General features: G+C 48.4%; 6 protein-coding genes across 11 annotated transcripts; 3 read left to right on the top strand and 3 right to left on the bottom strand.

The window, feature by feature from the left end:
* Positions 1-20424: 20424 nt before the first annotated feature.
* Positions 20425-147765, bottom strand: Oseg2 (intraflagellar transport protein Oseg2). The gene is made up of 42 exons (XM_077678143.1): positions 147493-147765; positions 144881-145024; positions 143862-143974; positions 142714-142819; positions 135847-135926; positions 132188-132275; positions 127055-127272; positions 122466-122589; positions 120324-120419; positions 119881-120042; positions 119746-119799; positions 119315-119504; positions 114866-114978; positions 102786-102851; positions 101136-101237; positions 92625-92761; positions 91479-91671; positions 91323-91415; positions 90825-90902; positions 90656-90736; positions 88298-88544; positions 85716-85836; positions 82416-82563; positions 79735-79824; positions 78953-79050; positions 60629-60764; positions 59444-59560; positions 56845-56987; positions 51366-51524; positions 51105-51285; positions 48628-48737; positions 47462-47597; positions 47201-47299; positions 47000-47109; positions 45654-45813; positions 33273-33491; positions 29006-29212; positions 28131-28190; positions 26665-26763; positions 25797-25950; positions 22987-23078; positions 20425-20517 (listed from the first exon to the last, which is right to left on the bottom strand). The coding sequence occupies exons 1-42, from the start codon at positions 147529-147531 to the stop codon at positions 20428-20430; spliced, it is 5253 nt and encodes a 1750-aa protein (XP_077534269.1). The 5' UTR covers positions 147532-147765; the 3' UTR covers positions 20425-20427.
* Positions 147766-147824: 59 nt separating this feature from the next.
* Positions 147825-190010, top strand: LOC144146129 (FIGNL1-interacting regulator of recombination and mitosis-like). Of its 6 annotated transcripts, XM_077678093.1 has the most exons (24): positions 147842-147933; positions 153148-153249; positions 154473-154532; positions 154989-155028; positions 155159-155238; positions 155323-155418; positions 160855-160992; positions 162871-162954; positions 165250-165413; positions 171698-171818; positions 174579-174712; positions 175289-175431; positions 179617-179691; positions 179796-179861; positions 181831-181894; positions 181986-182067; positions 182215-182297; positions 182396-182540; positions 183789-183941; positions 184066-184254; positions 186512-186622; positions 187049-187237; positions 188838-188993; positions 189817-190010. In XM_077678093.1, exons 3-24 carry the CDS (start codon positions 154482-154484, stop codon positions 189955-189957), a joined length of 2505 nt encoding a protein of 834 aa, XP_077534219.1. In that variant the 5' UTR covers positions 147842-147933; positions 153148-153249; positions 154473-154481; the 3' UTR covers positions 189958-190010. The 6 variants fall into 6 exon arrangements, with proteins under 6 accessions (XP_077534214.1, XP_077534225.1, XP_077534219.1 ...); XM_077678117.1 differs by lacking the exons at positions 154473-154532; positions 154989-155028 and having other exon boundaries at positions 147843-147933; positions 155159-155243; XM_077678110.1 differs by lacking the exons at positions 154473-154532; positions 154989-155028 and having other exon boundaries at positions 147844-147933.
* A 7201-nt stretch (positions 190011-197211) lies between these two features.
* Positions 197212-202932, bottom strand: Peng (Pumilio and CPL domain-containing protein penguin). Its single transcript, XM_077678133.1, has 2 exons — positions 201199-202932; positions 197212-197758 (listed from the first exon to the last, which is right to left on the bottom strand). Exons 1-2 carry the CDS (start codon positions 202810-202812, stop codon positions 197237-197239), a joined length of 2136 nt encoding a protein of 711 aa, XP_077534259.1. The 5' UTR covers positions 202813-202932; the 3' UTR covers positions 197212-197236.
* A 193-nt stretch (positions 202933-203125) lies between these two features.
* LOC144146181 (torsin-1A-interacting protein 2-like) lies at positions 203126-216620 on the top strand. Its single transcript, XM_077678153.1, has 3 exons — positions 203126-203263; positions 204592-204770; positions 212802-216620. Exons 1-3 carry the CDS (start codon positions 203257-203259, stop codon positions 213696-213698), a joined length of 1083 nt encoding a protein of 360 aa, XP_077534279.1. The 5' UTR covers positions 203126-203256; the 3' UTR covers positions 213699-216620.
* Positions 216621-249246: 32626 nt separating this feature from the next.
* Positions 249247-250195, top strand: LOC144169686 (uncharacterized). Its single transcript, XM_077698978.1, has 2 exons — positions 249247-249362; positions 249425-250195. Exons 1-2 carry the CDS (start codon positions 249263-249265, stop codon positions 250192-250194), a joined length of 870 nt encoding a protein of 289 aa, XP_077555104.1. The 5' UTR covers positions 249247-249262; the 3' UTR covers position 250195.
* Positions 250196-258039: 7844 nt separating this feature from the next.
* On the bottom strand, positions 258040-267474 carry LOC144146193 (uncharacterized). The gene is made up of 3 exons (XM_077678161.1): positions 267094-267474; positions 263057-263371; positions 258040-260547 (listed from the first exon to the last, which is right to left on the bottom strand). The coding sequence occupies exons 2-3, from the start codon at positions 263345-263347 to the stop codon at positions 260233-260235; spliced, it is 606 nt and encodes a 201-aa protein (XP_077534287.1). The 5' UTR covers positions 263348-263371; positions 267094-267474; the 3' UTR covers positions 258040-260232.
* Between the last annotated feature and the right edge of the window lie 20884 nt (positions 267475-288358).

Genomic DNA, 288358 nt, shown 5'->3' on the forward strand with positions numbered 1-288358 from the left:
TTGTCACATCATTGGCTCGAGGTGAAGCTTGGCGAGGTGTATGGACGCAAGGAAGAAATTAGACTGCGCAAGGAAATCCGGGCATTTCTCGTTAACAACTGGCCACAAAAAGGACACTTACAGAAAAGTACATTGTTTTTTTATATCGTTCACTTGCCTTCCCTATAATTTAAGGAAGAAGGTTGCACTAGATGGTTATTACTTGAATACCTTTCACTAGCGAAAAAAAAAAAAAACGGGGGCGAAGAAAGAAGCACACAGTGCGTGTAGCGAGCGTCCCGAGTGTTTCTTTGTTCGTCCTCGTCTTTTTTTTTTTCGCTAGTAAAATGTATTAAACTTTCCTATAAGTCTTGCCAGATTGCAGGCTCTGCACCTCGCTGCATAAAGTGGCACTAATCAAGGTTTTCAACACCACATAGTCACCAACGCTTTTTCGCGATTTAATATGGGACATTCCGGGAACAACAGGTTTGATGAGGTGCATGAAGGCAGTCCCAGTTTCGAATACGACGCTCTCAGCGCTGATTGAGCCTGCGAATGTTGTGGACACTCGCACAGTGCATGCGCGATTGTCTCTATTGCAGGACAGTGTGGGCAGGCGGGTGAACTAGCGATGCCAAACCTGTGACTTCTTTCCGCGCAGCGGTGACAGCCGATTCGAAGACGAAGAAGGAGAACACGGTCAGCTTGGGTCAGTCCCCTCGAAGGAAGTGCGTGCGGTAGCTTGCCGGATGCAACTCGGGAGTCAGGGTGCATGGCTTGGAGGTCCCTTCGTATAAGGTACCGCGCGACGTCCAGGGACCTTATTGCGTCTCTCATCGAAGTGGATAGCTCGGCGCTGTATGGGTGTTCTTTCAAGCGCTTGCTGCAAGAGTGGCCACGAGCGCACTGATACTGATGATGATGCGCTCTACATGTTACGGTGTCTATTGAATAGTCATTTTCGCATCCCTTAATTAATAAAAGAGATCGTACGCCTTAGCAACTAAACTGAAACAGTAAGTTCATTCTGACGCAAAAATAGAAAGTGCCAATCATTCGTGGTGCAAATATTTACGCGCGATAGGAAGACGAAGAAGAACCACGGTGATCTTGGTGAGCGGTTTTTTCCTGGCCAATCCCCCTGACGGGCTACGGGTCATTTTTCTGGGGCCACTGCCCCCTAATAGGGTTCTCGCGTCAAAGATTTTATGATCGGGTTATTTCCAGCAAAAGTAGTACCATCAGCTCCCTAACATTAAGACCGATGTACCGGTACTGCACAAGCCAGCTTCGTTAGCGATACCCCGCCAGCAGTAATCACCGGCAATCACCGCCTGAACCGTGGCGGTGATTGCCAGCTGCCGCGTAACAAGTATGAATAGGCAATGAAGTGGAATATGGGCACTCGGAACCCCAACCGGCTTTATAATAGCGACATGCCCATGCCCGGCGATTCCGCGTGCCGACTTTGTTTTTGCTAGTTTGGCTTTTGACAGCTGTAAAATGGTAGATTCATGACATACAAACGCTGTACTAGCAAAACATCGAAAGGAGAAGACTTAATGCTTTCGCATTAAAAGCACGAAATGGCACAAAAGCGAACGTCGAAAGGCGTGTCCACGCGGCCTATAGTGACGGTTAAGTCAATTGCATGTGACTGCAGGACTCTATATTCGATTTACACTCCTAACAAGGCTCATTTCTTTAGTTGCAGGCACGCAGATTTAGGGGCCATCCACTGCTCACAACGGCGTAAATTTCACTCCATGAGGCGCGTAATGCTACCGCAACGATAAATTAAAATGGTAACTTGTAAGCAGGAGTTCAGTGCATGTAACTGTGAGTGAGCGGTCGAGAAAACGCGTAGCAGCGTAATTGCATCGATGTGCTTCTACCGGCTGAATATGCAAGGAACGTTTTCAGCAGTATTGCGAGCAGGAAGATGTTTAGTGAGGTACTTTACGTGCACTGTGGGTGTTGTATCAAACAAAATTCGGTTTATTAGCATAAAAATGCGAGGCAAAAAATGATTTCACAGACTGGATGTGGTATCGGGACATCACACAGATCCACGGCAGTACTAGTACATGCATCGCTGCAGCAACTTCGGCAGAGGCCGCTATATCACTCCCTTAAGCATGACTCATTGCCTGGGTAGCGCGGCATGGAGGGTGAGCATGGAAATGTGCTGCAAGCTTCCTTTTAACCAAAGTAGCGTATCTTACAAGGAAGCGGGCGCGAAGGCTTTGGAAAAAACGTAGCTGGCATCATGTAACTCCCCGTCGTGGCAAGGCATCAAGTGTGCAGCCAGCTGGTGGAAGCACACAACGTTGGCAGAAATTCCGCTGCTCCCGGAACTTCAGGTGGCACCAGTAGGAGCCAGTAGATGGCTGTCAATTTTATAGACCCTCAGCAGCGGGTGCACGTGGTGCGGCTCTTCGCAGCGGCACGCATCTCCCCGTCTCTCCAAGGTCCCGTAACGCGGCAGTGTACTCAGCGTATGCGAGTTCATGTGCAGCTTTCCCGCTCATGGCAGTCCTTTCAACAGTGATTACTCTGCAATTTTTTTAGCGAAATGAAAAATTATTTTGCACAGCTAATATTTGGGGTGAATACTTGCTTCATGCACAGTTTCAAGTCGCGCACGTTGCGCGACTGGGTTCTGAGCCATGGGAACAATCCCATAGAAATGCATGGGGAGTTAGATTTGACAGCGAATTACACAAAGAAATATACGGAAACCTGAAATGTTCGTTTGGCGTTTTAATCTTCACGTTGACATCTAGCTTTATGCCAAATATCATTTTCCTAAAGTGGTTTTTCTAGGTTCCCGAGAGGTTGTAATTTTGAGCGAGAAAGCTGGGTATGCTGAAGTAGATGGCAGCGTACAGTGGACGCATGAAGCAGCTACATAAGCCCAGGTGGACGCAGGGTCACTCCGCCGCGTTGCCCATATTGCGGTAGAAGCACGGAGTACTTGCAGTAGTGGCGCGGAACAGTAGCGCTTCGAAAGGGGACGTGGACGAGGGGTTGCAGGTATTTGGCGGCACGAGAGGCTTGCAGAGCACGTCGTTAGTGACGTCATCGCCTTTGGACGTGATCATGCACAGCTTTCTCACGCAAGCGGCGCAAGACAGAATCAGGTCGTGACAGCCTTGCATGCTGTGTTTTCCACCTGGATGTTTCTGGTTCAGGTCAGGTAGGCCGTTGGGGCCGTCGTGAGGCGTCGAGGCAGCATATCAGCCATCGGGTTCTGGTAGAGCGAGAGGAAAGCCTTCAGATTTTTCTGGCAAGCGTGGCCCCTGAAGATAGTGCAGGCCGTTGGGGCCGTCGTGAGGCGTCGAGGCAGCATATCAGCCATCGGGTTCTGGTAGAGCGAGAGGAAAGCCTTCAGATTTTTCTGGCAAGCGTGGCCCCTGAAGATAGTGCAGGCCGTTGGGGCCGTCGTGAGGCGTCGAGGCAGCATATCAGCCATCGGGTTCTGGTAGAGCGAGAGGAAAGCCTTCAGATTTTTCTGGCAAGCGTGGCCCCTGAAGATAGTGCAGGCCGTTGGGGCCGTCGTGAGGCGTCGAGGCAGCATGTCAGCCATCGGGTTCTGGTAGAGCGAGAGGAACGCCTTCAGATTTTCCTGGCAAGCGTGGCCCCTTCGGATAGGGCAGGCCGTTGGGGCCGTCGTGAGGCGTCGAGGCAGCATGTCAGCCATCGGGTTCTGGTAGAGCGAGAGGAACGCCTTCAGATTTTTCTGGCAAGCGTGGCCCCTTCGGATAGGGCAGGCCGTTGGGGCCGTCGTGAGGCGTCGAGGCAGCATGTCAGCCATCGGGTTCTGGTAGAGCGAGAGGAACGCCTTCAGATTTTTCTGGCAAGCGTGGCCCCTGAAGATAGTGCAGGCCGTTGGGGCCGTCGTGAGGCGTCGAGGCAGCATGTCAGCCATCGGGTTCTGGTAGAGCGAGAGGAACGCCTTCAGATTTTTCTGGCAAGCGTGGCCCCTGAACATAGTGCAGGCCGTTGGGGCCGTCGTGAGGCGTCGAGGCAGCATGTCAGCCATCGGGTTCTGGTAGAGCGAGAGGGCAGCCTTCAGATTTTTCTGGCAAGCGTGGCCCCTGAAGATAGTGCAGGCCGTTGGGGCCGTCGTGAGGCGTCGAGGCAGCATGTCAGCCATCGGGTTCTGGTAGAGCGAGAGGAACGCCTTCAGATTTTCCTGGCAAGCGTGGCCCCTTCGGATAGGGCAGGCCGTTGGGGCCGTCGTGAGGCGTCGAGGCAGCATGTCAGCCATCGGGTTCTGGTAGAGCGAGAGGAACGCCTTCAGATTTTTCTGGCAAGCGTGGCCCCTTCGGATAGGGCAGGCCGTTGGGGCCGTCGTGAGGCGTCGAGGCAGCATGTCAGCCATCGGGTTCTGGTAGAGCGAGAGGAACGCCTTCAGATTTTTCTGGCAAGCGTGGCACCTGAACATAGTGCAGGCCGTTGGGGCCGTCGTGAGGCGTTGAGGCAGCATGTCAGCCATCGGGTTCTGGTAGAGCGAGAGGGCAGCCTTCAGATTTTTCTGGCAAGCGTGGCCCCTGAAGATAGTGCAGGCCGTTGGGGCCGTCGTGAGGCGTCGAGGCAGCATGTCAGCCATCGGGTTCTGGTAGAGCGAGAGGAACGCCTTCAGATTTTTCTGGCAAGCGTGGCCCCTGAACATAGTGCAGGCCGTTGGGGCCGTCGTGAGGCGTCGAGGCAGCATGTCAGCCATCGGGTTCTGGTAGAGCGAGAGGGCAGCCTTCAGATTTTTCTGGCAAGCGTGGCCCCTGAAGATAGTGCAGGCCGTTGGGGCCGTCGTGAGGCGTCGAGGCAGCATGTCAGCCATCGGGTTCTGGTAGAGCGAGAGGAACGCCTTCAGATTTTCCTGGCAAGCGTGGCCCCTTCGGATAGGGCAGGCCGTTGGGGCCGTCGTGAGGCGTCGAGGCAGCATGTCAGCCATCGGGTTCTGGTAGAGCGAGAGGAACGCCTTCAGATTTTCCTGGCAAGCGTGGCCCCTTCGGATAGGGCAGGCCGTTGGGGCCGTCGTGAGGCGTCGAGGCAGCATGTCAGCCATCGGGTTCTGGTAGAGCGAGAGGAACGCCTTCAGATTTTCCTGGCAAGCGTGGCCCCTGAAGATAGTGCAGGCCGTTGGGGCCGTCGTGAGGCGTCGAGGCAGCATGTCAGCCATCGGGTTCTGGTAGAGCGAGAGGAACGCCTTCAGATTTTCCTGGCAAGCGTGGCCCCTTCGGATAGGGCAGGCCGTTGGGGCCGTCGTGAGGCGTCGAGGCAGCATGTCAGCCATCGGGTTCTGGTAGAGCGAGAGGAACGCCTTCAGATTTTCCTGGCAAGCGTGGCCCCTTCGGATAGGGCAGGCCGTTGGGGCCGTCGTGAGGCGTCGAGGCAGCATGTCAGCCATCGGGTTCTGGTAGAGCGAGAGGGCAGCCTTCAGATTTTTCTGGCAAGCGTGGCCCCTGAAGATAGTGCAGGCCGTTGGGGCCGTCGTGAGGCGTCGAGGCAGCATGTCAGCCATCGGGTTCTGGTAGAGCGAGAGGAACGCCTTCAGATTTTCCTGGCAAGCGTGGCCCCTTCGGATAGGGCAGGCCGTTGGGGCCGTCGTGAGGCGTCGAGGCAGCATGTCAGCCATCGGGTTCTGGTAGAGCGAGAGGAACGCCTTCAGATTTTTCTGGCAAGCGTGGCCCCTTCGGATAGGGCAGGCCGTTGGGGCCGTCGTGAGGCGTCGAGGCAGCATGTCAGCCATCGGGTTCTGGTAGAGCGAGAGGAACGCCTTCAGATTTTTCTGGCAAGCGTGGCACCTGAACATAGTGCAGGCCGTTGGGGCCGTCGTGAGGCGTTGAGGCAGCATGTCAGCCATCGGGTTCTGGTAGAGCGAGAGGGCAGCCTTCAGATTTTTCTGGCAAGCGTGGCCCCTGAAGATAGTGCAGGCCGTTGGGGCCGTCGTGAGGCGTCGAGGCAGCATGTCAGCCATCGGGTTCTGGTAGAGCGAGAGGAACGCCTTCAGATTTTTCTGGCAAGCGTGGCCCCTGAACATAGTGCAGGCCGTTGGGGCCGTCGTGAGGCGTCGAGGCAGCATGTCAGCCATCGGGTTCTGGTAGAGCGAGAGGGCAGCCTTCAGATTTTTCTGGCAAGCGTGGCCCCTGAAGATAGTGCAGGCCGTTGGGGCCGTCGTGAGGCGTCGAGGCAGCATGTCAGCCATCGGGTTCTGGTAGAGCGAGAGGAACGCCTTCAGATTTTCCTGGCAAGCGTGGCCCCTTCGGATAGGGCAGGCCGTTGGGGCCGTCGTGAGGCGTCGAGGCAGCATGTCAGCCATCGGGTTCTGGTAGAGCGAGAGGAACGCCTTCAGATTTTCCTGGCAAGCGTGGCCCCTTCGGATAGGGCAGGCCGTTGGGGCCGTCGTGAGGCGTCGAGGCAGCATGTCAGCCATCGGGTTCTGGTAGAGCGAGAGGAACGCCTTCAGATTTTCCTGGCAAGCGTGGCCCCTGAAGATAGTGCAGGCCGTTGGGGCCGTCGTGAGGCGTCGAGGCAGCATGTCAGCCATCGGGTTCTGGTAGAGCGAGAGGAACGCCTTCAGATTTTCCTGGCAAGCGTGGCCCCTTCGGATAGGGCAGGCCGTTGGGGCCGTCGTGAGGCGTCGAGGCAGCATGTCAGCCATCGGGTTCTGGTAGAGCGAGAGGAACGCCTTCAGATTTTCCTGGCAAGCGTGGCCCCTTCGGATAGGGCAGGCCGTTGGGGCCGTCGTGAGGCGTCGAGGCAGCATGTCAGCCATCGGGTTCTGGTAGAGCGAGAGGAACGCCTTCAGATTTTTCTGGCAAGCGTGGCCCCTTCGGATAGGGCAGGCCGTTGGGGCCGTCGTGAGGCGTCGAGGCAGCATGTCAGCCATCGGGTTCTGGTAGAGCGAGAGGAACGCCTTCAGATTTTTCTGGCAAGCGTGGCCCCTGAAGATAGTGCAGGCCGTTGGGGCCGTCGTGAGGCGTCGAGGCAGCATGTCAGCCATCGGGTTCTGGTAGAGCGAGAGGAACGCCTTCAGATTTTTCTGGCAAGCGTGGCCCCTGCACATAGTGCAGGCCGTTGGGGCCGTCGTGAGGCGTCGAGGCAGCATGTCAGCCATCGGGTTCTGGTAGAGCGAGAGGAACGCCTTCAGATTTTCCTGGCAAGCGTGGCCCCTTCGGATAGGGCAGGCCGTTGGGGCCGTCGTGAGGCGTCGAGGCAGCATGTCAGCCATCGGGTTCTGGTAGAGCGAGAGGAACGCCTTCAGATTTTTCTGGCAAGCGTGGCCCCTTCGGATAGGGCAGGCCGTTGGGGCCGTCGTGAGGCGTCGAGGCAGCATGTCAGCCATCGGGTTCTGGTAGAGCGAGAGGAACGCCTTCAGATTTTTCTGGCAAGCGTGGCCCCTGAAGATAGTGCAGGCCGTTGGGGCCGTCGTGAGGCGTCGAGGCAGCATGTCAGCCATCGGGTTCTGGTAGAGCGAGAGGAACGCCTTCAGATTTTTCTGGCAAGCGTGGCCCCTGAACATAGTGCAGGCCGTTGGGGCCGTCGTGAGGCGTCGAGGCAGCATGTCAGCCATCGGGTTCTGGTAGAGCGAGAGGGCAGCCTTCAGATTTTTCTGGCAAGCGTGGCCCCTGAAGATAGTGCAGGCCGTTGGGGCCGTCGTGAGGCGTCGAGGCAGCATGTCAGCCATCGGGTTCTGGTAGAGCGAGAGGAACGCCTTCAGATTTTTCTGGCAAGCGTGGCCCCTGAAGATAGTGCAGGCCGTTGGGGCCGTCGTGAGGCGTCGAGGCAGCATGTCAGCCATCGGGTTCTGGTAGAGCGAGAGGAACGCCTTCAGATTTTCCTGGCAAGCGTGGCCCCTTCGGATAGGGCAGGCCGTTGGGGCCGTCGTGAGGCGTCGAGGCAGCATGTCAGCCATCGGGTTCTGGTAGAGCGAGAGGAACGCCTTCAGATTTTTCTGGCAAGCGTGGCCCCTTCAGATAGGGCAGGCCGTTGGGGCCGTCGTGAGGCGTCGAGGCAGCATGTCAGCCATCGGGTTCTGGTAGAGCGAGAGGAACGCCTTCAGATTTTTCTGGCAAGCGTGGCCCCTTCGGATAGGGCAGGCCGTTGGGGCCGTCGTGAGGCGTCGAGGCAGCATGTCAGCCATCGGGTTCTGGTAGAGCGAGAGGAACGCCTTCAGATTTTTCTGGCAAGCGTGGCCCCTGAAGATAGTGCAGGCCGTTGGGGCCGTCGTGAGGCGTCGAGGCAGCATGTCAGCCATCGGGTTCTGGTAGAGCGAGAGGAACGCCTTCAGATTTTCCTGGCAAGCGTGGCCCCTTCGGATAGGGCAGGCCGTTGGGGCCGTCGTGAGGCGTCGAGGCAGCATGTCAGCCATCGGGTTCTGGTAGAGCGAGAGGAACGCCTTCAGATTTTTCTGGCAAGCGTGGCCCCTTCGGATAGGGCAGGCCGTTGGGGCCGTCGTGAGGCGTCGAGGCAGCATGTCAGCCATCGGGTTCTGGTAGAGCGAGAGGAACGCCTTCAGATTTTTCTGGCAAGCGTGGCCCCTGAAGATAGTGCAGGCCGTTGGGGCCGTCGTGAGGCGTCGAGGCAGCATGTCAGCCATCGGGTTCTGGTAGAGCGAGAGGAACGCCTTCAGATTTTTCTGGCAAGCGTGGCACCTGAACATAGTGCAGGCCGTTGGGGCCGTCGTGAGGCGTTGAGGCAGCATGTCAGCCATCGGGTTCTGGTAGAGCGAGAGGAACGCCTTCAGATTTTTCTGGCAAGCGTGGCCCCTGAAGATAGTGCAGGCCGTTGGGGCCGTCGTGAGGCGTCGAGGCAGCATGTCAGCCATCGGGTTCTGGTAGAGCGAGAGGAACGCCTTCAGATTTTTCTGGCAAGCGTGGCCCCTGAACATAGTGCAGGCCGTTGGGGCCGTCGTGAGGCGTCGAGGCAGCATGTCAGCCATCGGGTTCTGGTAGAGCGAGAGGAACGCCTTCAGATTTTTCTGGCAAGCGTGGCCCCTGAAGATAGTGCAGGCCGTTGGGGCCGTCGTGAGGCGTCGAGGCAGCATGTCAGCCATCGGGTTCTGGTAGAGCGAGAGGAACGCCTTCAGATTTTCCTGGCAAGCGTGGCCCCTTCGGATAGGGCAGGCCGTTGGGGCCGTCGTGAGGCGTCGAGGCAGCATGTCAGCCATCGGGTTCTGGTAGAGCGAGAGGAACGCCTTCAGATTTTTCTGGCAAGCGTGGCCCCTTCGGATAGGGCAGGCCGTTGGGGCCGTCGTGAGGCGTCGAGGCAGCATGTCAGCCATCGGGTTCTGGTAGAGCGAGAGGAACGCCTTCAGATTTTTCTGGCAAGCGTGGCCCCTTCGGATAGGGCAGGCCGTTGGGGCCGTCGTGAGGCGTCGAGGCAGCATGTCAGCCATCGGGTTCTGGTAGAGCGAGAGGAACGCCTTCAGATTTTCCTGGCAAGCGTGGCCCCTTCGGATAGGGCAGGCCGTTGGGGCCGTCGTGAGGCGTCGAGGCAGCATGTCAGCCATCGGGTTCTGGTAGAGCGAGAGGAACGCCTTCAGATTTTCCTGGCAAGCGTGGCCCCTTCGGATAGGGCAGGCCGTTGGGGCCGTCGTGAGGCGTCGAGGCAGCATGTCAGCCATCGGGTTCTGGTAGAGCGAGAGGAACGCCTTCAGATTTTCCTGGCAAGCGTGGCCCCTTCGGATAGGGCAGGCCGTTGGGGCCGTCGTGAGGCGTCGAGGCAGCATGTCAGCCATCGGGTTCTGGTAGAGCGAGAGGAACGCCTTCAGATTTTTCTGGCAAGCGTGGCCCCTTCGGATAGGGCAGGCCGTTGGGGCCGTCGTGAGGCGTCGAGGCAGCATGTCAGCCATCGGGTTCTGGTAGAGCGAGAGGAACGCCTTCAGATTTTTCTGGCAAGCGTGGCCCCTTCGGATAGGGCAGGCCGTTGGGGCCGTCGTGAGGCGTCGAGGCAGCATGTCAGCCATCGGGTTCTGGTAGAGCGAGAGGAACGCCTTCAGATTTTTCTGGCAAGCGTGGCCCCTTCGGATAGGGCAGGCCGTTGGGGCCGTCGTGAGGCGTCGAGGCAGCATGTCAGCCATCGGGTTCTGGTAGAGCGAGAGGAACGCCTTCAGATTTTCCTGGCAAGCGTGGCCCCTTCGGATAGGGCAGGCCGTTGGGGCCGTCGTGAGGCGTCGAGGCAGCATGTCAGCCATCGGGTTCTGGTAGAGCGAGAGGAACGCCTTCAGATTTTTCTGGCAAGCGTGGCCCCTGAACATAGTGCAGGCCGTTGGGGCCGTCGTGAGGCGTCGAGGCAGCATGTCAGCCATCGGGTTCTGGTAGAGCGAGAGGGCAGCCTTCAGATTTTTCTGGCAAGCGTGGCCCCTGAAGATAGTGCAGGCCGTTGGGGCCGTCGTGAGGCGTCGAGGCAGCATGTCAGCCATCGGGTTCTGGTAGAGCGAGAGGAACGCCTTCAGATTTTCCTGGCAAGCGTGGCCCCTTCGGATAGGGCAGGCCGTTGGGGCCGTCGTGAGGCGTCGAAGCAGCATGTCAGCCATCGGGTTCTGGTAGAGCGAGAGGAACGCCTTCAGATTTTTCTGGCAAGCGTGGCCCCTTCGGATAGGGCAGGCCGTTGGGGCCGTCGTGAGGCGTCGAGGCAGCATGTCAGCCATCGGGTTCTGGTAGAGCGAGAGGAACGCCTTCAGATTTTTCTGGCAAGCGTGGCCCCTGAACATAGTGCAGGCCGTTGGGGCCGTCGTGAGGCGTCGAGGCAGCATGTCAGCCATCGGGCTCTGGTAGAGCGAGAGGGCAGCCTTCAGATTTTTCTGGCAAGCGTGGCCCCTGAAGATAGTGCAGGCCGTTGGGGCCGTCGTGAGGCGTCGAGGCAGCATGTCAGCCATCGGGTTCTGGTAGAGCGAGAGGGAAGCCTTCAGATTTTTCTGGCAAGCGTGGCCCCTGAAGATAGTGCAGGCCGTTGGGGCCGTCGTGAGGCGTCGAGGCAGTATGTCAGCCATCGGGTTCTGGTAGAGCGAGAGGGAAGCCTTCAGATTTTTCTGGCAAGCGTGGCCCCTGAAGATAGTGCAGGCCGTTGGGGCCGTCGTGAGGCGTCGAGACAGCATATCAGCCATCGGGTTCTGGTAGAGCGAGAGGAAGGCCTTCAGATTTTCCTGGCAAACGTGGCCCCTTCGGATAGTGCAGGCCGTTGGGGTCGTCGTGAGGCGTCGAGACAGCATATCAGCCATCGGGTTCTGGTAGAGCGAGAGGAAAGCCTTCAGATTTTCCTGGCAAACGTGGCCCCTTCGGATAGTGCAGGCCGTTGGGGCCGTCGTGAGGCGTCGAGGCAGCATATCAGCCATCGGGTTCTGGTAGAGCGAGAGGAAGGCCTTCAGATTTTCCTGGCAAGCGTGGCCCCTTCGGATAGTGCAGGCCGTTGGGGTCGTCGTGAGGCGTCGAGACAGCATATCAGCCATCGGGTTCTGGTAGAGCGAGAGGAAGGCCTTCAGATTTTCCTGGCAAACGTGGCCCCTTCGGATAGTGCAGGCCGTTGGGGTCGTCGTGAGGCGTCGAGACAGCATATCAGCCATCGGGTTCTGGTAGAGCGAGAGGAACGCCTTCAGATTTTCCTGGCAAACGTGGCCCCTTCGGATAGTGCAGGCCGTTGGGGTCGTCGTGAGGCGTCGAGACAGCATATCAGCCATCGGGTTCTGGTAGAGCGAGAGGAAAGCCTTCAGATTTTCCTGGCAAACGTGGCCCCTTCGGATAGTGCAGGCCGTTGGGGTCGTCGTGAGGCGTCGAGACAGCATATCAGCCATCGGGTTCTGGTAGAGCGAGAGGAAGGCCTTCAGATTTTCCTGGCAAGCGTGGCCCCTTCGGATAGTGCAGGCCGTTGGGGTCGTCGTGAGGCGTCGAGACAGCATATCAGCCATCGGGTTCTGGTAGAGCGAGAGGAAGGCCTTCAGATTTTCCTGGCAAGCGTGGCCCCTTCGGATAGTGCAGGCCGTTGGGGTCGTCGTGAGGCGTCGAGACAGCATATCAGCCATCGGGTTCTGGTAGAGCGAGAGGAAGGCCTTCAGATTTTCCTGGCAAGCGTGGCCCCTTCGGATAGTGCAGGCCGTTGGGGCCGTCGTGAGGCGTCGAGGCAGCATATCAGCCATCGGGTTCTGGTAGAGCGAGAGGAAGGCCTTCAGATTTTCCTGGCAAGCGTGGCCCCTTCGGATAGTGCAGGCCGTTGGGGTCGTCGTGAGGCGTCGAGACAGCATATCAGCCATCGGGTTCTGGTAGAGCGAGAGGAAGGCCTTCAGATTTTCCTGGCAAACGTGGCTCCTGAAGATGGTGCAGGTAGGGTTCTCGCGCAGCCGGAGGGGTTGCGAAAAGGGCGGCCAGTCTCTCTCAGATGACCCTGCAGCCGAAGTGACGCCCATCTGGTTTGTCAGGGCGGCTGGTCCAAGCATTCTGTTCTTGGTGCCACCCGAAAGAAACTCGGTGAATTCTCCTTCGCCGTCGGGTGGCATTTGCGCAGAGGGGGATGCACTGCGGATACCAGGGCGGGCGATAGTCGAGCTCTTCAGGGATGCAACTAGGGGCGAAGCCTCTGACGTGACTGGAAAGCTCGGTGCTGTGTACGTGTTCTGTCCGCGCTGGCTGCAGGAGTTACCACGAGCGCACCGATGCTGATGATGATGCTTTTGACGTGTTACGGTGTCTATGGGATCGTTGTTTTCGCATTCCGACAATTAACAAATAAAATCATACGTACCAGCGTTAAGTTACTAAACTTGGGTTTAGGAACTAAACTGAGACTCTAAGTTCATTCGGGAGAAATAATACAAACTACTAATCAGTAGTGGTGCAGGTATTTCCACGCGATGGGAAGACGACGAAGATGAACCACGGTGATCTTCGTGAGCTGGTTTTTGTGGCGAATCCCCCAGCGCTTGAGTAATTTTTTTGGACCCCTACCCCGTATAAGGCTCTCGCCTCAAAGCTTTCTGACCGTGTTATTGCCAGTAGAGTACCATCACCCCCATAACATTAAGACCGATCCACTGGTACTACACAAGCCAGCTTCGTTGGCAGCAGCACGCCAACAGCAGGATCTACGCAGTACCGCAGCTGCCGCAGCGGAGCCCCGGCGTCGCAGTGCGCTTGCCAGCTGTCGCGAACCAAGCATGTGCAAACAATTCAAGGAACATGACGCACTCGGAACCCGTAATGTACAACAGCCCGGCCTTTGGAAGCAGGTGTTACACTTAGGGAACAACACCAAGAGGCAAACATTCATGACACCTTCGCTTGCACTATGGAGGCAAACATTCACGACACCTTCGCTTGCACAATAAGGCTCCTATGGAGCCATGCCTACGCCCAGAGCTACAGAAACCGACTATGGTGTGGTATATCCTCCAAGAAGTGAACTTCGCGCGGCTCCAATCAGCAACCGACTAATTTCCCCAACTAGGCAACGAGCCATTCAAATAACCGATCGAGCGTCCCATATGTACGTGGTGATTCAAGCCTTTCAAAATCTGATCATCCCGAGCATTTCCATGAAAACTGGGAAGCACCCGTCCAAACTCGAAAGCAGCTCTCTCCCCGCGGTCTCTTTACTCGGTCATTCTGTGCGCTTCTGTAGTTTGCTGTGTAGTTCGGTCTTCGCCTCGAGGCGGAGCGGACGTGTTTATTCGCGCTCCTCCGTTTAGGGACGACTTGGGATCGCTGCCCGTTGTCTAAGCGGGCCGCCGCATTGGATTTGGATATGCTCCGCCTTTTGCTATGCTGGTGTGGGCTGTCGAGTGCAAGCTCCTGCTCCCCAGTACCCGCCTATCGGCAACAGTCCAGTCCAGCGAACTCCGAAGTGGTTGGGACCACTGCAGACTGCACTCCTCGTCACGGCCAGCTCGCCTCTACGCTTCACAGTTCCTCTAGAGGCTTCTCGTCTGTCGGACTCAGCATGACGCCAGCCAGATGCGTTTGAGGTTTTTTGCATGCGACGGCCGGGATCGACCACAGTGGAACTAATCTCTTCTACTCTTTCCCCATCTTTTTAATCTTCACTTTTCTCTGCGCTATCCTATTCTCCATCTATACAGTCAAACCTGATTATAACGAACCCGGATAGAGTGAATTATGCGATATTTCGAACAAAAACAAATCAGTTATGAAAATACATGAAAAACATATTCCTTGTAGCGAAGTTCACATCGGATATATCGAACTCGGTGAACCTAGAATTGCCGCCGAAATGCATGGTATGAGGTAATTGAGGTAATTGAGACATTGAGCCTCATATTGAACGACGTGACGCCCGACACTTTTCGTAACTGAAGCAGAGTGGAAAGCCGAGCTAGTTGAAAATGGTTCGCGACTGCAACCGCGCACAACAAAACGGGACCATAGAATTCCTTCGGGGACATCCTGACTGTCGTCGACGACCAGGTTGCCGTCACTGTGAGACGCTCTGATGCAGACACCGTCGTCGATGTCATGGCAGCTGGTACTGTTAAAAGTACCAAACAGGCAGAGGATGTCGCGACTGAAAGCCGTCCATTGCTTAATGAAGCGCTTTCGGCGGTTGATATGCTCAAGCATTATTGCTTCGATATTGAAGGACACGGACTCGAATGCTGTGCTAGTTGACGCCTCCAAAATGATAGTGTAGCCTTATTGCTTGCAATAAATGGATTGTTTTGTGTATGGTAACGATATACTTCATATTGTGTTGGTTTCCGCATGCGGGGATGGGGGGAGCTATGAAAAGGGTTCCTAGCCATGAAAAGGGTTCCAGGGAAGCTACAGAAACTACGTTGCAACCAATCTACAATAAGAGTTTTGTAGTCCATAGACTAAAGTAGTCAAACCCGGCAGGCGTTTTCCTATCTGTTTTCGAAGCGCCACAATTTTGTGTTAACCAGAGCGGTACAACCTGAAATCCAGCCTGTTCTTATAGGCAGCAGCAGAAAAAGTTTAGTCGCCCTGGAAAGCTCGTACGTTAGTCGTACAAGCTTAAAATTTTGCCAAAGCGTGCCACTGGAGTCGTGCTACAGATACTCCGGAGTCGTTTGTTCTAGCTGTCTCCGTTATGAAATGGCAGCCAATTTGTTTTCTGCGCCATTCAATTACGCCCCGGACGAGCGAAGGCCCGAGAGAGGGCGCAATCGGGCTTCGGCGGAGCGTGTCCCGCAATCCTGGGGGTGTTTAGCTGTAATTATTATACTGGTCGTCCACAGCCTGCATTTGTCTACGGTTGTGATCCCGCTTCAGGCGTTTCCCGATATGATCGGCCGCCGCGCGATATCCGCGGGGTGGTCAGACGCCACTTTCCGACGACGGCTCAATGCCGCCAGCTCCTGCGCAACACTCAGAAAAGACGGCCCGGCCTTGCTCTCATTATGCTCTCATTCATGACCAAGCTCACACGCACACGGCAAGTCACGTGATCAGGCGCGAACCAGCCGCGAAGAGCGCATGCGACAAGCCGGCAGCGGTGGCAGCAGTGGCGATCGCGGCCCCCGGCGGAGCTCGGCCGATGCGTTGTCAATGATACAGGGTAGCTACGGTCAAATCAAGGTCAAATTTACCGCGGCAGCGAAACCGATCAACGATATTAGTAAAGTTTAACTTTAAAAGTAAAGCTTTACGGCTTTACTTACGACTTTACTGGTTGCTTATAATGCGGTAGTAGCGACTGTTAGGAAACTACTCCTGCCTGTAAAGCGTGCATCTTAGCACTGTGGCTTATGATGCGGGAGAAGCGACTGTTAGAAAACGACTCCTGCCTGTAAAGCGTGCATCTTAGCACTGTGGCTTATGATGCGGGAGAAGCGACTGTTAGGAAATGACTCCTGCCTGTGAAGCGCACTGTGACTTATTATGCGGGAGAAGCGACTGTTAGAAAACGACTCTGGCCTGTAAAGCGTGCATCTCCGCACTGTTCCATGATGCGGGAGAAGCGACCGTTAGGAAACCACTCCGGCCTGTAAAGCGTGGATATCCGCACTGCGGCTTATGATGCGAGAAAAGCGAATGTTAAGAAATGACTCCGGCCTGTAAAGCGTGCACCTCCGCACTCTGCTTACGTTGCGGGAGAAGCGACTGTTAGAACACGCTAACGACTTAGGGCTGTAAAGCGTGCATCGACTTATGATGCGCGAGAAGCGACTCCCAGAACACCGCTGATGATAGCTGAGACGTCGACACCTGCTGAGAGTCGAATGGTGATGAGGCCCCGCTAGCTCCTATAAACACAGATTCGTAACGGGACGGTCGCAATCAAACCCTCTGCCAGTCTTTTTACTGCTAAGTAGTATATAACCCCCCCCCCTCCCCCACCCCCCCTTGGTTTCATTCCGGTGAATCAGATTTACTCGGCGCCGCTTCTATGCTCCTCCTCAACCCCGCCAACCCCTTTTCACAACTGTTATACCGCTCGCCACCACCGATACCTCTTCTTGCATAAGTTGAGCCAACGCCGCCTGTAAAAACATTGCCTAACGGGTCGCGCGCTTTTTAATAGGAAGGGCAGGGACGCTTAGTTCAGGAACTCATCCGCTATGTGGCACGCGCCGGCGGACATCTCGCCTTACGTCATTGCTCGCGAGTCGCGAAAGCTGCACCCTCTTCTACGACGTGTGTCTGTCAGCTTGCCTCTTGGGTTTTAAGAGCCGTTTCGCTCACATCTTAGGCGCGACGGGGAGATAGTTCTGGGGCGCACCGGAGGCCTTGTTCAACGTGTCGCTCGCTTCATACGTGTCGCTTGCTCAAGATAAATGACGGAGCCGAAACTGAAATAGTGTAGCAACATTAATTGCCGTGTAGACAAATACGAACAGAAAAACGATATTTTCGGATCGTGCAGCCATTATTTTACTGATGTTTTCATCTCTGGACGATTTAGGGAAGAAAAAATTGCGCGCACATTTTTTGTTCAGGCGCTCACTTCTATACCATTACTTTCCAAATATATCACGTGCTTGTAAATTTCAGAAGGTTATAGAAAACAAAAGGATAAACAGCTGAGGTTCCCGCCACGCAGTCCGGGCGCTTCTACAGTATAGTTCTCAATTTTAAAAGTGCGTACCGATGCGGAGTGCGAACAGCGCGGACAAAAAAAGACCGAAATGCGAAGGGAACAGAGGGGGGATGCCACACCCAGAAAATTTCGCGGTACCGTGATCCAAGTAGAAAAGCGCGGAAAGCCGGCATTAGCCTGCGGCAGCACAAATGATTTTGCTCCGAGGCAAAAGCGGTTTTATCAGCGACAGACCAAGACAGACGGGCATGGTGAAAAAGAAGAAGGCGTAGGAGCGCCGCCTGAGTAACGCTAAACAAACTTTCAACTATTTTACATAGTTTCTGAGAAGCGGCGCTGGCCGGCGGACATGAAAGCACGCAGGTAGGCTACGGAACGGGGAAGGGTAGGAGAGAGCAACAGGAGAGTGGCTGTTTGGCCATTTTTCGCTCACGCATTAGGCAAGGATTATACAGGCGGCGTTGGTTGAGCATACGGCTGATAGCGGCGGTAGCGTGTTACAAGATGATTGCAGATAGTCAACAGTAGTGCGAATGAGCGTCAAAATGACGTAGCCGCTGCCACCGAACGTTTATCCGCCACCGTTGCTGTGAGAAATCCCACCTCGTGTAGCAGTTGCGAATTCCGCCTGGATGCAGGGCAACTTGCCTGCATGGAACGCCAGAGTGAGCCCATAATTGTTCTTTAGATTGAAAGGCTTTCCGAAATACCTTTTCGCCGGTGTGTTTCGCGCCTAAGCACACACTGATCACGGGTTGCCGGTTTATGCGCGCACGGTTTGGGGTTGGAAGAAGGGGGAGTGAAACACGCAGCTAGGCTCCATGCCCGTACCGACGACACGCCCTTCGTGCTGGCGGGAGATTTAAACGTGGAACTCTCACAGCTCAATGCGACCTGTCGGCTGCCCTCCATGGTCGAGCGTTTTGGTTTTGTGTCGGTGTGTCACAGGGTCAGTAAGATGCCTGTGACGCTACTGCAGGGAACAAACATGTTTGACTGATAGAATGAAGCTCGAGTCGTTCCAGGTTTTAACTCGTTATGGGACGGAACCGTGTCATTTGCTCGGAGGAAGAAGAGCGGGAATTGAGGGGTCCTCGGACCACACAGAAGCGCGAATGGCCGCGACAAAAACAAAAAGCCGCTGCCGCCGCTGTTGCCGCCGCATGTTCCAGCTCGCCGAGTAGCTGAAAATTCCTCCAGGATGAACAGAAACTTCCTCGCTTGTATCGCCGACGTGAACCAATATTTCTTGTTTAGCTTGAATTGCTTTCAGAGCAACACTTTCACAGTGAGTTTCACTATAGACATTCGCAAATCACCGGTTGCCGGTTGATGCGTGCACGGGTGGGGAGTGAAAATGGGGTGGGCGTGCACGCTCCGCTATGGGGGTTAGGTCTTTACTGATGACGTGACCTTTGTGCTAGCGGAAGGTTTAAACTTTGACGTCTAAAGGCCCATCTGGCGTCCTTCTTGGTCGAGCGCAGAGGTTTGGTGTGTTACACAGACAGTGAGATGGCTACGACGCAGGATGGAAACAGGCAGCCGTATGTTTGCGCGCTACAGAAAAAAGGGCCCATCTCCCCGCGTGGGGGACTCGAGTAAATGCGTCGCATAGGGGGTGGGTGTATTGCGTTAACGTTTAGCGTTTGGGGAGTTGGTGGTAGTGAATGCGTTGTATCAGCAGCTTCTTGACGTAGTTTGAATGAGTCAAAGATATAAGGCGCGTTCGTAGCCTTCCATTCTGTGTCGGCTTTGTGGCGCAGTGAGTAGAGCACCATGTACCTTGCGTTCCGCCCGCAGGGTCGTGGGATCGAAACCAGGCGCCGGTAAGTGTTATTTTTTTATATAGTGTAGGGGGAGGGGTGCGGACCTGTTGTTGAGAGCGAGGAGGGTAGCGTGATGCGGGAGAGGACGAGTGGGGGAGAGGGCGCACCTGGAACGGCTGTTGCGGACGCCGAGGCACGCCGACAACGCCGGGTGACATCGTGAGTTAAAGAAATGCTCTGCATTTAAAACTCGAGTCATTCCAAGTTTCATTCAGCTAATTTGATCGGAAGTATGCTCAATCACAAATCACAAAGAAACATGTTTTGTTTCCTGCACTCCGATGGCCTGAATCCAGCTTCGCAGGTCTTCCTTCTTCACAGAGTGGAAGGGCACTAATTTTGTTTGTTTTTCAGCCTCGCTCTGAATAGGCGTGCCGCCGTGTGGCCTACTTGGCATATGCACCCGCTTACCACGCGTGACGCCATGCTTTGTTCGGTTCAAACCAGCACCGGTTTTAAACGCAGAGCATTTCTTTAACTCACGATGTCACCCGGCGTTGTCGGCGTTGGCGTGCCTCGGCGTCCGCAACAGCCGTTCCAGGTGCGCCCTCTCCCCCACTCGTCCTCTCCCGCATCACGCTACCCTCCTCGCTCTCAACAACAGGTCCGCACCCCTCCCCCTACACTATATAAAAGAATAATACTTATCGGCGCCTGGTTTCGATCCCACGACCCTGCGGGCGGAACGCAAGGTACATGATGCTCTACCCACTGCGCCACAAAGCCGACACAGAATGGAAGGCTACGAACGCGCCTTATATCCTTGACTCATTCAAACTACGTCAAGAAGCTGCTGATACAACGCATTCACTATCACCAACTCCCCAAACACTAAACGTTAACGCAATACACCCACCCCCTATGCGACGCATTTACTCGAGTCCCCCTCGCGGGCAGATGGGCCCTTTTTATTTCTTTCCCTGATCGAGAGCGTGTCCAAGATTAAACGTGATGCATCTTCCATGTATCGTGGCATGTTTCCTATCGCCGCGCAACAAACTCTAGGGCGTTGATCTGGTGTCGTTCCGCACCTGATGAGGTGTAGAAACGCTCGAACATCTTTCGCCATCTTGGCCATTGTTCTAGGGATCTAACGGGAAACTCATCTGAAGACCCAAGCGATGTCGCGCTTGAAGTGTTGGAGAAGGTCAAGGCGTTTCTGTAGCTTTGCGTCACTCCATCGCCACCGGCCGTGCCCGTGCAATCATTGTCCGTCGTTCTGAGCGTTAGGTCGAACCAGTTTGATCTGCTTGCATTTCTTCTCATCCGTGCCTGCTGTTGTGCTGTCTTGGCGACCAACGTGCTTGTTGGCTGCGCTGATTGCGGTCATTTGCTAATTTTAGATCGTGAGAACATGGATGCTACATAGGGCACTGTTTTAGAGCAATGGTCGGTGTTGGGCTCATGCATGAAAAGACTACCAAGAAGCCGAGTAAAAAGCGTTTTTATACTACGATGTCACCAGACGTTTATTAGCAAGATGTTGACAGGCATTTCTTACTCAGCAGGACCCAGTTGACAATCCCGCATTGGGCGGTGCACTGCCTAAGCCCCGGTGCTTATCGACCAGGGGATGCTATGCCGATTATCGGGCGTATAATCCAAGCTATTGAAAAGAATAACTGAGGTTTGGTGCACCGCCGGCCCATTCCGTGAGGAACTTCAGAACGTCTTGACACTCCGCGCTTCGAGACAGCTGCGAGAAAGAAAGAGACATGCGGTCAGGAAAGAAGGCTGCATTTCTTTAAAAAGTTGCGCAAAATGATAAAGATTGTGCAGTAAAAACTAAGTTTGTTTTACTGGCACGAGAAGTTTTCTACAGCGGGCATATTTTTACTTTTCAAAAATATAAGGCAACGTGTTACGCGTAAGTATACTGCCTAGAAACTGGCTATTCGGCTTGATAAATTTAATCAATAACTAAAGTTAAAGAGTCGCTAAAATTGTTTTGAATGGTATGTAGTAAACTTTCACCTATAGCAAATTAGCAATGCCTCTTTGACGAACGGATTGAATAAATGAACCGTATTGAAATTACGGCTAAACACCTTTCAAACCAGAGGCAATGATCCTAAGTTGAACAAATTTCACGTACTCCAGTTCAGCGAACATTACCTGCTCCAGAGCCGGGTCATGTGGCAGATTACGATCAGAGATGCCAATCCGACCTTTGCTTTTACACTTGCTGTACTTCTAGAACTGCATCGGTTATTTTTATAGTTTCGAACGATGACTTGATGTTCTTATACCTAATGTTCGATATGACATCGTGAGATGCATTCAGGGTACTAAACCCCACAAATACATTTCTGCAGAATGTGAGCGGGGAATATGAAAAGCGATGCGACGTATGCACAACATATTGTTGCGTACAGCAACTACGCGTTCTGGGAAGCGTTGGGCTTTAATGAGGGTTCGAAAAACAGAGAGCAGCGGGGAACAGGGTCAAGCTCAAAAACCGCTCGAGCTGCAAGTTCTAGCCGCCAGCGCGCAACTAATGACAAGGTTTGCTTCGCAACAAGCGCTCTCCTTCATCGCCGACTTCGCTCTTAAGCTTCAGCAGAAGCGCGCCCTCATTTACAAAGCACGTGACAACATTATTCATCTTTTTATCTTGATAAAAAAGTGCATTAGCCTGCTTCCTCAATTGGCTCATTGCAAACTTTTATGTGGACGCTATGTTTGTGATGCATATATTTAAAAAAAAAATCACGAGTACTGTAATGTCTGCTAAAGAAGTCCTTTAGCAGTCAAAATTCAACTTGGGCAATGCGTGCAGAACATCTCATAGTCGTAGCACTCCATCCCCATATCCCTGCCTCTCCCTGTATATTTGTGTAGCTAACAGAAACCCGAAAATTGACCAGTGATTCTAGTGGGTCATTAATTCACTGGACCCGCCGCGGTGGCTCAGTGGCTAAGGCGTTGCGCTGCTGAGCACGAGGTCGCGGGTTAGATTCCCGGCCGCGGCGGCCGCTTTTCTGATGGAGGCGAAAAGCAAAAACGCCCGTCTGTACGAGATGATCCCCACGTGGTCGAAATTAATCCGGAGCCCTCCACTACGGCGCGCCTCATCGCCTGCGTTGCGTCGGCGCGTTAAAACCCTACAATCATTCAATCAATCATTAATTCACTGGCAATGGGTGGCCCAGTGATTGTTCTTTCCTGGTGACAAATCAGCGATCATGGGTCATCCGGTTTCATGGGTCGTCCGGGGGAATGGGGACGGGAAGGGGGGGAGGGCAAGGTGGAGGTGAGGAGGAGGGGTAGTGAACGAAGGCGCTACCAGGCGTGGCTTGCAGGATCGTTATCGTCTTTTAAGGTCATTTGCAGTGAAGAAAGCATTCGGGAATGATTTTTTGTCAGAAAAATTATCACAGTTTCGGCCTTTTCAGTTTCCAAGGGAAACATTAACTGTGAAATGATTACCCTTTAATGAAAGGAAGCCACATCGGACCGATGCATTCAAGCGGGTGTTTTACGCCGTAGTTTTTGCCTTTGCGAGATATCGTGATGGTGATCTCCCTCCTTGGGGCGGGACCCGGTGTTGTTTTCCTTGAGCTTAATTTCTCAAGGTCAAATCAAGACGGTTGCGTGCTTTTCGGAAAGATTTCGAGGAGATGTTTCTTTGGACATTTAATAGCCTCAGAAGGTTAAATTTACAAATGGACTATTTAAAAGCTTCCAAAACAGGAAAAGAAAAGGAGTTGCTTGATAGCAATAAGACAACGATATTCAAATATAGTGCTGAAGCGCCCCAAGAGCTGTCACAAACTGAGAGGAAAAGGGCGTTGTAGTGAACAATGTTCTGCCGCAGTGAAAGAGAAAGGTTTTTTGCGCATGCCGGCCGACTGTGCAGCAGCTCGCTGGGTGAAGATTTTAGGTGAGTTTTTTTTCGCCCCTGCGGCAGACGCGTATATGAATGGTGAGCCAGCCTACGTTGGGGTCTCCCACCGTTTGAACTGCCCGGACATACTGGACAACAGCATGAACAAAACTGACGCACACATCTTCATGGCGGCACCAGAATAAAGTAGCAGTTTCTCAAAACGAGCACGGATATTTCGACTCTGCGGGCTCACATTGCCTTCACACGGTATGATTGTTGTCTTCAATTTTTAGCGGCTACCGAAAAGTGCGCTGTTTACACCAGCACTTCAATCACCTTTGTGGCGAGGAGAAATTTGTTCCAGTCATCCTTGTTGCAGACTGCCCCCTGCTTTTGAAACTTGAGCTTGTTCTGCAGCACCGGATAGCCTGAAATGTGAATAGGGCACAAGATGTGAACGAATCGCACGGGACGGTATGTCACACTTATGGGTGCACTACATATACAGTCAAACCCGATTATAACGAACCCGGATAGAGAGAATTATGCTATATATCGAACAAAGAAAGATCAGTTATGAAAATACAAGCGAAACATATTTCTTATAACGAAGTTCACATCTGATATATCGAACTCGGCGCGCCTAGAATTGCCGTCAAAATGCATAATCTCGGAGCGGCGATCGAAATGTTGATTGTCTGCGATGGAAATGTTGAGCCTTCCATGGAGCGACGTGACTCACGGCACTTTCCGTAACTGTTTCCGACGCGGCTGACTCACGATTAAACCCTCCCAGTCAGCGAGTCCGGACCGAGATGGAAGCATCGGCGAACTGTGGGAAGAGCTCTCCAATGTTCCCGATGTTGTGCTGAAAGGAGTGCCCTTCGAGGATTGCCTGAGTTTCGACGACGACGTTGCCATCACTGTGAGCCCCTCAGACACCGACACTGTCGCCGATGTCATGGCTTCTGGCGCTGCTGGAAGCACCGAAGAGATGGGGATGTCGCGAGCGGAAGCCGTCCGATGCTTAATGAAATGCTTTCGGCAGTCAATGTGCTCCACCAATATTGCTTCGATGTTGAAGGACACGGACTGCAACTAATGCAAATGATGTCTCATGTAGAGAATGCTGTGCTAGTTGTCGCCGCCAAAACGAAAGTGAAAACAAGAATAACCGCTTTTTGGGAAAGTAGGTAGTTACAGCGGAAAGTAGCTTTATTGCTTGCAATAAAGATAGTTTTCTGTGTGGTAATGGCATACTTTATTATGTTCGTTTCTGCATGCGGGGATGGCAGGAGGAGGGGGTGGGGGTGGGGGGTCCCGCGTACTGCGAACTTGTCACAAAAAACTTGTTATGGGCGGGTTCGGCTATTTCGAACTATTGGATATATCGAACTAATCGTGGCGCATATTGCAGTTCGCTATAACCGGGTTTGACTGTATACTGTCAACACCCCCATTTCCATATTTCAGTGTGGTTTTTCAAGTTGTGCTTTGAAAATAATTAGCTCCTTTTCTCAGTATTATATCGAGAATAAAAGACCTTTTTTTATAAACAGTTCTTCAGTGCAGTTTCTTGGTGTTATATGCATACAAGAACTCAACCGAAGGACAAGGGCACTTTCCGTTTTCTTGGTAGGGGTTGACAGCGCGGTAGTTTAAATAAATAAATAAATAAATAAATAAATAAATAAATAAATAAATAAATAAATAAATAAATAAATAAATAAATAAATAAATAAATAAATAAATGCTCTGGCACGTAAGTCTGCTGACGTGTTTTTAATGGGTAAACATTATAGTTTTCCCTGACTATACTTATCAAAGACTTCTTTAGTGCTGCATCGCGTGTGTCGTGCTGGCTCTATGCAGCTCCTCATAATACAGGTTCTTAGTTTCTCTGTATAGTGCTCGGCGTGGTCCGCGGTCTGGTAAACAATGAAGACGAAGCAAGAAAAGCGAAGAAAGAGACGAAAACTCGACGTAGCAGTTGTTTGAAGCACACTCCATGGAGCCACGAGGGGCGCGCACTCATGTTTTGTTCCTTCCACGTTTTTTTTTTTTTTTTTTGCCTCATGAGCAAAAAATCCGGTGGCGTCATTGTCGAATGGCACCAAAACTGACCGACGGCGCTAAAATTAAAAGAGCAAAAACATGTTAAAAAGCTCGGGTTGGCGTCCAGCTTGCAGTAACGACTTGGAAATGGAAGTTTGGTACTTTTCGGCCTGGATGGGTATCAAACTCGACCACTCCGGGGTGCGGGAAAAATACGCTACCGCGACACCACGGATTCTTTTGTTGTTGTTGTTCATTGCCTCGCTTAGCATAACAAGCACAAATTCACCCTTGGAGGTTCATATTAAAAGCAATACTGTACTTTTAGTAGGTAGTTAATATTTTGAGGACTTGGATAACACTTAATACCCTCATTAGTGTCAAAACATTGTTACCAGAACCTTGTTTGGCACACGCTTATTTTGCAAATAATTTCTTTTTTCAAAGTAAGGTACCATTGGTGTAGCATGCACACGAGTATTTGTAACAGAGAATCTGCGTCGCTATACAGCATGGAGACGAGAAGAAAAATAAGGGATAAAATCTGGCGAAAAAAAAAAACGTAGGCCTTTGGTGTCAGGGGGAGGTGCTCTTATTATGTTTAGCTGGAGGACGTCCCTCCCTCCCCCAATAAAAAAAAACGCATCCCAGCGATCGACCAAAACATTCGCTACATTTCCTGGCGTTTTACACAGCGTTCAATCCTTTCCCCATACATCACGGATTCCCCATGGTTCTGGCTGACTAAAAGCACGCCTAGTGCGTACGTCATGGGGCACATGGAGCTGAAGCCGATAGGGAGGAAGTGCGTGCGACGTCGCGTGGCGAGCACAGGTGCACCCAAGCCGAAGAAAACAATTGTTTCTGGAGAAGTAGTGACGTGAAGTGTCCACAGTCAGTCTCGTACGTGCCGTGTCTCGTGATGGAAGGTCTTCTCCGTCGGATGTGCCCACAGTTTCTGTACCGGCTAAGCGCTGTCGACCACGAAAATACGTTAATAAGGCCGAAGCACAGGAGCCGGGCAATGCATTCGGGAGAGCCAAGGCTGCGTAGGAAAGCGAATAAAGAGATGCATTGACCACCGGACTTACCGGTGATGAGGCAGGGCTCGGCGCGCATGGTTCCCTTGGGTCCCTCCAGGGAGGCCTCGTAGAAGCCCTGCTCGTCCGTGGGCAGCGCTTGCTCCACGCCCTGGTTCATGCTTACCGCGAGCACCCACTCCTTGACCTCCTCGTGCTGCGCCTCCTGGAGACAAGGTATCGCGCCCGAGTACGTCTCGATCTTTGTTTTGCCCTGTTCCATATGCTACGCTGCTCGCCAGTGTGGACACAGATTCGTGCTTTATTCTTTCATTGCGTATATGCGGTCGGCTGACTGGCTGTTACGGGGCGGGATTTTTGTTTTTTCCCGGAACCCGTGGCAGCACACACAACGGCCGTTATTTTAGGACTGTGGCTCGTTTATCACGTCCGCCGTAGACATTCAGCCTCGGCCGAGTCTCGAGGCAAGGTGAACTCTTGGGTACCAACTGTGTCAAGTCGCTCGGTGACGCGGCTGTAGATGACAGCCGGAGAAGCACCGCGGTTGCAAAGCATCACGGCGGGGGGAGGGTTACGTCCTCGCACGGCCTGAAGACTTGCTTCTCGTAATATAAGCACTACCTCACTTTAATATAAGCACTACCTCAAAGAAACTAAAATAAGCAGGTCAGTCTAATTAGATGTTTATTCGACACTGCGCTGAACAATACATTTCCGCAAAATACTAAACGCGATAACATGAAAAACAAAGTTGTGAGAGGGGACCGACACTCAACGCACATTTTCATCCGACCCAAAGTTGACCATAAGCGCAAATGTCAGGAAAGGTGCGTACTTTCTCGAGAAACCCGTGGAGCACGGACGATAACGCGGTAAGTATAAGCACGACTTCAGTTTCTGCGAAAAGCGGACCACTTACATCGAGAAACATCTTTTCCGGAAGTGGAATCTCGAACGGGATGTCGGTGTCCTGGAAGTCTGAATGGTCCAGCGTGTCCAGCGACCCTTCCTCAATGGCCTGTGATGGCAACCAAAAGGCCGCAACCGTCACCAGCTTCCCATGTCCACACATCACATATGTATATACGTCCACCCCGGCCTTGTTTAAAATTCGAAGCCGTTTACTTTGGTTGGGTCCCAACGTACAGCGCTAGCATGTGCACCAACGACAATGGCCTGAACCCGTTTTTAAGCTCTACAACTGTTTTTTTTAAATATGATCGGAAAGGGGTCGAAGGCAATAATAATTCAGAAGCAAAATGCAGTGAAAATGCAAGAGGGAATAGTTGACGAACTTCTACTGACATGCCACGCGCCACTGTGCTCGGCTTTACAACTGCCAATTTTCTTTTTCGACAAACACCAAATCCTTCACAATAATTTTTTGCCTAACAAAGAACGCCAATACAGGAGTACGCTTAGTATTTTAACCATGCGTGTTCGTCGAATTATCGACCACAGTTGCGAATTGTAATCAGTATTGTTTACTGGCATCAATTATTTGGAAGCAGTAGTCATTTAATGGGTCAAATGTCATCTAGGGAACTGCGACAAATCAGAGAAGCAGGTCTGAGACTTTTTCGATGTTATCGCGCAGTGACAAAATATGAAAGGAATATTTTGCCACCTAACAAAGTCCTTGACACATTTTGTTCACCTTATGGATGTTCCCAAAATGTTCCCATTGTAAATGTAATAAAAAGAAACGGTACAAAAATAAATAATTTTTTTGGTAACAAGACGGAACCACGCGCAAAACGATTGAGGCCCTTCGAAGTTACGGAGGTAGGCCCTCCAAAACGTTCCACAGTTTACTATTATTCCGTGTGCACTCACAATTTTTGACTCCTTCACTACAACCCGGCTTTCGTTCGCTTACGTCCTTAGTCGCCGTTGTATTCTAGATGTCATGAAGTCCTAAAAGGATTTATTCGGATGCGCTATGTCCGCAGTACTAAAACATACTTCGAAGTATACCTCCCCATTTCACGAAAATCAATGCAATTTAATCTTCATTTTGCGAAGGGTCTACTATTGGTTGGTTACCAGTTAGCTAAAACCACAGCTTCACTGCGTGTGCAGGTAATCTTTTGGAAGTTTACGAGCGAAATCATGGGTTGTTTAACACAGTGGGTTGTAACAAAGTGACTAGGGCTGGAAATACATTTCTAAACTAGTGCTGCGCTGTAAAATTTGACGCCTAAAAACTCCCCATTGTGTCAACGAAAGAAGGTGCATACGTACGCGTAAATATGCTAAAGTACCTACAGGTGCGCCTGTATAAATTAGGCAATTCCTGGCGCCCGTATACTGCTCGTCCGTAACGACGTTTTTGCAAGTTTGTCTACATCAGCGGCATGTCTGGTTCATATTTAAAATACGTACCTCGCATATGTCCAAGTAATGGTTCCAAAAGACGAAGGCCATTCCCTCCCGATTCATAGTCTGAAAAAGAATGCACAGTTTCACAGTTATTTTCCCCCAACACGCTCCATTGTTCAGTGCGCGCATTACGCGTTAAGGGAAAGTCAGATGTGTGAGCTAGGCTACAGCAGCCTGGACAGCACATGGGCTCCTGGACTGAAGAAGCACTCTCCCATTATTGGATAATAAAGGTTTCTCTCTCTCCCTCTCCCATTTCGCAAATCTCTACCTTTCACCTTTGCTTATGGTTGGTGGTGCCGCTACTTACTGTGCCCTGTCTCACTTACGTAAATACTGTCGCAGAGGTCCTTTGAGTGGATCAATTTTTAATAACACGTAAAGGATTAATTAAAAGCAAGCCTATTGAAAGTTTTATTTCTTCTGTTCCTTAATTCCATTCCAATATTTGTTCCTTTCCACACACTGAAGCGATGTCCGCGACCATAAAGGTAGTGCCAGTGCGACAAAATTTTGACGAGCGCTGCATTACGTATGCTATTGCAACGTTTACACAATGTTCTCTTGCTTGACGATGTTCTCTCACTCGACTAGTTCGATAGTGGATCTGGGATACTGGATGGCTGCATATACCATGGTGGCACCAAGCTAGCTTCTGTCAGAGCCCTTCTCTTTTTACTAGCGCCGATGCATGTTTGGCAACAAGGATCGGAGCAAACACTAATGTAGGTAGTCATTGCCTCTTCTGCAAGTACGATTTTACTTCGGCGTGTATCGTGCTCTGAACAGAAGAATGAAATTTCGTCATCTTAGTGTGCAATTTTCTCGTCCGTACAGGCGCCCCCGGGCAGTGTGCATGCGCGTAGTGGACAGCTTGCCTTGCAGGCGAGTCCCGCCTCGTAGAAGGCCTTGTCTGCCGGGATGTGCTCCGTGTAGCGCAGCAGCGACACGGATATCTTGGTGGCGTGCTCGGCGAGCGTATCCTGGCCCTGGCAGGCCGACCTGGTGGCGTAGTAGTTGCTCACCAGCAGCAGCCTCGAGAAGTCGGCCGCGTCGTGCATGTGGCTCGTTTCGAGGTTCTTCACCTGCACGCCGCGCCAACCTCCTTTCAAATCCGCTCAAGAATGTGGGTTTGTTTTTGTGAGAGTAAACTCGAATGAGGGATCCAGCTGATATTTCGAGGTTCCCCTTCGCTTACGTTGTCTGCCGAAGCGCAATGGTAAAAATGTCACTTCAAATGCCACTCCTGCGGACATCCAGGGTGTTGCGACGATAATTGGAACACTTTTTTTTTCCCTGAGTGAACCACTGGTCGGTTCGTGCTCAAACTTCACATGAAGGTCGCATTTTGTGATCTATTTTGTTTCACACGGGGAACAACGACGGTACTTACCTGTTCATTCTGAAAATAAATGAATAATATTTTCACCTATGGGAAAATGGCGGCCGATTTGGACGTGCGAGCGAGTGCAAACTGATCTTGGAACGACGGCTCCACCTGGGGTATGCATGGCGAAACGGACGATGGGGATTCACGCTCTTTCCACGGCAGGAAGGAGCCAAATGGGGTAGTAGGCGATCAGAAAATGTGAAAGCAGCTTTTCTGGTCGTCTGCTACCTCATTTGATTCCTTCCACGGTAGGAAGAAGCCAAATGAGGTAGCAGAAGATCAAAAAATGTGAAAGTAGGTAAGCAAACAAATACAACGTTTCTTGGCAACGACGAACCGTGGGGATATTTTATTATGGTTGGTATCAGCAATTATGCAAGTATTTGTGATCATCGTAAACTAGGGACGAAACAGATTTTCTGATCGTCTGCTACCTCATTTGGCTCCTTCCTACCGTGAATCCTCATCATCCTTTTTACTTGGGTACCCCAGGTGGCGCCGTTGTTCCAAGGTCAGCTTGCACTGTCTCGCACGTCCAAATCGGTCGTCATTTTCCCATAGGCGACAATCGTTTTTATTTATTTTCAGAATAAACAGGTAAGTACCGTCGTTGTTCCCCGTGTCAAACAAAATAGACTACAAAATTAATTCGACCTCCGTGTGAAGTTTGAGCGCGAAACGAGCAGCGGTTCGCTCACAAAAAAAAAAATTGAAGTGTTCCAATAATCGTCGTAACACCCTGTACATGGCCTAGACTACCGGTTTAGGAGAAGCCCTCAACGTTGAATAGGTTTTTTTGATGGAAAAATTTGACATCCATCTAAAACAGCCGAAGAAAAATTATTTGTGGAGCAGCATCCAAACCCAGGACCATCAGCTATCTAGCGTAGTCAGCAGCTCTACCAACTGAGCTAACCAGGAGGCTACATATATTTTTTTTTGTAACGCTAACTTTAGTTACACATGAATATACAACGTACGTAGGAGGTTACGCAGTAATCAGTAGTAGAACATCAAACGTGGTCGGTTACAACTTTCTAATAAGGTGACAATGAACATACACCTATGAAAGAGAACATAATTCAAGGAAGCGTTACATTGTTCTCGGGTATCCAAGGTGACTCGAATGGGCATTTAAAAAACACGAGACTAAAAAAAAAGGGGGGGGGAAGGGGAGATAACTATGACAACAAGAGCAAATGATATATGAGAGAGAGAGAGAGAGAACAATCTTTAATGAGTCTGGCGATGTCAGCCGAGCTAAACCGCCTGGCTTGCTACGCCAGATGAATGCTGTGACAATGATGATTATAATGATGAAGAGGAACACATGATTTGAACAATTAACAAAGTCTGATCAAGGCTTGTGGCTTTTAGATAGGCCAGTAAAGCTTTTGTGGCACGAAAGGCACGTTTGGAAGAATTCCAGGGACCTAATACGTCTCTCAGTTCTAGCCCTACGGAGAGCGGCCGGCCCAGAGACACTGAAAGGCACACTCTTTGCGTACTAAATCGCGCACAGTCACAAATGAGGTGTTGCAGATCTTCACGGACACCACACTGTGGGCACAGAGGCGAGGTGGACTGATTGATTTTGTAGCAGTAGTATCGCGTGTAGGCGACGTTCAACCGCATGCGGTGGAGTACTGCTTCATCATGCTTCGATATTCCAGGTGGCATGCTCAAGTTAGAGTGCGGGTCGATAGAGAGGAGGGGCGCGTAATGATGGGATGCGTCTGTCCAAATCGAACGCTGCATGCTCCATGCCACACTGGATGCAAGTGCTGAAGCATCTTTCCGAGAAAATGGTACCGGTACTTGTGGTCCACGTTTGTTATGCGCTATGAATGCAGCAGCGTCCGCCTTCACATTTCCAGTTATTCCGCAATGGGCAGGAACCCACTGGAGTGTTATTTGATGACGCGCCTGCAGAGATTGAAGATGCAAAGCATGTACATCAAGCACAAGCTGATCTTTGGGGAAAGACGCCAAACATTGCAGTGCAGCCCGAGAGTCCGTGAAGATGGCCCACACGCGTGCAGGCTGCTCGATGATATAAGCCAAGGCCAGCCGCAGAGCTGCGAGTTCGGTAGCCGTAGATGAGGTTTTGTGGCTTAGAATGGCACTGAGGGTGGTGCGAGATGAAGGTATCCACACCGCGACAGTGGATGATGTGGATGACACCGATCCATCAGTGTACTCCGTATGTGTAGTGGATATATTCAAGGGCAAAAAACCGCAGACCGGCAGGCGGAATATGCTCCTTGCTTGAAATTCCGGGCACTGTGGTCACTATTTTTATCGTTGGGAACATCCAGGGCGGATGCAGCGGGAGAGCTGGCGGCTGGTAATGATGAGGCAGCAAGTCACGCACTTCAGGGACCGAACTTGGCGCTAAAGGGTGATCACATTGCCTTGCCACAATCCGCAGTCGCACGCGAAGAAGCTCCTGCGCGCCGAGAGCCAAGGGTGACAGGCGTCGGCACTCCGTCAGTGTTCCCACAGTCGACGTAGTTCTCGGGACACCAATGCAGGTCCTCAATATCTGTGCTTGCATGGATTCTAGAGCCTTAATCGTTCCTTTAGAGAGGGGGGCCAATACAGGGATGCTGTAACGTATCACATTACAAAAGAAAATCTACGGGCCTATAAGCCGGCGCCAATCTCGCATATAAGATAAGTGGGAATGGTCAAACAAAACAGGCATGCGTTGACCCGTTAAGCTCTCGCCATTTTGTATGGGCCATAGAGGTGTACATTTTTGTGCCTCTCCTGCGAGCACTCGGAGCTTCCGTCCATCCATAACGAGACCTTCGCTTTTGTTGGAAGCGGCCCCCTTGCGGCACAGTGGCTCCAGATAAAGGGCGAAAGGCAGGGGAGCCATGGGACAGCCTTGGCGAACCAAACTAGTCATGATGTGGGTTCCTACTTACCCATTCAAGATTATGCTCGTCGTTATTTGACTGTAGTATTTATATCCTGGTGTCTCCTACGCCGCAGTGCATTAGAAGTGTAAACAGAAACGAGCGTTGTACCCTGTCGAATGCCTTCCTAAGGTCGAGCTGAGTCACAGCCAGCGGAGCTAACCCTAGCTTTCCCGCCTCACAAGTGGTCCTCACCCAAGTGAAGTTGGAGTTTATTGTTCGGCCTTTAAAACCGCAAGTCTCGTGTGGGCCTACTACCACACTAAGGGCTGGTACGAGTCCTTGAGCCAGTATCCGCGCCAGGATTTTGTAGTCCGACGACAGAAGGGAAATTGGGCGGAAATCGGATGTGCTCGGGGTTGAACCAGATTGTGGTGTTTTAGGCCGTAGGACCAGATGGAAATTTCGCATTTAGCGCTAGCCGTTTCTAGCGCTAGAGGGAACTAATCGGCTCGAAGTGAGGACAAGAGTCGTTTCTGAAAGAGCCGTTTAGTTTTCCTTTGTAGTCGTACGGCTTCATTTCAAGTCGATGCAATTTTTTTTCTTTGCATAGACATTTCCACTCTAATGCATATGCTTCATCTATTAAATCCGCCAGTAGAGAAATTCAAATGAACATTGAGCCGCGGCACGAGAAATGCTGCGGTTATTGTTCTGTTCAAACGAAGAAGTATAAGCGCGATCGTCGACTCTATATTTCATACTGTCTCTCAAAACTAGAGTAGGTTCACGCGTTGGCAGGCACATTAATGGGTCTGCAACTCTGCATGCAGAACTCCGTTAAACAGCGCAGTGCCATAAACTGGTTGCACGAGGGCCGGGCGTGCTTACGAGGTCGTGCAAGACGTCCCTCAGCTCCGACCAAGGCCGGTATGCCTGCACTCCGTACAGGCCCGGCAGCGCGAACACGCTGGCCACGATGTGGCGGTATATGTTGAAGTTCTGGGTCAGCGCCGGCGCTCCGTAGTCGGCGTAGAGGCGCAGGGCATCCAGCGGCGACCCCTCCCGGATTTTCTCGCTGGCACACAGCGCCACGTACTTGTGCAGCACCTGCAAGCCCGCTTATGACCTAAGCGCCATGGCGAGCGCAGCACAAATAATGTCGCGCCGAACTTCAGCATTTTTTCGGCGTAACGTGAAATAAAAATTGCGAATATCCAATGACAGCGCGAACGGGAAACCTTCGACTGCAGCGAATTCGTCTCGGGTGTTGATGCTCCGCCCTTGTGTTAAGTACAGAACTGTTGCGTCCCCGGCCATCTCGCTGCAGCCCTGGACAAAGGGCACTCTGACTTGCTCCAACTGGTTCACTTTTCTCGCTTATATTTGGAGGACGGCACAACTATTCCTGGAAACAAAAGTTAACGACGTATGGGAGCGAGATAGTTGGCACCCCATTTAGAACACCGTTAAGCACAGCAAAGGTGATAAAGGACGTAGAAGACAAGGACCGCCGCTACTTACAGCTGAATATTAAAATTGACAAAGGGACATATAAATAAAAAAAAGAACAACACGCTCACATTACCACAGAAGTTCATCGCGCCACTGCGCAGCCTCCCACACACCCCGTCATACACGCATGCAGAGGTCGGCGAACTCACTCATGAGTCCACTCACTCAGACTCATTTGGACTCAAACTCACGCGTGAGTTTGAGTTTGAGTGAGCGCGAGGCTAGTGTGGCATGGTGAGTTTGGGCTTGAGTGAGTTTGAGCCGAGTGATCCCGACTGAGTTTGAGTCCGATTGAGTTTGAGTACGCCTGAGACCTAGTGAATTCTGAGTCCATTTTGAGTTCTGAGCACATTTTGAGTTTGAGTCCATTTTGAGTTCTGAGTACATTTTGAGTTTGAGTCCATTTTGAGTTCTGAGTACATTTTGAGTTTGAGTCCATTTTGAGTTCTGAGTGCATTTGAGTTTGAATCCATTTTGAGTTCTGAGTACACTTTGAGTTTGAGTCCATTTTGAGTTCTGAGTACATTTTGAGTTTGAGTCCATTTTGAGTTCTGAGTACATTTGAGTTTGAGTCCATTTTGAGTTTGAGTTCATTTTGAGTTCTGAGTACATTTTGAGTTTGAGTCCATTTTGAGTTCTGAGTAGATTTTGAGTTTGAGTACATTTTGAGTTTGATTTCATATTGAGTTTTGAGTACATTTTGAGTTCTGAGTACATAGGAGTTTTGAGTCCATTTTGAGTTTGAGTACATATGAGTAGCCTAGCAGGCAGCTATGGTTGGCTGTTAAGTTTCATGCGTCACTGTGGGCTCGGAATTCAGGTTACCTGCGGGTACGGCACCAATCGCGATCTGCATGATCGGTTGGGAGGGAGGGGGTGGCTGATTTTTTAAATGCAGAGCATTTCTTTAACTCAGGATGTCACCCGGCGTTGGCGTGCCTCGGCGTCCGCAACAGCCGTTCCAGGTGCGCCCTCTCCCCCACTCCTCCTCGCCTGCTCTCCGCTGCTCCTCGCGTGTTCTCTGCGTGCTCGGATCGCGTTCAGCAACAGGTGGGGCGCGCATGCGTCGTAGTTTGGCGCGGGAGCAACAACAGTTGTGGCGTGATCGTGACGTAGTCGTGACGTGGTCGTGGCGCGGTCGTGCCGTGATGGGGCGGTTCTCGGCGTTCGCTCTCGCTGTCAATTTCTTTCGAACCAGATAAAATCGGGTATGTGCGCCCCCCGAAAATGCTCTGCATTTGACCGTGCCCCTCTGGAGGGGGATGTTTTTAGTTCTCATCTTGTGTAATAGATGGACCCGCCAGGCTTACACCATGAAGCTATAGATGTTTCTTTTTTAGTTTCTTGTTGAATTTTCATGGCCATAAGCACTTCCTGTATTCCTAATTTTTGCGGCTGAGCGCGTGAGTGATAATTGACTGGTGAGGTCATAAAAAAGGGTTGTCTTAACTTTTCCTCCTGATGGATCCACTAAGAGGGTGGGAAAGGGTGGTGGGAAAGCACACGGCGGCGCTGGAGTGCTGGTTGTTCGCCTGCTACTGTTAACGGCTTGATATACTAGGGGTCACAAAGGAAGAGGTGAGAGCCGGGGGGAAATGGGGGCGGGGGCTGTCCTTTCTGCTGTTTCAAATAAATTAGCTGAATTGACTGGGCAGCGCCCCTTAAGACAGAATAATGACCACATTAGATTGGGTGAAAAGTGAAACCGATGAGGCCAAGGCGTGTAAGGTATCAAATGAAAGGTCCGAATTAACGGAATCAAGCGGAGTAAATAAAAAAATGCTTCCTGATTGTAGTCATCAGGCAGTCATAAATAGTCATAGATTGGGTTAAAATTTAAAATGACGCTGCGAGGGCACGTGGGGAATCAAATTCAAGGTCTCGATGTGGGGAATCATTCGGGACGAAAATGAGTTATGGATATATCATGACGTAGTCATGGTAAATCAAAGATTCAGTTAAAATTCAGGTTCATGACGCTAGGGCGTATCAAATTAAAGGTCTCGATGAGGGTAATTACGTGCTTCCTGATTATTATCATGACAGTCAAAATGGGTCATAAATTAGGTTACAATTCACAATGATGCCACTGGGTGTCCGGGGTATCAAATTGAAGGTCCCGATAAGGAAAATCACGTGGGACAAAAATGTGGTAGGGCTATATCATGAGATAGTCATGGTTAGTCATTGATTGGTTTAATTTCAAATTGATTCTGCTAGGATGTGATGGGTATCAAATTAACGGTCTTGATGAGCGGAATCACGTGGGAGAAATACAAAAATGCTTCCTGGTTATAACCATTAGATTGTCATGGCGAGTAATATTGGGGTAAAATTCGAAGTGACCCCGCTACGGCGTGTAGGGTATCAAATTTACGGTCTTGACGAGGGGAGTCACGTGGTACAGATAAAAAAGGCTTCGTAGTTCGAATCATGAGATAGTCATTATGAGTCATAGATTGGGTTAAATTCAAGGTGAGGCCGCTGAAGCATGTGGGGCGTCAAATTGAAGGTTCCAGTTAGGGGAATCACGTCGGACACCTAAATAATGCGTCCTGGTTACAGTCATGAGAGTCATGGTTATTTTGACTGGTATGAATTCCATATTACCCTGCTAGGGTGTGTGGGGTATCAAATTAAAGGTCTCGTCGAGGGGGATCACGTGGGACAAATATAAAAATGCTTTCTGGTTATAATTATGATTATATAGCAAAAGGTATATAGCAAAAGGTACACACTCACACTCACACGCTCACTCACTCACACTCACCCTCACTCACACTCACTCACTCACACTCACCCACACTCACTCACTCATACTCTCACTCACACTCACACTCTCACTCCCACTCCCATTCTCACGCTCACTCTCACTCACACTCTCACTCTTACTCACACTCACTCTCACTCACCCTCACACTCTCACTCTCACTCTCACTCTCACTCCCACTCACACTCACACTCTCACTCACTCTCACTCTCACTTACACTCTCACTCTCAATCACACTCTCACTCTCACTCACACTCTCACTCACACTCTCACTCACACTCACACTCTCACTCTCACTTACACTCTCATTTACACTTACACCTACACTTACACTCACACTCACACTCTCACTCACACTCTCACTAACACTCACACTCACACTCACACTCTCACTCATACTCACACTCATACTCATACTCATACTCTCACTCTCACACTCTCACACACTCACACTCTCACACTCTTACTCACACTCACACTCTCACTCCACTCACACTCACACTCACACTCTCACTCACACTCACACTTTCACTCTCACTCACACTCTCACTCGCACTCTCACTCATACTAACACTCACACTATGGGAACAGGTTAAGCGCCAGGCACAACTGGAGGAAGTAAAACAGACAGGAAAGGGGCGCACTAACAACTGAGCTTTATTCGTTCCGAAAGCGATTATAAAGGCACGAAAAACACCATGTGACACTAGTTGCAACACGTGTGGAAACGATTACAGCTGCCGGACTCGCCTAACTAATCATCCAGATAATCCACCTCACTCGAAAGAAGGTCAACTGAAGGTTTGCTGACACATCGGTCCCCCATCTTTTTTATGACGTAGACCTCGAACTCTTCCCGTTCTTCTTTTTTGCGATATGAATGCAGCACTCGGGTCCTCTCAAACGCTGGTTCGCAGCCCTTTGGCTTGCTGTCAGTTTTACAGTGAAGAGCCAGATTGCTTCCTGTTTCCCGTCTTCAGCGTCGCCGCATGTTCACGCAACTGGTCGTTGAGGCAGCGCCCCGTCTGTCCTACGTCTACACGGCCACACTTCAAGGGGATCTGATACACTACGTTTTTTGAACACTTCACAAACGCAGTGGCATGCTTCTTGCTGCAGACAGGAGGCCTTGGTCCGCATCGGTTAACTATGCGGCACATAGTTCCGAGTTTTTTGGTAGCGCTGAAGACCACGCGCACACCGGCACGCTCGGCATTTTTCTTGAAGGACCACGTTTGCTGGGTGTACTCCCCCCGCTCCAAAAAAGCCTTGCTTCCGTTCACCTCTGGTCACTCCAAGTTGGTCAAGCGGGGCATAGCGGTCGCTGCCTTGAGGAACGCCCTTGTAAGGTCCTGCCAGCACCAGATACAGGAGAGTTTTGTCTCGCAGGTCGGGAGACTGTTCCAGGCGGGCTTCCCTGCATCGATGCTTTGCGGCTTGGCGGGTAAGCTTTTAAATGAGCAGCACGAAGGAGCCAGCCAGTCGAACATCGGACAGAAGGAAAGGCAGAAGATTGCCGTCATCCCATACATACATGGGATATCGTATCGCGTAAAGAAAAATGCGGAGCGTGCCGGTGTGCGCGTGGTCTTCAGCCCTCCAAACAAACTCGGAACTATGTGCCGCATAGTTAACCGATGCGGACCCAGGCCTCCTGTCTGCAGCAAGAAGCATGCCACTGCGTTTGTGAAGTGTTCAAAAAACGTAGTGTATCAGATCCCCTTGAAGTGTGGCCGTGTATACGTAGGACAGACGGGGCGCTGCCTCAACGACCGGTTGCGTGAACATGCGGCGACGCTGAAGACGGGAAACAGGAAGCAATCTGGCTCTTCACTGTAAGACTGACTGCAAGCCAAAGGGCTGCGAACCAGCGTTTGAGAGGACCCGAGTGCTTCATTCATATCGCAAAAAAGAAGAACGGGAAGTGTTTGAGGCCTACGTCATAAAAAAGATGGGGGACCGATGTGTCAGCAAACCTTCAGTTGACCTTCTTTCGAGTGAGGTGGATTATCTGGATGATTAGTAAGGCGAGTGCGGCAGCTGTAATCGTTTCCACACGTGGTGCAACTAGTGTCACATGGTGTTCTTCGTGCCTTTATAATCGCTTTCAGAACGAATAAAGCTCAGTTGTTAGTGCGCCCCTTTCCTGTCTGTTTTACTTCCTCCAGTTGTGCTTGCGCTTAACCTTTTCCCATGATGAAGTACCAACTTGCTCGCATCGACACATTAATTCAGCTCACTCACACTCTCACTCTCACTCTCACTCACACTCTCACTCTCACTCACACTCTCACTCTTACTCTCACTCTCAGTCACATTCACACTCTCACTCTCACGCTCACTCTCACTCTCACTCACACTCTCACTCACGCTCTCACTCTCACTCTCACTCTCACACTCACACTCACACTCTTACTCTTACTATTACTCTTACTTACTCTCACTCCCACTCACACTCTCACTCTCACTCTCACTCACAGGCACACTCATGGTCTCACTCTCACTCTCACTCACACTCACACTCTCACTCACACTCTCACTCTCACTCTCACTCACACTCACACTCAACTCACACTCTCACTCACACTCTCACTCTTACTCACACTCACACTCTCACTCACTCTCACTCACACTTTCACTTTCACTCACACACTCACTCTCACTTTCACACTCACACTCACACTCTCACACTCACTCTCACTCTCACATCCACTCTCACACTCTCACTCTCTCCCTGTCTCAATCTCTGTGAGGCCATTTGAGTTCTGAATTCATTGTGAGTTCTCTGCCGATTTTGAGTTCTGAGTTCATTTTGAGTTTTGAGTACATTTTGAGTTTTGAGTCCATTTTGAGTTTGAGTACATTTTGAGTTTTGAGTACATTTTGAGTTTTGAGTACATTTTGAGTTTGAGTACATTTTGAGTTTTGAGTACATTTTGAGTTTTGAGTTCACTTTGAGTTTCAGTACATTTTGAGTTTTGAGTCCATTTTGAGTTTTGAGTCCATTTTGAGTTTGAGTACATTTTGAGTTGTGAGTCCATTTTGAGTTTGAGTACACTTTGAGTTTGAGTACATTTTGAGTTTTGAGTACATTTTGAGTTTTGAGCCCATATTGAGTTTGAGTACATTTTGAGTTCGAGTACATTTTGAGTTTTGATTACATTTTGAGTTTGAGTACATTTTGAGTTCTGAGTACATTTTGAGTTTTGAGTCCGAGTGAGTTCTGAGTTTTGCGCTCAATGTGAGTTTGAGTTTGAGTGAGCGCAGATGTGCTGCTCAGCATTGAGTCTGAGTTTGAGTGAGTGGTGATTCGAAAAAAAAAATTGTGAGTGAGTTTCAGTGAGCCACGCCAACTTTGCCGAGGTATGCACGCATGTGTCAAGAACGTCCATCCAAGGATGCCAGCTCGTTCGAGATCAAAGATAAGGATGTTGTTCTTGCGCAGTCACTAACCCGCTGCATTTCCGCGGCTTCAACAATCTCTGGCGTGCGCTGATCAGCGTCTAGAAATATCACTGTACAAGCACCGTACAGAGGCTCGCAGTCGTCGCACTCTTGGCAATGGTTAGCCGAATTACCATCTTTGCCTTTCTGTACTTTGTTAAATGCTCCCGTAAGCGATTGTTGAGGCACCGGCCCATCTGGCCAGCGTATGCTCTTTTACAAGAGAGGGGTTACTTGTATACGACCCCTTTCGCGCAACTCACGTACTGCGCCCGGTTATTAACAAGGTATTTCATCTTTCCTTTTCTCACGGAGCAAGTTTTTCTGCAAAGACTAGATAGTTTACCAGCAGCCGACATGACAACTTTCACGCCGGCCCTTCCACCAATCCTTTTAAGGTTGTGCGATATGCGATGCATATACGGGACTTCTATGGTCATGTGAGCGTGTTCTTCTTTTTCTATTAAAATGTCTCCTTGTCATTAAAATTCAATAGTAACTTGTAAGTAGCGCCGGTCCTTGTATTCTACGTCCTTAGTCTCCTTTGCTGCGCTTAATGCTGTTTTACGAAAAATGCTATGGCCCGGTGTTCGGAACCGCTATTTTTAAAATGGAACCGCTGGAGGGACAGTAAAACCACCGTACGTCTCATCCATTTTTTATATACTGTAGCAAGACTCATGAGCAGCTCCCATAGCGCCACATAGCGACATAGCTCCCATTAGGGTATGCGCCGCATCATGGAAGAGTGTACGCGATCATGTCCAATGTATACACAAGGGTACGCGCACACTCTGGTAGCAGCGGAAAAAGAAGTACGGCAGTAGGCGCTCGGTGCATGAGATCGGCCATCGTCTGAACGCTTGGACCTACGCTCGCCTTTCTTCTGCAGTCACGCTAGCAGTCACGCAGTCACGCTAGCCATGCGATAAACTCTTCAGTGTTTAGCCCTGTTTGGCGCAAGATACCTGATTGTCCATACATAATGTAAGAGCTTTAGCTTACGTGACCTACGGCACCTTCTGCATGCATGGAATGAGATTCCTATAAAAAACTAGTCAGCCGCTACAGTTGTAATGTTATTCTAACAAATACCTACTTTATCTTAGGCACATTATGGCTCGGCATCTATGAAAAATGTGACCATATAAATCCAGAGGATTTAATCGTTTAATTGAACAATTAATGTTATTTTGAAAATTTGTCATTCCAAGATTGATGTCTGTTTCCACTAGATTCTCGTCATCAACATCGTAAAGCCAGAATCATTTGACGCATTCTTAAGAAATAAGCGGCGTTTCTGAGGCTAGTTCATTCATATTTTCTGGCAGCAGCACGTTTCTGGGCCTGTTCACTGTCATTCGAGGCGCGCTAAGCAGAGCACCGCGTGTCACTGAGGCCACCATGGAATTTATCGCCGGTTTCCTAATAGGCAGTATTTCCATTCCGAAATTCCAGACACCAGCGAAGAAAGAAAACGCTTCGTCCTCTCAAGTAAAACAGAAGAGAGTTTCCATTGCCACATTCAGAACTCAGTCGCAGACAAGCCGCCACAATTAGCCAAACGCAAACACACACCCTTCACACACCTTCCCCACTTTATACCCTAACGTGCTTATGCAAAAAAAGCCACGTTATCGTCCTTTTTACTAAATCTGTGCGCTGCCGGTTTTCATCAATATATAATGTCTGAGCGTGCTGTTATCATTTCTTCTCTGCGATGTAAGGTGGGTTACTCGAACGAGGGAATAATACCTGACAAGCTCACGCAAACTTTTAGGGAACCACAGCTCGTTCACCTGGCTAATGCGAGTAATTGACCGATTTAAGGGTTAAAAAATGTGCGCAGTTATGAAAGCGTGAATATCTTATTTTAAAGTTTTAATCTATCGATCCCCCTGGCCTATTATAGATATTTTGAAAACTTTCTGCACAATTTCTGTTGTGAATTTTGTTAAACATTAGCTATATTACAGATAATGTCAATAGTTTTTAAAATATATTGCATGACATTATCCAAAACAAAAAGAAAGCGAGAGACTGTAACGTCGGCTATCCACCAGCAAACGCACGAGGTTGCCGCAAGCTTACGTCTCGCATAACGAACTTGGAAGGCTCTATCGGTGTGACTCAGCGCCACCAAAGGCCAATGGCTCGTGTTGGAATGTAATTTTGTGAATCGATGTATACATGCGTGCACGCAAACGCGCACGGAAGTACGGAAGTATACCGCCCGCTAAGGTTGCGACAAAAGCGGAACCTAAGCTTGAGGTGACGACGCTGTCACGCTAGTCTGCAACCATAATCCCTGAACGTGGAACACCTCAGGGTACTCGCACGACTTGCAACGCGTCTGAAAATCATATTCCACTACCTCACTCCCGTTTGAGCAACACTCTTCTATTCACAAAACTCCATTAAAAAGGACGTTACTTGGCCCCCCATGACTTTGCAGCAACAAAAACTGCTGCCCCATTTATTGCCACCACGGGATATCTTTCCGCCACACCTGAAAAAGTCTGGCACTGGAGCGCAGTTTTGTTAAAACACTTAAACGAAAGAAGCTCGGAAGCAAAACGTAAAATCACTTATTCTTTGAGTTTAATGTATTGCAGGCACATCAATTACTTGAATACAAATTTCAAATCAACTCTGAGAAGGTGCCATCGTCAAAAAAAGCTTCTGTTGATTTCTTGTTTATCGCGTATTTTACTTGTGATTTGTTCGAGGCATGAACAATATTTTAAAGCGAAAGTTTTCTTAATGAGACCGATGGTGTGCTTTCAAAAAACTTACGCATTTCCCCATTGGCCAGTTGGTCGAGCGAAATGTTACGATAAGATCTCTGGACATACGGCGCGTGCGTGAAACCGGCCTTCCATCGCGTCCAACCGGTTACTTGAAAATATCGAGGAAGGAACGGTCCTAGATAAGGCAACGCAGGCATCGATCATGAAGAAGGTGTACAATAGTACACATATATCTGATTGATTGATTGTAGGGTTTAACGCGCCGACGCAACGCAGGCGATGAGGCGCGCCGTAGTGGAGGGCTCCGGATTAATTTTGACCACCTGGGGATCTTTATCGTGCGCCGAAATCTCGTACACACGGGCGTTTTTGCTTTTCGCCTCCATCAGAAAAGCGGCCGCCGCGGCCGGGAATCGAACCCGCGACCTCGTGCTCAGCAGCGCAACGCCTTAGCCACTGAGCCACCGCGGCGGGTCAGTACACATATATCTCACAAACCACGTCTCCGTATACATTTAGATTGTTCGTAGATGCGTTTACTTAGTGCCAGAAAAATCGTCGCATGGAATAGTTCTTCGTTTGCGATTTGGGTCTTTGGAGGTTTGATGATCGATTGGACGCACCTTCCGCGACGGTTGGACGTACTTTAACTTTCCTGCTTCTCTCTACTTTTTTAGGTAGGGGGGGGGTAAATTTTTTTCATAGCGATTAATCTGACTTTAAATCGTTATTTCACATTTTACACCCCAGGCGTCCCCTTTAACATAGCCGCTTCCCTTCGCTATTCCCGCAATTTCGGCGATTCCCGGTCAGTTCTCAGAGAGAAGGCCGTACAAACAACGGTACCACAAGGACAAGCAATAGCAGAATTAGGCTCATCAATGTTGTGTGCTCTAGTTGTGATCACGACCGCAATGGCGAACGAGTTTTTAACTCGACTTCTGCCCTCTTTTGTTCATGTCCTCATGCCGTACGTCGTGTTGATCAAGTTAGTCATGTCGAACCAACCGGTTCTAAAAGTTAGGGGCTAATTTACCAGTTACCTATACGCCATTACAGAGCGAATTCTTCCATTTTAGGCAGCCTGATACGTCAATAAACGATTATGACGACCACCCAGATCGCTAACAAAACAGACGATCCCGCTTGTCAAGCTCGTGAGATTGGTCGGTGAAACAATACAAACAAATGTGTTGCCGCATGGCTTTAGTTTTACATAAAGAATATCAGCTTTTATTACCTACTTGCCTGTAAAGAGTGCACCGCAGCAAAACGGGTGTTATGGCGGTGAAGCAAACCGAGACATGATAGCGTCGAGTCTGTTGTGAGTAGAGTTTTGGCCGCTCCCCAAGTACGTCAGTTAGCTCTAGTGTTTAACTACGAAAAAAAAAAAAAGACGGGAAATCTTAAATCTACACCTTTAAGCAGTTAGTCGACAGGGAATTCGGCAACGTTGTACGTCGAACACAGGTGTAGGGAAGTGTGAGCTGCGAAATATTTTGTACAAAGCTAAGTTTTACGTTGTTTTCATGATACTTTAAGCAATGTAAGACGAGAACTGCAACAAGATCGACAGGTCTTGTGCAAACTTTCAATGCAACAACATGGGTTAGGAGGAGCCGGTGTTTATTTCGCAGGTAAATTCCCGCTTTGGTCGGTTGAAACCGGAATATTGTAGATGTAGGGAACCGAACCTTAAACTGCGAGCGAAAATGGTGGGGTAGCAAAATAGCATTCGAAAATGGAAAAAACAAGGATACTGTATTATTAAAAAGCTACATGTTTTTGGTTTTCCAAAGCAATAGGAACTAGTCTCCGCATTGATTTGGAACATGCGGCAACGATTTTTCACAAACTAGATTGTAATTAAGGGGGAAGATGATGGCGGCAGCGCACGTGCCCTAATTTTTCCCAACAGGCGATGTGTGTTTAGGCAACTCATATGTTCCACTTCTAGATCTTGTGGCGACTGTTTGAGCCCTAACTCGGGCAGGCTGCCAATCGACTCTGGCACTTGTAAAACCACAACCTCTGTACGCCCGTGGCTTTAAAAAGGAATCAGAGAGCCACTTACGCTTGCTTGCATGGGGGAATGCGAAAGCATTTCGCTGGAGCCCCTGAATTAGGTGCCTTAGGATTCATTAAACGTACGTATTTGTGTGCAATGGACCCTTGAGCTATAATAATAAAACTTCATTATCTGTGTAATGGATCATGTAGCCACGCTATAATAACACGTCATGATCTCTACGCACCAGTCGTCTCTGTCCATAGTCTGTGGCGTGGAGGTCGGGCCAAATCTTCAAATAGCGTTCGGAAGCGGCGACTTTTCATGCGTCAGCGGCGTACGACGGAAGCCAAGTCGCCAACAGGCGCATCGTCTGCTAGGCTGTTCTTTCTGAGAGCGTCATAAGACTGAAAAATTGCCGCTCGCGCACGCTAGTTAAAGATTTGGCCGACTGTACTTAAAATTTAACATAGCAAGTCCTCAATATCGCTAAACCCGGCAAAGCAAATCCCATCAGAGTGCCAGCCTCGCTGACAGGGTCGAAGGGCTCTCATATTTATATTATTTGATTTATTTTTATTAAAATTTATTCCCATTCGCATTTTGGCACATGTTCTGACATCTTTTTTTTTTTCTTTTTACAATTTACAGATGCAGGTATTTCGCACGAAGCGGAACTTGAAGCTTTCGCGTTTAAAATCCCTGCGCCGTAACGCGGTGCTCCAATCAGGAGTTTTAGGGTCTCTGATCATAGGGCGTGCATGGCAACGGCAGCCGTGTTCACCTGCGGGCCCTGCTGCTCGGCGGTTTCCAGGCATTTCTTCCACTGCTGCTTTTCGGCGTACAAGTCGAGGGCCGCGATGATGTCCACGTTGGCCAGCTGGTCTGTCTGGCCACGGCTGCGGAGGAAGCTCTTGTACTCCTTGTCCACCTGCTCCTCCAGTCTGGGGGGCGAGAAGAGCGGAAGACGCACAAGTCAGAGAGGAGAGCGCCCAGTAACCAACGCACGCCGAATTCTTGCTTAGGTGCTAAAGAAAATAAACTATATCCGGCTTGAAGCTCTCCCTCTCGAATTTTTTTGTGCAAGAGAAAAGTGGAGAGAGAGAGAGAGAGAAAAGTGGAGAGAGAGAAAAGCAGAGAGAGAGAGAGAGAGAGAGAGAGAGAGAGAGAGAGAGAGAGAGAGAGAGAGAGAGAGAGAGAGAGAGAGAGAGAGAGAGAGAGAGAGAGAGAGAGAGAGAGAGAGAGAGAGAGAGAGAGAGAACTTTTTAATGTTGAGTGGAGACGTCGCGAATGACGAAAGCCTGCTTGGGCGTCCGCATCACAGTGCTCTAGAACTACCAAATGAAGTGGCCTAGTATGCAAATAATGACGTGGCCAAGCATTTAATATGAGTGAGAAAGGGCACCTGCGCGGGGACATTGCGCAACGCAAAACGCCGTTCGCGCCTTGCGTGTTGTCTCCGCGCGCGTGCACTTTTTTAAGTGGAATAATATGTTGGGCATGGTCATTCGCTGAATTTGCATAGTTGATCACTTCAGTTGATCCTTCTGGAGCGCTGAGGTGAAGACGACCTATGGGAGCTTGTTAGAGTGTGCGTGACAAGGCAATCACGTGTCTCTTTCTACGTTTCTTCCCCCCCCCCCCCCCCCCATAATGCCCCCTTACACGTAGTTCCCTGCTTAGTTTCAAGATTTGAAAAAAAAAACAGGGGAAAGAAGTGGATATGTGTATAATCTTAAGGCTATGATAAACACTAAAGCAGGACTCTATACACGCCGTATGCTCAAGCAATATGTGGTACAGAGAAATGTGCATAAAACTCGTAACAACATACCAAATGCATAACACATCACAAAAGAGCCCAGCAACATATAAAATCGATATGAAAATACCGGGCACGTTAGCGACCACCGGGTGGCGTTAATTTATCCGTACCCATTGACTACGGTGCACCTCGTAGCTTAGGCGCAGCTCTGCGGGAGACCCCCAATTTATGAAAAGACTGTAATGCTACTTTCAAGCAGCATAGCAAAATATTTTGAGTTCCGGGTGCACACATTTTTTCGCACACACGCTACTCGCGGGAGAGATGCTCTAAGACATTTCCTCAAAGAACTGACGAAAACTTACCTAGTGTCAAACTCCTGGGCCACCTTCTTTGCTTTGGTCCACTCCCCGCCCGCAATCAGGGCTTCCACGGCTTCCTTGACCATGTCCATGCTGAGGAACAACTGTGCTGCCTGTTTTGCAACGACCGCAAAATAATGCGTGGTCAACACTGAACCAGGAAACCGTTGTTTAAACCTTCTATACGCTAGAACAACGTCCTACCGAACTATGCTTCTGTATGTCCAACAGCATTCTTGCGGCGTTCTTGAGCACCCTGTCGGCTTTCTGCTCACCCAAGAACTTCAATGCCAGGTCGGCTGCCTGCAGATAGTAAGAAACGAGCGTTAGACGCGCCTTCGATTCACATGATGCATGACGATTTTTGTTGGCGCGAGTGATTAACGGCAAAAATGTGCATGTTCGCTGAATGCTATTTTTGAAATGAGGGCTCGAAATGGGGATAAAAAGGAAAGGATTGCTCACCTTCACCCAGCACTTCTCAAGAACATCGACGTTTGTCACGCTTTCCGGAGTCATGCGCATGTAGCACTCGACCGCCCGCTCGTATTCGCTGTTTCGTTCCCACTCCTGGGCCTGCTCGAGCAAGGCGTCGGCGTCTCTGCGGAAGTGATCGGTGCAGAAGACGTTTACGCGTACGTTGGTTACTCCGCGACGCTATACGGACCTATAAAGTTAGTACCACCCGATTTCTTCTTTTGTTTCTCATTTTCCTCGGTGGCTACCAGACTTGTAAGTAGTGTGTCACTTACTTTAGCGGCTATTATTGGTAACGAAGAAACGCCTCACTTACTTTCTGTGTAAAAGAACGGGTGACAAATTTTCGCTAGTTTTTAGGCCGAGTAACGAGTAACAGGATATCGTTACTTTTATGCAGGGACGTGTACGACACAAACAACACAGCCCCTTTTTGACCGATGCTCGCACCTGTGACTGTCTACATTCCAAAGTCGTTCCCGCAGCCAAGCGATGTTTTAACCAAGGAAATACGGGTCATAGGAACAAAACTGTTTACCGTTTCAGGTTTAGAACATGCAGTTATCTCGAACTAGGTAGCTCCCAATTTTATCTCAATTGTGTCCTGCCCGATACTTCTTGGCAATGGACAAAACTCTGACCGCACCCTCCACCCTTGCAAGGTAAGGGCGAAGTAATTCATTACTTTCGAGCTATAGCGGCGCGTTCCTTTTAGGCAACAATAGCGGGTAACGCACTCAGTTACTTTTTGAACAACTAACGAGCAACGCTACTTATTTACTTTCGTTATTAACGTGTACATGTCTAGCAGTTACACGGAAGCGTGGAAATGGGCTCAAGACACCGTTAAATCGGTGTAACCATCGCCACATGTCAAGGGTTAGGGCATTTACATAGCTTGCGCTTATCGTACTGATAAATCTGATGCGCGTCGAGCTAAGTTGTGAGTTTTACTGAGATTAGCATGTGAATGGAAAATTCCGTTATGATGAGCCTGTCTCTAAAAGACAATTCGTTCTACACGGATGGGAGCAGCTACGTACGCGGCTGTTTCGACACGGCCTTTCAGTTCAGCATGGACAAGACTGCGGGCCATGCGGGCGCACCGTGGGACATGCGGGCGCACCGATCTAAGCATACCGGCAGCTTCTCACCCAGTTCCTTTCGTGTCCATGTGAGCGTCGTACTCCTCTTGCAACTCAATCAGCTTCGAAGGCGTGTACTCTCGGCAGATGCGCAGCGCATCGTTCCACATGCCCGCATCCTGCGCACAAAGTTCGCAAGTTGGAAGTTTATCAAAACTATACGCTCAATTCGTCTACGACGTGGTCCGCCTTGTGCAGGCCTTCGTCGTATCCAGAATCGTTTACGTGGCTCCTTATGCTGTTTTGGGGCATCGGAGCGCGAAAAGCTAGACGTCCTTCTTAGAAAGGCATACAAACAAGCCCTGGCACTTCCTGCGAGCACCTCTACGGTACGGCTCACAGCTTTGGGTCTGCACAACACCATCGAAGAGCTCATAGAGGCCCACCTAACGGCGCAGAAAGTACGACTCGGAGCAAGCCCAACGGGTAAGGAAACGCTAGCTACGCTTGGTTACACGGTGCCGCACATCAAGGAAAACGCAGTGGACATCCCGCCTGAACTAACGACCGGAATTCTTGTCCGTCCAATACCCCAGAACGTGTCCCCTCAACATTATGAGGGAAGACGCAATGAAAGAGCTACTGCGCTAGAAAAACAGTACGAAGGACAAGACCACGTCGTCTATACATACGCGGCGGAATACGCGAGGTACGGGGTAAGATCGGCGGCCGTTATCTCCACAACCGACATCCTTTCCAGTCTGACACTTCGGTCGTCTAACACCCAGCAGGCTGAAGAGACGGCTATTGCCCTTGCCCTCTCCCAGACAATGGCCAAAGTAATTATTACGGACAGCCAAGACGCCTGCCGAGCATACCAAGCAGGTAGGGTTTCAAGACAAGCGCTTCGGGTTCTCCTTCAACGACCACCACAGAAGCAGGTCACAATCATTAGGACCCCGGCCCACTCTGCTCTTCGCGGCAACCAGACGGCACACGTCCTGGCCCGAGAACTCGGCCAACGGGCACCGCAAGAAGAGTCGGAGCGAACCTGGCAACCACTCCTCACATACGCCGACATCACCCAACATTACCGACTAGCGAGACAACTCTATCAACCAGTCACCGATCAGGCCACGAAAGAATGGGAAGTCGTCCTGAGACAACTACAAACTAATACGTACCCACACCCAACAAGACTATACGCCATCCATCCTACTCTCTATGGTTCTCTATGTACTTATTGCCAAGCCCCAGGCACACACTACCATATTGTCTGAGAATGCCAACTAAACCCAGGTCTTCCCCTATCCCCAACCCCTCACGCGAGCAGTGGGAGAGTACGCTGGCCGGCTCCTGCCCTGAAACGCAGCTTTTGATAGTGGAAAGGGCGAAGACAGCCGGCTGAACCAACGGAGTCTTAGATTGAAGACCCCAACCATGAATATGCTCACTTCAACTGTGATTAAAAGTCTCTCTCTCCCCCTCTCTCTCTCTCTCTCTCTCTCTCTCTCTCTCTCTCTCTCTGTGTGCTGGGACAACTGCGCAAGACGTGCATGTTGCATGTGCGCTGTTTCGCAGCGCAGATTCCCTTTTTTTTTTTTTAATCTAGTCGCATTGTTGGCTTCATCATTCCTAAAATCGCACTTTTGGTATCGCTGATTGGTCGTTTTGGGGCGTTGTGGGGAAGCCCACCAGTGGCCACTGGAGATTTCGTAGATTGTAGAACAGCGAAATAAATGATCTTGAACACAACTTTCACGATTCAGGAACGCTAACATTTTAAAAACCACGTGCTATGCTATCACATAAAGCCCTGAAATGTTGTTATTGCGCTAATGTTATTGATATATGAATGACAGAAAATAATGTCAAACTTTACTGGGCTTCACTCGTACAGTACTTCGTGCTTGTATAACACCAACATTCCTGTGCCTAACTCCTCAAGGTTTGCTGATACTGCAGCCGTTACAGTATTTAAACTAGATATCATCTACAATTGCGCTGTCTTACCTGGTTCGACTTGTACCGAAAAGCACTTCGTGGACCAGTTTTCGGTCGACAAATGCGCTTTGGGTGAGTGGGTCCATGCATAAGAGTATTCTGTGCAATAAGTACTTTGTCAATAAGAGGGTCCTGCCCCAATGAGGCAGACATCATGCTGACTGTTAGACATTTAAGCCAAGCAAGGAGAGGTCAGTAGTACTTGTGTTTAACGCAGTACGTGCCGACGGGGCTATATTAAGTTGCAAATGGACCGGAAACGCTCCTCAGAAATATTTGCGTTGTTCTGCCTCGTAGTGAGGGAAAGGGGCGCGGATATTTTAAGACATCCCCGTGTTTATTATTGCTTCCGAGCGATAGCGTCATGCCATTTGTTTTCTGCCCTTTAACGGGTGCCCTTGGGCTTCATCTAAAAGTCTGAGGGTACATTACTGTTGACCAAATCCTGTACGTACAAGGTAACGGGGAGATTTCTTCGAAGAAGACCGAAGACGGGGCTATTTTCCCCTGCCCAAATGGCAAGCGAATAAGCCCACGGGTACCTTGTAGAGCTTGATGACGAGGTCCGGCCTCTCAGCCCGAAGTGCCAGCGATTCGGCCTGCTGGAAGTGGCCAGCCTGGAAGGCCACCCTGGCTTGGCCGATGGAGACGTCAGCGACCGACTCCTGGTCGTGAGCCTCGGCCACACGCCTGGCGCTGTCCCAGTCCTGGTTGTGGACGTACCTTTTGGCAGAAGAGAGAGCTGGACTGTCCTCTGCTGCGCGCAACCGCGAAATATAAACGCTGGCGATGATGTGGCTTACATGAGCACTGCTTCTTTAGGCTTGTTGGCCTTGATAAACTCTAGCTCCGCTTCGTGGAATTTTCCTTCGTCCTCGAGGAATATGGCGTACTTGAGGTGAATGTCGGGCAATTTGTGCTTGGCCGCAGCTTGGGCCAGCTCGAAGGCGAAGTCGAAGGCACTGAAACGAAACGAAAGAGCGGAGAAACATGTAGTTATGTCCCTTCCCATGGGGGGCAAAGTTCGCCGAGTACCGTTTTTGTCGAAATTGCTCACTTGTGGCGTAGATTAGTGTTTGAAGAACAGAAATTAAATCACGCACCTGAGTCGCGTAGCAAGTCACCGGTGGCGTGCATACGGTGACCAAACTACAGCGTTGAAGCACGCTCAACTTGGTACATGGTATTTTGCTATGCTCTCTACACAGTTTCGGCAGTGCACAACCAAACACGGATATGTATATAAATCTTAAATAAAGAGGTTCAGTACGCACGAAGTCGCGGGTTCAACTACTGGTAGCGGTGTCTCTCTGATAACGCCGTGAAACAAAACTTAAGGGGTTGCTCATAAAATTTTTGAGTAACGTGAAGGCGAAAGCATGGTTGGACTTTCTGTGGACATGCTGGCTGTTGGACTTTCTGTTCAACTTTGCGGCTGCGGCCGTCACCCCTTGACTAGCGCCTCCCGAACAGCCCCTCGAAGCTCGTTCCGCTCCCTCATCACCATCAGGAGCCTCCTGTTAGCACTATTGGTAGCTTTACTTCTCAAGGCGGCTCGCATTTCTTGTGCGGCAACGGCATATACGCTCCTCTGGCACTTTCCATACCCCGGCGCGCGTGGCGTAGTCATTTCTCAAAACAATCCTCCGACCATCGCCCCGCACCGCTCTTTCCTTTTCTCGGTACGCGCTCGCTCCGAGCACAACTTCAACTTGTTTTGGAAAACCAGGCAAAGTCAGACTGTAGGTTAGATGCCATCAAAGAGGAAATTTCGGGCCTGAGCAGTAAAACGGACCGACTAAGTGATATTCTTGAAGTATTCCAGGAAATAAAAGCGAAAATTTATTTTCTTGAAACGGCTGTACAAGACCAGGCTCACCGATTAACGGAGTTGGAAAATAGAGGCAGGCGGAACAACCTTCTAGTTTTTGGCGTTGAGGAGCAGGCCAAAGAATCGGACGCTGATTTGAAGAAAGCTGTTGTGGATGACATATTTGAGAAGCAGTTGGGCGTTGAAGTGAAGTCGATAGAAAGAGTTCACCGCATTGGTAAAAAACACCCAGCAAAATGCCCACCCGTAATAACGAAATTCTATGATTGCAGGGAAAAGGATAGCGTGCTTCAGAACTGCAAAAAGCTGAACGGGAGTACTGTTAGCATCAGCAACGACTATGAGAAGGAAACGGTAGCCGTTCGCAAAAAGTTGTGGGAAAGTGCTGCTGTAGACAGGGTGAACGGCAAAAAGGTAACGCTTCTCGGTGACAAGATTAAAGTAGACGAGGAAATATACTCGTGGGACACCACATGGAATGAGCGATGTCCTTATCAGAATCGCCGAGATAAAGCCCATCAGGGAAGACGGTTTGAAGCGCGCATCCTTCGCATAACAAAACGCCTTGCGCATAACTACGCTTGATTCTCCTAAATGCCGTAGTATTGCTAATAAAATTACTGACCTGGAATATGTGATACTACAAGCGAGCCCTCACGTAGTGTTAATAATCGGAACTTGGTTCAACACCTGCATTTCAAACGATTGTATTGCACCACCAGGATGTACCATGTTTAGATGGGACAGAGATTCACGAGGTGGGGGCGTGGCCATTATTGATAAAAATTGTTTCCGGGCCATAATGGTTGAAAGCAATATGGCTGAATCGGTATAGTGCAGATTAACTTTTGCAAATATTGTGTATCTTATTGGTGTAGCTTATAGGCCACCTGCTACGCCACCTCAATTCTTAAACAACATTAACGAATTTCTGTGCACTCACGTAAACGGTAATACCCGACTAGTACTGGCCGGCAACTTTAATTTAGGGCACATTTGGCTCTATAATGTAACCACACTGAGACGGCAAGTGCAAATAAATTGCTGGAAATCGCTTTTTATCATGAATTGAGACAGATTGTTAAAGAGTACACGAGGGTAACGCCCGAATCCCGATCAATATTGGATTTGGTGTTATTGCCCGCTAAAGTAAAAAATTACAGTAATTCAAGATGGTATATCTGACCACAAAATGGTTTCAGTGAACATACTGCCCTCGTGGGGCCAACATGCTACCAACTCGGGAAGTAACAAACAAGCGTCGGTCAAAGATTACGAAAGAGCGGATGATACTTCTGTTATGGACTACCTAGAGCTATCATTCAACGAATTTGAAATATCTTCGTGGTCCGAGTCCGTCGAGGAACTGTGGCAGAGATTTAAATGCATTATTGCAACTTGTATTACTAGATTTGATCCAACTCATTATAAAAAAAGAAAGCAGCGAAATCCATTGATAACTCGAGAGATTATCCATATGAAACAAAAATAAAACGCCTGCACAAACAGCCAAAGAAGCTAAATGAACTCTCACAGGTACGTAGGAGCTTAAAAATGGCATTATCGGAATCAAAAAAGAAAGTTTTTCGATGAAACGCTCGGCAACTTCATTAGAGGATGGAGGCGAAAAGCAAAAACGCCCGTGTGTACGAGATTTCGGCGCACGATAAAGATCCTCAGGTGGTCAAAATTAATCCGGAGCCCTCCACTACGGCGCGCCTCATCTCCTGCGTTGCGTCGGCGCGTTAAACCCTACAATCAATCAATCAACTTCATTAGAGCCTTGCCACAAAAATTTTGGCGTTTTTTTGGGAGCACAGAAAGTAAAAATAGAGCATATAACAAAAGCAGGCAACCTTGTGAAAGGGGTGCGAAGGATAGCAGTTGGTTTCAATGAGTTTTTCCCCTCAGTGTTTACCCGAAGCACGCACCATGACGTTGCCGATGTGGCAAGCCATTCCTGCGCATGTCCCATGGAGCCTCTTTCGATTAGCCAGGAAGGTGTGTTTCAGCAGCTGCTGAACTTTGAGTTTCAAAGAAGGCCAGTGGGCCTGACGAGATACCAACGGCATTTCTAAAACGATACGCGGAGTGGATGTCGTTTTATCTAGTAATTATATCTGAAAAATACTTGCCAACTCATTCCCTTCCGAAAGATTGGCTTTGCGCTGCAGTTACTCCCGTGTTCAAAAGCGGAAATCGCTTGCTTCCGACCAACTATCGACCTGTTTCCTTGACATCTGTCTGCTGCAAGCTTATGGAACATGTAATCGCAAAACATATTATGCACTTTCTGGAAACAAATAAGTTACTTTATGCAAACCAACATGGGTTTAGGCGGGGCCTCTCAACGGTTACGCAACTAGTGGAGATGGTCCGCGACTTTTCGGTGACCTTAGACGAGCAACGGCAGATAGATGTATAATGTGCATTGATTTTAGGAAAGCATTTGATAAGGTGCCTTATAGCAAACTGCTTCATAAACTTCGTCAAGTTGGTATTGCAAATGATGTTTTAGAATGGATACAAGCATATTTAACAGATCGGAAGCAGCTTGTACGTGTTAGTAATTTAGTATTGAGTTCGATGGATGTATTTTCTGGGGTACCACAGGGGTCAGTACTGGGCCCGTTATTGTTTTTGCTTTATATTAATCATGTCGCTACAGTTGTTCAGCCGCCAGTGGTGCAGATTTTGCAGATGACTGTTTGCAGATGACTGTTTACTTTATTCCCCAGTTACCAGTGAAGATGACCAAATCAAAATTAACCAGTGTCTCGAGGGTTTTTTATGCTTGGTGTCAAAAATGGGACATGGAAATGAATTATGCCAAAACCATATTTGCGCACATTACCCGACGGAAAAGTGTTTTTTCCTTCCACTATCACATCGGAAATGTTTTGAAAAAAGTGACTACATTCAGATATCTCGGTGTAGTGATGGCTGATGACCTCAACTGGCGCAGCCACATTGAAAATGTGTGCTCGGTAGCGTACAAAAAACTGTGTTTCCTTCGGGTGAAACTACGAAACGCCACAAAAGACGTCGAGCTAACGGCACACAAAACATTTATTCGCCCTGTACTAGAATACGCCGGCGTAGTTTGGAGTCCCCATCAGGAAGGTCTAAAAGCTGAAATTGAAAGAATTCAAAGACTGGCCGCCAGATTCACATGTTCAAAATACAAAAAAAAAACTGACTCGGTTACCGACATGCTCAATTCATGCAATCTGGAATTATTAGCAACTAGGAGGCAAAGTAACTGGATAAAATTATTATTTCAGGTTCTGCAAAGCCATATAAACATTGATAAAAACGTGTACATACGAGAACCTGGTAGACATAAATTTAACCTGGTAGGTTAAATCATAATGCAGCAATTCGACCTTATGCAGCCCGCACGAACGTCTTTCGTTATTCTTTATTTCCCGATGCCATAGAAAACTGGAATAGCCTGCCTGCACAAATTGCTGAATGTACCGAGGTCAAAGCGCTCGAAACTTTTCTTGACACTTATGTTCCTTGAAGTCACGCCCCTTGAAACTCATTCGATGTTCTAGGTTCCTTTCGAGCTATTGCATGCTCTTCCTATTTGATAATATCGATAGCATCCGATGATTTTTGTGTGCTTTTGATTTTGTTTTCTTTCGTTAGTTGAAAGCGAATTGATGTAAGTTTTATGCCTGATGTATGCCCTCCCTGTAATGACCCTCAAATGAGGGTTGACAGTATGTTTAAAAAAATAAATAAATAAACATCCAACTTTCTGTACCTCACAGCGCGCGTACTTGAAGCACGGATGTCTAAGGCTTTATCCCTAAAAACACTGGTGTGTCCAGATTTCGGCTGTTGCGACTGGGTCCTGCTTTGATGATCTGCGGTGTGGTAGCGTGAGAGGGGACTCTGCTTGGACGATGAGAAGCAAGAGTTAAGATAAACGCTGTTGAATCCGTGACAACGTGAAGAGACTACGTGGTTTCAGCAAGCAGGGTGCAAGTAAGATTCAACATGAGTACTCACTCTATCTACTCAGCACCCTGTCACTGCAATGCAGTCTGTTTCGAATTCGTTAGAACTTGGGCGCTTTCTTGGACCATAGTGTCATTCTGTCTCAGTGATAGGAAAAAAGCTCTTCTGAGTTTTCTAACTGTTTTAGAATTAGACGAAATCGTCTAATTTTCTACTGCTGTCGCTGTAATTTTCATTTTTTGTCCGTGCCGCGCTTTTTTTATGATTCCAACATTTTACTTTTTTTAGTCCTTTCCGTCATTTTCTTTTCTTTCCTCGCTATGTCCAACTCCATCCGAAGTAGCAAGGCCTGGGTTAAGTGGGGCCAATCTCTTCGGTGTTTATTAACGTATTTCAAGAACAAGCGTGTCCAGCAAGAGCGGCTCGAAATCATGACATCAAGTACGTGGAAGCGTTTCCATTATACCAGCCTACATGCTAACCAGTTCTCGGCAGCGTAGTCGACGGTGCTGTCCAGCAGGCCGAACTTGGTGAGCAGCCGCACGGCGGAGTCTCCGCCGAGGCTCTTGGCCCAGAGGTAGGCCACCTGCTTGCAGGCCACGGGGCCGCCATGTTTCTTCGCCACCTGCACCGGAAGCAGAATGTACGAGCGTACCAGGCCAACATCGTAGCATCTACACAAACGAAGTAGAAGCCTACGTCAAGCGGTCGAAGCCTACATCACCCAAAGGGGACCTTGCTGCTCTCCGCAAATATCTCAACTGTTACTGTACCGCCCCACAGCATGATAAAGTTAGAACAGCTGGACCAGTCTTCACATTTAGCTGTACAGAAACGGTAAACTCATCCCGAAAGTACAAAGCATCCGTGTCCATAACGGATACAGTACAGACACAGTAAGCACACTGGAGGACAGCGTGGACAAACGACATGCCTCATCTCAAGATTTGCGAACAAACAGTATGGCATGTCGGAGGCAAACCTTCGTCGACTCATTAAGGTTTTTTCCATCAGCGGTACTATACGTTGCGCCTTTCCTAGCTCTTGAAATGGACGAAAGACAAAAGATCAATAACTTATCAAAAGAGCTCATAAACAAGGCCGAGTCCTACCCATCACGGATGCGAACTATAAATTCAAAGCCATAGGCATGCACAACAGGCTAGGGGCACTCGTAGAGGCGCAAGTGGCCGCACAACTCTACTGATCAGCTATAGAAAATCACTACAGGCGGATACACCCTAAAGGAGTTAGGCATCACCTACGAAGCAGAATGAGGACAAAATCTGACATCTCCCCCGAACAAAGAGACAGCCTGCACATTCCTCCGCTGCCAAAGCAACATACAACCCGTCCGCAGTTACAGGACCGACGCACCGAGGGAGCGGGGCTTCACGTAGACGTTTTGGGCGCTCAGATGATGTGGTGTACATGGACGCGACAAAGACCGTGACAAGGATGCTATGGCCATGGCGGTAGTTAGTAGCCAGGGCCACTCCTGAAAGGCTTAACCTTCGGCACAGCCCACACGGACACTTCCGGAGGTAGGGAAGGAGGCGGCCGTACTGCTGGCCCTTACCTGATCTCCCGTGAAAATGAGACAGAGATTCCAAATCTGCTATTACAACCTTCACGAGAGGCCTGATGACACGCGATGCTCAACACATATATACACGTTTTACAGGAACAAAATTAAGATGGGTACAAAGTGTACGGGCGCCGGCGCACTCTGCACTCGGGGAACGACAACGCTCACGAGGCGGCTGCGGGGCTTTGCTAGTACCGAGGCTGACCGGAAACATCTGAGCTGTCGCTCCGCCTGGGAGGCTGAGACCGCACGATAACGTACAGGGAGTGATCACCTAGCTATAACCGTTTGAGCAGAATAAGATACCGAGCGCCACACTGCACCCTAGCAGATGTGAATCGGTCACGTGACGCCTGCTTCAATCAAATGCCTTCTCGAGCCCGCTGGCGTACAGTTATTGCTATCCCGCGCTATGCGACAATACTTGCAAGCTATGCCTAGAAAAGGCCGACCTCACGCACATTTTGTGGGCTTTTATCTGAAAAATATGAGTAAATTCACAGCACTACTCACCACTACGACAGAGCAGTGTGACACCGTACTACCCAGTTCTGACAAGGACGTTTGCTCCGGGCCGTCCAGATGGCAGAAGACGCCACCAGAGCCCCAATGACTCCTGGCCACCGACTGACCGGGGAGGGCTGAAGAGGACTTCCCGCTTTCCACGCACCCTCACCTCAATCTTGGGCCAAATAAAGTTACCCATTCATTAACCCCGTGGAGTCGCCGATGGTCACACAAAGTGGAGTGAGGGCAAGTCTCATTGTGAAATCTCGGTGGCCGGATTACACTTAAGAATAAACAAAATTTGTTTACGCCACGACCACATCATCTTTGCTTCAAAGGAGAGACCGTCAAGTTACTATCAGGCCATTCACGTTCTCTCACGATCACCTTGGACCACGCTCCGAATATCGCTTCGCGAAGCAGATTCCGTGGAGCCGCGCTTTCTAGTACCGAGGCTTTGCACATCTGCATCCGAAAGTACAGTCTTAAAGCAATGCGATGGGCACCAACCTTGGACGAAGGTGTTCGGCCGAAAAAGCTGAAAAGGCGCGACCCTCGGTGACACTGCTGTGATCACCAAACATGTCCGTTGGAAGGTCCGCTTGCACGCACTTGTTCAGAGCTGCCAGGGCGACCGTATCTGGGGTCTTACCAACAACCCACGCAAGAGATATTCCAGGGTGGCTGTATGCTTACGTTTCGTGTAGTGCATACCAGTGGTCCTCAATTTACCTTGCATAAAGACAGCAGAGTACTGGTACCGGTACACACAGACTACAGGCACACCACTATCGGCCATCCGCGATGCTTTCGACAAACGTGTGGACGAGGGTACATTCATTTCTTTCTAACCTACTGTGGGAAAAATCCAATTATTACTGAAAATGATATTAGAAAAAAGCTCGGCAGGTATGTGCGTGGCCAATGCGCGCGTCAGTCGCAGAACACACGCAATGAAGGAAAATATCGCATGATTCGGCACTCACAGCGTACGCTTCTTCCCACATGTCGTTGGCACGATACATGTTGACAGCAGCCTTCCAGTCGCTAGCCGCCAGGAAGTGTGCTTCGGCTTGCACGTAGTTGCCTTCGCTCTCAAGTTCCTGCATTGGGCGTGGGCAGACAGGCGTCGGGAACACTTACCACAAGGACGTGCGAACTCCATGGCCCCCCTTCTATGGAAAATGCATGACTGATTTCGAACCATGCGACATAAGTGGATCATGTGCGAGATTCTGCCTCGGGAATAATGAGATAATTCCACGTTCACCCCAACTAACACGAAGGCTAGTTCTCCCACGTTCGCTGTAGGCTAGAAGTATACTGTTTGTCACTGTCGTTCCTTCGCGGGCCTTAGGCGACTCCGGTAAGCATAGCGGAAGTGTAAACCGTAGCCTATTTTTGCTGGGCTGTAATCAGCTCTATTGCTGGCAGTACATGTTGACGAAAATAACAACATGTCGAAGAAAAATTAGAAATACAGTGAAGAAACTTAAGATTACCGGCCATATTCTCAACTTTGTGAATTCCCCGCGAATTCGCCGCCTTGACAGGAAGAGTTTTCTGATATGCACTGACTTGTGTCACCTACTTTCACGTGAAAAAATGGCTCTGTGTATAATGACAGTTTCGATGTTTCATGACGTTTAACGGCACCATTTTTAAGGTGGACCTGTTGTATTGTATCATATCCACGGCTAGCGTTGAAAAATTAGGTGAAAGTTATCCGAAACGATCATGTACTTCTCCTGCCCTTCCACAAACATACCACGCGTGTAACGCCTAAAGCCCACGCTCTTTGCGGTCGGCTGCAATGTCGGGACATATTTTAAACCTTTGGCGGGGAAGATTGCGTCATACGTTAACAACTTTTGTTTGCGCATAGGTCCCGTGGGAGGAAGCCATTTTTGGTCGTCATTGCCAAAAACATGCGGAAAAATCTCACGACCCCCCGGCGCCATATATAGGTCGTGAATTCACAGCAGCGGCTGTTTCCAACAAGCTGTCGTTACAAACTATGTACTTTGTAGACAAGAGAATAATAATTGTTTTGTGTTTTGTTTTTACTAGCAGAAGCAACATCGCGATGGTGGCCATGCCCCTTGCGATGCCACTGAATAGGGGGATTGCGACCACAACGACTTGACCGAGAAAAGGGCAAGGCGGCTTACCTTTGCGAGGTGCATGTGTGTGTCAGAAAGAAGGTCAGGATGGAACTCTTTGACGACACGCATCATGTTGTCGTACTGACGCCATTTTTTATACATCGCAATTGCCAGGTCAGGCTCCTCGATGAACAAGTACAACCTGCGCAAGAAATGGAAGCAGAGGAACGACACTGACGGCCCACTTTCATACAAAGCCCAGGGTATCGCTGCCACCTAGTGGCAGATAATGAGTTAACCGGCTAGCGTAGCACTCCAGCTAGCGCGCGTGGCACACCACAGGTAGGGAGGCTGACAGACAGACATCTACCCGATGCTGGTTTTATCTCGATGCGGTAAATTAAAGCGCCACAGCCTTTTCAATCATTCGGATAAGAGGCCACCATTGCTTCTGAACTTAAGGCTCGTTTTTAAGGCAGTAATAAAACCCGTAAAATGTACCCGCGACGAAGCTGGTCAAAAATATGCGCATGCTTTCAGAAAGTTTTGGAAACGTTTCATGGTCTTTTAACAACATTACCACCCCATGTGGCCCCTTAGCAAAGTATGTCGTGCTTCTTCAGGCATATGTATTCGGAGATACGTAGGCCTTTTGTAGCATCAATTATTTCAGTACAAATGTTGAGCATACTTTTCACTTACCGATATGCCGTTCAATGTTACAGAGAGTGCAGACCTCCAAACTTAACACCAAGACGCCAGCGCGAGCGCGCAAGAGCGCCTCAATAACATAAGTCACGACTACAGCACACAAAAAACCGACACGACACCGAGAAACCGGTCATACTCAACGCTGAGCGCGAACTAGACGTTTGTTATCACGTTTGTTACCCTTATATACATAAAACACTGCAAAGAAAACTGCAAATAAGCTGAATTGCATACTTGAGAGAAGCCCGTGTGGGCGCACAACGGCAGCGCCACACGGATAATGCTTAGAGCGTCTAATGTTTTTTTCCCATCTTTTTGCTCTTTTTGGGTGTTTTCCCCGTTTTTGCAGATTTGTTTGCAATGTGTTTATGTTTATAGGGGTTTCCGTGATAGTAAACGTTCAGCGGGATATCAGCGCTGCGTGTGTCCTCTTTCTTAGACTTGTGTACGTTTCTTCAAAGTGGAGACTCGGGATAGATATTGCACGGCCGAGTTGAACTCGTGACGCTCGTGCTGGCGGCTGCTGCGGCGTGGTTCATTGTTCACGTTCACCGTAGCAGGAATATATCTATCCCGACAGAGTGTTTTCTTTAGCGAAGGATGAATTTCAAGCAGTCTCTCGAACTACTTTGCATTGGCTGTGCAGCCATCTGGCTCCCGACCCCCTTTGCGACGACTTTGTGGTGGCTTTCCCTCCATGACTGCCGAAGAGCAAGTGTTGTGTGCGCTGCAGTTTTACTCGACGGACACCTTCCACGGAACCATTGGTAGCGACCGCACCAGCAACCGCCCCCAGTCGTCAGCCGGTGTGCGCGCAATAGGATAACTGCAGACATGTTTTTCAATTTTTTCTTTAGGTGGTTCACCGGACATGGCCTCAGCAGGTTCTACCATGCGTTTATCCGTCTGCAGCCGGAGCGTACGCTTCAGTCGCTACCGCTCGATAGAAAGGAGGTTTCCATCGAGTGGCCGTGCTTCAGTTATCGCCTGCTAGCAAAACTTTCCAATGTGGCGTTGCATGACCCTGCGCTTCATTTATCGTCAGTGCAGCAGACGGTTTCTCTTGAGGCATTGCGTGTCACAACATCCTTGCGAGAACTTTACTCGCAGGATAGTATGTAATCAACGGCGTCTATTGTGGCTATTACCGGAGGCGGTCTTTACGCATTTCAACGGGTTTTGTCCAGCGTCTTTGTCGTCTGGCAGGAAGCGGAACATGCAGAGCTTGTGAAGGGACGAGTTGAGACCACGGGTTGAGACCTAAAGAAGCAGCGTGACACCAGAAGGAGGTTGAAGGTATAGAGTCCGTAAAAAAAAACGACGACTGTAGAGAGCTTTGTCGAACAAGAGCTGCAAAGAGCAAAGTGAAATAAAGGAAACAAATGAAAAAAGCTGTGGTTGTTGCTATTCCTTTCTTCGTAGCGAATGCCCAATTGGGTGACTTGCCCGCAATTGGGAGTTTGATGAGCGAATGGGCTCGGTTTTGAGAATTTACAAAACTGTGAGTTGGAAAAGTAAAAGTTGTAGAATAATACGTGCCGCGTGACGCGTGAACGTGATGGCACCTGAGGAGGACAGGTGCACAACAGCCGCGCAGAACCCCGATTATAGGGAGGCTGTGGTGTGTGCCAGTCTTCTTGCTGACGTATTTCACTACGAAATGAAAGAGCAGAAACTGACGCAAACACGGCATAGCAGAAAAGAAGTAATGCCAAAATCCATGTGGAAAGACAAAGAAATAAAAGCGATGAAAGATACGCAAGCGCAATATATCAGTCAAGAATTATCGCAAGTACAATGATCAGTGGTTAAAACGTATCGCAAGTACAATGTATCAGTTGTTATTAAGTATCACCAAGCTTTGGCCTTCAAATCACGCAAGCAGACTTAAATGCCCCTGGGAAATTTCGTATCTGAAAGCGGACGGAGGGTTTCGATAACACCGAGCAGAAATTACTCTCAATGTGGCGCGTTTCCACTACCCGCTTTGTTTTTTTTACCAGTAGGGCTTAGTCACGTGATTGCATTGCCTGCCACCGACGGCAGAAATGGGCGGAAACTGCTTCTTATGATGGCAAATTTCAAACAAAAAGCTCATAAGAACGCCTAAAATAAAAAAAATGAATGAACTTTGTAGTGAAACACAGATTAATAAAATAAAAGTGCGATAAAGTAGTGCAGTTAGATTTGCTTGGTCCCAGATGCCACCAGTGTAGCAGTGGAGCGAGCGAAAGCAGTGAAAAATTACGCCCACCTCCCCTCGCGGGAACCCTGGTGTGATGCGACGCTGAGGGGGGTTCAAGCGCAAGCAGAGAGCAACCGTCGACCGAAAGGCCGCCGGAGAGCGGCACACCAGTTATATGCGCAGCGTGCCCGAAGGAGAGGAGACCGCGGAGAGAGAGAGTACTGCACATGCGCAGCACCGCGCGCAGCGCCGCCCACCGGCGGAGTGAGAGCGCGCTGGGCCGCACACGCTCTCACCTGGGCACGCGCCGGCGCCAGTGCGTCTGCCGCGGCTATGACGCAACACAATCCAACACAATCCACTTTAATCCAATCCAATCCAAGCCAATCCAATCCAATCCAATCCAATCGAATCCAATCCCATGCCCCTCGCGAGAGAGTGTTCGCTATCGGAGAGGAGAGCGGGAGAGTGGCTGGGGATAACAACGGACGCACGCGGACAACAACGGACGCACGCAGGAAGGACAGGGCCGCCGACAAGAGATGCTCTGAGCGTCGCATCTAAAATGCGTCACGCCCTAGTCGCCCTCCTTGGAACGCGCTGCCCTGGACCGGTTACGCCACCGAAATAATCAGTAAATAGCATGAATTGCATTTTTAAATGCAGAGCATTTATTTAACTCGCACTGTCACCCGTCGTCCCTCGGCGTTGTCCGCAGCCAGCCGGCGAGGCGCAGGTCCGCACCCCTCCCCCTACAATATAAAAAAAAATAATAGTTATCGGCGCCTGGCTTCGATCCCACGACCCTGCGGGCGGAACGCAAGGTACACGGTGCTCTTCCCACTGCGCCACAAAGCCGACACAGAATCAAAGGCTACGAACGCGCCTTATATCCTTGACTCATTCAAACTACGTCAAGAAGCTGCTGATACAACGCATTCACTACCTGTGGGCGGAACGCGAGGTACATGGTGCTCTTCCCACTGCGCCACAAAACCGACACACAATGAAAGGCTACGAACGCGCCTTATATCCTTGACTCATTCAAACTACGTCAAGAAGCTGCTGATACAACGCATTCACTACCACCAACGCCCCAAACACTAAACGTTAACGCAATACACCCACCCCCTATGCGACGCATTTACTCACTCGTGTCCCCCTCGCGGGGAGATGGGCCCAATTTTTTTAAAGCGCTTGAACTCCGCCTCGAAATATTATCATTACGTTACGTGGGCGTCGCTAGAGCTCGTGTTTCCCGTGTTCCGCTCAATCTTGGTCCTTCTGGAATAGCACCCCAGGGAGAACGGTGAGCGAGCGGTCGAGCAAACGCGTAGCAGCGTAACCGCTTCGAGGTGTTCTGCCGGCTGAATATCGCGAGTAATGTTTTCAGCAGTGATGCGAACTTTAAAATATTTAGTGAAGTATCGTACGTGCACAATGGGTGGTGTATCAAGCCAAATTCGGTTTATTAGCATAACAATGCAAGGCAAAAGACGATTTCACACACTGGCTGCGGTATCGGGACATCACACAGATCCAGGGCAGTACTGGTACATGGATCGCTGCAGCAGCTTCGGTAGATGCAGTTGTTTCACTTCCTTTGGTGTGGCTCATTGCCTGGGCATCGCGGCACGGAGGGTGAGGTGAGCCTGTAAAGGAGCTGCAAGCTTCCTTTTTCCCGCAATAGCGTATTGTATACTGGAAAGCGGGTGCGAAGGCCTTGGCAAAATCATAGCTGGTAACATGTAACTCCGTGTCCTGGCAGGGCATCCCGAGTGCAAGCAGCCGGTGAAAGCGCACAACGTTCGTAGTAATGCCGCTGCTCCCGAAACTTTCGGTGGCACCAGTAGGGGCCGGTAAATGCCTGCCAACGTTTTATGGACCCTCAGCAGCGGGTGCATGCGGCGCGGCTCTTCGCAGCGGCACGCATCTCCGCGTCTCGCCTCACACCGGTAGCGCAGCAGGGTACTCAGCATCTGAGAGTTGCTGAAGTAGATGGCAGCGTACAGTGGGCGCATGAGGCAGCGAGCCGGGCCCAGGTGGATGCAGGGCCACTTAGCCGGGTTGCCCATATTACGGTAGAAGCGCGGAGTACTTGCCGTAGTGGCGAGGAACAGTACCGCTTCTAAAGGGGACGTGAACGAGGGGTTGCAGGTATTTGGCGGCACGAGAGGATTGCAGAGCACGTCCTTAGTGACGTCATCGCCCTTGGCCGCGGTGATCCTGCACAGCTTGCTCACGCAAGCGGCGCAAGACAGAACCAGGTCGAGGCGGCGTTGCAGGCTGATGTTCCCCACCTGCATGTTTACGGTGCACGTCAGATAAGGCCGTCGGGGCCTTCGTGAGGCGTCGAGGCAGCTTGTCTGCCGTCGGCTTCTGGTAGAGCGAGAGGAATGTCCTCAGATGTTCCTGGCAAACATGGCCCCTGAATATGGTGCCGGTGGGGCACTTGCGGAACCGGTGGGGTTGCGAAAAGGGCGGCCAGTCTCTCTCAGATGACCCTGCAGCCGAAGTGACGCCCATCTAGTTTCTCAGGGCGACCAGCGTGGTCATTCTGTTCTGCCTGCCGCCCGAAGGAAACTCGGCGAAATCACCTTCGTTCGCGGATGACATGGTCGCTGTGTCGGATGCACTGCTGAGACCAGGGTGCGGAGAGCCGACGTCGTCAGATATGCAACTTGCGGCGAAACCTTTGACGTGGCTGGAAAGCTCGGCGCTGCATACGTGTTCTCTCCGCGCTTGCTGCTGGGGTGGCCACGAGCGCATTGATGCTGATGGTGATGCGCTCGACGTGTTACAGTGTCTACTGGATCGTCGATTTCGCATCCAATAATTAATAAAAGATGATCCTACGCCCCAGCGTTGAGTTACTAAACTTGTGTTTAGCAACTGAACTGAGACCCTAAGTCCATTGTGGCGGGAAAATACTAAATACTAATCAGTATACGGATGCAAATATTTCCGCGTGAAAGGAAGACGACGAAGACGAACCACGATGATCTTCGTAGGCGGGTTTTTCCTGGCCAATCTCCGTAAGCGGCTATGAGTCATGTTTCTAGGAACACTACTCCCATATGGGACTAGTACGCCAATATAGTATCTGCGCTGTTGTCACAGAACAGATATAGTTTGCTCTAATCACATCGTGGACCTCGTCATTCGCCAAATTTGATATTTTATCAGGGTGATTTGCTCTTCTAGAGGGTTGTGGTGAAGCCCACAAGCGGCGATTTTTAGGAGCGCAACATTTTAACGGCGAAGCTGTTTGGGCAATCGTAATTTTTCCTGTCCGCAGTTAAAAATACCAAGAAAATGCCGAGCGCGTCCACTTGAGCGCGTGCCTCGTGGCGACCGCTCCGCAGTTTAAAAAAAAACAAGAAAATGCATAACACTCGTGTGTGCGAGCCTCGCAGTGACCGCTTAGCGTCCCCGGCCCACGTTTGTCAAGCCAAGCATACCCACTTAGGGCAACTGTCCAATATTGGCCAAAAAAATCTCCAGTGTTCGCCGTAATCGCGGCAGTACTTCCTCGGAATGAGAGACACGTCATAGCGTACGCCCCTAAGCGTACGCTATGCGTACGCTTAGCGTACAGTGATTATCCCTTCAAAAAAAAAAAATGAAGGAAGCTCACACTTATAGCAACAATGACAGAGTAAAGGTCGTTGCAACAGGGAAGAAGAAGCAAATCGGCTGCAATCGTGGATTTAAACCGTCATGATGTTCGTGAAGGTTGCATACAGCTTCGCTACCTTAAACTCTTATGCGTTAGTGTGAGCTTATTTCTCTTTTGCAGGTATCCATTCTCTCCACGGGCTAGTAACACGCTGTCAGTAACACTCGTAGGGTATAGCGGGCTGTATATCTACTACACGATTACGAGCTATTTGGTTTGGCGAGTGTTACAAATTTCCGGCACAGATTAGTTCAACATCGTCTTTAACACAACCCGCTTGTTTTTAGCAAACAGTGCAAAAGGCCGTTGTCACACCGCCAATGTCCGGACGGTTTTCAAACAGGTGCGTGCGTGCGAGCGTGCGTGCGTGCGAGCGAGCGGGCGTGCGTGCGAGCGTGCGTGCGTGTGTGTGTGTTTGGGGGGGTGGGGGTGGAGGCGGGGCGTTGTAGGAACACATAAGAGCGAGTATCCATCTTCTGAGTGTGCACCGGTGTCACTGGGAGGAGGGAAACGGTAGCTCACAAAAGAAGAGTTAAAACTTTAGAGGGGAGATAAGTTAGTAAAAAGTAAAATAAACCCAATGTATATTTCAGAATCTAAGCAAAGTAAACTAATCATTTGACCAGACGCAGCGACAGTCGCCACCGCAATCCTCACGCCCTGCTACACAAAAAGTTTGGAAAGGAGCGCCGCCCCTCTCCCACCGTTCTACGAACCATATGTACGCTTTCTTAGACGCTGATATGTGCCATGCTTCGAAATAAGTGGCCGCTTATACAGACATAAATAACAAAGACATTCCTATGAGCACCCGCTTTAAAATTACAGATATAGAAGTAAACAGACACATGGGTCAAGATAAATCTACTCTAAATCAGGCGCATCCCCTTCGAGACTGCGGGTGCCGCGATCGCCACTATAAATTTAACTGCAATTTCCAGTTGCACTGATCTGCGGGTATTTATTAGCAGCGGTATTTACTTGTCTGTCATCACTACCGACAATGAAGTGCTATACGTGTGCCAGTGAAGTGACTCCTAACGTGCATTACCTCGTTTGTAAGGGCGATAATCTTAAGCCGATCCACAAAGACCATCGGCTCCGGTGTTGTTGGAGTCCTATAGGAAGATTGCATATAGGGCAGGGAACCGCCGCCAAAAAAGACCGTTAGCTCGCTATGGAGTTCTGCCTGCGAGGCTTCCATTGTGAGCCACACTTATCCCCTCAATAACTTACCTTTCCTATCTAGGATCCCAGTTAATATATTACCATTAAGCTACTACTAGTGAGTAAGTGAGTGTGAGAGGGAAAGAGGTTCCCAGCCTGCTCCACATATGTACCGCAGGGAGTTACTACTAGTAATCGCTCTTTCATTACAAGGGGAGGGAGTTTAATAAAGTGTTTCACTCACTCATATGACTTCTCCCTATGCCTTGACGCCTCTTCACTGCTTTCAGTCTGCCTCGATCCATTCCTTACAGCATGCTCAATCCTCTCCATATTATACTTCCGTATATCAGCTGTCTTACGCTTATCAACTTCGAAAGCTCCGCTAGTTCTATTCTGTCAGCTGTGGTGGAGACCGTCATGCTTTGCGTGTCCTAATTAATTTTTTTCGTCTCCTGGCCATTCGAGCTGGCAGCTGCAGCTAGACATGGCATCCCGGAGTAGAGACGCCACCCACCATGGATGACCGACAACCATCCAGCGCTCTGTTCTTTCTATTCAATGGGAGCAATAAACGTTTTCCTCCTCCTCCTGGGAAAGTTTACAAGTATCCTGTCTAGCGATCTTACCTCCTACTTCTATTGCACACTCCGTGATAATGCGTGGAAGATTGTCGCTCGCTTCCTGTGTCGTAAACTCTGCTTTTTCGGTTAGAGCTGAATATCGGTTCTGCAGCGCGATCCTGAATTTTTCAACTTTCCGTCTTACTTTTAGCTAATTGATCGCCTTCGTTCGTAGTAGCTTGTTACGGTTCCTCCTCCAATCTAGCCTATTTCGAAACCTTACCATCATGTGGTCACTACATCTCACCCTTCCGAGCACTTCCACATCCTGCATGACGCCAGGGTCATCGTAAATTATGAATTATATTTCATTTTTAAGCCCCATTCTGGCTCCCCTACGTCCACTTCCGGCGCTCCCGTTTACGGGAGAAGGTATTCATTATGCGCAGATTATTCCGTTCTGCGAACTCTACTAATAAGTCCCCTCTGTTATTCCTACAACCCAGACCATAGTTCCCAACAGCCTTGTCTCAAGCCTCCTTCTTCCCTACTTTAGCATTTAAGTCTCCCATAACTACGCTGTACTGTGTCTTTCCTTTAGCCGTTGCCGATTCCACATCTTCATAGAAGCGTTCAACTAGCTGGTCATCATGGCTGGATTGTAGGCGCGTAACCCTGTACCACCTTGAATTTGTATCTCTTAATAAGCCTAATTACAAGACCGGATACCCTTTAGTTAAGCCTATAGTATTCGTCTATGTTGCCAGCTAATCTTTTATTGACTAGAAATTCCACTCCCAGTTCTCTTCGGTCGACTAGACAACGGCAATATAGGACGTGTCCGTTTTTCAGCACTGCAAAGGCTTCACCTGTCCTTCTAATCTCACTCAGCCATATTACAGGGTGAAGCCGTGGCGTAGAGGTAGAGCATCCGCCTCGCGTGCAGGAAGACCTTGGTTTGATTCCCGGTGCCGTGCAATTCCCACCGAAAAAAAAAACAACAAAAAAGTTCGGGTATTGATTGCAGGAGGAGGCATGGGGTGCGGCCTGATCCCGTCGGCCATTGCCGGTAACGCGCTCCCTCACCAGAGCAGGGTTGGCCTCCCTGGTGTAGTAATGGCCACACCCTCCTATGACTGCGCCAATTATACATAAAATATGCGTCACCAAAATTTCGGGAGCTGAAAAAATTTGCTGGTCCTTTCCCTTACAAGAGTAAAATGGCTCATGATTTTTTAAGTTGTCGGCACACAGATATAAGGGGCCAGCCACTGCTCACAACGGCGTATTTTCACTTAATCATTTGCGTAATGCTAGCGCAACGATAAATTAAAACGTATACGTGTAAGCAAGCGCCCAGTGCGTGGAAAAATTGGTGAGCGGTCAAGAAAACGGGGCAGTGTAACCGCTTTGAGGCGCTTCTGCGGGCTGAACATCGCGGGGAATGTTTTCGGCTGTGGTACGAACAGTAAGATGTCTGGTGAGATATCGTACGTGCAGAATGCGTGGTGTATCAAACGAACACTTTATTAGCATGAAAAGATAAAAAAGCATACCCCACAGTTGCTGCGGTGTGGGGTCCTCACACACATCCAGGACCGTACTGGTACAAAATGTATCGCTGCAGCAGCTTCGGCAGAGGCAGCTGTTCTACTTCCATTGGCATGGCACGGCGCCTGGCCAGTGCAGCACGGATGTTGAGCCTGCAAAGGTGCTGCAAGCTCCCTTTCTCGCGCAGCAGCATCTCGTACTCGTAAGGCGGTGACAAGGCCTTGACGAAAGCGCAGCAGGTATCCAGCAGCTCCGCGTGATGGCAAGGCATCACGAGGGCGGCCAGCTGGTGGCAGCGCACAACGTAAGGGGCTCTGCTCCCGGAACTGCAGGAGGCACCGGCAGGTGTCCCGTAGATGGCTGACAATATATTATAGACCCTCAGCAGAGGGTGCATGTGGTGGGGCTCTACGCAGCAACAGGTGTCTCCGGGTCTCACCTCGGCCCCGTAGTGCAGCAGGGTACTCAGCATCTGCCCGTTGTTGAAGTAGATGGCGGCGTACAGTGGGCGCATGACACAGCGACACAGGCCCAGCCGGACGCAGGGCCACTCTGCCGGGTTTCCCATATCGTGGCAGAAGCCAGGAAGACTTGCCGTAGTTGCGCGGAACAGCACCAGTTCGAAAGGGGACCTGAAGGCAACGTTGCCCATATCTGGCGGCAACTTGCAGAGCGCGTCCTGAATGAGAACATCGGTTTTGGCCGCGGTGATCATGAACATTTTGCTCATGCAGGCGGCGCAAGAGAGAATCAGGTCGAGGCTTCGCTCTATGATGATGTCGTTACCGTCCTGGATGTTTCTGGCGCAGGTCATGAAGACCGTCAGCGCCGTTGTGAGGCGTAGACGCAGCCTCTTCGCCATGGGGTTCGGTTTGAGCGAGAGGAAAGATCTCAGGTCTTCCTGGCAGACATGGGTGCTCAAGATGGTGTGGGTAGGGTTCGTACGAAGCCGGCGTGGTCGGGTAGAGGGCGGGGAATCTCTCTCAGGTGATCCTGCAGACGAACTCGAGCCCGCCTCGTTTGGCAGAGCGACCGGCAAAAGCATCCCGTTCTGGCTGCCACCCAAAGAAAACTCGGCGACGTCATCTTCGCTGTCGGATGACATAGTCGGTGTGAGAGCTACACAGGGGAGTCTAGGAAGGCCGAGAGTCGAAGTCGTCAGAGCTATGCAACTTGCGACGAAGCCTCTGACGTGACTGGAAAGCTGAACGCTACGAGTTCTGCCCGCGCTTGCTGCAGGGGTTGGCACGAGCACACTGATGTTGACGATGATGCCCTCGGTGTGTTACGATGTCAATAGCTTCGTCGGTTTCGCTTCCTACAATTAATAAAAAATGATCGTGCGCTATAGCGTTGTTACTAAACTCTACAAACGCCTACTTACATTAATTCATACTCTCGTTTATGTTTCCAGAAAAATATAGTGCCGACTGCAATGCCACTAGAAGGTCGATTTATTCCAGACAGTTTAGGATTTCCCAATTACTTGGAACCAAGAAAGCTACAACACCTCATTAGAGTCCGGGAGAAAGCCCTGTCCAGCTCGGACCCTGTACAGCAGTAGCGTTACTTAGTATGGCCAAGCCTGGCCTAATAACTTATGGGGTCCTGGAATTTGGATCCCACCCTTGATCTATCCCTCTTTCCTCTCCCCCATTTATGAAATAAAGCTTACTACTACTACTATTACTACTAGTAGTACTGCTACTACTACTACTACTACTGCTACTACTATCAATCAAAATCATCTGCGTAAATAAAAATACAAAATACTAAACCGTAATGGCGCAAACGCTCGATAGTAAAACAAAGACGAACCACGGTGATCTTGGAGAGCGCCTTTTTCCTGGCCATTTCCCCTAGGTGGCTATAAATCATTTTTCTGGCACCATCACCCTGTATTAGGCTTTCGCCTCGAAGACTGTAGGGTGCTTTCTGAAGTAGTGTGCTTTCTAGTGTGGCCTTTAAAAGCCGTACGATCAGCTCCATAACATCAAGACCGATTTGCTGTTACTACACCAGCCGGCTTTATACTGACTAAAACTCGCCTTCTGAAGGCAGGACAACACCAGGAGCAGGATTTATGCAGAACCGCAGCTGCCGCGCCGGGGTGCCAGGCGCAGAAACGAGAGCCGGCAATCACGAAGCAAATATTCACAGACGTTGCAATGGAATTTGACGCGCTCAGCGGCTGAACTCTATCAAAGTTCTATGGAACCGTGCCAGAGCCCAGGATTTCAGAAAACGCAAAAAAAAAGTACATCGTTCACGAGCTGGACTTCGCTATGGGGTCATCCACAGACGGTCAACCTGCCGCAAGTAGCCACCAAGACTGTCAAATCCCGAGTTCGCCATCCACATGATATTGGTGATCCAAGCTCTTCGAAACGCGATCATCGCAACCACTCCCCATAAGCACTGCGAAGCGTTCAGCCAAACTCGGAGCCTACACGCGCTCTCTCCACTCGCTCATTCTCTGCTTTTCCAACGCGTGCTCTGCTGATAGATAGACGCGGCTCTCCGGAGTGATGCCAAAAATTTTGCAACCTGACCCAGGTATTTCTCACGCAATAATAGAGTTGAAACTCGGTGAAGTAACGTAGGAGCTGCACCATACACCGAGACATTGCCCGTAACCGTTGAAATACATGGGTTCAATCCACTACAGGACAACTGCCTCACGTTGTCGCTTTTGCAGGACCCATACATGATGCCTACATTTGGCATGCTCGAAAGCTCCCCCTCTGCGCTCATGCACGGAGTTTCCTCTTACATTGGCACATTCTACCTATGTACTCGTTGCAACCATGCATATATTGACCCTCCACACAATGCTGCTCGCTTTGCGGCGACCAGAGACACAGACGGGACAACTGTTTTAACCCAGATGCGACCATGTGTAGGCAATGTCATGAACTAGACCACGCATTTACCCCCAAGTGCGACCTGTGCATGCAGGTTAGGCCTCCTTACGCGAAGAAAACAAACTTAGCAACAAGCTTTGCTCTCCACTGCCGTCATTGCACCTTCCGTCTGCGACTATCCAGGACGCCACAAAACCACCAGGTCCAGCCTCAGCCGCAAGTTCGCACCTCTCGCGCCACATTAGGAATGCCAGAGGGCCTGTTATAGCTCCCGCGAGGAGCTTTCTGTGAGAGCTATATACAGGAACTGCATGAATGCCTGGAGGTCCTGCATAAGCATCCCCACAGTTGTGCATCTGCATTCCACGAGCCGCCACGTCGCCAATTCCACCGTGACAGGAAAGCCCGCTTTCAGTGCTGCGCAGTGCATACCGAACTCTTTTTCCAGTTGTGCGCAGGTCACCGGCTGCGCTATCCCACGCAGCGGCCGGCGCAGCGGGAAGCACACTCACGGGCCGGCTTCGCCCGCTGCTGCAACCGGCGCGGCTCCGACATGCGTATCAGAAGGCTTTCCCGCATGACTCTGGAACTCAATTGTGGCGGGTGGACGCGCAACTCCGCTCCCTTAGGGGAGCTATATACAGGAAAATTAAAGCGGAGAGCTGGGGGAGTTGGTTAATGGCCAATGCACTGATACTTCTAGCGAACTTTAACACTGGACGAGGAAGGAAAGAAAAGACGAAACACACGCTAGACTTCTACTTCGTTTATGCCAAAAGTGTCAAGAAAACGCCCATATATGTACACGAATCGAGAACAGATAAAAAAAAACACATTAGTCCATGAAAATGAAGCGCTGCAGTGTTAGCACTCGCTCTTATGACTATTTACACTGAAGCACAAACAATACCTGACCCCATTACAAGACATGCTTTGTACCGACACGTGTGCACACCAGTCACCGATTACGTATAGTCATGAGATACCCCTTCTCTCTCCAAAAAGTTTATTTCTTTGGCTGAAGCTGAAAGGGCCAAAAATGGTGCACTGACGCAGTTCTCGCCCTCCTTGTTTATCACAAAAGCCTCGAAGACTTCCCTATCACTTTGAGAACAACGTCTAAACAAGATGCTCGTGTGCATGAATTTCGGCGTGCACCCGTACGTATACGGCAATGGTCAGTAAGGTGGCCAGCGAACATTTTCGCACTCAGAGCTTCGCGGTGGTCTCTGAACCTATCATTGAGGCACCTGTCGGTTTGAACGATGTAGCACCATTTGCACGCACGAAGGATTCGGTAAACCCCACCAGTCGCGCACTCCACAAACATTTTTGCTTGTTTTGCGACACAGCGTGGATCATTGCGTGGTTCATTGACCTTCCGCACCATCTTCGAAGCTTCTCAGGAGCCGAGAATACAACCTACACGCCACACGTAACCACCGACCTTCTTCAGGCGATGGAACACTGGTGCACGGATATGGCACAACCACCACAGGGATTTTCTCCCTCTGGGCATCCAAACCTGGCGCTTTGGCGCTCTTCACTTCCACCAAAAGGCTCTCCGCCACAGAAGCCACCATTTCTGGTGGATAGCTTACCGTTTACAATCTTTCAGGTTGCTGCGGCAAGCTTGCCTGCATTTTGTGCGGGCAGAACCTAGTGAGCGCTGCCCTCATAGCACTCTTCGCTACGCCCCGCTTCACGAGCTTCCAATGGGCCGACTGGTAAGGAAGATGCCCTTTTGGATACGAGGAGCATACTGCCAACATGGCTGACGATCACGAAGGAGCAGGCGCACGTCCAAAAACTGCAGAACACCCGATTCCGGCATCACGCGTGTGAACTTAAGACCCTCTGCCCACTCAGCGAAAATGAGGAGCCCATCCGCAACAATCTTTCCCGGTCATCGGGCCGAACGTGCTCCATGACAACAAGGAAATTTTCCACATAGGAGAGCTGAACAACCGAATTGTCTTTGAGGCGACAAGATATCTGTCGGTCGCATTTTGCCAGGGCAGGGGCAATGCATGCGCCGATGCATACGTGATAACAGCGAGTGCAGAGATTGCGGCGTTTCATTTTCACTGACTGATGTGTTTTTTTTTTGTTTATCTGTTCTCGATTTATGTACATATATGCGTGTTTTCTTGTTCCCTTTTGGCATAAACCAAGTTGAAGTCTAGCGTGTGTTTCGTCTTTTATTTTCTTCTTCGTCCAGGGTTAAAGTAAGCTAGCTGTGTTAGTTCAGTAATTATATATAGGGACTCTAGGAATGCCCGCGAGTTACTGCCATCTGGGAGCTGGAGTTTAAAATACACGCGCAGTTGATCAAAAATGTTGACGGCGGCCGCCTCGTTTCAAGTCATTGCGCTAATAATATCAGCTTTCCCCACTGGATTTACAACACATACGCACTAGCAGTAATTTGGCAGGGTCGGCTATCGCGTTCCCCCGCATCAATAGATCTTTTGACTGCGCTTGTATGCAAGCATACCCAGATTTCTCGCTCAAAATTCCGACCTCTCAGGAACCTAGCAAAACCACTTCACGAAAGTGATATCTGGCATAAAGCAAGGCGTCAACGTGAACATCAAAATACTAAAAGAAGATTCCAGGATTCTGAATCTTTTGTGTGTAATTCTATGTCAAATCTTACTCCCCATGCATTTCTATGGGACAGTTTACATGGCTCAGTAACCTAGTCGCGCAATGTGCGAGACTTGAAACTGCGCACAAAGTAAGTTCTCTCCCCCAATGTTAGCTGCGCAAAATAACTTTACATTTCGATGAAGAACTACGGAGTAGTCGCTGTTGAAAGGACTGCCATGAGCGGGAAAGCTGCACATGGCCTAACATTTCAACAAGATCCAAATTGAAACAAAATCTATCACATGGACAAAGTCATCGCATGTTATAGCGCTTGCTAGCTGAGGTTTCTGTGTTTTGAAAAGCGCAGGCATGACCAGCAAAGTTCACGTATACTTTTTGTTTAATTTGCACGTCCCTGTCTCCGTGTTTGTTTTAGAAAAGCGCTCAGGCAAGCGTCCCCAACCTCCATTCGTCATGCATTCACGATTCGTGGTCACAAATCGTATACTGCGAGGAAGAGTATGCGCGCCGATACGTGTTTTCAGGCTCTTGGCATTTTCTCCGTTGATAACCTGCTGCTGCGGCTGCTGCGAGTGGTACAGTAAAAGCTCGTTAATTCTAACTGGAAGGGGCCGCCAGCTCAGTTCGAAATAATGGAAGTTCAAACTAACGAAAGCGAAGCACAAAAGCCGCACATTGCGATTGTTTAGCAGTAAAGCGTGTCAGCAATTGAATGCTTGAAGAAGTTCGCGAGTGAAGCCTGCCTTTTATGCGCGAATTCGACAGCTGGCACTTTTTTCTCTATCGAGTGAATGTAGCAGGAGGACTTCCCTTCGCTTTCTTTAAACTTGAAGAAGAGACGGATGGCATTCCATCCTGTCGCTGCTTCCGAGCGATGGCCGCACTGGTGCTTCTTCCGCCACCTTCTTGTGGTCACTGGGAGCGACAGGTGCTAGTCTTCTGACCTCAGAAATTGTGCCACCTGTCAGCACGCCCAACACACTGAACTCGCGTCCACATCTACGTAAACTTCGTAAAAACTACGTAAACGTAAACATAAACTTCCGCTATGGTGGCTTTAGATTGCATTTACGCGATTTAGCTTCTCTCGCTGTTTCTCTATTCTTTCCGGAGGCGACGCAGCCTCGTGTGTAGGCAGCGGGGCCGTCTGTGTGGCCGTGCGCCAGGCTCCAAGCTGCCGGCGCGGTAGCGCGTACTTCGAATTATGCGTGGCGGAGGCCACTCGGGTTCGGATTAACGGGCTTTTCAATACATATGCTTCTGGAGACATGGCCGGACCAAATCGTACAGTTCCAATAATTTTTTAATTCGAATTATTGAAGTTTGAATTGACAAGCTCGTTAATTCGAACCGCAACAGGAAGCCGTCTCACTTCGAAATAATTAAAGTTCGAACTAATGAAAGTGAGGACTAACAACACTACACTGCGATTGGGAAGCAGTAGGGCACGTCAATACTTGGATGCTTGAATACGTACGTAGTTGCAGACTGTAACTTTTACCCTTGAAGGAGAGAGCCAGTACTTTTTGCTCTACCCAAGGAATGTTGCTGAAGCCTTCTCTTCGCCCTCTCCAAGACTGAAGTACAGATGGTCAGCAGCTAACCTGGCGATGGCTTCCGGGAGGACGGCCACAACGGTGCTTCGTTGTCCTTATCGTCGTCACTGGCAGCGACAGGTGCAACGCTTTCGACCTAACAAATGGTGTCCTCACCTGTCATCGCACTACACACCACTGCACTTGCGTACACGTCAAGGCGCTCTGCAAAGGAGACGTCTTCCAAAACCTCACTGCATGGCTGTTTTACCCAGTTTTACCATCTCTCTCCGTTTGTCCGTACGCGTTCTGTGGTCGATTTAGCCTCGTGCGTAGGGAGCGGGCGCGTTTCTTGTGCGTGTACCAGGCGCCAAGGCGCTGGATCGGAGGCGCGCAGTTCGCACTATCCATGGCGGAGACTACTCGCGTTCGAATTAATCGGCTTGTTCATACATAGGCTCACGTGGAGCTTTGACGGATCAAATAGTACCGGTCCAATTATCCATAAATAGACAGCAGATCAACAGAATGTCGTCCAACTAGGCTGATCACCTTCACCTTCTTAGCATCCCCCGTAATTTTCGAAACATTTTCGGGGTTAGTTCTTTTAATGTCCTGTCACAAGCTTCCCGTGTAGTAACACGGATCGCGAGTAACTGAGACGAAAGATGGACAGCCTTCGCCCTCATCTCATCAGGAGTTGTGCAGGCGGTGGGGAGACGGCATCCGGTTACGACAGACGCCACCGCAACCCCGATATTCACGGCAGAAAGACTACCTCGTTCAGCCAGGCACAGCGGTTTTGCTGTTTCACTTGCCTACCGATATACCGCCGTTAGCAAACCACGTTGGTAAACGAACATCCTGAATTTTCAATGGATACCCGACAAAAGCATGCTCTTGCGCGCTGATTTTATGTTCCCAATGTGGTAACATTTCTCATCAGAATATGGCTGGCTTAATTTACCCGAAAACACATTTTAAAATGATAACAAAAACCAAGAAAAATGTCGTAAGGCTTTCTCAAGTAGCTGATATTATTTGTAAATAGTGATCGTGGTGGAGGATAAAAATCCAGTTATTCAGGCAGGACGCGAACAATCATAAGAAATAGGAGTTAAATTATATTAAACGCGTATTAAGGACTCGTACACCATCAATGGCGGAATGAAAAGAAAATTAAGTAGCGAATGCAATTCAACGTGATTTGCCAAAATTTGCTCATTAAAATTTTTATTGCGCCTTTCAGAATTAAACTAGAATTCCAAAATTGAAGCTAGTCAACATTTATGACTTCAACAGTTCTATGGTATATGCATGTTATTTAAGACACACTATTACCTATATTCACGCAAAATAGATTGAATTACAGCATATATCTCGCGCATCAACCAAATTCGATTAATTGGTGCTGATGTTTAGATGCTACATACGCTTTTAATAAGCCCTATTACATAAGAACATGCTGTCGAAATTTGAAACGAGTTTCTTCTAGAGTAATTCACAACTTAAATCCACTCACTTTTCCGCATCCTTGAGCTTCCCTTGCTTTTCTAGCTCTGAAGCTTGTTCAGTGTACATGCTTGTCACATCATCTGGCTGGAGGTGAAGCTTGGCGAGCTGCATGAACGAGAAGAAGAAATTAGACTGCTCAAAGCAAATCCATGCCCTTCCCGTTAAGAACTGCCAGAAAGAGGAAACTTACACCCCAGTACATCGCTTTTGATATCGCTCACCTGCCTTTGAAGGCAGAAAGCGGCAGAAATGAAGGCCGAAAGTGGCGCTAGGTAGTTATTAGTACTTGAATACATTTTACTTGCGAAAAAATACAAGGGCAAAAAAGAAGCACACAGGACGTCGCTAGACGAGTGTCCTGTGTGCATATTTCTTCATCCTCCTCTTTTTTTCGCTAGTGAAGTGAATTCAACTTCCATAAGCCTTGCCAGATTGAAGGCTTTGCACCTCGCTGCCCAAAATGACACTACAATCAATTTTTTCTGCATATGCTCTGCTTGTCGATCGGTGCGTTCTCCGCCATAGATCACGAGAACGGCATCCGCCGCAGTTTACGATCATCCATTTTTGCTGCGTGTCGGTGAGACGGACAAGTGCGAACAAATTACGAGGAGTCTGTCTCATAAAATTACGTTGAATGGGTGGTAAGGGGACGAAAAGGCCATCGGGGTGAGCATTTCGGAACGGTAACATGAGTAAGAATTAATCCAAAATGGACTAGGTCGTCCTCAAAGTATAATTTCATAAACCTGCAGTCGCGGACAAGGGCCTCCACAACCCCAAGCCCACCTTGAGTGCCTTCTCCCATTTGCCGGCCGTGTTGTACATTTCTATGGCATCCTTTATTTTGCCAGCCTCCACGTAGAAATGCTCGGCCATCTGAAAAAAAGAACGGTCGAATTTTAAGGCAGCCAACAGACGCCCCGATAGTCAAGAGATAGCGAGAAATCTAAGACTCCCATTGGACAGCGCAATAGCGCAGATAGTGCTGGAACGAACTAGCCACAAAACCAACAAACTTGGATAAGGCAGGGCTGCCCCTTGTCGCCTCTGCTCTTTGTCATTTGTCTCGGCCCGCTGCTCCGCCGTATTGATGCAAACACCGCCGTCCGCGGCTTCCCGTTGTCAGGCATAGGCAAAGTCAAAGCGGGTTTCGTAGACTGTGTGATGGTTGTTCAAGTACTTGGTGTGGTTTTCCATTCCTCGGGTTAAGTGGCGCGTAGTACGTGGAAGCGCCTCCTCGAAACAGCGGAGCAGTAACTCCGCAGTTGCTGCAAAGTTCAGGATTTCTCTCGCAGAGCGAACCTATATAATTAGGCATTACATCTTGGCGGCGCTTTTTTATGTAGCACGCGTAGCAAAGCCGCCGCGCCATTTCACACGCTAACTCGTCACGAAGTTTGGGGATTTCTTTTGGGCGGGCAAGACGGTGTCGCGTGCGCTGTTGAGACTGCCCAAGTCAATGGGTGGTTTCAGTCGCCTTGCTTGCAAACCATGTGTAGCGGGCTGGCCATTCGACCTTGTGTTCAACCTTGACGCACAGTGTTCGACCTTGTAGACTCAATGAAGTACCCAGGGAGTGCGCTGTTTCAGTGCTTTCTGGGAACTTCCCGCTCAATGTTTTATGACGAACGCATTGCCGGTCCGTCTGCCGAGCAGTCGCCGTCATTTTATGCATACGTTGTGAAAACACTGAGAAACGTCCAGTCTACCTTGCCAAGCCTAAGTTTTAGAGAAAGTAGGACAAGCCAATTGTGCGAAAAATTAGCAATAAACCAGTTAGACAACCAACAGATAGCAAGATCACGCGGCATCCGTTGGCATCAGCTGACTTCGGTAGCACTTCCGGCTGATGTTCGGGATTTCGGATGGTTACGTGGCTGGGAAGTTATCCCGACGTGATTCGGCGTTGTGAGTTCCTCATGGTGCCTGCATGCACTGTGGTCACACTAAAACATCAGAACATGCCTTGTTTCAGTGTCATGTAGAGGCAACATTTTGGACTGTGTTAAGCAGGTTGTTTGGTCTCGCACTTCGAATGAGTACACGTTCAAATATCGTGTTGGGGAACTTCCTGATGTGGGCTGGTACTTTTGTATTGTGGCTAAATCGTGGTGAAGCGTGTCTTCGCGCCCGACCTCAACCGGCGATGTTCCCACTGCTGTGGCGTGTAGGTCGACCCTTATACGTCCCGTAGGGTACGAGTTGGCAGCTCTAGGCGAAGACGCCTTAATGTTGCAATGATACACGCGGTTTATAGTGGTCAGGAACAATATCGTGAGCATATATGCCGCATTGAGTTTCAGCAAATTTTTGAACTCTTTCTTTGAACACCTGTGAAATTTATGCGGATTGATTTTTCAGCAGCTTGCTTCCCCACCTCAGAGATTTGTTGTGTGTGTGTTGAATGCCCGAACTATTCGGAAACTCGTTATTTTTTGTTTTTTGTTTTAGGGCAGCGCTCTCACCAATAGTCGTTGCGCCCTGATATGTGGTTTGTAATAAATTCTCTTTTCCTGCACTCTTGCTCAATATACTCCAGAGCTGGAGGCCTTTTTTCGTTAGCAGTGCTTATGAAGAAAAAAGGTTCCTTGGGGTGCTTGGTGTTCACGGAGCGCTTCAACGGCAGTAGAAGAAAACGAACCACGCCTCCGAGAAATCCTCACTATCAAAGTAAAGTTCTGGACTCAGTCGTGCATCGGTGAGGAACAAGAGGCACGTGATCGTCGAAGTAAGACGCACTGAACACGGTGGAGCCGCAGAAGGAATGCACAAGGAGCCACATGTCTGCTATAAGGAATGTGCAGTTTGTTGGGACAGATATCTCGCTACTACAAAAACAGAAGTTGACTTTTAAGGGATAAGGCGGTCGAGTGCATAAAATTAAAAAATGCACCACCTGACCGAAAAAGTGGTAAAGCAGGTAAAGCAGCAAGCATGAAATTAGCAAGCTGTGCGGAGTCGTATTTATTCCTGGCCAATGTTGCGAGTATCGGCATGCCATGAGCTGGTGCCGAGAAGTTTCCTTCTTACACACCAGATGACACCCTCAATATGTCTGGCAACTGACCGACCTTTACAAACTTTCTTCCCTCGTCTCCCACATACGTATGTGCCTTAAGGGGGCACGGGACATCGGAAGCTGTTAGGTGGTGCACTGGACATGATGGTGACGGCAAGCACATTTTTTTCCTTTCCAAACAGAACTACTCGGTGCTAAATTTATGCGGCAACTCTAGTTTCAGCATTCGTTCACGCAACTGCGCCAATAGGTAGGGCGTCATCGCAGCATCCATTTTTCTTACCTTTTCCTGACCGCGCCTTGCCCACTTCGCATACCGTGAAGACGACGTTTGACGTGCAACATCGTGCAGTTATGGCGCAAGGTATTCGTACTGGGAACTCTTACGTGCAAAGTCGGTCGCAAAGCGGGTCGCCGCCCCCATTGTGGCTCCGCGCGGCCATCTCACCTCGAGCTCCCCGGCTGAGTGGAAGTGCTGGGCGAGCTTGGCCTGGTACGGACTCAGCTCTGGCGTGTCGTCGATCACCTCGATGATCTGAACCGCTTTCTTCCACTGCCGAGCGTTGATCGCCGCTTCCAGCGCCTTCAACGTCTTACTGCGTGGTCGCGTTGATTAGAGCGCCTCAGGCACTATTTCGGCATGGCGCAGCCAGTGGGCATAGAGTGGCCCCATGCTCCCCAGCTTCGCGCTAGCGGCGCCAGTGTAAACTTGAGCATCTTATGGCACGTTGTTACAAACACGACCGCATAATAATTTAAGCACCGAACTGAAAATGATGTTAAAGGCCGCTGCTGGGCGCGATTATCGACTCGTCAACTTTACTCAGATTGCTTTTACAGCACAGCTGTATAGGCTGTGGTTCCATGCATTTTACTCGTCCGTCGACAGAAACGCACTCGCTCTCTGCTTGAGGAAGAAGGCACCGTGAGACAGCCCTGGCTCCCTCGATTCTTCCTGACCGTAGACCTTCACGGGTCCGCATCATGTTTCAAACGGCCTATGATTTCGATGGTGACCGGGCAGTTATACCAGACACGGGGTGTTCGTTTTGCTCGCGTAAGAAGCTCAGTACTTGGACTGGGGTGCGGTACACGCCGCACCCCAATTCAAAGAAATGCTTCCTAGAAATTGATTGATTGATTGATTGATTGATTGATTGATTGATTGATTGATTGATTGATTGATTGATTGATTGATTGATTGATTGATTGATTGATTGATTGATTGATTGATTGATTGATTGATTGATTATAGGGTGTAACGCGCTGACGCAACGCAGGCGATGAGGCGTGCCGTAGTGGAGGGCTCCGGATTAATTTCGACCACTTGGGGATCTTTAACGTGCGCCGAAATCTTGTACACACGGTCGTTTTTGCTTTTCGCCTCCATCAGAAAAGCGGCCGCCGCGGCCGGGAATCGAACCCGCGTCCTCGTGCTCAGCAGCACAACGCCTTAGCCACTGAGCCACCGCGGCGGGTTGCTTCCTAGAAAGCATTTCCTCCATTTCTGCTAATCAACTAACATGATGCAGTGGTTGGAGTTCGGACAGACATAGGGTAGGGTTCTGTGCATTTTTGTTCCGCTTGAGAAAAAACTCCTCGTTGCACAGCCAGTTTTTTTCGCGAATGCTTAGCAGGAAAGAGACGTAGCTCTTGTTTGTCAAAGCTTTTCCAAAAGCCGTTATATCACGTTTGGCTGCTAAGGCGACTGCATGACTACGGTGCATTTCGTTTACTTTTCATATTTAGGTACTTCACAGTGAAGTTGAAAATATTTAGGGATTTACCGTCTGCTCTCAATACATGGGCTTCTACGGGAGGTAAGCGGTCAGCCTCATTTTTATCTGCCAGAATAAAACCCTAATGCTTCCAAGTTTCATTGAGTAATCACAAAGCCATAATCACTACCATTATCAAATGGTGAGAAAAATAAATACACGTCAATTGTCTAACCATGTGTGGAAGGTGAATTTATACAGCTTCGCTAGTCATCCACCTTCCCAGAGTGAAATGACTGAGTCCTTTTTTTTTTAATTTGGTTCGTCTCTGTCTTTTGTGCTTTGCATGTCTTACGTGATTAAACAACATAATCTGACGCAAAAAAAAAAACGTGGTGCGAAAAAATAAATATAAGAAGCTGGCATTCTATTTCTGGCATTTGGCCCCCTGCATTGTGGGCACCGCTACGACACACAATGTACACGGTTCAGCCTTTTAGAGGGGGCAGATATTTCCGTCTGTGCCCGATTTGCGCACAAAAATGGGAAATAATATTTAGACATCGACACTTCCATTTAGGTGTGCTTGTAGTCATTGCATAAGCATCCTGAAACCTACAGGTGGCAAAGCCGTTTCCACACTAACGAGTTTTGTTTAACTAGTAAGTGCTTCCTAGAAAATCGCGCGGAATGTTGTCTAGCTAGGTTGTACAAGTTGTTTAATCTAATAGCATTTTTTTCTTTCGAAATTCAAGGGGGGGGGGGGTAAACTAGCACAAACGAACTCATACAAAACAATGATTGATGAAGGAGGGTACAACAGCCATAGAGACACGGGAATTTCAGATCCTCTTACCGTCCCCAGTTCAAGATCAGACTGCGGTTTACAGTACGAGAGTAAAGTTCTTTTGCCAGAAAGACAATGGCCCTGTCATCTAGCCATATTTTCTGCCAGTCATACATTGAAAACAAAACTGTTTCTCTCAGTTGAACCTTTTCTGTAACTGGCATAAAGAAAGCCGTAGAAGGCTATGCTCCGCGTTGCAAACATAATCTAGGGGGAAAAGGTTTATTGAAAGGAGAAGAGGTTGGCCTGTAACACGAATACTAAGCCGGCTGGGCAAGGGTTTCGGTTCAAACTCCACTTCAGACGGGACAGGAAAGGCCGGATATTATATTTAATTCGAACCCGCCAATATTTCTGCGCACGAGAAATGCGAGAAATCTATAACGATGATTTGAACCAATGAGCGGTAAATCAAAAACTTGCTGAGGCTATGCGAGATTTTCGCCCTGTGTTCTATACGTAGGATAAGAAAAAACAATCAGGGAAAATCGCACAGGTGACTGCTCTCTTCGGTTCAGTAACAAATTACATATCCATTGTCAAGGAAGACTTTGTTAGAATCTTGATGAGGTATAGTTGGCGACTTATTTCTTACAAAGATTTGGTGCAAAATAACTAGGATTCAATTAAACCACGTATAAACAGATCAAAACTACTTCTACCCAACCGTTGTAATGAATGCTTTATTGCCATACCGCACTGGCTCATTAAACTGGACGCCGTCATTTTAAGAGCGGTAGAGGCCGCTCTGAGCTAGTTTTCAACAAGTTCAGTAGAGCGCCTCACCGTAAATTTAGAACAAGCTCCTGCGCGTTCATTAAGCGAGATTGATTAGTCGTGCAAAAAAAAAGACTGTAAAGAAAATTTTAGAGTTTCTCTTAGCAACCAGGAAATCAGCCGGTGTCTATTTTATTTGCCTTCGTGGTATAAAGGGTTTTTTTTTTTTTTTCGAGAAGAGGGCCGAAGATGTGGACCTTTTTTACTTAATTAGCAAACGACCAGTTCGAAGCGGCACTTCGTACGGCTGTGCATGTTTACTTTGCTTTCTTCGCGTTTTCGTCCGCTTTTATACAACCTGGAAGGTCATGCCCGGTTCTTTTGAACCTTATTTGTGAGCCGTTAGTGTACGCAGTCACAACGCCACTCGTTTACAAGGCGGTCCACACGCTTCAGTACAACCCACCCTGCTTCGATGAAGTGGTTGATAGCCGCGTCCAGCTGCCGCTGTCCAACCAGGTAGTCGCCCCATTCTTCCTCCAACGCGACCACGTCCCCGGGGTTCTGCTGCCGGGACAGTTCCACGGCTGCAAGAGAACGGCCGCTTGCTCGCTTTCAAAGGCTGCTCGCTGCGCCCTTTTTTTTTTTTTTTTTCGCATCCCCTGCTGTGGCTTTCCGGCGAGAAGCTCACAGGACGCGACATTAGCACGCACGAGGAAAAAAGTGACGCCCGCACAGCCACGTGCCGCGCTGCCTGCACATAACGGCTGAGCGGAACCTTCTGGCCCCTCATTTATTTTGTTTTTTATAACACGCCATTGAGATAAAACGCCAAGCAACAGGTTTTGCCAAACAACAGAGAAATGTTGTAAATCCAGAAGACGCGACAGGTGCATGCTCAGGAAGAGCCTTACAAGTGAGCAGGCACTTTGAGCAACGCACTTGGCCAGCCATGCAACGCTGAATGAACATGGGGTCAGATGTGGAGCGGACGCCCGACAGTTTGCGTGCTTACCAGCAGCTCACAATAAAAAATTAAGCAATGCCATGTAATGGGCTGTACATCCTTGTCGGTTCAGCTTCAAGCGATGTAAAAAAAAAGCGGTAGCATGCGCGCAACGTCCTCTACTATATTGTACCGCCCGACTATTCCGATCCATCGCTAAGCGTTGTCTCGCAGCTTCACAGGCAGACTATTAGCGGAGCATTACAAATATAGAGCACCGAATTATACTCCTACATTACATATATGCGCGTAGACCCAGGAAATATTTATGCGACGTAGAAAATTCTTAACGGGTAATTCTTAATAATGAAGCTCAAATGTTCCTGTGCGGAAAGGGGGTAGAATTTTTAAACATCTCGTGAGTACATGTCCAGATAAACCACTTTAAAAAGAACTATAGACAGTTGCACGCAAAACTATGAATTTCTCTGCGGTAATCATATAGGAGCTAGGAGGACGAATCCACAAAACTCTGTGATTTTTTTATAAATTCCTTTTGAACTGTATGGTGAAATCACACGTGTGTGCTGTTAACACGTTTATGTCAGGTGACACCCCGATCTTCCATGCCCTTCAGGAGAAGGAGATAAGACCGCGCATTCACAAATTGACGGCAATCAAAGCACGCCATACGAAGCGCAGGAACGCTTGGTATGGTTGACGACGTTTATCCGGAGGGCCCCTGTGATAAAGCCATCAGGTGAGGGTCTATGGCAGAAGAGAAGGTGGAAAGCTGTCCCTGGTATTTGGCTTTATGGTACCGCCTCCCAGTGTGGTTGCAATGATCGAGGTATATTTTGTAATCCCCCTTAGAATAGTGCACTTCTGGACAGTGTGGCTGGCTTCGGGGTGGGGGAGAACGCTTTCTTTCAAGCGGGTCAGCTACCATGTCGTCTTTGATACGAAATGAACGGTATGGACTCGATACTTCCCGTCGGAAGGCGAGGAGCGTGAGCGTTGCGTGAGCCTAGACGAACGCAGTATTTTTTTTTCATCTATTTATGCGACCAAACGGCGTGGTTCTTGCCTTACCGCGTAGAGCAAACCACCCCGAGAGCAACGCCTTTATCGCTTACGTGCAGGCGTGCGCGCGCGTGCGTGCATGTGTGCGTGTGTGCGTGCATGTGTGCGTGCATGTGTGCGTGCATGTGTGCGTGTGTGTGTGCGTGTGTGTGTGTGTGTGTGTGTGTGTGTGTGTGTGTGTGTGTGTGTGTGTGTGTGTGTGTGTGTGTGTGTGTGCGCGTGTGTGTGTGCGTGCGTGCGTCCGCGCTACTCAGCAGGCGGGAACTCCATCCTTTTCATCCAGCTATATCGCGAGAGCAGGCCGTACTGCTCTATTTAGCAGAGACCGACACACTTCTGATGCCAGCGCGCGGACACATCTGCTCAAATGCATCTCATCCCCCTTCCGTTTCTCTACACTGCGTCGTGTACCCCAATGGACAGCATGTGCTATGAAAATGTCCAGCCATACGTCTTCGCCTCCTCCCCGCCCTCCAAACTAATCTGCAAGCCCCCCTTGGGCTGGCATGAAAGGCTCGAGCTGCTCGCCGTGGGAAACAGCTAATACCAGTGGCTCACATCCAGCGTGCTCTAGAAATTAGTGATCACGTTAAGGAGAGACCCTAGACTGAGGGATCAAGGAGGGTTTTTTTTTTCTGAAATAAAAATACCCCTCACTCACTTAAATTTGACGCTTGTACATGTTTGTTATGTTTAATTATCCCGCATTTCCCCCCTCAAACACCAGGAATCGTTACACGACGACACGCTGCTTCTCCCAAAAGTAATGTATTCTTGCTGTTAGCGTTTAGAAGCGCAGCAAGAAAACTCTGACTAAAGTTTTTTTGCAAATCACAACAGCCCAGTCAAAAGCAGCGTAGTACTTTACTGCTTCTACGTCGGTGTGGGACTCATGCGCAGAACCATAATAAACTTTGCTCTCGACGCCTAAGCGTAACTTTCATGCAGCCCTACGCGTTATGTACACACTGTATCCTACGTAAACCGGCGGGGTTTCGATGCTGGTCGGTGCAGTTTACCTTTGGCGTAGTGATGGCCAGTTCTGTAACACTGCAATGCCCTTGCGTGCTCGCCGAGCTGTTCGTGCAGGCTTCCTGCGTGCTCGTACAGCTCGGACTGGGTCAGTGCCGCGATCACTCGGTCGGCCAGGTGTCGCTGCTGCGCCAGGCCCGGCACCGAGCGCAGCACCAGGGCAGCCTTGGCTGGTAGGCCGGACTTCAGGTACAGGGACACTGCCTCAGCCATTTCACCTTCTCTCTCCTTCAGCTGCGGGTCGAGCCACACAAAAAACGCCGTTACGTTACCTCTTTCACCTGTGAGCCACGGGTTTCATGTGCAAAGAAGAAAGAAGATCCGAGAACACCTATGCACATTATATGGGTTGTGAATGCGAAAGCAGGAATGTCAGGTTGATCGCCTGACACGCCTTGCCCCCGCCTTGCGTTGTCAAAGAGGTTTGTAATCTTGTCCCTGCAGGCACTTTGCTCTGCGATCCGCGTAAACGCTTTCTAATGGCTGCGATCTTCATCCTATGTGTTGCACCGCTGCTCGTTCCTGCCGCCAGGTAATAGGAGAGTTGACGACGATAACAAATTTGTCTTCTTGCTCTACTGCTCCCTTCATCTGCGTGCACTGGCACGAAATACCACCTCTCACTACTTAAGCTCGGGCTGTGGAACGTCTTCAAAGGAAGTAGGTTTTTATTACGGATGCCGGCCTTTGCGCTGATTGGACCATTTATGGGCTGTTTGATGGGCGGTTAACAGTTCCGCCTGCATTGGCCCCTTTCTTAACGAGCATATAACTCCCTAAATCATTCATTAGGCTTCAACAGGACAAAATAGTGTATGGCCTCTCGAGAGATATGAAAGCGAGACGTGTCGTTATATGCTGTTCGAGTGACCCTACGGGAATATCTTGAATAATCTGCATTTGCTTTCCTCTTTTTTAGATGCGACGCTGAGAGGAGCATCTCTTGCCGGCGGCCCTGTCCTGCGTCCGTCGTCGTCGTCCGCGTCCGCACAGCTGCGTCTCTCCTCCGCTCACCCCCTCTCCTCTCCCCGATAGCGAACACTCTTGCCCAACATCTGCGGGCGCGTGGAGCAGCGCACTCTGTGCCGTACTCTCTCTCTCCACGGTCTCCTCTCCTTCGGGTGCGCTGCGCATATAAGCGGAGTGCCGCGCTCCGGCCGGTCTCTCAGTCGACGGTCGCCCGCGCTTGCGCTTGCGCTTGCTCTCTCGCAGTACCGACGATTGCTTGATGCGACGGTTCCTTGAGTGAGTGCATTGCCGCGACCCAATACCCGTGCTACGCGAACCTCTGACGGTGCATTTCACGGACCATAAAGCTATCGTTCTTGTGTGTAATAAAGCCTCCGTCTAAACGACAACAACAACGTCTCTCATTATGCTCAAAATTACGCCCGCATTCCCTCGCGTGGAACCCAACGATGTGATTGAAACGCAATTCACGTTCACTATGCGTTTCACGCAATTCGACTAATCAACCCAACGGAAACACCCAACGGAACCCCCTTCAGCATCGCATCACACCAGGGTTCCCGCGAGGGGAGGCGGGCGTAATTTTTTGTTTGCCGCGCTTAGTAGCCATATGGAGGCCTTCGTGGCACCCGACGGAGACTGATTATATTTATTTTAGGTGAGCTCCAAGTGAAGACAAGGCGCGTTTGCGGATCCATGCACCAATTTGCTAAAAAAGCAGTGTAGATGACCGTGTGTTTGACAACATTGACAGTCTCAACTGTTTCAATAATAAACCACGCTCCGACGAGACTTCCCTTTCGGCTATCGGCGGACGAGATTTTTTTTTTTTTTCGTTTTTGCCTTTCCATCTTTCCTCGACAAGAATATTGGGTTTGTGCAGCGATAAAAGTGTCTTTTTACTTTAGGTCTCTCGTCTTCGGCCAATTGGTTTTTTGCCGAACGCTTAGTCGCAGGAACGGTGCCCGCGTGAGCCTGGCAGGGCCCCGGGAAGCGTTGCTAGTTCCGTGGCGGGCGGCTGCTAGTTTTTTCATCCAGTTGTCTGTAAGTACTTGCTGTAAATGAGGTGGGCATAGATTTTGTTCCATTCCTCACTCGTCTCTCACGGCGACACGAGACAGGTTGAGCATCCTAAGGGAAGTGAAGGACCTAAAACTTTACTGATGCATAAAACTGATATTAACATTATCTGTTTCTAGCCTTAATTTTCCGCATGCAAAGTTTGCAGTGGTTTGAAAAGGCAGATGTATGTTTACGGCATAAAAATCAGTAATAATAAATTGAAACTCTCATACACACTCACAACAGTTGAGGTCAGGCAAGGCAAAAACTTTGCTATCAAAAGTTGCGCAAGAAGAAAACAAAAGCGTGCTTACCTCCGCTGCTTTTCCTTCCATGCCGTTGTTTAGAAGCCAGTCGAAGTAGTCCGCTCGCAGCTTGTCAACGTCGTGGTAATTCTGGTTTAGGAAGAAATGCAGGAAGTACAGCCTCTGCAGGTAAATTCAGACCAAGGCACAGGCTTCCAAAAAATAGAAAGTGCCTTACTCTCGACTCGGCCAGTTGGATCATTTCGTCCCATTTGTGCATACTTTTGTACATCTCCATCGCTTCTTCGACCTTGTTCTGTGCGAAAAATGACCAGAATATCACTTGGCTCGTAGAAGGTTACTTGACTGACTTTGATGTCACCCACGGCCATCTGTGTTACAAGTGCAGTGTCGTATGTTTTAATCCTCCATAGCTTTATTGGGCTACCAAGGAAAAGAACTCCTGAGACCCCTACCCACACATGATGATCACTCGCACCAACATTCGATTTGCTCAAGTGGCAGAACTGCGGGCAGAATGCTTCACCCTGCCGACGGAATTCATCAGGCAGCGGTTTGTTTAAGCACATAAACAACCTAGCCCTACTCGGAAGCTTAGAAGCAAGTTGTATGCGAGAAAATTGTGCCTGGAACATACTGTCGCGGTGGCTCCAATGCAGCACACCGCCCGAATGACTAGTTCCTCGACACCTATTGAAGACTGAAAGGAGCATACCTGCTCGAGGTAGATGTTCTCGGCAACTTTGAACTGCTTGTCAAGCATGGCCATCCGCGCCCTGACCTCGTAGTGGTAGTGCCCGTCTTCCCCCTGAAGGGCCAACAATGGCCGGTAAATGTCAGTGAGCAGTAAAGCTTGTAACAGCGCACGTACCGTGGCCCTGGCGGCGTCCTCCTGGAGGCTCATCACTTGCGCAAGGAAGCGCGCTCTGGCAAGGTCCCCGAGCGCCGCAAATGAGCGTTCGGCAACGGCCACCAGACGTTCCTCCAGTGCCATCTGGCCTAGGGTGCGCCACATCGTCTCCGTCTCTTCGGTCAGCTCGAGGCTCTCCAGGTACGCTACCGCACTGCGAACACCACGTACAAATGTCTCAACCGTTTGCACGCACCGGCCACTAACGTCGAGACCACGGGAAGCTTCGTCCTAACCATTACCGAGATACAGTTTGGCCTGAAACGCACGCCCGCACACCTGCCTGCCTGCCTGCCTGCGCGCCTACTCCCCGCTTGCCCGCCCGCCTTCCCCTCGCTTCCCCCCACGCACGCCCGCCTGCCTGCTCGCTTGCCTTCCCGCCCCCCGCACGTTCACCCGTCCGCCCGCCTGTCTGCTTGTATAGCCAAAAAAATAACTGGTGGGCCACTAACGCGTTTGCACGCTGGTGGATCACTACTCAATGGCGATTGCACGGCCATTGGTTACCCACTATTGACCCACCCGTCGATCACTCATCCCTGCCGAGTCACCAGTGATGACCCAGCTGTGAGACACAGCTGACTCACGGGTGGATTAGGCAATAGTACCCTGTGAACCACAAATTACTTGTGAACCAGGAATTACTTGTGAACCACAGGTGACACTAGTGAATCCCCCCTGATTCACCGGTGAGTCACGTGAACCACGCTCGGGTCACCCGCCAGTTACCCCTGATCCGCAAATTACCAGCGACCCACACGTGGGTCAGCCGTGGGTAGCCCACGAGTAACCTGTGACCCCGAAATTACCGGTGACCGACTAGTGACTCACTCGTGGGTCACCGGTAGGTCCCCGGTGCGCGACCGCCTGGTCACTCGTGACCCGAGAAATACTAGTGACTATCAGTCATCCACCATAGTGACGTACCCAAGGTCACTGGTGGGTTAACACTGGAAGGTAACCAATTGGTGACTCATCCGTGGGTCATCACTTTGTGGTCAGCAGGGATTATGTGGCTTTCGTTTAATGTTTTAGGGGGTTTACAAGGAGTTCTCCCAGTGCAAGATGGTGATGAATTTTTTGCGCTCCTTTTGAGCGAGCTCTTACCGTCCAAAGTCGCCATCCGTGATAGCTGTGCCAAACTCGATGAGGCCTTCCTTGAGCGGATAGCCAACTGTTGTCAGTCCCTCATTGACGATGACTTCGGTCTTTCCCTCTTCGCGTTCTATGTCCACAACTTCACCCTAAAAAAAGAAAAGGGGCGGTCAATTACACGAAGGATGTATCATGCGTCACTTTGTTTCCATTCTTACTTTATACGGGCTGCGTCTTCTTTGCCCAACCGTTTGCAACCAAACGGTCTACGTGATTTATTTTTGACGTTAAAAAATAGGGGGTGCAATAGACTGGATGCATTAGCGCACAGCTGATTGCCCAGCAGCAGTGCCGGATTAGGAAACTTTGGGGCCCGGGGCTACTGCGTCCTTGGGGCCCTAACGATGATGATGACGATGATGATAATGATTTCGATTCATTACGTTTAAATTTTCGGAGCCTATGTTATGCTCTCTGATCTGCGATAAATTATACATAATTTGACAGTTTCCGGAAACTAATTTCTTGGCTTGATGTCTAGTATTATATAACGGATCTTATCAGGCGTAAAAGTTAGTATCGTTTGATCGCCGGTCCATCAAAAATTCACAATTAATCGAAGTTCTTTGTTGGCCTGCACACGCTATAGAACCGAATAGTATTCTCTTACAAGAAGCACATTTTATTAAGGCTTTAAGGTTCTAGTTTTATACGCATAAAAATCAACAGAACAAATGTATTGTCGCAAGTCGTAATGAGTAAAGTTTTTTCCCGGAATTGCGGCGTCAATCAGACACTCAATCACCCGGCTCGGGCTGATTTGGCAGGGGGCTCAGCATGGAGATGGTGTTGAAATTTTCGGAGATTGTGGCCGAAGTGACTAAATAGAGATGGGGTTGATCTGATGAAGGGAAGTAAAGAATTTTTATACAACTATGTATGTAAACAAAGCTGAGTACATGAGTTATAAAAGAAAAAAACTTCAAAACTGCAGTTAGTCAACCAGCGGGGGTTCCTCCCTTCCTGCCGCCGTGCCCAAGCGGGACCTGCGGGCCGCCCCTTGTTCCGCGCCCTCCGCCGGTTCATTCCAATGCAGAAAGCGCCCACGGGGTCAAACAGCCTGCCGTCCCCGAGTCGTAGCGGAGGTTCATTTCCAAGCTGGCATCGAAGGGGACGCAAGCAGGATGCGTTTTTAAATGGACACAGCTTTCGTCGTCCCGAAAGGAAACAGGCGTTGTTCTTGCTTCGTCTAATGTCCACGCCTGAACTCTTCACAACGCCTAGGCCTGCGGATTTCCCAGCTCGAAGGGAGCCGCTAGGGACGGACTGGCCCCGCAGCCTTTGCGTCTACACCGAGTGGGGCCTCGACTAGATTACGCTACGAATGGAGTTGCGCAAACGCGTAGCTTCCACAACGCTTGTTGCTCAGACAACCTGTAGAGGATACTCCACAAAGGCGCGGGTTGAAGCCGAACGACCTCAAAAGTGGTCTACATAACCTTTGCACATTTACATAACCGTGCACTTACCATTGCCGCAGGTGCAAGTGCGCTCCAGCATACAAAAATACACAGGTACTGTGTAGATCAAGCAGCGAACGCCAACGAGAAATCTTCGAGGCGTTTCATTTTCTTCATTTTTTTTTTAAATTTCAGTTTCATTTTCAAGAAGGCAATGGCTGTATCAGCACCCCTTCCGTAGCATTGTCCAAAAGAGAAGTATGGTTGCTGAATCGCAGATAAACGCGCACACGTGTAAAATGAATGAGGCTTCTCCTTTTCTCTCTTATGTTTCCAGTTTTTTTTTTCTCCTTCTGTGGGAGCCCGCGCTGACGTGGTAACGCATGTGTCTAGTGAACTTCCGCAATGAAGCTAATTGTCATGCGCTATACACTGAAATTTCTGGGAGAAACTGTGTACGCAGATAGCTGAGCCCAAAGGGCAGTGCTTAAGTTGTCAACAATTACATTTAACTTCCCTCGGGTTAAAACAGTCTACAATGTTCCTCAGAAATTATTTCATTATTCGTATACCTGACCCTTGCTTCTTCCGAAACGTGCGTGAGCCAAAGCGTTCGCGTACTTAGCGGTCCGGGTACCGTAAAGACTAGCGAAACGACCTGTGCCGAAAAAGACCGAAGCCGAGCTCGGGGCCTTTTTTATGTGGCTTCCTAGGCCCCATCAAGCTGTGTACCCGCGACTTTTGGTCCAAGACGTCTTTTCAGAAACCTCGGCAAAACAAGGAGGAGGAGGAATAACTAAACTGAATTGAAATGGACTCGAAGATTGCCAACAATAACGTGTGGGGCCCCCGCTCCACCCCACCTGTCACGAGTTAGCTTCGTTTTGATGGCGAAGTTGAAGCTCCTACCTTCAACTTTCGATGCGGGCAGCAAGCACACCCAAGAAAGTTCTTTTATATGGTCGAGTGGGGCCCCTGACAGCTGGGGGCCCGGGGCTGCAGCCCCCGTAGCCCCCACCTTAATACGGCCCTGCCCAGCAGCATTGTTCGCTTTTGGCAGTCTCTTCCAAAGAAAATGACGAGCACGCAAATAAAGAAATAATGTTGTGGTTGGTTAAAAAATGTGCTTCCCAACCGCGTACGATACTGAAAAAGAGCGTTTAGGAATATTATGTCGAGAGAAAAAAAATGGACGGGAGAGGAGCGTACGTCTGTAGCACTGAAAACCAAAAAAAAAATGCAAAATAATACGCAAAAAACTTGAAAAATTGCGCACAACAAAGAAGGCTGGGACAGGTGGCGCAACGTATGCAGCCTTGGTAGACATGGCTTTCCCCGGCCGCTCGAGCCAACGTTCGGATAGAGATGGGGACGAGTGCGTACCTATGTGAGCTAAGCAAAGATCTTGTTTTTTTCTGTCTCGCTGTCGCTTCTGACCACGGAGCCGCATGGCAGTCTAATTTTATTTAAAATAAAACCAGAGTCAATGCTTTTCTGGTCATGAAACGCCCGCTCAAGTTTCGTTTGGGGACCGCCAGGGGTGCCGGCGCCGATCGGAGGACATCCGGCAGCCACGGCATCCCCCGTGTGTGGGGCCGCCTTGCGAATGCAGAACGTGCACCCACTTTTGACGGCACTTTTTCTACAGAACACAATAGTTATTCCCTCAAGGATGCTACAAAACGAGACCGGGAGGAAGCTCTTATAACTGCAGCCGTGCGGGGAATCCGTATAAGGCGGAACGCCCGCTCAAAACAATCAGCGGATGTCCGGATTTTGTTATAAGGAATTCCTCAGCAGTGGGCATGCATAGGAGATTTATAGTTTATAGGAGATTTATAGTTCCGTGATAGTTTACGTTCTTCCGCGACCCTTGGCCGCTGTGCTTCTCTTAGCCTTGCACAGCAATAGCTCGGACTTTGAGAATTGATTTAACAGTACGACCAGACCACGGATAGGGAAGCTTTGGAAATGACGCTGTTCGGTCCTAATGAAAATTCCCGCACGCGAAGGCCTAGGTGGCACGGTCAACGTGTTCCGTGCTGGTATTCATAAGAGCTGAGGTTCCAAACATTTTTTTTTCACTTGGCGTGAGGTTAATTCCGAGTGCGACATGCGGAATTACTTCCGCCCGCTCGTTGGGACTGAGCCCCGTGCGAAAATCAGAGGAGGAGACATTTCGACGGTGCGAAATATTTCTTTGCGGCTCCCTCGGACTCAGCTTCTGAATGCTTTCCTTCGTCGCGAACAAGAGGTGCGGTGAGTTGTCAGTGCGTGTGGTTTTTAAAGGCGCGGTGAACTTTTGAAATTATTGAATACCGTAAAACGAAGATCACTCTCGTTAGTGCCAGTAGTGTTGATGCCGTCAGAAACAAGGTGGGTGTGTAAAATTCAATGTATATAAGGGAACGGCCTCTTAAATATTTTTATTGCTTCTCGTATCTAACTTACAGACACTGGGCCGCTGATTGGCCACATCAACAACTAACGGTTTGCGCACAAACAATCACGTAATCCGCACTCTCACCCTCACTTAAAGTCTACAAGGTATTTATCGAAACACAAGCACACCACTGATAAAAAGCAACCAGCTAAAAGCAAGTCTGGGCGCTGTCCATCGACCCTCAGGAGGCCTCTCTAAAGTATTGTCAGAGTCCTTCAATGGTATTGTCCATACGACGCGCGCATAAATTATGCCCGACGTCAACGAAATGCCTGTCTTTTTCAAAAGGAGCTGTCACTCCCTCGTCTCATATCTCCGCCATCATGGCGGCACTCTAGACCCATAACGAATTTAAACTTCTCTGCGTAACTTCGACTGTACAAATTCCTCAGACGCGTAAGCCCAACCAGCCGTGGTAACTCACGTGCAGCGATACGATGTATCCCATCACGACGCACTCGTCAAGTTGAAGGACGTCCGAAGTGTCCAAATGTTTTTCCCGCACACGAGCGTGCGGCGAGTTAAAACTAAATCCGCACACTTCTTCCGGGGGAATAGCACGCTTACATCTTGGGCGCAGCTGGTCGTCAGAAGGAAAGCGAAATAACGATGCTATCTCTCGCTTTCTCCCAGAATTGTCGCCAGGAACGCAGCAAGCTAACGGCATGACCGTTCACAGAACACTTTTCAGCACTCATAAAAGAATCGGTACATTTCAGCGGTACACGACAGATAAAGCGAGCGAGCCCTGCTAGTACCGCAGGGGGCGTGTTATGACTAACTGGCGCCATGTTTGCGCGGGTCAGTCACCCGCCGGTCGACCTCCCCACCGCTTGTCGACGGAAACGAAAGGAAGCCGACAACGCGGCGGCGGCCACTGATTGACAGCGGCTTTTGAGCGGTGTTGAGTGTTGTTGCCCCAAAGGGATTAAGGAGCCGCCGCTCTTCCCCCGGCCTAAGCAACTGAACGCGTGTGCGCGTGAAAGCCCAGACGGCGACGACCGGGAAATGGGACCCAGTGGCGGCGGCAGCACAGCGAAGAAGGCAGTGGCAATGGTCAAGCCATTAACCCTTCCCGGAGTGATTCCACGAACCTTGTTAATCTGTGCTGTTAGGCTCCCTGGGAACGCAGCGCGCGGCGGACACCAAAAGGATACGCGGCGCCCGCGTGTCTTCCGTTCTTCCCCTCTACTACAGGCTCCTGACGAGTGGCAAGGGTGTGTGTGTGTGTGTGCCGTGCATCTGCCGACATACCTGAAAGGTGTGTCCCTACCCGAGGGCGGTGCTTCACAGCGAGGAACTTACACATCACCATTGGTCCGCATTGTTTCGTATGGGGATCCCCAACCTAGGGAACTAGGGATCGGGGGTCAACAAAAAGGGCGTGCTGCGGCCCGCCAAGATCTGTCATCTGTCTTCATCTCGACAACTCACTGTAAAAAATTCTCCGCATTTCCCCGAGGGGAAGAATGTGAAAGTGCGAATGCACGAGTTGAATTTGCGCGGTTCGGTAATGTTTGCGAAAGAGAAATCACACACACACACACACAACTACAAAGAAAGAAAGATGCATTTATTCACAGACACCTATTTGTGTTGTCGTTGTACTTGATTGCTAGAGCGGATCTCAGCTTTGAAATTTCGTGTCAGTACTCCTTTAAGCGGGTGAATTAGCCCTTCTCACGCCCGATTCCTGGCCAATCCCCCACGTGGGTATGTGCCATGTCAGCGGCCAGGCAGCGCGCGCCCATCTCCCCCCGTTGCCAAGGAAGACGAGGAGATTCCTGGCCAATCCCCCACGTGGGTATGCTATGCGGACATCGCCGGTGGACGCAGGTTCAGGGTCGCTTAAGAAGTGCATCGCACTTAAAATGTAAATAAACCCGTTGAGTTTGCTCTAAGCTCTCCCCTAGTCCTGGCTCGACGGAGCGACGGCGACCGGCCCCGCTACCAGCAGACTGCGGTCGCTACAACTAGCCACCACCCGCTACAGGCGTCTGCTCGGCGCCACACTCCCTCCCGGCTGCCCTAGGATCAACGCCAGCGCCGTGGCGCGGCCTCCTTGGGCAGCGCACGAAGCTGTCCCATAGCGTGGCGGCGAAGCTTCATGACCAGAAAACCATAGAAGGACTCTGGTAAAACGTTTTCAAAAGAACTTATCTCAGAGTTTTACGTGTGTACCCCCTAATTATAGCAGTGAAGCTAAAAAATACTTTTCAGCATTAGGATTCTAAACCACGCCACATTGATCGCGAAATGAAAATAAAACCGCGGCACCGCGAGTGCGTGTGTCATTGGAGAATAGACTAAGCCGACTTTGTCGGCTCCAAATTTCAAGTTGCTAGGGTGTAAGGCAGTGCACATGATAAACATAAAGCGCGAAACCTTTTGGAGGGTTCGCCGTGCCGAAAAGACCCTTGGTTATAAAGCGGGTCAAAGGTGGAACGCATTATTAAGTTTGGAGCGTCATAATTTACCCCAAAAATTGTGTCTTTATTTAAATAAACTGTGAGTCACGCCAGAAACTTCGCATCTTGTAATTCAAAATGTGCTACTGACGACGGCTTGATTAAAAAAGTATTCCTTGGCTTAGGTTATGGCGATTTAGAAAAGAAATATATCATCCTTCAACCTTTTCACTTCTCACTAACCTGTATTACTAATCCCAATCAGAAGCCTACCGCAGTGCACTCTTCCTAATTTTACGCAGCGGTAGCACCAAGTGAGGATTTTTTTATGAATTGTCCAACATAAAAAGAGCCGTTAGAAAACTGCCCGGAATTTTTTTTTTATGAGATGCAGGTTTGGTATTGTGTGAGTGTGGAAAAGTACGGTGTCGTATAGTGACGCAATAACCTCCCTTCCTTTGCCGCCGAAGTTGTAACAGGAATGATAAAATCTCCGGATGATGGTTATATGACTGTTAGTCGTCGTATTTCATGAACGCAAAAAGAATGTCGCACAGAGGCAGTTTAAGTTGAATTTCGGGGTATTTTTTCCGAGCCCTCTAAACCCTAGCCTCACCTCACCCACTTTGTGCTGTGATGCACCTGTAAAGGGTGCACCACAGCACAAAGCGTATTATGGCGGTGAAGCAAACTTCAGCATTCAAGGAACACTGAAGACGTTGGTCTAAATAGATAGATTCGCGTTTCCAGTACACGAATATATCAGTCTCTTGACCAGTACCTTTAAAATAATCTCGTAAATTATAAAAAAATTAAGCTATCAGTCGCTTCGCGCAGGTGACGTAAACGGCGATTGAGGGGATGTACCAACGTTCACATGACGAACAACAGAACGAGAAACGCGCACACAAGCTCTCGAAGAAACACGCAAAATCTTTCTTTGCGCGTTAAATTTCAAAGGTAGATATACAATTATAAATGTAGAGGTATAATTCAAGCCGTGCCGACACTCGCAAGCTGCCAAGCCGCGGCGCTGCTGACGGTTGCGATGGTCATTGCAGGTTCGGCGGAGTCACATGCCTGTTACCTCCAACTCTACTCTGCGCTAGGCAAGCCCATCAGCCGAGCCGCAAATTTAAACGTCTATTTTGAGTTTTCGGGTGAAAATGCACACGTACGCCTGCATAAAAGCACACAAATGCACGCTTACTGCCATTCAGGGGCTCGTACCCCGGAGTACCTAGGCGCCGTTTGTACACTAAGCATTGGGCGCTGTTACAAGTGGAATTAACAGATGGCGCTGCGTTGTCAAGCCGAGTGCATAGACAAGATTGCCGCTGACATCGTCCTCGCTGTGGTTGCGCTATCCGCTAGATGTTTGTAGGTAAAGTAAAAGCCCGCGCGGCAGATTCACATTGTTCAACTACCCTCGCACGTTCCGTGCAAACCAAGATTGCCGCACACAGAGCGGCAGCTACGGACGTGCAGGCTGGGCGAGTTGTTTATCGTATGCGCCGAGCGCGTGACCAGTGGCTCCTGCGGCCGCGATAGTTCTCTTGGTAGGTTTTCGTTTTCCTGCTAGATCACACCGTTGCCTCACTCGCTCCCGGTCGCCGTTTGCGTCACGCGAAACGTCATGAAATGGCCAGGAGGAAGAAACGCTTTTTTCAATCGGTAATTTCTCGGCAATTAAAGCTCTTTCGCCGCCGAGTAAACGCTAAGAGGGCTACAGGGCAGTTGAACCATTGTCTGAGCCCAATTTCCTCGTTGCCTTCAGTGTCCCTTTAACGCGATGCATACCACCATGAATCGCACAACAATGTTTCTTTCCTGTAAGAATCTTCTGTAGATGCACGTGATGAAACAGCGAGTAATTCTACGAAGCCAAAGAATGGTTCGCATTTAACGGCAATCATCGAAGATGAATTCTGCCTCCAACCCTTCTCATCTGTGGGTATGTCTTATGGTTTCCATATACAGTGTTGGTCTCTGCTGAATCATTGCCGCAAGTGACGAGAGCAGCGTTCTTTCTCGTCGTTTGTGCCTTGCCTGTTTTGTATTTCAGGATGCAAGCACAAAGCTTAGTTGAGTTGGAATCAACCGTGGAAGTACCGCGTCACGCGCCAGAGCAATGGAGCAGGGTCGGAGGGAGTTCGCAAACAGCGGCGAGAGGCAGCTGGCAAAAACGGTGCTGTGCGTGCACCGCGCGTACCTTGATGGGGATGTTGGTGGTTCTTTCGGGGGCATCCACGTTGTACCAGACGTAGAGCACGCTGCGCCCCTGCGCCACCACCACGTCGCTGTCGGGCACCCACTGCGGGTCCACAAAGTACTTGGCGCGTGCACACGATGCATCGCACACGCATGACTTCCCAAATGAAGCGTTAACAAGAAAACGCAAGCACACAACTTCTAGGCACTACGTTGCAACTTGTGAGATTATGCCGCGGGTCAGGTTTTCTTTTTTTAGATGAGGTTATTGTATGCCGCAAGCTAAATCTAACGTCGCACTAACTGTGTAAAACTGGCTGCTGGGCGAGTTCGTTCACGATGCAAAAAAAAAAAAAAAGAGCGCAAAATAGATACTTGACAGATGAAGAACAGACTGGACGAGCACTCGCCCTGTCTGTTCGATGTCTAGCATCTTTTTGCGCTCTTTTTTAAATATAGCCTTAATTTTACCTTCATTTTTTTTTTTAATTTTGTATTCCTGTTCAAACATTTTCGTTTCACATTTAGTTTGAACCCAACAGTAGATCATTTGGTACATTTAAGCTAATTGCTAATAGTCAAGGGTGATAAAATTGCGACAAAGTAGTAGTGAACGACTCAAAGTCTTTAAGGTACACTGTGCACTGCCAGGGATAAATGTATTGACGAAAAACGCGTTCCACGTTATTCTTTATGTGAAGCCTCCACCGCTTCTGCCCTATAACCCACGTGCGAATATTTTCGGCTTTCCACTCAACCTTAGTTCAAAGGGCAAAGTGTCCGGCAGTTGGAGGTGACGTAGTACAAGTTATTTTTTACTTGAACAAATCGATCAGTACCGCATAAACGCTCATTTATACACTATATAAAAAACTGTGCAAATGCAGCAAATTCACCACTTTGAGTGCCGCATATTCGAAACACGGCGAAATTTTTTTTTTCAACGATTGCTTTCCGTGTCGGCGTTGTACACGCCGTAAACACGTACAAGATACTTCACTGCAAGAGCTTTCTTAGTGAATAGAAGCCAACTTCACAAAAGAGGACATAGTGGAACTTGATGTAAACATGGACCTATAACAACAGAGAAACACAAAAGATCGTAGGTGCTGTTTTTCGTTTATAGTGACTCATCGATGACCCATACCCTCCGAGACGATTGGCTGACAAGATAGGTATAAACCAAGATCGTGTTCTATAAGAGAATCAAGCCCAAAAACTTGTCGTTGTTGTTAGTTGTGAAAATTACACTTCAGTGTCGCCTGCAGAGTATTGGCCAGTAATTTAGGAATAAGCCGAAAGCAATAAGTTCTGTATTAAGAGCATTCCCCCATAAAAAACGTTTTTCAATGTATAGCAAAACAGACACTGAGACGTCTTTCCTGTGGCCGTACACTAGGATGCCGCGGACGTGGACTCAAGTGAGAGTAAAACCTAAAACGAAAACGAAAATAAAACCCCGCTTTCCGAAACGATCAATTACGCCCTTGTCAAGCCCGACAAAATCTCCGCATTGCGAGGCGGTGCGCGAAAGCCGTCCGTATGCACAAAGTACGGTCGACCATCAGTAGCTTTCAGTGATAATCACATTGCATACAACGCAGCGACGGCTCTGGAATTATTATTTGTAATCGTTTTTTGCGGAACTGACCTGTACGAAAGTGCAGTTGCTGAGTAGCGTCACTTTGTCTTGAGATGCGATGTCGAACAAGCTGAGCTGGGATAAAAAGAGGAACAAGCGTCACATGAGACAGCGTTAGGCTGCGCAGGAGGTACTATGTGTAAGGAGTGCAGTATCCGCTAGCATGTCGTACTCATCACATGCTGCTACTGCTAAAATTCTGGCTTGCTAAAATATAGGCTTCACAGTGAGGGCAAAATTGATTGCAACATTTGATAAATCGGCACTTGCTGGTTAGGCTGTCGGGCTTCGAAAGGGTTAGTAGAGCATGCCGAGGAACGGAAGACCACTGACTACCTCAACCCGAGTACTCTAACTCCTTCATAAGCTGTCGATATCTAGTGTCTCACTATGATATGTTTCACAGTCAAAACAGTTTGGGAACTATACTCTCAAGAAGTGCGTTAGCCGCGAGCGTGTCGTTATTGTTACCTGTTGCTATACTCCTCGATTACTGGCTTGCTGAAATATTTGCGTCGCAGTGAGGGCAAAAGTGAGGCAACATCTGATGAATCGGTACTCGCTGGTTAGGCTTTCGGGCTTCGAAGGGGTTAGTGGGACTGTTCCTCAGTTCGATACTCCTCCTCATTGTGTAATCATCATCAGCGCCCCAGATCTCGATGTTCATCGGATCTCGATTTTTGGCCTTGCCGTCGTATCTTGCGTCCATTGCTCCTGGAACTACCAATATCATCCTTGAGACAGTGCTCGGCTTAGAGCCGGTCAATTCAGGATCGTTGGTTCCGTTCCTAACACGATAATATGGCGTCATCAAGCCGTAGCTGTACAAAACTCCCACGAAAAGTGCCCCTAATCATGCAATGCAACTGTGCTTGTATAGCATATGTCGTCTTGCTGATTAGCGTATTTGTTAAGGGCACCCCGATTCCTATCCTGGCATTTTCGTAAGCTGGATTACCGGATAGATCAACATCTGGCTATGGGGCTCACTAAAATCCGAGTCTCCAAACATTTCCGCATGGCAGTGCCACACTGTACACTGCTCTTAACACTCTAAGAATTTTTGTGCCATCAGTGGCCGGGGAAAATTCAGACCTCAATGCTGCCATGGTCTTATGAGAGCCTCGCGAATACATGTTCCTCACACGAGAGTCAAGAGAACCACGCCAGTGGAAGCAGCCAGATTTTTGGTGCTTGAACACCTGGAGAACTATTACCTGACCCACCTTCAAATTCTTGCGGATGCCTCAATCAATCCGCGCAGAGGGCCTAGTGCAGCGGCGCATGTTATTCCTGGTGCGCAGGTTCCCTGGGTTGCCCGACTCGCATGTGGTGTCCTCCACCTAATCCGAGTGCGTTGCCATCCCGACTGCTTTGAGGGAACTTAAGTCATACAAGCCGCAGGAAGTTGTAATTCTGACTGATTCTAAAGCAGCACTACAAGTTTTGCAGCGTCGGATCCCCACGAAAAGGGTCTGTCAGCGTTCCTTGCTGCTTGTGCAAGAACTCAGCAGAAAGGGTTTCCCCCGCACGGGGCACCTTGAGTAATCTTGGTGACGGTGAGTGGCGACACCGCGTACCCCGAGCCCCCCATACTTAAGCTGTCACCGACCGTGGCTAGAAGTTGAAAGGTAAGGGGTAAAAGCCGTGAACGGTGGCCGTCGGAGCCTTGGTCAAGCTCCGGCCGATGGGCTCCCTGCCTGTCTACCAGGCAGGGAGCTCCGGGACCTCTTTGACTACCAGGGTAAGGTCAAAGGAGAAAGTACCCCCGTCTCCCTGCTTTTATACTATGCTTTATGGTATTGTCTAAACCCCCCCCCCCCCCCCTCAACCGTGATCGGCCCCCTAAAAGGGGCCGCACCGAAGTATCGTTTCCCCCATTGCCATCTTTAACATTTCCTGAACCAGATCATTACTCTCGATTTCTTGTCATGGAGTCCCTCAATCCAACCCACCCTCTTGCATCTCAGTCAGTCTTCTTGATCGCCAAGTATCTTGAAGCCATAATAGGAAAATCGTATAATTGCAAAAAACAAAGGTCTGGTGAACTCCTAATCGAAATAAATGACAAGCAGCAGTCTGCAAAGCTTCTAGCTCAGACTAGACTGGCTGATCTCGACATCAGGGTCACACCCCATCGGAGCCTCAACAGCTCGCAGGGTGTGATATCCGAGACAGATCTCTTGAACGAAACGGATGCGGATCTCCTTGCCGGCTTGAAGTATCAGGGCGTCACTGCCGTGAGACGCATCACTATCCGCAGAGACGACAAGGAGATTCCCACTAAGCACATTATCTTGACTTTTGACCGCGCAGTACTTCCACAACACATACATGCAGGTTTTATCCGTTGCTCCATCCGTCCGTACATTCCGAACCCGCGGCGCTGTTTTAAGTGCCAGCGGTTCGGGCATGGTACAAACTCTTGCCGTGGCCGAACGACGTGTGCGAAATGCCCGGCGCATGATCATCCAACCGACAATTGTCCATCCGATACCCTGTCTTGTGTGAACTGCGGCGGGCCGCATGCAGCGTACTCCCGCAAGTGTGAAAAGTTCCAACTCAAAAAAAAAAAAAAAGATAATCAACATCAAGGTAACTGAGAACATCACCTTCCCAGAGGCGCGGAAGAGGTTCGCCTCTTTCCCCCTGGCGAGGTACGCCGACGCAGCTCGCCGGGGGGCGGAGCGGCGTCTCGTTTCCACAGGGACCCAGTTCAGCGAGTCTGACCTGGTCCCTGCCTCCCCCCCCCCTGGGTTGCCTCTGGCAGCCCAACCCGCCATCACGCCGCTTGCGGTTGTGGTGGCAACCTCTTCCGTCGGGACCGGTGCCGCTCCCGCCTCTGTCTCCCCGTCCTCCAGTGCGTTGGAGGGTACCGAGGTGATGGACACCACGGGCCCCGCACCGGTTCCCACCGCCACCGCACCGCCCGTGCCACCTCTGGCGCCCCGGACGCCCCCGGCGGTGGCGGCTCAAACGAAGGGCTCCCGAGGGGGGGCCAAGTCCGGGGGGCCCGGTCCGTCGGGCACCCCTCGGACATCCGACGACGAGATGGATGTCGGGCCGTTCCTGCCTGCAACGCACCGCAAGGAACGCGTCCCGACGCCAAAGCCTCCCGACAAGCCAAAAAAAAGGCGAGAGTCACAGCCCCGAAAGACGACACATAAACAAACACACACACTCCAGTAGCTCTCACACTAAATAATGGGAAGAGAAAACATAATTCAATGGAACTGTAGAGGCCTTCTTAAAAATCTTGACGATGTATACGAAATACTGCATGCTAATCAGCCAAGTGTAATGTGTGTTCAGGAAACACATTTGAATTCCAAGCACACAAATTTCTTGAATAGTTACATGGTCTTCAGAAAGGACAGGGATGGCTGCACACACTCTTCTGGCGGTGTGGCCATAATTGCCCGGAAATCCTTAGCTTGCCACCCTGTCACTCTGAACACTGTTGTTGAGGGTGTAGCAATTCGAACAATATTATTTAATAGGTTGATAACGGTATGCTCAATATATATTCCTCCTGAAAATGCACTTTCGAGCTCTGATTTCGAGGCGCTGGTCGACCAGCTGCCCGAACCATACATACTAACAGGCGACCTTAATGCGCACAACTCTCTTTGGGGCTCCTCCAGAACGGATGCCCGAGGTCGCCTGATAGAGAAGTTTATTACATCCTCCGGAGCATGCCTCTTCAAGAAAAAACAGCCTACATACCATAACTTAGGACACAATACATACTCTCATCTTGACTTGGCGATTGGTTCCGCAGTTCTCTTTCCATGTCTTGAGTGGGGTGTGGGCACAGACCCATATGGTAGTGACCATTTCCCCACTTCATTAACGTATATAGGTATAGGCCCGAGCAGTCCATCTTCCCATAACAGGTTTAATAAATCAAAAGCAAACTGGAGTACATTCACAGAAAAATCTAAACTACACCACACAACCATAAAACACCTACACGTGGAGGAAGCAGCCCAACTCGTCGCGGCACACATACTCGACGCCGCCGAAAAGTCCATGCCCCAGGCCTCCAGTGCGTCCCGCACCCCAAGGAGGCCCTGGTGGAACGAGGACTGTAGGCGGGCGCGGGAGGCCCAGAACAAGGCGTGGGGTGTCCTTCACCGGTACCCACGCCAGATAATCTCATTTCCTTTAAACGGGCAAAGGCTCTTGGGAAGCGTGTGCGTCGTGAGGCGAAAAGGGAGAGTTGGCGCGCCTTCCTCACTTCCATCAACTCATACACCGACACTCACAAAGTCTGGACACGAATACGCAAGCTAAAAGGACAACAGACACACAGCCTGCCCCTGGTTAGCACAACAGGGGACACACTCGAAGACCAGGCCAACACGCTTGCACAACACTTCGAACACGTGTCCAGCTCAGCACATTACACCAACACTTTAATTAAACACAAAGCATCGTGTGAGAAGAAGTCCTTGCGAGACACTAATAAGTCGAACTCATCCTATAACACCCCCTTTTCACTTCATGAGCTGAAGGTCGCACTTGGTACTTGTAAACCTTCAGCTCCAGGTGCAGACAGGATTTCATACACAATGATACAACACTTACATGCAGACACGCTTGAAACACTTCTTCACCTCTACAATAAAATATTTCTTTCGGGGCACTTCCCACGCTCTTGGAGGGAGGCCATAGTAGTGGCTTTCCTAAAGGAAGGGAAGGACCCTTCCTCTCCCGCCAGTTATCGCCCCATTGCCCTGACAAGCTGCCTGTGTAAGCTCTTCGAGAAGATGGTAAACAGGAGACTCGTGTACTTCTTAGAGTACAACGGTCTTCTCGAGAGCTGCCAGGCGGGCTTTAGGGCGGGGCGATCTACGAACGATCAACTCGTTGCCTTAGAGTCATATATTAAAGATGCTTTCATCCATAAGCAGTACTGTATGACAGTATTCTTTGATCTTGAAAAGGCGTACGACACTGCTTGGCGGTACGGCATCCTCCGCGATTTGAAGTCCTTTGGTATGTCGGGTAACATGTGGAACACGCTTGCCAGTTACCTCTCTGAAAGAACGTTTCGCGTGCGTGTTGGAACTGCACTCTCTAGAGTTCATGTGCAGGAAAACGGTGTTCCGCAAGGTGGAGTTTTGAGTTGCACTTTGTTTATTGTAAAAATGAACTATCTTCGGAAGGCTCTGCCACCAACCATTTCCTGCTCAATCTATGTAGACGACGTGCAATTATCCTTTACGTCTTGTAACCTGTCTATCTGCGAGCGCCAAGTCCAGCTTGGTGTTAACAAGCTAGCTGGCTGGGCAGATAGCAACGGTTTTCAATTTAATCCAGTGAAGTGTACTTGTGTTTTGTTTTCGAAAAGGCGTGGCATTCGGCCGGATCCAGACATCAAACTCAATGGTGTCTCAATTCCAGTCAGAAATGAACACAAGTTTTTAGGTGTAGTCCTTGACGAAAAGCTCTCGTTCATTCCACATATAAAACAACTTAAACATAAATGCTTAAAGGCCATGAATATACTCAAGGTTCTCTCCCACTCTTCATATGGTGCTGACAAACAACTCCTTTTACGTGTTTTTACTAGCCTGATAGGTTCACGATTAGACTATGGAAGTGTTGTTTATGGGTCAGCAAGTAAGACATACCTGAAAATGTTGGACCCAGTGCTTCATTTGGGGCTCCGGTTGGCATGTCGCGCTTTCCGGACTAGCCCGGTCGAAGGCCTCTATGTGGAGTGTAATAAGTGGAACCTACAACGTCAGCGAGCATACACAGATCTCCTTTTTGCTTTTAAAATTTCATCTATGCCACACCATCCTTTTAAATCAGCTTTTTATGATACGTCTATGACTGCACTACTCCTAAACCAACGCCGCCTGTATAAACATTGCCTAACGCGTGAGCGAAAAATGGCCAAACAGCCACTCTCCTGTTGCTCTCTCCTACCCTTCCCCGCTCCGTAGCCTTTCAGCGTGCTTTCGTGTCCGCCAGCCAGCGCCGCTTCTCGGAAACTATGCAAAATAGTGGGAAGTTTGTTTAGCGTTCCCGAGGCGGCGCTCCTACGCCTTCTTGTTTTTCACCATGCCTGTCTGTCTTGGTCTGTCACTGATAAAACTTCGTTTTTCACGAAGCAAAATCCCTTGCGCTGCCGCAGGCTGATGCCGGCTTTGCGCGCTTATCTACTCGGATCACAGGCCCTGAAATGTTCTGAGTGGGGCATCCCACCTCTATCCCCTCCGCATTTAGGTATTGTTTTGACCCCGCTGTTCGCACTCCGCATCGGTACGCACTTCTAAAATTAAGGACTGTACTGTAGAAGCGCCCGGACAGCGTGGCGGGATCCCAGCTGCTTATCCTTTTGTTTCCTATAATTTTCTGAAGTTTACAAGCACGTGATATTATTGGAAAGTAATCGTAGAAGTGAGCGCCTGAACAAAAAACGTGCACGCAATTTTTTCTTCTCTAAATACTCCAGAGAGAAAAATATCAGTAAAATAATGGGTGCCCCATCCGAAAATATCGTTTTTCTGTTAGCTATATGTCTACCCGACAATCAGTATGTTCTTACACTATTTCAGTCCGCCTCCGTCTTTATCTTTGGAAAAATGCAGCAAGTATGAAGCGAGCGACACGTTGAACGAGATCCCCAGTGCGCCACAGAACTAGCGCCCCGTCGCAGCTAAGATGTAAGCGAAACGGCCCTTGAAGCCCAACAGGCAAGCTGACAGACACACGTCGTAGAAGTGGGTGCAGCGTTCGCGACTCGCGAGCAGTGACGTAAGGCGAGATGTCCGCCGGCACGCGCCACATAGCGGATCAGTGCCTGAACTAAGCGTCCCTACCCTTCCCATTGAAAAGCGCGCGACGCGTCAGGCACAGTTAATACAGGCGGCGTTGCCTAAACCGACCATCGTTCTCTGCGCCCTTCTCTTACAGAGTTAGAGCTTTCTGTCTCCTTTGTAGACACCATACAAAGTTCTCAAACAGATTTTATAGCACCATGGCATCTCCGCCCTGTCTTATGCGACACATCTTTCACACATGTAGATAAAAACCGAGCTCCCACATGTGCAATTCTGCAGCACTTCTTGTATTTGCAGCAGAAGTATCAATTTTCTTAATTTTATACGGACGCCTCTAAAACTGCCACCTCTGTGTCCTGCGCGGCGCATGTGCCCGGCCTTAATGTCACTAGAACTCTTAATAGTAATACCAGTATCTTTACAGCAGAGGCTTATGGTGTACTTCTTGTCGTTAATCATATCCTTCAAAGTCACATCCCACAATCCATTATATATACAGACTCCCTCAGTGTCGTGCGGGCTTTGTCGTCAACAAAGTCTTCAAAAAATCACGTTGTAAATCTAATAGTCAAGGGTATTATGTCTGTGTATGTCCACAAAATTGAACTAGTCCTTTGCTGGGTCCCTGGCCACTGTGGTATAGCCGGGAACGAAGCAGCGGATCGAATGGCTGCTGCTGCTACACTCTTGAATACAGTAGACATAACCACATTACCCTACACCGACGTGAAACCGCACATCAGACAACAACTTCGCAAAACATGGCAAACACACTGGAGCGAACAAACAGACAACAAGTTACACGTAATAAAACCACACTTGGGACCATACACCACCGACACACGCAATAGATACACTGAAGTCGCCTTGGCTAGATTACGGATAGGGCACACTCATGCAACACACTCGCACCTTCTCACTGGATCTCCAAGACCTCTGTGCAGCAGGTGCGGAGAGGCCCTATCCGTGATGCACGTCCTCATACAATGTAAGGCACTCGACACTACACGACGCAAACACTTCCCTCAACTACACACACGACATATTCCACCACACCCATCATACTTGTTAGGAGATGATGCCATGTTTTCTGTTAAGCGCACCTTTAGGTTCCTATCAGAAGTTCACTTTTTACAACTCATCTCATACCACCCATAGCTTTACCCCTGGTCCTATACCCCAGCCACCTTATTTATCTTTTAACAACTCTTGTTCTTCACCCTGGCCCTTTACACCAGCCGTGCTCATAGTTTTTAACTGATTTTATTTAGTGTTCTCTCCTCATCAAATCACTTCGTGTTTGGCGCTCTTTGCCCATGTCGGCCTTGCGCCAATAAAATGAAACCATCATCATCATCAGAAAGGGTTTCAATGTGCGGTTTCAATGGATTCCATCCCATGTTGGCGTCAAGGGCAATGAGGCCGCTGACCAGATGGAACGGAATGCGCTATCATTTGCACCGACTGTTAAACTTCTCGCCAACCACTGGAACGACTTCAGGCGAGTAGTAGTCGAAAATTCCAAGTCCTTGGGAGATCCCTATCACCAGCCTTGCGTCACAAATGGACTTACGTGATCAGGGGCAACTTTGCTGTACCACATCCGAACTGGCTCAGCAAAGACCACAGCATGACGTTCAAGGTTGGCCTCGTGCGATCGCCTCTGTGGTCGTCATGTACAGCGAGAGGGTATGTGCACCACTACGTAATCTGTTGCCCAGAGCATGCTTTAGAACGGACCGCAATGCTCTCGGCGCTTCGAAAGTTGGTAGCCCCGCACAACACTCTGGACCCCATCGTCTTCCCGCGGGGACATTGGATGCTGCGCAGAGAGGTGTCGCGCCTCCTTCTAAGCTTCCTTCAGGAGACGGAACTGGCAAACCCCTGGTGAAAGGACCCTAATATTGACTAATTAGGATGAGCTCGGGTGGAGCAATTGCCGGCATCTTCAGCCAGGCTAACACCGCCTGATCCCATACAACAACCGCCACCACCGCCACAATTTAGGCTGCGCACATAACCAGCATGCCAGGCATGACTTACGCCGGTTAGCGACTCAACTTCTGCCAGGTGGTGTGTACAAAGATTAAACGGCAACCTAACAACGGCAATCACAGAAAGAGCAGCTGAAGTGGGAGGGTGCTACATTGAAACACACGTGCTAGACTATCAGTGCCGAATCAGGATGGTTAGCTGGGCAAGATGGTTAAAGTGAGTTTCTTTGAAGCAACGCGTCACTAGACGGGGGACAAGAGCCTGCCCTGTGTGCCTTCTTGTCGTCCCCCGTCAAGTAAGGCGCTGTTCCAACCAAACGAACATCAGTGTGGCACCGAACTGCCTCAGCTTAGTGTACGATGACCTTTCACGATGATGTGTGCGAAGCAGATGTCAGGTCGTCACCATGTCGTTACCCGCTACGCGCTTGTGGTCATTCGGTGTACACTGTTCAACAGTACTCTGCGCCGTCGCCAAAAACCGAAGCATATATATTTCAAATCTTGTTGGTGCTTCTGTGACGCTACGAATGAAATGTGAGTGCTACTAGTTATGGCGGCAGCTCTAAGTGTATATAGTCAGGAAAGATTTGCTGACGTTTGAAGTAGCACATGAAAACGCTCGCCACCCTCGCCATCAGGCGTTCGTTCTTGCTATACCAGGAAGAACCGCGTGGGATAGTTTTCATGATGGCGGTTGTAGTACGCGTGTTTATTTACGGAAGGGTGTACAAAGAGGCCACATTACGCTTTGGCAAGGTTTGATGCTTGAGGGAAGGAAAAGGTTACATAAACTTGGAGAAAAGCCACAGTGGGGTAGGGGAGTAGGGGAGGGTGTGCCACTCTAGAAACTCGAAATGACAGCATTGTGCGGCGAGTCCACTGATAAATGACTGTGCGTACCTTTTCCTTGCGTGTTTCAGGCGCATGGTGGCCAGTTCGCCATGCTAATCGTACGCAATTAACCGGCCTGAATGCCAAATCACGGAAATGAAAGGGGCGAAGTAGGCGAATGGCGAGGTACAGAACATGATTTGCGAATGAAGTCGAGGGTTTGACGGAAACCCGTCTGGTCGGGAAACATGTTGGAGTAAAAACGGAGACACCGACCAAAAGAAACTTAAAAACTTTAAAACAACAACAAGACGTTTCGGCTTCGTTACTGAAGCCTTGTTCACAATGAGGCGAATAAAAGTTCATGCACGCTTATGTTCTCTTGAGCACGTGACGTAGGCAGCGCGTGTACGACGGGGGGAGGGTTCCTTCATTTCGATTAAGTGTATGACGTGTCGTCTGTATTTCCAGAGACTCGAGATAGAGCCGCGATCTCAAGTTTGATCGCGGCTCTATCTCGAGTCTCTGGAAATACAGACGACACGTCATACACTTAATCGAAATGAAGGAACCCTCCCCCCGTCGTACACGCGCTGCCTACGTCACGTGCTCAAGAGAACATAAGCGTGCATGAACTTTTATTCGCCTCATTGTGAACAAGGCTTCAGTAACGAAGCCGAAACGTCTTGTTGTTGTTTTAAAGTTTTTAAGTTTCTTTTGGTCGGTGTCTCCGTCTCCATGATTTGCGAATGCATACGAATAATTATGAGCGCTTCCACAGTGATACAATCTCTAAAGGCATAGCCGCAGCAATCCCATTTTAGATGCGAAGCATCTCATGCTCGGGGCTGTGTCTCTCCCTGCATCGTCGTCGTTGTCCGCCGTCCGCACTCTACTGCGCATGCGCGTCTCTTCAGCCCCGTCAGCGTTTGGGCTGACATCAGCGCAGTCCACTATAACAAGAAATAGTTAGACGGCGCCCGGTTTCGATCCCACGACTCGTACGTGGCGCTCTTCCACCTGCGCTACAAACCGAGACGGGAGCATGTGCTACAAACTCACCTTATGTCCTTCACTCATTCAAACTACGTCAAGAAGCTACTGATACAACGAAGGCACGCGAAGCTGAACGTCAACGGAAACGACGAACAGAAAACTAATGGGAACTTCAGGCGACCGCATGGCTGCTTCGCATACTACTCAGGGGTCCCCTACGGGAAGATGGTGTAATTATTTTTGCAGGCACGATTCAAAATGAACTTCCTCAGTACTACATAACCATGTTACTCAAGCGTTTTAAAAGAAACCTCAGAAAAAAATTAGGGTATTCTGGAACGAACTTTACGACGAGACAAAAACGATCGCGAAATAATCGCCATTTTGAGCACTTGAAAATACCACAGATTTACATCAATTACGGCGCACAGTTGAAATCTTCTTCCGTTTTGTTTAAAAAGGCGTAACGCATCGTATATTTTAAGTTGTATATGCTTGGTGGGCTTCCTTCCTTGATAGCGACAGCGATTTATTATCGCTCACTAGTTGTGTATTGTATCACTGACTCTTGAGAGTGTGGTGTTAGCCTGTACCTGCTTAATTCTATTTTTGTAGAAGTTCGGAGTTTTTTATTGCTGCGCCCCCACCCCCTTATGCTCTTGGTACCCAACTTTTCTTTTCTTAATTTCTTGGAGGTAGCTTTTTCACACATGTATTAATTCATTTTTATTTTCCATAGATGTAGTGTTTCCGTTTTTTTTTAATCCCACGCATAGTAGCGGCTGCAGCTTCCTTTGTACGTGGTGCTGTAGAGCCCGCCAAGCCCGCCTGGTGGACTTTTGTCCATGGTCATCAACACTTAAGGTATTGCAATAAATAAATTTCAGTTTCAATTTATTTGACCCGACAATCTCCATTGTGATATTACGCACCTGAAGAAGGATGTTTGACAGTGCGTTATATTCCAGAACATATCCAAAATTAGTTCAAACCGTTTGGTAGGGCCCTCAATATTAGCCTGATTAGTGGTCCAGGAGCACTGTGGTGAAGCAGATTCGGGGAACTTTTTAGGCGGTGCTGCGAAATGGCGGCCCATGTCGTTTTTCGAAGCCTGGCGCTGATCTTAGGTGTCATATATATATACGGCGCGTACGTTCAATTCACGAAAGCCTTCGTAAAACAAGGCATTCCAATACTGCTCCCGACTTGGGCCGTCCTGACCTTGCAGGCACATTTGCACGCTTTCTCTCTCAATTAGCAAATCTCCCGACCCTCTCTGCCAAATAATGGCCGTGGGTACTGCCAGTTATTCCTTCCGTCTCGTTCGCTAATGCTTTGTGGGTAGCTTATGCCCTCAAAATTTCAACGTGGCATTCACAGGAATATGGGGCTCATGGCAGAAGATGTGCCTGGCGGTTGCATGCATGCCTCAGCTATAACGATGGGTAGGAAACGAGGGAAAACCTACCCTCTGGCGCCTGTCTCGGAAGAGCAACTTGTGGCCGGTCTCGTTCAGCTCCAGCCAGTCGATCTTGGAGTCGTGTGGCACCTGGGCCAGCGTCATGCCCGTCACCAGGTCCACTGTGTGCATTGACGTCAGTACGTGTCAGTTCACTAGAAGACCGACAGAAAACTTCAGTGCCATATTACTTTGGGAAGCGGGATGACCAGCGGAGCTCGGCGCAGTCCAGGAAGTGCACGAACCAAACACGTTGTTCGTAAATCAGGATTGAACATGGTACTTCCTAGTTAATTAGGTGAATGAACCTTGGATGGAGTAAAGTTTTATTCGAGCGGCCGAATATGCGGCTGTCCTATTCCCTCCCGTAAAAGCCCGTGTATTGACAGCAGACATGAATTCCACAATATTTACAGCTTCACTGTGAACTACTTAGATATAAAAAGCTAGCGAAAGTCGGCGTAGTGTCAAATGCAATGTTTCGGGGTAGTTTCGATAAAACAAGAGTTCCAGCCGTTTTCTGTAACCATGCTCCCTCCACCGTAAGGTCATGTATTGACAGCAGCCGGGAAATTTGTAACGCTTACAACTTTACTGTAAACTAACTAATCAATACTTTTTTTAAATAAAAAAAAAGGTTAAAAAAAAACCTAAGGTGAAACTCGGCGTAAAATGATAAAGTCTTGCTAGAGGGCAATTTCAGCGCGATTTTTTCAAGATACCGACATTATTTTGAGAGCAACAGAGCATTCACCGCAACGACGGCTTTGGCACAAGACTCAATTTTGTCGACGCGACTTTTTTGTACATATCTTGTCGACGCACGGAGTTTTGGTCAGAACCCCTTACAGCTCTGCTGTAACTCATATCTCACGAAGTTGCCAGCATTTTCAGGAAGCGTGCTCATATCCCGTCCCGATCTTTCTCTAAACGGGAAATGGCTAGTTTAAATCGGCAGCCTTTGAGGTCGCACTTCTTGGATTTTGCCTTTTTACTGTGCCTGCCGCCAGGTGCTCTCGCAACCAGACGCCTGACCGCCCGGCGTCGTCGTCGCCATGAAGTTTTTGAAAGGCAACATTAGGGGTTCTCGGCCATAGTCAATGTATGGCCATAACCGTGCATTTTAAAGAATAATGGCACAGGTCCATCTGAGTAAGAGTAAATGTGTGGAGAAGGCTCGGCGTCCCTCCTGCATATTATTGTGAGCACGGGGGGCACCCACCGGTCTCTCTGTGTGCGCGCCTATGCTCTCGAGGTATTCTTTGCAGCTAAGGTAAAAGCTTTGCAGGAACGTGAGCTGAACCTTCTCCGACGCATCCGACTGGTCGCATTCCGTGCATGCAGGTTTGTTTGTCTGTTTATCTATTTAACCCGCCCCTACACGGCAGACGCTCCTCTCTCTGTGGGAATTCGCGTGCTCCTCAGGCGTCGCCCGCCGAATGTAACCTTTAAACTCATCCCCCCCCCTTCCTTTATTCCTCATGCCGACCGACGTGTCCACTTTCTACGGTATAGTTTGTTTATTTATTTATTTATTTATTTATTTATTTATTTATTTATTTATTTATTTATTTATTTATTTATTTATTTATTTATTTATTTATTTATTTATTTATTTAAAGTACCCCCAATCGCTCAAGCATTGAAGGCGGGAGTGGGTTTTTGGAGAGTAAAAAATACAAGTAACAAGTAGCAACCCTGCAGAAAAGTAACATAGACTACCTGTGCTGGTAGTACGGACACAAAGGTACATAATAAAATGCGCTAGTGGTTGTTCAGGACAGACCTGTAGAAATATTCGCGCTGTAAACAACACGCAGAATGCATTTGCCGGGTACAAAGCAAACTGCACAAAGTTTACACAATACTACACAAGAAATGCGCAAAACATGCGCTCAACAGCAGTTATTCAAGGGAAATGAAAATAAACAACACCAACAGAAAGATGTCGACATAGAATCACTACACTCAGAAAAGGCGAAAAATGATCGGCGACAAAGATTTGAATCGGCTATTGATGCCAAATTTCCGGGAAAGCGGGAAAGTTGAGATGAAACAAAAAAAAACCGTTGGATCCCAGAAAGCTGAAAAGTTGGGTGTACAATACGTGCTCTATTAGTTTACAAAATACGCTTTTTCAATGAAATGGGAAACTGGACTGGACTGGAAAGGACTTTATTGAAGCAAACCCTGCAGTAGGCAGGAACCGGGTTACGGCTCCGCCTCGACGTGGCCTGGCGTCGCGCCTTCTTCTGCGACCCTACTCGTCACAAGCCCGTTTTACGGAGCCCGTGCCTTTCGAGCGCGGCGAAGACCTGCTGGATGGCCCATGACTGGTCGGTCTTGCTTGTAGATTCGATGGCTCTCTGGAGTTCCTCCGTATACTCTTCGAAGTGCGCGCCGTCTGGGTCGGCGGCACAGTCCCACATGATGTGCCACCGGTTGGCCGGTCCTTTCTTACACACACTGCACTGGTCACTCGGGTACTCGTCCGGGTACATTTGGTGTAAGGAGGCCGGCGACGTTGTCGACGCTGTTTGGAGTCTTCTTAGATGTATCGCCTCCTCGCGGCCCAGTTCCCGGTGGGGCGGCGGGTACGCTCGTCTGGCCAGACGTGGGGTTTTCAGTGTTTCGCCGTAGCCCCTGGCTCTGTCTTTGGTTTCCGTCCACCACTCCCACTCGGGACGAGTGCCCACGTTGGGAGCGCGGTGAGTGATAGCGCGCGCTTCCCTGTGGGCCGTCTCGTTGTGGTTCGGCGCGAACGGTGAGCAGTTTCCTGCGTGCGCAGGGATCCATCTGACCTCCACTCGTCTTCCGTCTCGAACTCCCGATCTTTCTATAATTCTAGCCGCCTTGCCGCTCACTCGACCTCTTTCCAGGTTGCGGACGGCCTCTTGCGAGTCGCTCAGGATTGTGTCGCAACCTCCCTCAGACATCGCCAGGGCTATGGCGATCTCCTCGGCCTCGGTAGCGTTCTCGCACTTCGCGCTCGCCGATTTGGAAACCGTCCTGTGCGTGCATTCACAGTCACCAACGCGTATCTTCCTTGCCCGTACTCCGCCGCGTCAACGTACCTAGTCCGCGTGTCCCCGCAGTACTGTTCGACGAGAAACTTTGCTCTCGCCCGTCTTCTCTCTTGGTTGTGCTCCGGGTGCACGTTCCTCGGGATGGGGCTCACCCGCACGTTCTCGCGCACCTTCTCATCGAGTTCCTGGAGGTGTCTTCCTGTGACCCGGTAGCCGTAGCCCAGGGTCTCGAGGATGCTTCTGCCCGTCTTAGTCTCCGCCAGCCGCTCTCGCTGCGCTTCCAGTTGCGCCTCGATGATCTCGTCCACCGTGTTGTGGACGCCCAACTGCAACAGTCTCTCGGTGTTCGTAGACTCGCGCAGTCCGAGTGCCCTCTTGTACAATCTACGGATCATGGCGTCGATCTTATTCTTGTCGGTCTGCGTCCACGTGTGGTACGCCGCCGTGTACGCCACGTGGCTGATCGTGAAGGACTGGACCAACCTTGTGAGCCCTTCTTCACGCATGCCCGCCTTCTTGGTTGACACTCGCTGGATCAGACGCAGGGTACTCGCCGTCTTGGTTGCCAGCTTCTTCAGAAGGTTGTCTTTGCTGCCGTTGCTGCTGATCAGCATGCCCAGCACTCTGATCTCCGAAACCTCGGGAATTCTCTGGCCCATCTTCGTGATCAGCTCCATGCGATCACACTCCCTCGGGGGCGGCGGCTGCCACCCCGCCTTTCGAGGCGAGTATACCAAGAGCTCGGACTTGGACGGCGAACACTGCAGACCCGTTCCGTCTAGTCGTTCTTCGATGGCCGAGATCGCCTTCTGCAACCTCATCTCTATACCAGCATCCGTGCCGCCGGTCGTCCACAGGGTAAGGTCGTCTGCGTAGATCGTGTATCTCACGCCCTTGACGCTCGACACCGCTTCGGCTACCTGTATCATCACGATGTTGAACAGAAGCGGTGAGATCACAGAGCCTTGAGGCGTGCCCACGCTGCCGACGCGTCGCTCCGGTAACTTGATCTCCCTGTCCGGCCACTGCTGACCGGCGGTGGCCCTGGTTGAAGGATCCAGGCCTGCGGTTTCGCCCGCGAATCTGCGAATCTCCCCTAGTTTTTCTGAGCAGCGACTCTCCGTCGCGTCGCGGAGTGTGAGCTCGAAGAACAGCCCCGTGGATGAAAGCCTTGCATTAGAGGAAAGCCTTGCCTGGAGGGAAATGGGCCACCAAGGGAAAGTAGGTACGGTTACCGTACAGGACTCCAGGGGTTCTAGACAAAATCCTAGGAAGGTTTCCGGCGCAGGTGGTTGCCTTAGTCGCCGTGCATGACACCGTGCCAAAATTTCGGGAAAGTGCAAGGACTGACGCCCCATGCGCCCCCCGCCTCCCCTTCGTTGTCGTCGCCCATTGGCTTTTGCTGATCAGCGCCCGCAGATAGAATACTCACCCACGAAGATCGTCTTCAAGTCGATTAAATACGCCAGCTTCTTGTTGTCTGGCGCGCCTGTACGCTTGCGCTCGTTGAGGCGCACGCTCAGCAGGTGCGGATTTGTGAACTCCGTGCGCACCGAACCGAGGATCTCGTTCTGGCCGTACTCCACGAGCGAGAGCTCGCCAGCGTTGAAGATCATGCACACCTGGAGAGAAACGAAAGGCTGCGTCACGCATTCACCGCGGCAGCTGTGCAGTCCCGACATGTTTGCTCAAGTAACGTGGTCTGTGAATACAGCTTTATAAGTTCGTGTTTCGAGCCAAAGAAACAGGCGAAATCTCATATAAATATCCTGAGAATATCATACAGCGCCTTCCCAGATTTAACAAGCGCAGAAGTCTCACACGGTGCATACGTATAGGCTGAACAATACAAACGTTACGCACGCTTTCGGTCTCGACGTAGAACTTCTCGTTTCTTGACGTCCCTTCCCAGGAGACCTGCGATGGGGGGCGTGAATGAGAGTAGAGAAGGTGTACGTATAGCAGGGGGCACATAGCGCTCGCAGCGGGACTGCATACCTCAGAAAACTTGTCGTTCACCAAGTCCCCCAGGAGTAGCGTGGCGGCCGTGTATGCCACCAGGTAGCGGTCCCTGCCCAGGATCTTGATGTCCTGGATCTCGTGGCCGTACTGGGACTTGAGAACGCTTTTAGTTTTCGTGGCAAGGTTCACGATCAGGGCCTGCGCATGACGTCCAGTAGCTGACCGCACATGCACGCCTCACCCAATCACTGCATAGGGTGCACAGTTCCCCGCAATTAAGTGCATTCCGCAGTGTTCCTGCAGTGCGGGTTAAAATCGTCTTACTTTAAATCGTCGAGGCTCATATCTCCTTTGGTACGCATTTTTCCTACTATTGCTACCGAAAGCAGCAGATGGAAGCTACTGCACATATTGAAGTTGTCTACTAAAAACTGGCACTCTGAACAGGTTGTAGGCAACGTGCATTCAAAATCACTGACCTGACTCGGGCCCACAAACGTGATCTCGAATTTGTTGTTGTACAATGTCCGGCGGAGGCTGCAGTCATAGCTGAGAATGGCCCCACACAAGGTTCCCTTAGAGAAAACAGATGAACGGTCGGCGTCATCAGAAATGTCCAAGGCAATAAAGCTTGAACCGTTTATTCTGCCTGCCAACATGAAAAACGAATCTTTCCGGAAGTAGTACATGCAGTCAAGATCAAGGAGAAAACAAGTCCACCGAGAACGGGGGAACGACAAAAATCAAAATGTAATTACCAAGTCGGGTAATTTTTCAGTGAAAATCATTTCTCGAAATAACTAAAGGGAGATACGTCGGTCCACAAGTCAAACGTGGCACGCTAATCTGGCCTTGCCTTTTCTGTTTATTTTCTTTGTAGCGCATTTTAGATGCGACGCTGAGAGGAGCATCTCTTGCCGGCGGCCCTGTCCTGCGTGCGTCCGTCGTCCGCGTCCGCACAGCTGCGTCTCTCCTCCGCTCACCTCCTCTCCTCTCTCCGATAGCGAACGCTCTCTCCCAACATCTACGGTCGCGCTGCGCGCGGCGCTGCGCGCGGCTGCGCACTGTGCGCATGTGCAGTACTCTCTCTCTCTCCGCGGTCTCCTCTCCTTCGGGCGCGCTGCGCATAGGGCGGAGTGCCGCGCTCCGGCCGGTCTCCCAGTCGACGGTCGTCCGCGCTTGCTCTCTTGCCGTACCCGACGATTGCTTGACTCGACGCCAATGGAACCCCCTTCAGCGTCGCATCACACCAGGGTTCCCGCGAGGGGAGGTGGGCGTAATTTTTTTTCTGCTGCCAAGTTTTATTTGACGGCCACTGTTTAGTTTGGCGAGACGTATGACAGGAGCTCAGTGAGCAGTGTGCGAGGAGTTAGACAAGAGGTATGAACGGAGTAGCTTGATAAGGAGTTCAAGGATCAGTGTGGACGAGGAGTTTGACTGGTAGTATGAAGAGATGCGTGACAGACGAATTTGACGAGAAGTGTAGCTGAGAAAGATCCGCGGACAGACCAAACCCAATTCAGTGGCCAAGCCTGGGTACAGCAAAAAGCTCACAACTCTTTTTTTTTTTTTTGGGGGGGGGGGGGATGCGCAGAATGCGTTGCGTATGCCGTCTTCCACTACTTTGCTGAAAAATACCCATTAAACAGACGAGACGGTGCTCAAAATGGCCGGTCCAGGAGCGTAGCAACGATGTAAAGAAAGAATAAAGCTGATGGCTGGCGAAGCACAGAAAGGCGTGTTGCTGCGCTCTTCCCTGGGATAAATGCCCAATTGTTACAAAATTCAAATACCAACACACACGAGAGATAATTAGGATCAAAATTATTGTGAATACGGAGGACCAGTGCTTCACTAGCACCGTCAAGAAAGGATCTTAGAGTTCTTGTGCCGGGAGCACGCATGCGTGAAAACGTAAAGTGGGGAAGCTTTTCAGAATAAAGTTAAAGGTGCAGCTCCGTAAGCATCATACTCGCTTCGCCCTCGTCAGTCTTAGCGCTAATGTTTCGCTACAGCACTACGCAGCCTACAAAGCGCGCAATCCACCCACCCTCCTGGTCACGCTCTGAGGTATTCGTGCGCGCCATGCCATCCGTGCCTATAGCTCCGTCACTGGCTAGAATGATACATGGACTATGAAGCGCACGGTAGCAGTATAGGACAACGGTTTACAATTTATACTGCGTGAGGCCTCGTTGGCACCTCTTCTGCATATTCTTCCGCAGTCCGGAATCACAGCCGTCTCCTGACGCTTCAACGCCCTTCGAACCCTTGCGCACAATGACGTCCTCAATAGACCGTAACCCCAAGTAACCGGGGCGGGACAGAGCTGTCGTGGAGTCATTTCGTAACGCACTTTATGCCTGTGCTCACACACATTTGCTCCAGTCAGACATATCTGCGATAGCATAGGGAAGACACCGAAACAAAGACACACTCGGTAATGTTCAAATATAGTTCTGGCATCAAATCAACCACTGCTTCTTTGACAAATATGTGAAAAAAACTTATCCACCCTCGTCCACCAGTTTTCTTTTTTTTCTTTTCACGTGACTGTGTTAGCTTGCACTCTTGTTTATTTCCATTTTAAGTGAGGGCCGGAGGCAGGGGAAGTCACTGACCACAGCGAGGCGGGAGCCGTCTCTCTTCCACGCGAGACTCGATATGGTGTAGGCATTCTGCAGCTCTTTGGGCTTGGCTTCGTCCCACGCCCTCTTGCTGCTGCTCCACGTGAACACGCGGACCCTGCGTTGGCGGACGATACCCGATGCGGTACCGCACACACGCGTATTGACGTGGTCTAAAATGAAATGAAAATGAAATGAAAATGAAATGAAAATGAAATACGCTTTCTCGCAAGCGGATGCATAACGCAGGCTCGGTGCCGGCGTGTATCGCACACTTCGAAGACATCACTGCCCCGCTGCCCCTGATGGACTAGTCAATGCGTCCAATAAACAAATCTGATGAATAACGGGGCCCGACGTACACCATCTGAACTTGCAAAGTGCGGTATGATGCAAGGAATAACACTGTCACAGCGCATACCCCCCTCTTTTTATTTTAGTCAAATCATATGGTGGGACTTATGATTGGCCTGTTGTGCTTCTATGATTGCAAGGAATGGTCAATATTGTGCATTGTGGTTAGGTGGAACCACGGGTGTCATTTTGATAAGCGGGTCTGATCATCATCATCATCATCATCATGGCGATGAGACCCACAGGTGTCATTTTTTTAAGTGAAGGCTACACTTTGCAGCTAGAAAAAGGAAAGGACGAAGTCAGAACGAGTTTTTTAAAAGCATGCATCTGGCTAAAAAATGTGCGAACATTAAAAATATGATAGCTAGCACGATTATTGTTAGCGTTTCTCTAACATTGACCCCATGCCTGTGAAAGAAACGAATATTTTTTGCAGTTTGTATCAGTTGGGACTGAAAATAAGTTACTTTTTTTAGCAACTAAACATCGTATCTGATGTGCCTTTCTCCGATCGTGTGTGTGTGTGTGTGTGTGTGTGTGTGTGTGTGTGTGTGTGTGTGTGTGTGTGTGTGTGTGTGTGTGTGTGTGTGTGTGTGTGTGTGTGTGTGTGTGTGTGTGTGTGTGTGTGTGTGTGTGTGTGTGTGTGTGTGTGTGTGTGTGTGTGTGTGTGTGTGTGTGTGTGTGTGTGTGTGTGTGTGTGTGTGTGTGTGTGTGTGTGTGTGTGTGTGTGTGTGTGTGTGTGTGTGTGTGTGTGTGTGTGTGTGTGTGTGTGTGTGTGTGTGTGTGTGTGTGTGTGTGTGTGTGTGTGTGTGTGTGTGTGTGTGTGTGTGTGTGTGTGTGTGTGTGTGTGTGTGTGTGTGTGTGTGTGTGTGTGTGTGTGTGTGTGTGTGTGTGTGTGTGTGTGTGTGTGTGTGTGTGTGTGTGTGTGTGTGTGTGTGTGTGTGTGTGTGTGTGTGTGTGTGTGTGTGTGTGTGTGTGTGTGTGTGTGTGTGTGTGTGTGTGTGTGTGTGTGTGTGTGTGTGTGTGTGTGTGTGTGTGTGTGTGTGTGTGTGTGTGTGTGTGTGTGTGTGTGTGTGTGTGTGTGTGTGTGTGTGTGTGTGTGTGTGTGTGTGTGTGTGTGTGTGTGTGTGTGTGTGTGTGTGTGTGTGTGTGTGTGTGTGTGTGTGTGTGTGTGTGTGTGTGTGTGTGTGTGTGTGTGTGTGTGTGTGTGTGTGTGTGTGTGTGTGTGTGTGTGTGTGTGTGTGTGTGTGTGTGTGTGTGTGTGTGTGTGTGTGTGTGTGTGTGTGTGTGTGTGTGTGTGTGTGTGTGTGTGTGTGTGTGTGTGTGTGTGTGTGTGTGTGTGTGTGTGTGTGTGTGTGTGTGTGTGTGTGTGTGTGTGTGTGTGTGTGTGTGTGTGTGTGTGTGTGTGTGTGTGTGTGTGTGTGTGTGTGTGTGTGTGTGTGTGTGTGTGTGTGTGTGTGTGTGTGTGTGTGTGTGTGTGTGTGTGTGTGTGTGTGTGTGTGTGTGTGTGTGTGTGTGTGTGTGTGTGTGTGTGTGTGTGTGTGTGTGTGTGTGTGTGTGTGTGTGTGTGTGTGTGTGTGTGTGTGTGTGTGTGTGTGTGTGTGTGTGTGTGTGTGTGTGTGTGTGTGTGTGTGTGTGTGTGTGTGTGTGTGTGTGTGTGTGTGTGTGTGTGTGTGTGTGTGTGTGTGTGTGTGTGTGTGTGTGTGTGTGTGTGTGTGTGTGTGTGTGTGTGTGTGTGTGTGTGTGTGTGTGTGTGTGTGTGTGTGTGTGTGTGTGTGTGTGTGTGTGTGTGTGTGTGTGTGTGTGTGTGTGTGTGTGTGTGTGTGTGTGTGTGTGTGTGTGTGTGTGTGTGTGTGTGTGTGTGTGTGTGTGTGTGTGTGTGTGTGTGTGTGTGTGTGTGTGTGTGTGTGTGTGTGTGTGTGTGTGTGTGTGTGTGTGTGTGTGTGTGTGTGTGTGTGTGTGTGTGTGTGTGTGTGTGTGTGTGTGTGTGTGTGTGTGTGTGTGTGTGTGTGTGTGTGTGTGTGTGTGTGTGTGTGTGTGTGTGTGTGTGTGTGTGTGTGTGTGTGTGTGTGTGTGTGTGTGTGTGTGTGTGTGTGTGTGTGTGTGTGTGTGTGTGTGTGTGTGTGTGTGTGTGTGTGTGTGTGTGTGTGTGTGTGTGTGTGTGTGTGTGTGTGTGTGTGTGTGTGTGTGTGTGTGTGTGTGTGTGTGTGTGTGTGTGTGTGTGTGTGTGTGTGTGTGTGTGGTGTGTGTGTGTGTGTGTGTGTGTGTGTGTGTGTGTGTGTGTGTGTGTGTGTGTGTGTGTGTGTGTGTGTGTGTGTGTGTGGTGTGTGTGTGTGTGTGTGTGTGTGTGTGTGTGTGTGTGTGTGTGTGTGTGTGTGTGTGTGTGTGTGTGTGTGGTGTGTGTGTGTGTGTGTGTGTGTGTGTGTGTGTGTGTGTGTGTGTGTGTGTGTGTGTGTGTGTGTGTGTGTGTGTGTGTGTGTGTGTGTGTGTGTGTGTGTGTGTGTGTGTGTGTGTGTGTGTGTGTGTGTGTGTGTGTGTGTGTGTGTGTGTGTGTGTGTGTGTGTGTGTGTGTGTGTGTGTGTGTGTGTGTGTGTGTGTGTGTGTGTGTGTGTGTGTGTGTGTGTGTGTGTGTGTGTGTGTGTGTGTGTGTGTGTGTGTGTGTGTGTGTGTGTGTGTGTGTGTGTGTGTGTGTGTGTGTGTGTGTGTGTGTGTGTGTGTGTGTGTGTGTGTGGTGTGTGTGTGTGTGTGTGTGTGTGTGTGTGTGTGTGTGTGTGTGTGTGTGTGTGTGTGTGTGTGTGTGTGTGTGTGTGTGTGTGTGTGTGTGTGTGTGTGTGTGTGTGGTGTGTGTGTGTGTGTGTGTGTGTGTGTGTGTGTGTGTGTGTGTGTGTGTGTGTGTGTGTGTGGTGTGTGTGTGTGTGTGTGTGGTGTGTGTGTGTGTGTGTGTGTGTGTGTGTGTGTGTGTGTGTGTGTGTGTGTGTGTGTGTGTGTGTGTGTGGGTGTGTGTGTGTGTGTGTGTGTGTGTGGTGTGTGTGTGTGTGTGTGTGTGTGTGTGTGTGTGTGTGTGTGTGTGTGTGTGTGTGTGTGTGTGTGTGTGTGTGTGTGTGTGTGTGTGTGTGTGTGGTGTGTGTGTGTGTGTGTGTGTGTGTGTGTGTGTGTGTGTGTGTGTGTGTGTGTGTGTGTGTGTGTGTGTGTGTGTGTGTGTGTGTGTGTGTGTGTGTGTGTGTGTGTGTGTGTGTGTGTGTGTGTTTCTGTAGTGAATTAATAACATTTTTTCTCATTTTAAATTTTTATATTCCTACTCATTCCTTTTTCCGGTTGCATTTGCATCATGCTAGTATTGTAAGACCTTGTACTCGCCTTCAGTCCTTCCCGCACTTTATACGGTGTTGTCCAACGGGGCTTTGGGTGAGTAGCTCAGTGAAGTTACACTCTGTGCATAGGTGGTTAATAAATAGGTATTTGGATATGATAAGGTAGGCTTCGGTCGCAGGCGTAAAAAAAAAGCTGCAAGATATTTGCATTCGACCAAGATTTATCTCTTGTATCTCTGCGTACATCAGCGCCAATTTATCGTTACATGCAGACTCTAATGCAAGAGCTGTTTGATGTGCCATTTGACAATTCCCGACACACTTACATCGTTTTAAACCCTTCCATCTTTTTGTCGCCTGGATTTTAAAAACTTAACAAATAACTCGAGGATATTCGGATACGCTTATTGTGGTATCCCATGCCTTCTCTAACAGTGGCTCAAAGACAAATATTCGTTTCGTCGGCAGTTTTTTTCAGCGCAGATAAAGGAGTGAATTTCCTGTGCACATTAGAGGGGCCCTGAAGTGGTCAAATATATAATCCCCAAACTCTAAAATGTGCCTAATTGGGTTTTTTGCTTTGTATACTTAGACGAAAAATTGCGTTTGAGTTCTGTTAAGAGCGATTTCACAGTATTAGTGTATGTACAAATCCCCCAAAGAAAACTTGCCTACCAGCCATCAGTGATATGTCAAATCGTCTCCGACGTTTCCTGCGGCTAGAGAACTTACGACGTGCCACAACACGAAAACTTCTCACGGCAGCTCGACGTTTCGGAAGCATTCGCGTTCACGGTCTGCACATACCCAGTTATTCTACTTAGTAGCATCCTGTAATGACGAGTCTCAGCTAAGAGGTTCTAGAAAGTGGAACGCGTCGTTTGGGCGGCGCTGAGCCGCGAATAGCACCGGCACCTGTCGTAGCTGCCGACGGCGATGGCGTGCCCGCCCGGGCTGCAGGCTGCCGCGGCGAACTCGCGCTCGCCGGGCTGGCGGCTGAAGTCGAACTGCTGCTGTACGCGACCGTCCCTGGGCGCGTAGAACACGACGCGTTTGTCACAGCCGGCCGCCACGATCGACTGCTCCGTCCAGCAGAGCGCGTACGGAGGGCACGGATGCGTCAGCACCTTGCCCTGCGACACCAGTGGGCCTCGGTCATCCTGATTCACACCACAATATGTAAGAGCGCGTAGCTTGAACAATGGAGAATGCATTGTGAGAGGGCGATGCAAGAAAACTAATGTGCGTGATGCGGGCGAAACGCATTCACGGCAAGAAAAGAAAGCCTTCTGTGCACCAAGGAGGCTTGTCGAATCTCGTGCAGAAGTAATGGCATTTCAAGCCCGACACTCGACCACATGAGAAGTGCTTGCTAAGCTTTTGTGAAATTCTGCAATCTCTTGAAAAATTTTGTTAAACGTCCCCCTGTCGCACAACAGGTAAATAAAATCCGCGCGGGGCACAGTATCGACGAGCTATGGCTCTTGCTAGGCTTCTTCCAGGCACCGCTTTAAGCACGCAAGGTTATTGCGGCGAGGCGCGACTGGTAATAACAGTTTTTTTAGGCTAGATTAAATTCCTGAGATTCAGGTACCTAGACGTAGTGAAGGGCTCCCTGAAGCAGCTGTTGAGGAAAAGGCGAAAACAACGAGCTTAGAAGGCGAATAATCACTATTAATAATATTTAGAGGAAGAAGAGGTCGAATATAGACGCGTAGAATGAGAGCCGTGGAGTCGGGTCCTGTTTCCCAACAGAGGCTTCTTGTCTCCCCCATCCCCCCAGCACGAAGAAAACAAGGTTGTTGACTAGGTCAAAAGTAAACACTACGATGTTTCGGGAGCCCCACGACTCCCATGATTGTACTGGAGCCGCAGGAGCGGCACCACTACACTACGAGACCAAACGATTCCGAGCTATTAAATTGAGGGCCACAAGCACGTGGATATAGCTTCAAACATGCCCCTAGATAGCACCATGTGTCACTTCGCTGTGCTGATTAAGAAACGCCTATACGCGTACGATATGATTCATCTGTTCATGAGCGTCTACTACTGGTTGCAGAGATTTTGCGCACACAGGGCGCCCGTTGCTGACGTCCCTGACCAATGTGTTAGGCGTGGCTGGGATTATTAGACACTGGAGATAAACATGGGCTGATACGTACATACATTCTGTTGCTCCACAGTTTATTGCGTGGCCGGTCTTGTTGACAAACTGGCTGATAGCATTTGCTGCCACATACCAGTTTTGTGCGTCTTGCTAATGCTACGTCAGCGGTTGGCAAAAGTTGCCATACCCGCATATATGGACATGTGTATACAATCAGGCGCCGGATATCTCCACCAGCAAGTTTCCCTCGGCGTTATACGAAGTTTAAGGTTTAATAAGGCTTGTTTTCAAACGTTAAAAGTCCAACACTGTAGGTGTCCATCATAATTCACGAACTATTATGCGGTTAATTGTCTTCGTGCTAGCACCCCTCTCCCCCCCCCCCCCCCACCAGATTAACGTTTCTCTGGGACGCGGTCGCTGCCTCATTTATTTATTTATTTATTTATTTATTTATTTATTTATTTATTTATTTATTTATTTATTTATATAGTACCCACAGCGCCTTGCTGCATTATAGTGAGGGGGATGCACAAAAAAAGGCACTCACAACAAGTACTTATTAGCAAGCAAGAAAGCAAGTTACAAGATAGCGCATATATACATTTCAAATAGCCTAAGACATGGCACGTAAAAATACTGCATTACAATAATTAAGACAAAGGCACTCACAAGTACTTTACGCAAGCGGGAATCGAAGGTTCAAACAACGACAAAGCAACAGAAAGGGCATATAGCATTTTTACCGCGTTAAAGGACATCGCGCACTAAGAATTGGCGAACTGGCGCCGAAAATCGCATCATCGGTGCGGAACCGTATGGCTATTTTTTTAAAGCGAAGCTTTACATGGTTATGCAAAAAGAAAATCCGACGGCTCCGTGTGCGCAGAAAACTCGTCCACCGTAACCCGATGCGCATGCGCCAACAAACTAGGTTGGACAGCAGTTAGAAGTAAGGAGAGAGGGATTGGCTGGGTTTATCTCTCTCGCAACAGGGCGCGCGCACAGCGAGCTACCGCGTGAAGCACAGCTGAAGCGACAACTGCGCGGGCGGAGCACGGTCAACGGGGCAATTGCGAACGCCGGCCGCACGTTACTTCGAAACGGGTAGGCCACGAGGCATGCATAAAACTCCCGGTCGCGCGTCACAGCTTGGTTTCACAGTGTGCATGGGCGCATTTTCTTGTTTTAAATGCGGAGCATTTCTTAGGCTCGCGATGTCACTCGTCGATGTTGTCGGCGCCGTCCACACGCTCACTGCGCATGCGCGTCGCGTCGAGGCACAGGTGCGCGTCTCTCCCCCGTACCCTCCTCGCTCTCAACAACAGGTGCGGCGGTGCGAGAGGAGCGCGTGTACCCGTGCGCTCCGTCCCTCTCAACAACAGCTGCGGCGGTGCGGGGGGAGCGCGTCTGTGCGCACATGCGTCAGCTACCCGTGCGCTGCGTCGCGCTCAACAGTAACGGCGGCAGGGCGTGTACACGTGATAACGGCGTGGTGGGTGCGTGGAAAGTTCGCGCGCTTGTGTACGGAAGTGTGCGCATGCGCGTCTCTCCCCCGTACTCCTCTCCCTCGAACGCGGGCGGTGTGTATATAAGCGGCGGAGCGCGCGTTCGGAATTCAGTCAAGGGCGTCTTTGCTTGGCTTTCGCTTGACTTGACGCTTTGCTTGACGGCACCAAGCAATAAAGACAGACTTTAACTTTACACTCCTTGCCTTCACTTCTCCTTCATTCAATAAATAATAATAATAAAGACGAAATAACAATTAAGCATTCCCAAACCATACCCAATTGCGCAACATTCACGCGATACCCCCACCACTCTGCGACGCATTTACTCGAGTTCCCCCCGTGGGAAGATGCGGGCGGGTTTTTTTTTTTTTTTATTTGGCTTCGCCCGAAATAATCCTTTTTAGAGCGCAACCTTTCCGACTCTAAGATAGCCACCGCGTTCGTCTGTCATAAAGAAAGCTGTTTTATCACCGTTTTCACTGCGAACTGATAGTGGGTACTGATCATATTAAGCGCAAATCATTATCTTCTCATTTTATCCGTCCAACATGGCCACCTTTCCATTCCCATTTCGTTACGGACTCACGAATGGCCGGAATGATTTGGCAATGACTTGGCAATGAATGAGGCACTCCACAACCGCGGTACAGGCAGCAGACGATGTGGTAGAACACCTTGACAGTTCCTTTGACGTTTCACCGAAGCCACAGGCCTGGTGAGAAACGAAGCACGTTAGCTTTTCTCCCTATTCATTTGCCTCTCCTCATTTCGCTCCGTGCTTGCCTGTTCTCTCATGCTTCCCTCGGCTCTGCTCACTGACTATTTTAACACGTACATTTTACATTTAATTTTCTCTTTGTTCTCATTCCGAATCCTGCTAACTTCCTCCCCTCATCACGTTTTCTTGAACTGCACTGTCCCGGCCTGTCTTTCGCATTTTCTTCCTCAAATGAACTTGTTTCGCAGGTGAATGGCGGTGTTTAACCCAGTATGGTTTATTTTAATGCGAAAGCACTAAATGGTCCAACGAGCAGAAAAACGTCGCCTGGCGCCTGCAGTACTGACACGGCTCCTAACATTTCCCACGTCGCAAAAAAATAAACGTAAAGCACTTGAGTTGAACAGAAGATTAAAAAACTTCGGAACTGCGTGGGAACCGAACGCAAGGCCCCTGGAATGCGAGTGGAGACCGCATTCCTGACACCACTAAGGCTCCATGGGACTAGCTGGCGAAAAGTGGACCCAGTGAAGACGTTGCGGCCTTCGACTCCGAAAGCGTCGCCAACCGGTACACGCAGCTAAACCCACAATGAATTTCGCGTTGCTTTCGTTCGGCTCAACACCAGGGTAACACGTTAAAGCTGAATGCAGTCCTGACCAGATACCCGCTCGGGTGGATAATATAGGCCTGACAGCATACCCACTCAGGTGGACTGGCCAGTGATGATGACAGCTGTCGTCACAAACTCATAGCCGATTCATCAATGGTTGTGTCTACATCGAGGGCCGCCCGACGGTACTCTAAACACTCTACTAAAGTGACGTCCATCGGCCTTTCGATGAAAATTGATTGATTGTGGGGTATAACGCGCCGACGCAACGCAGGCGATGAGGCGCGCCGTAGTGGAGGGCTCCGGATTAATTTTGACCACCTGGGGATCTTTATCGTGCGCCGAAATCTCGTACACACGGGCGTTTTTGCTTTTCGCCTCCATCAGAAAAGCGGCCGCCGCGGCCGGGAATCGAACCCGCGACCTCGTGCTCAGCAGCGCAACGCCTTAGCCACTGAGCCACCGCGGCGGGTCCTTTCGATGAAAAAATGCCGTGCCTGGCACTACTTCGCCCTCTATTAGCGTAACGTAGCGTAAACTAACCTAACGTAACCTAATGAACAGAAAAAAATATTGAAAACATCGAAAATAACCTAAACCATAAGAATCACAATTAAAACCAAAGGTGCAAAAAAATAAAGGACTCGAACCAGCGCCCTTAGCAACAGGAAGCCAAGACGGAACCCCTTCACCACAACGGCAGACGCTCTGGCCTGTGTCAGGTAAAAATTCCAACGTCGTCGGATAGCACACTAGCCACGGATGTAACGCTGAACTGGAGTGCCGTCGGAAAGCACTCTAGACACTTCGTTCACCAATTTCCATTTGGATTCCGCGTCAACATAGCCAACCAAGATTCTCGCATAACCACTCAGTGGGGCTTTTAAGTGGCCACAGCTCAGCCCAACCAGCCTGTGTGGCACATGATACATACCCACTACATTCCCAAAACAACTGCAAGAAACCAGCAGCAGTTCGCTCATCACGGTCGCCCAATGTCCATAGCGGTCAGCCGTCCAACCGAAACCACATACTGTCAATGGGCACGTAAACACAAAACTACAGGCGTGTATGAATATGTGCAGAAACCACTTACCTGCACTTCACCGCTGTCGTCGTCTGCAAGGAAGTAGCGCACAACGCTACCATCGGCATGTCCGGAGAGGATGCCTTTACCGGAAATGCTGGAAAGAGGCACACCATCTCATAGTTCGGGAGGCTGGGGGGGAAGGGGGGGGGGGGGGGGGCTGCATTTTTTTGTTGGCTTTGTTTCCCACTATTAACTGCACTCATGTTATTATTTTTTGTACTGTTATTTTCTTTGTTCCTTGCAATATATTCATTTCATTTGGACGGGAATCGGGGACACATCGGCCTGGCTCATTCGGCCCTTGTTTTCAACATCAGCCAGATATCGAAAGCAACTTACGTTGCTTCCTGTTAATAAAATAACCTTCTGCAGAAACTGCAGAATCACACCAGCAACAGATGCAGCTTCGACGCTTTCCCGTTCTCAGATCGAGTTCGTTGACGACGTTCCGAGTACGTAAAGCAGCCCACCAGTGCTGCCACGATTTCCTCACGTACGTACAAACCACGACGCGGCAAGACACACACGGGACAGGTGACGATAAGCGGCTTCCTGATGCACTAATCACATTCGTAACACAAATCGCCTACAGAGCTGTTGGTTCTCGGCAACCTCGTTGTCGCTCGACAGCGCAGCAGCCACAGAACAGGGAGCAGCAGCGGTGGGGAAGCGAGCGCGGCCATATTGGAAGTAGTTCTCCTTTCAAACGTACGTCGCAGGCGTCACACAAATGGCGAGACGCCATTGGTTGCGGATGAACACAAAATCCCTTTGATCTTGAAAAGCCGCTGCAGAGTTAAGCTGTCACCAACTATAGTCGTTAGTTGAAGAATGCGCCTGTTCCGCTTATTAAAACATACATCGAGATATTTTTGGTTTTAAGATATAATTAACAAATTATTGGCAACGGGCCCCTGCTCTTAGAGAGTTTGGCAGGAAGCAAGCAAAAAGCAAAAAATATTGACTCCAGAGAGAGCAAGTTTTCCCCTTTCAACGTCGAAAACTGCCCTAAATGAGCGTGTGCGTGTGGGTGCGGGTACTCAGCTCGCGCGCGCTCGCTCCACTACCGGGCTTACTTCCGGCTAAGCCATCGGCGCACCCTTTCGCAAAATTTTCAGGTTATACAGGGTGCTCAGCTTACTTGATCAGCCAAAAAGTGCGGCCTTCATTGCGGCCCAGAACTCCTGCAACACCGAACCCGTGAACTTTGCCGCAGCGTTCAAAGGGGTTCGCGTCAGCGCTTTCCAGACAGCGCTGAAGAAATCAGTGACACTGGCAAGGGTTTACGTCTTAAAGCGAACCCACGCTAACCATACACGGGCATACATGTATCTGTACCCGCATGGATGTGTGTGGGGTCGTTTGGTGATGCGGTAGAAATAAGAGATCATGGTGTGTTCCTCACCAACACGAATGTTAATTCAGTAAGCTATAGGTTTGGGCGAGTTGGTAATCCGTGCTGTACTTCAATTACGCAAAAAAGGGGACGAAGACTGAAGCGAGACGACACGACACAGAGCGCGCTTTCAACAAACTTTATTAAGAAGAAATCACAATTATTTTTACCACCCACCGCGGTGGCAGTGGCTAAGGCGTTGTGCAGCTGAGCACGAGGTCGCGGTTTCGATTCCCGGCCGGGGCGGTCGCTTGTCTGATGGAGGCGCAAAGCAAAAACGCCCGTGTGTACGAGATTTCGGCGCACGTTAAAGATCCCCAGGTGGTCAAAAGATCCGGAGCCCTCCTCTACGGCGCGCCTCATCGTCTGTGTTGCGTCGGCGCGTTAAACCCTACAATCATCACAATTTTTTTACCGCCTACTCTCTCTTTTACACACTCTACAAAAAACAAAAAGGAACACCTCCTCCCCTCTTTGTATTATCACACTCTTAGGGCACCTGCCACTGCGATTGCGGTTTCACGATAAACCGTTGACTTGCCCAAGGAAGTTGATTGATTGTAGGGTTTAACGCACCGACGCAACGCAGGCGATGAGGCACGCCGTAATGGAGGGCTCCGGATTAATTTTAACCACCTGATGATCGTTAACGTGCCCCGAAATGTCGCACACACGGGCGTTTTCACTTTTCGCCTCCATCAGAAAAGCGGCCGCTACGGACTGGAATCGAACCCGCAACCTGGTGCACAGCAGCGCAACGCCTTAGCCACTGAGCCACCGCGGCGGGTTTCCCAAGGAAGTGTATCTCCTTTTCCCTAAGTGCGAGTGCTTACACAGCAGTCCCCAGCACGTGCTATTTGATTGGTCTCAATGATCTCGCGGGTCGTCTGGTTCTTGTTCGTCACTATAATATAACACTTAGCATCAAACAGGGGGGTACATTTGCAAACCCGACAGTGGATGGCCAATGGCCTGAGTTGGCGTTTTTCACACTGTTCACGCAGGTGATCATTGATACACCTCCCCGCTTGCCCCACGTATATCGTTTTGCATTCTAACTGGATGACGTATACACTACACACGTAGCGTAGTCATCAAACCTTACCCTGTGCTTGAATTCACAAGGTAGTTTCGTGTCTTTACAGTAGCTCCTTCTGCACAGGGGTGCGGAAAACATGACATTGACGTTAGTTGTGGCTCCAGTCTCTTTTAACCGGTGCGATAACCCATGCTTGTATTGAATGACTGCATAGTTTTGTTTTTGCTGTTAGTTTACACAGCCCCGCTCACGCAGACCCTTCTTTGATTCTTTGAGCACGTCATGCGCAACAGCCGTCAGAATGTGCTCGGGAAAACCTGCTCGTTCAAGGCGGCCAACTTGCATGGTTAGGCTTTCATTCATTTTGTGAAGACATGATTTTTTAAGGCTATTTAAGAAGCACAGTTTGGCTACGCCCCCGCTTCACCACTTTCGAATGCCCCGAAGAATAATGAAGTAAAGGTTCACCGGCACGATATTTATGCTGCCAGCACGTACTGCTCGCGAGGAAATGGCGCTTTAAATCTAGGAACTTTATCGTGCTGTTATCCATAAGTTCGTGTGTCACGCAAAGCGGTCACAAAAATTGGCTAAAAGCACTGAGTACGGCGCGCACGCTAGGTTCGTACAGCATTCTGCCATCCAGAACAAACTAATCATCAACATAACGGAAGACCTTCACTATGTTCAAACTTTGCTACCAGGGCTCCAACCGCCGATTCATGCCGGCCAAAAATAGGTCGCTCAGCGTAGGTGCAACGCACGAACTTAAGCACACACCCCTCTTTTGAAGGTAAGTATCGTCACTCCAGTGTACATAGGTCGACTTCAGATATAACGGCAGAAGTTCGACAAACCCCCTCGCGGTTATACCAGCAGAGTTTTGGAATTTTCACATTACCAAACATGTCAATGCTCTGTGTCGTGTCGTCTCGCTTCAGTCTTCGCCCCCTTTTTTGCGCAATTGAAGTGCAGCATAAATGTGAAGTCTTACGAGTGGAATTCGCGGAATGGCGGCTTAAAAAATAGCGTGGCCCCTTGGAGCATGTAGATCCCTTCAGCAAACGGAACTCTCGAAAAATGTGCACGAAGTTGGTTTTACTGATCCTTATAAAAACCGTGAAAGGAATTCAAAACTTTTTACTTCGGGTGATACCTTCTCCCGCTTTGCAATGCGCGCTCGCAGTACGGTGAAGAGAGACAATTTTGCATAATACTGGCTATGCCCACCTGCTGACCACGGCTACGACGTATGAGTCCGTGCCGTAAAGAGTAGACGACTTGTTACTCTTGACGTTGGCGCTCCGCACCTGCAAGGAGTAAAGCAGTTTGTTCAATGCTCAGAGCTGCAGACTATGACGAAAACTCCTCGGGACAGCTGAGTATGCTTTCATGCTTTAAAGGCGAAAGCATTATGGCTTCCCCTAGCGGTACTTAGCACTGACTCCTTTACTGCTACGACGTGTTTGCGACTCTTTATTCCTTCTCCCGTTCCTTTGTATTTCTGGCGCAAATTACTGCAGCAGGCAGACTGCAACACTTCACGCCGTAGTTTCGCCTCAATCGAAGTTGTCCGGTGCTGGTGGGCACTTGTTCTACTCCCGTGCTGTCACGTTCCCCTTTCACGCGGCGTGTCCTCAGCGAAGCCCGCTCTGTGCTAGCTCTCGCTCTGCCCGCGGGGAACGTGCTGAGGTAGCACGCACGGTGGCAACGCCCTCGGCTCCTACTCTGAAGACACGGGTTCCATTCACGTACCATTTCAACTGCGTTTTTATTCCCTCTTTACAGCGGCGGTCATTTTCGTATCGAACAGAATCCAGGCGAATGTAATAAATAAATGAAATTAACCAGAACAGCCGAATGCCCCTTCATTCTCCTCCTTCTTACCCTCGGACATCAATCCTCTGTGTCGTGCATACGCAACCCAAGGATTTGCATTCATTCGATTCTCAGATTTTCTCGTGGATGTGGCTTCTAGTCAAGGCCCCCTTTCCAAAGATTCTTTCAGTTTGGTTGAGTGGCTGAGTCCAGCGAGTGGCTGAGTCCAGCCAGCCGGACCAAAATGTTCACGTTGAAAAAACGTTCTCCTTTTTCGTCGCTGCACTACAAAAGAAACAACGTTCGCGAAATAACTGCAAGTTCCGCTGCTACATGAGTGCAGTACACTGCCCTCGCCTTGGCCAATCCGGCATCGTGGTTCGTGGAGTTCTCGTCATTGGAATCTTTTTATCATCATCATCAGCAGCAGCAGCAGCAGCAGCAGCAGCAACAGCATCGTTATCGTCGTCGCCGTCATCATTCCCCCCCTCGTGCGGCCGCCATCTTCTGCCAGGCTTTCCATCCACGCAATGTCGACGCAGCTTAAGAACATGGAGGAAAGACAGCCGTTCCCATCACACGGGCCACCCCTGATACAAGGTGATGGTGACCACGGTGGAGCCGAGTGCCGGGGAGACGACACCGTGACGGCTGCTGCATCGGTATCGTCCATGGCATCAGTGCGTCCGGGAACCGCGAACAATGGAGCTGGGGACGGCCCCTTCTCCGATGCACCTGCTAGCCCCATGCCCCCTCCGGACATCGAGACGCTGGAAAGTGCCAACGGAGATGCTCTGGCCCGCTCGTTCCCTGGTTCACCTATGAGCCCCATTCCTTTTCCTGACAGTGAAGATGGACGCCCTGACGTCGATGTCGAGCACATCCCAGAAGAGCTCCAGGTGACCGCTATGGCAGACCACGGTTACGCCGTGGCTGACCTGGGTGATGAGTGCGGCTACGTGTTCATCCGGAAGGCGCCACCTGATGTCCTCTCAATTCATGACAAGATGATCGGACGAGCGCATACAGCTGGCCTTGGGGATTCCGGCGCACGCTGTCTACGCTGGGGAAGTGCAGCCTGTGAAGCCGCAGTGCACAGGTGTTGTGTAGGAACTATGTCGGTAAAGTGTTTGTAAGCTTGCAAAAATACCAAAGAGAAGGACACCAAGGGACAGCACCGAAATCGTTATGTGAAATTCTTTTTTTTTTTTACTTTTACCAGGATCGTGGCAGCGACACGGGATTTCTCGTATTAAACGTCACCCCATTTTTCTTGACCCCGTCATTACAGACTGTACATTCTATCCAGTCGTTGACAATATATCCTAATTTATTCGACGATATTTTTGGCATTAAATCATGATTTATTCGACGGCATTCTTAACGCAGATAGCGTCATTATTTGTTGGCCAGTTGCCAGCCAGTTCAGCCAGTTGCATGAGGGAGTTGGTCTTAGAAACCTCCTAGTAATCGCGTCAGTTCATTTGCACCTTTTATACCAATGGCGCTTTTAACCTTAGATGCACTCCCCTCCCCCCCCCCCTCCTACCCCCCCCCAAAAAAAAACACGCTAATTTAGGGTACGCCTACTTCTATTTTGTTTTTACCTAGTAGTGTGGGGGTAGTGGATTAAATTTATATGATTTCCGCCGTTCTTCCCACTCAGTTTTTTTTTTTTTAATTTTGATTTTTGTTCCTGTTTTGTTTTCGTTTTTTAGTTAATCACTCCCTGGATTCGGTAGGGCTTTGGGAGTCCGGAAGATAATTTTTCGTTATTTTTTTTTTTACTTTTGCTTGTTCCGGATCGATTTTAAGGCTATTTAACACCAGTATACATTGAAAATTAATACCAATACAGCCATTTATTTTCGTAAGTTCACCAATCTCGGATCGCTCGTTAATTCTCGAACAACTTCACTGCTAAGCAATTACGACACGTAAATGAAAATGGGAGTACTGATACAGGCTTTTTAGCAGCCAATTCTCAGTCTCAAACAATTGTTTCTTGAAAAGTTTTAATAAAGCAAAGGTTGTAGCCGTTTTCTGCTGAGTCTTCGCGGGAAAGTCAACTTTATTGCGTGCGTGCGTGCGTGCGTGCGTGCGTGCGTGCGTATGTGTGTGTGTACGCGCGTAGAATATAAAGTGAGCGCTGACGCTGTCAATTCGCGTCGCGTCGTCGTGATCTGTGACGAATTTAAACTTCACTAGATTCAGCCACGCTATCTGCGCTACATGGACTTTAAGGGTGAGCTTTGCCGCGGGACGCACGAGTGCCCAGTGAAGCACGCTTGCGGTATTTCGGCCCACCTCGAAGAACCAACCAGCCTTAGTGACCCACACTCTGTGGTGACTTAGAGGCTGACATCAATACCATTTATAATACCCGCGCTTCACTCTGCATTCGAAACAAACGTCATTCGACTAAAATGACGTTCTTATAATTGCGCTGGGAATCCGCTATGTTCTACTGCAATTTCAATGGCAGTTGAATTCTTCATCATTCCGTCAAGTTCCGGCCGCCAAGTTCCACTTTCCTACCGTAGGACAACATTCCAAATAAAAGGGAACCTGTCCAAGTGAAAAAACCACACCTAGTAATTAAAATTAGCTTTAAACTCCATGTGGTTGTTGTTTTTTTTTAGGTGCGGAGTACCTTAGGACCGCACCATGTCCGTCCGCGTCCGTGCGCATAGCATTTAGAATCGCAAAAAAGCCCACAGGCACCAGCAGGATTCGAGCCTGTGTCTGGTAGACCAAACAGAGTTAGTGTCAGTCGTCTTACCCATTGGGCTACGACCGTGAGTTTTTTTTTTTTTTTTTAGTACCCGCGAGTCAAACGGCTTACTCCCTCGCCTGTAACGGTGCGGAGTACCTTAGGACCTCCCAATGTCCGTCCGGGACATCCATGCGCACACCACCATCAAGCGAAATTCGATTTGAGCCGTGAGTTGCAGTTTCATTTGGGGAATAATCGAGGTGCAACTCACGGCTCAAATCGAATGACGGTCGGGGCGAAAATCGGATGCCACTCGGGGCACAACTCGGGTGTCATTTCGAGTCCCCGTACTCCGCACCCTCGCTATCATCCGCGGAGTGAAGATGCTGCCATTTTTTAGAGCGCAGCTCTTAGGCGCCCGCTACTGTGGTTTCGCATCGCCATCGGACTGGTATAGTAGCCGAGCGAACGAAGAGGACAACGAAGACAGACGAGATAGAGTGAGCAGGAAAGCGGACGGTGAAAGTATGGCGAAAGTGTGAGGGGTAGGGTGGTATTCCTAGGGTTCAGTGTTCTAGAATATGGTATTGTTCTAGAACACTGTACTGAAGCTGCGAGAGACATTCTTGGCGGTGGCGACGCGCTGCGAGATAACGCCAGAGTAGCGGGTGCGGTCGTGCTTTTGACGATCACGCATTCACTTCCTTAGACGAAGGAAATGATTCTCTTCCCGCTGTAGCTAAACAAGCCACTTGAACAGATGCTCAGCGTCGCCAACGCCAGATCCAGATCTGCGCGGCACTGAAGCAGCAGTTTTGCGGCTCACAGAGACCGCAACAGAGCGGCGTAATGGTCTGTCAGCAATGCCCATCGAAATCGTTGGTATGTCTGATGAAATTGGCGAACTGTGTGCAGCACAGCAGAGTTGGACAGCGGTTTGCTGATAGTGGCTATCTACTTCTAGCTTACCGCGCTCACCAAAGAAGTAGTGCACTTCCTGCGCCTGGCATTAAACCCCCATCAATGTACACCGATATTAGTAGTGGGGGACTTTAATGTAGATACCAAGACAAGCAGGAATTTCTTACCACTTATGTGTGAGAAAATCCCGTTCCTCTCCCTCGTAACACCTGCCAATGCTGTCAGAAGCTCGCAAAATGCTTGAATAGACCTCGTATTTGAGAACCAGGCAATGCTGCAGCAAGTCGAACATCTGTCTGTCCACTTCTCCGATTACAAGGCACCCTTCATGGCAATCAACCAGTGTGAAATGAGTGTTTCTTGAAGGAGGAGTATTATGTGAAGAATAAAAGTGGTTTGAAGCATTCATAACTTCCGGGCATTCTGGGAGCCACCCGGTAAATTAATGATCATTCGGTCCATGTCCCCTCGAAGAGATTCCGCATCATCAGGGATTCCTACGTTGTTGTCAGAGAATTGAATCGTCCGTCTTCCCCAAACACGACAGCAACAAATATCCTGACCCCGATACGAGACCTACAAATGGAAGGCTTTAACATTCGCATTGTTTGGACACCGGGTGCACAAGGCAATACCGGTGTCAATACCGGTGCACAAGGCAACCGCGTGGCTCACGACGCTGCCAGGGAGCGGCTACAATCACCTACCGCGCTATCTTCCACGCCCGTCCCCCACTTTTCAAGCAGCTTGGCAACTCCAGTTACGCCACCTCAAAAAGGAAATCAGCAAGCGCTTGCAACATGAAACTCTGGCTGGAATCCTTGCTCCTCTCAAGCCCTTCTGGCGTCTGGGAGAGGTATTCACCGATAAGGTATATGCGAATTCAGAGTATACCCCACATATCATACTTAAGTGTACAGCTCCAGCAGGCTCTGAATTGAACCGATGCCCCCACTGAAACCGTGATGACATACCAAATCTCTTCCACTTAATTTTGCTTTGTCCTGAATTCGGCCGTAACCGTCAGCGGCTTTTAACTGAATGTACTGCACCCTCGACTGAATTGGAGTGCATTAGTGGTGCCCGTGGCGATCCCGCTACTCTAGAAGGACTCATCAACCAGTACGCCCTCGAGAATGGTCTTTACAAATTGGTGTAGCGGTCTGACCGACTCTCCCGGACTGAATACATCTATCCACGCTCAATATCTACAGTGGGCACTGCGCCATTTTTGGTGCCAATGACTGAATGATTTGTGCCTTTTTGAATAGGACCCCAAGACTGGAACTGTGTACATTGTATGAATAGTGACCTTTCCCTTTCTCATCCCCGTCCCTCAGCCCTACTCCCCTGCAGGGCCTCACGACCTCTTGTTTGTAATAGTGTTTCACTCACTATATCATCATCATCATCATTAGCAGCAGCAGCAGCAGCCTACTTAGGTCCACTGCGGGACGAAGGCCTCTCCCACTGACCTCCAGCCGCTCCTGTCCTGCGCTGCTCGAGTCCATTCTTTGCCCCAGAATTTTCTTATTTCGCCCCTCCGTCGGGTTACTGGCCTTCCTCTTCTTCTAGATCCGTCTCTCGGTATCCACTCTGTTGTCCTGGTGGCCCAACGGTACATGGTCTGCCCAAGTTCATTTCTTGTTGTTTATTTCAAATATAATATCATCTAGTCGAGATGCTGCCTGAAATTATTTGCCTCGACATATTTTTCACAGTCGAAACAGGTGAACAGCTGCGCTCAAATTCCGCATTAAGAAGTGTCGTAATCGTCAGCCACTTTTTTTTTTATTTTACAAATTGCGAATATGTTTCAAGATAATTCGCTCGATTTGTGATAGAGGTAGGAAGAGTATAATGTCAATAAAGCTTGCAACAGTACTTTAACTTCAGGCACAATCACTTGCGCAAGATGCTTGCTAAGAAATTTTTTAGGGAACTCGGAATTCTGTTCTATTTTCCGATACTGCGTGAAGGCACTGGGACTAGGGTAGGAACGTTCATGCCTCGAAGGCATTTGAGAGCCTCGATAGTCATCCGTAAAGATCATTCGGCTCGCTGCACATTGGAACTAAATCCCGCTGAAGAACGTAATGGAGAAACATAACGCACCCATTTGAGTCGAACGACATTGGGTTGGAACGCATCCGAGACGCCATTAGAGAGCGGGTACAAGGCGTTGGGCTGCCGAGCACAAGGATGCGGGTTTGGTTCCGCCGCCGCGGCGGCCATTTTTATGGTGGATGCGAAAATTAAAAAAAAAAAGCCCATGTGTCGAAATTTTGGCTAACGGAAGAGTCTCCAGGTGGTCAAAATTAATCCGTAGCCCTCCACCACAGCGCTCCTCATAGCCCGGGTGTAATTTCGGAGCGTTTAACCCCAAAATAAAAGAACGAAACCCGCACAACCCGCTTAGTACAGCTGTTACCATAAAAGAAGGAACAGCGTCGGGAGCAGAGGCATCGCGTGAGCGAAGTATTCCTCCTACGGGGGGTAGGTGTGCGAAATAGCGCATGTGCCGCCCGTGCTGCGTAGAGGCGCTGTCTACAAAGCCCACACCGCGCTATTTGGGCGCATGTCTGCACGCACAGCGGGTGAACACGTGGTCCGGCGAACAACCGAACCATGCAGCTGCTTACTTTTCCGTCGGTGAGCCCAAAGGCGATGGGGCCATGGTGGGGCCAGACCATGCACGTGACGGCGCTCTGCTGGATGAACTTGTTGCAGATAACCTTCTTGTCTCCCCTGCATTGCACGCGGCAGGAAACGAAATGCTCTCAGCGCAACGACCGCACTCGAAACTGGCAGAACAAGCTTTGCCAGTGGAAGAGTCAAATAAACTGGAAAAAAAAAAAAAAAAACTGGCGAATGAAGGGGCTCCAGGACGTCTGGCAAGAAAAAGACTAACAAAGTTCACTTCTTTAATTAATATTGATCTTAATGATAAATAATAAGGCGTTTAAGATTATTTGAGTACGATAACAGAGAAAGAGAGAGAGAGAGAGAGAGAAATGAGCGCGGACTGATTATGTCCAGCAATTGTTTTTTTCTTAATCCAGAAAGTGCCAGACCGCAAGTATCGCACGATGTTTTTTGTAGAGTCCTTGGTTGCAGATTAGTTGCAAAGCGATTGCGCAGAGTATGCTAATAACGGGCGAAAGACTGAGCACGAGGTCCCGGGTTCGATTCCCGGCCACGGCGGCCACTTTTTTGATGGAGGCGAAAAGCAAAAACGCCCGTGTGTACGAGATTTCGGCGCACGTTAAAGATCCCCAGGTGGTCAAAATTAATCCGGAGCCCTCCACTACGGCGCGCCTCATCGCCTGCGTTGCGTCGGCGCGTTAAACCCTACAATCAACAATAGGCGAAAGACTCTAAGACTTCTGTTTCCAGCCTAATCACGCGTCTCTCATCTTCCTCGGCTCTTTGGCGCGCTTTCGAAACGGCTAGCTGGGATAGCCAAGCTTCTCTTGCCGTGTACATGGGACATCCGGTAGATCTCTTGAGAGGGAGAGCGTGTGCAAAGGTGCGCAATCCCCATTGTGAAGCCACGCTTGCAGTTATGAAGTCCTCCCTTGACACATCCGTTGTCAATGTGGCAAATGTATCCAGCCCCCCAAACGTTAGCTTACGCCCGCCTACAACTCACCGAAAGATGTAAAATGCGACAGTTTCGACGATCTGCCTTGTCGCAGCCAGCTGAGCTTGTACACAAATGTTCGCTTATATGGTTGGAAAATGGGGAGGCGCCTCCATAGACCGCACCAGGGACTCTGACCGCACTTACCACTCTTCGCCGAGCTTGTAGACATAGATGATGTTATCCGTCTGAGCCACAGCGAGCTTGGTTGAGTCCGGGGAAAATGCAATCGCCTTGACCACGTAGCTTTTCTTCCCGTACTGTGGACAGATGGCAATATGCACGCACTGCCAATTACATTTGAGCATAGAGGATGAGATCAGCACTGGCAATCTGTCCAAGGCAGTTATATTCGTCCATTTCTTTGCTATAGGCTGTTCGTTTATCTAACACTACTTTCGATTTATTCACATTTCCCTTTAACCCTGCGACCAAGCTTCCTACATGCAGGCACTGAAGCATCTTTGAGTGCGTTCCCCAGACTCACTGAACAAGACAATGACGTCCGCAAATCTCAAGTGGCTGAAATGCTCTCCATTCACCCGAAATCTCGACCATTCCCTGTCAAGCTTCCTAAATGCCCCTTATAGACAGGTTGTAAGCAATTTTGGCGACATACTGCCTCCTTGTCTCACTCGCATCCTGACCGCCAACTTATCGCTCTTTTTGTAGAGGATTGTACTGCCCGTGTACCCCTTGCATATGTCCTCCAAAAGGACATGTACAATCTTCTCCAAAACTGCTCAGCGGGGTTACGGCGCGTCACCGCCGGAACGCTGCGTTCAAAAGGACGACGTCATATAAGGCGGCTGCGCGCGGTCGCTGTTGGGTGAGCGGCGAGGGCATTGTGCCACCGACACCTGGCGCGCTGCCTCCGTCTTGTCCGATGCGCTGACACCCACACCGAATACGATACCGGCACAATACACGACCACTAAAAATGTGCGTGCGTGACAGCGGTAGCTGGCTGGTGCGTGTCCAAAAGCCAGTGTATAAGATTTACTGCGAGATATTTGCTTATATAGTCCTACGAAATGTACTTTAGGATTCAGATGCGACTCACATTAAGCGCAATTTTACGAGCTGTTAAGAAATCAATGGCGAATGGAGAAAGTACTCGACGCTCGTAACGGAAGTTGCTTGTGCCCAACATTATTTCTACGTGCCTTGGAGTCGATGGGCTTTGTAGAAAACTTGTCGCGGCGCTCTCCCATCTCGTCGAAGAGCAACACCACTCGGTCCGCCGTGCAGACAGCCAGCTTGACGTTGTTCGGCGCCCAAGCCATGGCCACAACCTTGGCCGCGCCATCCTGCGTACGTGCGCGCGCTCGCGGTAAGAGCGCAGTTTTCCGAAACGTATTGTTCGACCACCCCCTTTCCTGTCACTTCAACCTCTCCCGAGTGACACTATCATAGACGTGGCTACCAGTCCTGCTTGTGAAGTAGGCGCCACTGAAGAAGCAATTGAACATCTCTTGTGCCACTGTGTCAAGTTCAAAACGCAGAGGCAGCGCCTCTCAAGCACACCCCGCAAACTCGACAACCACTTATTTAAAACACAGTCTATCATGGGTCACTGACGCTGCCCGTCGCGATCCAGAAAGACTACAAAAGCCTGGCCATGCTTTCGAAAGTCCTCATAGTTGTCTGAACGAGTGTGGGAGCATACGAGCGTTTATCGTTCTTTGCTCGCCCGTTCGGTCGGTTTACCTGCTTTATTTTATGTCATCCTCTTGCCTATGGTTTCGTCTTCGTACTCACCCTTTCCCCTCCCTCCTTTTTTCCCTTTCCTCATTCTCCTCCCTTTTTACATATGCGCTTTCTTTCTCTTTCAATCCCCTGTCCCCCTGTGTAGGGTAGCCAACCAGACGCTTCCCTGGTTAACCTCGATCCCTCTTTCCTGTACTGTCTTTTCCTCCATTCGTTTTCCAAGTGTGGGATATTCTCACGAATACGTGAATGCAACAACAGCGACACAAAGAAAGGACAGAGGCGATGGGCTGAATTGGTACAATAACGAATGCCTAATCACGAGTTTGCGGGTTGGGACACCACAAGTGGCGAGCGCATTTCCTTCATTTTTTTTTTCTGCTATATACAGCATCAGCCGTCCTCTTCCCTTGCGCCCTAAATAGCACTTGTGGAGGAGGCGAGCGATAGCGGCTGCCTGAGGAGCGCAGCTCATGTGACCCGCTGGTGCCTCCCCGGCCTTCTGCGCTCGCTGCCCCCAGCAGACGCGGAGCGTTATAAACGGTGGGAGGCGAGCACGAGTTTTTACATTCGCATGGCGAAATATGTCGGCCTCGGTATACTTCTGAGCCTAATTATCACATTGCCTAATAATTACCACACCTGCACTGCCATTTAGCATCACGTATCACCAAGCATTTTTTTTATTTCCAACGCTTTCTTTTTTGCCCCCCCCCCCCTTACACACACAAGGGTAAATACATTATTTACCTCTAAGTAGAGAATTCAACACCAAACTTAAAACTGCCAAACATAAGCGTCAAGTGCCTTAAAACGAAACATTTCATGGTGTAGGCTCCTATTAGGCGCACTATGTTAAAAATGTTTGACTTATGATAGCTTCGGACACCCTTGTGTACTTTCCTGAAGTAAAGAAAATGTTTTTTTGTATTTCGCCTTTGGCGAATTCAATTTTTGCCAATCGATCAATTTACTTTGATCCGTTTCGCCTGCTTGGCGAAATTGATCAAAGTGATCGATGTCATTATAAATAATTAACGTTTTCATATCGGTGCCATAGTACCTACACACTTTGTACCAATTGTAATGGTTCGATTCAAGGCTGCGCCGCCTATTTCTCTGATGGAACCGAAACGCAAAAGCGCTCTTGAGCACGGCAGTTCGGCGTACGTACGCCTTTCCAATCGGTTTAAAATAATAGCGCACCTCAGAGCCAGAATGTGGCATCGGCGGGTAAAAATCTGAATTTAACTTAATTGTGACACGTGTTAATAGGGGTTCTCTCTCTCTCTCTCTCTCTCTCTCTCTCTCTCTCTCTCTCTCTCTCTCTCTCTCTCTCTCTCTCTCTCTCTCTCTCTCTCTCTCTCTCTCTGCGTTGGAAGCAAATGTTGACTTTTTTTTTAGAAACCGAAAATTTCGTTCTTCTCAATGACACTGACGCTATTAGGGCAAATCGAGGCTATGCAATTTTGTTTATTGTTGTATGTAATTCTCAGGGTGGTGCAGTGAGACCTGATGCGCACAAAGAGTGACAGCTTCTCTTCCTCCACCACGGCGGACAAAGGATAATTCAATATAATACGAGGGAGTCGCGAAGTTTGCAAAAAACATTGCCAAACAAGTGTTGCTTTTTTTTTTGGGGGGGGGGGGGGGGGGGGGGGGCAGTTTATCTGTTGGGATCCAATGTGCTTTACTAGTATCGATATTTTGAAAATTTGTCTTAGTTTAACTCGTGGTACCGCCCCCTTAAGTGCTTTTATACGATCCTTTGCTTTGTTTTCAAAATTTTGGTAGCCGCTTCGTATGGCAAGGTTGTATTTATTAACATCAATTTCCGAGATCTCAAGGAGCTTTCCCACAAAATAGTTATTTTCACGCAAATTTTACTTTCACGTTTCATAGCTTACGTTGTTTAAAATGTTAAATCGCCTGTTGCTACGCTCGTGTGAAAGTGATCGTGACAATCTACGCTTTTGGGCCCCAGCGCTGTGCGGCTGAGCAGCAAATTCCCACAGGTTTGGTTTTTACTATTCCACCAAACGTTACTAGAACTGATTGGTATACGCACCTGAGGTGGCATCAGCGTCTTTAGGTACTTTATCTGCATACTGTGGGATTTGGCTGAAGTCCGAGTCACTGCAAATCTTTCAAGCGCATGATTAGAAAGACCGCAAAAAATGTGCGCCTGTTCTCGCAGTTTGTTATGGTTTCGCTTCCATGGTAACTTGAAAAACGTTCACACGTGCACGGTTTACTGTTATGTTGTAATAATCGACCTGTCGTGGTTTTTTACAGAGCCAGTCACTTTTTTTTTGTTTTCGTGTGATAACTGTGCTTTTAAAAAGCGAGTTTCTTTTTAATCATGCTGCGCTGCCGCGAACAGCCACGACTAGCCAGCCAGACGGCCGAAGAGACATGCCGAACACAACATGGAGGGAAATTGAAGGTGTGAACTTGTACCGTTTGAAATCGTGTTCGCGTACATTACGCGTATCCTTTTTCGTCAGTGGTAAGAACAGTGAAATTACGCAATAACTCAAGCTTTAATATGTGTATGCGAAGTTTGTTGGCACATTTATGCAACCAAGCTCCCGCATGGCGCCCGTAATGGTGCGCGAAAGTTTGGAAATCGGCAGTTTGTTCAGTTCTCGCCCCAGCTGCTAACCGTTATTATCGAAAATATCTACTGTCGGATATTATCCATAAACGGTAGACTGCCTTCAAACGACCCTATATTTCCCTGCATGAACCTTAATGGCCATTGCGGGTTCTGTAGGGTATGACTAACCGTGCGGTACGAAAAGTGTGAGCGACGAATTCCTCTGAAATAATAACTGCCAATGCAGTGTGTTACAGTTTTAATTTAGCAGATACATGCTTTAATCACTTTTTGTGTGTCTATGTTTACTGTTTGCTTCTTCGCGCTCAAATTTTTGCACAAAGGTGGCAGCCTACGGCGTGTTTCATTTACTAAACATAAATCGGCGACAGCACTTACCACGTTATTCCACAATCGCTTAAAAAGCAGTCTTCCTTGCCTATCGGGGCCGCATCCTCCGAGTCGGTGTTTTTGCTGTACGTGGGAGGTTAAAAAAATCCGATCCAACATACATATGCTGCCGAATCTTTGTGCCAAACTAAGTAGACAAGAAGGTGTGAAGCGGGTTGCACAAAGTTTTGAAGATGCAGGTGAAGTCTGGAGGTAGAGTAAGTTTCTGCAATGGAAAAAAAAAAGTTTCCCCTGCCAAAATCCGCAAAATGCTGTTGTGCAGCCATAAAGGAAAGCTCTACAGCTTTCTCAGAAAACTTCACTGTTAACAAAAAAACAGAAGCCGTAGTTGAAGGTTTGAATCTGGGCCATATTGGTCAGCTGCTTTGCCAACTGCAGTATTGCACATTATGTCATTTTGTAAGGGCAGATCAGTTTCTTTGAAAGAGGATCAAACTGTACTTTTGTTTTTTGCTGCTAACACTCGCACACTTAAAGGAATTATGAAGACAACACACAATTTCTCAATTGACAGATTGGTTCACTGGAGCAACAATTATGCCAATTTTAACGCAAACGTCAAGTAAGTTGTAACACAAGGACTAAAATGGGTGATAACTCACTGTCTACTTTTTTGTGCTCTTCTGAAAGAAAATCAAACTGCACTTTTTTTTTCACTGCTAACACTCGCACACTTAAAGGAGCCATGAAGACAGCACGCTATTTCCCAATTGATAGATTGGTTCACTGGAGCAACAATTATGCCAATTTTAACACAAACTTCAAGGTAGTTGTAAAAGGAGGAATAAAAAAGGGTGGTGACTCACTGCCTACTTATTTGTACTCTTCTTGTGATGCTGAAGCGTAATTGTCATGATTGGCTGATGCAACCAAATAAACCAACTACCAGAATAGTCTTGTAAAAAGTAACATTGTTTTGTAACGGTGAGGGGAATAAGAACACTGCGGTGCAATAACATAGTGGAAATCAAGATTAATCAGAGGGTATTTTGCAACTATGCCAGCTTTTCAGTGGCTTTTCCAACAGCGTGACAGCTTTTGAAGTTGCGCTGTTTTCTCAGAAGACACCGAGAATTCAGATGGGCTCAAGTTGTCTAGTTATAGTCACTTCAAGAGCCCAGAGCAAGAACAAAGCCCATGGCTATGCTGTGGTATGGCCATTGGGGTAGTGACCTGCTGGGTTTTGCTAGGTTCAATCAACGATTCCACCAGTTTCTTCACGCCGGCATGGATTCAGTGAAAAGAGTGTTTTTCACTGCTCCTGCAAGTACTTCATGTGGGAGGGCCCTGCCCTCCCACATCGTTTAAGGGCACAGCAAGCAGGTAGCTTAAAATCCGCCCTTTAAACACTAAATCTCAGTGATACCAGCACTCTTACTGTCAAACAAAATTGTTGTAAGGTACGAGCTAGCCAATCATGTGAATGAAAAGAAGTCTTACTACGTTGTCTTCATGGTTCCTCTAAGTTTAAATTTTGACCGTTGTATACGGTAATCAAAATAGTATGGTGCAGTCTTTTTAAACTGAACCTGGAGGGGTCAGAAAAATGAGGCCCATCAGTTGAGAAGCTTCATTTAGTGAGGGTGCTCTTTGCTGAAATGTCCAACCTAAAGAACTGAAGGATGCTGACATTGCCCTCTCCCTGCATGTAGCAATTTCGTTTAAGGTGTTTTAATGCCATGGAATTCGGCAATGATGGTATTGTCTGCCGCCAGGCCGCAGTATCCCAGTTGCCAAATCACTTGTAAGCAGCTCTGTCTTGACCTGTGCGTTGCTTCGCTATCCTTTACCCGGTGTTTTGCATCTGCACAGGTAACAGTGTTGCCACTTTATTCTAGACATGTGGCTGACCTGACCAGAAGCAAGGCACTTGCATTCTCCAACCTAAGCCTGTTCTTGCCCTTGGATTTCATGTCTGTCAAGATGAAAAAAAGAAAAAAAGCCTCTTTGTTTCTGTATTAATGAGAGGAAGTGTTGCAATAAATTTTCCCAGTTCAGTGCTGTTAAAAATTCTTTAAAGTTATTTTTTGAAGAATTCATTTTTCTGCTATGTCCATGGAACACCTCAGGCCATTCAATTTGGAGTCCTGCCCCTTCAGCAAAGAAGGCTAGTTGCTGTCTTTGGCTGCATCAGAAGCGCCAGCTGTCTTGCTTAGAGGCAATGTTAAAAAAGCTCGACTGTGGGAGGGTTTGAAAACAAATTAATGGAAAATATTGGGCAGCCTGTGTTTTTTAGCAACAAGATCTTGTTAGGCAACTCCTGACATTGGTTCAAATTATATGTGGACAGCTGACTAGGAGGCTTTAGGTAAATGTGAAGAAATGAAAAGTAATCGCTATCTGCCAAGCTGTGAAACTATCTTTTAATGTAGGCGTCAAATACTAGAAGAACCGTGGAAGTACTGTTATCTTGAACTATTTTTTTGTTGGTACAAGCTGCAGCCACAAAGAAGAAAGTGGTCACACTATTGGCATTGGAAGTAAAAGGTAACTCACTCCCACATGCATTCAGTAAGCTACTCCTGCCCCTGAAAGAAAAAGAAAAGTGTGTGTGATTATTGCGTACTTTCCGAGCGGTATATTTACATGGCTAACTGAAATGGAAAGGGATAATAGCTAGACATTCAAACAAAGCAATACGAACAACACATATATATCATATCAAAGAAATACTTCCCAGCTCATTTTCATCCAGCATTGTTGATATTGCACTGACGCACTGATCTTTTTGTGAATGTGTATCACCTTATACATTTTTTAGTTGTGTTTGTGAACAAATTGCTTGATAATTTTGAACTGATCAGGGTGGAGGAAGTTCTGTTTACAGGCAGTCATGTGGCTGCATTCTTTGAGAAAACTTGCATGTTCTTGTCTTCTGTGGGGTCACATGGCAGGCCATGCGACCGTGCAGGCCATGTATCCGCACAGAGAGTGCCAGATCATCCCCTCCACCAACTCCTGTGCTTGAGACATTCTCCACCCCGACACCATCCCCAGTGGTGAGACTTAGATGGGGCAAAAAGAACAAAAGAAGATCACCTTTAAGGCAGCAACATCCAAAGAACAGTTTGCAGCCATCTGTCCACTTCCTCAACCTGGAGGTCCTGAGTAAACTCTTCCCAAATGCAGCTACACTCCAGAGACCTTCCGCACAAGCTTTATTCTACAGTTGAACCTAGATTTTACAAAATCTGATTTTGCGAATTTCCTGAATTAACAGAAAAGCTTGAATTCCCCCCACAATTTTCCGTATGTTTATGCTTTCTCAGTTGTAGAAAATTTCGCCCAATTTAATGCAACAATGCACGGGTCACATGGAGGTTCAACTCTCAGTTGAGGTTCAACTCATTGTGGCCTTGCACAAGCATTGCAATCGGAATCGACAATGACCCCATATTGCCTTTGAAGACTGAACACTCATAAGTGTGCACAACCCTTATATCCTCTTTCTGCACCTTAACCGACTCGACCCTTGGCCTTCCTTTTTAAATAAAGGTGTTAAAACAACAACAAAACCGAAACGCCCCCCACGTTCCCCCTGTTCGCGTATCAGTGCATTGGCAACACTCCACTGTGTCACCTGGACGTAATCTGCTTTCGCTTCGTATTGCAATTTTGTCACGCGCTCTGGAAACCATGGAAATCATTTCCACACAGACCCCCATCAACTGGACCAGACACAAGGTAGCCATTTATTCAATCAAAAGTGGCCCAGCGCAAGTACTGCGAATGCATAGCCTATACTGTCTCGTTTATCACCCGTGATACATTCTACATTTGTGCTCTCGACCTTGGTATCACTCACAACACAAAAAAAGGAGACTTTCAAAATGCCCGTGTAGAGCTGACTCTGAAGCTCGTACTGTCTAGCTTGTATTTCTCCTCCGCTTCTGCAATGAAGGCAGCTACTATTACTAGTACTACTGCTGCTGCTGCTGCTACTTGCGAATATTTGTCTGTATCGTGTTTTACTTCTTGTACCCCATTACTTTTTGCCCATAAGTGAGTGCTGTTGGTGCCTGAATAAGTGGGATGCTTCAGCCATTAGTGGTCAGGTGATCCTGGAGCACCCGGGGCAGAGGTAGCCCTCGGAGCATTCTTTCCTCTATATGCACAGCTCTTCCATTCCTTATTGAGAATGCATGTTTCCATGCTCTATAATTTGTACAGCACCCCGTCTGACCAGTGCACGCCCTCCTGGAAGGCAGTGTGATCTCATACACCACTCCGGTGCAGCATTTCAAAGTGCCTGGCATGTCTCTTTTAACATGCTTCTGCCCAGCAGAAATGCTGGGGCAAAAGGAGCAACCTTCTTTGGCGCAGAAAAGACAACAAGGATGCCGAGTCTTCTGCCACCCTTATGTGGTGGTAAACTGAACATCAGGCACCACTTCAGACCTTACTGTCGTTTGCGACCAATTTGCCCCTTTCTTCCTCCTGCCACTCTTCATCTTCTGCAGCAGGGTCTTGGATACCACTGAAATGACCATGCACAGAAAACCACCTGCATTTGAAACGCTTAATACACTTTGTAATGGCATGAACTAATTGTTAGTGCAGACCACGGACTCTGGGGATAAACTTGCAATTGCGCGCTTAACCGTTTTTGAGTATGAGGACTTCACTAACAGCATCATAACTTTGTGTGCCTGGGGTGAATGATGCCAGCAGCAGCACAGTTGTGTACCTGTTACGAACATGTTTTGTTAACAGGGGGCCTCCTGGACTAGTCATCCCGGATTGTTAGTGGACAGTGTGGGACGCGATCTGGTGCTCGATTTTCTCATGCATTCCTACAGGACCTTCAATCCGAAGGCAAGTTTCGGACTTCCCGTCAAGCCCGTCTCTGATGTGTATACTGTTTCTTCAGCGCTAACATAATTTTTCGCCGCAATGATAGCTTATCGCAAGTTTTATTAAGTGCGTATTTTTTGTTCAAAGGGGCCCTGAAGATAAAATACTACTTTGTTTAATTTGAAAGAACTATTCTTGAGTGCGTCACTCAGCTCCATTCCAGCCATGAAAGACATTTTTCAACCAAAAAAAATTGCAAGAAGTACTGAAAAACTTGTAAATTTGGCTCTACAGCAACGTGTTATGGGTAGGAGTGACGTCACGTGAGCCAACACTAAAGACTTTTATCATTGTGTTAACTGCGTGTTAGCATTCAAGTGATGCGATGAAACGGAACTGCAGGCCTCGCTACAATCATCCAGTCATGTGTCATAGCGATGGGTGTGTTCGGCGGCCGCCAATCGCACCAGCAAGACTCTGTGACATCATAGAAAAGTTGCCGGAAAGTGGCTAGGGAGTCGCCACTGTTTCACGTGTTTTCTCTAACATTTCCACTATTTTTTCGAAGTTTGCGACCAAATTGGTGTCATTTTTATCGCTACACAGCAGTATTTCTGGCGAACTAAAGTTATATTTTGCCTTCATGGCCCCTTTAAATGGAAGAAAGGCTTTACAGGTCCATTGAGTGAAAAAGCCGACGGGGCAGCGTCTGTAGCGTCGAAGCGGCGCATAAACGGCATGCGCATGGAGTGCGGCGGATGCGCTGCATATTAGTATGAAACTCTATGGCCCCGCTACTGGAGTCACCAATTAAGCTGCGCTTATTTTAAAAGCCTTTAGTCACACTACCAAAGGAGCAGAACAACACAAATAAAGCGAGCGTAGAGCAAACGTAACTCGCAGCGCTGTTTTTGTTTTCATGGTAACTTTAAATATTTTAATGTATTTTTGTTAGACCTTTTTAATAACTACAATAATTATTAAATATAATATCAATACCATCGGTAACGGATGTTTGGTATCAAGAAAAAAACTAATTTGGGGCGGGAAACGATATATCGTCTGTTAACGTTGTACTGGCGGAATGCTTTTTGGCGGGATAGTTGTTTTGCAATGGAGTATTCGGATGCGTGTAGACGTGTGTGCGAAATTCACTCTGTCGCACTTATCACTTGGATGCCTATGTTGTTGTTAGCTGTTGAGAACTAATATAGGCATCTTTCTTTTTGTATCCTATTCCAAAGTAATGAAGCATGCCGTCTGGAAAGCAGGATCACTTGACTCAAAACGTCGCAGCCTTGATTGTATCCTTTACCGTCTGTGGTTTGTTCCGTTCTTCTGCACGCTTAGAAAAAAAGAAGTAAAGACAGCGCTGTCGTACCACCAAGCTCACTTATGCTAGCCAGAACACAAATTTCGCTTCGAGAAGAAAAAAGAACACATTTTGTCGGCTCTGCTCTGCGCCCACGCTCTGCGCCGACGTTATTACGGATAACAAATTTAGTTGTCAGGTGCGAATTACGTACAGTGCGCTTGACTGCAGTACGTGCGTGGTTCGTACTTAAAACGAGAATAAACAAAATTCCGCCGTCACAAGAGGTGCGCCGCTGAGGGCTGCTTGCGAAGCAGTGCATTTTGCAGACGAGTAAAATAATATAACTGCTGGCGTTTTGAACAGTGTTTCGATGCCGTGGCTTTAATGTCCGCATTTGAGGTGTTTAACCTCGTCGGTCCCATGCACCACCTTAACCTTTCTTTAGTCCTGTGTCGAGGGCGGCGCAGACGAGTTGACCTACGCAGGTGAGAGTTAGTGCGACAGAACGCATTTGCCCAATGTGCCGTGCAGTTGTCCATAATAATGTCAGCTGTAATTTAATTGGATTTGATCGCATCTGCGTTAAAACACTATTTGTGGCTTTACTTTCAACAGGACTCCTGAAGGACATATGCTTCGTGGATCCCGAAGAGCTGAAAATAAGCTGTGACATAGTTATCAAGGTCTTGCCTGCTGTAAGGTTGTTTGCTTATTGTAGTAGCTCATCAGACGCCCTACACGTTTCAGTAGTGAACTTATTTATAGTGTTTTTATTCAAGGTTCTCCAGAAGTTTAACTCGACATGCGAGAGGTTGGTGGGCAAATGTAAAGCCCACAATGCTTCGGCTGACCAAGAAATGATGGGCATGTTGGAGGTATGTCCCCGTAGCCCTGCCTTTTATTTGCTGTACCCATCTTCATTGCATGAAATTGCTTCCCACGGGCCTCCTGTGTCCGCTCTAGTTTGAAATTTTTATAATTTGCTGCGATATCATTTAAATGATTGCAAGAATTTTATTGAATCTGGAGGAATCTTTGTGCGAAATTTACCCAATCTCTGCTGTTTATTTCTGTCGGGCTTATTTTTCTTAGCTTATTCTTAATTGTACTGTGTACAGTGCCTTGAAAGAAGCAAGGTACAATTATCTCTCGTCTTGCTTGTGCAAGACCTTTTCTTGTCTTGCTTGTGCAAGACCTTTTCTTGTCTTGCTTGTGCAAGACCTTTCTTGTCTCTGGCTTCTGTTGGGCTGTTTAAGTGCAGAGTTGTACCAACTTGATCAGCTTTCGGCAGTGCTTCAGTTTTTATCTTCGTCATCAAGGGTTATTGTCATACCTTGCACCCAGCTTTGTCTCCTCATTTCCATGGCTCAGTCTGTAAGGATTATCCTGATTTTTGCTTCAGTATTGTTTCCTTAGATGGGCTTCGTAATCATGTCATTGTGATTTGTAGATTTGTATGTCTACTTAATGACAATATGTGAAGTTGCCAGGAATAATAACAGTCTACTATCACACTATGAACTGCAAGGTTTTCATTTTATCTGAACAGGTCATGAAAGGCCAGCCTTAATGTACAACACAGTACAACTGGATTCTATTTGAAAACACTCTTGGTAATATAATCGGATGGTTTCTGGTTGTCAAAAACCACAGAAAACCGTAATACTGCTCTCTAGTCTCCCTAGTTTTTTCCCCAACATTTGCGTTTCCTAAATTGTAAGAATATACATGTATGCAGGCAAGCAGGTGAAAAGTATGATTCAGATTTTTAACTTGTGCACGAGAACTGTGATGATGAATTGCAGCCACTGCTCAAACTCGTGTGCCATTAGTTCCTTGCTTGTTAAAAGCTGGCAATGCTGACACAACTCATGCAGGTGTTACTGCATGACAAATACAAAAAATCATCCCAACACAATATTTACTAATAACACTTACTACTTTGGAGGCTCTTCTACGTTTAAGTGCTCTGGTCTTTTGGATGTAACAGCATTATTTCATCTACAAAGTGAAGCACTGCTTCACATGCAATCGTACCCAAGGTCGTTTAAGGGGAGCTGGCATTTTTTGCTATAATGAAACACATTAGTGTTGTTTTTTATTATTGTACCAGGGTAGCTTAGACAATAAAACTTCAGAGATAGCACCGAGTGTTTTCCTGATTTTGTTTTTTGTATTTTTATTTTTTATGCCATCATGAAATGGCTCTTTTGACCTTGGACGATAGCAGGGCAACTATAATTATGCTTACTTTTACATGGATGGATTGCTTTTCAGTATTGAGTCAATGACCTAAATCATTAACTAGTATTCCAGTAAAACCTTGTCATAGTTCTGCTTAAAGTGAAGTCGTGTCTGATTTCAGAGCAGGAGCTCTTATATAAAGCCTTGTAACTGGTTAAGCCATGATACCATTTTCTTTGCAGCCAGTTCTGTCCACCTTAGTGTTGCTTACGAATTTTCGTTATTTGCAAGCTAATAGCTTACATTTGCGAGGGTACTAGTTATTTGGTTATCCATATCTTCGCTGCAGCTCAAGAGAACAAAAACGTAAAACAAATCGGCAAAACCACATGCAGGCTATTCATCCTTGATTCAACAGAGGAAGTATTGTACAAGCCGTAAGTTCGCCGTTGCAGGAAAAAATAACAAGAAAATGCTGAGCGCTCGTGACTGCGTGCCTTGCGCCGACCACTGAGCGTCCTCAGCATGCGCAGTGGCTTTAGCAAAAGAAAAAAAACTGGCCAAAACCCCTAGGAGCGAGAAAATGGCGAGCGCTCGTGAGTGCATGCCTCGCGGAGACTGCTAAGTCCCCGGCTCGTGCAGTGGCTTCAGCAAAAAAGAGAGAGAGAAAAAGAAAGAAAGAAAGAAAGAAAGAAAAGAAACTCTAGCGCTAATGCTAAAGATGAAAAGACGCCCTGCTTGGGAAAGGTCACCACGGCTGCCGCATTATCATTATGATAATTGGAGAAATGGCTACGAGTGCGCCAATCCTTCCCGAGACAACTTGCAGATCCTGCCACCACTGTCTCGAGTCGATGAGGATGATTTTGCATCCACCACAAGCCGTGAAGAAGACGACGACCTCTTCGATGCATATGATGACGATTACTAGCACCGCAGCTATGCAAATAAACAATGATACTGAAACTTAACTCTGTGCCCGGTAATCCTCACCTACAACAGCTTCACCATTCAAGTTTTGCGCGCGTGAGTGCAAGCCTCCCTGAGTTTCTTTTGTGCTGTATATGGATAGCCAACTAGCCAGCACCGTCATATTGATGGAGGTGAAAAGTTAAAACGCCCATGTGTTTGAGATTTTTGCACACGTTAAAGATCCCCAGGTGGTCAAAATTAAGCCGGAGCCCTCCACTACGGCGCCCCTCATTGTCTGTGTAGCGTCGGCGAGTTGAACCCCACAATCAATCAATCAATCGGCACCATCACTTTTCAAAGTTACATTTAAGTTAATCACACTCCTTTTCCTGTGTGTCCTTGAATCCATCAATACTACTACAGTTGAACCCCTTTATAAGAGACACGTACCGGGGAGCAGTTTCTGTCTCTTATACGAGATGTCTCTTATAAGCAGGGTACCATGTTTTCACTTACTAATCAGACCCTAGTTCAATGTGGGCACCGTATAACTAAAATAAGCTCAAAAGAATGCTACAGCATGTTTCAGAACATTCATTCTAATTTATGTTTGGCCCCCAGAATTTGTGAAACAGTTCTGAATCTTTGTGTGCTTCATGACTATTTGCACTGTTTTTTACAACCGATTCTACAAGCTTTTTTTCCTTTCTCTGTTTGTGGAAGATGAATCGTAGATGTAGAGTTCACAAGCCTGATGAATAGCCAGAGCGCACAGCTTCTTTTGCTGTGTGCTCAGGCTATTCATTACGCTTGCAGGACTCAACGTCTGTGTTTCCACAATGGAAGCAACTGCAATTAGTGACTGGTGGCACTGCATCTGAAGTTAAAATGTCTGTTACAAGTGAGATTATTGATTAAACTTCAAGGATGACTTGTCCCTTATAACCAATCTTCTACATCCACTGTCTGTTATAAAAGAGGTCGATTTAATGGGAAAGATAGGGCAGCCAACCATGTGGGTGAATAGTGTCTCTTATACCCATTTGTCTCTTACATCAGTGTCTCTTATAACGAGGTTCAGCTGTACTAACACTCTTTGCCATTTCCACAATGCCTGTCTGTGGCCCTTTCTATGTTTTCTTGTCCATTTGTGCTGCGGTAAAGATAATAGCTTACGTCACACGACTCAAAGTCAAAAGCTTTTAAGAGGAGTGCAGTACCATTTTCAAACTTCAGAACAGTCTTTAAAGGGATACACCAGGTTTGTGCACTGCTGAACTGATTTATTCAGTTTACGTGGTAGCATGCATGTTGATGTGATGTCCCTGTAATATTTTTTGTGCTTGTAACCACATGCCTCGCCACAGTCTTCGTAAAATTATGCAATTTAGCAGTCACCATAACTGTCACGTCTGAATGAAATGTTCTTTGGTTTTGGGAATTCATTTGACATCTGCTAACAGTATTAGATTTTAACTCGCCAAACTCATGTCTGCCATATTTCAAGTAAGACTTTTGACGTTTTATTTATGTTAGCAATGGATCTACCCAGCTCTGTGTTGTCGAGATTGAGGCTTTTGGCTTAATTATGTGTGCTCCAGGCTCACATTGCTTTTATAAGGTTGGCTTTTATATACATAGATGCATGTATAGTTGCCCATGTACGTATACACACGTCTATGTATAATATATTTACATATAGCCGTACGTGTATATGTGTACATACACAGATGGAGGAAAGAAAGGCTTGGGAGAGGCCCTGATATGACGTCCACTGAAGCCGGAAATGCCATTTTAAGGGGTCTCTTGTTTTTCCTAGCATTTTGCACTCACTTGCTACCTCCTGTGTCTGCCTTTACTCGCTTCCCCTGCTGTCATCTGCACCTGTCAACCATTCGGTACCAGTGCTGTGACATAGGGCTTGGGTGGGCCGGCCTTTTGTTGTTGTTGTTGTTGTTACAATGCCATTTCCCCAACGCCTGTGATAGGGTCCTTTTGCTGGGAAAATGAAAAAGCCACGCAACTCCCGCAATGCGCCAGATGGCTAGAAGGGCTTCTGCTAATCTTTAGTGTTTCTATGCAGACACACACACGTATGCGTGTTGGGGCATGTGTGTGTGTGTGTGTGTGTGTGTGTGTGTGTGTGTGTGTATATATTTATATATATATATATACATATATATATATATATAAGGGTAGGCAGTCAAGAAAGCCAAAGACAGCAACAGGAAAAATGTGGTAGGGAAGATATATTTTTTGAAAGAAAGAAAGAAGAAAAAATGCCCGGTTGGTGGGCCCCGATGGGCATATATATATATATATATATCGCAGAAAACAAAATACCTTAACATAAATACCTGAGAAAGTGGACGGGAAACAGCCCCGCCGGTAGCACAGTGGTCATTGCACCAGACGCGTATTCCGGAGGTCGTGGATTTGTATCCCACCTGGCGGGCATTTTTTCTCCACTTTCTTTCTGACTCAAAAAATTCCTCATCTGTTTCAATGACCTATCACATTCTTCCCTTTGCTATATATATATATATATATATATATATATGACTGTCTCGGCAGCCACCAGAAAGTAAAATAATTTTCGTTCAATGGTTCCAACTGGAGAAGTACAGTGTGTTTAAGATGTAGTTGAGATGAAGAGTTTGTTTCTCCAGAAATAAAGAAGCTTGCCTCCAAGCAACAGTGCGTGAAATTTTGATGGCATACACAGGATTTCATTTTAGAACGGGGTGGACCCACGAAAAAATCGTAATAATAAGGCAAAGAGAACAGAATATAGCTTGAAGTAAGAAAAACAAGGAAGGCTTTTTAAATTCAAACAAAAATGGCAACTTTGGGATGCAGGGGGCATACTGCATAACTTTTTATGCCTTTGTTTTCATTTTTTACTTTGTTTTCGTTTTTCTTCAAGAGCACTGTAAAATGGCTCATTGAGTCATGGTGAAAGCAGACGTCAAAGCCACGTGTGCGTCAGAGAAAAATTAATTCAGACACCTATCTCCAACGAATGGCAGTAAGCATGCTCCAGTGGAAAAGGGCTGTGGTTGAGTTATAAAAGATGCTTTTGGGGTCTTAGTCTTATGCATTTTTGTTGTGTGGGTAGCAAGAGACTGTCTTTGTTTGATATGGGAATATATGTAGCAGAAAAATGTGCACCCCCCCACCCCCTTTTTTTTTCCTTTTCTTCTTCAACCTTCTAGGTTGCGATAGTTTCAGTGGAATCAACAAAAGCGCTGTTTGAACGAGTTTCATGTGAAGAGCATGAAACAGACCGCAACATGCTGACGGCTCTTTGCTTTGGGCTTGACCTGGTTCATTCCTCCTACTCTCATTGGAAGGTATTGTACATATCTTAAAACATACATGCTTAACTTTTATGCCTCTTACTAATACATTGCTTGCTCTATGCTGCCATACATCTGAGAACGAAGATATAAGTTACAGGCGCATCTAAGCATTTTCTTACAATATGAAAATGCGTAAGCATCACTTCTCATTCAGTTGTGACAGCATATGTGTAGGTCGGCATGTTGTCTTCGCTGCCAGTGTAAATCGGCCATAAGCTTCTCATGGCAGCTGTCATCCTCGTTGGCTAATCCAGTGAGGCCATGGATTATTGTTAATTCTCGTTAAATATTAACGTAAAACAACATTGCAGTATATATTAAAAATAGCTACGAATGCAAAGCACTTTTTTTCCCTGCTTGTTCTTAGACTTCACAGTTCCTGATGGCAAGTGTTTACTGACCCCGTACTAGCTGCCCTCAATTCCACATCAAACATTCAACACTAAAGCAAGCAATAAATGGTTAAAATATTTTTGTTTGGACAGTAGTGACAATAATTATCTTTGCACTTAGAGTCTACCTGAAAGCATAAACTGGACAAAACGTGGTCTTTTGAATACTTGTCATTTAGAAGCTTAGAAGCCGTCCAAGTTTAGAAGCCTAACTTCAAGCCTAACTTCAAACAGTGAACTCCCATTAAGACAAACTCTCGCTTATTCCGAACAACGTGGAAATATTTGTTTGGTTTTCCATAGACCCAATGCAAAAAAAATCCGCTTAAGACAAACAGCCTTGCACGTACTCTTCGTTTAAGACGACAACTTTCGGGGTGGCCACCACTGCTGGCGACTCTGGGTATAGTGAACATGTGCGGTGGATCATTCACGCGACCAGAGGGAAAGAAAAGCAAAAGAAAACCACAGCATGAAGTAAATTCACGCCACAAAGGAAGGGAGGCAGTGAGAAAAAAAGACGCGCGGATAAAGCTACCACTTCGCCCACCGTCCAACCTGCGGAGCCAGCAGCCAAGCAACGGAAAAAAGAGAAAGGGCGAGTTTTGTGGCTGCTCTGCTCTAAAGGAGAGAGAGGGCAGAACTAGGAGGATAAAATAAGCAAAAAGAGTGACGACGGAGACTTCTTGTTCGCGAACATAGCAGCTGTCCTGACCAATGCCGTTTCTCAGCGGGAGCATGTGAATTGGTGTCGGTTTGCGTCGCAAGTCCCACCGCGTTACCGCTGAGAAAGCGAGGAGTTCGCTCTCTGTCTCTGCTGCACTGTCGCTTGAGGTAGCGGGTGTACGCTCTTTTTTGTCACTTGGGCTGGGTAAAAACAGGCAAGAGCACTTGAAGACAGCCTTCTATCAAGTTGCGCACTGAAAAAAAATGATTTTCTAGTCTTTTTTTCTCCATTGTAAGTCTACTTCATTCGGCTTGTTAAAGCAAGATATTTGCATGCACCTGGGCGTGTTGCCGGTTCTTTTTTGGGGGGCTTCTGATAAGATGAACTTCTGATAAGACAAACAAAGTATCATGGTCCCTTTGAGTTCATTTTAACGGGAGTTCACTGTAGAGCACTCTACCTTGCTGAAACCACTCTCCAACTGCCTGGGAAGCCAACAAGCACCCAGTGCTTAGTCAGGCCAGAGGAGAAAATCCCGTGTACAACAAAAGTGAATGAAGCCGGGTCTTCTGGGCCACCATCTCGGGCAACTTCTAGCAACTCTACCACTTACCTTAAAGTGTTTCCTTTTTGGTACCGTTCAAGAGTAAAGGAAACACAACCTATTTATTTCTAGCTCAGCTGAACGGGATTTGCAGCCCTTTATGCATGCATCTCATGCGCGTGGCATTGCTGCTGGTTGTTTTGTCCGGCAGCAGTTTTGTGCATGGGTGCTTGGTGCACGCCTGCTTTGCTTCACCACTGTCGCAGGCAAAAGCAGCGTATGGGACACTGCTTGGTGAAGTGGAGACCACCCTTGTCCGGCTGTCGGACGCAACAGTGCAGCTGCAGCTGGTAAGCCTTCGAAGATCAACACCGGAATGAGCTTTACACAGTGCGCGTTGCGTGCAATAGCTTGGAAAAATGGAGAATTACGGGTAGCTCCCTGCTCACAGTTTTTCGACAGGACATCATAGCCCTCGAAATAAGGGCAAAGCTCGATCCATTAAACATTTTGGGAGTCGTATGTTATGTGTGCTTCAGTAGGGAATTTCATTAGGTCGGGGAACCGAGAATTCTACCCCATCTGCGGGGTAATGTAGGTGAATTCCACTAAATTGAGAAATCGAGAAATCTGGGTTTAACTTCAAACTGGATGGCAGTTCGTGGCCGCTGGCAAAGCACTCAGTCATCGAATGGCCAGTCTACGCCATTACAAAACGAAATAAAAGAGTTCTCTTTGCACATGAAATAAAAAAAAATCGCCTTAAAAATATCACTTTTTCAGTTGACCTTGAGTGCTTGGAAAGCATGAATGGTAAATGCACCAGCTCCATTCCAAAACTCTCCTCCGACGACAAAGTAACGCTATGTCTTCTCAAATCTTAAAGCATCAGTGTAGATAAAACATATTGTTGAGCAAGTTGGTGCATACTTGTAAAAATAAGAGCGCAATAAACAACACAGAAGCAGAACTATGGGACAAGCATTCAATCGCAACTAAATTTATTGGAAGCGTCGTCACATACGAATGCAATCATTTATCACAGGGAGCATGCGCAGTTGAACCCCACAGACAAGGGGGGGGTTGACATGGGCACATTCAAAGTGAAGATTCTAAAAAGCCAACCTCGTTGCCACATAGGAGGCACAGATGCATTGCTGTATGTGGCAGCGCTTCCAATAAATTTAGTTGCGACGAAATGCTTGTCCTGTCGTTCTTCTTCCGTGTCGTTGTGTTTATCGCGCTGTATTTTTAAAACAAATAAGTGTAGATGTTCTCTGCAACTCTTTCTTTTCCTTATTTTTAATACATGGGTGCTATAGAGTGGTTGGACCACTCTATTCTAGTTCACTCTAGTCCCTTTGTCGCACTGTTTTACTGTGTTTCAGTAGCTTTTGGTGCACGTTAAAAGATCTGCAAGGGCTCTGAATTGATGCCCATATCAAGCTGGGGCAGTGCACCCTGCATCCCAGGTGTAGCTTCAGCACAGAAAGCCCCCTGCTTGAATTTTCACTTTGATTTACAAAGGCCATGGTGTTTTCTCATTAATTATATGGTTTATGCCTTGTCAGTGAAAGGAATTGAAATCTAAAGTTTGCCGAACTCTCGTCTGGTCGGGTAAAAGGTTCATAGTTAAAAACTTGTGGTCACTGACCGAAGGTTTATTAAAAGCGTAAAAAAGATGATATAGAAATAGAAAAGAAAATAGAAATGGAATATAAAATATGATATATATATGATATAGTCAGTAATATAGAACTTCTATATAGTAATACTTCTATATAGTAATATAGAATATAGAAAATTAACATAAATTGAAGATTAAAGATTAATATAAGAAGATAGGCTGGATTTCTACACGCATTCATCACTTCCACTGCTGCACAATAGATTTCAATTTGCTCACGATAAAATAGATACATTTTAATCCTTGGCATGTTGGCACAGAAAACTAGTGTAGTGGTCACCTTTGATTTGATTGATTGTAGGGTTTAATGCGCCGACGCAACGCAGGCGATGAGGCGCGCCGTAGTGGAGGGCTCCGGATTAATTTTGACCACCTGGGGATCTTTATCGTGCGCCGAAATCTCGTACACGGGCGTTTTTGCTTTTCGCCTCCCTCAGAAAAGCAGCAGCTGCGGCCTTTGGTGGAAAGCTTTGGTGGAAAGTTTGGTACTGTCTTTGCCTGACAACCATGGTTCCTGCTCTTCTCGAGCAAAAAGGTTACAGTTTTTTAAAACTCTGCTAGAGGATATCGATTCTAAATTCCCTTTTGTTTGCAGCCTTACAAACACCTGAGCACTTCAAAGATGCTGATTTTTATGGGCAGCCCCATGTGTGGTAGCACATTTCTATGGTCAGTACCAAACTTTTTTTGTCTGTGTGCTCAAACAAAGCAGGTGCTGGGGTAGTCGATATCAAGAAGACCTGCCCATATCGAGCTGCCCTTGCACAAGCATTTAGAGGAAACGTGCCAGCCATTGAAGCAAACGATTTTTCTTTGTCATGGAGCAAAAAACGTGCTGCGTCGCGGTGGTAGTCTTGCATCCCACTCTTTCCTCTTTCAACCGCTGTCATCGGAAGGATGACTGTTGGGTGTAAATGCCATCGTGAGGAACTCTGTGATGGTGTTCTCTTTTCCCCAGCTTCTGTTTCAGTTGCTGGAGCAGGTGGAGCTGTCGGCACATTACAATAAGCAGCCCGCCATCCTTGCCTTGGCCAGTGCGTGCGGAAAGTTGCGGGAGCTCGCCTTGCTGCTCCAAGGCCTGGATCTCAAAATGCTCATATCAGTTCGCAAGATTCTAGTCAAGTAAGCAGCATTGCACTGAACCAGCTTGCTGTTCCTATTTGGTGTATGGAAGAAATGATCGAAGTGATTTCCTAGACTCTACTTTCCTGTTGCTGACAAACGCCATTGAATTTATGCATGCACACAGCTGCAAATTGCACATGCTACTTAAAGCTGAACCTTGACTTAGCAAAACCCGATTTTACGAATTTCCCAAATTAGCGAACAAAGTCGAGTTCCCCCAGCAGTTTCCTGTAGGCTGAATGCTGTCTTTACTTCCCGAAGTTCCAGATTTAATGAAATAATTCATGTGTCCTGCTGACTTAATTAAATCTATGTTCGACTGTAGTACATTTCGCTCACATTAAAATTTGCCATTAGTTAGAGAGCCTGCAAGTTTTGAGTTTTGACTAAAATGCCTGGAAATGGCTTACATGAATGTTTATGTTTTTATAATAAATACTCTCTTTTTTCGACAGCAGTAATGACAGACTTCTCTTTGTTCACATGCACTTAATTCTCTCTTGTAAACAGTTACTCATTGTATAGCTGTAGGGTTAACCTAATTTATTTGTAATGCAGCTGTTTCTGAGTTCACTACATACATGTGATGTGGCAATGGTGGATAGTGTAAAAAGTAAACATTCGGCGGGAATTTTCACACAGCATGGAAGGTATAAACAGTTTCATTGGCATGTTAGTAGAAGCCCAGATCTGCATTGTCTGGGGCAGTATTTTTGCCTTTATGTTTGAAGAATTGTGTTTGATCCCAAAGAGTAAAGGAGGTCTTTTTTTTTTTTTAAGAGCAGAGCTATTTAAAGGGGCCGTGCAAGCAAAACATAAGTTTGTTTTATTCGAAATATTTAGTGTTTTAAGTGCCATCAGCGCTTGTCTGGCAGCAAACTATGGTTTATTCACTGAGAAATTAAACATTTTAAGCCAAAATTTCAATTCTCCCGCTAAATCGTGCATTTTCGTGACGTCGACAATAACATATCCAGAGCAGGGCCTTAAAACTAAAGATAGCCTGCTGACCAGGGCTGCTACCATCTCATAGACGGCCACTTGGTTTTTATCGCCCACTTTCGTAGGTGGCGCTGCAATATTGCTGAAGTGCCATTGTTCGCACTTTGCTTCTGGCTGGATTTCTATACCTGCCATATTTTTATTAGGGTTCATACTAATCGTTCCCTAAAACGTAAACTATGACTCGACAAACATAGCCATGTAAGTGACCGTACCGCTTATGTCAGTTGGTCAGTGTTGTGTCAGACAAGTCCAATGCGTCCAACAGCTGTGTTAAGCAGTATCAGCCGGCAAAGTGCCAAACTAACTGCTTCGATGTTTATGTGTTCATGCGTAACTTTAATTGTTCACCCCACAATTCTTTCAGCTGTAAAAAGAATGTGCCTTAAATTTTTAAGCGCAAATAGCTCGTTCGGCAAGCTTATAAGCCCTTAGGCTAATTTGCGTTTGCTTTTGCCGGCCTCAGCCAATAACAGCTGGGCATATGACATCACAGGTTCTGTTGCGGCAAATGAGCCAGTGGGATGATTGGCCATTCCCATTTTTCTTAATTATATAGCTTGTTTGAGCCGAAGTTTACATTAAAAGCAGGGGTGAGACAGCTGCGCATATTGCGCCTTTTTGATACAATTCCATTTGCCTGCGCCAAGCTGCTCCAAAAGCATGAAAATTGCGAAAATTGCGCCAAACTGCTCCAGAAGAGCCTGAAAGGCACGGATTTTGATGCTCATGTCAGTTCCGGCAGGGACGAAAGCCTCCCGCATCCCGATGACCGCTTTTATTTTCGGTCAACAGAAATGGCAAAAATAGAAAGACTGAAATGAAGCAAACGATAGCTTCTAAAACACGATTGCCTTTTTGTATGGATTCGCTGGAACGGCCTTCCCGATTAGGCATCGCTGTGGCTACAAACATGGCCGCCGCCTGATCTGCCTGCTACTGCCTACTTTACGCGCTCACTGCGCATCGCCGATATTTTCCCTGGTTTATTTTACGCTATCAGCAGGGTTCCAGTCTATTCATTCTATCAATTGTGGCTCTGAACAGTGACGTTAACGCGGGGGTATGGTTTGAGATTGGTGCGAGATAACGAGAAGTTGCACGGCTTGTAAAAAAGTTTTGAAATGTGGGGCCTACGACTTCGGCGTGGTTTGTCCTTGAGTGCGAAACGCGGTGCGTGCGTTTATAATCGGGTTCGTGAATTGAACTTTTTGGCTCGTTGTGGTGTTATAAAATGCTGAGGTGTTGCTGTACTTCGAAGCGCGATTGCGAGCCTCGGCCCGGGAGGGAACGGTCGGCACGAAAGTTGCGGGCTGCACTGCGGCGCCGCAACCTGTCCGGGCAGCGCCCAATAGCTACAGGACTGCATAGTTGCCATAGTACGCGACTAATAACACTTGATGTATGCTAAGTGAAATTTAATGCCCAAATCTAGGTGGCTAAACAGTAACGCTACTCAAATGACCACCGGGTGGACGTGCACCCCACGGACTGCAACGGGCAGGCTGGTTGGGCTATGCGACCGTTATCTCGAAGTTGCTCAACTGTTACCGTGACTACACTCGTTCATACAACGCAGCCTGGGATTACAAAAATAATAATTTTAGCATTAAAACGACAAGATAACACGCCACAATTGCAGAGCCCTTAAATTTGATAATGTTAACGGCAGTTTTGTTGTCAGTGTTGCGTACATCCGCAACACAATATCAGTAGTTAGGAAAAAGGTAGTGCAGTTAGAACTTTGTGATACTCTGAAAAAAGTTTTTCGCGTAAGGCTGTTCCAGTGTTCTGGGTATTCAAAACTGATTGGAATGGGTACTTGACCCTTCGAATTGCTGAAATTATGATTTTTTAAGCTCACAAGATGATGTATTAAATGTCCCTACCTGCTCCAAATCAAGATTCTTCTGCTCCAAAATCGAAATTTTGCTGCTCCGAAAACTGCTCCCAAATCTCTTTGGGCTGTCTCTCCCCTGTTAAAAGCGATGTCAGCATGATTCTAACGAGGCAATCTTCCGAATGAACCAAACTTGTGTTTTGTCTGCTTGGCCCCTTTAAGCTTGAGCTTGGTCCAGTGGCATTTGATTTGCAAAAAAAAAGAATATTGAGCGCACATGAGCGTGCACCGTGTGAGGAGCGCCCGGCGCTGTCCAGGCTTGCGCGCGGGCTAGCGCCACGTGAGGAGCTCGCAAAACAAAAATACAAAAAAAAAAAACAGTTCACGTGCGTCCGTGCCTGAAGTGGAGAGCACAGACTCTGAGTTCGCGCTACAGACGGCGAGTTCGCGAAGCCGGTTGCCGTGGATTATAGCGCATGCTAACGAGGTCCACTTTGGGAGAGATGTGAGAGCCTGCTAATTTTTTCAAACGAGCCGGGCCTACCAGTCATGGTCTTCATTCGCAGCTTGGGATCAGCTTTTCACACCTTCAGGATGCAGCTTCAGGACTTCAGGAGTGCATTGAAGCCCTTATCTGTAAACTGTTCAGTGGGGGAATAATAAACATCCTTATTAATATAAGATTTTAGCTAGCTTGGCTTTGGGTTGTAGCAGTAACAAAGGATGAGGTGGAAACTAACGCTGGGTGCCAATTAAAAATTTTAAGCCGATTAATCAGCAGGCTTTAATCAATTAAGTGATTATTAATTAGTTACATTGGTTTTTGAAAGGAAATGAAAAATTTCTTTAATAATAATAATAATATAAAAATAGAAATATAATATCAGTATGCCTCTAGGCCTGTTCACAGAAATTCCAGGTGAGGCAAGGTGATCATCGTCATGGCGCTGATGTGGCTGGGGCACTTATCACTACGTTCATCATTCACACTGTTTATTGAATCAGGATCGTATGCACTCGCGGTAATAACAGGGGACACCGATTAACCGTGGTTTCCTTGCGCCAAAGTTAGTGTATGCAGCACTAAAGCAATGTGAGTGCCCGCTCACAGTTTTTTGTACTGTGTACATTTGTATTTTGTACAGTCATTTCCCCAGTTTGTTTGGCTATCACCTTACAGTTCTCATCACTATAATCTCGGATCGTACTTGCATTGTTTCCTTTCGTGACTTAAAAGGCAGGTTAGTTGAGCACGAGTAGGATCCTCAACATGGTTGTGCAGAAATTGATCATCGCACTCTTAATTCATTTTGGTCACATCACTCCAGCCGATCGGCCGGTTAAAAAAATTAATTGCTACTAAAGCCTTAATCAATTAATCGAAAGGTTAATCGGACAATCGCCCATCCCTAGTGGAAACATGCTTCAGAGAATGAAGAGAGGCAAAGCTGTTGGTGACAACGGAATAAGCGCAGATCTGCTAAACGGTGGCTGTAATGAACTAGGCAAGCTGGCAAAATTATTCTCACGATGCCTTTGGACAGACAAGGTACCACTAGCCTGAAAAAATGCCAATACAATTTTAACATGAATATTGTTATTTATTTATGATGGTGATAATGATGATCCTAAAGGCCCATGCGGGCGTTACCTAGGGGGAATTGTATGAGGTTGCAATCAGAAGTAGAGGATATTTTCTGGTCAGAACGTAACAATAAAAGCATAGATGCTATACATGGTGATCAAGAGTGTATACCAAAGCAAGTATGTATGCCAAAATAATTTAGGAGTAGGGAAATGCCAAAAAACTTAAGAATTACCAACCTGTCAGCCTACCATGTTGTAAACAAGCCGTTTGCAAAGATATTACCTAACCGTGTAAGTAACACTCTAGGTTTCGAACAACCGAGGCAACAGGGTGGATTTAGGAAAGTTTCCCCAACAATTGATTATGTTCATGCTGTCAACCTCGTAATGGAGGAATCAGCGGAGTGTAATAGACCCCTTTACATGGTGTTCATTTTTCATGGCCGCTTTAAAGGGGCCATGCAGACAAAATACAAGTTTGTTTTATTCGAAAGGTTTTGTGTTTTATAGTGCCCCCGGCACTTGTCCGGCAGCAAATGGTGCCATATTCACTGAGAAATTAATCAATCTAGGTTAAAATTGTGATTCTCTTGCCATACTTGTGTGATTTCAGGACTCGGCAATGAAGTGATAAGTGCGCACATTCAAACGAACTTCCACTGCATCATTCGGCTCTGCAGCCTTGCTTGCCGTCAGTCCTCCCAGATGGCACTACCGTACTCATCCACGGACCGTCGTCCACCGTTGCTTTCTTTCTGACCGTACTTGCACCCGGCTTGTTTTTGTTACTGTGGAAAGTAATCGTTTCACGAAGCTTGGGGTATCCTCGACAAACACGTCGCGTAAGACAACGTCACTCGCGCCAGTCGGCCAGTGTCGTGTAAGACAACTCCAAAGCGGCGGACTGCTGCGTAGCTAAAACGCGCATAGTGTGCCCAGTACCAACAGCAGTGCGCATCGGTACTTCTATGCTTACGTGTATTTTTGTAACTTTCATTGTTTACCGCACCATTATTACTGCTGCATAATGAGTATGCATTACATTTAAGTGCAAATAACTCGTTCGGCGAGCTTATAAACCCTGCATAATTTGCGTTTGCTTTTGCCGGCCTCAGCCAATCGCACAGTTGGGAACATGTGTCATTATAGGTGCTGTTGTGGGAAATGAGCTAGTGGGTCGCATGGCCATTCCCTTTTTTCTTAATTATATAGCTTATTTGAGCGAAGTGTGCAATAAAAGTGGTGTCAGTATGATTCTAATTAAGCAATCTTTCGAATGAACCAAACTTGTGTTTTGTCTGCATGGCCCCTTTAAGGCATTTTCAGGGAAATATGAGCATAAATTCGCTAAAAATACTTCCAATCCTGCATTTTTTTTCACTAGTGGCTGTTAAAAAATGTACGATTGGGTAAGGAGGTTATAGGATAGGGAGGTTGCCAGCTGTTTGTCGTATGAGTGCCATGATAGCGATAATAATGTATAACAATTACACTTACAGTTTATGATAACTTGACACTACTATAACTGGCATCATTGGTCATGTGACCTGTGGGGAGGCAGTATGGATAATAAACTGTGATGATGCCCTCACTGCATGTTTTTCTGCTTGTTTCCTGTCCACCCTTACAACCGACAGAGACAAGAGTGTATTACCGTGGCATCAGCCTTAGTTTGCCTTCTGCTAGCCTGCAACACATGTCAGAAACTTGGAAGCCTTTGCTGCGCTGATGGATGCATTGATTACTTATTCTTAGCCTTATCACATGACACTGCTGATGTTGATTATGAATAATCGCATTATGTTATCATAATCATGGGGTTGATTTATTTTGCAATTTTTTTTTTTTCTAGGACTCTTCTTCGGTATGGAGACAGCTTGAAGATCGACGTTCGCATTGATGCATATGTGAAAGACCTGTGTACATATGTGACTGATTGGTTGCTAAAACTGGAATGCGTGCAACCGGAAAGTGTAAGAAACTTTAAAATTAACCATGTTTTATGTTTTTATTTCCACTTGTTATCACTGCTTTATATTGTTAAATCTGCTTTTCCTTTTGAAAGCTGCAACTAGTGATCACAGCGGTAACACATTCTGTGACCTATACTTTGTGAGTGGGCTTAAGGGACACTTACTGTATTTGCACGATTCTAACACGCACCTTTTTTTTTTTTTTTTTTTGCTGAAAATAGCCTTTAGGTCTTTCGTTATTGAGCCTATTCGAAATAGTTCAATTTGAACGATACCTTGGGAACCCATTTTTATAGCGTTCCAGGCGTTTCTGGAACAAGTAAAGCTATTTTGAGTTAGCTCAGAAAATTCCCTTTCGGAATCAGGTTTGTTTTCATTTTTGCAGCAAGAACATGATTTTAGACACAATAACACTGAAACGTGGGCTAGTTGGTGACAATTCATGACTGTAACTGGACTGCACAAAAAACGACGACTGAATGAAAAAGACACGAAGACCAGTGAAGACTGAAAACTGCGCTGGTCTTCGTGTCTTTTTTGTTCAGTCCTCGGTTTTAGTGCACTCAAGTTACAGTCATTTTTGACACGCGTTTGCATCACCTGGCTGTGGAAAAGGGGTGTGGTCATCGCGCATTACTGCTACCAAAGAAGAAAGCGTGTCACTCATAATTGCTCTGCATCAGTGTTTGGGTTTTGTTATCAGGGCGTGAATGGTGAATCACACGGTGATTTTCAATCGTCAGGTTTGCACTCTGACAGTAATATAATCCCTGAAATCGGCTGAAAGTATCAAGCAGTGCCTGTTTGCAAAGCTACTTTATGATTTTAGGCAATTTTATTGCCTTTGCACACGTTCTAAGTTGTGTTGTAGTTCTACTTTCCACAGGACCATTCACAAACAGTTTACAACAGTTTCGGTTTCGTTTCTGCATTGCGAAATTTATATTTGGTGCTACTACGCAGTTACCCAACTTCGAGCCTACCTGGCATGGCGCCTTGAGTGTCCGTTACTGACCCTCGAAAAAAGCATGCTGCTCCTTATTTCACCCACCCTAACCCGATGTCTGCGATAAGAACTTCCTATGCAAGTCAAAAGATAACACCCAGTTGCCAGATATCAGTTACGACGAGGAGAGCGATTTGCTCCTTAGTTGAACTCCTCTATTCGGACAGAGTCTGCAATAAGTTTTGTACTGTTTCAGTTCAAAAATGTTAGGTGGCACTGCAATGCAGGAGGCTCGTAGTGCTCATCTCTTTTATCGCGCAACAGCTACTCGGCCAAAGTTTGCAGGGCATGATTCTAGCACATCGCACCTCATCTCTCCAAGCAGGGCTACAATAGCGAGTCAGAAGAAGGTAATAAACTGCAAGTTTATGCTCTGAAAGATAACTGACAGTGAACGTCAGCAAGCATCAACCACCTAATTTCGTTTTCAACTCCATGCATGTTTTCCACATGGCGTGCTTGTCCCGAATACTGTGCTGGCTGTAAATGCAAAGTAAGTCATTGACAAGATGTTTTACGTCATGTGGGGACAAATTGGTGCCTCTGATGATGTCCAACCGCCAGATTTTTTCCAGGAAACCACCTGAGATTGTGCATTTTGAAATGATGGTTGGGCTTCACCGCATGACACTGGTACCACGCGTACTAGCATTTTTTGTTTATATCTGACAAACTGTTCCGCGCAAGTCAACATTTTTTCTAGGACGTGTTTTTGGAATGTTTCCCTACAAAATGTATATTCTATTTTTTCTACTATCGGTGGTTCGTTATACACAGCAACACAGCTTTTCTTTTAGCATTTTCTTCGACGCCGTGACAAAAAATTTTGATTTTGATTTTTTTTTTCTTCTCGCAACTGTGATGTACGAAAACATTTTAAAAACTGGTGTTCTTGGAAAGGGCATCAAATAATCTGCATTTTGTGTTCCTGTAATTAGTGCATAACCAATTTTTTTAGCAGAAAATGTTTTGTTGGGCCCCTAAAAAGTCGGTCAAATTTCCCGCGATGACGAAAGAGTTAATTTTGGTGTGCGTTACAATCAGGCTCAAAACCTAAATCTGCTTCAAAGCGACCAGCAGCATCGCCATGGCCCCAAACTCCTCCAAAAATTAAACTTATTCCAATTCAAAGCAATCCATCAACATTATGTGAGTGCAGCCATTCTTCAATGGGCGTTCCTTAGTCATCTGTTGCACATATTTCTGCTGCTGCAATTGGCACCTCATTTCAGTCATTACGGCTCCAACAAGGTACCACAGTAAAGCATCCATCAAGCGCAGGGTAATTATCCTTGTCGACAGTGAGGGGAACCGAGTGGCATCATGTTTACTGGGCGCTCCAGAGATATGAGTGTGCGACTGACAAAAACAAAGCAGAGCTAAACACTCTTAACAACTTTATGAAGCAGAAGGCATTATTTCTGATACAGCTGCGTGCATCAAATAAAATGTCTTATGCCAGGTTGTGGTGGTATGTCTTCTACATCTGCGTGATAGCATTGGCATCAAATAATTTTTTCGAAATTTTCTAAGAAAACTTACCTGCGCATTACAATTGAGGGCAACTTAGAATTGTGCAAATATAGTAATTTTGTATCGTAGAACTTGCAATACGGGGAAAAATAGTGGGCATGATGGCGTAGGGGACAAAAAGAATTGCTTTTGTGAGAGTGGCACCTGTAAGAACGATAGTTTCACGCCCCCCCCCAGTGTACTCTGAGTGCCCATACCGCATGCCTTATTTTTGCGTACAGGAGAACAACTTTTTGGCTGAAATGAAGGCAGCTGCCTTTCACCTGCGCTTGTTAGACTCACTCCTTACCAAGTATGCGGGCTTCTACTCCGGCAGCATGGAGACTGCTGTAAAGATGACAGTCTTCCTTTCAAGGCAAGTTACCGTATGTATTTGATTATGAGGCGAGGGGGAGTTGATGGACCCAAGAAAAGTTTGCCCACTAATATAAGGCAAAAGAACCAGCTAGAAAATTTATTTCAATTGCCACCTTGAAATAAGTGCAAAAGCCAACTGTATAGTATAAGTGCATATTGGTACGTACAACGATCCCACAATCACTGGCTATTATCTTCTGATGCATCAGTCCTTTTCTTGCTGCTTTCATGCTCCAAAAGTTCAGTCTCTGTGTAATTGCGCTTTGATGCAAAACGATAGTGTAAATTTCACTCCTCCTTCCCCTTCGAATGCGGAGCTGTGCATTCGAAGTCCCTATTGTGGGTAGAGGAATTTTGCTTTTCAATTTTCATTGCCCCGCATCATTTGTTACTGTTATGTAGCAGTACCCTATACACAACCACTTTTCAAGAGAACAAATCTCACCTCATTCTTGAATGGTGTGCGATTGGAAGATTGGGTCGAATAGCTAGGGGCATGATCGCGTGTGTATTGTGAGGAATTTTGGCCTACGTTATGTTACAGTGCTTGTTTTGCCATTTGCCATGCACGCAGGTTGCCTGCCTCGGAAGCCTATTACCCAAACCTGACTGCAGCCCAGAGGAACGACCTCATGTTGTATGTCTGGATAGCCGCTGGGCACCTCGTGGCACGCCTGACACCTAACTTGGAATTTTGTGCTGCTGCTCTTAGTTTTGGTAAGGCTTGGCAGCTGTGAAAGTGTAAGCAATGGCCCTCTCAGCACTTTGGCCTTTTTGCTGGTTTTGCAACCTGAAATTCAGTACTGGCCCATGTTGTGGCTCTTGTTGTGGCATTGCATTCCCTGAATGCGTTTAGCATATCTCAATAGCGAAGATGTTTGAGGCCACTGGATTTTGCCTCAAGGTGCCTAGAGTTTAAACGGACCATGAAGGCAACAACAATTTCCATGTACAAACATGCCCATTGTAGTGCCACCTGCCCTTAATTAAGCAAGATAACTAGAAATGACAACGGCTACTTTCCAGCGCTTAGCAAGCCGTGTCACACCTACCGAACTGTGGTGGGATGGTGCTGATGAGATGCAAATAATCAGGATTGTAGGCTTACAAAAGTAACCAGTGCCACTTGTTTTAAGTCAAGTTATGACATTTTAGTTTTTCAAAGAATAAGGCAATCTACAAATGGCTCTGGTACGAAAATCTGCATGACACCAAGAGTGATTGGACATAGTGATGCATGGAACATGGCACCACCTTTGATAAGCTCTTGTATAACAGCATAGTTATTTTGCTTTAAAAGGCTTCAGTAACACCTAGCTCTGAATGCCTTGTTTGTAATACGTATAAGCATTGGATGTTCGGTTGAGCCTCTAATTGCCAAATTGCAGTGCAATGGTCTCCTGAATAAGAGCTTCGTCCTTCAAAGCGGAAATAAAACTTCCAATCACGTAATTGCACGTGCAGTGCATGCTGCTAGGTTTTGCTGTTTAATTTCAATGTGCTTAGTTCCAGCTCTTGGTGCACTGCGCCTTTTGGCATGGAGCCAGCGTATTGACTTTCTGTGTTTGGCTTTTTACCCAATTGTGTCACGAACCATGGTGAAAGGAGCGAACAGTTTTAAAGGGACGCTGAAGTGAATTTATCAAGCTCCCGTTTTTGCTTGCATGAAGGCTCAAGTTAACACACTTTTCATCGTTTATGCGGTTGATAAGTCGGTAATTATTTTATAATGCCCGAAAGAAGAAAAACTACCATGCACTGTCTGCGGCGGCCTCATCAACTAAACACTGTGACGACGGGAGGAGGTGCACCTTGATTGGACGATGTCCAAGATTAGCATTCAAACAAGTTTCGGTTTCGGTTCTGTAAAACAACATGCTTGACATCCAACCTTATCGTTGGATGGGCATTCTCGATATCTCAACAATCATCATACCGCGCTTCTGCCATGTTGTTGGCTGTAAAATGCCTCAGATAAGCCTCCCAGCACGGCTTGGAATCGTAGCAATCACTAGCCGAGGCCTACGCTGTGGATGAACGCCCTCCATGTCACCGCAGACGCTCAAATGCCATGCGCTTTTCCCCCATATTTTGAGCTTGCCTCACTCATGCCTGTATCGTAAAAAGCGTGTTCGCACCAGGCCAAGGGTCTGCTGATTCTGGCCTGTGCCCACTGCCCGCAAGTAGTCGGTGCTTATGGCAACAGCACGCCAACGAGAACTGGCTAGCGCGTCAGTGTCAGTCTGCGCGCGTTATGAGAACTCGCTCGTGGAGCAGTGAACGTTACGGCCAAAAATGGTGAACTGAGTTCGGAAAACATCGGCCGCAAACGAAAAAATCAACTTACAAAAAAAAAAAAAAGAAGAATGTATCCTCGGGGATTCGAATTTGCAGCTTGCAAAGTAACATGCCTAGCGCTCTAGACCACTCGGCCACGGGCCAGTGCTGCCTGAATTGGAAATAGGAGGTATATAATGTATAACCAGTTTACACTTTTATTTAGTTTTAGCATTTCAAGCAGCTTAGGTGACTATTTGTTGTATAGTGCTCGTGCAGTAAGCGCCTCCCAAATTTCCACAATATCTCACGTCTAGCAATTGCATTTCTTAGATGGCAAAGCGTTCGCAGATGTGTGGTCGTGCTGCTGACTGCTGTGCTTGTTCACCCAGCGCAAAAAAGTGCTTCCTGCTCCCTAGTTTTACGCTGTATGGTAAAAGTTTCAGTTGATTTTATTTCCCTAGCACCTATATTGACTTTGCTGACTTCTCCCGCCTTCAAGTGACCTTAGATTTTCCTACTAGCGTACCAGTCGGCGAAGCGTCGTGTGTGCGCTTGCACAGCGTTTGTGTGGAGCGACCTGGACCTGGAGCGTGATACAGTGTACAAACTAACAAACTAAAGAAACGTGCATTCGTCCATTCACAAACGTGTTGTGGCTTAGTTTCAACTGAGCGAACGAATTGCAACGACCCGTCGGCGGCCGGCGGACTAAACGCTGGGCTGACTGACTCTGTCGTAGGTCGGCGAGCCTTGCAGTAGCGCAGTCAAGCCAAGTCATCTCCTCCCGACGTCACACGAAAACACCACAGAAAATGGGCGAAGATGCAGAGAGGAGGACAGCATCTTCAAATTGATTTTTCTACTATATAATTCGCGTAAACAGACTCAGAGTGGTCGAAACATGGCCTATGAACTCTGGACTACAATTTGCGCTAGTAATCCCGCAATGTTTACAAATCACTTCAGTGTCCCTTAAGTGTGCCCCTTTAAACACAAGCCACATTGTAATGGTAGCATCATGTACCGTCAAAAAGAAGTTGGGAGGCATTAAAGGCACAATCTTATGAGCTATGCAAAGTTATGTGTTGTTTTTATATGTAGGGCCATCTTGATATCTTTATTATTTTTTGCTGTCATTTTGTTATCCTGGCTGTAGCTGTGAGTAGCATCACTCTTACTTGTACCTTTCGAGAAACAACAGAAAGAAAGTTTGTGCACAACTCCTCAAATCTGCTGGAACCCAAAGCCTAGACCAGTGTGTGTGTGATGGACGATTTCAACATAATGGTGTATGTTGGTACTATACATATGGCACCAACAATGCCTTGAAAATGTCGAGCACCCACAGGGTTGGAGGAGTCCAAATATTGTAGCTGCTGTGACCTGCGTGCACCTTATGTGCAGGTGGTAACACAAGCCTCCAAACACAGAATGTTTAGCTTAAATGCTTGTGGTGGTGGACATTTGAATATCACATGCTTCCTTGATAGTACAAACATTGATTGATTGTAGGGTTTAACGCGTCGACACAACGCAGGTGATGAGGCGTGCCATAGTGGAGAGCTCCGGATTAATTTTGACCACCTGGGGATATTTAACGTACAACGAAATCTCGTGCACACGAGCGTTTTTGCTTTTGCGCCTCCATCGGAAAAGCGGCCGCCGCGGCTGGGAATTGAACCCGCATCCTTGTGCTCAGCAGCACAACGCCTTAGCCATGATAACACCAACAGGCACAGTTCAAAAAGATGTCATCCACACAAATCCTTTCCTTGACTTGCTGATCATATTCTTATGCATTGTGAACAACAAAAGAAACGTCTGAACTGGCTTGCCTAACTTTTTAAGCAACCAGCACGTGGAATTCTGCTATTTATACTTCTAATCAAGTGAAATGGTAGATTACAGGTGCTGAGCACCTGGAATCTACCAGTGAGCACCTCACCAGTTTCTTGGGTGAGCTGCTGTTGGTTCGTTGGGTGGCACATCTGGGGAGTGGGATCGGGTCATTCCCACTCGCCACATTAGTGAGGAATATGGTGCGGAATCCCACTATTAGTCAATCACGGTGAAAGCAGGCTTTTGGTTTTGGAATTTTTTTACAGTTTAGTTTATCCGACAGAAAGCAGCTTGTCTTGCGCTCACTATCAGCTACAGTAACATGCCTGCATACCTGTTACCTAGTCATTTTTATGGTCATGCCAATGAGCTTAAAAGGCAGGTGCAAGATGAAAATATACCCACCCTGGTGATGGCCTACAAAGTGACCAAGGAGCTTTGTTGCTGTACAAAAGGTCGATGGTTAAATTTAGGTAACGGTAGCACTACCTTGTAGTGACAATGAAATATACACACACCAGGGCTTCTGTTGTTTTGCGTGGCTAAAATAGTTTAGGTCAGTTCAGAACTCTCTGTTATAGACCATTTTATAGCTCAAGCATAGCTTCAGTAAATTCCTAATTTCAATTCTTTAAAATGTATGTACTGCATGTTACTCTTCATTTTAGGTGAATGGGTTGCAGAACTGCAAACGCATTGCTTCTGTGCACATCTCAGTACTAATTGGACTGCACATTCCCAGCCTCCCTCCGCTAACTCTTAGCTAACCTCTTCTTTTGGCAGATGTTGTTGCAAAGTCTGAGTGTGGGTACTTGCTGATGCTTGCAACTATGCTGGACCACGTTGTTGAGGTTACTGGTAGGTACCCAAAGGCTCCTGTACTTATTTCTAATCTTTTTGCAGTGTCTCAGTATTGAAAGGTGTACATGTCTCACCAATGATTTTCTCTTTTGACATTCAAGACGTCTGGTCGCAGCCACCAACTGAAGGGAACATCTTTTATCGCATCTTCAGCTGCATCGACAAGTGTGAGTTTGCTTTGTAGAAGGCAGTCGGCTGTTATTTTTTGTGAGCACTGAATATGCATTTTTTGTACATGTTTGGAGGAGCTAGAAATGCCTCCCTAGCAAACGTGACAAGTAAAGAAGGACGTTCATGGTAGCCAGTAAGAGCCAGCATTCTACAGTTAGAATAGCGGCTTCAACAAACAGAAAGAAGTACTGATGTGTGTGATTCGCAACATTGGTATGTCTTTGTATAGAATAAATGTAGTTACCTCCCATCCACTTAAACAAGCCACATGGTAGGTGGGGGGGAAGGGGGGGGGGAGGAGGAGGAGGGAGAGAAGAGGGGGAATATAGGGCTGTGGCAGGCAATCAAACCCTCCACATATCTCAACTGGCAGCACTGAGCTCGTAAAAAATGAAAGAACAGCCTTTATAGAGGGAAAAGGAGCTCCTGGCCATCAGGAGAAAAAGCAAGGGTGGAATAATTGTTTTGTGCAATCACCTGCACAGTCGAACAAATAGGCAGGCACGCATGGCCCCGAAACTCACACTCTTCAGAGACCACTCATAATATCTGTTACGGTGTACTTGTCTAGCAGTTGATAAAGGCACCTTCCTCTTGCTGTTTGCCCTCACGCCACAGGAGCAGTGCGGGAAAGCCATCGCTGCGAGTGGGGAGCGCTGGTGCATGTTTTCGAACTTCGAAATCATTAGATTCGAAGCCAAATTGAAGTTTGCGCTATTCGCTTCTTCAATATTTTAAAGTTTCTAATATTCAACCACCCCTAACATTGATTAAAAATTTTAGAAATGGATGTTGCCTCCAAACCATCAGCCAAGCTAAAATTCTGTTTATTGATATTTGTAGCTGTTATGTTTTATGCTATGGAAATGTTTTTACGGAGTTCTTACCTCAGCCCAATTTCTTTTTCTACCAGTTACTGAAGCTTATCCCTGAAATTCTAAATTACAGTTTTTGTGTTGGTTATCCTATACTATTTGTATATCCTATACTATTCTATAGTATATCCTATACTATAGTATATCCTATACTAAATAGTATATCCTATACTATTTGAGTGAAATCATTAATCACTTCGTACTTGCTTTGAGAGCAAGCTCACTATTTGCACAAACCTAATAAACAGTCAAAACACACCCACACTCACATCACTGCTTCTCCTGTGGAGAGGGGAATCGCAGTACTGTTGCTCAGAAGGGGGGGGGGGGGGTCATGTAAAATCCTACCCTACTAGAATCCACTCACCTCTTTCCGTCACAAGCCAGGTTTTTGCGCTTCCGCTTTTTGTTTCTTTCTGATATTATGTAGCGAGGAGTGAGACAACACGTAAGAATCCTTGTTTTGTACATGCTCAGAACTGCCGAGTTAAAACGTCTGTTAGTAATGGCCCGCTATGGCAACCTTGGGCCCAGACATACATTATAATTTAAGAAAAATAATCTCCCTCCTCAAAAATGTTATGTATGCTAAACACATGGTTGAGACTCGTAAGGAAACTTGGACAGCAGCATAGGTCCACTACGGTTTTCAGAGCTATATCACGGGCAATGAAGTTGGGTGGAGGAACTTCAGGATGCGCGTACCCACATACGTCCAAAATTCTTACTGAAGCCAGGCATACTGTATATTCTGGGGTTATGCTGCGAGTTCCTCCACTACGCTCCCCCACCTGCCCTCTCTGACATAATATTATATACTTGATTAATATGTCCAGTGGAAAGAAACATTGGCCCCCCTCCCCGAAATTTGCAACCGAAGTGTCAGACTCTTTGGCGTAATTTCTCTCCACTCCTTTAATTTTTTTTTTTCCATTGCACTCGTGGCCTTCACACCTGAAATATTTTGCTACGCTGTGCTAAGTGGGTGGAGAACGCTTTTGGCCTTAATGCATTTACCAGTAACAATGTGTGCAGTTTTACAAACTGCACCATGCTGCGCATAATGCATCTCCCCTAATCCACCTTTCAGGCATCCTCGAGCTGCAGTGCCCAGTGCTCCTGAAGCAATCATCCTCTGATGGCAAGCCTCCAAGGTAATCAGTAGTTGCACTGTATCTGTCATTAGAGGGCTATGAATTTGTTTGAGGGAAGAGGTGGACTAGTACTTTGCTCGAATCGTTACAGGGACATGGGGCTGTACGAGCATCTTTGCGGCCACATGTGCCGCTTTGTTGCCTCACTTCCCGAGACATGCTTTCCAGCTCTGGTATGCTTCCAGCTTTAGTGTTCTAACTTTGCTGCATTTAATTTTTCCCTGCATTTGACACTTCTAGTTTCTGGGCAATATCGTCCAGGCTGTGCCACTTCCTAAGCGTGCTAATGCCGGCCTGTGTTCTCCTTCACCCACCTCCAGGAAAGCTTGCTCCTGACAAATGTGCTCGCTGAAAGTCACTGGAGGGCTTCTCTGGCCTCTGATGTGTGGTGTTTTGTTGCTAGGTGAGGTTGGCTTCTTGCTGCTCCGAAGATTGGGTTATTATGCTGCAACGGATCACATTGTAACCAGTTTTCCCTGATACGTAGCTTTTTTTCTTTAGGTTCGGCTCTGCGCAGCTTTGTTACGAACACGTCCAGCTCCTCGCACGAGTTGTGAAGCTTACTGTTGCCAGGCAGGGAAACGGGCACGTTCATGCAAGGCGACTGCTGACTCGCCTGTTTTGCTTCATGGCTGACAAACACAAGGTGATTGCATGTTGCGCCAGGACATGCAGAAACCAGCTATGCGAATTGTTCTTGTTATGCAAAAGCATTTTCGGAATGTGTGTATGTGTCCCAAAGTAATCCTGTGGTGGAATTTGGTAACGCATTCCATGCCTGCCGTCAAGATTTCGAAGTGCTGCTCTCCCACTCTGAACTCCGCTGAGTGACTGGTACTCCTCGTTCGAATTGTACATGGTCTCCTTCAGGTTCTGTGCATCCCCTTAAATTTGGTCTCAAGGGGTGGTTTTGCTGCTATTGGGTTTCAGTATATATATAGTATATAGATGAGAATATGAGCTTCTCTCATGGACCAAAATGGCACATCGAAACAACACTCAGACTTGGTCGCGTCTTCCTTGTGGCATGTGAACATGTGCTGGTGTGCTTGAGTGTTGTAGCATGAGCACTTACAAGCGTTTCCATCAACCTGACTGAGAGGGCATGTTGGCGCTCAGTTCCTCCTCTGGTGTATCGCTCAGCCCGAGTAGCAAATCATGCATACACTTCCCCTGCACAGTACTCCGCAAATTAATCTTGGCTACTGTAAGATTGCCTTCACAGTCAGGCTAACACTGGTAAACAGCCCAATGTTTTGTTTGTGGCTGAATTGAATATAAACCAGAATTATATTCACAGTGGCTCGGTTATGCTCGATTTTCGTGGACCCATCATGTTTTCTAGAGGTGTGGGAGTGTCAAATTTTTTACTGCTAATTAAATTCGCGCCATAAAAACTGACTGCAAATCAAATCAACTATTTTTAAATAAAAAATCTGCTTAAATGTGCATGGGGCTTTAAACATTGCTATGAGCAAAACAAGACATCATTAAAAAACCCTTAGAAAAACAGCTGCCGCAGCCCCTATCAAACCTGCATCCATGGGCTCAGTAAGCACGACACCTTTGGCAGGAGAGATACCTGACACACATAATGATATATTTATGTCTTCTCACGCAATACATTCATAAAATTTCTTTAACTTTTGTGTTGTTTCAATCGTCATTCTTCTAGCAAGGCATAAATTACTGAACTTTTCAAAAGCCTTTTGTTTGGTGAAAGTGTAACTCAGAGGGCTGGCAACTTGATCTATGCATGCATGAGCTGCCGCCCTATGCCTTACACGACACAGTCAGGGAATTATTGTATGAAGTGCTCAGAAAATTTGTTAGGCACCCTGTGTAGGTCAAGGAAGCATGCGGGGCTATAACACGATGCATTTCTTCTTTTCAGAAACTGCTGCTGGACTTGCACTCAAACAATCCACAAGTCCTTAATGCTTTGCCATGGTCGGACCCCATGCCTACTACTAATGCAAATGCACTTCAGCTGCTTGTCACCAAACTTGCCAACAAAACCATCACCCCCTTAGAACTGAAGGAACTGGTATGACATCACATGTCCTTGACCTTAATGTTGTTGGTATCAGTGACGTCTGTTTAGAACAAGCCTTCTTGTCTAAAGGTTCATCTTGAGCTTTTTTTTTTCTTCCCCTCTTGTTGTTTTCCAGGTGCATCTCTTGCAACGCTTGAAAAACAGCCCCACACTTCAGAGTGCCAAAGTGCCTGACGTCATCCTCTCACGGGCGCTAACGCGTATTCCACTTCACGGGTCATCAGTGTGCGGCGCTCTAATCGAAGGCCTTATCACATTGGCCACATCACAAATGCCTCTCTTGTCTGCCACCACACTCTATGAAGTACGGCTTTCATTTTCGTTAACACTGTCGTTCAGTCTCGCCTTTCTTGTGTACGAATTGGCCTCATAATTTAAACAATTCTTTTTTTTCTCAAAGCAACCAAACTTTAAATAAATTAAGCTTGATTGTTTGGCCTACGGTAGTTTTTACGTATATCTTAAGTTTTATTATTTAAAATTGGTTGCCATATTGCTGGGAGTTTATTATTACAGTGTTCCTTGACTGTAATGAAGTCATTCTCACTGTGTGGTCACTCTTATTGCCTTCTCAAACCTGCAAGTAATCCTTCTGCGTAGCCATTCAAGTGCCGCATCTTGCATGGATCTGTGACAAATGCAAAGCTGTCTTTCCATATCATTGAATGACAGTGTTCTTGACAAAAGAAACGCTGCCGAACTTTCGTCTGTAAATACCACTAATGTTAAGGCCTTGTTCGTTTCTTAATCATTAAAGTGTGTGTATGTATGTATGTATATATATATATACACACACACACACATACATACATACATACACACACAGGGTGCTTTACCCAACTTTAGCAAGAGCTTAAAAATATGTAGATGAACTCTAAGACGACGCAACCAATTGCATGTTGCTCACTTTTGTATGTAGTTTCTCACATGATTTTTTGTACTTTGCCTAATTAGATAATTAGTCAATTTTAATTACCCAACTTTTGAACCAATGAAGCTAGGCCAAAAATTCCAATTAGAAAGTTGCAGAGCGGTATTCAAAACCTCAGAATAAACACTTTCTGTCTTTCTTTCCATTAGGTATTAGTGTTTTTTAGCATATGGAAGATGCCCGCGAAATACAAAAAATACCACGTGATGTGCGGGCTCGTGCGTCTTGATTGCAGTGCTCCCAAACATTCCGCGCACTAAATGCCAAATGCCTGTCGCCTCAGCGCTCTGCCGCTGCCGAGGCGACAGGGCAGCAACGTAGGCGTTGGCTGTGCCATTTGCGCCAGCGATGTGCTTCTCTTGCGACTGATTACCAATAGCAATAAGCAGACGCAGCAGTTATCGCTTGTCCTGCCGGAATCAACTGATTCGTCATCTGCTCTGTCACTTTTTAAGCGGCAGTGCGCCTATGGCATTTGGTGCGCGGAATGTTTGGTAGCACTGCAATCAAGATGCGCGAGCCCTCACATCACGTGGTATTTTTTTGTATTTCGCGGGCATCTTCAATACGCTAAAAAACACTAATACCTAATGGATAGAAAGACAGAAAGAGTTTATTCTGAGGTTTTGAATACCGCTCCGCAACTTTCTAATTGGGATTGCTGGCCTAGCTTCGTTGGTTCGAAAGCTGGGTAATTAAAATTGACTAATTATCTAATTAGGCAAAGTACAAAGAATAGCGTGAGAAACGACAGAGAAAAGTTAGCAACACGCATTTCGTTGCGTTGACTTAGGGCGCATCGAAATATTTTTAAACTCTGGCTAAAATTAGGTGAAACACACTGTGTGTGTGTGTGCGTGCGTGCGCGTGTGTGTAGATAGATAGATAGAGAGAGACTTTCATTTATCGCAATACTTCGTAATAAAAATTGATTGGTTGATTCCCATAAATGATACGCCAATTTTTTATTGGCTTTGTAGCACCACCCTACCAGACAGAAACATTGTCATAGTAAATGATTTCACCAATATAGAATTCTGTTTTCTTCGTTAAGGGCATACAAAAACAATTTTTTAGGTTATTCTTATCTGTCCACGCTTGAACATAATTGTTGAAGTGCAAGTGTAGACCCCAGAGTAAATTTCCAGGAGCCTTCACACCTGCCTACAGGAAATGCTTCAGTGGCATCATTCTCAATTACAAATTGAAACAGCCCTATGTTGTTGCATGATGAAGGTAGTAACTTCTACGAAAGGCCTGTATGGATTACATGAGTTTGACTGCCCCATTTTCACACTGTTACTAGTTCTTCGCCGTGCATTACCCATGTCAAAGTTCTGCAGCTTGAAAAGTAATAATGCTGCCAATCAAGATTTTCTTATATCTAAAAATAAAACCCTTATTTCCTAAATGATGTGACGAAAGTTTAATTTTTACCTGGCTTACAATTTTAAAAATAGCTCATCATTTTTACCCCCAAACTTGAAAAATGATAAAATCCTGAACAGACACTACATGTAAGTCTGCTCATGTTTTTGGCCACATTACATGTGCCTGAAGTTGAATAAAATAGAGATGCATGGCTCGTGTTATACGTATTGTGAAATGTTGCCTTTTTTTTATTTTGCAGATATTCGCTTCAATGGACCTATTTTGTAAAAGTGGCATCACCTCTTTGCATATAATGACTGTCTTGCAAATTCCCCGATTTGGAGAAATGCAAAATCTTTCTGGTGCACAGGTGTGTTCTTTTGGAAATCCTACAAGTAATTGTAAGTTGCTAAGCGCATAATCACTCAGCTTAGTTTTGTCTGGCAGTGTTCTCTTTCCTTGAAAATAACAGGGCTCAATTTTTAGCATCAGTAATTAGGCACAACAATGTGTCAAACTCGGGGCACAAAATGGCTCCTAATCAACCCAAAGAAATAAGAAACGAAAAGATGAAACATGGCAGCAAATTTGGCGAATTTGGACAAAAGTGCACGCTTTTAGCAAGATTAGATTTTTGAGCATTATATACAATAAAAATACAATTTCTGTGCATGGACCTGCTTTTGATTAGGCAACCAGCTGCCTTAATTAAGTCCCGCAGTGCAATCACCGTCATCCATGTGGCATTTTGTAAGGGCAAAGTGAATATGTAGCCAAGCGTTTCTTTTACTTTCAGAAAGCAAGGGTTTGTGAGATGCTGTCAAGATTGTTCACATTAGTGTTGTCATCAAAGAACTACGTGGTGCAACACATGGCAGTGGTTGCATTTATGCAGTTTGCACAAGTCACCCAGTATAACTCTGTCATTATCAAAGCCACTGAGTCTCCGTCCATAAAGGAAGCAGTGACGTCATTTGTGATGCAGGTAAAACGAATTACACATTTCTCAGTGTTCAGTACTGCAGTGATTATCGTGAACCCAAAAGATGCACGTGTTGCATGCATATGTAAGACAGGCACAGCTGTGGAGCGCGGACCTGTCCTAGCACTGACCAAAGGTCCCCTCATGTATTCATTTAAATAATCTCCTGAGTGCACACACAGTTCACGTGTGGTGCTTCCATGCATGGCACTGTGCGTGTATCACAAGGACAATGCACTGCCACGGGTGTGTAGCAGGGAGGAGGAAAACAATGGGGTCCTTCAGTGTGACCTTGACTCATTTTAATGCAGCGTGTTGAGTTAAAGTGAACTAGAACTTTAGAGGGGTTCAGACGGGCCCCGAAAATACGGCAAAAAAAAGGGGGAGGGTCAAACCATTTAGGGGTGCTGTGAACGTTACCCTTCCGTACTGTGGTGTAGTGGATACAATACTCTCTTCCCACACAAAAGACTGGGTTCGATTCCAGATCAAGAGAAAGTTGCTTTCTTTGTAGTGAATCGTTTTATCTACTGTCATATTTCTTTTTTGTAGTGATGTTTGCTTTAAAAATGCATTGTGTAGACTGAAAACCGCTAGAGCAATGCCAGCAGAAGCCTGCAAAATTGCTTCCTAATGGGACTGGTGTGCAAATCGGCAATCGTGAGGTTTTTGCGCTTCTAGGCGTGCAGAGTTTGGGCAAAATAAGCACATCTTGGTTAAAACTTTTAGAAGCAACAGACGAAATGATGCTTTATTAAGTGTGGACAAAATCCACATGATGCACCCGCTTTTTGCTGCAACAGTGCTAGCGGGCACTGCTTTGCAACATTTCTGCAGTTGAGCCAAGCCAGGGTGACGAAAGCGTGTTTCTGTCACTGGAAGCAGAGAAATTTTGCGCTTGTTTGCAGTGATTGAGTGCAGGCACTGAAGCTACTCCGGTGTCAAACTACTAGTTCAAACCCATTGTAAACAACATATTTTTCGTGTGTTTTTGTGTGGGAATTTTCTGTTTCCAACTGGGCATGACATCACGAATTTAAGCTCATTGAAACAACTGTCCCATTATGCTTTTGAACTTTGAAATACCTCAGGAGTATTTGGAGTTTTCAAATAGTGCTATTCAGTTAGAAGACAAGTCACATGTGGCATTATTCACTTCGATATTCAAAATTTTTCAATATGCACACACCCCTAATTTGCTGAAGGACTAAATCTCTTCATGGTGCAAAGAGTTTTATTTATGCATACTATATTGTGAGAGTCGGTGTAACTCGCTTTTCAAAACTAGTGCACAGCTTTCATTGCTTGACAGAGCTTGAGCCTGCCACCTTATAAGCGCACTGTGAATTCCGTGGAAGTGTGAAGTGCGAGCTTCTGAGCTGTAGCCATTTTAGTGTACTGTATTGCATAGTGTGTTGTATTAATTTTTCTGGATGTTATGCAATATTAGCAAAAACAAGAAATCACCACGCATTTTTTTTTATAATGTTTCAGCAATTTATTTTATTTTGTGGCACTGCTTCTCATAAATACTTATGTCGAGTTCTGGAGGCTGGGGTGTTGAGATGAACCTTTTTTTTTTTTTTTTTTTTCCCAACCCCAGAAAGAGCTTGAAACGCCGTTTTGCTGGGCTAGGTTCATACAGAAGCAGGAAGCGGCATTACTGGTGCGCCCATCAGCAAAAGCTGCCAGTCGCTTTACTGGAGAAAGCGGCACCTTGATGGCGGATGAGAGGACTAAAAAGCGCCGGAAGTGCAAGGTACCCTGTCAGTTTCAGTGACCGATTACCGTGGGTATAAGTATATAGCTGCACAAGAATGCCAGCCTAAACTGAAGCATGGCCAGGGAAAAGGAAAGTGGGCAGCCATGCTCTGCCGACTCTTAGTGAATGCTGTCTGTTTATTTGCTTTGTTCCATTCTATGCTTCCATTGAAGCTTGCACAGCTGCATTGCACTGTACAAACTTCCCAGACATCCAGCGTATTTTTATTGCTGCTCTTGTAGATTAGAGTAAATTTTTCACTTTTAATAAGCTGCCATGACGGCTACATGCAACTTCGCTTTATTTGTTCCATGCTTGCATTGCAGAGAAATTTGCATGCAAAAGAGAGGTTTCGAGTTGCCCACTCGCTTACGTACCGAAATTTTCTCGTACTGAAAATTTTCAGACAAAAACGCACAGCAAATATGCTGGATATGTGTCAAAGGGCTTAGTCTGGGAGGAACCGAAAATTTGGCTACGGGCATTCAACTAAAAAAAGCCTACTGGAGCATTTCACCTCTGTAACGGCGTGATTGCGGGTACTGTACTTTCTTCAGAGGATGAACCTCAATTGCGTAGGTTACGTTTGGCTTAAGTCTGACAACTGAAGCCCATTTAAACTCTCATCAGTGCTCCCATGGGAAAAAATGTGACTCGACTTCCTGATATTTGTTTTGGTTTCAATTCGATTGTAACGGCACTCCAAGCTGTACTGCATGGCAGGTGATGTCACCCAGTGGCAACACTCAGCGAGTGCAGAAAATGCCTCCAGGTGTCGCATTCCTGTCAGTGTTTTTCTCTAAAGTTTCTGTATTTGCAGGATGAAACGGAGCAGCTTGTTGAAAATGTGGAAGATGCAGTTGCGAGGTTGCTGCAGCAGCCCAGAAGCTACTTGGGCCCAATGCGACCACGTCTTCTCCATGTTGAGAAGCAGTTGAGTGACGTTTTGGCCAGCATGTGAATGAAACGTGCGGCGGGCGAAAGAGGGAATAAAGGTGTTCTTATTTTACCCTACCCATCTGGCGCGCAGACCTCATCACGGCTGTTTTCAGAGCGCAAGTGGTGGTGGCCTGCGTTGTGGAAGTAATGTGTGGAAGTAATGTTTTAATCCTAAGGAATACATTGCCATTGATTTCGCAGTATTTACAAGCAATACCAAGCAATACCACTTGTAATGATTGACTCACAGGGCACCTCTGTACTGCTCGCAAGCAGTAAGCAAAGTTACAGGCACACATTTGGCATTGCCAAAATGAATCAATGTTGCTGGATTGCTCACAAGCAAAATCAAAGGTACAGGTATGCATGAAGGCATTGCTGAAAAGGGTTGCCTAGTCAATCAAACTGTGTTGCCAGATTGTCATGTCCTTGTTCTTGCATTTCCGTAAAAAAGATTTGTCATCCCCCATGTGAAGGAGTTTATTGAGAAGGGTTTAAAAAACATTCAGAAGTTCCTTCTCATTAAAACAGTGGTGAGGAAAGCCAAGCTAGCTGGTATGGTTGCATTGCAGAACAGCAAACTGTGGAAGGGCGTAAGATACAGGTGCTGGTCGTCTGCCTGACCACTACTGTGCCCGTATAGTCTGCCTGTCCTGTGTCCACGTCCTTTCAGCACTGTCCTGCAAAAGAACAGTGACTTGTGCAGTGCCTACAAGTATATCTAACACAGTGCAAGCTTAGCTAAATGCTGCTTAAGCTGTATTTGCCAGAACATACCTGCTCAATAGAGGAGAGAAAGTAAACGTTATTCTGCAAAAAAAAAAATAAAACTAGAGAGCATGTGGTCGGAATCTTCATTTCAGGATTCTGTTGAAGTTGCTGCCTTCTCCACACGGTCCACCAGCCAAAGCTTGAGTTTTTCTGCTGAAGCTGGCCAGTTCTCTCTCCCACTTCTCATAGGAAGGGTTCGAGATAGGGCAAGCTTTCGGGTTTCTTTAGAAGGCCCACACCATATGACAGAGGGTACAGGTCTCATTGCAGTGTGGGCAGGTGGGGCTGTAGAGGGTGGGATTGATGGCGTGAAATTTAGATAGGTGGGGGAATGTGTTTGTTTGCAACAGCTTGAGTTTATGCTCCTGTTCCTTGGTGAGTGATGGATGGGCAGGAGGATAGTGTTGCCTACACAACTTTTAGTGTTCTGTGATGCTCTGGTAGGTTACTAGGGGATGAGCCACTTGCAGCCAGGCGTCTCACAGTGCCCGGTAGGCTAATTCTCGGGCTGTTGTGTGGGCCATGGCATTGCCGCGAAGGGACAAGTGGGCAGGGGCCCAAACCCGACAGACCTTGCATTGAGGGGGTCGCTGGAAAACGATTGTTGCACCCTGTCTTGATATTTAGATTTGGTGTTGCCTTCTGTCATTTTGGAACACACTGTGCAGTGTACATTTTCCAAGGGCTTTTTCAGGATCAGTGTCATTGCCAAATCCTTTCTTGTATCACATCGAAATGGCATAGGTGTGTACCAGCTTGCACACTGTGTGGGACTATTATTGGATCTAAAGGTGCTAGACCGCAGCTGGGACACCATAGCCCGTGAGCGTTTGGAGGCACTTTGCATTAAAAAGAAGGACACGCCTTGTGCTAGTACAATGTCAGTGCACTTATGAGAGCTGATGTTCATGTTAAATGTGCCACAAGCAGCACACCCTGCATGCATTGGCACATGCAGGATTTCACTTTCAGGGGGGCTGAAAGGAGAGAACAAAGAACAAAAAAGATTTAGATCAGAAACAAGGATCTTCGTGTTGTCGTGGACATATTTCACAAGACCTTACAGTTTATTTTACGACTGAGCTGTTACAGGCCAGGTTCTAACTAAACCTGCATGCATCGACAGGAAGTAAATATTGTGGAATTGCTGTCTGTGCCCACATGCATGGGCGCGCCATAGAAGCCCATGCATAGCCCCATGTTTCTCCACAAAGATAAAACTCTATTCCTTCCAAGTTTTACCTGGCTAGTTAACTAGGAAGTATGCTGAACCGCAAATTACAAACAGACGTGTTTTGTATCATGCACTCCATGAACTGCGCCCTGGTCAACAAAGCCAAATACAGTTCCGCTGGTCTCGGCCACCTTCACAGATTGGAATGGCACTGAATTACTGAATTTTTTATCATTCTTCAGGGGTATTCCCCTAACCCTTCCCTCATACGAGCAGTGGGTGGCCTGCCTGAAAAGTCCGGACACTGGGACCCAGCGCATACTGGTGAAGAGGGCCTGGACTGCCGGCCAAGGCTAGGGCATCCCGGAATAGGGATTCCCCAGCACCAACGCTCATAAAATAAACATTTATTCCTCCTCCTTTTCAGGGGTATTTCAAAATGGTTGACCATCGTGGGGAGAGCAGACCTCGAAGCCGTGTAAGCTTGGTCTGTAACTCGCAGCAGAAAAATCTACCTATATCAGTAGTCGCTATTGATGTAGGCAGACTTAGTGCCCCCTTGCTGTGAAGATATCGCAGTGGGAAGGGTGGGGCCTCTTGCACGCCACCCCACCCCCTCCATACGCGAGTAGAAGCACACGATGGGATCTGTATTACAGTAACTGGATGGGCTGAAATTTTAGGCAAAGTCTGACCTGAGCCTGGCTAAGTCCCACAGAAATGTATGCTACCCATTCCAATTGACCCGTCGCTTCTAGAGCAGGCCCTGGCCCTGGCATCTCCTGCACAGGCGTGCCTGTTTTACTGGACTGCTCATACCATTCAGTATTCTTGAATAAACTAGCTGGTGACGAGTGCTTCTTGTCTCCTCTTATTTTGTCATCCTTGGTATACTGCACTTTGCTTTATTGTTTATTTACAAGCGAACTGTGGAAGTATGCATTGGCTGTATACTTTGCGACAGGAGTGTACCTTTTGCTGGACTTCTTTCTCTAGGCTTGCGTTAATTTTCAACTATAATCAACTCGTCTATTTCTTGCAACTCATTACCAGAAGCTAAACAATGAGGCACTAAAGAAGCATGTTTCGGGTGCCGAAAATAGGTACTTAAAATAGGCATCAAACGAGCAAAAATAGACACTGTAACTGTTTCCAAAACTGCAACTAATTTCATGCACAAGCCGTTCCAGCAGCTGTAAAAGTGTGCAAGTACTGATGTGTGGAAGAGACGAAACATGGCTTGGTCACCGGTGGATTTGTAGCACATTCAATTTACCTATTCCTGCCAACCTGCCATGCACATTACAATACACCATGAGGGATGTGAAGCCAATGGAAGGATTTGTTTAATGGCCATATTTTTATGCTTTAAATGGAAAAAAGTGTGTTCAGTGGGCTAGCCTAGTCCCATAAACATGCATTAATATTGGTTAATAGCTTGAATAAATTATTTTTACTTTAAGAAAACAAATAAAAGGCTCAAAAATTATTGCATCCTTGGTGGAAGAGCCTATAGCAAAGGAAACTAAGCCAATGAATAAGATAATTTTTTGACAATGCACGCTTACAGAGATGAGAATTTATTCAATTCAGATTGCTGACTACTAGGCACAAATGCTCAAAATTTTAAGCCTAGATGAAATGGTGTCTTCTAATAGGTGCCCGCAGTCAAAGTTTGCTTTTAGTGAAAGAAATCATTACCATGTACTTACCTGTGAGCAGTATGTAGCTGCGAAGTGGTATCCATTTGGTGAATGAGTGAAAAGGAGGGCGCACTCTTCCGCAAGCCAATGGAAGTGGCCTGCCCAGAGCCCACAATGAACAACATCATGCAGTGGGGATTGTGGGAACAGACAACGTACAAGGAAGTGCCATCTACAGGGCCATTTCAGTTGCGCTCGTTTTGTTTCTGGTTTCAAAGAATGCCCCCTTTTCACTGTACCAAAAAATTTCACAATAGGAACAAATAATGTTAGAACTTAAAATTTCCTATGAATGAATACAGTCTTGATCCTGCAATGCTCACTGTAGACAACTTGTGAAATTTTGTTATAGCATAGAAGTAATGGTTCTTGTGCAGGCAAGACTGCAATTTGCCAAGAAATTTTTGTCTTTAGAAGCAGCAGCAGTTAACTGTAGTGCGATGTCACTGCTTACAGAGAGAGGTCTGCATTTTCCAAACAGCATTTCGCGAAGAAAGGCAGGAGTGGTACAGGCCTACATACAGGTAACATGCAATGACATGTAGCCACATTCCCTATGGGCAACATTGTGCTCAAAGGAAGAAGCAACTTTCAGCAGACCAATATTTCTAGAACTAACTCCATTTTAATTTAAACTAGTTTGCTCTGGTCCTCAAAGCGATGTAAATGGATACAAGTAATGGTGTCTCATGCAATGTAGGCTGCTGCTGCTGCTGCATTTTTCTAAAAGAGCAAAAGCTTTAGGGGATGATTTCCCTTCTTCCCCCCTTCCCCAACTAGGCTACCAAGCCCCCCAAATCGTTAATCAAGTTTCATTCATTCATTAATGAAGAAAGTCATTGTTTCCCATCTGTCACCTGCAAAAGCTTCTAACAGAAGAAAATAGCATATTTTGTAGTGTTGCAGGCTTCCTAGCTAGCAAAAAAAAAAAAAAAAAAAGGGAGCAGTAAAAATAACATCCGCTGGTTCGTCCACCTAAACTTAAGTGCAAGAGTCGTTAGTCTTATTTTCCAATTGTTCCCAACCTTTCTTTAACATCATATCGGAGACATTTTGCAGGAACTGTATAATCCAGAAGCACAGTGTATTTCTAATGCTTGAGTAGGGGTTCTTTCAACGATTGATCATATCAATTTTTGCCACTTATGCTTGAAATGACTACACCTCTTACAATTCGGCATGGAAATCTCCTCAAAACATCCATCCTGAATTCACAGCACAAACAACAAACAAAGAAGAGAGGGAGAGCGACAAACATACGAATTCACAGCGCCTGTCTCTCTCTCCCTCTGGTTGTTTGCACTGTAAATTCAAGAATATTTGAACACCAACTCACCCAAGCAGCAACGTTGACCAGTTATCAATATCAATTCAGCAGTCAACAATTCAGTTTCTACTTCATGCATGAGATATAGGTGACACATACTGGTGTTTTTGTTGTTACAACACCTTTTAACAACTCTTTCGAATTGACACAATGAAATTTACGGTCTCAGAAGCATCCTGTAGCAGCAACTGTATTTATGAAGGGCCTTTAGCCCGAGTACTTCAATGGGCGACTTCATGCATTCCAGCACAAGTGGAATGGATGCAAAACATGAAGAGTGCCAACGTATTGTGCCTCCCCGTAGTTGATGGAACCCAGTTTTTGTATTTTCAGTGCAACACGTCAACTTTCCCAATGCTGAATTGGGGGCTCTTTTGGCTCAAAGATCAGGCTGGAGAACATATGGGAAACTTGACTGACCGATTGTGGGGTTTAACGTGCCGACGGTGCACAGACGATGAGGCGCGCCGTAGTGGAGGGCTCTGAATTAATTTTGACCACCTGGGGATTTTTAATGTGCGCCAAAATCTCGAACTCACGGGCATTTTCGCTTTTCGCCTCCATCAGAAAAGCGGCCGCCGCGGCCGGGAATTGAACCCGCATCCTTAGGCCATATGGGAAACTTAGTTTCACTGAGAAAGCCAACCTTGGGTAGGCAATGGATAGCTGCGCAGTTTCTTGGTGCCTACACTGAACTGCTTGCGATATTTTTTCTTCCAATCTGCTCTATAATTGGCTCTCACACACAGTGCTATTAAATAAAGCTATACTTGGTTACAAGGTAAGAACAGCAACAGAAGTTGCCTGTGGGGCTTCTCACTTCAACCGGCTGCGTGACTGCAGGCTGCAGAGCTTCCTCTGCTGACAGTACTTTAGGAAGCACGAAGTAAAATCAGGTGCCAAGACAAAACTAAGAAACTTACTTTGTGAGGAAAGCAGGTGATATCACACATTAAGCGCAATCTTGTTTCGAAAGTCGTGCGCATTGACACCACATGTAGTCACCACGGCGGAGTGATACACAACACAAGCTGTTGCTGTTCTTAACTTGTACCTGGCTATAGTGTACTCTCGTTCACATGCAAGCTACATTTAGCCGCTTCACTTCTTAAAAGGAACAGCCCGCAGAGTTGCTTGGTCATATAAGACACTCCTCATAGAGCAGATTTGGCTAATAGATAATTTTCGGGGTACCTTCAAGTTCCACGAGACTTCACGGAATACTAATAAAGTGACAAAGCCGTCAAGTTGTACACATTCTATAAAGGTCAATATGCATGCTACAAAAAACAGTAAATGTTTTATCATATTGATTTTTACTAGTTAGGGGGAAAAATTGTAACTACTTTCACCATTTTTGAATTGGCTTTGCCGGAGGTCAACTGCAAGCAGGTAATTTTAGTCAACTTGATGCTTGCACAGAGTGGCATACAAATCATCTGGAAACCTGTCTAGATGCAGAGGCGGATCCAGATCCACTCTTGAAAGGTGAAGGATGGAGGCAATTTCACAGTATTTTTAGGACAAGCATTCTGCAGTCATGTGGCTGAAGCTAGGTTAATTTTACGGGCTAGAGCTGGAGCTTGGGGGCTTTCAAAAGTGTATGAAGGCACCCTAGCTGCACCCTTTAGACCAGACTTTATAGCAATTATTTTCTCTGTTTCAGCACTCTGCATTGTCACAACTGCAGTGATGGTGAGGCATTGTCACAACTGAAACATATGTGCAACATGCATGCTATCTTCAATATGAGTTGAGCCTAATTGGCGCTGATTTGATGCAGAATTCAACAAGGAACAACGTACAAGATGTACACCAATTTGAAAGCATTTGTAGTTCATGGGATACAGTACTGCAAATACAAAAATTTTAAGGTTCTTTTAATTTTGCAGTTCCTTGGATGACGAGGGCAAAAAATTTACCTTAAGCACTGCTTCTCTCATTAATGACAATGTTCAGGCAGCACAGTTTGAGGTAGCTCAAGAATTTTCCCAACTGGGCAAGCTTGAGATGCATTGGCACACCAATGCCCAGCACACATTGCGCTTTAACCCTGATCGCACTTTGAATGGGTTCAAAGCTTGCCGGCCACTGAGCATGAGACAGTAAATTAGCTTCTGGCTGAGGTGGCTACATCTCAATTGCAGCAAAATACAGCAGCCATGAAACGGGATTTTGCACATTAAAGAACGTTAGGGCGACGCAAGTTAATTCTGAGCATTTTCTTTACAACTGTTATGGTCCCACAAGTCGTCCTAGGTCATAAAACTCCGGATTTTCTACTGTGCCGGAAACATGAAGTTCATTCTTCCAAGGATTGCTTTATTCACACATTCTGAAGCTTTCTCAACAGCAATTCAGCGGTCTTCACTTCACTTTTCTTGAGAAGGCTGTTCTTTCCCTGCAGTGCGGCCTTAACACGGGCAATTGCTTTGGTGATGCCCGTTTCCAGCAACATTACGAGAAAGAGCGCGCCAAAGTGACAGCCAATCCAGGTCGACATGGTTTCTTCTGTGACAATGTCAGCAACCACACCGCAAAAAGAATCCTGCCCCTTGTCACCAACGTTTTTGTCGTGCGCAGCCATCTTCTTCAGAAAGAACCGAGCAGGGCTCTCATCAAAGAGATGTTTTCCCTCCTGGTCCTTGCCAACTTTGTAGGGCACCTCATTCAGAAGCTTAGCAATGCCCCTGAATGCACTGGCTGCTTCACTGGTGGCAATATTGGTCAAGATAACATGAAGAGCTATGGCCGTGGGACCACTGCAAGTCAGCAGTTCCTCTGCATTGTCGGCGATCACCTGTGGAAGTGCTTGTGCAGCTGCCTTGTGAAGTTCCTGCCTGCGTACCTAAAAAAAAAAACAAGCGGCAGATTGGTGAGATGTATAACTAAGTACTACTGCATGATCACAGACACATAAAGCAGCCCAGACACTTATGACTGTTTAGAAATTATTGTGAAGAGTGCAGGTTCAATACCGTTTACAGACCTTGGGCTGAATTCTCTAAAACGGCACAGTGTAGGTGTGCAAATGCATGTATTCCTCAGTGCGACGTGCACAGTGTGCATTGTTTCGGGCCCTGCACAAGGCCAAGATCAGGGGGATGTGCCGTGGGATTTCTAGTCTCCTGCCCCTCCACAGGACTCCAGAACCAAGGAATACATGCATGTGCATGCCCATATCGCGCTGTTTTAGAGAATTCGGCCCCATGTCACTATGCCATCGCATGGCTGCAGTGTGTGCCGCGCTTAAAGGAAATATGCAAATACACATCCCACACTAAGTGATATCTTGCATGTCAAGGAAGCAATTAATAAACCAATTTCAAACGGGTATTAAAAGATAAACAGCAACATTGGGTACTTCAAAATGTGGACTACTATCTCATAGAACTGTCAATGCGAACATGCGCTCCCACATCACCAAAAAGGGTGACATGCGCTTAAGCGCCACGCCTATACAGAAGTTTGCCCGTTTAAGCACAGGGCCACGTGCTTAGCCTTAGCCTGCGTGGCACTGGGCCACGCAGACAGCCAGCATGTACTTAAGGGGAGGGGGCCTGCAGACAAAACACAAGTTTGGTTCATTCGAAAGATTGCTTCGCTAGAATTGTACTCGCACCACTTTTGACGTAAACTTTGGTAAAAAAAGCTACATGATTTGGAAAAAAGGGAATGGCCATGGGACTCGCTAGCTAATTTCCCGCACTAGAACACATGACGACATATGCACAGCCGTGCGCTTGGCTGAGGCTGACAAAAGCAAATGCAAGTTAGGCAGGGCTTACAGGGTGTATTCACTGGGCTTTGGACCACGCGGTAGCGCTACCTGCACGGCAGCGACGACGCCATATGAGCGGTTGCACTTCGTCGCGCGGGCAGCGCATTTCCCAACTTGAAACGTGGTTTGCGGCCTGGTGTTGGCAGGAACGTTCATATGGACGGTGTTTGTTCTGCGTGATTCGTGGGTTTGCGAATGCCGTGTCATAACGAGTAGCTAGCATTGTTTTTGCTTCAAAACATCGGACTGCACTGGTCTCCTACAACCACAGACCCGAAGCAGGCTGCAGGATGAAATCAAGCGCATCGGGTATTTTTTTTCCTTTTTGCTGTTTCGAAGCGACGCCTAGGGCAGTGCTTGAGACAGTCTGGCTCCACTTGACGAATTCGCAAAGTTATTGATAATATGGCCAATCAGTACTGAATCTGTTGGCACCAGTTTCATTAAAGGTGGGCCCGGGACGGTGGGTGTCCTCGCATCTCGTCATATGTTTGAAACATTACATAATGTTTAAAATGTTCACAAATAAATGTAGCCGGCGTACTTTATGGTTGAGACAAACCATACTTAGAAAAACTTGTTGCTAGGCTAGTTGGTTCATGATCATAAAAATTGGGATTAGCGCTTTAAAGAACAGGACACACGTAAGAGAAAATGGACAGGACTGGCGCTAGTCCTGTCCATTTTCTCTTACGTGTGTCCTGTTCTTTAAAGCGCTAATCCCAATTTTTATGACAAACCATACTGCGTGCCCAGTTTCAACATGGGCTACTTCAAGTGTTGAGGTGAACGCACACGTACATGCGATGTTGCTTCCCACGTAATTGCAGGCATCTAACTCTTCTTTGTCGCCTTCGACTGTTCTCTAATGACCAAGCGTGCTCCGTGATAACACACTAAAGCTTGACGCTGGGTACAAAGTTTGACTACTTCAAAAACAGTGCAGAGACGAAAACGTATGCAGCGACAAACTCGAGCACTCTTTGTCACTTGTCTCTGCGCTGCTTTCGAAGTAGCCAAAGTGTGTTCCATAATCTTGTTCTACTTATAATTTCCGCTTCGTTTAATCCGAAAGGAAAACACTTGAAAATCATCAGTGGAATCTTTGTCGTCGCCACCATACCTAATTTTATCACGTACTTACCCCGCGATCGTTTCCACCCAGACCCTGGGCCTAATTGTTCAGCTTCGTTAGGAGCTCAAATGGATGACCCTAGTGCATTCAACGGATCAGAACACTGTCACCAGAGCACCTCACCGTCTCTCATACTCCTCAAGAAGCGCGCAACATGCCTGGGTGTCATGGTAAAACCAGTGCCTCATCTCACATGCCACCACCACATCAAATATTATCGCAGCCTTCTCAACCCGAGCCGCGGTCGTTTGAAGCAACGCAGGAAATAAAGAAATTGGCACACGGGGATGGCACCGAGATAGCGCGAAATCGCCGAACTAACCGGGTTATGCACGCCGCTGGCCGCGCCTGTCGAACCGTTAGGCAGGTGCATTCGTCACACGAAGTAATACCGTCTTCAAGCACTGCCCTAGCCTTCACTTTGAAACAGCGAAATAAAAACAAAACAAAAAAACCCAGCACGCTTGCTTCCATCGTTCGGCCTGCTTCGGGTCTGCAGTTGTAGGAGACTGAACAGCGCATCTGGACTTTCAGAGTGAAAACAATGCTGACTACTTGTTACAACAAGGCACTCTCATGTTTCGTGTTGGTAAACGCGCTGTCCGCGCAGTGGAGTCCAACCGCAGGTATAGCGTCGTTGCCGCCGCGCGGTCCAAAGCCCAGTGAATACACCCCATAAGCTTGCAGAACAAGCTATTACCGCTTAAGTGTAATTCATATTCGTTTTATAGCAGTAAGAATGGCGGGGTGAAACCACGGAAATTATGAGTGTGCACAGTACCAACAGCAGTACGCACTGGTATTTCTAAGTACACAAAGCACCAGTGCGCACTGCTGTTGGTACTGCGCGCACCATGCTTGTTATAGCTGTAGAGCGGTGTGGCACTTTGGGGTTGTCTCAGACGACACTGGCCGATTGGCGCAAGCGACCCTATTTGTCGAACATACCCCGTGTTTCACGAAACAATTACTACCTAGTGTAACAAAAACAAGCCAGGTGTAACTACGGTCAAAAACAAAGCAAAGGGAGAAAACAACCTGGCGAAGTATGGTGGCGCCATCTAGAAGGACTGACATTAAAGAAGGCTCCGCTGATGGCTGCCGAACCTAATGGCGCACTGTTTCGATTGAAGGCCTGTTCATATGGCATCATTGCAGACGACCCGAAAACACACGATCTGGCGGGAGAATCAAACTTGGTGAATAAAGCATCGTTTGCTTCCAGACAAGCGCTGGGGGCACTATAAAACACCAAATACTTTGAATAAAATAAACTTGTATTTTGTCTGCATGGCCCCTTTAAATGCTTTGCTGGGCCATGATGCACATAATCAGCATGCAGGATTCAAAGGTCAAGGAGCCACTGAATTACCTCACGGTCTTTCTTGCTCGTGCTGCTGCTGTCCCCTTCCTTGAGAATGTCAACAACTTGAGGATGAAACACACGGCGGTCTCTCGGAGCAATCAAATAAGCCAGCACCCTCTGGCCATGCGGATCCGTCAGCAGGTCAAGTGGCTCCTTTAGCAACTCAGCAATAACAACGCTCTCCACCAGCTTGGTGTCGTCCACACAGTCGAAGATTGCCAGCAACACCATGTGGCCGTGCTCTTCCCGCGCTATTTTGGCAGCGTAGGTCTTGAATGATTTTATGATTGCTTTTCTATCTTTTGCAGTGCCGTGCCAAATGCACTGCATGGCTACACGCGAGCCGTCCTTTGTGTGCAACATTTCCACGAGAGACCCTCCCAGTGCACGAATCATCTCGGACCTTGAGCTGGGGTCAGCACTCTTGAAGAACTCGAGGATCACGTGATGCACGATGCTGTGGCGAATGACTGGCTTGTCAACGATCTTCATCAGCGCCTCTTTCAAATTCTCGATCATTTTCGCTGGATCGGCAGATTCAGCTAGGGCATCAGCGAGTGTGATCACTTTGTCCTTCTTGAACAGCGCCAGCTCTCGGCTGTAGAACTCTTGCAGCAACCACGACCGCTGCAACGCATTGGCGTGCTCATTGTAGATGGTCTCCAATATATCGGCCGCGTTCACGTGGTACAAGAGGCCCACAACGTGAGTGCTACAGGACCTGATCACGTGCTCCTTTTGCTCAGCAGTGCCATTCCGTAGGATCTGCTTGACCATAAACTTGGCATACTTGGACTTGGTCATTGGAACGATGATGTCCTTGACCTCGTCAAAGATCATGTTGCGGTGAACAGCGGTCCCCAAATGGTCCATGCATTCGATGACTCTGGACGTGTCGTGCGCGAAGATCAGCTGCTTTATGTTGCCCTTGACGATTTTGGTCAACTGGGCCAGCAGCTCCGCACGTCTCTCCGGGGTGCAGGACTTCAAACGGAGGTCTTCCCAAATACGCTTGGCAGCCTTGGAAATCTCGAAGAACTTGCTCTCGTTCCGCTTTCGCACCTGCTTTCGCTCTTTCTTCTTCATTTCAACCAGCTTGATTCGCTTAGGCTCGCCTCCATCGTGGTCATCATTTGATAGTCCACGCTTTTCCGGACGAGGCAGCTTTTCCCCGGCGTCGGATACCTGTCCCGGGGTAGCTAGCCCATGCTTTCCCGGGCGAGGCAGCTTGCCCACGGCGTCAGATCCCTGTGCGGATGTAGTAGCTAGCCCATGCTTTCTTGGACGAGGCAGCTTGCCCACGGCCTCGGACACCTGCCCGGACGCTGCGCCGTGATTCGCAGTCTTCTCTTCTGGGCCAACAGAGTCCGCCGCTTCAACCAAACCTGTCCGGTTCCTGTGCTTAAGCTTGTTAACTCTTTTACGCTTCCCGGCAGCCGGTGGGAATGTATTCAGGACGGTTCCCTTTGTGTACTTGCCTTCGATCTTTCCATCCGCCTCGCCGGTCTTCGAGCGCTCCCGAGGAAAGCTAGAATCGCCTTTCTGTTTTGGTATGTTTTTCCGGTTGGGGCCCTTCGGTGACAGTTTCTTAGCTTTCAACTCTGCCTTTTTCACCTTCATTGCGCAATGCGGGAGACTACTTAGTCTGAAACAGACAGCACAGTGGTGTTGCTGCGAACACGTGAAAGCGAGCGAACATGCAGCGAAGTTTTCCTTGATCTTGATACCGATGGTTTTCCGATGCTAAGCCGCCCTCGGTACCAGCATCACGGCAAAACGCTGAAATGCAAATTCTGAGGGCACTTTAAGTTACTTGCAGTAATGACAATACCAAAAAATTTGTTTTATGATATTAATAATTGCCGAAACACTTTTTGATTACATTACGCTACTAAGCGCTATCCAGCGGAAGCCCAGAAGCCTATGCCAAAGCCACAAATGTTGAGATGCAGCTGAGATAGGAGAGCGCAGCGCACTGTATCGTAGCCCCACCTCGCAGTTGAGTTACAGCTGGAGTACGAAGTGCCTCCCGCCGAATTCCTGTGCCTTTCGCTACATAAAAACATGACAAGTATGCATTGTTTGCTTTCTGTGCTCTCGAGCGTGCTTGTGTTTGTGTGGTCATGACAAAAATACTTCGAGTGAAGCAGCTTGGCCTCTGTGCCGTGTTTTCTAATGCGTCTATCGCATGGACGCGGTTTCTATACATTATCAGAAGCAGTGTACTTTCGTTTCACATCTAGAGCTCATAAACGTCTAGGATTATAGGTGAACACCAGCCCGAACGTTTGAGCTTAACCTTTTGCAGGTCCTGAAAAAAAAGCACTACTGCTTACTCTTCTTTGGACAAAACCTTTACTTTAACTTTGAAACTATGGAACTAGTAACGTTCCGTGCGGTGAAATAACAACCGTGAAAACTAAACGTGTGCACCGGCCGGTTACCGATGCTTGTGGTTACTGAAGTGGTTGTTGGCTGCATCAGTAGTTGTTACTGTATGTTCTGTCGCGTGCCTGCGGAGTTGGGGGGTTCGTACGGGCACGACTAATGTGCCGATGCGAGCTAGTTGGTACTTCATCATGGGTACAGGTTAAGCGCCAGGCACAACTGGAGCGCCCCTTTCCTGTCTATTTTCCTTCCTCCAGTTGTGCCTGGCGCTTAACCTGGTCCCATGACGACCAATGTGTTGTGTGGGACCGTGACAATTCATTCGCGCACTGCTCTAACGTTTACGCTGCGCCCCACATATACGTTGCACTTATGTAGTTGTCTTCTTTCAGTTAGCTATTTCTGTGATATTTCACCAACTGACGGCTTTAATTTTGTGAGCTCCTCCTTTTCTCTCTACATCCTGAAATAGGTGCTGCTGAAGGGACTAGCTGTACAGTCAAAAGCTTTATGGCAGTAAACATAGGGCTGTGTGCCGCTCAGTGCATGCGGAGCGCTCTGGTGAGAGGGTGGCGTGCTCTCACAGTTTGTGCGGTTAGCGGATGCGCTCCTTGAAAGCGCTTTATTGCATGTTTGCCTGCTGCAGTAGTTACATCACGTCATCTGGAAATATGATGAAGTGAACGTAAAGCACTTTTTATCACCCAAGGGCAGCAAAAAACAAATTTTTAATGCGTATTTCGCCACTTGACCAAAATCCCCACATCTGCACGTGTTTTCTCTGGAAACATTTCCAGATATATGACGCAGACAACAGCGCAATCACCTGCTCTGAGAGAGGGAATCCACAAAAAGTGCGAATTATAAAAGTGCGCAATCCTATCGCTAGACTGCTCTGCATGTACTGAGCGACACGTGCTCCTGTGTTTACTGTCGTAAAGCTTTTGACTGTAGTTAAACAATTATGCATGCACTGGACTTTAGTCATGCTTTTGTTATCTCGTGTTTCAGGCCAGGAAGAGCTGAGTTTGGAGAGGCGGGGCATACATGACATACATGATGTCCACCAGGACCCTTCAGTGAGTCCAGGTGGTGACGAAGGTGAAGACCAGCCTGACAGGGATGCCGGTGGGAGCACAGAAACTCGGCGTCCCTCAATCGGCGCTAGCTGTGCTGAGCATAGCACGCCGGTGAGCCTTTTTTTCTTCTACCTTGCTGTCTGCAATGTTGGGAACTTGAAACAGTGACTACTGTGCATGCACATTATTGCCATTACCTAGAGCCACCTGCGAAATTGACTTAAGAGAGTACCAAGACCAAATTTGTGACTTTCATAAGGGGAGTGCTATTTTGAGTCCCAGCTTGCCCATAAACTATGACACACGTACCAAAACTGGCCAATGTGCTGCCCATTTCCAAATACAGCTCCATTCACAACATCAGTTTTGGTTTTGGCCCCTGGGAGCAGGCTCGGGGTGCTCTAGGGCTTACTTGACGTTACTGTTTTCTGTCCGAGCAAGCCTTGCCACTGGCTTCAAAAGCATCGAAGGCCTCTTTTCATGGTTGCCTATACCCCGCTTCTGCCCTGCTTCAGTTATCCTGCTACATTCATCAGGTTGAGAACTGCCCGGATGTGGGGCTGATTAGATGAAAGAAGACATAATACGCCACAAGCCCCTGTAGGGAAATGAGTGCTGACGGCTGCTAGCCGCGCATGCACCAGTGACTGGAGCAGTTCTAGTCGAACGAATGACGCCCACCTTTATTGGTCACAATAATATATAGCAAGAATGGCGGGTAACACCCTCTACATCTCTTCCCCGAGATTAGCACATACGAAGCAAAACACATCACAAGTCAAGTCTTTTCGGAGTCTTGACCCAACGCCCGAACCTTGTAACTCGCACTGCGCATTCATCGGACACTCCTGGTGTTGCTGTCGCCGTGGTGGGTGTTACCTTGCTCCGATCTATTTCCTCGCCTTTTTCACTTCGAGCTGGCTGGATCTGAATAGGGCACTAAATGAACCCTATTATGCACGAGCACAGTGGTGGGTGTTTCCACGATGTACGAACGGGGCTTGGCAGCTGGGCTGAGAACACACGCCGTAGCCTTGACGTCTCAAACCCACACCGTATCTCCCGGCTGCAGTGGAGGAAGGATGGTCGTGGCATAACGGCGATCAAAGTCTTTCTTCTGCCGCCTTCTCACCTCTTCATCTTGGTGCTGGACGTCATCTGGTGCAGGCCACTTCGGTTCCAGACTTTCCGTCATCTTGGGAAGCCTGGTTCGCAGGCTCCTTCCCATCAGCAGCTGTGCTGGGCTGTACCGGGCTGTACCCGGTGACGCTTGCTGCGTCTCTGTACGACAAGAGCGCCAGGAAAGGGTCGTCTGCTTTCGTAAACAATTCTTTGATCATTCGCACCATCCTTTCAACTTCCCCGTTTGATGCGGGTAGCTTGGACTTGACGTTAAGTGCTGGAAGCCGTAGTGTTTCGCAAAAGCTGTGAAGGCATGCGATGCGAACTGAGGTTCATTATCGCTTCGCACTACTGCGGGAATGCCGAAACGAGCGAAAATGCTTTCGACTGCATCGATGACTGCACAAGAGTTCGTGCTCTGCAAGTAGATGACTTCGGGGTAGCGAGAACGATAATCCACTACAAGTAGGTAGTCGTGTCCCTTGAAAGAAAACAAGTCTATTCCTACCTCCTGCTATGATTTCTCTGGAGTCTGGGTCACCACCATCGGCTCACTTCGTTGCACCCGTGTGACGGCACACTGTCTACAGCGGTTGACTCTGTCTCGTAGCTGCTGCGAAAGTCCGTACCACCACACGGAATCCTGGGCTCTCAGGCGTCATCGGTTAATTCCTTGGTGGCCTTCATGGATAAGTTTAAGTGTATCCTTTTGCAGTGAAGCCGGGATGACGAAGCGATTACCTTTCAGCAGTATGCCATTGTACAGAGATAAATCACCTCGATGACTCCAGTACTTCTTGACATGTTCGGGAAGCTGGTCTCGACGAGGCCAGCCTTGGGTGCAGTACTTGACGAGCAAGTTGCATTCACCATCCAGTTCTTGATGCCTGCGAACATCATCAACAGAGACCAGCTTCGTGTCTGTTACAGTAGCAACTTGGAGATCTAGAATCTGTTCTAGGACAGCCACTTTACTGATCGATGGCTTCTCCTCCGCAGCCCTCGAAAGAGTGTCTGCAGTTGCCAGTTGTTTGCCCGGAACGTAGACCACGCGGAATTGGTAGCGCATAAGTTTGATGCGAAATAGTTGAATGCGCGGGGGCATCGTGTCCAAGTCTGCGTTCCCCAGTAATGTTACCAGGGGCTGGTGGTCGGTTTCTACCGTGAAGTTCATGCCACGAACATGCTGGTCAAAACGGTGCACTGCCCATGCTACTGCCAGTGCCTCTTTTTCTGTTTGGCTGTAGCGCTGTTCCGCTTCTGTTAGTGACCGTGACGCAAATGCTACAGCACATTGCTCTCCCGATGGCTGTTCCTGCAGAAGAACCGTTCCCAGACCGAATGAGCTTGCATCGCAAGAGACAATGGTATTGCAAGCAGCATGGTACTTCGCAACGCACAGGTCTGAGGTGAGCATTGCCTTTACCTGATTAAAGGCAGCCTCCTGAGGCGGTCCCCATTGCCACGCATTTTGCTCGCCTAACAAGGCGCGAATAAGGGCAGTTACCTGCGAAAGGTTGGGCAGGAAGCGACCGATATGATTGGCCATGCCGAGAAAGTGCCTGACACCGGCAACATCGTTGGGTGCTTCCAAGTTGCGCAGTGCTTCGAGTTTTCCGGGACTTCGCGAAATACCGTTGCCATCGATGACAACCCCCACAAACTCCACTTGGGCCTGACCAAAGCAGCATTTTGCCTTGTTGAGCTTCACGCTGGCTTTCCTCAGCCGTTCAAGAACCTCAGCAAGTTGCTTGTCATGCTCTTCACGGTCTTTTCCGAAGACAAGGATGCCATCTATCATGTTGACGACATTTTGCTGTCCCTCCAAAATACGAGCCATTTCATGCTGAAAATACTCTGGTGCCGAAGTCAGTCCAAAAGGAAGACGGCAGTAGCGTCCGAATGGCAGGACAAATGTGGTATACTTTTGGCATTCTTGAGACGACCGTACTTGGTGAAACCCTGCTGTGGCATCGAGTTTTGAGAACACTTTTGCATCTCCAAGTTGCCCAAGTACCCATTCGACTGTCGGAAGCACGTGCCTTTCGCGGAGAACCTCTTTGTTGAGCTTCGTTAGGTCCACGCATATTCGGTATCCGCCCGATGCCTTCAGTACTGCGACAAGTCCGGCACACCATGGTATCGGCTTCGTAATGCACCTTATGACGCCTTGCTTTTCCATCTGGTTCAGCTCCTGCTTTACCATGTTGTACAGAGGGATGGGAATTCTGCGAGGTACACTGAGAGCGAATGGTTTTGCATTTGGCTTGAATCGAATCCTGTACTCCTCCCCTACTGTACCTAGCCCTTCAATGATATCCTGGCCCGGGGCTGAGTCACTTGCAGAGCCAGCTTGTTTTTCACCTCGCTCGGCGGCATCAATGAACTTAACGACACCCAATGGGAGGATAGCAGGGTAGCCCAGAAGAGGGGTAGTCTGTGAAGGCATGACGTACACTGGCTGCACGCAGCTGCGGCCCTTCCACTCCAATGTGGCTGTAAATTGGCCAGATACCTTCAAGGGATGGTTCCCTGGACCAGTGAAATGATCCTCCGGTTTTTCAAGTTGCGAAGGTACCCCGGGAAAAGTGCTTGGAACAACAGTAACTTCTGCTCCTGAGTCGACCTTGAACTCGAGAGGGACGCCGTTCCCTTGAACACGAACAAACTTGGCTTTCAGCGTGCGACTGCCTGCTTTGTGAACGTTGCTTAGCTAAGCAAACAGCTTCAAAATGTCCTTTCTTTTTGCAAAACTTGCAAACGGCTCTTTTGGCAGGGCAAAATTCCCGTGGATGCGCATCTCATCCGCAGAAATGACACGATCGGTGTGCGGCAGTGGGGGGCGTTTCCCTTGATCCTTGCGCTTGATTACGTGACTGCCTTGGCGGTGGCCTGTGTTTTGCTGCATCAACGGAGATTGGTGCCGATAACTGGGTTTCGCGTTCCCGTTTTTCTCGTTCCGCATCTTCGTGCAGTCGCGCATGCAGGAGCGCTTTGTCAAGCTATAAGTCGGGAGAGCGGCATAGCTGTTCCGATAACCTGCTGTCCAACAAACCAACGATAAATCGATCCCGAACGAGCCTGTCCTCGACGGACGCTGAGCCGTAGTTGCATTTCTTTACCATGTTTCGCAATGCGGAATAAAAAGCATCCACGCTTTCTTCAGCTTGCTGCATCCGCTTGTGAAAACGACAACTTTCATGAACTTCATTGACAGGGTGCACGAAATACGAAGTGAACTTGCTTTTCACAACGCTGTATATGCCTGAACTTCTGCGGCAGATAAGTTCACAGATGCTAAAACGCATCGAGCCCGAGTACCCATGCAGTAAAGAAGTGCTCGTACCCGGACCTCGTCTGTAGCTTGGTGTAGTCCTGTAGCGAACCCATAGTCCTTGAACTACTCAATCCAGATAGGCCACGCACTTGGGTCAGGGAAGTCGAAGCTCGGTGGCGGATGTAGTCCAGGTATCCCAGCAAATGCGGCAGCCTGCTGGGATGCAGCCTCTGACTTGTTTGCCATCGCACAAAGCTAGCAGCGGCAGTGGCGACCGTACTCAGCGATCCCACTTCTGACACCATGTAGCGAAATGAGTGCTGGCTGCTGCTAGCCGCGCACACACCAGTGACTGGAGCAGTTCTAGCCGAACGAATGACGCCCACCTTTATTGGTAACAATAATATATAGCCAGAATGTCGTCTAGCACCCTCTACAGCCCCCACCAGAATGTTGAATTTTGTTGTTATTTTTGCCATGCACAGGCCTGTTGGTTTCATTCCCGACTGGTGCCCATGTTGCTAAATTGGAAGGCTCTGACCAAGTTTGACTGGCTGGGAGCACCTATGTCGCACGCTTCCCTAGTTGTAGCTGATGTCACAGAGTCGCTGAGCCACCATTTTCTGGCCTCTCAAAACTGCTGGAATAATATCGATTTAAAGTTGGTCACAAGCAACGTCTGATGCCCATACTTGCAATAAGGCATCTTCATGAAGCGAACCGTATCAGTTTTTAAAAATCGAGTTTTCGTGTCAGTACTGCTTTAAAGGAGTGCTACACCACGGGACAACAAAAATGCAAGGACACATAGTGCTGGGTGAGCACTGTGTGTTGTCGCATTCTTGTTGTACAGTGCAGCATTTGCAGTTTGACCTGTAAGGGAGTTGTTGACTATGCACATGGGGGAAAGAAAAGCTTAGGAGAGGCCCTGATGTCATCTCTTCTGATGCCGGAAATGGCATTTCCGGAGGCCACCCTTTTTCACTTTTATTTTGCGCGAACGCTCGCTCCACTATTGTCTGTTTTGTCTCCGCCTGCCGACCATTGCCTACCGGCTGAGCTGCGCAGTGACGTGGGTCTTCGGTGGGTGGGCCTTCGGCGCCGTTGCTAGGATGCGGTTGCCAGTGTCCTACGATGAGCGTGGAAAAAAACGTGTTACTGCCTTCACACTTCTCCCAATTGGCTGGTGGCCACTGGGGCTTCTCCTAAGCTTTCTTTCCTCCATGCTGTGCACTAACTAGCTCAGGTTCTGCCTATTCCTCATGCTTTCCTGCTGATGCTGAAGTGCAAAAAGGCTCCGTTCTTAGCTTTTGTGCGTGCACAAAGATTAAAATTGATTTAAAATTCGTGTTATGAAACGGTTACAGTTAAAATTCCCTGGGAAATATCTCCGCATGCACAGGAAGCTATTCACATAGCATTTTTCTACTTGGAAATTTTGTGTCAGTACTTCAAGCATTTAGGAAAAAGTTTTGCCAAGAGCACTAGTTGTTCCATAACTTAAAGAGTTGCTGCTCCTCTTATTGTGTTAAATGATGGGTGTAGTTGAACATGACCCTGCATATGCATACAAGCATCTTACAGTCTGGTACACAGCCTCCCCAGGGGTGTGCGGTTGGAAAAGCCGTGCCCTTCACGGCAACCCTGTTAGTGTCTAAGGCTAAATTAGCACAGCCAATTAATTCATAAGTTAATCTAATAAAGCCTGTTAGTTAATCATGCTAACCTTGCAATAACACTGCTTTAATATAATTGTGCCTGTTTGTATACACCGTATTGAAACCATCTCCTACATAAGGTGCGCCGCACCATCCAGCTTTGTGCGCTTTGCAGGAGGATGAATGGTGGGAGTTTTGAACTGCTAAATACAGCTGTTTCATTGTGCACTGTCTCAAATTCGTGTTGTGCACTGTCGTGAAATTGGCTCATAATTTTATTTCCTAACGAAATCTGTTCGTTATATCCCATAATGGGCAAATTTTACCTCGTTAAAATGAGTTTTAAATACATTGCTTTCTATGGGAACTTTCTAGGGGAATTATGATTTGCTAGTTATGTACATTATTTTGTTACAGCCAATCTTGTTACAACGAGGTTTTAAGTTTTGATGGGTTAGGAATCTTTGATGAGTTAGGAATTTTTCTTTCGCACTGGGACATTAACCCTTTGAGGGTCGAATTTTTTCGCCAAATGCGACCCCCCAGAGTCGATTTTTGTTATTGCTGATTTAAATTCTTCGGATAAATCTATTCCGAGAAAAAATTATCGTAATTTTTTTAGGGTGACCATAAAGTGACAAAAAAATCGTTTGTGTTGCATACATGTGGTTTATTCATGAGTAACACAAGAAAAATTCTAAGTAAAAACGAGAGAGTAACAAGCCGGCACCTTTTGAGTGAATCGAAATCAGATAGACATCAGTGTGCGGGCGCAAAAAGCGGGAAGCGCCCAGAGGACGATACTGAAACCAGCCGCTGCACGCAGGCGCGCAGCCAGATGCGCGAGCGATGGACGGCGCACCGCTCCTATAAAATACAAAAAAAAAGAGAGAGAGAGAGAAAAGGGCCTCATCAGTTTCGCAGGCGCCCTTGGTCTGTGGCAGGCGCAAGAAGTGAGAGGCGCCCAGTGGGTGATACCTAGCACACCCCCCCGTTACCGGATGCGCAAGCGATAGCCGGCGCGCTGTTGAAGTAAATCATAAAAAAATGAAAAGAAGAGCCATCGGCACAAGAAAATAATTTGACGTATTTCCGCAGTGTGGCAGCACATGCCAAGCAAGAGAAGTTGGCAAAAAAGGCGCGCTTTTTAAACATACAAGCGATGACGTACGTGTACGTTATTGACCATTTTGAAGGTGTTTGCAGAGGACGTATATGTACGTCCGTGACCCTGAAAGGGTTAATAGTATTCTTCCGGTTTCTCGCCCAAACCCCACTCAGTAACAATCATCACAATGATGGCGTGCGTCATTTTTTGCAACAAAGTGGCAGCAGAGAGCTTGACCATGTGGTTTTAGGTTGGACATTGTGCTCATGGGGCTGAGCAAGGGAACAGCAGAGGAAAGCAGGAGCCAACATAAAGTGTACAGAATACACAAAAAGAACTTAAAAAATCAATTTAAAGGCAGGAGTTTGGCAAGTGAAAGCAAAGAAGCCTATCTCGTAATAAGGCAGTGTGTCGAGAATGCATGCGTTTTAGCCTACAGCATTGGCATATGCAAGAGGAGGGGTTTCTCACTCACCTATCCCATTCCTGGGTATGGAGTGGGAGAAAGGAGGAGTGGACAGAGCCACTGGCTCTATCATAAAATAAAGACTGTGGGTAGTACTTTTGCCGTTGGGAGCAGCGCATCAAGCTTAGAGACATCCAACAGCTGCTCCCACCATGACAGTCAACCATTTGCAATGCTCATGCAGAAAAATAAAAATGAAGAAAACAACTAAAATATAGGGCACCCAATACATTCCGAGGCTTTTTTTTTTACTTTGTTTCAATTCTCTTTTCTTGCGTTTCCTTATCCTGTTCTTTCGTTCATTTTTTCTTGTCTCACTCACGGGGACAAATGGCTGCCTTAACTTGTAGCCTCTCTAGTTTCTCCCCATAATTATTTGTTTACCAAGACAATTTCCACACCCATTACCTCCATTGTGGTGGCAAGACATTCTGCGAGATTTGAACTTGGCATGCATCGCTGGCATCTCTACCACTGAAGTGTTCCTTGCCCGTCTCGCACCGTCTCGCAGGGACCTGCAGTGGCCATGAGGGGGAGGTATCCGGATTTGAGAGGCGAGTTGAAGGAGTTGTCCAAGAAGGGGCCAAGAAGTTCATCATCGCCCCGCCACAATCGGAGAGAGCCACCGTCCGAAGGGAAAACGGCCAGCTCCTCTTCCCAGTGGCTGTGGTATTGTGGGGCAGCCCTCGTCTGTGCACTGGTGTTGCTGGCACAGCGGCTTTTCTGGGAGCAGCCGGTGCCCGTGCCGCCCTCAGACAGGCGCCTCATTACACTGCGACAGCACCTGCGCAAGCTCAAGGAGACGTTTTCGGCACAGCCAGAGTACAACTGGCAGATAATACGGAGCTCGGTAACCGACATGATTAACGACACGGGCATTTACACGGGTCCCGCTGTGATCCTCTTCCTTGCATCTATCAAAAATGAAAACTTTGCGACATGCCTTTCCCAGAGGGTAGCTACAGCCTTGTCGTATGCTTTTGATGATGGAGGAGATTACGGCACAATAGCTGCCGACGATCTTTTGGTGTCTGAAGATGTGGCGAAACATGTCATTGAGAATCGATGCCGAGAAGTCGTGGAGAAGCAGCAGCGGCATGTTATGCTTGCATCGCATCTTGAAAAATGGAACCCGGATGCAGCAATGATGTTGCACCCCTTGTGTGACCAGGAAAATGCTTGGTACAAGAATGTGACGTATATCTTGACCGTTTTTACTAGAAATGAGGACGTTTCTGGCCAGAAAGAGCGAAGAGAGTACGATCGTCTAGCTGAAAATGCACTTAACCACGCATGGGAGTCGATGGACACTAACCAGAGGCACGCCATCATTAGTAGGGTCACGGGCAATGTTGTGCTGGTACGAGAGGACTCTGTAACCTGTGCACTCGACAACATACGAATGTAAGTTTTGCTCACTTGTGGACTGTGATTTTCCACTTTTTCAAGAAATTAACAGCATGCTGGGAGAAAGTATCCTTTCTTTATCAGAGGAAGTCCAGCATGCACAAAACTTTTCATGAGGGCGTCACCGGAAAAATGTTCACCTATTGACTTCCCAGACCTCCCTATCCCACGCGCTTGTCTGAATGTTCTTTGGAGTCTTTTTGTAATGATCTCCCTGCCTATGCAGTATACAGCCAGTATGCCTGTTCCACGCTCAATGGCCTGGTTACAGCAGTGAGCATGAAGTTGCAATTTCCTTACTAGTGAGGCAAGTTCACTCTCCCTCACTTTTTATGGCTACGTGTTTTATTTTTCCCATGGTTACAACTATTTATGTTTGTTTTCGTTTCTGTAGATTAGTAAGCCAGGCTCCTCAGAGGTTGTTTGTTTTCGTTTCTGCTCAAAATAATACGTGATTGCAGTAAATTCTTAGTCACTGCGAGACTACCGATTGCAAGCGGGACCTAACTAAGGGTGGTTTACCTTGCAAGTACAGCTTCTGTGAAGCGCAAATACCAAGACACCCCTTGGAATCGTAGTCTTAAAGTGGGGAGGGGAGTGGTACAAACAATTGAACCTTTAGAGTGATAGAAGCAGCCCATTGGGCATTCTTGTCAAGGAATGTATTTAACACAGAGTCTGTCTATTCTTTATTTTTTTGAATGTGAATAATATGCAGTTGAACCTTTGTTTCACGAAGCCCAGTTTTGTGAATTTGGATTCTTCCCGTGGTTGCCCATAGGTTTCAAGGCCAACTGCACTCAAATTTTCGCCAATGTAAAAATAATGTCATATAATAGTACACATAAAAAGAGTGCTAATGGAAAAGCACTTTGTTTCAAACAGGAATGCTGGCGTTTCCCAAACATACATTGGAAAAAAGGCGGCCATTACCGGCGGCCGGGTGTGATGTAGGTGATGGAACAGAAGCAGCGTATTTGTGCCGGCGGCCGCTTGCAGCAGTCTCCAAATGCACTTGGCAGCGTCGCGTTTTGCTGTGTTATTTCCACAAAAGAGCTTCCACTAACATTTTGCCAAGGCTAATAAAGTTAGGCGCAATTCCAATTTCACAGTGCTATCAACCAAGATAAAGTAGACTGTCGGCAGTTATTTTTGCCTTAGAATACAAGCCGGAGTAGCAATCCTCGGCATTGTGACTAAAAATGCACGTCCAGATTTACAAAGCTGTTTGCTTGTATGATATTGAAAACCAGCTTTGGTTAGCAAGTGCCTTGGATATCAGCCCCCCCCTCCCCCCCTTTTTTTTTTTCCTTTTTGACGAGAGTGAACCGAGCATGGACGGCGATCAATCACAAACTGTTTTTGCTGTGTATTTACTTGTGCACAGATTTGTCAATGCTTTCCCAATAACTTTCACCTCACTGCACATCGAGGATCGAACTGTAAAATCGGTTTGAAACTGCATGTTAGCTTCCAAAGCCAGGCGAGACACTGAAACGGCAAAATGTTCTGTGTACCACGGTTTGCTGCTTGCTCCACGGACATGTGCGGTTGATAACATTTTACTTTCAGGTAAACTAAATCTAACACTCTACAAAAAAAGTAAATGCTTTGTTTCGCGATTGAAGAAATAATGTAGTTTATCGTTTAGGAGAGGAGCAGTTTCCTTAGCTTTCGCACTTGGCAAAGACAACGGCCGATCTTTGTGCGGAGATATTTGTTACGACGATCAAGGGTGGGTTTGGTTCGCTTAGCGAGTGAAGAAAAGGTAGCACAAATGTTTATACCAGCGCGTAGAACAACTCAAGTTAGGTCGTTCAACTTTTGGAGATGTTTAAAGGGTGGAGGTGGCGTTGGGCCGACCCAAAGGCAGCAAATATTGCCCGCGGATGTTCGAGTGATCGAGAGTTTATAAAAGATCCTTTTTCTGTGACAGATGGAAAAGGAATGATAAATATACAGGCAAATGCGCATTTTACGCTATTTTTATGAGTAAAACATTATTTTCAAGTGAAGAAAAGTTTTGCTAACTTCCAAAGCATTGCGAACATGTATACTTTGTTGGCGTCTAATCTCCTTTATTTCATTTAAAAACTGCTGGTATTGCTACCTGTGCAGTTAGATTTAAAACATGTGATGCAGATGGTGGTATAGCATGGCGGTGTAGCAGAGAAACCCCAAACGCACCCCTGCGCACCCTGCCAATCGCTGGAGAAGTGCAGGCTCCACGGGACAGGCTCCTTTTCTTTGTCGTATGCCACTCGGAACTTGTTTTGTTCGCCGACTCTCCGCCAGGTGCAAAGTCGTCTGCTAGAGCTACTCCGAATGCTTGCAGTTATTGCACTATGTCGGTATTGGGCTTAGAACTTCGCCATCGTGATTTTTAGAGCATAAACAACTTATTTGGATCAAATTTGATAAAAAAAATTGAGTGCAGTTGGCTTGTAATGCTTTCCTAATTTTATGAAGTTCTTAATTTAACGAAATAATTTGCAAGGAATGCTGACTTCATTAAATTGAGGGGCAACTACGTTTGTTTGCCGCCTGTTGCTTTTTCCTGCCCTTTTTTTCTGTCAGGGCAAAATATGTTGCTCCCTTCTGGAAGAAAAAAAACTGTTGACGCGCATGCTTGTTTTTTTGTTTGTCAAAAGGCAGTCGTTATTGTGTGTGTGTGTAATGACTGGCCAGGACTGTTCTATATGCAGGATTGTATGTACAGTATAATATTGAACGCAGTTTGAACCTTGTGACTTGTAATTGTGTTTCTGTCATCATCATGCATCTTGTAAGTTTGAGCCATGTGATGGTTGTTGTTGTCCTGGCTAGTTTGCAGGTGAAACTGCTGTGCCATTTCACTTGTACAACTGTGGCCATAGTACGGCATGTTTATTGTTCGATGAAAAATATAAGGTCTTGTTTTAAAGTCTGCGTTTACTGTTTGCGGCAGCACAGTTTTCCCTGCATGTTGAGCCTCCTTTTTTTTGTTTTTTAAGCAGCCCTCTGTGCAACCGTAAATAGAGGTAGCACAACAGCACAGCAATGCAGCTGCAGGAGGGGAAATGCAGTGTATCCGGGGATACGTACATAAAAGGGAAAAAAAGTGTGCTTGTTGGTTGAACAAGTGCATGCGCTAGTGCTTTTTTTTATTTTGCCATTGTAAGAGCACATATAACCACTCTGTTGATGTAGGATTGAATTTCATTACTATGAAACTGATGGCCAACGCAGCATGCAATTGCAGAAGAATCGCAATTTGGCCAGTTAGTGTATCTTGAGTGAAAAAACCAGCTACTATTAGTAGCAGGAACGAGGAGGAAGTGATGTTGGGACGATGCAGGACTTATAACTGCTTTTTTAAAAACGACACTCCTACCAGCCAAAGGCATCACGTGTGTGCGGGAAATCGCCTCCCCATCCCTTTTTTATTTTCTTCTTTGCCACCAATGCAGGGCCCTAGGAGCGAACATGTGTTAACAAACATGTACTCTTTATCTGTTCATCTCTGGTCAAAATTAATCCGGAGCCCTCCACTACGGCGCGCCTCATCGCCTGCGTTGCGTCGGCGCGTTAAACCCCACAATCAATCAATCAATTTATCTGTTCATCTCGGTGACGTGACACTGACACATTTGTCACTGCCGTGTAGAACATATTGAACTGGGGTGTGCACTTGAAGCCACTACAATGGGTCTGGGGGTGAACCCCATCACTGGTGTTCAAGGAGGCCCAAATTTCCCAAGCACTATTGTTCATGCAGCGCCCCATTTGACCAATGAACACCTTCCCATGTGTCAATGGGATGCTGTACAAGACATTCGTCGAACATTTATGGAGTGCAGATACATCTGTGGGTTGTGCAAACATGACTCCCAGGTTTTTCAGTGGCATTGGGTGAGTTGGCCAGTAGCAAGGGAGTTGGCCAGTAACTGTGTTTCGTGTGGGTAGGAGTTCATATAGGCGCCACTTTTTTAATAGCTGTCTGTAACGGTCACGCCCTGTGGCGTACCAGTGATCTTGGCAAGATTCTGCACCCCTCTGCTATCCAGTAGTGATTTGACACCCCGTAGGCTTCATACAAGAAATACATACTACTTGTGGCAAGTGCTCATAAGGGACTGATTTACTCCTTCAGCTCCTCACAGGAAAGCCACGGAAATGCAAAAACAACTGTACTTAACAACCACCAAATGTATTGGAATGTATGGTTTCATTTAAGAAAAATAGTAAAATGTAGTAAATGGCAAAAGCAGAATTTTAAGTTATGCCCTTGGTCCTTGGTGTTTAATTTATAGCTGCAGGTCAAAAAATTGTGTCGTGAGATTGTATCTCGTGAGCCACATCAGTTGCCAAGCCATCAACCATCAAACCTCACTGATATGTTGATACCTCATTGATACCTCGTTGAAACATTATTAATGGGCTACGCACATATTGAGTTATCCTGGCATTTACAATGTCAAAGATCAGTCTCACCAACTTCTATGTACACTTTCTCACACGTCTCCTTCACAGTCCCCTGAGAAATGTATCGATGTTCTACTGTGCACCCATACCATATGCATTGGAAAAACACTGCAGGAAGTTGTGTAATTAATTTATCAGTTCAAGTCCTAGAATGTGTAGGCCGTCTGTTTTTTTTTTATATATATATAGTGATTTACAGGTGTATTTTTATAAGAAAAATGTACTAAAGGAGCCACTCCTTGTCAAATTGGTGAAGTCAGTTATGTAACATGACGGTATTGAACGCACTGCAAGCTCATTTATTTTATAAGAGGTCCCTCATTTTTGGGTCCCATAACTTTTTTTCCTGGGGGGGTCAAAAATGGGGTGGTGTTTAGAAAGTGCTGAAGTGGAGAGCTCGATTGTTATTAATGTCAATGAAAAATTGTTTAATTTTCAGAAACAATAATATCTAATAGTAACCATACCTTTTAAGGGGGTACTGACACCAATTTTCAGTGTGAATATTATCACACAGTTCGCTATTTTTACTCAATAGAATTCGCAAGGCCGTTCCATCGTGCCAGGGGGAGACGTACCCTCGTACTGAGCGCTGGCGGCATGCGGGCCGCCTTTCCCCCTCTCTGGTGTGTGCGTGCCGATCAGAGCGCGCCTGGCACGGCCGCTCCTTTGTCTTGACTGCGCTTAGTAGGCATCGTGCGGGTGGGTTTGCCGCTAATTTACGCATTGTTTTAATGAAATGTTGCTAATGAATGAGCCAGACTGGTAGCTTGTGAGTTGCACACTTCAAAGCACACAAGATATTTGGCAATTTTGTTCTGCTGAGCTCTTTCTGTACACCAACTTTGGAGTAGTGGCAGAAAATTGGGCAAAATGTTGTAGTCTCTGTGGCTGGGACAGCAGATTTCTTTGCTACAGGTTGACGTCACAACGAGGGAAGGAGGAGGGGGAGGAGTAAACTCTTAAGCGAGCCTTATATAGGTGCTGATATCTGGGCACCCTTCTAGGGGGGTGGGGTCCCTTTAGTCTGGGATACCTTGGCCTGCACTGGCCACCCGGTCCCTCTCCATTCGGCTACGCTTGAAGGAGAGGTCGGAGCTGGTCAGCCGTGCCAGCCACTGCTCGTAGGGGAGATAATAAAAGCTTAATCGATGGTTCCATGCGGAGACGCCGTCGGATCGGGGTCTCGTGTATATTGTCTTGTTTTTGCGGTAGTGGACGCATTTTTCACAATCATGCTTCATTCTAGCTCTAGTTCTCACAGTTCGAATGCCTCTTTGACCTAGAGGAATAAACAGTGCCAAAAAAGCTAGACAACTCTAATATCTCTTCAAATTACAGCCACCACTTAGTAGCTGTGCTAGAAAGCTTGTAGCGGTTGGCACCTAGTCGCAGGTGAATATAAAATAACAGTGGTTTATCTGACCTTATATGTACCTTCTTTCCAAACTGGAATGGGTCACTGAAATTCGCCTGTGCCACGGGTGGTGTTAGTTCCATCTCCATCGTTGCTGCAGTCACATTGCGGCTTACCCAGCTCGAAGTATTACGTGAGCTGGCCTTGGCGATTGACTACTACCTGCCTATAGGATGTCCTTTTCTCCAGCCAATCTATGAAGGGGGAGGGGGGGGGGGAGCTACTGAAGAGGATTCCGCCTCCCTTCTTCCCCTGTCCCCGACTTGCTCAAAATAAAGCTGTTCACTCACTCACTCCAGCCAAGAGTTCGGTCTATTGCCAAAATGGGGTGTCTCTTTGTCGGCAACATCAAACTAAGCAACGCAACAGCGAACGCTTGTCTGGCTGCCGAACAGCGGATGCTTAATAAGTCCTTATAAAACGCTCTCCGGGAATTGTTGTGCTTATTTTATTTATGTTCTGCATTAGTTGCACAACTGAATTGTGCTGCAGAGCAGCTTGGAATTCTAGAGAGAGGAAGTTTTGTTTACAGTTGGTGGCATTGTTGGCTGAGGGTGACGTGTTGATATATCGATAAGGTTTAATACAACCTATATAATATGCCAAACCCTTATTAAGTTCACCCAAAACAACCTGTATTGCACCCTACAGGGATTCGAAACCAGCAGTCTGTTACACTGACGCGCTTCTTGTTGCCCATGGGCGCCGAGCACATCATGGTTAGATCGTTTTTACAAACATCCGTTTTTGCAGTTATACGATCAAAATGCCCGCTATAAGTGATTCCAGGCACACATACACACACACACAAAAAAAAAACTTGTGACGAAGTATTGCAAACATGTCTGACACGGCGTTGTTTACCCACCGTGGAACACGCTACCCTCGAGGCGAATTTCAGTTCTCCCGCGGCCCGAAAAGCCACCAATCTAAGCCAGATCGCTTAAATTGGTACGTACAACGCGCTACAACAAAAACTTCGCCGGGACGGGGCTGGCGCCCATATGCCGAGGAGCAAACGCCCAAGCCAGCAAATCGGCCAGCTACCAGAGGCCGCTGCGCACGCAAGATGGCGGCGCCATCGTTTGAACCATGGTTTGAACCATGTGGGAACGGTCGCGCAAAGTGATCCAAGATGGCTGCCCTAAACAGGATCCGAAGGTAAGGTGGCTAGAATTCTAGCCACCTTGCCAGAGGATCCCTCCACCACGACCGTGCCTCCACAGACCGCCGCGTAAGCGCGCGTTGAAAGCAAAGAGGGGTAGCTCTACTTTTTAACGTCGGCAGGTGAAGGTGACACTAGGATATAATATAACGCACCACATTAGAATTATAGACGAAAATTTAGGCCTACAAGTGAAGGTTAAAATATTTGGCAAAATCCATTCACGTCATTTGTTGCCGCGGTAAGGCCGGCAGCGCTCGATCTGACACTACAAAGCTCCAGATATAACTGGTATACAAGCCAGCACAATTAGTGGAGCCCATTCATAAGTGAAGCAGATTTATCAGAGTACGAGAGCTTACTGGGACTGGGTGTTTCACTAACGCCAACTTACGTGATCACCCCTGCCTGTAGAAGTTATTTTCATAGTATACTGATCGGTAATAAATTGTGTCGCCCCGTGCAGGACGCACAAGTCAATGGCCTGACGAGCGTGTGATAGTTTTCCACTAGATCTTTTTTGTCACCAGCGAAGGGGACGATCTAAACGTTCACCCAATCAGACTACCTGAGCGTGGTCGCTTGAAGGTTGGCAGTATCCTTGGTGAGACGCTTTTGTTTTCTTTTTCGTTTAAACCAACAATACCGAGCGATCGACGCCGTGGCAGTCATACCCTGATATTCTGAATCCTTCCTCCACTCTAGCCTCCAGTGGAGATGATCCTTGAAATCGATTACCCATGCATAATTGCGGAATACTTCCGTCAGCCTAGTGGAGGGAGCAAATGGAGTGAAGGAGCGACTCACAATACGAGAATACGGCCCTGTTGTGGTTCCGGGTTCGGGAATCGATCTTGGTAGCGTGACTGGTGTCCGGAGCTGTTGATCAGGAGACTGAAGCGTGCTGATGAGGAACAAAAAACTTTATACACGTATTTACATGATGAGTACAAGTTTCGATGCTGTGCCTCGAACGAATCGCACAGCCAGCAACACTCGGCGGCTCGCAACACCGCCTTTCTGTTCAAGCAAAAGTCCCTAGAGTTCTCATAGGGGAATTCAACTCCCAAGAGTCTGGTCCAATCACGGACCCACAAACTGACGCACATAGGCCCCGCCCACGCTCGAAGCCGTTCTGGTTGCTTGCCCACGTGACCACGAGGGAGAGGGTGCGTTGGCGCCGCTGAGCAACACCGACTCGCTGAGACGGGGAGACCTTTTGTCCAAGCGCGAGGCGCACCTGAGTGACTGAGTCGCGACGCTCGCCGAATTACTGCTTTCACGGTCCGCGGTGCCGAAATCGCCTCCTTTGTTGCCGCTGTTGTCACTCAGAGAGTTGAAGGTGCGCGGATGACGCAGGGTTGATGAACCACTGTATTCAATGCGGATACGCACGTGTCACAAGCCGATACCGACGAAGCCTAGGGGACTGGCGACGATGATGGGACTGGCGACGAAATCGCGCTAATTAGCGCAGACGTCAGAGCTTGGGTGTGCCGGGTCCGCAACCCGGTCTTGACAGCTCCTCCGCCGCCACAAAACTCCCGCACGTACTGGAGGGGTTCGACACCGCTTCACGCAGAGCCGAGGCCTAGAGCCGGAATATTCCTTTATCTGGTTCTCCGGGCTACTCCGTGGGTCGAGGTTCTGGCCTTGCTGGGTCGGTGGCGATCTGGCGTTTCGCACTGAAGAAACTGGTAAAACCCTCGTCAACAAACAACCAGCAAGACTGACAACCCCCGCAATGAAACCTACCAGGCTCTAGGCTAAATAAAATAAAAACGTAGAGCTGGCAAGGACAGCAAGAGTTAGCTGTGTCAAGGCCTCATGGATCAAAACTCGCCGATACTTTTTGAGGCGGTGAACTTTGCCCGGATACATTGTACTATGTGCTACAGCAAAAGAGTAGACCCATCAACCTCAATTACTCTAGCTGACTCGCCCGGCCCCCGAAAGCAGCGACTCAAGCCGTCGGCATTGGAGTTCAATTTGCCTCTTGTAGCGCACTTCGAAAGAAAATTGCTGCAGAGCATGGCTCCAGCGCAAGAGACGTCCATTTTTGCCCGACATATTCAACCAAGTACGGGTCAGTTTCCACCATGAACTTCGAGCCGGACACATAGCAGGAAAGTTTTTGAACTGCCCGAACTAAACAAACGCACTCCTTTTCTGAAGCGCTGTACACTTCTTCTCTGTTTTTACTCGCGAACACGATTGGGTGCTCGCTTCTCTGGTCGTCCTTGAATATAAGCACCTGAACTCCTGGATTAGGCCACGGAGGCTGTCCATCTGCGCGGTATCGAGAACGTCGGCATGAATGGTCAGCTTTTCGATTTACTCTGTAGAAAAATCGTGCGGACCGCTTTCCAGTTCCGGGATCTTTCGGAAATCTCTTCCGGCATGTTGAGAGTGAGATTGACCGCGTTGGCGGTATGTTTTAAGAAGGTTGGCGTGGTAGATTTTGCACACCTGCTTTTTGCCAGGTAGCTGAACCACATTGTTCGCAGCGGAAAACTTCTGCAAAGCTAGAGCTGGGCCCTCCCATTGAATTTTGTGGGGACCACATGGGTCCCCATGCCGGCCGCGCGGCGCCATCACGTCAAGCTGCCCGGCGCCGCCGAGACGGGGAGGCCGCCTCAGCGGCGAAGCCGCCCGAGCGCGCGCTTCCCCAGAGAGAGAGAGAGAGAGTGTTTATTAACATGAAAATATTTACAGGGCGAAGTTTTGCCTCTCGGTAGAGGGCACAGGTCTCGCCGGGGGAAGAAGGAGTGAGAGGGAATTGTTGATTAAGTATGATAACAGGCTATGTACAGAGTATGTATAAAAGGCTATGTACAGACTATATACATACGCTCTCAGGTTACCTGCAGCCTATTTACACACACACGCACTCACACATACACAGCCACGCACACACGAGGGCTAACAGGGGGTGGATGGCCGGTGGGTTCTGGTTTTAACAGTTCATGGGCGGGTGTTGAGGCCTGACTCGTCGAGGTACGAGAGAAGCAGCCTGAAGGCCTCCCGGTGCAGCATGAAGGGCCCCCTAGGACGCAGGATGTCCTCTGCGGTGCTTGATGGTAGCCCCAGCCGCCGGTACCCAGACACCAGTTTGTTCCGGGCACCAGCGTACGCAGGGCAGGAGCAGAGGACGTGATCCAGTGTCTCGGGGTCGGGGCAGTGGGCACAGGTGGGTGTGGCCTTGCGGCCCTGCCTGTGGAGGCGTGCTGCTGTGTTGTAGCAGCCGGTGCGGAGCCGGAGGAGGAGGGACCGCTCAGACTGGGTTATCCCTCTGGTGGGAAGAAGCCGCGGGGCCTCGCCGGTGGCCACTCGTTTGCAGGGGTGGCGGGCAGTCACCTCACGCCTGATGACGTCCCTAGCAACATCATAGCGCACCAGGGACGCAGAAACTGGGGCCGTTGGGGAGTGGTGGGCTGCTTTGGCTAATTCGTCTGCAGCCTCGTTCCCCGGTATACCGACGTGGGCAGGAAGCCACTGCAGTCGGAGGTTGCAGCCTTGTCCCTGCAGGTCGCGCAGCTTGGCAACCAGGGACATCTCGGGGTGGCCACCTCGCCCTCGTGGTGCAGATGCCTCCCTCAGGCGAAGTAGCGCCGGCCGGGAGTCGCAGAAGATGGTGGCCGCTGGCGGTGGGTCTTCTCGCAGCATGTCCGCGGCCAAGTGTAGGCCTGCCAGCTCGGCCGCTGTGGAGCTGGTGGGGAACGGCAGCCGGCATTGCCTATGAGCTCCCCTGGCCGGGGCAGTACAGGCAGCTGCTCCGCGGCCCTCACTTGGAAGGACCGAGCCATCTGTGTACACCAGCAGTTGTCCCGGCGGTTCCAGGTCTATGAGGGCAGCCGCTTCCTGACGAATCCCAACCTCCGGCAGTCTCGCCCGGGACCTAACTCCTGGCAGCGTGGTGGTTATGTCTAAGGGTGCGGCTGCCGGCGGCGGTGGGGGCAGAAGGCACGCCCTCTGGGGGACTTCGACATAGTCCTCGAATAGAGCGGCCATGCTGCCCATGCGGGATTGGCCTCTCGAGCGGAGCCTGGCGAGGAGGTGGTCACCTCCAGGTGCTCGGTGCAGGCGCTCCACATGTCGCAGCGCTGTCTGCGTGGAGAGCAGCTGGATGGGCCAGCTTCCAGTTTCCGTCAGGGTGCTAGCCACTGGGGAGTCTCCTGGGAGGCCGACGCAGCGCCGAATGGCCTTTCGATGGGCCAGCTCCAGGGTCTTCCATTGGGCGTCCCTGAGGTTCACCAGGGGGAGTGCGTAAAGAACACGCGAGACAGCGCAGGCTCTGTAGATCCGGAGCGCCCACTGGTGCGAGCACCCTCTACCCTGTGCCACGAGCTGGTTGATGCCCCTAACGGCGCGGGTCATCTGGTCCAGCTGTGCCCCAACGGCAGACTTCCATGAGAGGGTTTCGTCGATGGCCAGGCCGAGGTAGACGACTTTGCGTCGCCAGGGGAGGGGTCGTCCGTTGAGATGCAGTGGAGCAGTGCGTCGAACTTGAGCTGGAGACCCTTCTCTCCAACCTAAAGTCCCTTCATCTGCTTTCAAGGGACCTTACTCCAATCAAGCCCTGCTCTCCAACAGATAGCACGACTTGCTTGCTTAGGTCTTTCCCTGCGAGGTCTGGAACCGTGCGGGTGGGACAAAGGAGCTGGCGTTCCTCGACCCCGAGACGAGGCGAGTCGGCGGCCACGGACGGCTTGCCGACGGCTTGTAGGAATGCCTGTCCAGTGCGTGTTCCTTATTATGACCGAACAATAAAGCCTGGTTTGTCGACATCGCCTGGCTCCGAGCGCATCCTTGGCACCTCCCGGTGGGGATTGCGGCTTGGCCACGGTGGGGATTGCGGCTTCGGTTCTCGTGTTCTAGCTTGCTAGCCGGGTAATACGGACCCATTAGTAGCCGCGACGCCCCACAATTTCTAGTTTATTCGCCCGTGACGGCTTAAGAATCATGACCTGGTAACTTGGGTTGAAAGACCTCTCTCTGGCACCACGGTCGTAGTATGCTTTTGAGTTTTCCCTAGAGACTTTCATTCTCAATCTCAAGCTTCTCTGCCTTGTTTATTCTTTCCAAAAGCTTCAGTACGTATTCCACGACTATTAAGGTGACCGGCAAGCAGGCATCCCACTCCCGTTGGTGCTCGAAACAAAGGGCGCGAAGAACCCGCTTCAGTGTCGAGTGGCACCTCTCAACACTGTTTGAGGGTGGCAGAGCTTCACTCCGCACCGTTGTAGGTAGGAATGTCGTAGTTAAAGCACTGGTGAACACGCTCCCCTGATCGCTTTGTATTTCCGCGGGAAAACCCACTCGCGCAAACACTGACAGCAAACCGTGATCCACTTCGGCAGAAGACAACTCTTTGAGAGGTACCGCTTCGGGGAATTTAGTGCCTGGGCACAGCGTTGTCATCAAGTACTTGTTGCCTTCGTCTGTAAGTGGAAGGGGCCCTACAATATATATCACTAACCGCTTAAAAGACTCTGTGATGATACGGGCAAGTGCCATCGGAACTTTGCATTTGTCATGTGGTTTGCCCACGCGTTGACAACTGTCGCAGGAGCGAACAAACTGCTCCACATCGTGAAAGTAAGACGGCCAGTAAAATTCCTGAAGGAGGCGGGTCTTTTTCATACCCAAATGGCCCGACCAGCCACCACCACGGGAGAGCTGAAGCAGATCTTGCCGGTACTTCCTCGGCACCATTAGCTGATCGAAGATGACCCCTCGCCTATCCTGATAACGCCGGAACAACAGGCCATCTATTTTGTGAAGGCATACGTTCTTTCTTGCGACCCCTTCCGCGTAGGAATCATGCAGTTTCTGAACACTAGTATCTTCTAGAACTACATCTTGCTCCCTTCGAAACTGGCCCCTGTCTACTCCCAGTAGGCGCACGAAACTCGTGCACGACGGGGGTAAAACATGCTCCGGCACATCTTCAGTTACCTCCTCGTCTGCAGGCGTCAGCTCTGCCTCTACCTCCCTGTTAGCGTTAATAGAGAGTTTTAGCATAGCGGGCTCCGTCCGCTAACGCTGCGGCGGAGGGTAGCGGGGCCTAGCGTCACTAAATAACGGCTTTTAAGCGTAGCTTATTTAGTGACGCTAGGCGCGCCTCATTGCCTGCGTTGCGTCGGCGCGTTAAACCCTACAATCAATCAATAAAAAAAATTTTAAAAGAAAAACAGTACCCACTCGCTGTTTTTATGGCTGGTGTACACGTAAATCAAGAGAAAATTTTATGCATTCCAGGCCCTATGTGTTTTTTATTTTTTAACTGATGGATTCCGTCTAGTAAAATTGCTGTTCTTTCGAGGAAACGTAAACAGCGCATGATGCGCGCATATTATTTTTGAATCAAATTTGTTTCACACACTGTCATATAAATTAAAAATTAAGAGTGGTCGCATCAAACCAGCCGAAACAATTTTGTGGCTCCTTATTGGAGCTCATTAAAGCTTGAAACTTCTATGCGGAATTTTAACCTGCTAACCAGCTTTAGCTGCTTTCTTACTATCACCTAACATTTTCTGCATTGTCAGCTCTGGCTCCCTGAAACAAGCTTCAGAAGAATGAGGGAAGGCAAGGAAGAAATTCACAAAGCTATTATCTCGTAAAACTATAATTGTAATGGCAGGTTGTAAACGGACGTGCCTGGACGCAGCCGGTTGTCCGTGAAATGTGAGGTGATAGCCAAGGTGTCACCAAAGCATAAAATGCCCTCGTGGTATCGTACGTGCTAACAGCTTTGTGAATATGGGCCCGTATTATCCGAAAACGCGTCCGCACAATGCGCAAAGCAGGGAAACGGTCATGAATAGCGGTAGGTTTATGGTTCAGCGTAAGATATGTAATGAAATATTTTATGTCTGCACCCTCTCACCCATGCTTTTTTATGCGAGTACCTGAACTTGAGGAAAACATAATTATAGCAACGTTGTTGTCGTTCCTTGCCCGATTAAGATGGGGGACATCTGCGACCTTGAAATTCTGATATGTATGCATCACGACCAACCGTATACCTGCGTCAAGTAAGGGTGTCGGAAACTAAAGGCGTCCACCTTGTATCAGATGAGTTGTCGTGTGGACGAGTTGGTACGTACTTGCAAGGATTTAAAAGCATTGCAGAAAGACGAGGAGCCAAAACATCAAATTACACACTATGCGCGCTGTGTTCTGTTCGTATTTCAGTTCCTCGTCTTTGTGCAGCGCGTTGAAATTTTTGAACGCGGTGTATCAAGCCAGAGAGCCTTTACAACATAACACGTTTGGGTGATGTGCTTATTGTTATCGCATGAAAACAGCGTGAAAATCCCTGTAATACTACGGGAGAATGCCGCCGGCCAACGTGCGGGCGTGCGGGTTTCGACGTTTCCATCTCTCGCCGATCCTTTGTACGCCTCGAGCGCGGCCTGTAGGGGCGCCACTGAAATCCCCTTAGCGGCCCGTTTCGAAAGCAGGCGCGGGAGTCTTCGTCCAGCTCCCCACTGCCGCCGCTGCTTTTGCGGCATGTTCCCGACTGAGATTTAGCGCTTGCGGGCGTTGGAAATCCATGGTTATGTGGAGCAGTCACTCATTTCGCAAATGGGGAGTGTTTACGAGAGTCTACATGTTTCTGACGCGATCTTAGTGTGGTATACTCGGTCTGGTGTGTGTCACAGGCCAGCATCGCGGAACCGGCGTATGCATGAACCTGATTGTAGTTACACTGCCCTGAATTTACTAGCAGTGTCTCCGTAACCACCGGTTCCTCAGATTTTCATGCTACGGGTATACACTACGATGTAAATCAGTTTTGTGCGCTTACATATTCATCGGAACACTCATACCTGACAGCACGCCAGTTACTTTTGCCAATAATATACCTCAGATATTGATCACCACCATTTACAAGCCAGTGTGTGTTAATTTCGGGAATATTCAACGTAAGTACGATGGATAATGCAGAATTATACTCGGAAATCAGCACACGACAAAGAGTCGTCTTGTCGTGAGGTGAGCGCCGGCAAACATTCATCCGCTACACATATCCTCTGCAAGCAGCGCGCAGATGGGCTTAGAATATAATCGGCATCCGCGACTAAACTCTTCTTCGAAATATCGTCACATGGCAAAGGCAGCCAGAAGAGTAAAGCACAAACTCAAATAAGAGGGCCTTATTTAATACCACACTCTTCTAACGGCACCTTTCATCGCTTGTGAACTGCCTACCCTATAAACTTCCAAAAATGCGTCCGCCGAACGATCAGCTGTTCGTTGAAGTCGAAAAAGAAAACGACAGTGAACGCGAGATTTCTGTGTGTGATTACTAAAACGTTCATTGCTTGATTCCGCACTGCATTTGTACACAGCGTCCCCTTCCCCTACCCCCCACCTATGTCTCACGAAATAGCAGTGCATTTCACATATAGTACGTTGGTCTGGTGAACCCTACCTGCCTTAAGTTTCGACGAACGTCTTTAGCATGTCAGAAGCTGCACGGTATTTTTTTTTTCATTTCCGTTAGAGCTATTATGTTTCTTCCGCACTTGCACAGCATGTATTTTTCCGTGGTTTCATATTAGATTGCCTTGGTTATAACGTTCTTGCTATATGTGTGGGCACATATTTAACGAATATACTTAACATTTTCGCATGGTTTATATTCTTATAAAGGCATAAGTTATTGTCCGGGATTGGCTAATCACATCCCCGAAACACATTTTTCTGCGACGTATATATTCTAAACGAAGCCGCATTCGTTGTCCACGCTGCAAAATAAAGCCAACCACTCACTGTGCTAGTATCAGGTCTAAACGAGGCGACAGTAGAATTCATTTGTGCCTGACGTATTTGGAGGTGACAGGGGTGATATGCTGCCACCGTCGCCGACGCCCGGAAGAGCGGTGACGATGCGCAACCGCGTCCCCGGGTAGCTCTTGCTGGCGATCGCGTGCTCTACGAAGACGCAGCTGCTTTTTAAGTGACCTAAACGTACTCTTTGCTTATAGACGTCACCATAACAAGTTTTTGTAGGGTGCGGAAAGGCAAAAAGAAGCGAAACAGAACCAAAACACTGCACGAGCCCCTATCAGCCACGGAGCGCACATCCCGTCAACGCCGCGGAGAAGCGGCGGCAGGCGGCGCAGCGATCGCGAAGCTCGAGGCGTATAGAGTATTTTTTCCTCCTGCCACCGTCTACGCACCTTGCGAATAGCCTGGCTGAAATATGAGCGGCCTGCAACGCGTGGAACATACTTAAATTTGATCTCATTTATCGGACGGACGGAACAGCACGTGGAGTGGCGCGCAGCGAATGGACATAGGCGTGACATCACTCCGTGGTAGGGAAAGGCAGTGAAGTAGCCGTGTGCCTCCAACGCTCGTCAGAAATTCGTGACGTCACTTCCCGCGAGCGGTGACTGGGCGCTGGCGCGTTTACGAACTGATGCACGTAGCCAGAGCTACGGGCATAACCACTGCCCAGAAAGGCACTCTTGAGAAAAATAGTTTCCACACGTGGGAAAGAGCTAATACAGTTGAACCTCGTTATAACGAACACTGATATAGCGAATTATCGGCTATAGCGAAATAAATACGGTCTTTGGTTGGTCACGCTTGATTTAAATGGCACTTATTCTTTTATAACGAGACTGAAACCGTGAGCCGCGCGATATCGGATATAACGAAGAAATATTTGACCAGGAGGCTGAGAAGCTACTTGGAAAAACCCTCCGGCATCCGAAACTGCAGAAGTATAAAAGCCCTTTTGTTGGGAAACTCCATCCTGCTCAGTGCTGTGAATAGCCACCAGATGAAGATCACATCCTTCATGAAGTGAACCTTGTTTTGTTGTAATTTCACGTACTCATGTTCCGGCTCATTCAGCTTGAAAAGCAAAAAGGAGAAAGGTAAGGGTTACCTTGTTTATAGTGGACTGGAAGCCTAAGAATGCATTTTTGTATCAAGTATTTTTGCACGAGCCAGATTTTCGATTTTTTACAACCCATTTTTACTTCTACTGTTATAACGAATGTCGGATATAACGAACTAATTTTCTGCCCCGATAACACTTCGTTATAACGAGGTTCGACTGTAATACCTAAGAAACTACGGACGTCTGTGGAACGTCCGAAAAACAGCCGAACATCCAATGCCAAGTTTGGACGGCCACTGTGCGGCCCCTGTACGTCCATGTTTGGATGTACACTTGCGAACGTACAGCTGGACATCCAGCTGCGACTGTACAAAGGATATGCATTTCCGTATACGTCCGAAGAACATCCTGCCGTGGACGTACAAAATTACAACGAAGCATCAAATAATGGCGTAAATCGAATATAAAAGGAAGAACAAAAAATATACTCTGCTTTTCAAGTAAAAATATTTTGTAAATCCACAATTGCAAGTTTCATCTTTATATTATTAAAATTAAGCCTAATTTTTAAACATTTTTGAAGCACCTCACTGCACTGAAACGATGATCCCTTTGGGGAAGGGTATATAAGCATAGGAACAGCTAACGAAACATGGGAAGCAAGTTTACCGTGTTCATGTATCCTTAGAGAGTTATAGCAGTGCGGAGAACCGGTCCCGGTACACCTGCGCATGCGCACAATCAGTTTTTCCGCCTCTGCGCACGCGCGGTAGCGCCGGTCGCCTGCCGGGTACCGTACCGGGATCGGTTCTCCGCTCTGCTATAACTGCCTCTTGTCTGCCCGGTAATGCGTTGTTGTGCGGTGTAGCATCCGTTGTAGGAACATACGCTTCTCGTTAATAAAACAGCTGTTATTCTGTAAATTTTTACTGAACATCCAAAATACATTCAACTTCGGACGTCCGAATGGACGTACCGAAGTGTTAAATCCGGGACGTACACCCAAGAGCAGAAGTTTACGGACCACGAAAGCAGCAATTTTGAGCTATTTCTCTGCCGCACGGCAGCCCGGGGTACTATGTGCGGTAGTTTTCATTAGTTTCAGTACTTATACTTTAAGTACTTATTAGTTTCAGTATAGTTTATATAGTTTCAGAATAGTACTTATAGTTTCAGTACTGATACGACATCTCACATGCATTCGACAGTTTGTCGGGCTACTATAGGAAGAGAAATAACCTAAATTGCCATTTCCCTGGTCCGTAAACTTTTGATCGTGGCTGTACATGGTATGTTCATCGGCCCTGTAACGGACGGCCTGCGGACGTCCCCTAGAGACGGAATGGACGTACGTTGGACGGCCGACGGACGTCCGCTGGTTGCTTGGGTATAGCCCATAATCACAATAGAAGTCGCCATCAGGACTTTTATTAGAAGCGGCCATAAATTTCCGCCGCAATGGTAGGCCTATAAACGCCTTCAGGCAGCTCAGCCACTCAGCTCCGGCGGCCTCCGCCGTGTTTTAGGTGCGGATCCGAGTACCTTAGGACATAAGAGTTTCATACTAATATATACTAGAGGGAAATCTGTCGCCGCAGTCGCGGGCCACCGTGGGCGGCGCCATTGCCGCTAGCGACGTTCCTCGCCTAGCTAGCCAAATGGCTTCTTTTTTCTCTCGAAGACAGAATCAACCAAAAAAGGTAACATTTTCTTCTTGTTCATCGTGCATGAAGCTTCTACATAATCACTGACAATATTATCTGTTTGGAGATTCAATTTTATAATAACAAAACAAATTTGATGAACCTTCTAGAGTAATATTGTTGCTTTCTTTGCAGCCAGAGCAACTGTTCAGCTTGTTCAAGCCATGTCAAGGACAAGTGGAACTTGCCTGCCTGGTACATGATGGAACGCTCGTCGAGGCGCGGCTCTCCTAGACAGTGGCGCCAGATTTCCCTCTAGCATATATTAGTATGAAACCTTATGCTTGTCCGTCCGCGTCCGTGCGCATAGCATTTACAATTGCAAAAAATCAAGCACAGGCACAGGCACAGGCAGGATTCGAGCCTGTGTCTGGTAGACCAGAGAGAGTTGTCAGTCGTTCTATCCATTGGGCTACGACCGTGAGTTAGTACCCGAGAGTCAAACGGCTTACTCCCTCGCCTGTAACGGTGCAGAATACCTTAGGACCTCCCAATGTCCGTCCGCGTCCATTCGTGCGCACACCATCATCAAGCAAAAATCAAGCTAAATTCGATTTGAGCCGTGAGCTGCAGTTTCATTTAGGGAATAATCAAGGTGCAACTCACGGCTCAAATCGAATGACGGTCGGGGCGCAAATCGGATGTCACTCGGGGCGCAACTTGGATGTCATTTCGAGTCCCCGTACTCCGCACCCTCGCCATCATCCACGGAGTGGAGATGCTGCCATTTTTTACGTCCGCACAAAACGGTGAGGTCATGCCATGGTTCTGTCATACGCGCCCCCTGAGCTGGAAGCGCGGGAAACCGAAACGGACGATTTTCATGCTGCTCAATGTAATTATCACACGCTGAAGAATTTAAAGGCCTGTTTCGGGTTCGCCAGACCATTAAGCATCGATTAAAGCAATAAAAAAGAAACAAAATTTTGGTCTCTGTACTCCTTTAAACAAAAAAACTTCAAAAAAGCTTTGCCACGGGTAATTTACCGAAATATAGTTTGTAACCGCGTGAAAAAGGGGTTGTAAAACTTTGACGATGGCTGCATGCCTTTTGGACGAGTAGTCTCGTCCAACTAAAAGCTACTTCGCCGAACACCTTCCGCAAGATGTTCGGCGCCTTTCCGACGGGACGAAGCCGGTGCAGGTCATCGATACACGGCGGAGTATGCTCTATCTATGGGATTTTGCTCGCTCCACAGGCGTTGACCGTCGCATGTAACAACCCTTCCCCCCTCTTTCCTTTTCCCGCGGAGGCCACCGTGACATCCTTGTCCTCAAAAAGCTTTTGATTGGCTGATTGATTAAAGTGCGAAAGCCATGCAAACACGGTATACATTGACGCCGAAATTTGCGAAAGAACAGTGGAAGCAATCTACGCAGTGTACTACCCTGGCAATCTTCGTGCCTGCATGACCCTCCCCCCCCCCCCCCCCTCTACACACACACACACACAGGAATGGAAGAAGGGAACAGCGGAGCCATCCTGCCGGCAATCCAACTAGCGAAAATATGACATACAATCACAAACATCATTAGAGGCTCTCATTACATCAATTCAAGAATCACTAAAGACGGAATTCTTAAACGCTTTGGAAAGATTATCCCATCCACAATGAAGGAAGTTTAAAATACATTGACACATTGACACGAGGGTCTTAAACGAATTGTAGTTGCTGACCAAGAAGCACGCGAACTCACATATCGTGCTCCTTGCGACCACGAGTACCACACTCCCGGAAAAATATAAAAATGTTTGCTCTTTCTATGACTAGACACACTATCCGATACTTCGCATGCCACAAGGAGGCCTCAAGGCTGAAGAATCACAAATTATGCACGGGAAACAAACCTATCTATATATTCAGAAATGATGATGGGTGGAGATGTTTGGTAAAAAAACACACAACGTTTACAGGAAACTCTACTAAATGCGGATAATATGCACGCTCCTCCACGCAACGTCGCCATGTCCAAGGGTATGCTCAAGGTTAGAACAACTCAAACATTACGTATTCCACTTCTGTAGTGAAATGTGAGGCAGCTTTGACTAGATCAACGTGGGCTGAGTGAGAGGGCAGGGAACAAGCTGCTGCATCAGGGTCTCTGGATTTCGGACTCCCCACGGCCCAAACTCCCACTATGTCTTACTGAACAAAGGTATTCGCTTTCTATCTCTCTCTCTCTAAGAAAAATCAAAACGCTCAGACCGGCCACGACATGAGGGAATAAGCGCTTTGAACGACAGACGGCGTCGCCTTGTCCCTGAAACTGACCAAGATCAAGCAGCCGCAACCTTCACACCCACATGTTCAGCCACACAAGCGTAGATGGCGCCTGTTATTTGTGTGCCAAGGCGATTTAAACCATTGAGGTAAGTATTGCTCTCTTGGCTAACCTTCGGTAACTGGAAAGCAGAAACAGTGTAAACGCAGTAACTCCCTTCTAAAACGCTCATTCGGCGTCAAAGTAACGCTATCGCGTCCAACATGTCACTGCAACTTTTTCTGATGCAAAAATAACTGTTGGACGGTCTGCTTACTCTTGATTGATAGCAACGTGATGTTGAAATTGCGCCTAACTCCATTAGCCTGGGCGGACGTTAGTGGAACTTCTTCTGTGGAAATAACAATGCGACACGCGGCGTTATCACGCGCATTTGGAGGCTGCTGTGAGCGGCCTCTGCTTCTGACGCGCATGCTTCCGTTCCATCCGGCCGCCGGTAATGGCCGTGTTTTTCAGTTTAGGTTCCGAAAACGCCAATCTTCACGAGGTGTTTGCGTCGCGCATTCATGTTTGAAGCGCAGTATTTTGCATGTCGAACTATTTTTATGTGCACTGTTAGATGGCATGATTTTTACGCCGTCGAAAATTTGGGCTGTTGGCCTTTAGGGAAAAGCTTCAGTATAACAAGCAGCGGGACTGGTTTGTTAGGCAAGCGGATGTTGGATTAGAAGGTGGTTAGCAGCAACGGTGTTGTATTAGCCGACTCCCTCCTCTGCTTCGTTGTAAGTGGATTGTGCTCATCGTACGGAATCCCAGCAAGCTACTTCTTCACTAAAGGTCTAGCGGGTAGTGAGCTTCATGAGGTAGTATACTCTTTGGGATGAAAAAAGTAAAAGCCTGTGGTTGTCGCATAGTGCGACTTGTCACCGACCACCACCGAGTCAACATGAAGAGGCTGGACCAGGGCACTCTGGGGTTAGAAGTAGAACACCCGTGCGACCCTAACAGACCTGTGACCCCTGTCATGTGCTGAAGAACGCACGCTCATGACATACGACCTAAGGGAAAAATTTAGGCATCGTACCTAAATGATATGTATGACCTGCAAGAGAACCTGACGGTGAAACCGGTCCGTTATCTCAACCGAAAGCACTTCCATACGAATAATATCGAAAAGATGAACGTGAGAAGAACCACTCAAGTTCTGCCTCCGGCTGTGACCGCTGCCTTGGAACACCTAAAAGAACAAGCCAGACACACATGCAGCACGTCGTTTGCAACTGCAGGCCACACCATCACATTCATGAGGAACTTCTATCGCTGGTTCATACTTCTGTACACGAGCAATACAACCCGGCACCTGCGCCAAAAGTACGACGATGCTGACGATGACAGGCTTGAGTGGCTGGAGGTTACCATGCCTATGTAACTGGAAGATGTTAAAAGAAGTTGCGGCGATCCAAGCAACTTCCTCATGAAGGCATTTTTAATGCCTTCGTGAGACATTTTGAATCACCTCCTATTTTTAATCACCACCACCTACTCTAGTGTTTCCTGCATAATGTACTTCCTGAAAACCGATAACTTCCTGCTGGTGCTGACTCGCAACTTCAATGGTGATCCAATAGAGTTGCTTTTCAAGCGAAGCTTTGTGACATCTACCAGCCAAGGGTTCTGTCGTGACCGTCGGCGTCAACAGAAAACTCCCGCGAACAAATAAATTGCTGGCACCGCCAGGAATCAAACCTGCACCGAATAGAGAAACGGAGCGAGAGTCCGTTGTCTTACCATCTGAGCTACGAGGGCTCGCGGAGATGGGGGAGACAGACGGTGTACTCACCGAGCACAGCTGCGGCTATACCCCATGCAGTGGAAGCCTGTATAAGGCTTCCACTGCGGCGTCGCCCTTGTACTGTGGGGCTTGAACACGGGCTGGCGCCTCCGTGCCAGCCTGCGGCTGCCACTGTGGCGTCGCCCTTGTACTGTGGGGCTTGAACACGGGCTGGTGCCTCCGTGCCAGCCTGCGGCTGCCACTGCGGCGTCGCCCCTGTACTGTGGGGCTTGAACACGGGCTGGCGCATCCGTTCCAGTCTGCGGCTGCCATTGTTGCGTCGCCCTTGTGCATTCAGAAACTGATTAGCCCTCGCCAGGATCTTCAAGTGAACATCGCCTCCAAACAACATCTCCCTTCTTCTTTTTCCCCTTCTTCCCCTTCCGGCCCCAGGGCCCCGTTTGTCTTATTAGGGGCGAAGACCCTTAGGGGTTCTGGCTGTCGGCGTGAAGAAAACCAAGGGCGCAGCAGTGGAGACAGCGAGAAAGGAGAACTGGGAAATTGACTATGATGCCTGTACCTCGGCAGCAACTGGGAAACAACTACGATCATATGGCGTTGCCCCAACAGATGGCGCGCAAGCAGTACCGTGTAAAAGTAGAATCAAACATGGCACGACGTTCTCGTTTTAATGGGGAGCGCGACCACGGGCGGCACGACCACGGGCGGCACAGGCGGCGTTTGTGGGATGTCAGCTTAAGGACTCGTCCGGTTCACTATGGTTCGCTCTCACCGCAGTTTCGTTGCATTTAGTTGACATTTGATGCTTGCCCGTATTGTATTTTACGTGTACATAATTTTCTATGGTATAAGATAGGCTGCTATCAAATACACTTGTTAAAGGCGGGATCTACATCAGTACGGTTTTTTTGCTGTTCCCAGTCCGTGGAAGCATTGCCTGTCTCGCAAGGTCGTGTGTGAAGTGCAAGGAGCCAGCGCTACTTATTGCTACAAATATACAGGGAGTAAGCTTCTGCATCCAGCAATCTTTCAGACAAAGGGAACAAACCAGCTACCGCCCACCGAGAAAGGGCAAAACCAAATGTTATGGAGCAAAAAGAAATTAATGCCGTCTTTCTGTAGGCGGTTGCGGGCTTTGACAAAAGGCATTCGCACTCGCACCATCTTAAGCGTGCAACATAATCCATGTCTGTCGAGCTTCACGTTATGACAAAACCTTCCACTACGTTCTTTGTCAGCCGCCAGTGCAGTGGATTATCTTCCCGAATTCAAAAACAGCACTATAAGCTCTTCGATGTGCCAGCTTCTTCAGCGTTCACGATCCGGCGGCGTCACCTACCTGAGCACCGTGTGGGTCTAGTGGATACCTGCATACTGGGGTACTATTGCCAACCAGGGGCGGATCCAGGTGCCCACTTTGGGGGGAGGGGGGAGAGGGGGGGGGGCGGTTCCATAATGCTGATGGGACGGGGGGCGCAACCGACCAAAATTTCATTTGTCCTCAGTTGCACACCTAGTGCTTTTGGGGGGGAAGGGAAGGGGGCGATCGCCCAACCGCCCCCCCCCCTTCCCCCCCCCCCCCCCCCCCCCTTGGATCCGCCACTGCTGCCAATGGAAAAGCAGACGTGGCTGTTCGGAGAGGATTACGACTGCGGAACGTGAGGAAGATTTGCTTCACAAAGCACGGCGTGCTTTGTGATTCACAATGAAACGATTTCTGGTCCCTCCCGGAAAACCCTTCCTGCGTTATCTAGACCCTGTTTTGACAATGAGGCCGCCAGAGTGAATTTCGCGTTGGCTTACGACTTTGCACCATCTGTTGCTTCTCAACACAGCTCTCACACATTCCAACCGATGTCGGCTTGGCCAAACCTCGAACAGTTCGCAGCACATCTTGCTTGAGTGACCAGCATATAACCAAGCAAGAGAACACCTTGCACAGAAGATTGAGCGCCTTAACCGCAGTTTCATAACTAAAACTCTACTTGGACCGTGTCAGGGCCATCTCCCTCATCTCGGCGGAAAGGGCTAGCCACACTATGAGGCTACCTGCACGAGATCGGCCCCGGCGATACAATCCTGTCAGACCATCCAGACTGCAAGCTACAAACTCAAAGTTGCATGCTAACTCCTTTTTTTAACCTTTTCTTTTCTTTCTCTTCCCCTCTGTCTCAGAGCCTTCACTCCTTCCTCTCCATGCTCGCGGAGTAGCATGCAGGCGACATGGTGACGGGCCTTTCTTCTTTCCTCGAACGAAGAGCCTTCCCTTTCTCACCCCATCTTTCTGTGACCGTTTGCAAGCTTAGTGTAATAGAGTTTTCGTAATGGTATGCCTTAAAAAAAATTGTACCACATGATTTTTCTTGTCGTAGCGTGTGTATGTCGGCATGCAGCAGTACCAAGTTGCGTTCAAGAATCTAAAAACAGCGCGGGCGTTTATTGAGGCCATTCTTAATGGCCGAGCATGGGTACACACAACGCGCAATCTGTTGAAACCCTGAGACAGTGCGCTTAGACATGGACGCCATAACCGCCATATTCACGAAAATGTTGAAGTTTCAACCACCCACCATTTATAAAGAGTGACTAAAGAACGGCACAGTCCTTTTCGGTTATCGTATTTTGTGTCCCGATGTATTACTAACATTTTCCACGACTTTTGCCAATGCGCCATCAAAATTAACTTATTCACGATACCTCTTGTTTCCCTTCGATTTAAAAAAGTGATCTTGTTCGACAAAAATGAACGAATTTTAAGGACGTTCAACACAAAAAATACTTCCAAATACTATATTTTTTCAACTTTGAAGGAAGTTTTTGTTACGTTTCACACAACTCTCATTGAGATGATCTGGCACAAATTCAGATGTGAAAATGCGCACAAAAGAGCAAAATAAATTTTCTTCAGTATCCCAAATTTAATTAAGCAATGCACTCCTTACAACTTGAAGGTTTAGGAAGCAAAAAAGCCTCAATAATTTCTTAAACATATTCATTTATCCGGTTCTGATCTTATTATTAAGGTAAGCGGCCTGCATAGTAGCTCTCGAATTCGTTCGCTAGTATTTCGACCCTTTACAGCCTAAGTTTGTATTTTACCTTAATCGTTCCATAACTGTGCGGGTTCAAAGAGCCGGTTCGTTATGGCAACAGTGGCTACGACAGAAATGCGGTGTACAAAGGCCACCTCCGATTGCTCAGACAACGATGTCAGCTTTTTTCCCACACGAGTTCCCGCAGGTCCACATGCATACACAACGCATGTTTCGGCCATGTACAGCCGGTAAAAGGCTTGTCTATAACACAGCGTTCGTACTCTCAGCCCTATCCTGCCCCGCCGGAGCGGGATTTGAATAAAACTACTGCGGAATTCTGAAGACTTAGCCCTTCACTTTTGCCTACGACATGTTTGGAACGAGTATGTTTCGGCAGTTTTCGGATGTAGCTGGTTGAAGTTGAAATCGCTGTTATAGACAAGCGTTTTACCGGCTGTACCCCCCTGTGTACGGTTTAGTGCGGTCATAACGAAAGCCGGTTTGTAAGGAAGTGAGAGGGATGCCGTCGGAAGCAAATGTCTCCACACTGACCTCCGAAATACTCCTAAACATCTAGCCGGTACTTTGGCGGCATACAAAAATGGTCGGCCGAACTATGCATATGGAGTGCAGCTGTTCGTGTTTTATTGTGCAGCATACATTGACGAAACAAAACACGAGTGACCGAGGCGCAGTCCAAAGGAGCGCATGAAGCTGCTACATCTTGCCGGCCAGCGGTGGCCACGTCATTGGCTGCGGGAGTGGCTGTGTCGCGTTCGAGCATGGGGGAAAAAGCTCAGGAGAGGTATGCAGTGCACTGAAAAGTGTGATGGTGACGTCATGTGCGGGACATGTATACTGCACAGGTGAATGCTAGCCACTTGCTGTCCACTTGTGTAAGTTTGTATAATTTATATTCATTTGCGCTGCTGAGCACGAGGTCGTGGGTTCGATTCCCGGCCGCGGCGGCCGCTTTTCTGATGGAGGCGAAAAGCAAAAACGCCCGTGTGTACGAGATTTCGGCGCACGTTAAAGATCCCCAGGTGGTCAAAATTAATCCGGAGCCCTCCACTATGGCGCGCCTCATCGCCTGCGTTGCGTCGGCGCGTTAAACCCTAGAATCAAAATCAATAATGTATATTCATTATGAATAAGATACCAACAAATATGCCAAAAGTGGCATAGCACAGCTGTCCGCGTGGCCCAATGGATAAGGCGTCTGATTCCGGATCAGAAGATTGCAGTTCGAGTCCTGTCGTGGACGTTCCGATTTTACTTCTTTCTTTTTTTTTTTGAGACTACGTTTGATATCTTAACGAACTACTTATGAAGTACGAACATGCAAGTGTATCTAGATAAGACGAAGTAAATCTTCACCGATACCTCGATATCAAGCCATTCTTCCCCGATACCTCTGTATCAAGCCATCTTTCGCATATCTCGCAGTCGCACCACCACACTGACAATACTTATTGAGAGGGCTTTCAACGGAGCTGCGTGGGGTTTTGATCTAACGAACGCGCAATACGACAAGCTAGAAATACTGCATCGGGAATATCGTCAAGTGATAACAATCCTCCGTGCCATGCGCTTGTCGTGGAGTCACCTCTACTTTCGTATTCCGCCGAGACATCATTATGGATAATGGACCGCAAAGTGGTACATGATCGGCGCCGTCTCTGCACGCATTCGGGCCGGCTGCTCATAGCGTGGCGGGGAACAGTTGGAAGATATGAGAGAGACACTTTGTGCGATCGCTCCTTTGGGTGACGTTCAGGCTGGCGTTACGAAGCCGGATACAGTGCCGACTTATAAGAGACGGCCACACCTCCCACCGAGCAGCCCTTGCCGAGAGGGCTGACTTCAGGAAAACGCCATCTTTACGGACGCCGCCTGGGACCCGGGTACTATGGGCACCCAGGGAGTGGTTGTGGGCAGTCAGAAGACGGCAGAGGGACGCGCAAGTGTCCCAATATCGCTCAGAGCCTCCTATAAGGGCAGTCGGACTGAGGGCCGTCCTCAGAGAAATTAACGGATATGTAAAGACAAACCCACTTTCTGGCCAAGGAAAAAAGCTTCATTGTATTCACGCACTTACTCGAGGCCCTGAAGGAGTTGTCGATATGAGCCCCAGACCCTTCGCTTGGGCCCATAATATGAAAGCAACTGCAAACCATCTACGGGCTCTGGCTTCATGCATGGGCACAAGTGCCGTACGTAAGTGCTGGTACGTTTTCGCCCATTACATTGGTGAAGGCGTCCCCCGTACCGAGCTCCGCCGCCTCCGTCGTGTAGCGGCGAGCAGGAGAGCTGCCTCGGTGTTGATGACAAAGAGCCGGGAACAACTTAACTACTTCACTGCATGGCGAGAGGTGACCAACGACGATACAGGAACAACATAAAGGCAACGGGCAGAGCGGCGCTCTTAGTTCAGCCCCAAATGCCGTTTAATACGAGTCACCGAGAGGGTGGAATTTATACACAGAAGCGGCAATGCCTTTTAGGGCTTTTTGCACATGGCCCGAACAAAATAGACACACAAGAACACTCTTTCCCGGTCTCGTGATAGCCGGCGCGCACGTTGAGTCAGAGGAGAAAAGAGATCTCCGTAGGCGGCGTCCGTTCGTAGATTCAAGTCTCAACACGTACCCCGGTAGAACAGTTTGTTTTGCAATTGCCGCAGGCGTGATTCATCCCCAGCGAATTTCGGCCCGGCGGACACGCTCCTGTGTGTCGTAGCTTGTTTGAGGAAGCTGGGCTTTCCCGCCAAGCACGCGAAGCTTCCCCGCACTGCACCAAACTTGTAGCACGCGCGCAAAGGGTATGGTGTGCTGAATCGTAACACCCCCCACCCCCTGCTGAAGCTCCGCTGCTCTTTGACCCAGACAAAGACATGAGCTGCTAAAACTGCCAGCAGAATCTAGCTAAGGGCGAAGGTGCACCACAACGCCCACCCAAAGGGCTTCGGCGCAGTGGGGAGGTCGGAATTACAAGGCCAGAACGGGTGCTGTCCTTTCTGCGGTGAGCATACGCTGCATCCAAAACAAAACTAGAGGCCGTCAGCGTACACCACACGCGGCTAGCCCAGGGCAAGACGACCACCACACAGCGACTGCGACGTGCTGCACATGCGATACCAGCGCTCGTCCGACAGTCCGGCATTTACTGTGGGACTGCCCCGGCCTTATCACACCGCTCACGAACAAGCACAAGGCCAGCCTCTTACACCGCGGTTCCTGTATCGCTCATCGTAGGAATGGAAAATGCCACCCCCTCACCCTAATGCAGCAAGAGAATTCATCACTTTCTGGCAGTTCGTGCGCGAGGCAAACCTGACCGCACGAATGTGATAGCCATGCCCCTCCTCATCCCCATTTTCCTGTTACCCAGCCAGGCCACGGAAATAATTCATTCGTGGAGGGGCCCACAAACACTGCTATGTCAGCTCCCTGTTCACAGAGCCATCTGTAAATACGCGAATATGCATTCTCGATATAACCGGTTTAAATGATCAAGTGCTAGCAACCTGAACTGTTATTGCTCGTGCGTGCGCGTGTGCGCACGCGTGTGCTGTGCGTGTTGGCGCGTTTGTGCGTTTATAAGTACAATGCCCTTGAGCCGCCATCACAAGTATCTTCGATTTGGCCTGCTCTCCATACGGTAGCTCAGTGCGGGTATACCGCCAATGTGCAGATACGGCTCTGCTCTTTTCGTGTGCCTTTCCTGGGAGTGTACGCAGAGCCGCTAACTCATTCTGCACTCCCTGCACCACTGGAAAATCGAGTTCAGGTGCCGCGCGCAGTACTCACAAATCAAACGTTCTGGAGAATAAACACGGGCTTTGCGCGGAGATGACAACACATACAGGAAGGACGGGACAAGCGCAACCCTTCCTTTTCGCGCAGAGCACGTGTTTATTCACCAAGCAACAAGTTCTTCTAAACGTTCTGGAGCTGTACACAGGGTGAACCAGTTTGCCGGGCACCACCAAATAGACCACGCAGAATATTCTATGTTCCTATAAATTCCTGTTGGAGGAATTAAACAATGAAGTTTGATTTTCTTCTTCTTAGAATCTTCCGCCACGTGTATGTGCGTCTCGGACAGGTAACACGAGTTAGTGATATTTATTTCGATTTTGATGGCGTCGCTCTCTGTTAAAAGAGCCACACAGAGAGGATGCCACATCCATAGCTTCTGGTGTACGGCAATCGCAGACGACCACGTGTGAGTGCGTCGCTTCCCAGCCTTATTTCAGCACGAGAGAGATAACTGTATCTTCGTCCGTGCAGCGAGACAGCCAATTCTTCAATGTAAAAAAAATCGCGCCAATCCACCCCGTGAATGTGGTTTGAAAGCAAAGCTGTAAACGGCACCCATAACGATTACTCATGCGACGTCACTTAAATTCACTCACATCACTCTACAAATAGCAAAACCAGAGAGAAGTGAAATGCACTTAACCACACCATTTATTACTTCAAAGAGATATTCTTGGTAAGGTTAAATCAATGCATGATGCATGAACGGTGTTTGGTTGAGTTTTATCGGTGTAGCACAAGAGTGGAAACTGTTTTTTATAAAATCAAAGTAAGCTCCAACCCGGTGTTAGACGATCTGACTTCTCCGTCTCTGCGCCGCGGACGGAGGCGACGAGACTTGCGGCTGAGAAGGAGGAGGAAGAAATACTTCTGTTCAGATTTCTGAACGGCCCAGAGTGCAGCCTTGGGGAGTGATTTCTTCTTCTGTGGGGCCCATATGCAGTCCGCGCGGCCTGTGTTCTGTCCACCCGCTGAAGCTGGGTAGGTAGAGAGGGCCTGGACAGCAGCATCTCCCATTGCTCTTGTTGGGTAGTTGACGGAAAGAGAGGAGGGTGCTCAGGGCTAAAGTCGCACACCCCGATTACGGGGCGGAGTATTCCTACTTCTGAGAAAAATTTAAATTCAGCGTCGTAGCGATTCGGATGCATTACGTGAAGACGCGTAGGCTGTGGGAAGGAGCCCGGATTGTATGAGCCGCAGGGTAGTTTGTTGTTCTCTGGAAAGGTCAGGGTAAAGCGAAGGTGTGGCCTGTCTCAGAAGGCGATAATGCTGGATTATCTCCCTGGACGTGACAAGCGGGTGACTGTCCTCGTGCAGCTCCATAGCACGGGAGGTAAAAGCGCAGGCTTGTTTGGTGGGCGTATTTGTTGCCCTCCATTGAAGCGTGAGGCGGTGTCCAGATGAGCTGAATGGAACCGTTTGGGGAGTGGTTTTTAGCACGCACAGTGCAGGTCAGGACACCCAACCCGACTGGTAATTCCAGTACGCTTGCTGGGAATCGGTGACTACCCTCCGAACCCCTGGTTGAGCGAGAGCCAAGGTGATTGCTGCCTCTTCTGCTGCCGTCATTTGTTGGGTCCTAAGCGAGGTACACGCAAGGAGGTTGGTTCTGGAGGTAGCCACGATGATGGCGTGTTGCTGCCCTCGATGTTAGGAGAAGTCTGTGTAGATAACTGCATGAGCCCCACCGAGGGTGGTGTTTAGCGCTTGAGCCCGTGCTTTTCGTTGACCCTCGTCATGTGAGGGGTTCATATTTCTAAGCAAAGGGAGCATCTTTAGTTTTAGTCGCCAAGAGTCGGAGAGTACGTCAAGCGGAGTGACATTCTGGGCTGCCCAGCCAATCTGGTAAAGCATGTGGTTACCCACTGTAGTTCTGAGTCGGACCTTCTGGTTAGAAAGATGGCCTTCTATCAGCTCTTCCACCGTGTTGTGGAGCCCGTGCTAAGCAGCCTCAGTGTGGACGCACTCATGAGAAGACCAATGGCCTGCTCAACCGCCTTTCTAATCATTATATAAAGCATCTCTATGTCTTCCTCGTCGAGAAGAAGATGGGGGTTTGTCGTAAGTAACTCTCGAGAGGACAAAAGCTTCAATTAATCGAAAGGTACCGGATTCTTTTAGGCCTCGCTTCTTGGTGGAAACTCGCCTGATCATGTGTATGATTAGATTAATGCTGTTTTTGAGGCGCTGCAAGGAGACGTCACTCTTGGTGTTGGCCTGGAAATGTAGGCCCAGGATCTTGATGCTGAGGTTTGGAGTGATGGCCTGGTCATCAAAGAGTATTTTAATGTATTCCTTGATTTGGCGTGAGGGCGGACGACAAGGATCTGTGATTTTTTACGTGAACACTGGAGGCCACAGGCTTTAGCACATTGGCGTACTAAAAGTGAGATTCCATGGATTGGTGTGAGCTTCCTTTAATTTTTGTAACTCTTAGCACATGAGCAAGGTGCGCACAGGGCCGCTAGACGGGCGTGAGTGGTCGTGTGACGCTTTCACGTGGCATTCAGCGAGAAGGCAGGGGGTAAACCGTAGATGTGCTTGGTGAGTACACCATTTGTCTTCCCGTGTTCGCGTGGGCTCGTGGCTGAATCGGTAAGACAACGGGCTCTCGCTTTGTTAGTCTATTAGTTCCAGGTTCGATTCCCGGCGGTGCCTCTAAATTCTTTTATTTGTTCGCTGGAGTTTTCTTGTGACACCAACGGTCGCGAAAGAACCCTTGGGGGGTAGAGGTAGAAATCTTTGCTTTAAAAAAGGAAGAGTGGACGACGCACAGCGCTGAACTCGCAACTGAAAGTTTATTAGAAAGAAAGCGCGTATTTATACACAATAACCATACTATCGCGGGAACAGATAACACGGACAAAGCGTGTGAGCGACAACAGGGTAACATCTTTAAAACACTGTGGCACGCGACGAAATTCAGCATCCAAGAAGTTACACAATCTGCTCGCGGGTAAGAAACTGAAATTCCTTGTCAAGTAATGACAGAGAAGGAATACTAACGCACTTGCCCTCGTTCCTTCTAATATGGAAGGCCTCTATTATCTCTCGGACCTGCTGGTTTTTATGTTTGGCTACTACTTTTGTGTGCTTAAAAACAGGGTAACAATCTTTACATTTTTTACATTTTTTGCAGTGTTGTGCGACGTGGGAATGGTCATCGCCCTTCAAAGAACGTCTATGGTCCATTAGTCGAATGTTAAGGCATCGGCCCGTTTGGCCGATATAAACATGACCGCAGACAAACGGAATCATATACACCACACCAATACTACAAGGCACAAAACTTGACTCATGTTTTACTCCACAGCCTCTACGTGTAGATGGACCTGCCAACCTCCTATCTAGCGCGCTATATATCTTACCTAATTTGTCGGGCGCCGAGAAAAGGACGTGCTTTCTTTCTAATAAACTTTCAGTTGCGAGTTCAGCGCTGTGCGTCGTCCACTCTTCTTTTTTGTCCCTGTGTTCCTTGCGCTGTTTTTCACCATGAATCTTAATCTGCACCAACTAGCCCAACTTGCCATCTTACTTGGATAAGTATCCTATTTCTGAGAATATGACCATCATATCACGGCCGCAAAAAGTGGGACAGATTGTACACCATCTTAATTTTTAGCACCCGGACCAGGGGATGCGTCGTTTTAAGTGCGAATGCACTTCTTAAGCGAGCCTGAATCGTCCGCCGCCGTTGTCCGCATAGCAACAGCTGCGGGTGCGCGCGCTCCTCGTCTTCCTCCTCGTCTTCCCTAGCAACGGGGGGAGATGGGCGCGCGCTACTCTCCTCCTCCTCTCTCCGCTCAGTGACTGCGGGTGTTGGGCGCCTCCTCTCCACTTCGGGCGGGAGAGCTCTCGCTCGCGTAGCGGGCGCTCCGCATTCCGACGCGTGAGGGCGCTCGTGTAGCCCTCGCCGTAACGGCGGGCGCTACTCTCCTCCTCCTCTCTCCGCTCAGTGACTGCGGGTGTTGGGCGCCTCCTCTCCACTCCAAGATCACGATATCCACCGTAATCGCGCAATCAACAACCGTGCATTCGCACTTACACACTCTCCCCCTCGGGGAAGTGCGAGGGAATTTTTTTTCCAAATAAGCAAACCAACCGTTGCGCGTTCCTTCGTCCTTCATGTTAAGGGCCCGTAAAGACCGTTGATGATGCCCATCACGCCAGGTGAAGGTACCCCGCCGGGACGACAGATGGCGCCACCAGCTCGATGGCCGTCCAGTGCGCGATTTCGGTTCATGCACACGGCCTACGTCCACCCTCTATATATGCACCGATAAACTACAGACATCCGCGGGTGAGCTTCGAGTACGTGTGTACATACCGCGGCGAATGGCTTTGCGAGCGACCCCCGCCCCTGCGGGAGGTGGCCGCCAGCGTGCCGAAGTCGCCAAATACCACTGCCGTAGTCAAACGAAAGGTTGCCGTACACGATCCGTACAGCCGTACAGCCGTACGCGCCGCCGGCCCGCCACCTACTTATCGCGGGCTCAGAAGTGCTCCCAACACGATGCGAGGGCCGTCCAGTGCGCGATCTCGTCTCGTGCGTCATCCCATATATATGCACAAATAAATCACCATACCTCCGTGGGTCAGCTTCGAGTACGTACAGGTGCGGCCACTGTTAAAGGAGTACTGACACGAAATTTCAAAGCTGAGATAACTATGTAAAACGCTTCCTTTTTATCAGGAGATATCTCCCAGCAAGTTTCAACAGCAAACGTTCAGCGAAACATATTTAAAATCCATTTTAATCTTCGCCCGCACGAGAAAGCCCAGAGCGGGCCGACGTGACATCATCTGCTACGTGCCCTAAACTGCCAACGTCGGGGCTCCCGTGACGAAGCCGACGCGCTGGCTGTGGTTGGCGCGCGCTGCTCGGGCGTGTGTACACGTCATGGTTTTGGGACTGACGTCATGCTGCCCGGGCCTGTGGGGACGGCGAAAACCCCGGCCGGTCTGGGCGCGCGCGTGCGCTCGCTCGCGCGCGCTTCCAGAGAGGCAGCGATACGGCAAGAATGGTGACGTCATGTTATACATGCGGTCATGGCGGCCGCTCGGCGTTTTTCAGTCGAAACCGAAACTGGCACGAATAAACGACGCCGTAAATGAATGTTTACGCTGCGCTCGACCGTCTAATCTGTCATTCTATGATTAGTGGGCTGGTGGGCACGCATAGCAGCGAAAAAAACGTAACATAAAAATTTCGTGTCAGTACTCCTTTAACGGTAAGAGTGCCGAGTAGTGCCATGACTTGTGCCACGAGTGCACTCTTAACAAAAGGGCTTGTAAAAAGGTAGTTACGGGCTGTACGTATTTACTAACTCTTTACGAACTTTTACTCCACCGTGGAACGGTACGTAAGTCCTGCACTAAGTGTGGGCCGACCCTATATAAATGCGATGGCGTTTATAAAGGGTCGGTAACGATAATTACTAGTAACCATAGTTACTAGTCTAGACCGTGCACTTAGTAACTGCTGCTTCTTTGATACAAACATTCATTGATAGTAACACTATATAAAGTGCCATGACTAGCGCCGCGGGAATGTTGCTGCAGTGCGCAATCATCGCCAGAGGTGGAGTGAACTGCCTGTCGCCTGGCACGGTTACGCAGTGCTTCGCGCTGTACCGATGGTGGCGAACTGCGGAGCGCTCCACGGGCTGCCGTGTTGCCTCTAACAGTGGCCGCGACTGACAGACAGCGGCGTCTGGCGTTGTGAGCGACCCACGTCTCTGCGAGAGGTGGCCGTCAGCGTGGCCAAGTCAGCTCCGCTGTTTCAGCAGATTTCACAGGCGTGGTACCATGGCTAAAACGGACGATCCTTCTTTTTGTCTCGTTGTTTGCGCTGTTACTAGGGGTAGTGGTACCACATGGTACCACCATGGCGTCCCGATGAATGTTCAATCCCGGCAATTTTTCGGTAAACGTCATCTCTAAGGAGAACAGTAGATGACGAATTCCTGCTCCCGAAGGGCCACCTATTGAGGGCATGAGTGAATATCATCATCATCACTGTACCCGGCCAAACCGTCTTGCTGGCTGCTGCGCGCGCTGCAGGAAGATCAAGGAACGCAATGGCGCACATCGGAACAGGGGGTCTTTTCTTGCTCCTAGTGGCGGCCAGGATAGGCGGCGTCCCGACGTCGCTTGGTGTGCAGGAGCAAGGCGCTGGAGGTAAGGCCGGCCTTGAGCGCCGTGGCGGGTGGTTCGCGGCTGACACGGTTATGGTCTTGCAGGCGCGCAGCAGGCGGTGGCCGCCCAAGCCGATGCAGCCAGTGCCCCGGTGCAGGAGCGTGCCAACGTCGTCATGGCCAGCCAGCAGGGCTACGCGGCGGCCGTGCCGCAGCAGCAGCCAGCCGTGCTAGCCAGCTACGGCTTGGGGCCGCGCCGCAGGCAGCGCAGGAACGCGCTGAGGCACCGGCGTCGCCGCCGGCTCGACAACCCGCGTTACTACTACCCTAACGGTGACTACTCGGTGGACACCGAAGTGGGCTGGGACAACTACCACCGGCGGTCTGTGCGCGAGTCGGCCGAGACCCCCCGCCGCCAGGAGTCATACCAGGCGTCCTACGTGGCTCCGGCGGAGTCGGGCGCCGTGGAGCGCTTCAAGGCCGATGAAAGTCGAAAGGACGTGGAGCAGGATTACTCGGCGGCCGGGTTTGACTACCGGGCCGCTGGCAGCTACCCGCGCCAAAACTACCAGAAGCAGCGGCGCGCCGCCTTGCCTTCACCGCCCAAGCGCAATGCCAAGCAGTGGGGCTCGTGGGACTACGGCCAGGTCCAGCAGTCGTGGAACGCGCGCTACCCGCAGTACGATTACGGCGATGCTGCAATGGCCTACGTCCGGAAGGAGCCGTCTAGGTTCTACGCCAGGGAGGAGGCTGCGAGCATGGCCGAGCAAACCAGCAACGTGGCGGCACAGTCTAACTATGCTGCCGAGGTTGCCGGTCAAGACGGTGTCGTAGAGCGCGCCGGCGACGTGCCGCCGGCTGCTGCGGCCCAGTAGCGATCCGCGCCTGCTCAGTCAGACGCGGGCCTCGTCGGGCTTCAATAAACTACCGCGCTGCCTGCTGCGCTGCGTTTCCTTCCTTTTTATGGCGTCTGTTCCGATACTGCAATATCGAAGTTCTCATTGTTGGTAACGCGTAGTGTAGTGCTGCTGCGCGATCGCCTGACTGCAGCCCACGTCTACTTACATAGCAGCACGAGTGTTCCGCAGGTTGACACCGGGGGTTTGCTGTTGCGTCATACCGTACCCTGTCGGCGCTCTAAGTGTAGTAAAGTACGTTGTTGGGCTAATTGGTCGATCATATTTAAGAGATGTATAGCGCAAAAAAAAAAAAGACGAAGGACAAAGAATGCACGAGGACAAAATGGAATGCCCGAGTGTAAAATGGGTCACTCTATATTCTGGTTCCTAGATAAGTTTAGAAAGGCATGATATGAAGCCTCTCCTAGTATGTATTTACTAGAACTGCATGAGAGACTCTGTGGGACTTCAGATGGGAGATTAATAGTAAGTAAACGAGATAGTGATGCTGTTGCACGCATATTGGAGGAAAATATAGTACCGAGAAATGGCTGTAACTCGCGTTTCAATACAGGTATATTCCAAAAATGCCCGACGGCGCTAGTAGAATAAAAGCAATGAAAAGAAATATGGGGGAATTTTGGTCTTGAATTCGAATCCAAAGCCTAAAGAATTCCGGTCGAGCCAGCATCCATCTGCACCACGGCCGATCCTTGGTCCAAGTGGCTATTTCAAAAATGTGCGACGGCCCAAAGAGAATAAAAGCAAAAAATAAATAAAAACAGGGGACTTTTGGTCTTGGATTTGAATGAATACAGGGCCTAAAGAATTCAAGTCGAGCAAGCATCCACGGCCGATTCTTGGCCCAAGTGGGCGCATAGTGGATGCGCTGTGGTCTTCGACTTAGAAACGTGTCTTCGAGACACGAACGGAGGCTGTAGTGTGTCGCGTCTCGACTAGATGGCGCCACGGCGACCATCATCATCAGTGGATTCTAGGTGCGCTAATAAAGCGAGCTCCCCGCCGGGGCGGGTTATGTTCCTGCTGGTAGCATCGTGTCTGTACGTGTCTCTCAGGGCTGCGTGCTCTGCCGGGGCGGTCCCTCGGCGTACCCGCTCGGCCACCCTCAACATGGTGTCAGAAGTGACTTTAGTTCTTCGGTTCAACGCTCGTCCGTAGTTCAACGGTTCAACCAGTTCAACCCCGTACGCCCGTCACGAGACAACCGCCGCCGCCCCCGCCATGACTACCCCTGCCATCGCCGCCGCCGCCGCGCCGCAGCTGACTCAGCTACGCCCACCACCGCCCTTCGACTTCGACAACCCCGGCTCTTGGACTACGTGGCTGCTCCAATATGAGGATTACACTTTCGCCACGGGCCACTACACAGCACCGCCGGAGGTTCAGGTGCGTTCTATGCTCTACTGTATGGGTCCGCAAGCCCGCGTCGTACTCGCAACCACGCCGCTGGGTGACTCCGAGCTCAAAGACGTTGCCGCCGTCAAAAAAGCGTTTACCGACCATTTCATTCATCCGCCCAACGAGCTGTACGAAACGGCCCGCTTTCACCGCCGTGCTCAAGAACCGGGCGAAACTGCCGATGCCTTCTACACGGCTCTCCGCTCGATGGTAAAGCGCTGCAACTACGCGTCGCCGGAAGTCGAGGAAAGGCTCGTCCGCGACCGCTTCGTGGTCGGTTTGCTCGACCGTAACCTCTCGGATAAACTGTGCCGAAGTCCGAAGCTCACCTTGCAAGAGGCACTTACGCAGGTCCGTCAACACGAAGACGCAGAAAACGAGCGCCGGGCACGCGACTCGGCCGACTCGTCACCGCTTGCCGTCGACGCCGCCGCGCGTGTTCGTAACGCGAAAGGAAAGCCTGGGTCACCAGACAGGCCCAACCAGAGAGGGTGCTTTTTCTGCGGACGTTCTTCGCACGAGCGTGCAGACTGTCCGGCTCGACAAGCAACTTGCAATTTCTGCAGCAAGAAAGGGCATTTCGAAACTGTCTGCATGAAGAAAAGAAGATGCAACTCCAAGCGCACTCGGTCTTCAGCAAGCTCCGTTGAGCTTCACGCGGTGGCAGAGAACCGCCCCAACGCCAAGTTCATTGAAGTACTCGTGAATGGCTCCCCACTGTCGTTCAAGGTGGACTCGGGAGCCGAAGTTTCGGTCGTACCAAGCTCATTTTCCGGAGTTCCGCCAAAACTTAAGTTCCAGAAGGCGAGCTCAAAGGTCCCGGTAATCATACGTTGCCTGTCCTGGGTACATACCAAGCCACACTCACGTGGAAAGGCAAGTCCGTGGAGCAGAAACTGTATGTTCTGGAATCCAAAACAGTTCCCTTGTTAGGCTTCCCTGCAATTCAGGCCCTGGGGGTATGCAAGTTCCTTGACCATGTCTCAGGCTCACAGGAGTCGTCCGGAGAGCTGCTCTTAGACCCTGGCCTTTTCGAGGGACTGGGGACATTGCCTGACGCCTACACAATCCGTTTGAAACCCGGGGCGACGCCCTTCTCACTAAGTGCCCCGAGACGTCTTCCTTTACCTCTCCATGAGCCCATCAAGAAAAAACTGGACAAGATGGAATCGGAAGGAGTGATCCGCCGCGTCGATGCTCCGACAGAGTGGTGTGCTGGACTGGTAGCTGTGCCAAAAGGTGATGGTGATTACAGGATCTGCGTAGATCTCTCTCAGCTTAACAAAGCCGTCCTTCGCGAACGCCACATGCTACCGACGGTGGAACAATGCCTAGGCTTGCTTGGAGAGGCCAAGTTTTTTTCTAAGCTGGATGCTAAGTCAAGTTTTCATCAAGTCATGCTGTCTCCACAGTCACAGCTGTACACAACGTTCATTACCCCGTTTGGTCGCTATTGCTTTCTGCGGCTGCCATTCGGCATCACATCGGCACCCGAGTATTTCCAGAAGCAAATGTCTCGGATACTAGAAGGCCAGACCGGCGTAGTGAACATGATTGATGACATCCTTGTCTTTGGCAAGACTCGTAAAGAGCATGACCAGCGCCTCCAGCAGGTCCTCGCACGGCTATCCAAGGCAGGCATCACGCTCAACCGAGACAAATGTTCCTTCGGCACCAACAGTGTCAAGTTTCTAGGAGTCGTAGTGAGTGCCCACGGTATTTCACCCGACCCTGACTAGGTGGCAGCCATCAAGCGTCTGCCTGCTCCCGAAGACCTCTCTGGCGTTCGTCGTCTACTGGGACTCGTGAATCATGTGGGACGTTTCTTGCCGAATGTTTCGGACGTCACCGCACCTATTCGTGCCCTGCTTCAGAAAAACTCTGAATGGACATGGGGCCCATCGCAGCAGTCTGCTTTCGGGAAGCTAAAAGAACTGCTGTGCTCTGAACGGTGCGTTGCAACTTACAACACCCAGTACAAGACAACGGTTTCAGCAGATGCAAGCTCCTTTGGCCTGGGGGCCGTGCTTCTGCAAGAGCAACCATCCGGAGAGCGTCGAGCAGTTGCCTTCGCTTCAAGGTCTCTCACGTCGGCAGAAACAAGATACAGCCAAACCGAAAAAGAAGCATTGGCAGCCAGCTGGGCTGTGCAGAGGTTCGACCAGTATGTCCGTGGTCTGGACTTCATCCTGGAGACCGACCATCAGCCTCTCGTTGCACTTTTAGGCAACATGGAAATCGACCTCTTGCCACCTAGAATCCAGCGCTTCCGTCTGAAGCTCATGAGCTACCAGTACAAGGTACTCTATGTACCCGGCAAACTCTTGGCTACAGCTGATACGCTCTCTCGAGCTCCTGTGGATGCTCCTTCGTCGCAGCAGGCCGACCAGGTCGAACTCTACGTGCAAGAACTCGTCCGCTCCCTTCCAGGTCTTGTCTCCACACGGTGGGACGACCTGCGCCAAGCCCAAGCATCTGACGGCGAGTGTGACCTTCTCGTGGAGTACTGTACTAACGGTTGGCCCAGACAGTCTCGGTTGCCACTTCATCTGAAAAAGTATTGGCAACACAGGGGAGACCTCACTGTGTGTGATGGTTTGCTCCTGAAGAACACTCGCATTGTCATCCCCACCTCTCTTCAGCGGTACATGCTGGAACTGCTACATGAAGGCCATCAAGGGATCAACCGCTGCAAGGCAGTGGCACGAGAGTCGGTATGGTGGCCTGACATCAACAGCCAAATTGAACACACCGTCTCCAGCTGCCCCAAGTGTGCTGAGACTCGGGTCCAACGTCCAGAACCCATGATGGCTGCTGTCACATGAAGTCTTCCGTGGGAGGAGGTGGGCGCCGACCTCTTCCACCTGAACGGCAGGGACTACATTCTTCTGGTTGACTACAGGTCCAGATTCCCCGAGGTCATCAGCCTTGGGTCAACATCAGCAGCAGCAGTAATCACAGCAATCAAGAGCGTTTTCGCCCGCCATGGTATCCCCAAGTTACTGCGCACAGACAATGGTCCTCAGTTTGCGGCCAGGGAATTCGGGGACTTTGCACTGGCCTACGGCTTCCATCACGTCACGAGCAGTCCTCGGTTCCCGCAGTCAAATGGGGAGGTGGAGCGAATGGTCCGCACTGTCAAAGACCTCCTAGGCAAGTCGGAAGACCCGTACCTGGCCCTGCTGGCCTACCGAGACACACCGGGCGTCAATGGACATAGCCCTGCACAGCTGTTAATGGGCAGACGCCTGCAAACTCGCATACCCAAATCGGGTAACCAGCTGAAGCCAGGCTGGCCGTCTTCGGTAGAAGTGGACCAGCGGGATCGTGCTAACAGGCAAAGACAGGCAAAGGACTTCAACAGAAGACACGCTGCTCGTGAACTTCGTCTGCTCCAGCCAGGTGAACATGTTTGGGTCCGGGATATCAAGAGTCCAGCTGTCGTCTTGAGCCCAGCGCAGCGTCCGCGCTCGTACGTGGTAGAGACACCCAAAGGGGTGCTGCAGCGCAACCGCAGTCACCTTGTTCCTACTTCACCCTCACCAGCAGTGGCCACCGGGAGTGGGCAAGCGTCCCCTTCTGCGTCACATGGTGCGACACCACCAACTGTGCGGGAGCCCACTGCGCAGGTGTCACGGTTCGGTCGAACCGTTCGCCAGCCAAGGAGGCTGGACTTGTGAGGGCTTCTGAAGCTGGACTTCTAAAGGGGGGATGTAGTGTGTCGCGTCTCGACTAGATGGCGCCACGGCGACCATCATCATCAGTGGATTCTAGGTGCGCTAATAAAGCGAGCTCCCCGCCGGGGCGGGTTATGTTCCTGCTGGTAGCATCGTGTCTGTACGTGTCTCTCAGGGCTGCGTGCTCTGCCGGGGCGGTCCCTCGGCGTACCCGCTCGGCCACCCTCAACAGAGGCCTACAGGAGAAATTTGAACATGCTAACTACGCAAGCAGCAAAACACGTTTACGCCAATAGCGTACATGTAAGGCGATCGGGCGAGCCTCTCAGTAACACAAATACAAAAACGATGCAAAGGACGAGGATCATGACGGTGGCATTGATAGACACAATCGCAACACTGAAGCCCCACAATAGTAATTTGGGCGCGCTAATTACAAGAGCAGCGAAGCATGTTTACGCTAATGGCGTAAATATTACTAGTAAGGGTAATTGTGCAACCCTCTCAGAGTCGTAGCAGCCTACAGAAAAGAAGAAAACAACGCAAGGAGAAAAGGGCCAGGACGATGGTAATGAGAGTACAGAATCGCACCACTGGACACGTTCCTGATGCCGGTGCTGCCTCTACCACGGAGTGGCCTCTACCGTGACGGGCTCTGAAGCGCCGATCTCGGCGGCAGCTGCGAAACGTGGTCGCCCACCGAAGTACGCCTCAGAAGAAATGAAAAAAAAAAACCCAAAAATGCAGCACAGTAATCACGACCGGCCTTGCATTAGACATAGAGGATTGCATAGCTTTAAACAAAATGTAATGCTTTCGCATTCCCTCCCGTCAGCAGTCTCAAGTGCTTCCCGTCGCAAACCACAACCCCCCCCCCCCCCCCCCCCCCATCTACGAATTTTTCGACTTACCGTTATGGTTTGATCCCCGTCCCTCCGTCCCGGAAAAAAATCTGCGGATTCCCATGGCAGCCGCGGTGCCTTTTGCTTGTGAGAGCATTTTAGTTCCAAAACGGGCACAGGCGACATCGAATTTTTTTCCCGGCGTAGGGGAGTGAGTGAGGGAAACACTTTATTAAGGACGAGAGGCCTTGAGGCCCTGTGGGGAGGTGAGGATGGCATAGGGGATGAACCATTTTGGAAGCTGGGTAGCGCTTGTTATGCTGGGGCCATATGATGGGCATCCACGGTGCTGCCAGGCTGAAACCGTATGCACTTCTGCAACCTGACACGGACATTCTGGTTTCTAGTATATCGCATGTTCGTCCCATAAATGTGTTCTAGTGTAAACAGTGGGGCCTTCCCTCTCTGGAAGCTCAGTGGTGCTTTCTGCACCACGCCGTCGACCATAGCGTGTTAAGTTTCGTCTCTTACTGCGTGTGCGCTGGCGACGAGTGCTGGCAACCAGTGGTGACGGCGGTTTTGTGCGGCGATGATCTATTCGTTTTAATAGTGGCCAGTTCGGCAATGTTGTTACCAATGCTTGCACGATGTTCTTGTTGTAAGCTGGCTGTTGCCTTGTAAACAATGCAAGGCTAGGCACTGAATCCGTCCGCAACAATGTGCATCATCAGCAGAAGACCTGAGTCCCTAAGCCACCGCAAATGGTAATATAATAAAAAAAACGTCGGAATTTCATTTTTTTAAAGCGAAAGCAAAAAAGGCTCATTTAGCCGATAAACCGCTGTACCAGAAAAGCGAAAGATAAATTCGTAATGGCTCGCAGAAGAGTGGGTCCTAAATTTTTATTGACCGCAAATAGACTCTCAATGGCTGCAGATTGATGAGCAGCAGACGGAGTGGGCGGCGTGGGTATGCGACGGCCCGCGGTGTTAGGCATACCGTCGCGCTTTGAGGTCTAACGTCGTCAACCGGTACCCGCAGATCGACATACAGATAGTTTAACCGTGCTTGGGACGTCTTTGGGCTCAACGGTAAGGTTATCTAAAGTTAAGCCTAAACATTGGACGTTAGGCCTAACGTTACGCTATAACGTCTTGCGTCGACAGCGGGTACCCAGTAAAAAATGTAGCCATTGTTGAACGCACTTGAAGCTGCGGGGATGACGTCGTAAGTTTAAAGCGAAACGTTAGGCCTAAGCTCCGGCGCTGCGGCACATACCCAACAGTTTCTGCTGTTATTATAGCAAAATGATACATACCCACTGGCGTATTGGATCCCGCTTTAGGCCGAAGCTCCGGCGCTGTGGCACATACCCAACAGTTTCTGCTGTTATTATAGCAAAATGATACATACCCACTGGCGTATTGGATCCCGCTTTATAAGACACCTGTGCCCTGTTACCTCTCTTGAATATTTCTGTACATTAGCGTCATTTTATCTGTGGTTAGGGGTGTTTTGGTTGAGAATATTGTTTTAAGTTGAGTAGTTTTCTCCCTTTTAGGTCGTTTTCAACTGTCCCGCAGTTAGCTGAGCGAATTCTCGCTACGGTAAGCGAATGTGCATATTTTTTATTGGAGTTGTTTTCGCTGTTTTAGGTGGGTTTCGCGTGTTAATATTTCGTTTAGGATGCTTACCTTCTGGGTTTCGGCTGTCAAACGTGTCCCAAGCAGATGCGGTCCCCTACGGGAAATGGTTTGTGCTGCATATGCTGCCCGTACTCTGAATACTGACGTAAAGGGAGGATGAGGATAATGATAACGAGAGGAGACATTCGGCAATTGGAGTCTAATGCTTTCGCATTCACTACATCATAAGGAGCGCTTAGGTGTTCTGTTTTTTATTGAAGGCAGTGCGTTCACACCACAGGAAACTCTTGTAGCTGGTTTGCGGATCACACGTCTGCTTCCGACACCAGCAGGGACAAAGTTCAGTACCAGAGAAATTTATTAACATTCATAAACAACATAAACACAAACTTTTCGTACAAATTATATAAAGGTGAAAAAGCAAGGTCTCAGAAGCATCTACATTACAGAAGAACAGTGGACAGCGGCTAATAAAATATTCTTTGGCAACTGGCTCCTCGGGACGGGCGGGATTAAGAGCGGCAGCTGTAAGTACAAATAAACCAGTTAATGGCGTATCACAAGAGCAGGTTTGAAGTGTTGTTTATTGGATACTCAGAAGCAAGGATTTATGCACGGAAGACATCTACGCATTAGCAGGTGCCTGATTGCCTAAAGGCGAGGTCAATGCATGATCGGCTGTTCTTGGTAGTTATTGCCTTGTGGCCCTCGAGCACGGAGAAATTCAAGTCTTGGTGCATGATATGAAGCAACGAGTCATTCTTATGCTTGGATACGTCTACACTGAAATCTTCCATGACCAGCGCAGCCTTTGTGAGTGCTGGGACTCACTCAAGAGTACGCACCCATATTTCGGGGTGTTGGCTGACATACCCCCGACGTCCTCAACAGAAACTTGTGAAATCGTTATCCGGCGGAGACAAAGGCAAAATGAGGAGCCATCAGGTCCAACAGAAGTGGATGGCCAGCAAAGCTGTGACGTGCCAAACAGTTGGTTCTATGCCCTCCGTCTCCTGTTACCTCTTCCTGATGCATCTGCTGCGTCATGCCGGCTGGCCGGTGGTGTCCACGTGATCGGCGGCTGTCTGTTCACGTGTTCGTGACGTGTCCGAGATGTTTGCGCGCTGGCCGGCAAATCGGGAGGCGCCCCCTTTAAAATTGAGCGGCACGTGAGCGTCTGCGTCGCGTTAATTCTCTTCTTGATTTGTTCTAGGGGCGATCTCCTGTCGTCGTCGTAATCATCGTCTCATGTAGTCACGGTACTAAGACACAGGGAAACTCGTTTACGTCTCGCACTAGAATGTAACGCGTACTAAAAAAACACCGGGACACTTTTTTACGCCTCGCGCTAGAGAGTTTCGTGCTTTAAAGACAAGAGACTTACAGGAAAGCTGTATACCTCTACCCCCCAACGGTTTCACCTCCGTTGGCAAAAACGCCAAGGCGCCAAGAATACTTATACACTGAAAGCTTCGCCCCTCCCCAGTTTTCACGTTAGTGGAGATGGCTAGGGATTTTTTCCTGCTTTTTGCTCTCAGGGGGCACGTAAGTGACTGTCACGTTCAGCTAATTTATCATAGTTTGTCTTTTTCTTTTTGTTTTCCTCTTTTCCGGGTTTCAGTGTGCTTCTACCTTCTTTCTGCACCCGGACGCCACGAAAAAACCCCACCAAACAGAGGCTAGCAGCTTCTCTGTAAAAAGCTCTTCCGCTCTTGTGTTCCGCGGAGCTCATGATAAAGTTTCTAACATCTCCGAGTACACCATACTGTATGTAGTGAAGTGTACTCATCCCTCTCGATATAGGTGGCCGAGGCAAGAGTGACTTTAAGGACCGAGATATCCTTACACTGTCAGTAAGATCATTTTCTTTCTTCGTTTTTTTCGTTTTATACGTTTGATGACGTAGTGCTAGTAATAAATTCGGTGAGACTTCGCTAAAGATATGCCCTCTCCCAATGATCAAACTATAAAGGAACGAGAAAACTGCATGCAGTGACAAAGTAAGGAGTAGAAGCGAAAGCTTCTACTCCTTATTCAGCTCATAGTCGATACCGACTTTTATAGCATCAATAATCCCGGAAAGTTAGCCTTACAATAAAGCACAACGACATGTGCTCCTGGCTCGCATTAACTTTGCTACGGCCGTCTTCATCTAGCGGGTGTTTCACTCGTTGCAAAATACACTCAAACACAGGTGGTTGCCCCGCTTCGAGACGTGAGCCAATTGTGAGGCTGCAGATTGTCGTTCGCCAATATTAGTTTGTCAATTCAGCGGACAAGTGGTCTAACGTTTATAACCAACGTAGCGTTACGCACGCCCACGCACGGCAAGGTGACGTTACGTCACCGAAAATGACTCCGACTAGTCTGGCGCATATAAACGCTGCGTTTTGGAAAGGTACGCCGGCAGGTTCCGCACACATGGTGTACTCATGGCGAAGAGCCGTTGGCGCTCACGGGCAAAATTGATCGCTGCGTTTCATCGCTGCGGACCGGAGCTGGCAGTGGCATGCTCTGAGGCGAAGGCATTGTCCTCGATCTTCCTGTGCCGCTCAGCACGTCGGGAACGTCCGGAATATCCGGGACATCAGGGATATCGGGAATGTCCGGAATGTCGGGGATGTCGGCCGACATGCCGACAAAGCTTGGCATGGCAGGTACAGCGGGAAGGCTCGGAAGGCTGGGGAGGCTGCCGAACCCCGGCATGGTGAAGTTGAACTGGGGCATCTGGGGCATCGGTGCGATCTGGGAAAAGAGAAAAGGGCAGTAGTAGCCCACTTTATTGAGCAGGAGAAAACTACGCTTCCCCCTTCCTCCCCCGCCATACGCGGCTCAAAATAGGGCGTTCTTTCTGAAAAAAAAAAAAAAGCGTGTTGCCTCATACGACCACGTTTCGGCGAAGCTTTATAGAACGCATGTACACAATGTTAATCAAAATATTTTATTGGCTTATTGTTTAGATAGGCAAGACCGATCAACCCGCACGGCAAACCGTGCACAAGCGAGATGAACATCCTCCTGACAGTGCTTAGCAACGTTCAGGGAAAGTGCTGGGCACTTTCAGTCCTGTTTGTGCGTCTGTGGACGGTCAACTTCCATAAGCTCGGGCAAGACTGCCTGGCCAGCCCGGCTTGGACGATGGCATCTACCGCCTCAAATCTAAATCAGCCATGTGCGAGAGCATGCTATCGGAAGTGGAGGCGCTATTATACTCCGTTAGTATTGTCCGAAAAATTTTTTTCAACACAGTATATACTTTCGCTCCCAGGGAAATTTTAAAGCATGTATGCAGCAAATATTGTTCTGCGATCTCGTGTCTCTTAAGCACTCTAGTTGAGTTACTCAGCAAAATATTTGGCTTGTATAATATTCAGACTTCCAAAACGTTTCTTAATTATAAGCCGTGCCAATATATGCTTCACGGAGATATGCTTCGCATGCAGAAGGAATGGGTATTCCTTTTAAGCGAAGCTTATATAGCTAAGGTAACGTATTCTTCATTTCTGCAAACGAAATTCCCGATGTTCTCGTGTCTTCGCAGTGCGAGGCGTTGGAAAACGAACGTCCGGTGTGTGCGAGGTCGCGCACCAAAGTCGCACGCCGTTCAACACATGATTGGGAGCCCAAGCTTATACTTCTAATCACATGGATACATTAACCAGATTAGTTAACTAATCTTCAGTAGATTAGTCATCAAGGCACCATTTTCAAGATCAGTAGAGTCAAAATAAAAAATGGCATCATCTCCACTCCGTGGATGATGGCGAGGGTGCGGAGTACAGGGACTCGAAATGACATCCGATTTGCGCCCCTACCGTCATTCGATTTGAGCCGTGAGCTGCACCTTGATTATTCCCTAAATGAAACTGCAACTTCCGGCTCAACTCGAATTTCGCTTGATGGAGGTGTGCGCACGGATGTACGCTGATGGGTATTGGGAGGTCCTAAGGTACTCCGCACCGTTACAGGCGAGGGAGTAAGCCGTTTGACTCTCGGGCACTAACTCACGGTCGTAGCCCAATGGGCAAGACACAGGCTCGAATCCTGCTTGTGCCTGTGGGATTTTTTTTTGCAATTGTAAATGCTATGCGCACGGACGCGGACGGACATTGTGCGGTCCTAAGGTACTGCGCACCTAAAATGTGTGTGCGTGTATGTAGTGTGTGTCTCTTTTAGGGATGACCGCTGTTACGAATCGGCCAGCGCCGCCGTACTGTCCCGCATCACTCCTCGGCTGTGCGGCGAAGCCCCTGCGTGCACCTTCGAAAACAGGCGCAACCATGTCGGTGGCAAGTTGCGACAAGCCGCGTCAGACGCTTCGCTCTCGGCGCATTTCAAAACTTCGGCGGATGGCGGCGAGGCTCGTCTCCACGCTCTTCAAGGACACAGAGGCCCCGTCGATCGCAACGGAGTCCTCCTCTCTCCCCTCTCTCGGACTCAACGTGCCCGAGGCTATGAACGGCTTACGAACTCTGGAAAGAGATTTGTGTATGTCTGTGACGTTCGTGGCGTGTTGCCGCTTGTTGCGTTTGACCGTTATCGCTTTTGGGTATAAATAGAGCTGCCCAAGCGTTGTAACTCATTCCTGTTAGAGCAGCGAATCGATGTTGTCGCTCTGCTCGAGTCCTGTATTGTAACCTCGCCCGTCGGGGCATTGTTCTTTGGCTTCGGCTCAGCTCTCGCTATGAAGTAAACAGTTACGTTAGCCTACGGCTTCTGGACTTCTTCACGGCTGCAACAGCAGCTGGCCGCTCGCATCATACACGCTACCACTCGTATGTCGGAAGCCACGGAGCTCGGATCGGGTGCCCCTGCCCGGTCGCAACACCGCTGTCAGCGCTCAAAAGATTGATTGATTGATTGTAGGGTTTAGCGCACCGGCGCGCAACACAGGCCATGAGGCACGCCGTGGTGGAGGGCTCCGGATTAATTTTGACGATCTGGGGATCTTTAACGTGCGCCGAAATCTCGTACACACGGGCGTTTTTGCTGTACGCCTCCATCAGAAAAGCAGCCGCCGCGGCCGGGAATCGAACCCGCGACCTCGTGCTCAGCAGCGCAACGCCTTAGCCACTGAGCCACCGCGGCGGGTAGCGCTCAAAAGAAATAAAATTTCCTCCTACCTTTCGCCTAAATTATGGCGTGTGCTACAAAGCTTCACCAGTCATCCGCCTCCACAGAGTGGAATGGTTCGTGATTTTATTCCACTGATTAGTTCGCCCAGGACATCGCTCTGCGGAACCACGCTACTTACCTGAAAGCCGGGCATCGTCCAGTTGACCATGCCGAACTGGAAGTTCGGAAACTGGAAATTGGGAAACTGGAAGTTTGGAAACTGGAAGGGTGGCACGACTACCACTCCGGGGACGTTGAACCCGGGGAAGTTGAACCAATTTGGAGGCGGCGGCGTCTGTTGGGGGGGTGGAGAGTCAGCCTGGCGCTCGAGCAGCGGGTTGGTGCCTGCCTGCTGCGGGGCACCGTCCGCCCAGCCGGCCATAGAGCCGAGCGCTGCACAGACGTACAGCAGGCGCCAGCCGGACTCCATCACTGCCGCGGGAGGTTTAGGCGGCTGCAAGAAGGGCGTCCGAATCATCACCCGGTTCTCCAGGCAGCAGGGGGAAGGTTTTGCGTTGGTGGGCGTACGGAAGACCCTCGAAAAGGCCCGGAAGTTTACAGCACTGAAACCAAAGCGTTGCCAGAGATAAGCTATGTGGCCGAGGGCTTGCGCAGAAGGCTGAAAGCTCTATAGCCAGGCTCTCCCCGTTGTGGTGAATGACAGCAGCCGCCGCTCAAGTGTGTGTGGAATATTATTTATATTATGTGGTGGAATCTCACTCTATTATTCAGCTGTCAGGTAAACGCGGCGAGCCTTGTTTGCGGGCCCCTAAGCCGGCCTATAGAGCTAAATTTAAGGCTGAAAGGGGATCTCGGTGCAGGAGCTGCGACGAACCATGATAGTACGTTTTGACTACAATCCGACAGCGCTGCTTCAAGCTTTCGTTCCTTGCTGCCTAATTCACTTCTGAAGTATTCCCTTTTGAATTCACTTCACAGGAGTAATCCCTTCAAAAAGAAAATGGCAGCATCTCCACTCTGTGGATGATGGCGAGGGTGCGGAGTACGGGGACTCGAAGTGACATTCAAGCTGCGCCCCGACCGTCATTCGATTTGAGCCGTGGAATGCACCTTGATTATTCCCTAAATTAAACTGCTACTCACGGCTCAAATCGAATTTTGCTGGATTTTCGCTTGCTGGTGGTGTGCGCGCGGATGGACGCGCGCACACCAACGTTACAGGCGAGGGAGTAAGCCGTTTGACTCTCGGGCACTAACTCACGGTCGTAGCCCACGCAATAAAGACGAAAAAGCCGATCGTAGCCCAATGGGTAAGACGACTGACACTAACTCTCTCTGGTCTACCAGACACAGGCTCGAATCCTGCCGGTGCCTGTGGGATTTTTTTTGCGATTTTAAATGCTATGTACATGGACGCGGACGGACATTGCGTGGTCCTAAGGTGCTCCGCACCTAAAAGAACTGCGATGAGCCGGAAGAAGAAGAAGGAACACATTTATTTGGGAGCAGAGTTAGTTGACGATGGTGGCCGCCGTTTTGGCGGCGACCGCAGCCGCCCGGGCGACCAGTGAAGCTTGAGCCTCCTGGTCTGGGCAGTGCAATGCCTCCTCCCACTGCTCACATGAGGTTATTTTTGGATAGGGATCTCTCGGGCATCCCCACATAAGGTGCTGAAGTGTGCCGAGGGACTGGCAGACACTACAGTAAGGTGAAAGCGGCTGTGTATTTCTTTTGTTGTTGACTTGTATCAGGTTTATGTTTTTTTTGTACTGTGCCCAATGCATTAATTTTTCCGCACCGTCCCAAGTGTTTATTAGTAGGTTTTGGGATGCTGTGGAGGATCAGATCGTGTGGATATTTTCTTCAGGCTGTATGGCATACATTCCCTTCTTCACAAATTCGCTTTCGTTATGGCTGCATCCAAGACGATGCACATTCTCTGCGTGCGTTGTTTATTCACATTCAAATAGAATGAGAATGTTTGTGCTACGCCACCGCGATCGCGCTCCAGACAACGTACGTTGTCCAGAGTACTCGAAGGCGGCTTTTGTGCTCCGAATTTCTACCGTAACCATCGTTATCATAACGAGTTGACTCTCAACCCAAACAATTATGACATGATTACGGTGTTAAAGGTGTGATATACTAGCTAACCAACGCAATAAATAGTACACGTGCATATATTACAAGAATAGAAACCGATGAATATTTCCAAAAATCTCTTCATTGCTTGCCACCCCTTCCAGGCGTAAGAAACAAATCCTAGTCTACTCGGGATGGCGTTCTGTGAATCGAAGAAAATTACTCTTACTCTCTTGTCCTGGACTTAGGACCCGGTCCACTCTTACTCTCTTGTCCTGGACTTAGGACCCGGTCCACTAATGAGTTCTTTTTTTACTGTTAAATTAAGTTTCCTCTCCTCCTCCTCCTCCTCCTCCTCCTCCTCTTAAGCGCAGTTTTCCTATGACGCATATCTGAATATTGGGGAGATAAGATTGTGAGAAGCGTACCGAATTTCCCTCCAGGTCTGAACAAACATAGTGTTACTGTATCTTTATCGTAGACGTTACTCGTTTTGCTTAATAAAACTCCATACAGGTTAGAAGCATTGTATAAAACCTACACACAGTGGGTTATCTGTAACTCAACCTACAGGTTTTGCGGCCCATAGTGCATGTCGGCAAACTTTCATGCTATTACAACGTAAAGTAATGAGTTATAATACTTTCGATCATTCGGCGAGGTCGCAAAGACTGTTTTTTTTTATTTCATATGACTACCGAAAATCGTAATGCCTTCTGCCAAATCCGAGAGCCCCGAAGGCCTGGTATTTGTTTTGGTCTTGCATTTGTACTCTTGTCGGTTATTAGCAGCTGGAGGCTCCCTTTGTTCTAAAGATTTCTGAACACTGAAGCTGACGCTTACTCCGACTCTTCGCGCTCCGCACAGGGCCGGCTTCACAAAAACTGGGGTGCGCCGGCAGTGTTTCTTCCGGAGTGGTATCAAAAACTATACTTTAAATAGCGCCTTCAGCTGGTGTATGCGATTTAAGGTGTTTTATTACGATAAAAAGTTACGCACACGCAAAATCTGGTGCGAACGAGCATCAGACGTCAACCGAGCGCAAAGAAATAGCAGGGAGAGCGAGCCCGAGTGAAGCAGACGACAACCTTTTCTTTCCTCCATGCAGACGACAAATGCGAGGGTCCCTAAGCCGACGTCACGGAGGCGCGCTTCGCAGCGCCGCCAGTGGTCGCGCTCACCGCGCCAATAGTGAGAAGCTACGTGACTAGCTGCGCGAGGTTATTTACCGACCATGTTCCGCGATGCCGCACACATTGCAAGGAACTGAACCTGCGACATCGCGCTCAGCAACAGTGAGTATTACTCGTGAGCCGCCTCAACAGATGTTGCGTATAAAATCAGTTCGGTAGAACCTATAATCAAAGCAACAAGGTTAAGGAACTAGGTTTAACTTTGCCCCCGATGTGTGCGTTGACAAACTTATTTGGCAGCCGTGTGCTTTTTTTTCCTGACAGCGCAACTTGTATTCCGAAACTATACACATGCATCCGCGCGTTTTAACGTCTGTCATGGGAGAATTTAAACGAAACGCCTGTGCGCCTCTCCAGTCTGGCCGTGCGGCTGGATACATGTATGAGATACTTCCTTTTTCTGTACAAATATTCTAGCACATGCACCAGGTGCAGTTGTTGTCTAGGCCGGTTTTTCGTATCTTCGCGCGAGACTTCTAGTTTATGACCGCGGGCCAAGCTCAGATCACCAAGCGCGATTTGTAACACTCAGAAGTTGCGAATGCAATGTCGCAGCCACAAGAAATGCCTTCCTCGCAATGTCGTCTTCAAGTCCACGAATTTAAAAAAAAAATAGCGTAGCACTTCTCCTTCTGGGATGAAAAATTGGTTGTGGCATGAGGTATGGCTATATACGTCACTTCTCAGTACATCTTAAAAGTACATAAACAGCGAGGTGGGGAGAAGGCCGAGGGACAGCGGCTATTGACCAGTCTGCGCTCGCTGTTCGTCGCCTCTCTACATTTGTCGCAGTTTGGCACACGAGTATCAACAAAAGAACAACTTGTTTTATATTGCTTGCCCTTGCGACACGTTTCACAATAGCAAACTAACGAAACGACATCGCCTTCTTGTCAACGCGACCAAATCCCGATGAACAGAAAAACAAGGCAGCACCTACCTTGTCGACCAGTGGCCGAAGAACAAACAACGCGACACTGCTACGAGCCCAAATGTTCTGCCCTCCGGAAGTCGCTCGAGCTTTTATCGCCCGTCGCTCAGGGGGCCTTTGGCGTCGCCAGTGCACGCAACGCTGGCCACCGCTCACTCATGGGCGCTCGGCCAGCTTGACATTGAGCGCAACTGCCGCCGTGCGTACCTTATCCGCCAGGAGGAAAGAAGGCACGCGTTGGCGCAGCCAAACGCGGCCGATGTGCTGGTTCCGAGGAAACCTGCGGGACGTTTTTCGTACACGCCGCTGCTCACCGCTCATCTCTATGCGTCGTTACGGTGGCAAACGTCAATTTTGTCGGAATGTAACCTCCCCTACACCAGTGTTTTGTTTGTCTATGCGAGGATCTTGAACGCTGTTATCTACATAGCTGTTTAGTTTTTCTTTCTTTTTCTCGTACCTTTTATTATTTGCATTCTCTGGCCAGCTGAAGAAGGCTTGCGTAGAACGATTTGCGCGCAGCTTGTGGCTTGGTGTACTATAGAAATTGGGTCCTGTATCAAAGTGCATTTTTGCTAGTGTTATAGACACCCTCACGAAACTCTCCCTGGTTGCCATGATTGGTTTAGATCGCCGATCGCTACGTGACATTGCAAGAGCAACATGACGCTCATTCATGCTTGCGGTGTATGGTCCAATTTCTTGGCAGTCTTCGTTACCTCTCATTACCTTATGACACGCTGGGAGACGTTCGTCCATAGATGATCGCGCGGCCACATTTTTGCTCCTGATTTTCTTGTGGTCCGCCTTGCTTTCGAATGCCATTATTATGCCAATAAAAATGTTTTCCCAGCAATGCATTCCTGTTTAAAGGTGAAGTCTACCTAAGGAGGTCGGTGTAAGCCAGGGTGTCGAACCGGAACCGGAACCGAACCGAAAACCGGAACCGAACCCGAATTTTCGTCCGGAACCGGAACTGAACCGGAACCGTATTTTTTCCGCCATTTTGGAACTGAACCCGAACCGGAACGAATCGAAGGAACCGTTCCGAACCGGTTCCGGGGCCTCAAAAATGCGATTTATAGTTTTCCATTTCGGTACCCTACCTTGCGTCTGAAGATATTTTGCCACTCGCCAGACAGAACCATGAAATATTTTGCGTAGTCTGCAGTTCCCAAGGCCCATCATGTTCTCTTCTAATTACCGTAATTACCCGATTCTAACGCGCACTTTTTTTCCGGAAAAGTAGGTCGAAAATCGCATGCGCGTTAGAATCGGATACGAAACCGAAACTGCCGAAACAGCGGAAATTTTTCCCACCCATCGCCATCGCCATATCAAGATGGCGCCAAAGCTACTTTTAGCAACGATTTTTCGGACGCAGGAAGCATAGACGCCTAAGCTTTTCTATCGGCGTTCACACAAATCGTCAAATCGTTCCACTTGCGCGCTTGATAACAGCAATGGCAGAAGCGGCTCTCACGCGTTCAAAACGAGCGGTCGGCTGAAGCGTGCGCCTCTGGAGAAGCTCGCGGAATGGGCGTGCGAGGCGTGGGCCACGATCCCATCGACCATGGTTGAACGTTCGTTCAGAAGTCGCGAGCGCGCTTGACGGCACCGAGGACAAGATGTTGTGGTCAGCGGAGAGCGGCGAGGAGTGAGATGAGTGAGATTACTTCGGAAAATAAATCGCCCGTTTCTCTCGCATTCGTTTTTCTTGCTCACAAAGTTCCGTGCGCATTACAATCGGAGGTGCAAGTTTTTTAGTTTCTTTTTCTTGCCAGGAAAATCGGGTGCGCGTTAGAATCGGGTAATTACGGTATTGCCCTCCATTTAATGTAAAGTTGTCCGTATATACAATCACTTTGCGTTAGGTACTGCCCATCTCTCCCAATTATCTTTTACATTTAGCATAACTTAAGTTATAACGCATATTGCGAGGCAACATATCATGGAATATTCTTCATGGTTTCTATCTACATGGTGTTTAAAATCGTGTAAAGTTTTCAATGTGTTGTTAATTTGCAGGCATACCTGTCCGCTTGTGAAGGCCTTCAGGGACACCGTCAACAATAAATCCATATCTTCCACTTATTCTAGTTTGAATGGGCAGTTATATACAAACAGCACTGAGACACCAACACTCGCAGTTCTCAAAATTAACGTCACTTTTTCTTGTATACAGAGCCGTTGTGTCCTTTGGTTACTGCTCTAAGAGAACATGAGATATAAAAAATGGGGAAACCTAATTTCCACTTTTAAAGTATATTTTATAGCATTTTCATGTTATCTTGAATCTGCTCAACCTTAAAATTAAGAGGCGGATGGATTGAAGTCGATGAGTGTGGGTTAGCGGGTAGACTGGGGTGAATTAAGTGAGTGAATGAGCTAATGTGAATTAGTCGGACTGGTGTGTTGATTAATTTGGAATAAAGGAATTAGCGGGTCAGTTAAGGCGGATTCGACGGTCGGACCAAACATGATATCTTTGGGGTCCTTGGCATTTAGAAATTTTGCAGCGTTCTCCTTCTCGACCAATCAGGAAATTTTCTCATGCACAAAGTATCCGCAAAGTTATGTGACGACGCCTGAATGCTATAAAAGTCTTTCTTTATGCCCGTATTGCGCTATTAGGTTTTTGCTATATTAACATTGACATCTCGGACTAAAGTTACTAACTAATTGCTTAATGCATATTTTATATTCATCAAATGGTTTTTGAAACGTGTGTATATATGAGGGGAGACAGTTGGAAAGAAACTAAACTGCAAGAAAAAAAGGGAGGGACGATCTACTGGTTTGATGCAAAGACGCCCGATAGCATTCTTTAATACCTTCTCTTTGTGTTACCGTTCTGCAGCCTCCCACACGTGTAGCATCTCAACCCCCGAACACAGCCCCCTCTAAGCTGAGGAAGCGGCGATAGCACGTGCGCTTAGCCAAAGCGGCGCCAAAACTCTCATAACAGACTCTTAGCAGGCATGGCCCAACTTTGCCAACGGTCGATTTCATTTTACAACACTTCCGATGATAAATTAGAGACCACCAACGTGACCAGTCACGATTGTATGAGCACCTGCTCATACTGGCATCCCCGGCAAACAAGATCACCAACCTCGTGGGTCGAGATTTGACTGGCTTAGCCAGTTCTGATGAAGCCCGCCCCGAGTGCATGCATCCTGCAGTCATAGACCAGGAAGTTACTGAGCACTATGGCCTCTTCCATAGAACGTATTCCTCCCAGCACAAATTGCTACCGATTAACCAGGAAAGATTACTCCGCACCCTGTGGGCATACACCTTCCCACACAACACCAGACTTCACCTCTTTGACGGGACACAACTCTCTCCATTTTGTTGCTTCTGTGGAGAGCCTGGGAACATCATACACATAGTAGGCGGCTGCGACAAGTGTGCCGTAGATCCATCCAACCTCCACGTTTTCATAGAGAATTGGGAGACAGCCATGGCCAGCTCCGGCCTGGAAGATCAGTTGCTCTTGATGGAAACGGCTGTCGATTCAGCCCCCTCGAATGAGGTCGCCTCTCTGAAACTTTGCCTCGATTGAATTAAACTTCATTCTCTCTCTCTCTCTCTCTCTCTCTCTCTCTCTCTCTCTCTCTCTCTCTCTCTCTCTCTCTCTCTCTCTCTCTCTCTCTCTCTCTCTCTACAAGTGATCATTACTCTTGCTTGTGACTTCACTTGGCTATCATCTTTCCTAGAGCCCAATTGCTGTCACCAGTCGCTGAAGGGCCATTAGCAAGTTCCTATCTCCGGTGCTTCCCTATCCAATGCCGTCCTATACACGCCGTCCAATGAGTCTTTGTATCCATTCTTTCTTTCTAACAGCTCTGTTAGCAGATAAAAGAGGAGCAGAAGGAAATTTCTCTAAATGCCACCTCCCACGCTTGGCAGTCGGCGCCACATACTCGTCACACTACCATAGAAAACATTTTAAAGGTACAGTTAAAGGAGCTCTTCAACACTTTTAGATAAACTCGCCGCGGTGGCTCAGTGGCTAAGGCGTTGCTGCTGAGCACACAGACGCGATTTAGATTCCCGGCCGCGGCGGCCACTTTTCTGATGGAAGCGAAAAGCGAAAACGTTCGTGTGTCCGAAATTTCGGCGCACGTAAAGATCCCCATGTGGTCAAAATTATTCCGGAGCCCTTCACTATGGCGCGCCTCGCCGTCGGCGTTGCGTGGGCGCGCTAAGCCAAACAATAAATAAATAAATAAATAAATAAATAAATAAATAAATAAATAAATAAATAAATAAATAAATAAATAAATAAATAAATAAATAAACAAACAAACAAAAGAGCAGTGAATAAATAAATCAACACTTTCCATAAACACTTTCACTCTTCTTCGCATCTGGAAGCACTGCGAAAACTATAGCTATTGCCAGCACAGAGCAACAGTGCGTGATTTGCTCGTCGCTGCGGACACACCTTCCGTTTCTGCTTTGCTTTTGTGGCTTTTTTTTAAGTGGCTATCAAATGCGCTCTATTCTGCAACTTAAGGAAAGCCGGCAAACAGCCGCTACACCACTGTAATGACGTCATTCAGCGGTCGAAGAATGCGAAGACCGGGAAGGAGAGAAAAATATTTTGAGCAAGTTTCTAAGTTATCTGATGAGGAGGTAGCAGTAATTTTTGGCTGAGGCACATTGCGACCCCATAATCTAATGTGTTGGTTGGCTACTTTCTGCAAGCACTCAAGATTTAGAAAAAAGTTGAAAAAAGTGTTGCAGGGTCGCATTAGTTTGGCGAAGACAAAATATTTGGACAAAGAAACCTTCATTATGACTGTTTTTATGCCGACTTTATAAGGAAACGAAAAACGAGCAAAAAAAAATTAACAGAAAAATCACGCCTGCTTTTTTTCTTCGAACCCGTTTGAACCCGTTTGAACCGGTTCGAACCGGTTCGAACCGGAACGGAATGGTGCTCTGGAACTGAACCCGAACCGAACCCGAAAGGCTTGAACCCGAACCCGAACCGAACCCGAAAAAATTCCGGTTCGACACCCTGGTGTAAGCTTGGTCCTTCTGAGCTGGCTTTCCCACATTGCGTATTGCACAGTGAATAATGAACATTTACGGAAGGAGTATGTTTATCGAGAACGGCTCTAACTCTTGTGTTATCGAAAGCATCCCGAAAAAAATTAAGTGAGAATTAGCCCATAAGACGACTCTACCAGTACGCCGAGTTTCATTGGATGTCATAATAAGTTAGTTTATAGTGAAGTTGTAAACGTTACGGAGTTGCTGGCGAAAAGCGAAAACGCCCGTGTGTACGAGATTTCGGCGCACGTAAAAGATCCCAAGGTGGTCAAAATTAATCCGGAGCCCTCCACTACGGCGCGCCTCATCGCCTGCGTTGCGTCGGCGCGTTGAACCCCACAATCAACCAATACAGAATTGCAGTCTATTTCCAATACATGTCCATCTACGGAGGGAACACAGTTGACTGCAACTGCCGTTTTACCGGAACTACCCGGAAACAAATTATATGACAATTAGCCGCTAAGATGAGTCTAACAATACGCATCGCAGCTTCGCCATGGTCATCCTTCTTCACAGTCATCCTTCTTCACAGAATGGAAGGGCACTGAATTTTTGTGTACGGCTTCGCCTACAAACGCAAACATTTTCTGGTTGCGTAACTTCTGGTCATGCTACCTGAGAAACATATAGAGACGGCCGCATGGCAGTGCGCGTCGGAAATTTATATTGCGGAGCGAGAGCACCAGGAGAAAGTAATCGCTTCCGTTTTGACGTCGGCTGAACTTGCCGAGATGCCTATCCGCTAAGGTCGAATATTTAAAGCTGAATTCACAATCCAGAGCCAGAAGTTTACTGCTTTGGTTGACTACATTGTAATTCTTCAAGTTGAGAAACATCGCAAGTGGTGCTCGTAAAAAATATATTTTAAAGCAAAGCATTACAGAAACAACATTTACCCGAATTAACGTTATTATTGTGCTGCATATTCTAACCAAAAATTACAACAGTTGTAATAAACCACTCGTTTTTTTTTCAATATTTCTGGCGATATAATTATGGCAAAAGCTTTAGGCACGCAATGGTTGCGACTAAACCAATGAGCACTGTAGAGCTTTTTTTTAATAAAAATGGGCAAACCTTGCTACCATCAAGTGTATATCGTTCCACTTTACATTATGTGTAACGTGAGCCTAAAATAAACGTGCCCAAAGCCAGAATAGCTCAACTATTCTGGCTGTGCACATTTTTGGCGCTCATTTAAAGTGAGTTTAAATGTGGCCTGAAATCTCATCTTGCTCTATTTCACCCAATACCTACCCAAGACCTGCTGCAAGAGATGCACGAGCTTCTGCAGATATACGCCATAAAACGTTTTCTGAGTTTGTGATCTGACGGAGGCGAAAAGCGAAAACGCCCGTCCGTTCGAGATTTCGGCGGACATTAAAGATCCCCAGGTGGTCAAAATTAATTCGGAGCCATCCACTACGGCGCGCCTCATCACCTGTGTTTCGTCGGCGCGTTAAACCTTAAAATCAATCAATCAATCAATCAATCAATCAATCAATCAATCAATCAATCAATCAATCAATCAATCAATCAATCAATCAATCAATTAATCGATCGATCGATCGATCGAGTTTGTGATCGTAATAAAGTTTTGTTTGTTTATCGGGATTACCCGCCAACACTTACCCACTGTGACTACCTTCCTGTCATCTGGCCCTGCCACGAGATTTTATTGCCTATTTTCGAACTCTTTTGAAGTTTCGCGGACGATAGCGCTTGAGTTATCTGCGCACGCACTCTCATGACGACGAAAACCGCTTACGAAGGCAGCTCCAACAACATCCGCGACAAAGTTAAAATTGAGCATTTACGCACCAAAGCTCACCCCAGGCTATGCGTCGTGCCATATCGGAGGGCTCCGGATTAATTTCCGCCGCCTGGGCATCTTTCACGTGTGCCGATATCTGGACGCAGAGGCGATTTCATTTTCCGCCACCGTGATAAAAACAGCCGCCAAGAATCGCACTCGCGTCCTCGTGCTCAGTATAGCGCGACTCGGGTGACGCAACGTGTACCTTCTATAGTGTACGCATACGGCCTGACTGTAGTCCCACAACCGCTCAAGCGAATCGGCCATCGTCTTCAGAAAGTGATTATGGAAGTCGCGGCCCCCTGGGCGTTGCCTTTTAGGCCGTCGTTTTCCTGGTCGCAAGTGGTTGTCGTGGAAGAGAACATCTACGCACAATCTAAGCAGAAAAGCGAACTTTGCGCCCGTCTTTTTTATCTCCGTGCCCTGGCTGAGCAATATGCTCGTTGATCTCCCCTCAACGTGCCTCCGTCGTTTTCGCGCTTAATTCAGCTCCCTAAGCTGGGGAGGGCATTGTGTAGGGCGATTTTCTCTATGCAACAAACATGCGCCTCAAATCACAACCGGAAAGGCGCAACTTGTAGAAACTAGTGTTAGGAGCTGCACAATTAACGCTGTCAATGGCGCTGTCTTGTGGCATGCGCCCCCGAAGCTTTACCCATCCTATCAGGTACTTCCCCTGCAGACGAAGAGGTTATGCGAAAGGTGTACAAAGCTCTAAAACGTTGAACCGATAGACATTATAGAGGACGTAATCTACAAACAAAGTAGCATGCGAGAATCAAGCAAGCATTATTTATTTATTTATTTATTTATTTATTTATTTATTTATTTATTTATTTATTTATTTATTTATTTATTTATTTATTTATTTATTTATTTATTTATTTCTGTTTCTGTCAACATTGGTTGACACCAACGACTGGAAAAATTTAGGGACATAGAGCACGAACACGCCAATTCGGTTTTGTGCGCGCGGAAGTATACACATCTGCGCCACGAGGCGCGCTCGGCAGCGAAACGACGAGTGATCAGTGCATGGCGTTCAGCCGCAGCACCACATTTCTTGTAGTTTCGATAATATTCACACTTCTAATTATCCCTGACGACGCGATGCTCTGACATTTGCAGCGTGAACACAAAAGAAGCACGAAGTTGAGAGCGACGATATACAGGGTGATCAAAATTAAGTCGGCAGGTTTTTTTTTTAATTAGGCGCTTACATTTACGTGATGATCACCCCTACAGTGACATTATGCGCCCAGGTGGACACAGAATGAGATGACAATTTTTGATGTCGGTGGCTTAATTAACTAAAATTGAATAATTCACTTCTTAGTGGCGGCAGTCTGCAAAGCATGTTTGTATTGAAAAGTTAGAGGGAATCGTGTTTCTACGCAGTTTCATTCGGCAGAATTCTTCTGGCGCATCCGTACTCCGAGGTATCGATCTGCGAAGTTTAATTGCCGTTCGTATTATTACGCATGCTAGACAGCGAAGACCGGCGCAAAGCTCCTCCCTTTTCTTCTGTGTTTCGATAGCGGTTGCGCCTACTGCAGATTGCGATAACGCCAGCCAAGACTGAAAGGGTGCCGGTTATCACTTTTGCCTATGCCTCCACCCCGTTGTCAAACTAGACGCCGTACACAGCAGACACGTCACAAAAGGGAGGAGCTTCGCTTCAGCCTTCACTTCCTTGCATGCGTAATCATGCCAATGGCAATTAAACTTTGCCGTTCGATATCTCGGAGTACGGATGCGCTAGAAGAATTCTGCTAACTGAAATTGCGTAGAAACACGATTCCCTCTAACTTTTAATTACAATCATGCATATCTGCAGCCACTAAAAATTCATTATTAAATTTTAGTTAATTAAGCCACCGACATCAGTAATTACCACCTCATTTTGTGTCCCCCTGGGCGCATAACGTCACCGTAGGGGTGGTCTTCACGTACAGCCGGTAAAATGCTTGTCTATAACAGCGATTTCAACTTCAACCAGCTACATCCGAAAACTGCCGAAACATACTCGTTCCAAACATGTCGGAGGCAAAAGCGAATGGCTAAGACTTCAGAATTACGCAGTAGTTTTATTCAAATCCCGCTCCGGCGGGGCAGGATAGGGCTGAGAGTACGAACGCTGTGTTATATACAAGCCTTTTACCGGCTGTACTTCTAAGCGCCTAATTTAAAAAAAAAAACCTGTCTACTTAACTTTGATCACCCTGTATAGATGAGACCGCTGTTCGCTTTACGTGCTATAATGTCGCGTAGTAAAAAAACAGCCATAATTCTAGAAAACCGCTCATCGACGCGGACATACACATGGCAGTTACAGCGCGGAAGGAGAGTTGGCGTACTAGTAATTAAGAATAATAATAGGCAGTGCATTCAGTTTACAGCCAGACTACATGACTGGTAAACTGCAGGACACTATTGCCCCATCTACAACTATTGAATTAAAGGGTATACGGACACCAACCGCACTGTGGCGACCAATTAACCTATCAGCTTTAAATGCTCTGTTTCTCAGAGACCACATACAGACGTTTTTATATACATACATGGGAAAAAAAAGTATGAGAAGCAAAGTACCGTTCTGCTACCAGGTTCGCAAGGCTAATGATTTTTTGACAATGTAATGAGTATACTTGAAGTCATTTTGGTAATTACGCGAAAACAATAATATTGTTTTTCTTAACAGCGCTAAGTTTTTTTTAATAACTGTTCTCAGGAAGAGGTTAATTAATAAGAAAACAGTATATTCAGGCAGTCTGGTATAAATCTGGGACTTGATTGATTGATTGTGGGGTTTAACGCGCCGACGCAACGCAGGTGATGAGGCGCGCCGTAGTGGAGGGCTCCGGATTAAGTTTGACCACCTGGAGATCTTTAACGTGTGCCGAAATCTCGTACACACGGGCGTTTTTGCTTTTCGCCTCCTTCGCAAAAGCGGCCGCCGCGACCGGGAATCGAACCCGCGACCTCGTGCCCCGCAGCCGCAATGCCTTAGCCACTGAGCCACCGCCGCGGGTAAATCTGGGACTTAAGAATCAGCACAAATGATTCGCGTGAGTTAGCAAAATTACAAGTTGCTGATGAGAAGAAAGAAGCAATATTTAGTGATTCTAAACTGGCCCATCCTAGATAATCCTTTCCATGTTTTCTTCCAGCTACTCTTAAAACACTCCGATTGTTTTGAAGCGGAGTTTCAACACTTTGAAAAACCTAACTGATCAACACAAACAAAACTTAAAGCACGTAGTGCTTTTCTGATTTATGTGTTTTTATTGTTTAGGTAAAGTAAGGGGAAGTCAACCAGTGAGAAGGGCAGCGCGTACTACATTAAGTGCAAAGGTGGAATTTATTGCAGCCTACATCCGAACACATGGCCCTCAGTCCCGAGGAGCTATAGAGAACTTGTTCATGGCGGCGGACAGGTCGGCGATACAGCTGAGGGTGCTCAGAATCTCTAGTACCGGACAGGCCACCACTGGAACCTAAACCTGCCCAGGCAACCTCAACAGCGTCTAGCGTTATACAGTAACACCTTTGTGAAAATCGCATTGGTAAAGCCGCACCAATTTTCTTGGGCACCCATTTGCCTCAGTGTCTTGTGCCTTGCACCTGTATTTAATGCCCGTATGCCCATATAGCAACAGCAGGTAAGAGCTACCGTGTTCACATATTTCACATATGTTGATCAGATTGCAGTTACGCAGGTGATGCGGATCTTCTAAGCATCGACTACCATTTCTACCAGCGTTCATTCCAAAAAATTCGACATCGGAAACTGGTGACTGCTAAAGATAGACTCTCGTTAAAAAAAATGTGCAAGCGAGCTTACACTGCAAAAAGAAAAACAAAAACAATTTGCCGTATTACTTGCAATCTTACACTCAATTTACAAGGAAACGAATTCCTGAGGACCCGAACACTTTTCAAGAAAAATGCGTTATTGCCGGTTCCTGGAGATTGTCTTTGCGAATCCTAAAAAGTATGTTCTAAACAGCACCATAGGCATTGACGCTGTGAAATGTAATACGACCCGCTCGTGCTGCACTCTATTCTCTGACAATTTGTGAAAGATTTTATGAAAACGAAAAAGCTTTAATATGGTGCTAAAGGTTGGCGACAAGGACGTCAGCTGCTCAACGAAGTACACACCCCAACTGCAAGGAAACGCCTAGCTCTATCTAACAATGAAACATACTAAAATAGTGCGTTAAAGGCGAGACTAAAGAACTAGAACACACAGGATGCGCGCTGCCCATCAAGTAATATTTTTCCCTTGCAAATACAAAGATGCACAAATAGCGGCGCAGACGCTGTTGCAACGTTATCATCCCACCGCTGACAACCCGTTGCTGCATACGGGAAGGCGTACCCGAGCTGAGCTCCGTCGCCTCCGACATGCGTGTGGTAGCGTGGTGAAGCGAGCGGCCAGCCAATGTTGCTGCCTCGAAGAAGACCAGAAGCCGACGGCAAACTTGACTTGATTACTTCATGGCGAGAGATGGGCCGAAACCAGACAAGAGCAATGCCCCGACGGGCGAGGTTACAGTATAGGACTCGAGCAGAGTGACAGCATTGATTCACTGCTCAAACAGGAATGAACTACTGCGCTTGGAAGGGGGGGGGGGGGGGGGTGTCTTATTTATACCCAAAGCGCCAACGGTCAAAACAAGCGTTCCTTCTAGATTGTGCACACGACACGAACGGCACAGGCACACGCAACCCTCTTTCCAGAGTTCGTGAGGGGTCGGTAGTAGCGCCGCACGCTGAGTCCGAGAGAGGGGAGAGAGGAGGTCTCCGCAGCGGCTTCCACGTCCTTCGGACAGGTTGAAGCATGCCTCGACTGCTAACGCCGAAGTTTGAATCGCACCGATAGCGAGGCGCCTGCAATCCAGACATGTCGCAGCTTGTTTTCCGCCGGCTGCAAGCGTGAGTCACCGACAGGGAGGCCTGCTCGAAAGGCGCACGTAGTGGAGGCTTCGCCGCAAAGGCGAGGGGTATTGCAAAAAGCACCGCGGAGGGCTGATTCGTAACAGCTTCTCCGCCGGGGGTTCGAGATCCCGATGGATAAGGGTCTTCAACCGTTGTCCGGAGGGAGCTTTCGGAGAGAAGTGCTCGCCAGATGCTCGACTCCAGGCCTGGGCTGTACGACACCGTGCTGGAGCTTCGCCGGGCCGTTCACTGGACGAATAGTGGCTCGCCTGGAACGTTTCTGGCTTGGTCAGGCAAGCAAAGAAAAACACAGGAAGACACAACCGCATCGCCGTCAAGTTGGAAGACAAATCCACACTGAAGCTCTACCAGGCTTTTAGTTGCGATAAAATACGTGAATAACTAACTACACTAGTTATATTTTAGCCCAGCAGTACTTTAGCCAAGCACGAAAACTTGAAAGGTGACATTTCGCGTGATTGGAAAGGTCCCACACAAAAACAAACGTAATCGTAACGGGCGAAACCTGCTTCAGGAAAAACAATGAAATTTAGAAAGTCAGGCGTCTACAGGCCACTTCTCGCGCTGAGAGCTGCGATTTGAGCTCTCGTCATTGCCCTGAGCGTTCCCCTTTTTGAATCGCACTATGTGCGCCCGTTCTCTGAACGCTGCTGCGACCGGTCGAGAGGACATCGGCCTTCTTCCGAGACGTATCTCGAGCGCGCGGAGAAAACTGCTCTAATTTCCACCGCTCGAGCAAGGCGTGCGCTTCCGTTTTCGGCCGCTCCGAGGTCCGCTGATACCCGGCGCAAAGAGTGCGTGCGGCGCTGCCACTCGGCAGGCCCGCATAGGAGCTCTTGTCGCACTTTTTTTGCGACACTGTCGGTAAGCGAACACGAGAAGGTGCTTTCGCTCTCCTTTCCGGCTGTCAAGGCCAATCTAGGCACGGGCGACCCGGTCTCAACAGACGGCTTCTCTTTTACCTCCCTTTCTACTCTCTAATCTTTCATCTCTCCTCCTCCCCCCCCCCCCCCCCCTGCACTAGGTTGTATGCAGGTGAGCCCCCAGATGGGCTCAATAATATCCCCAGTGCAATTCCTTTCCTTTTCACCCGAATCACCCAGTAGTAGTAGTAGACGGCTCAACCCCAGGCGACACCGGAATGGCTACGTGCTCGGCTGGCCGTTGCTCGACATCGAGTATCTGAGTTGCAGGTGGAACGCTAGCGACTCGCTCCGTTGCGGCGTCGTCGTTAAGCTTAGCTTCACCGTGAAAACCCTTCAGTGTCTCGACTGCCGGCTCTGCCCCAGCGTAGCTCGGTTCTGAACTCGCGTTTCAACGGACTCGTGTTACCTCCTTTCGCTAACGTCACGGTTTAGGCTTTTTCGCGGAACGTCGTTAGCTTGCTAACTGCGCGCGTTCGGGTCGGCAGCCGTTTTCAACGCCTCCCGTGAAGCTGAGCACTCCGAACACAACGCTGACACATATCCGCTCACAGTAGGGGCCTTACACACAGTGTACTTAAGCTGCCTTCTGTCGTGAGCCTCCGGAAATGCACAAACCTCGCTATCTTTCTGAGTCTCGCCATTCCTCTCAGAGGTGGCGACACTAACCTTGCTTGAGCCCTCTGCAGCGAGTTCAGCTGATTCTTTCCTCGGCAGTTTCTCGAAATTGTACACCCCTTGTCGCGCAACAGCTGATCCGACCTGTTCGAGAATAGGTACCTGTATTCCGGAAGTTGTGGGGATACTGCCACCTGCGTGACAAGTTCACCAAACGGACCTCCGATGCTGGCCTTAGCAATCGGCAGGCGCACGTTTCGTGCTGCTACGGCCTGCTTCACCCAAACACTCTGTCCCATCAGCTGATCCGGTTTAACGTACTAAGGGTGGATCATGTCTACCGTCGCCGCGGAGTCGCGAAGAACTCGGCACGGTTTACCGTTGACCACGAGCTCACGTATGAACGGCTCTAGAAACTGTCTGCTGTCTTCACTCTGATATAGCACGTGAAAGACCAGTTTTCCCTTTTGCAACTAGCGGCGAAATGTCCCGTCTCGCCGCAGTTGTTACACGCAGCCTGTTTGCGCGCTTCAAAAGCTTTTTTTCGGCGCTGCTCCTTGGCGTCTGCGCTCCTTTCGTTTTCCCGGTCGGTTTCACTACCCGAGAGAACGACGTTGCTAGCTCCATCATCTTCCTGGGGAGCTCTGCCTTTCGGCCCTGACTTATCAGACCTCGGCCTGAACTCTTTTTGGCCGTCTTTCGGCCCCTGCGCACCTCGTCGTGCGACGAACTCGTCGGCTAGCTGAGCTGCATGCTGATCCAGAGTATTTACCCCTGGCCTATCTTGCACCCAGAGCCTCAGGTTTTCTGGTAGACGGCGGTAAAACTGCTCGAGACCGAAGCACTCAACTACCTTGTCGTGCTCTCCGCTCTCCGAACGCCTTTGCTTCTTTGAGCCAGTCTTCCATGTTAGCCCTCAGCTTATAGGCGAACTGCGAGTACGACTCGCCCTTAGCTTTCTTGGCTTCACGGAACTTCTGGCGAAACGCCTCTGCCGGCAGCCTTTACGCAGGAGGCTCGACTTGACTTTCTCGCAGTCCTCCGCCTTCTCCTTTGGCAAGCGGGCCATCACGTCAGATGCCTCACCTGGCAAAAGCGTAAGCAGCTTTTGCGGCCATGAGTCTCGGCTAAACTGGGCTTTCTCGCACGTACGCTTGAAATTGACCAAAAAAGGACCGATGTCTTCTCCTACCTTGTAGGATCGCATTAGGTCACTCATTCGCAACGTAGGTCGCTCAGTCGCCGCAGACTGCACTGCTGTCACTCTCACGCCTAGATCGAGATACCTCGATCTCTAGACGCATCGTTTTCAGCTCATGCTGTCGCCCCTGTTGTCGGTTTCTTTCCTCGCGTTCCTGTTTCTGCCTCTCGAGCTCCTCACGCTTGCGCTCAGCCTCTGCCTCTGCAGCCTGACGCTTAGCGGTCTCCCTGCAATTGATCAGCTCAATGCATTCCGACAGCTCGTCATCGTCAGCCCCAACAGCGAGTATAGCAAGTATAGCCTGTATCAGCTCTGGCTTTTTCAGCGCGTCCGAAACATCCAAGCACAACTCTTTTGCAAGCTCCAACAACTGCGGTTTTGTCAACGCCTTCAAATTCATGGCCAGTCTAGAGTACTGATTTCCCACTGCTCTAAAAATGTTTCGCGAAAATAACCCACGCGACATTGGTTGGATTGGAAAAAACTTTTAAAAACACACGCCCTACCAACTATCCTCAGAAGCCTGGTAAAACTCAGTGAAGAAAAGTCCCGCACTCACCATTGACCGCCGTGAATTCTGCGAAGTCCGAAGCCGCCTTGACGTCCGTGGTGTTGGATCTCGCACCGCTGGCTCCAGGTGTTACGAAGTTGCCATCTGACCGCTGCCAACCAGTTGTTGCGTACGGGAAGGCGTACCCGAGCCGAGCTCCGTCACCTTCCACATACGTGTGGTGGCGTGGTGAAGCGAGCGGCCAGCCAATGTTGCTGCCTCGAAGAAGACCAGAAGCTGAAGGCAAACTTAACTTGATTACTTCATGGCGAGAGATGACCCAAGCCAGACAAGAACAATGCCCCGACGGGCGAGGTTACGGTACAGGACTCCAGCAGAGTGACAGCCTTGATTCACTGCTCAAACAGGAATGAACTACTGCAGCTTGGAAGGGAGGGGGGTGTCTTATTTATACCCAAAGCGCCAACGGTCAAAACAAGCGTTCCCTCTAGATTGTGCACACGACACGAATGGCACAGACACACACAACACTCTTTCCAGAGTTCGTGAGGGGTCGGTATTAGCGGCGCACGCTGAGTCCGAGAGAGGAGAGAGAGGATGTCTCCGCAGCGGCTTCCGCGTCCTTCGGACATGTTGAAGCATGCCTCGTCTGCCAACGCCGAAGTTTGAATCGCGCCGATAGCGAGGCGCCTGCGATCCAGACATGTCGCAGCTTGTTTTCCGTCGGCTGCAAGTGTGAGTCACCAACAGGGAGGCCTGCTCGAAAGGCGCACGTAGTGGAGGCTTCGCCGCACAGCCGAGTAGTATTGCAAAAAGCACTGCGGAGGGCTGATTCGTAACAACGCAAATAAGAGATAAATAATCACAAGGAATATGCGACTAAGTCTATGGTAGCGTAGTTTCGGATTATCCGAATGCGCGCTTACGAAGTGCGTGAAACTAAGCTACTCTACTTAATCGCACAATTCATTTTGATTATTTATCCCGTGTTTGCGCCTGCGCTGTTTTCCCATCTGTCTGTTTGACACTTCTCCCCCCATAACCCACTCGGTATTTGGCCTTCCTTCTTGAATACTGGTGTTTAGGCCCGTAATTAGGGAATTAGGAATTTTGGTGGAAAAAAAATAATGGGGGCACTTGCAAGGGGAGGCGGTGCTTTAGGCTGCGGTTGCTTCAGTAGGAAACTTAATTTGAAGTCATTATTTTCGGTAAAATTTGTGGTATGTTACTTCTTTGAGCCTTGAATATATTCTACAGCCCATTGGTGTAATTATAATGATGAAAATACAAAACGCCATTTTTCATACCTTGAAGTAAAAACTAAAAAATAAAAACAGTCCCACTCGACGTGAAAGCTGTCAAGTGCGGAGCAGTTATTCGCCACTGTGGCTGTGGTGCCCTCTATCGACTAGTTTCGGTATCAACCTGGCGGTGATACTTAAGGTAGTCAAGAGAGGGCACCGCAGCCCCTGAGGAAGCCTATTTTGAGACACTGGATTAAATTTTCATTATTTTGGCGTAACTAATGCGTTACTTCGTGATTTTTGCATTGTTTTATATTACTGCGTACTTATTTGCGGCCTAGCAACTGCAGCCTCCAGTTCAACGGCGCAGCGCAAAGATCACCCCCAACACTTTGCATATGACTAGCGTGTGACTGCATTGACATGGGCATCGTAACGCATGGGACCGATATTCGATCCGGACCGGGGGAAGCGGTGATCTTTTCGAACATAGAGTTAATACTGCCTCTGTTTGGGTGCGTGACGCCGCGTTATGCGTTACTACGGTGGCTAGACACCGTGACCCCGGACGAGCTACGGCGACAAGCCGGGCCCCTAAAGTGCTCCGCATTGAAATAGCAGAATTACCGTGGTTTATATATAGCAAAAAGGCACAGTTCGGCAAGCCGCACACGCGCAGCGTCTAGAAACGCGTTGTGACAAAATAAACGCTGAATTAAAAAAAAATTATCGTTTACCCGAGGACCTCCAAGTGCGTCTCCTTATTCGTCTTCGCAAAATCTAACTCCTCAATAAAGATTCTCCTCGATAAAGAGCGACAAAGATGGGATGACTAACACAAAAACATACGTTACTTCACGGAAAAATGTCAAAAGTTAGCGAGAAATGGTTAAAATGCACGGAAATACAAGTACAAAACGCGACGCCCCATTTCTGACACAAGAAATAGAAAATACTTGGAGAAACAGTAGTTCACAAACTGAATAATCAGGCCTCATAGCATTAAAAAACAATACAACTCACTGTAATCTTCCGTCCAACGTGGTCACAGAAATTAACCAGCGTCATGGGGGATAAAAAGGCGAGGGCGCAGCCGCGACGTTCCTGTGGTAGCATGTAACCGGGTGCTGATTGTCGGGCGCGGCGCCCTCTTCTTCTTTGTGATGCTCCTGAGGCAGGCCGTTAACTCCGCGACCCGTTTAGCCGATGCATCCACCGCGCAGGACACAGATGCATGGGAACGTCGGCTCAGCCTTGCAAGGGGTGAACCTGTTGACCTGTTGACATCCCATGCGGCAGGAACCATGGTAGAAAACTCCTCCTTCCCTGTTTTCAAGATTTTGCAGGGTAAACGCCTGGCCCCTAATTCCCCTCATGACACACACACACACACACACACACACACACACACACACACACACACACACACACACACACACACACACACACACACACACACACACACACACACACACACACACACACACACACACACACACACACACACACACACACACACACACACACACACACACACACACACACACACACACACACACACACACACACACACACACACACACACACACACACACACACACACACACACACACACACACACACACACACACACACACACTCGGCCTACGGGTCTGAAGGTGTTACAACAGCAACTTGGTGGCCTAGTTAAACATATAACCACCGCCGGGAATCGCCCGGCCGGGCTATATTCAGCGTACGCTGGCGCATACTGGCACGAAGCACTGACAGCAGGGTGTAAAGCGTGAGGCATGGGAAAACGGGCATAAGACGAATGCGTAGGGCTGATACGTCTGCGTTCGAAGATGTCGCTTGAATAAAAGAACACCTTATAAAGTTCAGTCTCAAAATGTTTCGCGCAATTTAGACAGTTACACAATTATTTGGGGAAAAAAATTAAGTAAAGTTACCTTTGAGCTCATTCGATATCTGTAAACCGTACACATCTCGAGCAAAAAAAGAAAAAAAAAAGAAAATGAAAGAAAGATATACCATAGTCTTCGGTACTCGCATGCAAGACGTCTAAGGGTTGTGTGCACAGCGTATTATATTTCTCATTGCTGGATCTTGTACACATTAGCGTACCAATACCACACAGACCTTTTTACGAGCATTTCTCTGGAGCTAGTTTCCGTTCGATAATTACGTACTCGGCCTTTATTTACTGCTGCGCTGTCAAGCGTGTGCATTGTGCAGTGCGCGTCACTCTTCCTATACTTATTCCCCGCAGCACTCTCTATTGATAGTTTTCCCTTTCTGAATCAAGTAGCTGCCGGACTACATTCAGCTTTGAAAACTTTGGCTTTGCCTCATGACGACTGTTTGGGTGGCAAAGCACGCTTGTAAGGGCGGGTGGATTGGCTGCAGCCGCCACTGACGCCTGCTGCACCACACTTCTGTAACGTCACACTGTGAAGTAGGTCCAAAGGCGTTCTTCCCAGGCGATGGCTTTAAAATGCGATGGCGCTAGCATCTACTGCGTGAACAAACAAAAAATAATTTTTAGGAATCCGTGCACTTCATCCCTCTCTTTCACGAACTTCAGGCTCGACCTGATGCGTACGCCTTGCTCCGTCTTTAGAAGCCCGCAACACGGCGTTTATCGCACGCCCCTTGCACACCGTGCAAACCATGCTTTGCGTTATAACCGTTTCAGTGTTCACGTTTTCTTGCTTGGGCAGTGGCATTGCTTGGTGGTCACTGCTCTTTTTGTTCCCCAGTCTCGGCATTTCGTCGCCGTCATTCCCATTCCCTCGTCTTTTGCCACCTACTCAGCCCTGCACTCGCTGCACACCCAATTTCACAGCGCGTGCAAGTGTCGACGGGATGCTTGGAGACGCTTTGTGACGGGGTGTGGACGAGCCGCGCTTCGATTTGTCTCCCTAGCGATTTATGGCCTCTTTTATTTGCCTCCACAGAGCAGTTTTGAACAGCCCTAAACTGCTGCCGCAGTATAAAATCTATGGGCAAATAAAATACGAAGATGCTTTGGAGAAATTCTTAGCAGTCCAAAATGACAAATGAAAAAGACTATCAGTCGGCAGCTGTGCGACAGGTTCTCACGAAAGCAGAGCCGAAGCTTCGTCAGGCACCAGCCATGCTCTTTCGCGAGCCTCCCACACAACGTTGTGATTTTCTAAATAAGTGAACTTCGCATTCTCGAAGTTTCCTCTCACAAGCATTGGTGTTAAAGCTCGTACTGTCCTGACGCTAGCCAACGCAGGGTAGTGACAAAGAGAACGTTGGTAGGCGACATTCACAAAACTTGTCGTCTTATTCCTGGGCAGATCCGATGGCAGCTTCAATAACTCTTTTGAGGATGTGTCGTGAAAAATTCAAGGTTAAACCGCTATCGATTAAACGAATGATAACATAAAATATTGCCACAGTCAAGTCATCAGAAGGCAACTCCTCTTGAGGCACTCAAGAAGCGCAGGGCGGTGCCGTCAATCCCTCGTTCGCGCGAGATTTGGTGTGCACGGGAACACCCCGGCTAAAGGAGGAAGACGACTTTTCTCTCTCGCGCGGGTTTCCCTCAGCAAGCAGAGACGCCATTAGACTGCTATAGGGTTTTTGGTCTCTTTCTTATTAAACTATACCCCTTACTGTTGACAAGTTGCTACGTTTACGCTACAATATAATGAAAGGGGATAGCACCCCGCGCACACAGGCACGCATGCACACTCCCTCGATAGGGTCGTCGCTAATGCGAGCAACAGATATACACAGAGAGAGTTTTAGCGTAGCGGCTAGCGTACGCTACGCTATCAGTGGCGGGTATTGACACCCGACTGCGCATGCGCGCGCAGGCACGGCGAGGCGGGCCGCCCCTTACCGGAACGAATGCGAACATGTCCAGTCGGGTCCCGGTACCCGCCACCGATAGCGTAGCGCACGCTAGCCGCTATGCTAAAACTCTCTATTGCTGTGCTAGCCTCTAGGATAGAGAACCAGGGTGTCGAACCGGAACCAAAACCGAACCAAAAATCGAACCGAACCCGAATTTTTGCCCGGAACAGGAGCTGAACCGGAACCGTATTTTTTCCGCCATTTTGGACTGAACCCGAACTGGAAAGAATCGAAGGAACCGTTCCGCACCGGTTCCGGGGCCTCAAAACTGATTTCTAGCTTTCCATTTCGGTAACATACCTTGAGTCTGAAGATATTTTTACCACTCGCCAGACAGCACCACGAAATATTTTGTATAGTCTGCAGTTCCTAAGGCCCATCAAGTTCTCTTCCTATTATTACCCTCAATTTAGTGTAAAGTTGTCCGTATATACTATCAGTTTGCGTTAGGTACTGCCCACCTCCACCAATTATCTTTTACGTTTAGAATAACTTAAGATAGAACGCATATTCCGAGGCAACATATCATGGAATATTCTTCATGGTTTCTATCTTCATGGTGTTTAAAATCGTGTAAAGTTTTCGATGTGTTGCTAATTCGAATGCATCCCTGTACGCTTGTGAAGGCCTTCAGGGACACCATCAATAATAAATCCATATCTTCCAGTTAGTTTAGTTTAAATGTGCAGTTATATACAAAAAAGCAGTGACACACACACTCACAGTGAGACACACACTCACTCAAAAAAAAAAGTGACGTCACCGTTACTTTTTCTAGTGCAGTGCCGTTGTGTCCTTTGGTTGGTTACTGGTCTAAGAGAACATCAGAATAGAAAAAAAATTGGGGCTTTCTCATTTCCCCTTTTAAAGTAGATGTGATAGCATCTTGTTGTTATCTTGAATCTGCTCAACCTTAAAGTTAAGGGGCGCATAGATTAAAGTCGATTAATGCGGATTAGCGGGTAGACTGGGGTGGATTAGCCAGATGTGTTAATGAGCTAATGTGAACTAGTGCGACTGGTGTGTTGATAATTGATT

The sequence above is a fragment of the Haemaphysalis longicornis genome, unplaced genomic scaffold (genome assembly GCF_048455015.1).
Source record: "Haemaphysalis longicornis isolate Haplotype H1 unplaced genomic scaffold, Haemaphysalis longicornis Haplotype H1 scaffold_1, whole genome shotgun sequence".
In the NCBI taxonomy this organism is placed as follows: domain Eukaryota; kingdom Metazoa; phylum Arthropoda; class Arachnida; order Ixodida; family Ixodidae; genus Haemaphysalis; species Haemaphysalis longicornis.

Excerpts from the sequence above, each read along its gene's own strand:
- LOC144146129 (XM_077678088.1), top strand. The coding sequence starts at position 147,840 with ATGCCGAACACAACATGGAGGGAAATTGAAGGTGTGAACTTGTACCGT. Across the intron at positions 182,298-182,395 it reads GTGTGGTGTTTTGTTGCTAG|GTTCGGCTCTGCGCAGCTTT; the intron begins GTGAGGTTGGCT and ends TTTTTTCTTTAG. Across the intron at positions 184,255-186,511 it reads CTGCCACCACACTCTATGAA|ATATTCGCTTCAATGGACCT; the intron begins GTACGGCTTTCA and ends TTTATTTTGCAG.
- Peng (XM_077678133.1), bottom strand. The coding sequence starts at position 202,812 with ATGAAGGTGAAAAAGGCAGAGTTGAAAGCTAAGAAACTGTCACCGAAG. Across the intron at positions 197,759-201,198 it reads CGAGCAAGAAAGACCGTGAG|GTACGCAGGCAGGAACTTCA; the intron begins GTAATTCAGTGG and ends TTTTTTTTTTAG.
- LOC144169686 (XM_077698978.1), top strand. The coding sequence starts at position 249,263 with ATGGCGCACATCGGAACAGGGGGTCTTTTCTTGCTCCTAGTGGCGGCC. Across the intron at positions 249,363-249,424 it reads GCAGGAGCAAGGCGCTGGAG|GCGCGCAGCAGGCGGTGGCC; the intron begins GTAAGGCCGGCC and ends ATGGTCTTGCAG.
- LOC144146193 (XM_077678161.1), bottom strand. The coding sequence starts at position 263,347 with ATGGAGTCCGGCTGGCGCCTGCTGTACGTCTGTGCAGCGCTCGGCTCT. Across the intron at positions 260,548-263,056 it reads GGACGATGCCCGGCTTTCAG|ATCGCACCGATGCCCCAGAT; the intron begins GTAAGTAGCGTG and ends CTCTTTTCCCAG.
- LOC144146181 (XM_077678153.1), top strand. Across the intron at positions 204,771-212,801 it reads GTGCTGAGCATAGCACGCCG|GGACCTGCAGTGGCCATGAG; the intron begins GTGAGCCTTTTT and ends ACCGTCTCGCAG.
- Oseg2 (XM_077678143.1), bottom strand. The coding sequence starts at position 147,531 with ATGCAGATAAAGTACCTAAAGACGCTGATGCCACCTCAG. Across the intron at positions 60,765-78,952 it reads AAGCTCAAGGATGCGGAAAA|GTTGTACTTGTTCATCGAGG; the intron begins GTGAGTGGATTT and ends TTTCTTGCGCAG. Across the intron at positions 56,988-59,443 it reads TGTGGGAAGAAGCGTACGCT|GTGGCGAAGAAACATGGCGG; the intron begins GTGAGTGCCGAA and ends CTTCCGGTGCAG.